The sequence below is a fragment of the Mobula hypostoma genome, chromosome 11 (assembly GCF_963921235.1).
Source record: "Mobula hypostoma chromosome 11, sMobHyp1.1, whole genome shotgun sequence".
NCBI classification, from domain to species: domain Eukaryota; kingdom Metazoa; phylum Chordata; class Chondrichthyes; order Myliobatiformes; family Myliobatidae; genus Mobula; species Mobula hypostoma.
In genome coordinates, this window is record NC_086107.1 from 112,895,506 (window position 1) to 113,183,863 (window position 288,358).

Sequence of the window (288,358 nt, forward strand, 5' to 3'; positions counted from 1 at the left end):
CTGTTCCAGCTGCTGCCATCCGGGAAACGGTACCGCAGCATAAAAGCCAGGACCAACAGGCTCCGGGACAGCTTCTTCCACCAGACCATCAGGCTGATTAACTCATGCTGCACAACTGTATTTCAATGTTATATTGACTATTCTGTTGTACATAATATTTATTATAAATTATAAATTGCACATTGCACATTTAGATGGCGACGTAATGTAAAGATTCTTACTCCTGAATGATTAAGCAATAAAGTCAATTCAATTCAAATCTAAACCAACTAATTTATTTTATAGCTGCATGGACCAACCATTGCTCTGAGCAGGAAATTTTAGCTCAGTCTGAAAACTGCGCAGCACTTTAAATGTTTGTTTTAGTAATATACATAGTATGAAAATTGAAAAATCACATACTTTTGATTTTATTTATTAATTGAAAGGTATAATGAAATACAGTGCAACAAAGAAAATCTTACACATTTCATAAACTTTTTCTAGCTGCATCCAATTCCAGCAGCGTGGCAACAAAGGCTATGTGTGTGGGAGCATTTCAGTTACTGTGCGGCCACACCCCCATGCAGTTTAGAGAGAACAGTAGTTATTACCCTACATCCATCAGGCTCCTGAACCAGCATAGATAACTTCACTCATCTCAACAATGAAATGATGCCACAACCTATGGACTCTACAACTCAAGTTCTCAGTACCATTTATTCGATTACTTAGTTATTACACTGGACAACAATTTTTTCAAAAGTGTTGTTTACTCAGAATTTTTTTGTTCATGATAGATTGCTTGAAGCTGAGTACAAATATAATTTCAGTCTACTTGTAAATGTAGGGATTTGGAGGAGAAACAAGAAATTAACTTTTGTAGAATGTAATGTGTTTAATTGCAATAGTTCAACTAAGTTAAAAATGTTTTATTGATGATTTTCATTTGTACTCAGTGTCTGATGCTTCTCACTTAAGTGCCCAGCATTGATGGAGTCCAGTTGCCCTGATACCGTTTCTCCATAACCGCAATATCCTGGTGAAACCTTTCACCGTGCTCCTCACTGACAGCACCAAGATTTACAAGGAAGAAGTCTAAATGGGAATGTAGAAAATGAACCTTTATTGACATGTACTTCATGGTCTTGTGTGCTTGAAGCATGATGTCAACCAGCTTGTTGTTTGGTTGGTGCTCTGTAGTTGCCAAGGAAATTTTCAACAACATCCTTGAATTCTTTCCATGTGATTTTCTCCACTCCCATTAGAAGTTCTTAGAATTGCCTGCCAGTGATGACCTGCTTGATTTGTGGACGAACAAAACATGCTTTCAGATTGATTTATCACATATACATGTTAACATTCAGAGAAATGCATCACTTTGCATTAACACCCAGCACAATCTAAAGATGAAGTGGGGAAAGCCTGCAGAAGAGCCGCACTTTCTGGCACCAACAGAGCTCAGCAGCACAACACATCTAAGCAGAATCAAACAACACACATCAAAGATGCTGGTGAACGCAGCAGACCAGGCAGCATCTCGAGGAAGAGGTACAGTCGACGTTTCAGGCCGAGACCCTTCGTCAGGACTAACTGAAGCAAGAGCTAGTAAGAGATTTGAAAGTGGGAGGGGGAGGGGGAGGGGGAGATCCAAAATGATAGGAGAAGACAGGAGGGGGAGGGATAGAGCCGAGAGCTGGACAGGTGATTGGCAAAAGGGATACGAGAGGATCATGGGACAGGAGACCCAGGGAGAAGGAAAAGGGGGGGGGAACCCAGAGGATGGGCAAGGGGTGTAGTCAGAGGGACAGAGGGAGAAAAAGGAGAGAGAGGAAAAGAATGTGTGTATATAAATAAATAATGGGTGGGGTACGAGGGGGAGGTGGGGCATTAGCGGAAGTTAGAGAAGTCAATGTTCATGCAGGGTCTCGGCCCAAAACGTCGACTGTACCTCTTCCTAGAGATGCTGCCTGGCCTGCTGCATTTACCAGCCAATTTGATGTGTGTTGCTTGAACTTCCAGCATCTGCAGAATTCCTCGTGTAAGCAGAATCAAAGGTGTGGATGAATTAGCATACAGGAGGGAGATTGAAAACTTGGCTGACATATGTCATAACAACAGCCTCTCACTCAATGTCAGCAAGACCAAAGAATTGATTGTAGGCTTCAGGGGAGGGAAACCAGAGGTCCACGAGCCAGTCCTCATTGGAGGATCAGAGGTGGAGAGGGTCAGCAAATTTAAATTCCTCGGTGTTTTTATTTCGGAGGACCTGTCCTGGGTCCTGCACAACAGCACCTCTACTTCCTTAGTAGTTTTGAAGATTCGGCATGACATCTAAAGCTTTGACAAACTTCTATAGATGTCTAGTGGAGGATATATTGACTGGCTACATCATGGCCTGGGATGGAAACAATAATGTTTTTGAATGGAAAACCCCCGCTAAAAGGTAGTGAATTCGGCCCAGTACATCAGGGGCAAAACCCTCCCAACCAATGAGCACATCTACATGAAACACTGTCATAGGAAAGCAGCATTCATCACCAGAGATCCCTCACCACCCAGGCCATGCCCTCTTCTTGTTGCCGCCATTAGTTAGAAGGTACGAGAGCCTCAGGACTCGCACCACCAGGTTCAAGAACAGTTACTACCCCTCAACCATCAGGCTCTCGAACAAAAGGGGACAACTACACTCACTTGTCCATCCACAACCAGTGATCTCACTTTAAGGACTCTTTATCTTGTGTTCTCATTATTTATTTCTATTTATTTACATTTGCATTTGCACAGTGTGTTGTCTTCTGCACTCTGGTTGATCTTTCATTGATCCTGTTATAGTTACTATTCTATAGATTTGCTGAGAATGTCCATAGGAAAACGAAACTGAAGGTTGTACATGGTAACATATATGTACTTTGATAATAAAATTTACTTTGAACTTTGAAATATTGATCAGATTTACCATTTACCACCTGTAGTATCTGAGAATCAATGCTGCCCATTTTGAAAGCCAGCATCAGCCAGTCTTTCATCTTTCTCATAGTCATAGTCATGGTCATACTTTATTGATCCCGAGGGAAATTGGGTTTCATTACAGTTGCACCAACCAAGAATAGAGTATAGATATAGCAATATAAAACCATAAATAATTAAATAATAATATGTAAATTATGCCAGGAAATAAGTCCAGGACCAGCCTATTGGCTCAGGGTGTCTGACCCTCCAAGGGAGGAGTTGTAAAGTTTGATGGCCACAGGCAGGAGTGACTTCCTATGACGATCTGTGCTGCATCTCGGTGGAATGAGTCTCTGGCTGAATGTACTCCTGTGCCCAACCAGTACATTATATAGTGGATGGGAGACATTGTCCAAGATGGCATGCAACTTGGACAGCATCCTCTTTTCAGACACCACCGTCAGAGAGTCCAGTTCCATCCCCACAACATCACTGGCCTTACGAATGAGTTTGTTTTTTCTGTTGGTGTCTGCTACCCTCAGCAAAGGCTGCTCTACTAATTTCTCCCGTCATAATAGAGGACTTAATGTTTATCCAAACTCTTATCCTTCTGCCGTGTTTTACTTCCCACTCTCTTAACCTGTGGGTTTACTTTGCTACTGGTTTGCACCTCATCTTTGCGTTGACAGCAGATTTGGACACATAACACCGTCTTCTCATCAAAGCCATTGATAAAAATGAGGGAAAAAAGCTGAGGCCTATAAGCCGGTGGTATCCCATTAACTACAGCCTGCCAACTCTAAGTCAAGTCAAATTCCCAGCCCTGGAGGACACCTACAGCTCTCGCTGCCTAAGGAAAGCTACAAGCATCTGTAAGGACAATACACACCCATGCAATCATCTGTTTGAACTTCTTCCATCTGGCAGACGTTATAAGATTTTCTATGCCCGCACTTCCAGACTGAAAAATAGCCTTTTCCCCAGAGCTATAATTGCTCTGAACCAATCGATCAAGTATCATCCATAAATCTGTTATATTGCCACTTTAATACGGTTTTGTGGCTGTCATGCATCTGAGTTGTGCTTTTGTACTGCTGGACAGTGCTTGCACTGGCTGGTTACTTGATTTTATTTATTGTTTATTTTATTTGTTGTTTTATAGCATTGAGTACGAGAATTACAAACTCATTTTCACTGTATAGGTGCATGACAACTGTACTATGCAATGACAATAAAGATATTTCATTTCATTTTATTTATCATCATTCAAATTTATACATGCATATAATGTATATAACCATATAACGTACTGTATATAGAAATGATATGCAGTGGAGTCTCCTGCCTGATGGTAGAAAGTCAAAGAGGATGCTGGATGGATGGGTGGGATCCTTCATACACAATACAATGTTGGAACCAATGCAGGGCAGTAGCAGAGCGGTTACGGCAATCGCTTTGCAATGCCAGTGGTCAACCGATTGGAGTTCAGTCCCCACTGCTGTCTGTAAGGAGTTTGTACGTTCACCGCTGTCACGGGGTGGGTTTCCTCCATGTTAAAATACTTAGGGTTAGTGAGTTGTGAGTGTGTTATAAGACCATAAGACAAAGGAGCAGAAGTCGGCCATTCAGCCCATCGAGTCTGCTCCACCATTTTATCATGAGCTGATCCATTTTATCCTATTTAGTCCCACTGCCCCGCCTTCTCACCATAACCTTTGATGCCCTGGCTACTCAGATATCTATCAATCTCCGCCTTAAATACACCCAATGACTTGGCCTCCACTGCTGCCCGTGGCAACAAATTCCATAGATTCACCACCTTCTGACTAAAAAAATTTCTTCGCATTTCTGTTCTGAATGGGCGCCCTTCAATCCTTAAGTCATGCCCTCTCGTACTAGACTCCCCCATCATGAGAAACAACTTTGCCACATCCACTCTGTCCATGCCTTTCAACATTCGAAATGTTTCTATGAGGTCTCCCCTCATTCTTCTAAACTCCAAGGAATACAGTCCAAGAGCGGACAAACGTTCTTCATATGTCAACCCTCTCATTCCCGGAATCATTCTAGTGAATCTTCTCTGTAACCTCTCCAACATCAGCACATCCTTTCTGAAATAAGGAGACCAAAACTGCCCACAGTACTCCAAGTGAGGTCTCACCAGCGCCTTGTAGAGCCTCAACATCACATCCTATACTCTATTCCTCTAGAAGTGAATGCCAACATTGCATTCGCCTTCTTCACCACCGACTCAAACCTGGAGGTTAACCTTAAGGGTTATGTTGGTGTTGGAAGCATGGCAGCCTACCCCAGAACAACCTTGGACTGCTTTGGTCGTTGACGCAAATAACGCATTTCGCTGTATATTCTGATATTTCGGTGCTCTTCTTTTGCCCGTTACGCCGCTGGCGTTCAGGGCAGCAATGAAGGTCCTCCATCTCTGGTGGTGTTCAGGGCTTCCTTCATCGTGTCAGTTGCTTCTTTTGGTTTTCACTACCGTCAGTCATGCAAGTCGCAGGTAGAGATTCAGGAATACCGTCACACTCAGATGTAGAAGGATTCTTCATTGCTGTTTCTGTAACAGGATTGTTTGACCGGTCAGGGTTGTTAGCCCTGAGCTGAACCCCTGAACATGGAGGACCGGTGGATCACTCTTAGTTTGACCTTTGCCCTTTGACCTGTTTGGCATGGTTGACTCTACCAAGAGCCAAAGCATAAAGCCCTCACTCCAGCCATCATAGCTCTCTGGGTCATTGAGGTACGCAAGCCTCCAATCTCTACGACAAGGTTGTGGTCCTTTTGGAGGAATGTTTCAATGTACAATGTTCAATGTTCAAGGTAAAGTTAATCTTCTTCATCTTTAATGTGTTTATCCTTTCTCTGTTTTCTGTCTACTTATTAATTCTTATCCTGGTTATGTCACCTCTCCAATCTCAGTCCTGGTGCAGGGTTTCAGCCTAAAGGCTGATTTATACTTCTGCATAGTAGCCTACAGCGTAGCCTATGCAAGTGGCCTACGCCATTGTAAGCACCTATACTTGTGCGTTGGTGTGTCTACGTTGCTCTGCAATTCACTGCCAAAACGCTAGTTGGCAGTGGGGTTTCTATGCCACTGTGTTGAGTTTCTTCGTGTTGAAACTCAGGACGAAGAAACTCAAACTTCAAACAATGACGACTGAAATTGAAGGAGGGTGAATTTTCTGTGCTTGTCCGACCACTAAGAGACATGGACAAGGAAATGTATTTCAAAAATTTTTGGATGTCGGCTGGTAGATTTGATGATTTGGTTCATCATCTCCAACCATTTATTTTGCATCAGTGTATGCACAGTATACTCAGAGACTGGCAACCACCATTCAAGTTTTAGCTTCAGGTGGAAGTCAACAGGCTGTAGCAGCTAGCTACAAACTGGCGTCAAGCACAGGGTCCTCCATATGTTCGGAGGTCTGTAAAGCTTTGGAAGCTATTGCAGTGTGGGAGGAAATGCGATGCTACCAAACGGACCAATCACAGTTGCTGTGGTCTGCATCGCCACAACGCGTAGTTACATTTTTGGGGAGGTGCACGTCAGGCTACGGCATAGGGTACATGGCTATGCCGTACCTACAGCGTAGATTTGATGCAGAAATATAAATTGGCCTTAACACGTTGACAATTCCTTCCCCCTCCTTCCCTCAAGATTCTGTTCGAACTGCTGAGTTCCTTCAGCAGGTTGTTAGTTGCTATTAATTCTCAGTCAACATTATTATTATTTATTATTCCCAATTCTGTGAGCCTTAATTTTCCAAGGAACTGGAATTTGTCTGCCAAGTGCTAATTAGAGCGTATTTGTCAGCTCCCCAGATTGCCTGGTGTTACCTATTTACAGTAGCATAGCGGTTAGTGCAACGGTTTACAGTGTCAGTAATACCAATTCCCGCTGCTGTCTGTAAAGAGTTTGTGCATTCTCCTCATGACCGCGTGGGTTTCCTCCCATTTTCCAAAGATGTTCGGTTGTGGTTGGGGTTAGGAGTTGTTGGCATGCTATGTTGGTGTCTGAAGTGTGGTGACACTTGGGGGCTTCCCCCAAGCACAATCCTCAGACTGTGTTGGTCGTTGACACAAACAATGCAACTCACCTTCTCTTTTACCCCATTCTTCCTCCATGGGTCAGTCCGGTTTCAAATCTTCACTGGAAGATTTCATGTCCAACATTGTAATTTCAATCACCAGCCACCAGAGGGCACTGTGTGGCAAACCGTGTTACAGTCTGTCTTTAACTAACAATTGCCAAAACGGTCAAATATTTTGAGGAGCATTTAAGTTCATAAGTCTTGCACATACGTTTGCAATTAATAATTGAGAAACCCTAACCCAGACAAAATAGTGCTGAGAAACACACACAGAATGCAGGAGGAACTCAGCAAGTCTGGCAACATCTGCGGGGGGGAGTAAGCAGTCGACATTTCGGGCACAGACTCTTCATCAGAACTGGGAAGAGAGGGGGAAGGGGAAGAAGAACAAGCTGGAAAGTGATAGGTGAGACTAGATGAGGGGGAAGGTGGGTGGCTGGTGCAGTAAGAAGCTGGGAGGTGATTGTTTGGAGAGGTAGCTCACTGAGTTCCTCCAACATTCTGTGTGTATTTCTCAAGATTTCCAGCTTCTGCAGAATCTCTTGTGTTTAAAATAGAAGTGACCCTAATATGCACAAAATCTGAGTTAGCACTTTCATAAAGCTTCTTCTCATTTTCATCGATCAAGCCAACACTCTTCGTGCAAAAACTCCACCCCACCTCACCCACACAGTCCTCCATCCCAAACGAAAACCTCTATCCCACCACCACACACCCCTCCCCATCCCAAACCAGAACCGTTATCCCACAAATCAAACACCCCTCCCCATCCCAAACCAGAACCTCCATCTCCATCCCACCACCACACACCCTTCCCCATCCCAAACCAGAACCTCCATCTCCATCCCACCACCACACACCCCTCCCCATCCCAAACCAGAACCTCCATCTCCATCCCACCACCAAACACCCCTCCCCATCCCAAACCAAACCCATATCCCACTTCACCACACACTCCTCCCCATCCCAAACCAAAACCTCCATCCCTTCACCACACACCCCTCCCCATCCCAAACCAGAACGTCCATCTCTATCCTACCACCACACACCCCTCTCCATCCCAAACCAGAATCTCCATCCCACTTCACCACACACCCCTCCAAACCATCCCAAACCAGAATCTCCATCCCACTACCACACACTCCTCCCCATCCCAAACCAGAACCTTCATCCCACTTCACCATGCCCCTCCCCATCCCAAACCATGCTCAGTATATAGCTCCTGGAACACCAAAATATTGATCTTAAAATTCTCATCACTTACAAATCATTCAAAGGTTTCGTGCTTCCCCCCCCCCCCCCCACCACCACCTCCTCTAGTCCTCTTTCTTCAGGGATCTCTCCATCTTTCTTCAGGGTTCACTCTTGTCTTCCTGATTTTACCTCCAAGAGGACCACAACCTTGTTGTAGGGGTTGGAAGCCTGCTGGCTGGGGTCAGAGCTTTCTGCTTTGGCTCCAGATAGGGTCACCCACAGCAAGCAGGTCAAAGGGTATAGGCCAGACTAAGAGGGTCCACCTGTTCTCCAGGTTCGGGGGTTCAGCTCAGGGCTAACAACCCCAACTGGTCAAACAAAACTGCTGAGGGCTAGATCGTGGTATTCAAGGCCTACTACTACGTCGACTCAGGCCTAGGGGGCCGGCGTCGGGCACGATGACGGACTCTCCACTTCTCCCTCTCCTTCATCAGTGTGTTCAGTTCATCTACATTAGCCATGCCATAGTCTTGAGAGGACGCCCAGGGTTCATCCTCCCATGCCTGGGCTCCCATATGATGACCAGGCTGGCAGGTAGCTCGGGGTGGCATAGAAAGTGCCCCGCTAGTTGCAGTCTTCTCACCTCGATTTTAGTGGTGAGCATCGGTAGGTTGTTATAGAGCTCGACGTTCGTCATGTGCTGTTGCCAACTCACGTCAAGAGCCATCCGGAGCACTCGTGTATAGTGTATTCAAGGCCAGTGATCCAGAACTATACGAGATGTTCAGGTGCAGACCACAGAAGGCTATCTTAAGAGCAAAAAAAAAGATTCTATTTGAGGTCAGAGATGGAATTGGATGCATGTCAGCTCTGGCAGGGTTTGCAAAGCATACAAAGCATTATGAATGACAGTGAGGCATCTCTTCCAGATGAGCTCAATGCCTTTTATGTGCGCTTTGAAAGGAGAAATGAGTAAGTATGCAAATGATACTAAAATAGGTGGAGTTGTGGATAATGAAGTTGGTTTTCAAAGCTTGCAGAGAGATTTAGGCCAGTTAGAAGAGTGGGCTGAAAGATGGCAGATGGAGTTTAATGCTGATAAATGTGAGGTGTTACATTTTGGTAGGACTAATCAAAGTAGGACATACATGGTAAATGGTAGGGTATTGAAGAATGCAGTAGAACAGAGGGATCTAGGAATAATGGTGCATAGTTCCCTGAAGGTGGAATCTCATGTGGATAGGGTGGTGAAGAAAGCTTTTGGTATGCTGGCCTTTATAAATCAGAGCATTGAGTATTGGAGTTGGGGTGTAATGTTGAAATTGTACAAGGCATTGGTAAGGCCAAATTTGGAGTATTGTGTACAGTTTTGGTCACCGAATTGTAGGAAAGATGTCAACAAAATAGAGAGAGTACAGAGAAGATTTACTAGAATGTTATCTGGGTTTCATCACCTACGTTACAGAGAAAGGTTGAACAAGTTGGGTCTTTATTCTTTGGAGCGCAGAAGGTTGAGGGGGGACTTGATAGAGGTATTTAAAATTATGAGGGGGATCGATAGAGTTGACGTGGATAGGCTTTTTCCATTGAGAGTGGGGGAGATTCAAATAAGAGGACATAAGTTGAGAGTTAAAGGGCAAAAGTTTAGGGGTAACATGAGGGGGAACTTCTTTACTCAGAGAGTGGTAGCTGTGTGGAATGAGCTTCCAGCAGAAGTGGTTGAGGCAGGTTCGATGTTGTCGTTTAAAGTTAAATTGGATAGATATATGGACAGGAAAGGAATGGAGGGTTATGGGCTGAGTGCAGGTCGGTGGGCGTAAGAGTTTGGCACGGACTAGAAGGGCTGAGATGGTCTGTTTCCGTGCTGTAGTTGTTATATGGTTATATGGAAATTAAACTAAATCTACGTGAATCCCTCCAGCATCTGGTGACCCTGTGACCTCTGTCTTGGAAGCGGACCTGAGAAGGGTGAATCCTCGCAAGGCGTCAGGCCCTGATGATGTAGATGGCTGGGGTCTGAAAACCTTTGCCAACCAACTGGTGGGGGTGTTTTGTCACTGCTCCAGTCAGAGGTTCCCACCCGTTTCAGGATGAGCGGCCTCAATGACTGTCACCCAGTGGCACTCACATCTACTGCGATGAAGTGCTTTGAGAGGTTGGTCATGCTGGAATCAACTGCTGCCTAAGCAAAGGCCTGGACCCGCTGCAATTTGCCTATCACCACAATAGGTCTACAGTGGATGCAATCTCACTGGCTCTCCATGCAGCCTTGGACTACCTGGACAATTGTAATACTTACATCAGGCTGCAGTTTTTTATGACTAGCAGCTCAGCATTCAACACAATCATAGTCCTAATCAAAAAGATCCAAAATGTAGGCCTCCGTACCTCCCTTGGCAACTGGATCCTTGACCTCCTCACCAGGAGACCACAGTCTGTGCGAATCGTAAATAACATCTCTTCCTCGCTGACTATCAACAATGGCGCACCTCAAGGATGTGTGCTTAGCACACCCACGACTGCTTGGCTAGACACAGCCCTAATGCCATCTATGAATTTGCCGATGACACAACTATTATTGGTAGAACTTCAGATGGTGATGAGAGGGTGTATGGGAGTGACATAGATCGGCTGGTTGAGTGGGGTCACAGCAACAACCTTGCATTCAATGTTAGTAAGACCAAAGAGTTGGTTGTGGTCGAGGGACCACACACCAGTCCTCGTTAAGGGATCTGAAGAGGAAAGGGCAAGCAGTTTCAAGTCCCTGGGTGTCAACATCTCTGAGGATCTGTCCTGGGCCCAACACATTAATACAATTACAAAGGAGGCACAACAGCAGCTATATTTCATTGGGAGCTTGAGGAGAATTGGTATATCATCAAGGACTCTCACAAAGTTCTGCAGAAGTACCGTGGAGAGCATTCTAACTGGTTGCATCGCTCTCTGGTTTGGAGGGGCCACTGCACAGGATTGGAAAAAGCAGCAAAATGCTCGAAGTTCAGCCAGCTCCATCACGGGCACTAGCCTCCCCCACCGCCAGGACATCTTCACGAAGTGATACCTCAAAAAGGCGGCATCCGTCATTAAGGACCACCATCATTCCGGACATGCCCTCTTCTTACTGCTACCATCAGGGAGGAGAACAAGAAGCCTTAAGACACACACTCAGTGGTTCAGGAACAGCTTATTCCCCTCTGCCAGCAGATTTCCAACAGGACATTGAACCCATGAACATTACCTCAGTAATTTTCCCCTCTCTTTTTGAACTTCTTATTTAATTTATTTTTTAAAGTTAAATCTTATTGCATTTTATAGTTTTTATTCCTATGGATTAGTAGTGGGTAGTGGCTCCATATGTCACTACTACAGGGCGTGACGACCCTGCCTCACACGAGTCCCGGGCTCGGCTGGCTCCGGCTGACAGTACCCGGTATGGGCCCCTATCCAGGGTTACAGATCCCACTGCCTTGTGGGTATCTTCGGGAGAACAGAAGGCTGAGGAGTAAACCCTACAGAAATCCGGAGTGGAGCCCCTAAGGCGGTTGGATGATGTATCACGTCACCTCCCAGCAGCTCCTGCAGCCAAGCTGATGCCAAATGTACTGCTTTGCATTCCTTTGGACCACATCTGCAAGGCCGAGAGGGGGATCTTGATGTCTGGGCAGCCCAGGATCTCCATATTCATCGCTGTTGCAGATAAATCTAAGGAGCAGCAAACAGAATAGATCAGGCCGACTCAGAGAGTTGTTTCAGACTGAAGGATTTTATTTACATGATATCATGGAGAGCCCAAGCACCTAAAAGCGGGATCTTGGAACTCTGCTTAACAATAGAGTACACTCTTATTTATACCCCAAACATACGTGACAAGAAGCACTCAAAGCTGTAAGGAGGAACCTAAACTACAATTCTACAGAATAGCGAAGCTGGACGATATGTCCTTGAGAGGTATACATTTTCTAAGTGTTGGTTCTCAGGACAGTATATCAGACTTTCCAAGCGCAGACATGTGATGATTCTTAGAACGAGGAAGCACAGACATAGATTTTTACCCACACATTTCAATCACACAGTGTACATTAGTCGCAGATAAGTGATTACAGACTTTGAATTCACATACTAGAAAAAGGTTATTAACCCCTTAACATTCGTCACAATGTCTTACTGGTATGGAAGTTGTCCTGTCCAAGACCGAAAGAAGCTGCAGAAGATTGTGAACACGGCACAGCACATCACACAAACCAATCTTCCGTCTGTGGACTCACTTTACACCACACGCTGTCGGAGCAGTGCTGCCAGGATAATCAAGGACACGACCCACCCAGCCAACACACTTTTCATCCCTCTTCCCTCCGGGAGAAGGCTCAGGAGCTTGAAGACTCGTACGGCCAGATTTGGGAACAGCTTCTTTCCAACTGTGATAAGACTGCTGAACGGATCCTGACCCGGATCTGGGCCGTACCCTCCAAATATCCAGACCTGCCTCTCGGTTTTTTTGCACTACCTTATTTTCCATTTTTCTACTTTCTATTTATGATTTATAATTTAAATTTTTAATATTTACTAATTTTTACTATTTTAAATATTTTTAATATTTAATATTTGTAATCCAGGTAGTGGGAAGCGCAGAATCAAATATCGCTATGATGATTGTACGTTCTAGTATCGATTGTTTGGTGACAATAAAGTATAAAGTATAAAGTATTCTCCTGCCTTTTCCCCATAACCTTTGATGACTTGATTAATCAAGAATGTACCAACCTTCACTTTAAATATTCCCAATGACTTTATTCCACAGCCGTCTGTGGCAATGAATTCCACAGATCCAGTTTTTTTACTACAAAGCTGTCCAAGATCTTGGGATTTATTGTTTTTTTTGGTTGCATTGTAGGAAATTGTAAAACTATTTCCGATTCATCTCTTCCTTTATTAGAAAACTAAATGTTTTTTGATTCATGTGAACTTTCTCCAACCCATTCTATTATCTTGCTGGGGCCCCCTCTACAGCAGCAAGAGCAGGTGTAGGCCAGGTGATCCCTGTCCACAAAGGCCACCTTGAGCTTCCAGTTACATGTTATTTCAGCTCTCCTTCCCATTCCCATACTGACCTGTTTGACCTCTGTTTCCTCCACTGCCATAGTGAGAGCGACTGTGTAGTAACTTCTACTTTGAAAAAGGCACACTCGACAACTTCATGCCCAAGAAACAACTTTATCTCGAACGTCAAAACCGTTATGCATATACAGAGGCTTTCACAACCCCTTACGGCATGGCAGGTACACTATATACAGCACACCAGAAGTAAAAAGAACGGAAGTAGAACCCCCTATTATCCTAATTAGTATTAACTTACTTTTAATAATGCTCACATTATAACAACCTGTAATATAGAAGATTAACATCTTATATTCACGTGGTATCGTGGAACTTGCTTTAATGCAAGGGTTAACGTAACATACAGACAGGGTTTGACTGCATATAGGAGTGTAGACAGCACAGGGAAGAAAGATCTTTGAAGAGCAAAGCTTCCCTTTGCACAGCAGGGGTCTAGAGACGTGATAAATCATGAGGTTGTGTTGCATTTTGATAAAACTCTGGTTCTGCCGTATCTCATGTATAGCATATACTTCTGGTCACCCCACTACAGGGAAGATGTCGGGGCTTTGGAGAGGGTGCAGAAGAGGTTTACCAGGATGCTGCCTGGCTTAGAGGGCATGTGCTATCATGCGAGGCTGGACAAATGTGCCTATAAGTGATCCAGGGCACATAGACCAACTGCGGGACAATTGCTTTACTAACTTCAACGTGTCGTCAGTTATCACCTTGTAGTTTCTATTGACTTTTAACACTCCTATTGTGAATGGTGATTGATCTTGCAAGTCAGGAATTCAAACATACACAGTTTATCAAATGGCCAATGTCCAAAACCGCCTGTCAATTCTGTATAAAAATGGCATATCTCAGTTCAGACTTTAGAACAGTGCAGGATGACAGGGGCTGCATTGTTCCCCTTGTGCACAAGTAAAACAAAGTGCAGTTGAGTCGTAGGGGTGCGTGTGTTCTGGGCCCAGTTATTATAGTTTATTATCCTCAGTATGAGTATGAGACAGTATGAACATCATGTTTTTCAATTTTAGATAATCCTCAAGCCTTGTGTTGCTTTCCCTCCCCTACCAACTTACCTTTCCCATTCCTCCCTGTTACCTAGATTTGTTACTGTGCACCAAAGCAACACAGACAAAATGCCAGAGGAACTCAGCAGGTCAGGCAGCATCTGCGGAAAAGACTGAGCAGTCGACATTTCAGGCCGAGACCCTTCTGGTTCCATCTGCCCATCACCCCTTCATGGATTACGTCAACACTCCTCTCTGCCTCAGTAGAGCAGTCAACATAAACAAACATCTCATGTAACCAAGTTTGAAAACTCAATAAAAAAATTATTTAAAAAAAAACAAGCAAACAACTCACCCACTCAGGCATTCTCTCACTTCTCCCCTCCCATCCAGTAGAAGATACAAAAGCATGTACCACCAGGCTCAAGGTAATGTCCGTCCCATTGTTACAGGAGTATTGAATGTTCCCCCGTATGATAAGATGTATTCTTGTCCTCACAATCTACCTCGCTATGACCTTACACCTTGTCTGCCTGCACTCTCCTTTCTCTGTAACTGCAACACTTTATTCTGCATTCTGTAATTATTTCCACTTGTACTGTGTAATGAAATGTTCTGTATGGGTGACATGTAAAACAAAATTTTTCACTGTGTCAACAATAAACCAATTTACTGCACGCTGATCCACTTTGGCCCATCTTTCCTGTCTTCTACCCCCTTCCGGCCCACCTGCCCATCATCCGGCTCCACCAATCACCTTCCAGTTCCGTCCGCCTTTCCCTTCCCCTCCCCACTCCTCCACCTGGCTCTACTTCCCCTTTCCTATCACTCACCAGCCTCGGATTCTAAACGCCTGCTCACCTGCCTGACTCCATCCGCCCCCCCATCCCCTTCTCAATCGTTCCACCCATCACCTCCCAGCCTCTGTCTTTCACCTCCTTCTCCTCAACCTGGCTCCATCTGCCCATCATCCCCCACCTCACCTGACCATTATCACCTGCTTTGCCCCTCCCTATCAACTCTTTCTTCTGCCTATCTTGCCTCTAATACTTCGAGTCCTAATCCAGGATCTCGAACTGAACCATTGACTATCCTTTTGCCTCTGTAGTTGCTGCCTGACCCACTGTTTACTTACTTTATAACTATTTCTTATTGTAACTTATAGTTTTTGTGTATTGCACAGTACTGCTGCCACAAAATTTCACAACATATGTCAGTGGTCATTATGTATTTAATATTTCAGTAATATTTGAACAATGTTGTCGGTCTATTTTTTGAATTGGCATCCTTTGTTATTTATATAGTTCATTACGATTAGATGTGAAAGGACAGAGAAAATTTACAAGGATGCTGCCAGGACTGGAGTTATAAGAAAAGATTGATTAGGTTGGGACTTTATTCCTTGGAACGTAGAAGATTGAGGGGAGATTTGATAGAGTTATGCAAAATTATGAGAGGTATAGATAGGGTAAATGCAAGCAGGTTTTTTCGACTGAGGTTGGGTGGGACTACAACTCGAAGTCATAGGTTAAGGGTGAAAGGTAAAAAGTTTAAGGGGAACATGAGGGGAAACCTCTTTACTCAGAGGGTCATGAGAGTGTGGAACGAGCTGCCAGTGCAAGTGGTGCATTTGAGATCGATTTCAACGTTTAAGTGAAGTTTGGATAGATGCATGGATGGTAGGGGTTTGGAGGGTTATGGTTCTGGTGCAGATCGATGGGAGTAGGCAGTTTAAATGGTTCAGCATGGACTAGATGAGCTGAAGGGCCTGTGTCTGTGCTGTACTTCTCTATGATTCTATGACTATGTGAATGGCATACATCATTACGTCGCCGCGCCAGATGTGCGTACCTCAATGAGTAAAGGAAGTGGTACCTTTGAACCTTTATTTGATTTTGAAAAAAGATGGGGCTCATTTGCTCGTTATTATCACTTGAGTTAATTGATATAGTTTTTCCACGATCTAACTGTAAATTTTTTAGTATATTTTCTTTTCTTGCTGGCGGTTTGATGTTTATTTTTAGAAGCTTTTTGCATGACGCATGGCTCCGGGGTTGTACACCTAATGGGTTCTTTTTTTTTCTCACTTTTCTGCTCAGTAGGTTTTTTTGTTAACACAAAATTTTTTTTCAATCTTTAAGATAATGTTTTTTTTGAGGCATTGTAAGTGTTGTTACTTCGATGTACTCACGTTATTTTTCCTGCATAATATAAGAATAAAAAGATTTGAAAAGAGAAAGGAAGAAAGGAAGGAAGTGGCTGGCGTGTTACAAAATGTAACAGTAATAAACTTGACTCTGATTCTAAATTGTTGTTATTAAGGTTAATGAGGAAGATGCATTATTGTCACTGCAGTGCAAGGAAGGTAGAATTTAGTAACAATACCACTATGTGTCGTACTGTCGTTAATCGGTTTATGCTGATTTAATTTACTCAAGACAGAAACTAAACCAGGCAAGAAACAACTGGTGAAGACCGGTGCAAGACCATTAGACACAGCACAATTATTTAAGAAACTTTAATTGAGAATGTTTACATGTTACAAGCCATTCACTTTTTGATTTACTGAAAGACGGCATTTCCATGGGCCACAGGTTTGAATCATCCTAGAGTGGGTACATGGGCTTTTGAAGCTGAGACAGAAATGGCACTACGCCACCTTTCTCGCCTCTCCCGCCAAGAGTTTATCACCACCAGCAGAAAACCGTTTGCTTTTAGGTCCCTGTGAGGGGTTTGGATGCTTTTTCCAGCGACAGGAGAGATGACAAGCAGGCAATGCAAATCTAAGATAATTGGCAAAAGAGCCAGAAGGGAGATGATAAGAATTCTTCATTTTATTATGCAGTGGGCTGCAATAATCTTCAAAGAGATAAAAAGGAAAATTTGGTGGAAGTAGGTTCAACATTGGTTTTCACAGGACATGCTTAAAATGACAAAAGACAAGGTGGAGGAATGAAAGGGCTGGAAAATGTAAATGGGCCGAATAGTCTTCTGTATCATGATTAGTGGTTTTTATTTCCAGTCTCTATTTGTACAAAAATATACAGTTGCTTAAAATTCTGGACATGGAGGGCATAGGAGTCATTTTGACTGACAGTCAAGAATACTCCAATGGAAGAACTTGCATTGCTATTGGCTTTGAGTAGGCATGGCATCATGGGGGTGGACATATCAGGTGACCATGGCACAAGTAAGGGAGCGCGCAGCTGAAGGAACAAAGTCATGTGATTGGACATACAAGAATGTGTTTCTACAAAGTTTGTTTCTACAAAATACCATAAACGGAATCAGATCATAAGTCTTCAGCGCTGACCTATGCTCCTTGGCTACCAGTTAGGGCTTTGAGAAAGGCTGATTGTACACTGAAAGCATTTTCCTCCAGACTCCAAACAAGGGGTTCAGCAGATGCTGGAACTCCAGAGAAACACACACAAAATGTTGGAGGAATTTGACAAGCCAGGCAGCATCTACGAAAGTGAATAAACAGTCAACGTTTCAGGCCAAGACCCTTCCTCAGTACTGGAAAGGAAGAGGGAAGATGCCGGAATAAAAAGGTGGGGGAGGGGAGGGAGGACTAGGTGAAACCAGATGGTTGGGAAAGATAAAGGGCTGGAGAAGAAGGAATCTGATAGGACAGGAGAGTGGACCATAGGAGAAAGGGAAGGAGGAGGGGACCCAGGAGGAGGTGATATACAGCTGAGGAGAAGAGGTAAGAGGCCAGAGTGGGGAATAGAAGAGGGAAGGGGGAGGGAAATTTTTACTGTAAGGAGAACTGGGTGTTAATAGCTTCAGGTTGGAGGCTACCCAGACGGAATATGAGCTCCTCCACCCTGAGAGTGGTCTCATTGTGTCAAAGGAGGAGACCATGGAGAGCCATGTTGGAATGGGAATGGGGATAGGAATTAAAATGCTTAATACCGGGAAACGTGGCAGATGGAGAGGAGGTGATTGACAAAAGCAGTCCCTCAATTTCCGTCGGATCTCACCAACGTGTGTAAACAGATGTGTAGGGGTTGATGGAGGATTGGCTTAGCTGCACTGACCCTTGCAGGTGACATCAGTGGGAAGCAGTTACATTATTATTTGGTCACTTGTACTTAGCTCTGCGGTGACCCTATCCTGCACTCAGTACGATGCTGAGCATAGGCCAAGATCATGATGTCTGAGGTGGCAAAAAAAAAAATCCTGTACAGAAAATACCACAGAATGAATCGTGAGCCCATAGAAGGGACCCATTATGTTGCCTACTTGCAGATGGCCTAGGTGCCAGACACTAGTGATGAAGAAACGGAATCCCGGATTTCACAGAGGCAGGCGTCCAGGGAGATGTAAAATATGTAGTGAAATTTTAAAAGAAGGAACTGCTTTTCAGCTGTAGTGCTTATCTGCTTTGACAAGTTGGCAGTACATCACCAGGGAGAAGATTAGGCCCAGGATCTGAGGAAGGAGAGAAAGAACATTCATTAATAAAGTGGAGAGGGTCGGTAGCTTTAAATTCCTTAGCCCAAGCTAACATGCCGCATGCAAGAGAATTCCGAGAAGCACGGTTTCCTGTAAACAGACGTGTAGGCTTCGATCCTATTTACGAGGTAATACAGGCAAAATTTTAGACCACAACACACAAAGTTCACCACGCAACCAATCAGCAATGAAGTCTCCTGCCTACATCACAACTGAGTTTCCGTAACGACGACCAATCAGCTGATTGTTAAGTATGTAAAGGCCAAGCATTCGGAGGACACACCACAACCAACAGCGCACTGACCATGTCTCCTCGCATGACAGCAAAACGTTTGCAAATGAATTACCAAGATCAGAGAATCATTAACGTATCAGTGGATCTGTCTGGGACCAGCACGTACTGTAAATGACATCACAAGGATGGCACAACAGCGTCTCTCATTTCTTAGAAGCTTGTGTCGATTTGGCGCGTCACTAAGAACTTCGGACTAACTCCTTTAGGAGCACAGTGGGGAGTATCCTAACTGGTTGCCTGGGATGGGAACACCGATGCCCAGGATTGGAAATGACTGTATACAGAAAACGGTGGATATAGCCCAGTCCATCACAGGCAAAGCCCTCACTATTATTGAGTACACTTACGTGGAGTGCTGTCACAAGAAAGCAGCACCTCTCATCAAGGACCCCACCATCTAGGCCATGCTCTCTTTATTTATTTATATGTATTGAGATACATGTGTGGAAAAGGCCCTTCCAGGACAATTTACGATGACCAATTAGCCTACCTACCAGTACCTCTTTGGACTGTGGGAGGAAACCAGAGCACCTGGAGGAAACCCACACAACCCACATGGTCATGGGGAGAACGTACAGACAGTGGCAGGAATCTAACCCGGGTCGCTTGTACTGTGAAACATTGTGCTAACCATTAGCTACAGTGAGGTGTGGAAGCTTTAGGACCCACACCACCAGTTTCAGAAATGGTTAATACCCTACAACCATCAGGCTCTTGAACCAGTGTGGATGACTTCACTCACCTCAACTCTGAACTGATTCTGTGACCTACAGGACTCCACAACGCATGTCTTCAGTATTGTTTTTATTTGCAAGGTCTGATGTCTTTGACACGCTGGTTGTTTGTCAGTCTCGGTCTGTTTATGTGCAGTTTTTCATAAATTCTGTAGCGTCGTATATCTTGTTCCAAATGTTTTTATTGTGAGGCAACATCAGCTTAACTACAAACTGTACAACTGACAATGTCCTAAAGTACAATGCTTCTTTTCTCTTTTCTTTCTTATAACAACATAATGAAAATCAAATGAATGTATGTATAGTAAACAAGTAAAAAGCAAAGGAAACCCTATCACTCCGTCTCCTTTCCCCTTCCCAGCCCTTCCCTCCCCTCACCCCTCCCGTATGTGCTGTTTAGGTCCTACCGCCCCCAACACTTAGTTCAGCTGTCGGTCTCTGCTAAATAATGGTTGCCACGAGGAAATCTGCAGATGCTGCAAATTCAAGCAGCACACACAAAAATTGCTGGTGAACGCAGCAGGCCAGGCAGCATCTCTAGGAAGAGGCGCAGTCGACGTTTCAGGCCGAGACCCTTCGTCAGGACTAACTGAAGGAAGAGTGAGTAAGGGATTTGAAAGTGGGAGGGGGAGGGGGAGATCCAAAATGATAGGAGAAGACAGGAGGGGGAGGGATGGAGCCGAGAGCTGGACAGGTGATCGGCAAAAGGGATACCAGACTGGAGAAGGGAGAGGATCATGGGATGGGAAGCCTGGGGAGAGAGAGAAGTGGGGAGGGGAGCCCGGAGGGTGGAGAGCAGGCAAGGCGTTATAGTAAGAGGGACAGAGGGAGAAAAAAGAGAGAGAGAGAAAAGAAAGGGGGAAAAAAATAAAAAAACATATTAAATAAATAAATAAGGGATGGGGTGTGAAGGGGAGGAGGGGCATTAACAGAAGTTAGAGAAGTTAATATTCATGCCATCAGGTTGTAGGCTACCTAGACAGAATGCCCCTCCTCCCCTTCACACCCCATCTCTTACTAGCTCTTCTTTCAGTTAGTCCTGACGAAGGGTCTCGGCCCGAAACGTCGACCGTACCTCTTCCTAGAGATGCTGCCTGGCCTGCTGCGTTCACCAGCAACTTTGATGTGTGTTAGGTGAGGACGGGTGTGTATTCCCACATCTCACCCTTTCTGAGCTCCACAATCGGTTCTTTGGTCTCACTGACGCTGCCAGGTTGTTGCGTAAGACCACTCAACCAGCTGATCTGTCTTGCTCCTGTACGCCCTCTCAACACCGTCTGAAATTCTGCCAACAATAGTTGTGCCATCGGCAAATTTATAGATGCCATTTGAGCTGTGCCTAGCCACAAGTCATGGGTGTAAAGAGAGTAGAGCAGTGGGCTAAGCACACACCCCTGAGGTGCAGAAGAACCAAGGAGAGATTCTGTGGATGCAACAGAGGCACTGGGATGCTGTGGTGCCTCCCAGGTGCCAGGATCATGAACATCTTTGGGTCCTTGGCATTCTAAAGGGTGAGGGTGAGGGTGAGCAGCCAGAAGTCTTGGTATATATTGGCACCAATGGCATGGGTAGGAAAGGTGGGGAGGTCCGGAAGAGGAATTTTAGGGAGCTGAAAAGCAGGACCTCCAGGGAAGTGACCTCTGGATTGCTGCCTGTGCCACGTGCTAGTGAGGGTAAGAATGGGACGATTTGGCAGATGAACGCCTGGCTGAGGAACTGGTGCAGGGGGCAGGGTTTCAGATCACTGGGATCTCTCCTGGGGAAGGTATGACCTGTACAAAGGGGATGGGTTACACCTGAACCCGAGGGGAACCAATATCCTTGCGAGCAGGTTTGCTGGAGCTGTTGGGGAGGGTTTAAACTAATTTGGCGGGGGCAGGGTGGGTTTCAGAGTGATAGTGCTGAGGATGGAGTAGCTGGTTTACAAAGAGTCAGTGCGTAGGAGCAGCTGATGATGGGGCAAAATTACGGTCAACGGGACGGGTTGCAGTGTAAAAAGGGGACAAAATAGAAAAGGGTGATGAATACAGGACTGAAGCTGTTATATTTGAATGCACACAGTGGACAGAATAAGGTAGATGATCTTGTAGCACAGTTACAGATTGGCATGAATGACATTGTGGGCATCACTGAATTGTGGCTGAAAGAAGATCATCGTTGGGAGCTTAATGTCCAAGGATACACTTGTATCAAAAGGACAGGCAGGGAGGCAGAGGGGGTGGTATGGCTCTGTCGGTATAAAGTGAAATCAAATCCTTTAGCAATTCATGACATAGGATCAGAAGGTGTAGAATCATTGTTGGTAGAGCTAAGAAACTGAAAGGGTAAAAAGACCCTGATGGGTGTTATGTACAGACCTCCAAACAGTAGCAAAGACACAACCAATATACTGGAGGAACTCAGCAGGCTAGGCAGCATCTATGGAAAAGAGTTTAGTTGAGGTCTGGGCCAAGACCTTTCATCAGGACTGGAGGAAAAAAAGTGAGGAGTCAAGAGTCAGAAGGTGTGGGGAGGGGAGGAAGAAACGCAAGGTGATAGGTGAAACCGGGAAAGAGGGAGGGGGTGAAGTAAAGAACTGGGAAGTTGATTGGTGAAAGAGATACAGGGCTGGAGATGGGGGGTCCAATAGAAAAGGACAGAAGGCCATGAAAGAAAGAAAAGGGGAAGGAGCACCAGAGAGAGGCGAGGAAATAAGGTGAGAGGGAAAAGGAAATAGGGAATGGTGAAGAGGGAGCATTACAGGAAGTGAAAGGGGGGGGGGAACAGTATGTTGGAAGTTCCAGGTGTCAGCGGGCTTGTGAAGTCACCACAACCCGACAGAAGGTTCTTGGGAAACTGAAAGGTCCGAAGGTAGGTAAGTCACCTGGATCACATGATGCACACCCCAGAGTTCTGAAAGAGCTATTAGTAATGATCTTTCAAGAATCAATAGATTCTGGAATGGTTCTAGAAGACTGGGAAATTGCAAATGTCCCTCCACTCTTCAAAAAGGGAGAGAGGCAGAAGAAAGGAAATTATAGACCAGTAAGTCTGACCTCAGCGGTTGGGAAGATGTTGGAGCCGATTATTCAGGAACTGGTTTCAGGGTACCTGGAGGCACATGATAAAATAGGCCAACGTCCTCATGGTTTCTTTAAGGGAAGATTTTGCCCGACAGATCTGTTGGAATTCTTTGAGGAAATAACAAGCAGGACAGACAAAGAAGAATCGGTAGATATTGTGTACTTGGATTTTCAGAAGGCCTTTGAGAAGGTACCACACATGAGGCTGCTTAACAAGATAAAAGCCCATGGTATTACAGGAGAGATACCAACAAGAATAGAACATTGGCTGATTGGCAGGAGGCGAAGAGAGGGAATAAAGGGAGCCTTTTCTACTGACTGCCAGGGACTAGTGGTGTTCCAGAAGGATCTGTATTGGGACCGATACGTTTTACATTATATGTCAATGATTTGGATGATGGAATTGGTGGCTCTGTGGCCACGTTTGCAGATGATACAAAGATAGGTGGTGGGGCAGGTAGTTTTGAGGAAGCAGAGGGGTACAGAGGACTTAGACAGATTAGGAGAATGGGCAAAGAGGTGGCAGATGAAATACAGCTTTGGGAAGTGTATGCTTATGCACTTTGGTAGAAGAAACAAAAGCATGGACTATTTTCTAAATGGAGAGAAAATTCAAAAATCTGAAGCGTAAAGGGACTTGGGAGACCTCGTGCTGGATTCCCTAAGGGTTAATTTGCAGGTTAGGAAGGCAAATGCAATGGTAGCATTCATTTCAAGAGGACTAGAATATAAAAGCAAGGATGTAATGTTAAGGTTTTATAAGGGACTGGTGAGGCATCACTTGGAGTTCTGTGAGTACTTTTGGGCCCCTTATCTTAGAAAGGATGTGCTGACATTGAAGAAGGTTCTAAGGAGCTTCACGAAAATGATTCCAGGATTGAAAGCCTTGTCATCTGAGGAATGTCCGATAGGTCTGAGCCTGTACTCACTGGAATTCAGAAGAATGAAGGGGGATCCCATTGAAACCCATCGAACGTTGAAAGGCATTGATTGAGTGGATGTGGACAGAATGTTTCGTATGGTGAAGGAGTCTAAGACCAGAGGACACGGCCTCAGCATAGAGGGACTTCCATGTAGAATGGAGTTGAGGAGGAATTTCTTCAGCCAGAGAGTGGAGAATCTGTGGAATTCGTTGCCACAGGCCGTTGTGGAGGCCAAGTCTCTAAGTATATTTAAGGCAGAGACCTTGATTGATCAGGGCATGAAGGGATACGGGAAGAAGGCAGGAGATTGGGGCTGAGGAAAATCGGATCAGCCATGATGAAATGGTGGAACAGACTCGATGGGCCAAATGGCTTAATTCTGCTCCTATGTCTTATGGTCTTATGGGTGTTAGAATTGTAGAGCACACAGGTTTTTGTGTCCTCATTTTTCCTTACAGCTCTGGAAAATAACTAGTTGGAGTGGAGACATTAACTTGATTTCTGTAGTTTTTATATTCCCCAGGGCATTCCAATTGCTTTATAACTAACAACATACAGTTCTTTCGCAGCTTTCTCAGTATTGCATTAAATACAGTAGCTAATTTGTGTAGGAAAAGGTCTCACAAATCAGTCTTGAAATCCTTCCGCATGACACCAAATAAGTAATGCAATTGTGAAGCAATAAATTGACGCATCACGATGAAGCCACACTAGTGGCTATACTTCATTGGGAGTCTGGTTTGTCACCAAAGGCTCTAGCAAGTTTCTACAGATGTACAGATGGAGGGCATTCTGACTGGTTCCATCACCATCTGGCATGGAGGCTTCAGCGCACAGGATGAGAAAACGCTGTGGAGGGTTGTAAACTCAGTCAGCTCCATCACACGCACCAACCTCCCCATCTTCGAGGACATCTTCAAAAGGCAATGCCTCATGAAGGTGGCATCTGTCACGAAGGAACCTCACCACCCAGGACGTGCCCTCTTCTCATTCCTACCGTCAGGGATGAGGTACAGAGGTGTCTTTCCTGTAGGTAGGTGACCGGTACCGCACACAATACTCCATATCTGGCCTCGCTGACGTCTTATGCATGTTTCTCATCTCACTGCTGCCATCAGGAAGGTGGTACAGGAACCTCAGGAGCCACTCTACCAGGCTCAGGAACAGTAATTATCCCTCAACCATCAGGGTCTTAAACCAACGGGGATAACCACTTAACTTCACTCACCCCATCACTGAACTGTTCCTACAAACCTATGGACTTACTTTCAAGGACTCTTCACATTCTTGATATTTATCGTTCATTTAAAAGGCTGGATCCATCCTTGGCTACAGCCTGGACTCTTCTGTGGAGAGGAGGTCACTAAACAAACGGTTGTCCATTATGGACAATCTGGCGCATCCTCTCCATGACCTACAGAATAAGCCGCTGAGCACCCTTCCAAACAGACCCATTCAGTTCCGCTGTCACAGGGATCATTACAGAAAATCTTCCCTACCATATACAACACTTCATCTCTGTGTGACTGGAGAACACACATCACAGTATAGTAGTCTGCTTTATTATTTTGTACATTATTATTGCATGTTAGTACATTATTATTGCATTCTGTATTTTCTGTATAAGTTTGCACACTGCCAAGAGTGTTTTTAAATGTCCCTGCTGTAATGAAAGAATTTCCCACTCGGGATCAATAAAGTATTTATTACTTATTTATTATTTCTTTTTTTTCTTTCTTTTTGTATTTGAAAATTTTTCTGTCTTCTGCACAATGGTCGTTTGTCTGTCCTGTTGGGTGTGGACTTCAATGATTCTGTTGTGTTTCTTATACTTGCTGTGAATGCCCGCAGGAAAATGAATCTCGGGGTTGTTCAGTATATGGTGACGACTTTGTATTTATTTTGAACTTTGTACTTTATACAACTTCAACATGACATCCCAACTCCTGTACACAATACTCTGATTTATGAGGGGGCCAAAATGGAGGGTATATGTTTCTGGACCATTTCAAGAGAAAGTTAAGGGTAAGCCTCTGCTGTGGGATTGGGGAACATACAGCCCAGATCCTGTAAGAATGCCAGGCTGAGGGTAGCAGACACCAGCAGAATCAACAAACTCATTCGTAAGGCCAGTGATGTTGTGGGGATGGAACTGGACTCTCTCACGGTGGTGTCTGAAAAGAGGATGCTGTCCAAGTTGCATGCCATCTTGGACAATGTCTCCCATCCACTACATAATGTACTGGTTGGGCACAGGAGTACATTCAGCCAGAGACTCATTCCACCGAGATGCAACACAGAGCGTCATAGGAAGTCATTCCTGCCTGTGGCCATCAAACTTTACAACTCCTCCCTTGGAGGGTCAGACACCCTGAGCCAATAGGCCGGTCCTGGTCTTATTTCATAATTTACTGGCATAATTTACATATTACTATTGAACTATTTATGGTTCTATTACTATTTATTATTTACGGTGCAACTGTAACGAAAACCAATTTCCCCTGGGATCAATAAAGTATGACTATGACTATGACTATTTCCTTTCCTCAGGAACATTAGTGAGTGTGATTGTTATTTTTTAAAACAGCAATCCAAGAACTGGGCAGAATGGATCAATTTTTGGTGGGACTACTAAGGAAGTGGGTGGCGCCGTGGTAACTAGCACGCAGGAGACTTCCAAAAGACAGCACCTCAAAAAGGCAGCATCCCTCATCACCCAGGACATGCCCTCTTCTCAGTGCTACCATCAGGGAGGAGATACAGGAACCTGAAGACACACACCTAATGATTCAGGAACAGCTTCTTCCCCTCTGCCATCCGATTTCTGAATGGACAATGAACCCAAGAACACTATCTCACTATTACTTTCCTCTCTCGTTTTGCATTATTTACTTAATTTCTTATCTACACACTTCTTATTATAAGGTATAATTTTTATTATGTACTGCTGCCGCAAAACAACAAATTTCACGATGTATTATCATCATTATGTGCTGTGTCGCGTGACAGGGGCGATCACGGTCTTCCACCTGTCCTTAATCTGCTTTTTCTGTGGGACAGATCCCCTTCACACTGTTGTTCTTATTCTTTTCTCTGCCCATGACCATGATTGCTCTTGGCAAATTTTTCCACAGAAGTGATTTCCCTTCTTCTAAGGGTATCTTTACAAGACGGGTGACCCCAGCCATTATCAATACTCTTCAGAGGTTGTCTGCCTGGCGTCAGTGGTTGCATAACCAGACTTGTGATATGCACCATCTGCTCATATGACCATCCATCACCTGCTTCCATGGCTTCACATGACCCTGATCAGGGTGCTAAGCAGATGCTACACCTTGCCCAAGGGCAGCCTGCAGGATAGCAGAGGGACTACTACTACTATTACGTCGACTCAGGCCTAGGGGGCCGGCGTCGGGCACGATGACGGACTCTCCACTTCTCCCTCTCCCTCATCAGTGTGTTCAGTTCATCTACCTTAGCCGCGCCGCTGTCTTCTAGGAGCGCGTTGACCATAGTCTTGGGAGGGCGCCCGGGGTTCATCCTCCCATGCTTGGGCTCCCATATGATGACTAGGCTGACAGGTAGCTCGGGGTGGCGTAGACAGTGCCCCGCTAGTTGCAGTCTTCTCGCCTCGATTTTAGTGGAGAGCATCGGTAGGTTGTTATAGAGCTCAACGTTCGTCATGTGCTATTGTCAACTCACGTCAAGAGCCATCCGGAGCATTCGTGTATAGCAACCATCTAGAGACTTTCCCATAGACTTGGTGAGTGTCCACGTCTCACATCCGTACGTGAGAATGGACTCTAGGACTGCTATGAAAATCCTCTTTTTAAGCCCTCTGGTCAGGTTCGGCTTCCAGATTTCCTTCATGCCGTTCATAGCCCTCCACGCCAGCGCCTTCCGTATCTTTATGTCCTTCTCCGAACTCATCATTCTTGACCGGAGGTACTTGCAGTCAAAGCAGAACATAGCAGATGGAAGGAGCGCCTTACACCTCCTCTGTTAGAGAGGCATCTCCTCCCCACCACTTACACACACAAATATCTGTTCCAACACCACCCCCGAGCTCACCATTTCCACACGTGGACTGGAGAGCCATGAGTGAGGTCGAGGCGATGCTCATTGGTTTTCTGGTCACGTACTGTACCTGTAGCACTGGGATGCAAAGTCCAAAGATGCAGATCGCCACAATGTTTTCCTTCAGCCACTTGATAACCTTGTCGTAGCATGGCTGTGGACGGAAGACAGCAAGTTAAACCCATGCATGAACTGTTTATCACACAAACACTCGGTGGCCACTTTATTAGGTACACCTGTCCACCTGCTCATTAATGCAAATACCTAATCAGCCAATCACATGGCAGCAACTCAATGCATAAAAGCATGCAGACATGGCCAAGAGGTTCGGTTGTTCAGAACAAACATCAGAATGGGGAAGAAATGTGATTTTGACCCCTCGGTTAATGGTACAGGTCCATGGCATAAAAACGGTCAGGAACTCCTGCTCTAGAGTTTAGAGAATGTGAGAAACAAAAAAAAATCCAGTGAGTGGCAGTTCTGTGAGTGAAAACACCCTGTTAATGAGGGAGGTCAGAGGAGAATGGTCAGACTGGTTCAAGCTGACAGGAAGGTGACAGTAACTCAAGTAGTCATTCATTACAACAGTGGTGGGCAGAAGAGCATCTCTGAATGCACAACATGTTGAACCTTGAAGTGGATGGGCTACAGCAGCAGAAGACAATGAACATACACTCAGTGGCTACTTTATTGGTACAGGAGCTACCTTAAGTGTAGTTCTTAAATCCACGAGGCTGCACTGAACTTTAATCCTACAGTTGCCCTAAATTGTAATATTACCTCATCTATGTTTCCGTTGTGAAGTGCCACAATTTAGCTCTTTCACTCCAGAAACTCGTGGCCGAGGAACAGGTCCATTGAACAAGACAATGGCATATGTCATTACACCACATCATTATGTAAGTGCCTCACTAAAGAAACTAAGTAGACATCATTATGGGTCTTGTGTTTCCCTTTCGATTAGTTTCTGAAATACAAAACAAACATCTGTAACTCATGTTCTCAGTATTATCTATTTACTTTTTTGTATTTGGACACTTTGTCCTCTTTTGCACGTTGGTTGTTTGTCTGTCTTTGTGTGCAGTTTTTCATCGATTCTATTGTATTTCTCTGTTTTACTGTGAATGCCTGCAAGAAATGTATAGTTTACCAGGTCAAGTCTCTGGAGAGGAGGTCTGAGGTCACAACCATTTGACTGAAAGTAGAGTTTTAATCTAATCTCGGTTTTAAGTGCTTCATTTTTTTTACAAAATAAACAAATCGTTTGACACCGAGGCCAACCTGCATTTACATAGTGACTTTAACTGACAAAAACGTTCCACAGGAGCCTTGTCAAGCAAAAATAGACAAGAGCCACATGAGACAAAATTAGAGCAAGCCACTAAAAGTTGAGTACTCTGGTCTAAAGGACAAAGGGTGAGAGAGAACGCGAGACCATAGAATCTTGATAATTGCTTTCATCAGTGCAGAGATGATTTGTGTTGTCAGATGAGAGCAAGGCCACCAAGGAGAAATTGAGGAACTCTAGCCTGTTCATTTTAGGAAAAAAAAATGGCCGACTGGTGGCATCAGCACCCGACTTTGAGGTGAGAGGTCCTGGGTTCGAATCTGGCCGGCTCCTTGCACACTTTCCAAACATGCTGAGTTGAGCGTCAGGCTTTCAACTTGGCCTCATAAAAAACAGACAAAATGCTAAAGGAACAGCAAGATTGCCACCTGATGCACCTCCAGATGCAGAGAGGCCTAGCACTTTAGAAAAATGAGAGGACTTTTTCTTCAAACATGGAAAACCCTTAAAGGGATTGGTGGAATAGACAGAGGCAATTTCTTCTCAGTGGGAAGTCAGACTGGAGTTTACGGTACCAGGATAAGAACTGGACATTTAGGTTTGAGATGAGACATTTCTCCACACTGAGGTTTGTGAATCGTTGGAATTTGTCCATCTCAATTGGCTGCAAATGTTTAGTTACTGAGAGCATTAAAAGCAATTTCAAGTTCCTGGGCGTCAATATTGCTGAGGACCTAACCTGGTCCCAACATATCCATGCAGCTACAGAGAAGGCAAGACAGTGACAGCCAACTGGCGTTTCAGAAATTTCTCCAGATGTTCCTCTGTGAAAGCACAGAGGAACATCTGGAGAAATTTCTGAAACGCCAGTTCGCTGCAGTTGTTACTGCGCGATGGAGAAATCTTTCGGAGGGAAGGCCCCAGAATCACTGGCTTTGCCTGCTGCTGGCCACCGAGATTGAGGTCGAATCGTTCGGATAGAGATGGCGCTCAGTACTCGGTGTCGGAGGGCTGATCGGAGGCTCAAAGTTTTCGGACGACTCAGAGTCGGACTGTGGTCGGGTATGGCAGGGAGAGTTTTCTTCCTTCTCCCGTCTGCGTGAGATGTGGGACTTTTGAGAGACTTTGAACTTTTTACTGTGCTCATGGACTTCTTCATCAAGTTATGGTATTCTTGCACTGTTGTAACTATATGTTATAATTATGTGGTTTTTGTCAGTTTTTCAGTCTTGGTTTGTCCTGTGTTTTGTGATATCACACCGGAGGAAATATTGTATCATTTCTTAATGCATGCATTACTAAATGATAATAAAAGAGGACTGCGTGTCTTCATAATCTAACTAACTATATTTCATTTTGAGGCGATTTGGTTTGTCACCAGAGACACTCTCAAATTTCTACCTATGTACTGTGGAGAGCATTCTAGCTGGCTGCATTATTGTTTGGTATGGGGAGGGGTACTGCACAGGATTGAAGCAAGTTGCTGAGAGTTGTGAACTCAGTCAGCGCCATCATTCAGGACCCAGTCACCCAGGACATGCGCTTTTCTCAGTGTTACAATCAGGGAGGAGATACAGAAGCCTGAAGATAAACACTCAATGATTCAGGAACAGCTTCTTCCCCTCTGTCATCCGATTTCTGAATGGACATTGAATCCATGAACACTCCCTCACTACTTTCTTTTTTGTTTTCTGTTTTTGCACTACTATATTTAAATCTAACTAGTTAATATACATATATACTTACTGTAATTCAGTTTTTCCCTGTACTTATCATGAATAGCATCGTACTGCTGTGTCAAAGTTAACAAACTTCACGACATATGCCGGTGATATTCTGACTCAGATTCTGACGAGTTTCATTGAATGACTCAGCTCTTTCCTCTTTACTGCTTTTCATGGCTGCCACACGTGATGCAAATATGATGGAGGGTGAGTAAGAGGCCAGAACATGAGAATTAGGGTTAAGAAGAGGCCACCTAGTCCTTCATGCCAGCTTTGCATTCATTGTTCATGTTGTTTCCTGCCCTGTCCACACAGCTATTTATATCCAGAAATCTACTGATCTTTTGAATCATTCACTGACTGAACATCAAAATTTCAATGACTCATCACCATTCAGTGAAGAAACTTCTAAGTGGCCACACCTTAATCTGAGAGAGCCTCTCAGGTCCTCTCAGCCAGAGGAAATGTACCCACCCTGTCAAATACTGTAAGAATTTTTTTAAGGATCATTTTTTCTGAACTCTGGTTACAGAAGACTTTTCTACTTAATCACTCCTTGTAAAGCAATCCTATCAAAAAGTCTGGTGAATATTCACCAGCTTCACTGAACATGCACAATACAGGGCCTTAGGCCTAGGCCTGTGGTGTTCTGCTGAGCTTTGAACTCAGTCCAAGATCAGTCTAACCCCCTTCCTTCCTCCATAGCCCTCCAGCTCTGTTAATTAATTAATCCATTCAGAGATACAGGCCCTTTCGACCCAACAAGCTTCACCACCCAGCAACCCACCCATGTATCCCTACAGGACAGCTTACAGTGGCCAGTTAACCTACCTCCCCACACGTCTATGGACTGTGGGAGGAAACTGGAGCACCCGGAGGAAACCCACGCGGTCATGGAGAGAACATACAAACTCCTCACTGTCAACGGCGGAGTTGAACTCTGAACTCTGATGCCCCAATCTGCAGTAGTGTCACATTAACTGCTACGCTATTGTGGTGAGCTTTTCTATTATCCGTATACTATTTCCAAGTTTTTTTTAATGTCCTTCTAACATTATCCCTGGCTGTGTGTTCCACACACCACCATTCTGAAAAATAACTAACTCTGACATCCCCCCCGCCCATACTTTCCTCCAATCACCTTAAAATTATGCCTCCGCTTCCATCCTTGGAGAACTCCATGTATGCTTCTTCTCATTTGTACACCTCTATCAAGTTATCTCTTATCCTTCTTCACTCCAAAGAGGAAAGCCTTAGCTCTCTCACAAGACATGCTCTCCAATCCAGGCAGCATCCTGGTAAATCTCCTCTGCACCCTCTCTAAAGCTTCCACGCCCTTCCTATAATGAAGTGACCAGAACTTAACATAATTTTCCAAGTGTGGTCTAACCAGAGTTTTATGGAGCTGCAACATTACCTCATGGCTCTTGAACTCAATCCCTCAACTAATGAAGGCCATACACCTTCTTAACCACCCTATTAACTTGCATGGCAACTGTGAGGGACTATGGACGTGGACCCCAAGATCCCTTTGTTCCTCCACACTGCTAAAAAATCCTACTATTAACCTTGTACTCTGTCTTCAAACTTAACCTTCCAAAGTGGGTCATTTCACATTTTTCTGGGTTGATCTCCAAGTCGTGGCTATCCCTCGAGGTCGAGGATGATGGTCTTCATTCTGAAGAAGTGGCCCACAGAGCGAAGACGCCTGTGCGTGTATTTGTTTAACGTGTACTTGAGGTTGCACTCCAAGAAGCACACGATACTTCACAAATCAACCGACTGATTCCAATGGCACGGAAACCACGACGATTGGAGCTGATGGATTTGTTGCAGCCTTCATCCGCCTTCACAGCCATTGAGTCTGAAGTAACTTTGTCCACCTGTTCCACCGTTGAGGTCTTGGTTGGATTGTTCTTTGTCAGGGACCTCACCCTCGACCTTACCACCATGGGTGACCCTACCAGGAGCACAGCAAGTGATCTCCAAGTGCCATTCTTCTGTTTAAGAAGCCCAAAGCTACACTCAAGCTTCAGGTGCAGTCTCAACAAAGCCCTTCGAAATCACAATAGAAAATCTTCACTCTTTGCCCAAATTCTGTTGTAATAAAGGCAAAGAGCATTTGTTACTTGAGGATCTGAGTATAGGAGTCCAGGTAAAGGCCAGCAAATCATTTGCCTTCCTCATTGCTTCCTGTACCAGAAGCAAGTACCGGAGGCCCAGAGGTGGGCCTGTCCTGCGGTTGGAGGCCTGTCTCAGTGAATGAGTGAATGGTTGGCTGGGGAGGGTGCAAGAAGGGCTTGTTATGCTGATGTTTCCTTGTCTTCTTTTATATTGTTTTGTTGTTCCCTCTGCAATCTCTTCAGCTACTTCCTTCGGAACCCGAGGGTGCATTCCATCAGGTCCAGGAGATTTATCCAATAGAGGCCCATATCAGAATCGGGTTAATCACCACTCACATATGTCATGAAATTTGTTTTTTTTTGTGGCAGCAATACAGTGCAATACCTAAAATTACTACAGTCCCGTGCAGAAGTCTTAGGCACCCTAGCTATATATGTGTGCCTAAGAGCTTTGCACAGTACTGTACAATGAAGCATTGAAATATATAATGGAATGTGTCAAATCAAATCGGTAAGTATAGTGCTGGGGGCAGCCCGCGAGTGTCGCCGCGCTTCCAGCACCAACTTTGCGTGCCCGCCACTCACTAACCCTAACCCGTGTGTGTTTGGAATGTGGGAGGAAAACTGAGCACCCGGAGGAAACCCACAGACAGCGGCAGGAATCGAACCCTGATTGGCGGTCGCCAGCGCAGTAAAGTGATTGCGCTACCCAATCTGCCCTTATAATTCAGCATCCATTCCACACCCAAATATCTGAACTTCTGACTCACGTCTTTCCACCAGATATCAGGGATGCTCGAGCAGTTGTTGATCAGCTTGAAGCAGCAGGAAACGGGCACCTTACTTCCGTTTAAGACAGAGAACCAGTCGTCATAGCGGATGACACCACAGCACCGGAACTGCGCAGAGAAAGAAATGCACGCACGCAATCAGTTTCACTTCTAACCTCATCCCTGAGCAATGAGAGCTGATAATATTTTGATCTTCCAAATGATAAAGGCTCAATAAGGAGCCATGTGAACAAGTTTACTGTCATTGATAAAAGGGGCTTTAAGAGGATGGATATTAATGTGTCCAAATAAGAGGAAAGAATTGTCAAATACCAGAAGGCAGGCATTGAAGGTGAGAGGGGGTAACTTCAAAGGTGGTAGTTTTTTTACTCAGAGAGTTGTGGATGTCGGTATGGCGGTACAGGTAAATACATTAGAGGCTATTAAGAGACGTTTAGATAGGCTCATGGATGTAAGGACGATGCGAAGACGTAATGCAGGCAAGTGCGAGGTTTTGCACTTCCGTATGAGCCAATTGACGTAGGTCTTACACAGTAGGGCACTGAAGAGTATGGATAAACAAGAGGATCTAGGAAAACAGATCCATAATTCCTCGAAAGAAGCATCACAGGTAGACAGTGTTGTAAACAAAGCTTTTGGCACATTGGCCTTCATAAATCAATGTAATGAGTACAGGCAATGGGATGTTATGTTGAGGTTGTATAAGACATTGGTAAGGCCTAATTTGGAGTATTGTGTGCAGTTTTGGTCACCTGTGTTGTGCAGTGTTGGCGCGTGGCCAAGTGGTTAAGGTGTTCGTCTAGTGATCCGAAGGTCACTAGTTTGAGCCCTGGCTGAGGCAGCGTGCTGTGTCCTTGAGCAAGGCACTTAACCACACATTGCTCTGCGACGACACCGGTGCCGAGCTGTATGGATCCTAATGCCCTTGGACAAGATTGGTGGCATGGAGAGGGGAAACTTGCAGCATGGGCAACTGCCAGTTTTCCATACAACCTTGCCCAGGCCTGCGCCCTGGAAACCTTCCAAGGCGCAAATCCATGGTCTCATGAGACTAACGGATGCCTATTTGGTCACCTACCTACAGGAAAGATGTAAATAAGGTTGAAAGAGTGCAGAGCAAATTTACAAGGAAGTTGCTGAATCTGGATGACCTGAATTATAAGGAAAGATTGAACAGGTTAAGACTCCATTGCTTAGAACGTAGAAGATTGAGAGGAGATTTGATAGAGGTATACAAAATTATGAGGGGGATAGATAGAGTAAATGCAAGCAGGCTTTTTCCACTGAGGTTGGGTGGGACTACAACCAGAGGTCTGGGGTTAAAGGTGAAAGGTGAGAAGTACAAGGGGAACATGAGGGGAAACTTCTTCACTCAGAGAGTTGTGAATGTGAAACGAGCTGCCAGCACAAGTGGTGCATGTGAGCTTGATTTCAACGTTGAAGAGAAGCGTGGACAGGTACATGGATGGTAGAGGTATGGAAGGCTGTGGTCCTGGTGCAGGTCGATGGGAATAGGCAATTTAAATGGTTTCGGCATGTTGGGCCTGTTTCCGTGCTGTACTTCTCTATGACTCTATGGAGGGATATGGACATTGTGTGGGTAGGACGGAGTAGTGGTTTTGATTTACTTTTTAGCTGGTTCGACTGAACACTGTGGGCTGGAGGGCCCGTTCCTGTGCTGTACTCTTCTATGTTCTATGTGCTATCGTGAGAGTTGGACAAACTGGGGGTTGCTTCGCTGGAATGGCGAAGGCTGAGGGGAGATCTGACAGAGGTTAATAAGATTAGGAGAGCACGGACAGAGGAGACAGATAGCATCCTTTTTCCCAGGGTTGAAAAGTCTAAAATCAGAGGGCACGCATTTAAGCTGAGAGGGGTTAAATTCAAATGAGATGTGCGGGGCAAGTTAGAGAATGGTGGATGCCTGGAACTCACTACCTGGGGTGGTGGTAGAGGCAGATACATAGGGACTTGTAAGAGAATGTGAGGGAAATGGAAGGATTGTGTAGGTAGAAGTGATTCATTTATTTAGCCAGTTGATTACCAATTTAATTTTTTTGATACAACATTGTGAGCCAAGGGGCCTGTCCCTGTGCTGTACTTTTATCTGAATAGCTGGCTGGTGGTGTAGTGGCTTCCGCAGTGGACCTCGAGGTGGGTATTCCCAGGTTCGAATCTGGCCAGATCCCGGCACAATTTCCATCCGTGCTGGGCTGAGCATCACTCTAGAAACTTTGCCTCGTCAAAGACAGACAAAATGCTAAAGAAACAGCGGTTGCCGCCCGATGCACCACACGGCACGGAAAGGAACAACACTGATCTGCAGGGAAGGCCGATCAAGGAGCTTACATCCATCTGCACAATATCCCAGCCATTGGTCAAATCGCTGTGTCCAGATGTGTTGTAGAACTGAAGTCCTTTCTTCAGCTCCTTCTTCGCATACTGGTTTATCTAGGGGTAAATACAAGATAAAAAGCAGTTGTAATAATCCGGTTTCTCAATCAATTGTTCCATCGTAATGGAATCAGATATCACTGTGCCTGATCAGATTTCATAATCACAGCATGCCAACCAATTCGTCAGGATTAGTTACAGATGTCAATTGTTTGATTGGAGTCAATAATGGATCTCGGGTAATCAATTAGTGTCAGGAAACGTAGAGGAGGCTTGACCCAAACACAGAGCAGTGGAAACAATTTGATGGTGAGTGAATACTTTAATAATAGACTGCAAAAATCGAAGCTATGAACGGCTGCAAAACAAGAGAGATCATAAAGCTGAAGATCTAGGAGCAGAATTAGGCATTTCATCATGGCTGATCCATTTACCTCTCAGCACCAATTTCCTTCCTCCTCCCCGTAGCCCATCATGCCCTGCCTAATCAAGAATCTATCAACCTCTGCCTTAAATTTACCCAATAACTTGGCCTCCACTGTTGCCTGTGGCAACAAATTCCACAGATTCACCACTCTCTGGCTAAAGAAATTCCTCCTCGTCTTTGCTCTAAAGGAATGTCCCTCTATTCTGAGGCTGTGTTCTCTGGTCCTAGACTCTCCCACCATAGGAAATGTCCTCTGCAAGTTGTGATTAGAATGAATACTGTTTACCTTTGCAAAGAAGGATCATTCTTCCCCCTACTTTACCTCACCAAATTCTTCACATAAATGGCTGTTTACTCCTTTGGCCTTGTATCCTGAAATCAGCAGCCTTCGTGTGTGCTGACTTTGGGACTTTATTGAGGGGTATTTTCTGACCTGATCTCCACTTTTCCCCCTGTCCTCCAGCTGTTTGGAGATTTGAAAGAGTGGGTGTCCCTCTATTCTGAGGCTGTGTCCTCTGGTATTAGAATCTCCCACTATAGGAATCATCTTCTTCACATTCAACATTCAATACGTTTCTTTGAGATTACCCCTCACTCTTTTAACCCCTGCAGTTCCGCAATTCTTCCCACAAGGATTTAACACCTTCTAATCGTAAGTGATCCCTTTCTAAGGATTTGATTTTATTATTTTACCAACAGAGCTATGCTACCTCCGCTACCTACCTGCCTGTTATTTCAATATAATGTGTGCCCATGGATGTTAAGCTCCCAACTATACTCTTCTTTCAGCCACAACTCAGTGATGCCCACAACATCACAGCTGCCAATCTCTAACTGCGTTACAAAAACAATACTAAACACGACAAGGCAGCTGAAGGCCAGGAGTGACTGGCTGGTTCGATGAGTGAACAAGGCCTGTGGATGAGAGCTGGGTGTAAATAGGCTGCAGGTGATGAGTTGGAGGTGAGAGGTAGGTGACTCCTATTAGCTGGGTGGAGATCAGGAGGAACCTGCATGTGCAGGCCTGAAAATTAGATCCAAAACCAGATGCCATTTGACTAACTGGAAGCAATTACAGACTCCAGGTCAGTAATTCGGGACAGTATTGGACAATAGTGTCAAGTAAATGAATCCATGCCATGACAGACAGGATTTCCCAGCAGCTATCTATTTCAATTTGACTTCCCATTCCAATGCAAGTCCATGCTGCTGGGAGATTGGAGGTGATAGGGGGAAGAGGTGAAGGGCTGAAGGAGGAGGAATCTGATACAGTGAACCGAGGAAGAGGAAGGAGGAGGGCCACAAGAGGGAGGTGATTGTCATCTCAGCTTGGAGGAGCAACACCTCATATTCCATCTGGGTAGCCACCAACCTGATGACATGAACATCAATTTATCTCCCGTCTCTCTTTTTGTATTTCCCATCCTGGTTCCTTTCTCAACCCTTCTCTTCTCCTTACCTGCCCAAGAGCTCCCTCTGGTGCCTTCCCTCTTTCCCTTTCTCCAATGGTCTACTCTCCTTTCAGGTTCCCTTTCCTTCAGCCCTTTATTTTTTTTCCATTTATCACCTCCCAGCTTTTCACCTCACCTCCCCTTCCCCACCCTCCTGACACCTCACCTGTTCTCACTCATCACTCATCACTCAGCTTGTACGCCTTCCACTCCCTCTACCTTCTTGTTCTGGCTTCTTCCCCCTCCCCTTCCAGCCCTGATGAAGGGCCTCTGCCTGAAACTCCGATTGTTTATTCCTCTCCTGACTTGCTGGGATTCCCGGCATTCTGTGCTCAAGGTTTCCAGCATTTGCAGAATCTCTCGGCTAATTGATTCAACGGTGTTGTGCTGTGCTTTGCATGTTACATTAGTATCTGGGCTGAGGGAGTCAAGGACTTGGGATGAGCAAAATCCCTACTTACTGTATCCTGGCAACACAGGAATACAATTCCAACAGTCATTTCAAGGAGGAAGATGATCAGAAGCACCACGAAGAACTGTGAGAAAGAGAAAGGTTGAGTCAGGAAATGCAGAGAAGGCTTAACCCAAATGCAGAGCAGCAGAGACGATTCAGCAGTGAGCGATAACTGTGATTATAGACCACAAAATAACACGAGGGGCCGCAAAACAATAGAGAATAGAAACTAAACACAACAGGCAGCAAGGTAAACTTTGATCGGGCAGGGGGAAATCAAAGTTGACACCAACTCATTTGATGGGTGAACAAGGACAGTGGATGAGAACTGGGTTTAAATAGGCTGCAGGTGATGAGTCTGGCATGAGCAACAGGTGAAACCTATTAGCTGGGTGGAGACTGGGAGGTGCCTGCATGTGCAGGCTGGAAGGTATCAGCCAGAGCAGGCGTAACTGGTTGGGAGACATCAGAATGGGAAACCAGGGCACATTATTTTTATTTACCAATTTTTAAGAATGTATGCTGGAATTTTTTTTCTCCCTGTCCTTAAATGCCCTTGAATTTCAGGGCCACATCAGCATTTCCCGGGTTTGAGTACTATAGTTATCATTATTAATGACTAGATATTTTATTTAAATTCCAAATGATGAATTTATCATTTTATTTAGAGATAAAAGGTAACAGGACCTGCGCCACCCAATTACATCAATGTGACCCATTAACCTACTAACCCGTATGTCTTTGGAATGTAGGAGGAAGCCAGAGCACCAACTTGGTCACGGGGAGATTGAACAAATCCTTTACAGGCGGTGGTGGGAATTGAACCTCGGTTGATTGCTGTAAGCTGTAATAGAGTTACGCTTACCATTACACTGCTCTGCATCTGGTATTCCCAAGTCTCCCATCCAAGTACTAACCGTGCCTGAGCCTGCTTAGCTTCTGAGCTCAGACAAGATCAAGCATTTATAGGGTAGTTAAAGTTAGTCTACGGCCATACTAGCCTATGAATTTAAATTCCACAGCCGTGGTGTAATTTGAATTAACATCTCCGGAATTTTAGCTGAAGCCTTTGTGTTACTAATTCATTAAGTTAACCATAGCACCACCACCACACCCACATTATCACTGACGCTCAGTGGCCATATTATTAGGTACCTCCTGTACGTTCGTGATTTTCTGCTGTGTAGCCCATTCATTTCGACGCTCGACATGTTGCACATACAGAGATGTTCTTCTGCACACCACTGTTGTAAAGCATGGCTATTTGAGTTACTGTCACCTCGAGGCACTTTTGCCCACAGGACTGCTGCTTGCTGGATGTGTTTTTTTGTTTTTCACCCCAAACTTTGGAGACCGTTGTTCACAAAAATCCCAGGAGATCATTCCACGGTCAAAGTCATTTGGATCACATTTCTTCCCCATTCTGATGTTTGGTCTGAACAACAACTGAACCTCTTGACCATGTCTGCATGCTTTTATGCATTGAGTTGCTGCCACATGATTGGCTGATTAGATATTTGCATTAACGTACAGGTGAACCTAGTGAAATGGCCAATGAGTGTACTGAGCAGTGATGGTCAGAACACACAGACCTGTTCAGTTCTTCTTTAGTGTCATGTAGTCTTTTACAGTGATCAAAAAGATAACCCTATCTTGTCTGGAAGACACCAGCTCTGACCACTCCTTCAGGACTGTGGAGGATTTGTCACCCCTCAGATTCCTAGAGCATTCTAATTCAATGTTATCGCACACTCACGGTAAGCAGAAGGCAGCGGTTTTCAATCACAGCTCCGAGGCAGCCAAGAAATCCCACGATCATGATCACGGACCCGACAGCGATGAAGAAATTGGCAACGGTGAGAGATGGAAAGGATGAGGAGAGGGTCACAAAGTTCCCTTGTGTTACCACCAGCCACACTCCGACTCCGAGAATCCCACATCCTCCCAGCTGTATTGAAAAGATAGCAAATAGCATTTATGTTAGCACCTTAAACATGGTAAATATGAAGTGTTGTACGTGCAGCATGTCAGCAATGAAAATTTGATGCTGAGCCTTAGAGGGAAATATTAGAGCAGCTGATCAAAAGGGTGTAGTGTGAGGGGCTGAATATGACGGTAATTATAGAGTCATAGAGCACTACAGGACTTTGGCCTGTCTGGTCCATGCTGATCTGTTATTCTGTCTAGTATAGAAAAACCTAAGTGTAAGGGGTTTCTTCTTTTATGTTACTGCGTAGTCTAATTAAAATGGCTTCTTTGTTATGTTAACTGCTGAGAAAGTCCTCCCGCTAGCAGTTTGTTTGGATCATGTTACTGATAAGAAGATGTTACGAACCAAGTGGAATAGTTGTTATGCTTTCTGTGTGTCTGTAAGATATTGTGATGCGCGGGTTTTCGGGGAGAAGGTAGGAGAAAGAGACAGACAGAGGATGGACCAGGTGCTATGAGTCTGCTAACAGGATCGGACCCCGAGCAGGGGTCCAAGGTCCAGGATGTTCGGTGATAGAGGAGACAGCGACGGACTCGTGTGGAGCGTCTGGTCGACCACCTTTGTTGGTCCCAGGCGGCAGGTCGAGGTGGGTCCGAGGGGTCGCAGGGTGAAGAAGGAGGGTCCTGAACTCCAACTGTTTGTGCATGAAGAGATTGAACTTTGGTAAGTGTAAGTATTGTCTGTTATTTGGGCGGGGTGGGGTACATCACACAGCATCCACACAAACTAATTACCCAGCTTGGCGGGGCCGAGGGCTGTTTCCCTGGACGACAGCGAGCCGAGCGACCCTGAGACTGGCCGGGGGGGGCTACATACATCATAAGGGTATAGGTAACATATATATCTATAATGTACACATCTATTTGGGGCTCCACAGTAACATTGGGGGTTAGTGCAACACTTTTACAGTTCGGGACATCGGAGTTCATTCCTGGATGTCCTCTGAGAGAAGTCTCCGTACGACCCCCCCACGTGGAATGCACGGGTTCTCTCCCGGTTCAGACGGTCACATTTAATATCAGAGAATGCATACAGAACGCAACCCGAAATTCTTACTCTTCACAGGCATCCACAAAACAAGAAACCCCAAAGACTGAATGATAGTAACATCAGAAACTCAAAGCACCCCCCCCCCACATGCATAAGCAGCGGCAGATGCATCAACCCTTCCCCTCCCCCAACACGCACCAATAAAAGCACCCCCCCTCACCATGAAAACAAGAACAAAAGCCCCCCTCCCCAAAGAGTCCTTGATAGAGTCCATCGAAAACTACAGTCCATAGCCCAGCACTTCGGTATCTCAGACGGGCTGTCTCTCACCACTGAGGAGCTACGGTTTCCTCCCCATTCCAAAGACGTACGGGTTAGTAGGTTAATTGGTCATTGTAATTTGTCCTGTGAGTAGGCTAGGGTTAAATCAAGGGGTTGCTGGATCGGCAGGGCCTGTTCTGTACCTCTAAATATTAAGTTAATTTTGATACATTAACTGGCACCCTGTGGTATCAAATCTGGGAAAGGGAATCAAAAATGAGAAGGCACAGATTTCTAGGTGAGGGGGGTCAAGATATAAAAGGGACCTGAGGGACAACTTCATTCGTGCAGAGGAAACGATCTGTCAGAGGAAGTGGCTGAGGCTGCTACAATAATCACATTTAAAAGACAGTCGGACAGGTACATGGATAGGAGAAGTTTAGACGCATATGGATGTATTGCTGGCAAGTCATGGGAATGTTAATCAAAGATCGGCTTTATTCACTGAATACATTTACATGTATTAGGAATTTGCTGTGAGCTGTCGGTCAGGGAGTAACATGCACCAAAAAAAAAACAACATTCAACAATTATAATGGCCTCTCAAAGTCCAGCCCTATGTTCCTGTCGTGAGAGGTAGAAAAGGGGAAGGTCGGCCAATGGCTGTACAGGCCAATCCCTGTACAGTCGATACAATGGATTGCAGAAGCGTTGATGAGCTCCAACCATACCATCGACTTTGGACGATGAAGGTGGGAGGTCATCAATGGCCTGTTGTCCACTAGGGTCCGAATAAGTGAGAAAGTAACAAGTGTTTCCTCCCACAGTCCAAAGACCTACTGGTTGGTAGGTTAATTGGCCACTGTAAATTGTCCGATGAGTAGGCCAGGATTAAATAGGGGGTTTGCTGGATAGAGGTTCAAAAGTCGGAGGGGCCTGTTCTGCTCTGTATCCCAATAAATGAATAAACAAGTCCTCCCCACATCCAATTCTGTTCTGTATCCGAATAAATAAATAAACAAGTCCTCCCCACATCCAGTGGAGCCCCACACATTAGACATTTCTATGAGGTCACCTCTCATTCTCACATCCAGAGAACCGAGGACTGTCCTTATCTTAGTACCTAGCTTGGTGAATCTTTGTTGCATTCCATCAACGACAAGAATATCAACCACTGGGAGAGTAGACTCAGTACAGTATTCCAGGTGTGGGTTCACCATGGTCCTGCGTTATTGCACAAGGTATCTTTATTCTTATATTCAAATTGTCTTGCATGGAAGTCATTTGCCTTCCGCACCTGTACAAGGACAATTAGCTTCCGGAACGTCAATATTTTATTACTTAGAGATGCAGCACCCCAGGCCCTTCGAGCCGCACTGCCCAGCAACCCACCTAATTAACCCTAGCCTGATCACAGGACAATCTACAATGACCAGTTAACCTACCCACCAGTACGTCTGCAGTTGGAGCAAACTGGAGCCCAGAGGAAACCCACGCATTCCACAGGAAGGACGTACAAGCTTTCTTACAAACAGCGCTGGGATTGAACTCTGAACTCCAGCTGTAACAGCGTCACGCTAACCGCTAGGCCGCTGTGGCGCCCTGAGCAGAATCAGCAATTTTTATATTCAACCAAAATGAGGGACTTCACAGTTTCCACAATACACTGTTGCACAGTTCCTTAACTTGTCCAAGTTTCTTTGAAACCAGGGGTTCCCAACCTGGGGTCCATGGACCCCTTGGTAATGGCATCGGTCCACATCATAACAAAAGGTTGGGAACCCCTGGCTTAAATCCCCTTTGCATCCTTATATATCTCTTGAAGACGACCACAACTTTGCCGTTGGGCTTGGAGGCTTTCATACCTCAATGACCCAGAGAGCGATGCTGGCTGGAGTCAGGGCTTTAATGCTTTGGCTCATGGCTGAGTCACCCATGCCAAACAGGTCAAAGGGTAGAGGCCGGACTGAGAGTGGTCCACCGGTCCTTGAGGTTTGGGTGTTCATCTCAGGGCTAACAACTCTGACTGGTAAAACAAAATTGTTATGGAAAGAGCAATGAAGAATCTTTCTACATCTGAGTGCGATGGTATTCCTGAGTCTCCACCTGGGACTTTCATGACTGACAGTAGTGAAAACCGAGAGGAATCCACTGACACGATGAAGGAAGCCCTGAACACCACTAGAGATGGAGAACCTTCATTGCTGCCCTAAACACCACCCACATAGTGGGCAGTAAATAAGCAAACATCCTTGTCATTACTAGTATTCCTACTTAGTTAGGTATCATCAAACAACTTGAAAATGTTGTATTTCAGCTCCTCAATCACGCTGTTGACGTAGATTGTTTGGCTGGCTGTTGGGGGTCAGGTTGTAATTGCCAACCAGTGAATCTAACAGCTGCAGGTCAGGTGTAAGTCTCATTGTAGACCTGACTGTGACAGGTAGGATAGCCTGTGTGCAAAGTTTTGATTTAGGAGTGGGTAGTTTCAGTTTCTCTGGGTATGAAACTCAGAGTGTTGTGGTGCTACTTTCATTCCACACTAACACCTGGAAGCGAATGTTGGACGATATCAGAGCAAAATGAGGGAAGACTCAAAGCTGCAGAAATGTGATTTCTTAAGAAGAATAATGAAAATATTCTTTAGCCAGAGAGTGGTGAATCTGTGGAATTCATTGCCACGAGCAGCTGCAGAAGCCAAGTCATTTGGTATCTTTATGGCAGAGTTTGATAGATTCTTGATTGTTGTTTGTCCATCATCGTCGATGAAGACCTCGACACCGTTAGTCACTTTGAGACTGGATGCGGTGTGTCCGAAGATGACTGGTCAGGCCAATTCGGGCACGGAATGTCCTGGCACACGTTGGGCAGACGTGTAGGCGCTGCAGTTGTTGCGCTGGTGGCTCCGGACTTGCGCAGCTCGCGCTTACGTTGTGCTTCAGCAATGCGCCTCGCTTCGTAAGCTTCACAGCCCTTGTGGATGAGGCCACGCCAGGTGGGGCGGTTTTGTGCCAGTGATTCCCAGGTGGCCTGTGTTCTATGTCGTGTCTATGTCAAGCGACTTCAGGGAGGCCTTTAGTGTGTCTTTGTAACGTTTCTTCTGCCCTCCATGTGAGCGTCTTCCAGCAGAGAGTTCCCCAAAAAGGAGCTGCTTGGGTATGCGCTCGTCTGGCATGCGGATGACATGACCTGCCCACCGGGTCTGTGCTCTCATCAGCAGTGTGTGGACTGATGGCAGACTTGCTCTGGAGAGAACTTCAGTGTCTGGTACTTTGTCTTGCCATCTGATGCCTAATATTCTGCGAAGACAAGTCATGTGGAAATGGTTGAGCTGTCTTGCATGCCTTCGATACACAGTCCACGTTTCACAGGCATACAGGAGGGTAGTGAGTACCACGGCTCTGTAGACCTTCAGTTTTGTTGCTGGACTGATTCCTCGACGTTCCCATACAGTGGAGCGCAGTCTAACAAAAGCAGAACTTGCCTTTGCTATTCTGCAGTTAACTTCTGTATCAATAGTCACTGCTCGGGAGAGGGTGCTGCCAAGGTCAGTAAACTGGTCCATCGCCTGTAGTTTCTGTCCTTTGACTGTGATTTTCGGTTCTGTGTACGGTGCATGAGGGGCAGGCTGGTGCATGACTTCGGTCTTTATGATGTTGATGGTGAGTCCAGAGTTGTCACAAGCCGTGGAGAATTTGTCCATATTGACTTGCATCTCTGGATCCGAGCCAGCATACAGGGCGCAGTCATCGGCAAAGAGGAAGTCTCTCAGAACAGTCTCCTTCACATTGGTAATAGCTTGAAGTCTCCTCAGGTTGAAGAGCTTCCCATCCACTCTGTACTTGAGGCTGATTCCAGCATCACTGTCCTGGAAGACATCATTCAGCGTGGCAGTGAACATCATGCTGAACAGTGTGGGTGTGAGCACACAGCCCTGTTTGACGCCATTGGTGACTGGGAACGCCTCAGAGGACTCTCCGCCGTCCAGCACTCTGGCCATCATGCCACCATGGAACTGGCGTACCCTCTGAATGACTTTGGCGGGGCAGCTGAACTTTGACATGATTCTCCACAGGCCTTGTCGGCAGCCAGTGTCGAAGGCTTTCGTAAGGTCAACAAAAGTTGTGTAGAGGTTGCGATTCTGCTCCTGACACTTCTCCTGAAGTTGGCGTGCAGCAAAAATCATGTCAATAGTCCCATGGCCTTTGCGAGAGCCACACTGTGACTCTGGCAGCAGGCCCGGTTCCAGATGAGTGACCAGACGATTTAGCAGGACTCTTGCAAGGGTTTTTCCTGCAATGGAGAGCAGCGAGATTCCTCGGTGATTGTCGCATACGTGTCAATTGCCCTTCCTCTTGTAGAGGTGTACGGTGGATGCATCTTTAAGTTCCTGAGGAATGGATCCTTGCTTCCAAAAAGACTGGAACAACTCAGTGAGCTTCTCTATAAGTACAGGACAACCGGATCTGTAGATCTCTGCAGGTATGGCGTCTGCCCCTGGGGCTTTGCCACTGGATAGCTGGCTGACAGCTTTCGTGACTTCGGCTACTACGGCGGGTCATCCGTGGCGCTGCTGATGTCGACCTGGGGAATCCTGTCTATTGCCTCATCGTTAATAGATGACGGTCGGTTGAGGACGGCTTCAGAGTGTTCAGCCCATCTCTGCAGGATCTGAGCCTTCTCTGTAATGAGTTGTACCACCTATACTCAGGAGGGGGGAACTCCCGAGAGACTGAGGTCCGTAGAGAGTGTAGAGGGCTTCATAGATTTGTTAGTTAGGGCATGAAGGGACATGGGGAGAAGGCAAGGGATTGAGGCTGAGAGGGAAAATTAGATCGGCCCTGAAATGGCAGAGCAGACTCAATGGGTCAATGTAGAATAGTACAGCACATTACAGGCCCTTCAGCCCACCATGTTGTGCTGACCCGATCAAATGGCCTAATTCTGCTCCTATATCTTATGATCTCATATCGAGGAAGGACAGTGTAACAAATGGGGAAGTGTTGAAAAAAGCCGGAATAAGGGAGCTGGTATCATCTACCAGGAAACAGCAGCCGGAACTTCTGGGACACGTACTGAGGAAAGAGAAGTCCGAACATCTTGCAGTGACAGGAAAAACTGATGGAAGAAAAAGTCGCTGTCCACTGTGCATGACAGTCATGAGTTACATCCAGGGATGGACAGGCAAAAGTTTTGAAGAGCTTATTAGGACTTCTCATATTAAAGACAGATGGAAGACCGTGATTGCCCATGACATACGACAGGGCACATTATGGTGACGATGAGTTTCAATCTAACCTTTAGAGCAGTGGTCCCCAACCTCCGGGCTGCGGACCGATACCGGGCCGTGAAACCTGCAAGGGTACAGCGGTAGCCGGGACACACCCAGCACATCTTTAAGAAAAAAGCCGAAATAAACAAGCTGATTAATTAGGTGCCGCCTGGCACGTAAATGTCAGCCCAGATCAGAGGCGATTGCCGATTGCGTAGAGCAAGTGGAATTGGCAATCGCCTCTGATCTGGGCCAACATTTACGTGCCGGGTGGCACCTAATCAATTAGCTTGTTTATTTCTGCTTTTTCCTTAAAGATGTGCTGGATGCGTTCCAGCCACCACTGCACGCTTCGCGGCCTGGTATCGGTCCACAGCCCGGAGGTTGGGGACCACTGCTTTAGAGGGTATGGGGGCAAAACCCACCTCTGGTGGGACTACTCACACAGAATCTACTGTAGCTGAAGCTACTCAAAGTCTCAGCAGCCCAAATGATCTCAGAGGCCTATTTATTTATTTGTTTTTTAATTTATTGAGAGATACAGCCTGGCAACAGGCTTTTCCGGCCCAACGAGCCCCCGCCATCCAATTACACCCCCATGTGAACGATTAACCTTCCAACCCGTAAGTCTTTGGAATGTGGGAGGAAACCGAAGGACCCGGAGGAAACCTACACAGAGATGGGGAGAAGCTCCTTACGGATAGTGGTGGAACCGAACACGGGTCACTGGCGCAGTAAGAGCATTACCCTAACCAGCAGGCTTCTTACTGAGGAAGAAGTTCCGTTCACCCGGATAAACATTGAATTCACTGGAAATCAAACGTAACTTACCCAAAAGATAAGGTTGAAGATGAATAACAAGTATTTCATACACTGAAGGCAGTTTTGGCCCATGGTGAGTTCGTTAACCTAAAGGGAAGAGAAAATAAACTGTGAAATGATGCACTTTCTCTGAGTTTCCTCCCCATCACTGATCAACCATATTTGACACACCAGGTACATAAGAAATTCCAACATAAAAAATAGACTTGTATTTCTCTAACAGAAGAGATTCTGTAGATGCCGGAAATCCAGAAGAATACACACAGCATGCTGGAGGAACTCAGCAGGTCAGGCAGCATCTATGGAGAAGTCTGGTTCACTGGTTTATTGGCAAGACCAACGGCAGGGGAGATGCGTGGTCTCAGTTGTAGCGTGGACTAGGCCTCAAGCCTCAGTGTCGCCTGTTGCAGCCGCTGGGAGCGGAAACACCGGAGGCGGTGCGGCGTGGCGTCCATGCTGAATTGGGGGCAGGCCCCTCGGTTGGTGCTACCCTCCTGCGGTGTTCGCTCTGCGGAAGACAAGCTGGATTGAATGTGTGCGTGCGTCTGCGGACTGCAGAGGGCTCGTTCTTGCTGACAACATTCATATCCAATCTATCTGTGAGACAGGTCCCTCTGGGACTTTGGGCTACATTATATATTTTGTGTGTGTGTGTGACTGTACGTTTACTGCTATCTTATATGTGCCTTGTGCTGTGTGTGACTGTTGGTACTGTGTTTAGGACCTTGGTCCTGGAGAAATGCTGTTTCATTTGGCTGTATTCATGGGTATTCATGTATGGATGTATGACAGTTGAACTCAAATTTGAACTTGGAACAAGCTTTGGGCACCTGAGGTAGTGTAAGGACCAATGGCCATTCAAACCTTTGTGGTGTCCCTGTTAAAGTGGTCTTCATGTACTGAGACATCTGCAGGGACACTGTAGAGGTTCTAGCACAGGCAAGCATGAATTTTTAGAAGTGCATTTCTCTTCTGATAAATCCATAAACAAACTTATCGAAATAGGTGCTTCCATGAACCCCTAAGAGCCAAAAGAACGTGAGCCAATAGAATTCAAAGGTCAACTGAAGGGGTAGCCAATCAGGACCAAAGCAAGCGATCGGGGGCCTATATTAATGTGAGCACTCCCAGAGAGAGAAACGCCAAGAACTGCGTGCTGAGGATGTCACGTTGACTGGTGATGAAAGGTCTGCAGAAGCTCGGCGAACACCACAACATCAAAAAGATGTGAGGTTTAATGGGAAGGAAAGGGTGCTGGGAAGAGTGATGGCAGGAGTGTGAACGAAGGAGAACATGGAGATGAGAGCGTGTGAGGTGTGATATGGAGAGAAGGTAGGGGTGACGATGGAGAGGGTAATGTGAAGAGCAATGGGGAAAGTGTGAGGTGTGACTGTGTGTCAGTGATGGGTGGTGGTCTGCAGTACAATGAATGAAGGACCATTTGTGTAAAGTGTAAAGAGCAGCATTTGTCCTCTTTTACACATTGGATGTCATTGGGAAGGCTTTGGGAGTAAACCCTGAGGAAAATTCGGGAGCTGCTGTCCCTAAAGCAGTCCAATGTTGAGTTTAGTGCTGACTGACAACTCCTGCAACGTCACTGGTGCTAAACCGTATCGGTCTCCACTGTTCCTTTGGACTCATCAGCTGTGTGGAGAGGGGGAGTCTGCAGTATGGGCAACAGCTTGCTCTGCATATCGTACTGTCCTGGGCTGCGTATCAGCAGCTTGCTCTGCATATCGTACTGTCCTGGGCTGCGTATCAGCAGCTTGCTCTGCATATCGTACTGTCCTGGGCTGCGTATCAGCAGCTTGCTCTGCATATTGTACTGTCCTGGGCTGCGTATCAACAGCTTGCTCTGCATATCGTACTGTCCTGGGCTGCGTATCAGCAGCTTGCTCTGCATATCGTGCTGTCCTGGGCTGCGTATCAGCAGCTTGCTCTGCATATCGTACTGTCCTGGGCTGCGTATCAGCAGCTTGCTCTGCATATCGTACTGTCCTGGGCTGCGTATCAGCAGCTTGCTCTGCATATCGTACTGTCCTGGGCTGCGTATCAGCAGCTTGCTCTGCATATCGTACTGTCCTGGGCTGCGCATCAGCAGCTTGCTCTGCATATCGTACTGTCCTGGGCTGCGTATCAACAGCTTGCTCTGCATATCGTACTGTCCTGGGCTGCGGATCAGCAGCTTGCTCTGCATATCGTACTGTCCTGGGCTGCGTATCAGCAGCTTGCTCTGCATATCGTACTGTCCTGGGCTGCGTATCAGCAGCTTGCTCTGCATATCGTACTGTCCTGGGCTGCGTATCAGCAGCTTGCTCTGCATATCGTACTGTCCTGGGCTGCGCATCAGCAGCTTGCTCTGCATATCGTACTGTCCTGGGCTGCGTATCAACAGCTTGCTCTGCATTTCGTACTGTCCTGGGCTGCGTATCACAGAGACAGCTACGATGCAACATCCAGGGTCCACCCCAACCAGTGGAGGCCTTGGGGTGCTGGTTTGTGTCTGTTGTGTGGGATGTTTTTCATGGATTTTATTGTGTCTTTAGAAGCAAAGTCATAGAAAAGTGTGTTGGTGCGTGGCCAAGTGGTTAAGGCGTTCGTCTAGTGATCTGAAGGTCATGAGTTCGAGCCTTGGCTGAGGCAGCGTGTGTGTCCTTGAGCAAGGCACTTAACCACACATTGCTCTGTGATGACACCGGTGCCAAGCTGTATGGGTCCTAATGCCCTTCCCTTGGACAACATCGGTGGACCAGGGTAAAACGGTGGATGTTGTCTATATGGACTTCAGTAAGGCCTTTGACAAGGTTCCACACGGGTTAGTTAGGAAGGTTCAATCGTTACGCATTAATATAGAAGTAGTAAAATGGATGGGAGACGCCAGAGAGTAGTGGTGGATAACTGTGTGTCAGATTGGAGGACAGTGTGTAGCGGTGTGCCTCAGGGATCTGTACTGGGTCCAATGTTGTTTGTAATATATATTAATGATCTAGATGATGGGATGGTAAATTGGATTAGTAAGTATGCAGATGATACTAAGATAGGTGGTGTTGTGGATGATGAGGTAGGTTTTCAAAACTTGCAGAGAGATTTAGGCCAATTAGAAGAGTGGGCTGCAAGATGGCAGATGGAGTTTAATGCTGAAAAATGTGAGGTGCTACATTTTGGTAGAACTAATCAAAATAGGGCATACATGGTAAATGGTAGGGCATTAAAGAATGCTTTAGAACAGAGGGATCCAGGAATAATGGTGCATAGTTCCCTGAAGATGGAATCTCATGTGGATAGGGTGGTGAAGAAAACTTTTGGTTTGCTGGCCTTTTTTAATCAGAGCATTGAGTATAGGAGTTGGGATGTAATGTTGAATTTTCATAAGGCATTGGTAAGGCCAAATCTAGAGTATTGTGTACAGTTCTGGTCACCAAATTATAGGAAGGATATCAATAAAATTGAGAGAGTACAGAGGAGGTTTACTAAAGTGTTGCCTGGGTTTCATCTCCTAAGTTACAGAGAAAGGTTGAACAAGTTGGGTCTTTATTCTTTGGAGCGTAGAAGGTTGAGAGGGGACTTGATAGAGGTGTTTAAAATTATGAGGGGGATTGATAGAGTTGACGTGGTTAGACTTTTTCCATTGAGAGTGGGGAAGATTCAAACAGGAGGACATGAGTTGAGAGTTAAAGGGCAAAAGTTTAGGGGTAACATGAGGGGGAACTTCTTTACTCAGAGAGTGGTAGCTGTGTGGAACGAGCTTCCAGCAGAAGTGGTTGAGGAAGGTTCGATGTTGTCGTTTAAAGTTAAATTGGATAGATATATGGACAGGAAAGGAATGGAGGGTTATGGGCTGAGTGCAGGTGGGTGGGACTAGGTGAGAGTAAGAGTTCGGCACGGACTAGAAGGGCTGAGATGGCCTGTTTCCGTGCTGTAATTGTTATATGGTTATATGGTCATACGGTGGCGTGGAGAGGGGAGACTTGCAGCATGGGCAACTGCTGGTCTTCCATACAACCTTGCCCAGGCCTGAGCCCTGGAAACCTTCCAAGGTGCAGATTCATGGTTTCATGAGTCTAACGAATGTCTATTAATAGAAAAGTACAGCACAGAAACAAGCCATTTGGCCCCTCTAATCCATGCTGAAACCATTTAAACTGCTTACTCCCATTGACCTGCACCAAGACCGTAGCTTTCCATACCCCTACCATCCATGTAACTATCCAAACTTCTCTTAAATATTGAAATCAAGCTCGCAGCTGACAGCTCGATCCACGCTCTCACAACACAGTAAGTGAAGGATTTTCCCCTCATGTTCCCCTCGAACATTCCACCTTTCACCCTTAACCCATGACCTCTGGTTGTCGTCCCATCCAACCTTGTGCCTGCAAGAAGACGGATCTCAAGGTTGTGCAGGGTATACATACTTCGTTAATAAATTTACTTTGCACCTTGACTTTGAGGAGACAGAAAGCAAAGTACGACGGAAAGAGAGACGGAGAGGCAGTAGGATTGAAAGAGTGGTGGATGATGTAGACCGTCTTATAGAAATACAGAGACTGAATCTGAGGGGTGATGGAGTGAGTGTGGGAAGAAGCCTGGGGAGAGGAGGGTAATTTTTTTAAATTTCAAAATATACTTTATTCTTTCTTTTTCTTTTTAAATCTTTTTATTGAGTAAGTATACAAAAAAGGTAAGCCATATAAACATTAATACAATGTTAAAGTATAATAAAATTCCAAAAGATAACAATACCAAAAAGAAAATACTACAAACAATGTAATTTAAGCATAAGAAACCAAGATAACATAATAGTATACTAGATTTTATATATATCAATGGAAAAAAAAGAAAAAAAAAAAACCCCAAAAAAAAAACCCACCGTGCAACTAACTAAAAGCAAAGCAAAGCAATGGGCTAACTTGAAACCAAACAGAGTTAAACTTAAAATCACGTCCTCAATCCCGACCTCCATTAAAACAGTGAAGAAAAAACAAGAAGGGTAAATATTACATTAAATGAAAATATCGAATAAAAGGTCCCCAAATCTGTTCAAATTTAAATGAAGAATCATAAAGGTTACTTCTAATTTTCTCCAGATTCAAACATAAAATCGTCTGAGAAAACCAAAAAAAGGTAGTTGGAGCATTAAGCTCTTTCCAATGTTGTAAAATACATCTTTTCGCCATTAAAGTAAGAAATGCAATCATTCTACGGGCTGAAGGGGAAAGATTACTAGAAATTTTAGGTAGTCCAAAGATAGCAGTAATAGGGTGAGGAGAGATATCTATATTTAATACCTTAGAAATAATATTGAAAATATCTCTCCAAAAAGTTTCCAAAGTAGGGCAAGACCAAAACATATGAGTTAAAGAGGCTATCTGCCCCGAACATCTATCACAGAAAGGATTAATATGCGAGTAAAAACGCGCTAACTTATCTTTGGACATATGTGCTCTATGAACCACTTTAAATTGAATTAGGGAATGTTTAGCACAAATAGAGGAAGTATTAACTAATTGTAAAATCTGCCCCCAATCATCCACAGAAATGGTAAGCCCCAATTCCTGTTCCCAATCTACCCTAATCTTATCAAATGGAGCTTTCCTAAGTTTCATAATAATATTATAAATCATAACCGATGCACCTTTCTGACATGGATTAAGGTTAATTATCGAATCTAAAATATATATAGGAGGAAGCATTGGAAAGGAAGTAAGTATAGTACTTAGGAAATTTCTAACTTGTAAATATCTAAAAAAATGTATTCTTGATAAGTTATATTTATTAGATAATTGTTCAAAAGACATAAGGGAACCATCTAAAAATAAATCCAAAAACCGTAAAATACCCTTAGTCTTCCAAGTTTGAAAAGCGCGATCCGTAAAAGAGGGAGGAAAAAATATGTTACCTAAAATAGGAATCGCTAACCCGAATTGATTAAGATCAAAAAATTTTCTGAATTGAAACCAAATGCGCAAAGCATATTTAACTATCGGGTTAGAGACCTGCTTAAGACGTTTCGAATCAAAAGGAAGAGAGGAACCTAAAATAGAACCAAGTGTATAACCCTGAACAGATTGTAATTCCAATGCTACCCATTTAGGAATAAATAGTATGTCCCGGTCAAGTAACCAAAATTTCATATGTCGAATATTAATAGCCCAATAATAAAATCTAAAGTTAGGTAATGCTAAACCTCCATCTCTCTTAGCTTTCTGTAAATGTATTTTACCCAGTCTCGGATTCTTGTTCTGCCAAATAAATGAAGAAATTTTAGAGTCAACTTTATCAAAAAAAGATTTAGGAACGAAAATTGGTAATGCCTGAAACACATATAAAAATTTTGGCAAAAAAAACATCTTAACTGCATTAATACGACCAATCAAAGTTAAATATAAGGGAAACCATTTAGATGAAAGTTGAGTAATATGGTCTATTAATGGTAAAAAGTTAGTCTTAAATAAATCTTTATGTTTACAAGTAATTTTAATCCCAAGATATGAAAAGTAATTATTAATCAATTTAAATGGAAATTTATAATATAAGGGAAGATGTTTATTAATCGGAAAAAGTTCACTCTTACTAAGATTTAATTTATAACCTGAGAAAAGACCAAATTGTGCTAATAACTCTAAAACAGCAGGAATGGATCTCTCAGGATTAGAAATATATAAAAGTAAATCATCAGCATAGAGTGATAATTTATGGGACTTTAATCCCCGAGTTATCCCAGTAATATTTAAAGATTCTCGAATAGCAATTGCAAGAGGTTCTAATGCAATATCAAATAATAGGGGACTAAGAGGACAGCCTTGTCGAGTACCACGAAAGAGAGGAAAAAAAGGTGAGTTTAAGGAGTTAGTACGAACCGAGGCTACAGGGGAGTAATATAACAGTTTAATCCAGGATATAAATTTCAAGCTAAAATTAAACATTTCAAGCACCTTAAATAAATAAGGCCATTCTACTCTATCAAAAGCTTTCTCGGCATCTAAAGAAATAACACACTCAGGAACATTTTGTGAGGGAGTATAAACGATATTTAACAATGTACGAATATTATAAAAAGAGTAACGACCTTTAATAAAACCCGTTTGGTCTTCCGAAATAATAGAAGGAAGTACTTTTTCTAGTCTATTCGCTAATAACTTAGAAAAAACTTTAGAATCAACATTTAATAAAGATATTGGTCTATAAGATGCACATTGAGCAGGGTCTTTATCCTTCTTTAGTATTAAAGAAATTGATGCTCTATTAAAAGATTCCGGAAGTTTACCAAGTTTCAAAGAAGCCTCAAAAACCTTATAGAGCCAAGGAATCAATAAAGAAGCAAAACATTTATAAAATTCAACGGTAAACCCATCAGGGCCAGGAGCTTTCCCCAGATTCATAGAAAAAATAACATTCTTAATCTCATCCATTGTAATGGAAGTATCTAATAAAGAAGACATATCCTGTGAAATCAGAGGGAAGTCTAACTTATCTAAAAAATCATTCATATATTTAGAATCTCGAGGAGACTCTGATTGGTATAAAGAAGAATAAAAATCACAAAAGGTTTGATTAATCCCCACATGATCCAATATCAATCGATCATTTTGGTTATAAATCTGATTGATTTGAGATTTAACATAATTAGATTTCAATTGATTAGCCAGCAGCTTGCCAATTTTATCACTGTGAACATAAAAATCACTTCTTGTTTTCTTTAATTGGTTTACAATCGAGGACGAGAGTAGTAAACTGTGTTCCATTTGAAGTTCAGTTCTTTGTTTGTATAGCTCCTCAGAAGGAGCCATAACATATTTCTTATCAATTTCTTTAATCTTGTCCACAATTACCATCTCCTCCTGCTTCTGTTTCTTCCTCAAAGCAACGGAATACGAAATAATCTGACCCCGAATATAGGCTTTAAAAGTGTCCCAAAGAGTGTTAACCGAAATATCTTCTGTATGGTTAATTGTAAAAAAAAGCTCAATCTGTTCGTTCATAAAATTAACAAAGTCCGAGTCCTGAAGCAACAGCGAATTAAAACGCCATTGTCTATTGTTTGGTATATTGGCCATAATTTTAATAGAAAGCTTAAGTGGAGCATGATCCGAAATGGTTATAGAATCATAATCACATTTAATCACTGAAGGAATGAGACGAGAATCAATGAAAAAATAATCAATTCTTGAATAGGAATGATGAACATGTGAAAAGAAGGAAAAATCTTTTTCCTGAGGATGCAGAAAACGCCAAATGTCCGTCGACCCAGAATCAGAAAGGAAAAAATTAATCAAATTTGCAGATTTATTAGGTAAAGTCCGTAAAGGAGCCGAACGGTCCAAAGCTGGAGATAAACAGGTATTAAGATCTCCGCCCCAAATCAATGAAAACTCGTTCAAATTCGGAAACTGATCAAACAATGATTTATAAAATTCCGGACAATCCATATTAGGAGCATAAACATTAACCAAAACTACTTTTTTATTAAATAATAAACCACTAACCAATAAAAATCTACCATTCGGATCAGAGATAATATCCTGTTGTATAAAAGTAACTGAGGAGTCTATAAAAATAGAGACGCCTCGAATCTTAGCATTGGAGTAAAATATACTTTATTCAAAAAATATAATTATATACAATACACCATTCAATAACTTCCCTTCCTTTACATACGTTCCCATTATAGTCAGTACATATCCGTGCTTATGGCCACCTACGTGTTCACCTTACCATATCATTGTTGAGGGGTATACTCCCCGCCCCCCGACCCCTCCCACTCCCGCGGGAGGAGAAACCTATACTGTGGTCCTTCCCCACCGGGCCCTTGCGGTGGCTGCACCGAGTTTCAGTGCGTCCCTCAGCACGTACTCCTGCAGCCGAGAATGTGCCAGTCGGCAGCATTCTCCCACGGACATCTCCATGTGCTGGTAGATCATCAAGTTTCGGGCCGACCAAAGAGCATCTTTCACCGAGTTGATGATCTGCCAGCAGCACCGGATGTTGGTCTCCGTGTGCGTCCCCGGGAACAGCCCGTAGATCAGAGAGTCCTCTGTTACGCAGTTGCTGGGGATGAAACGTGACACTAGCCCATCCATCCTCCTCCACACCCTCTTTGCGAACTGACAGTGTGCGAAGAGGTGGGTCACAGACTCCTCCTCACTGCAGTCCTCCGGTGGGCAGTGGGGTGTGGAGACGACGTTCCGGGCGTACAGGAGGGCTCTGACTCGGGAGAGGAGGGTAATGATTTAACCAGAGGATACGTGGAATGTAAATGAGCTTAGCTTAGCGACTGGGGCAAAGACCACCATCAGCAGCTCGTCTTTTAAGTTATCCCAGGTATAGCCAATCTTCTCCTTCCTCTCCCAGTGATGAGGTCTTTGGACCTTCTGTTGGCGTTTCTGTAGCTCTGGGTTTTTATGGGGTGGGTTTGCTAGCCCCCATGACCATCCCTCCTCCTTTCTCAGCCAGGCGTGCGACCATCCAAGTCAGAGTTAATGCAAGTGGGTTGTAGTTTTCAATCCCCAGGGGCCATTCTCACAGTGCGCGTATTCTGTGGCCCTTTTACCATATTTGTGTATGAAGGAAAAATTTCAAATCATCACAGGAAAGAAGTCTGTTACACATTTTCTCTGGAATGTTCTGGAATTCCAAATTCCATTCACATCTATGATTTCAAACAACTGTGTGCACATTTGAATTGCAGGGGCACAGTGCTTAAAAACTGCTTAAATATTTACAAACACGAGAAAGCCTCCTGATGCTGTGGGTCCAGGGCAGCAACACACGCAAAGCTGGAGGAACTCGGCAGGTCAGGCGGTATCTGTGGAAAAGAGTAAACAGTCGACATTTTGGGGCTGAGACCCTTCTTCAGGACTGGTGGGGTGGGCGAAGGTGCCTGAATTAAAAGGTGGGGAGGAGAGGGGAAAGAGGCTGGCTGGAAAGTGAAAGGTGAAGCCAGGTGGGTGGGAAAGGTAAAGGGCTAGAGAAGAGGAATCTGTGCAGTTTTGATCACCTACCTACAGGAAAGGTGTAAATAAGGTTGAAAGAGCACAGAGCAAATTTACAAAGATGTTGCTGAGTTATAAGGAAAGATTGAACAGGTTAGGACTCTATTGCTTAGAACATAGAAGATTGAGAGGAGATTTGATAGAGGTAAACAGAATTATGAGGGGTATAGATATGGTAAATGCAAGCAGACTTTTTTCCACTGAGGTTGGGTGGGTCTACAACCAGAGGTCATGGGTTAAGGGCAGAAGGTGAAAAGTTTAAGGGGAACACGAGAGGAAATTTCTTCACTCAGAGGGTCATCAGAGTGTGGAATGAGCTGCCAGCACAGGTGGTGCATGCAGGCTTGATTTCAATGTTTAAGAGAAGTTTGGAAAGTAAGGGGTATGGAGGGCTATGGTCCCAGTGCAGGTCGAAGGACGTAGGTGGTTTAAATGGTTCAGTACAGACTAGATGGGCCAAAAGGCTTGCTTCTGTGCTGTGCTTTTCCATGGCTCTATGGCCAACATGATCCGAGGACTGTGCCGAGCTGCCTGCAAGGATGGCCGCACGTCTGGCGCCAACGTCACACGCCCAGAACTCACTAAACCCTAACCTCAGGTCTTTGGTCTGTGGGAGGAAAGCAGAGCCCCCCCGAGGAAAACCAGGTGGTCACAGTCTCCTGAGTCGCGATCGGGGATCATTGGCGCTGTAAGGTGGTCGCCTTAATTGCTACGCTGCCGTGCTGCCCGCAGAGTGGAACAGCTGAAACCCTTCACAAAAACCGGTCTAATGATGGGACCTTGACGTCAACGGGATGGGTTCAAATGGGGATTGAGAGGTGGCGAGGATTTAGGGATGGAACTCCAGAACTTGGGGCCTTGGGAGCAGAAGGCACTGTTGTCAGTGGTAGAGTTAAAGAGATGAGTCAAGTGTGAAAGGTAAGAGACCAGAGAATTGATGAGCTGATCAAGTGACCACCATTATTGAGTGGAACGGGCCAGTGGCAGAGGATATCACAGTTCAAGCCTTGCCCCTGACTGGCTCTCCTGTATAAACACCGCCAGCCACACAAGTGTAAGGACCTGAGCACAGACTATTGTTGTTTCGTTGATTGTTATGTTCCGTGCCGCCCTGCCGAGCACTGCGGGTATGTTCTGTTGGCGCCGGGCGGATGTGGCAACACTTGCAGGCTGCCCCGCAGCACACCCTCGGGTGTGTGGGTCGTTAACCCAAACGACACATTTCACTGTACATTTCGATGTAGACGTGACAAGTAAACTTGAATCCTGAATCTTGGTGATGATTTGACCTTCTGCTACTATCCTGAACGGAGACCACACCACCAGTTGAATTCAAAGTTTAAAGTAAATTTATTATCAAAGTACATATATATCACCATATACAACCCTAAGATTAATTTTCTTACAGGCATACTCAATAAATCCATTCATAGAATAATAACCATAACAGAATCAATGAAAGATCACACCAACTTGGTGTCCAACCAGTAAGCAAAAGACAACAAAACTATGCAAATACAAAAAGAAAGAAATAATGATGATAAATAAATAAGCAATAAATATTGAGAACGTGAGATGTAGAGTCTTTGAAAGAGAGCCCATAGATTGTGGGGATGGTTCAGTGATGGGGCAAGTGAAATTGACTGAAGTTATCTCCTCTGGTTCAAGACCTGATAGTGAGGGGTAATAACTGTTCCTGAACCTGGTGGTGTGAGTCCTGAGGCTCCTGCACCTTCTTCCTGATGGCAGAAGTGAGAAGAGAGCATGTCCTGGGTGGTGGGGGTCCCTGATGATGGACGCTACTTTCCTGCGACAACGCTCCATGTAGATGTGCTCAATGGTGGGGAATTCGATGGAACAGAGCTCAGTTTGAAACCAAAAGGTATGATATTCCGAATCCAATATTAATTTCTTGTGAACCCTCACTCTCCACTGTCTGTTAGACTGACACCCACCCGGCGAGGTGCCAAGGAAATGTTGGGCTATTCTGGTATGAAGGAGACATTGAACTGAGGTCTGCACATTGAGGTAAAAGATACCAGTTATTGTTTTGGAGAGGGTGAGGGATGGTCTTATAGAGTCGTAGAACTACAGCATAGTAGCGGACCCCTTTGGCCATCTAGTCCATGCTAAAATATTATCCTACCTAGTTTCATCGACTTGCATCTGACTATAGCCCTCCATGCCCTTCCCGAGGCCTTCTCGGTACCATGGCCAATATTTATGACCTGGTCACACACTATTGTGGAGGTGAAGGGGATCTCTCACTTAGCAACATTGGGAGCCCGCAGCGTGAAATTCCACAGCCACATTTCACATATTACATCAGGGACAAGAGGAGCCTAGGAAATGTTTTGAGATGTTCCAAGGCTGTGAAAGACATTACACAAATATAACTTTTCCCTTCCGTTCACAGTCCTGTAACTCGGGAAAGATGCAGACAAACAGCCTGATGAATCATCAGTTCAGCATGAGATATGACTCATGAGGAAGTGAAAAAAAATCACTCGGAACAATATCATGGGCATACAGTAACACGAAGTCCAGCTTATCTGTGTAAGGAGAAGTATATTGTAGACCCAGTGCACCGCGTACCTCAGTGCAGTCAGAATAGTGGTGTGCAACAGAACGAGTCTGCCACAAGTAATTTCTTTCTTCAACCCCTCCCCTCCCAGTAGCCCCGTAATTCTCATTATCCCTGTCCGGCGGTGCTCACGTTATGCACACGCACAGCGTGGACACTTGTGCACGGTCCAGGACAGAGGCATTTTTTGACGCGTCCGCGTCCTGCTTGTCGTTGCCTCCATTTTCAGGAAGGGGAGCCGACTGATGGGGTGGGCCGTCTTAAGAAAGCTGCCTGTTTCTGGCCGCACCTGCTCTGTGCTGGCTCAGTGGAAGAGCTAGATTTGGGGTTGGGCGGGGGTGACTCCTGGAAAATGGTTAGTTATTGATTGATTTTGTTGTGCAAATGCATTTCTGGACATTTGTGATTGTGAAGAAGGATGGGAAATGCCGTGTTTTGGATTTTGTGTAATTGTTCAGGCTCATGGTAACAACTGCCCCCACATTCCAAAGAATGGACCATATCCTTTCTCCTACAGTAAGGAGATCCTGACTTGGAAGGCAGATTTTGGTGTATGTGGGGAAGGGAGAGAGGCTGTGCTAAGCTGAGGAGTGTTACTTCAGACTAACGGTTTGGCAAAGCAGTCCTAAAAGTTTGATGGTATATATCTGTACTTGTTCTTTTGTATTTTTTGTTATTTTGCCATTTGTTTGCGCGGTAAATTTTTTTTTGCACTGTTTCTAATTATTTTTTCGCCTCTGGCACACAATAAGCATTTTCGCACTGAATGTGCTATTGCGGCCTGCCAACTGATCTTTAAAGCCCACCCCTCCCAAGGGCATGTGACTCTCATCAAAACCCAAGGTGTGACATGGTGGGTTAAGAACTTAGGAGACTGTCAGTTCAAATTCCGCCTTTAAATACTCCTCTTTGTTACTTTATGGACACACAATCAGTTTATGTACATGAGACCACGGTCTTATCGGGGAGAAAGCTGGGGAGTGGGGTCGAGGAGGGGGAAAAGGATCAGCCATGATTGAATGGTGGAGCAGACTTGACAGGCAAGATGGCCTAATTCTGCTCCTATATCTTATGGTCTTGTAAGCTAATCCTATGTATTTATATTAATTCTATTTTTTATCCTGTGTCAGATCTGGAGTAACAATTATTTTGATCTCTTTTACGCCGGTGTACTGGAGAATGACAATAAGAAATCTTGAACCTTGCCCTGAGGAGAGATTGAATTGACTTGACCAGGCTCACTGCAGTGGAGAATAATGGAGGTTGGCAGGCTGGAGAGTCCCAAACTAAGGGTCAAGGTCTTGTGGAAATGGGTTAGCCATTTTAAATTGAATTAGAATCAGAATCAGGTTTATTATCATCGAAATACATTATGAAATTTGTTGTTTTGCAGCAGCAATATTTTTAAATGATTATAAATTATAATAAGTATATTAAAATTAAATAAATAGTGAGGCAGAGTTCATGGATTCATGGACCATTCGGATATCTGATTCCAGAGAGGGAGAAATTGTTCCGGAAGTGCTGAGTGTCTCTCTTCAGGCTCCTGTACCTGCGCCCTGACGGTAACAATGAGACGAGGGCTCCTTATGAAATATAGCTCCTGGCATGCCTTCATCATGTTCACTCCAATGTGCGGGGCCCAGGACTGATCCCCTGAGATGTTGACAGCCAGGACCTGGAAGTTGCTCAAGCTTTCCACTGCGGACCCCTCAGTGAAGTCTCTGAATTCCAAAGCCCAGAGGCTGAGTGTATCAGCCACCGAGTGCAGAGAAGACGCAGATTGTTGAATCTCTGGATTTTCGAGGACAGGGATCAGATTGGAAAGTAAACCTGAGAAGCAGGATCAGTCATGATCTTATTAATTGGTGGATCAGACTCAAAAGACTGTATAGCTTACATAGTTCCTATTTTTATAACGTGCCTTCTTTATTCGATTTAGTTTGTGAGAGCAAAGGCATTATGCAAGAACTGTATTCAGGGACCCTCCGCTGGTCAGGGTCAACCATGGATGTTATGTCCCATCTGTCTACGTGACACGCAAGCCAGGGCAGCACGATACGGAGAGCAAGCTGTTGCCCGTGCAGCAGGCTCCTCTTCTGCATGCGGTTGATAAATCCAAAGGAACGGCAGGGACTGGTACAAGTCGTGTCGCAGGAGTGGCCAGTCAATGTTGAACTCAATGTAGGATTGCCTTAAGAACTCCAGCTCTGGCTTTTCCCTCGGGGTTCACCCCCAAAGCCTTCCCCATGAGTGGGTATAGCCCCAAGGCAGTGGATATTTGAGATCAGAGTTTTCCTTCTCCTAGGTGAGCTGACAACTATGGCTGACAAGCCCCATTTGCTTGAAGCAACTGGTTTTAAGACGCCAGTAACCTGCCCTTGCTCCTTCTCCTCTCAGTAGAAATGGTTCTACCAGGCAATAGCTAAGCCACACATGAAGGCCAGGAGACTTGGTTGTCAGAGGCTATTTGAGACACACGCCATTGGGAGCATTTAATAGGTACCCTAATTGGTGGGAGGAGAAGATGACGGCGCGACGGCATCTCGCAGCGGCCACTCCGGTGGTGATGTCTGTTATCTGTCAAGTAGGGTGCCGTGCACAATCCTGATTTGATGGAGACGGACGTGAGAGCACAGAGGAACATCTGGCGAAACTTCTGAAATGTCTGTTTCGCTGCTGCTGCTGCTGTGTGGTCCAGAATCTCCGGAGGGGAAGGCCCCGAGTCCTCGGCTTTGCTTGTTGCTCGGCGGCCGGGGGGGGGGGGTCGAAGTGCTCGGCAGAGGATGGTGCTCGGAGAGGCTGTGTCGGAGGGCTGGTCAGAGGCTCGAAGTTTTCGGATGGACTCAGAGTCCGCTGCGGTCGGGTGCTTCCAATGGTGCCGCATCGGCCAGTTTGCAGCGCTTGGAGGTTCATGGCAGGGAGAGTTTCTCCCTTCTGCCGCCTGCGTGAGATGATGAGGCTGTCGGGACTTTGAGACTTTTTTTTACCGTGCCCATGGTCTGCTCTTTATCAAATTATGGTATAGCTTTGCACTGTTGTAACTGTATGTTATAATTATGTGGTTTTGTCAGTTTTAGTCTTGGTTTGTCCTGTGTTTTTCTTGTGATATCATTCTGGAGGAACGTTGTATCATTTTTTAATACATGCATTTCTAAATGACAATAAACGAGGACTGAGTGTCCTCATAATCTAATCTAATCTAATGGGTTTATCCCCATTACTACCCCAATAATATGAAAACCTTAAGGAACCAGAAACTGTGTACAACAAATGTTAGGGCAGAGTTTGATACAGTATCTTCATCTTCTTCTTCGGCAGTTCCTCAGGATTGATGAGCATTGCATACTCATCATCTGGTCATCGTGATACTATTAAATGAGATTGCATTGGAGGGGTGCAGGGAGATTCATAAAACTGTTGCTAGAACAAGAAATCTGTAGCTATGAAGAAAGCTGCTGGTTTAAAAGCTAATTTTAATGGCAATTATACCCTGGGGATGTGTATGCTTATGACAATACACTTGAACTTGACTTGTTTTCCTTAGTAGAGAGGAAGATTTATGAGGGGCATGAATAGTGTAAATAAGTACTTCAAGGGTCAAAAACTGGGAGAATAGATTTAAAGAAATTGCGGAAGGATTAGCAAGGAGATGTGGGAAAATATTTTTTAAAACTCTAAGGGTCACAGCGTAATACAGCACAGAAAGAGGCCTTCTGGCCCAACTTGTCAATGCCTACCTGAGCTAATCGCATTTGCCTGCCTTTGGACAATATTGTCTAGACCTTTTCTTTTCAAAGTTTAAAGTACATTTATTATCAAAGTACATATACAACTCTGAGATTCATTTTCTTCCGGACATACTCAATATATCTATGGACTAATAATCATAACAGAATCGATGAAAGACCGCACCAACTAAGGCGATCAACCAGAGTGCAGAAGACAACAAACTGCATATACAAAAAGCAAGGATGTAATGTTGACTTTATAAAGCACTAGCGAGGCCTCACTTGGAGTATTGTGAGCATGTGCTGACGTTGGAGAGGGTTGAAAGAAGGTTCACAAAAATGACTCCGGCGTTGAAAATCTTTGGACTGTGGGGGAAGCCAGCTCTCCAGGAGGAAACCCACGTGGTCACAGGGAGAAAGTGCAAACTCCTTACAGGTTGTGGCAGGAATTGAAACCGGGTTGCTGGTCCTGTAAAGCATTGTGCTAACCACTACACTACATATCACTGCTGTTTACTATCCAAATACCGACGCATGAGGATTTCAAAACGTACAATTCAGAGTTGTCTGCTCTCGCAAATATCTAGCTTGCGCCAGCCTAGCCTGAGACATTTCTTGTGAAAACATCTTACTGCTCTCGGGCTGTAAAATATCATTTGCTGCTTCATTTGACAGTAAAGGTAATCATTATGTATGTTTTTATTTGGGTGGGGTTTGAAGAGTTGAGGGGCAACACTGCAGACCACCTTGGACACGTGTACCACAGGTTCGCCACCCTTAAATCAACTTGTCATTGGAGGTTTGAGTGGGATGAGCTGCGTTACTTTTAACTGCATCAGAATCAGGTTTAATATCACTGCCAGACAGCATGTTGTGAAATTTATTGTTTTGCAGCAGCAGTATATTGTAATGCATAATAATAGAAAACTAGAAATTACAAAATAAATATTTTTACAGTATATATATATATATATATATATATAACTAAATAAGTAATGCACAAAGTGAGCAAATAAAAAGCTAAATAGTTCATGGGTTCATTGTCCATTCGGAAATCTGATGGCAGAGGGGAAGAAGCTGTTCCTGAAATGTTGAGTGTGTGTCTCCAGGCTCCTGTACCACCAACTTTATGGTAGCAATAAGAACAGAGCATGACCTGGGTAATGGGGTTCTTTAATGACGGATGTTGACTTTTCGAGGCATCACCTTTTGAAGGTGTCCTCAGTGCTGGGGAAGCTACTGCCCGTGATGGTTTTGGCTGAGTTTGCAACTTTTTCTGCAGCTTTTTCCAATTTTGTGCAGTGGTTCCTCTATGCCAAATGGTTAGAATGTTCTCCATGGTACATGTATAGAAATTTGCACGTGTCTTTGGTGACACACTGAAACTCCTCAAACGCCTAATGAAATATAGCTGCTGTCATGCCTTCCATGCAATTGCATCAGTATATTGGGCCCAGAATAGATCTTCGGAGACGGCCATGAACTTGAAACTGCTGATCCCTCAATGAGGACTGGTGTGTGTTCCCTTGACTTCCCCTTTACGAAGTCCACAATTGATTCCTTGGTCTTACTGAGGTTGAGTGCAAGGTTCTTGCTGTGACACCACTCAAGCCAGCTGACCTATCTCACTCCTGTACGTCTCCTCATCACTATCCGAAATTCTGCCAATAGCTGTGTCATCAGCAAATTTATAGATGGTGTTTGAGCTGTCTCGTACCTATTGTGTATGCTTCATATCTGACATGGTAAACTGCAAGATAATAGCTGGGAAGTGCATTAGTCTCAATGATTTTTCTTTGGAGAGAATGGAGGTGATGGGCTGATTAGCCTCTACAATGATTCTGACATGGCATGCGTCCTGTTTCCTGTACATCTGTCCGAGATCCACAGATCACTCTGCTCAATCTTCGTAAAGGAATGCAGAATAAGGATTAATGCCAATAGATTTTCCTTTGTACATTCTGTCCTGGAGATAACGCTGTCTCTCAGTGAGAGGAGCAATCAAGGAACAGACTAATGTCTCTTCCTCTATATTTTAACCTCTAAGTGGCAAGAGGGTCCAGCTGAGTCCGTTAACCTCAAAGAAGAGAATTGGTACGAAATCTAAAAGTTAGTGGCTGGCAGAGTATAGAGTGAAAGACGAAGGGAGAGAAAGGAGCAATACAAACAGAATGGGGGGGTGGGGGGGAATTCCCTCTTTTCCCCATTATACTTCTGTCTCCCCCTCTCAATATTCCCTTTCCGTCATCCCTAGGGTAGGGGAGGAGTCCAAAACCAGGAGGCTCGGGTTTAGGGTGAGAGGGGTAAGATTTAGAATGGATCTGAGGGGCAACTCCTTCACAGAGAGAGTGGTGGGTGTACAGAACGGGCTGCCAGAGGAAGCGGTTGAGTACAATAGCATCATTTAAGAAGCACTTGGACAGGTACGTGGAGCGGTGCCTGTCATTGCTTCCAGTTTAAGATGGTGTAGGGCAATTTCCTGCGACTACTTACCAGCGGCAAACCACAAAACAGAAAGCTACTGAACACCTCGTTAATAACACTTTACTAACGCTAACCATGGAGGGGCGAGTGATGGCGGAGGCACAGGCAGAGGCAGGGTCGAAGCAGAGTCGTGATATCCCTGAGGAGAGTCCTGGTCTGAACTGGAGAGGTGCCAAATCTTGGCGGAGGGGTTGAGGCCTCAGAGCGGTCCGACAGCGAGGAACGAGCTGATGTTCGTACAAATTATGCGCCACGCCAGATTGAAAAGGTCAGGGTGTCGGGACCGGAGGGGAGGCGAGGATAGGTTCTGCCTGGTTCTGCTCACTAGTTACTCGGCACTGCGCTGAACTGAGGATGGGGCCTGCTCCAACTGCACTGATGCCCGACTTCGCATCTTTCATAAAACTCAGTCCAGAAGCTGTTTCAAGTCAAGCAAGAGGAATTCTGCAGATGCTGGAAATTCAAGCAACACACATCGAAGTTGCTGGTGAATGCATGAACATTGACTTCTCTAACTTCCGCTAATGCCCCACCTCCCCCTCGTACCCCATCTGTTATTTATTTATATGCACATATTCTTTCTCTCTCTCTCCTTTTTCTCCCTCTGTCCCTCTGACTATACCCCTTGCCCATCCTCTGGGTTTCCCCCCCTCCCCCTTTTCCTTCTCCCTGGGCCTCCTGTCCCATGATCCTCTCATATCCCTTTTGCCAATCACCTGTCCAGCTCTTGGCTCCATCCCTCCCCCTCCTGTCTTCTCCTATCATTTTTGGATCTCCCCCTCCCCCTCCCACTTTCAAATCTCTTACTAGCTCTTCCTTCAGTTAGTCCTGACGAAGGGTCTCGGCCTGAAACGTCGACTGTACCTCTTCCTAGAGATGCTGCCTGGCCTGCTGCGTTCACCAGCAACTTTGATGTGTGTTGATCAGGTCAAGTCAAGTCAAGTTCATTGTCATTTTCGACCATAAGCTGCTGGTACAGTACACAGTAAAAATGAAACCAGGTTCCTCCAGGACCCTGGTGCTACATGAAACAACACAGACCTACACTAGACTATGTGAGACAGCACAAGGCTACACTGGACTACGTAAAACAACATAAAAACTGCACTAGACTACAAACCTGCACAGGACTACAAAAAGTGCACAAAACAGTGCAGGGCAGTACAATAATTAATAAACAAGACAATAGGCACTTATTCTTTTTGTTTACATGATTTGCTTTTTGTTCTTTTTGCCAATTGGTTGTTTGATGGTCTTCTTTTCAATGGGTTCTTTAGAGGGTATTTGTTTTGCGGCTGCCTGTAAGGAGACGAATGTCAAGGTTGCATAATGTATTCTTTGTACTTTGAACTTTGAACTTTGAGTGTGTGGGCTTGTTTTGCTGTTGCTGTTTGTGTTGTTCTGCTGAGCGTCGTGGGCATGCTATGTTGGTGCCAGAACGTGTGGCAACACTTGGCGGGCTGCCCCCAGCACATGCTCGGGGTGTGATGGTTGTTAACGCAAACGGCGCACTGCACAGATTGTTCTGATGTACCTGTGATTAATAGTGAGCAAATCTAAACCTTGCTGAGTGGGTGCCGTGGTCAGCATGGACTAGTCGGGCCGAAGGGCCTGTATCCTTGCTCTGAGGCTCCATAACAGGAAGAGTGAGAGGCAGAAAGAGAAGTTAAAGAACAGTGAAAGGTAGGAAGAGACGGAGAATGTGAGAGGTGAGGCAGAATGTCAGAGATTAAGGGAGCTGGGGCTTTACTCTTTGGAGAGAAGGAGGATGAGAGGAGACATGATAGAGGTGTACAAGATAATAAGAGGAATAGATAGAGTGGATAGCCAGCGCCTCTTCCCCAGGGAACCACTGCTCAATACAAGAGGACATGGCTTTAAGGTAAGGGGTGGGAAGTTCAAGGGGGATATTAGAGGAAGGTTTTTTACTCAGAGAGTGGTTGGTGTGTGAGATGCACTGCCTGAGTCAGTGGTGGAGGCAGATACACTAGTGAAGTTTAAGAGACTACTAGACAGGTATATGGAGGAATTTAAGGTGGGGGGGGTATATGGGAGGCAGGGTTTGAGGGTCGGCACAACATTGTGGGCCGAAGGGCCTGTAATGTGCTGTTCTATGTTCTATGAAGAGAGAATACAAGGAGAGGAGACAGACATTTTAATGATGCATGCATGAGCAGACTGCTCTGTCGTGGACGTCCCAGCCCCGACTACGAAAGGAGGAGGGTGGGCACGGGCTAGCAACCCCATCCAGTAAAAACCCAGAGCTCAGGAACGCCAGCAGAAGTTCCAAGGGCTTCGTTCCCGGGAGAGGAAGGATCAGATGTCCTGGAAGGCGTATGGAGTCACGTGGTGAAAGCGAAAGCCCAGAGCCAGTCAGCCTTCGGTCCAGGACCGAGGATACTGGTGAGCTGCTGTTGGCAGCCTGCGCCCACATAGGGCTGATGGGCTCAAGAAGAAGGAGAAGATCAAGCGTAATCAGACAGAATCCTGAAGGACCGCAATCAGTGAGGAGTTGTCTGCATCTTGATATCTCTCAGTTCCTTTTGCCTAAGATTGGGGAAGCTGGACAGAGATTTCAGCATCTGGCTCAATCACAGCTCAGGACAGTGATCGTAGCCGCTGGTTCGAGTCACCGTCCTTGGAGTCCCGATGCTCTCGGAAGGGCCGCTGGGTCCCGATGCTCACGGAAATGTTATCAAAATTCTGAGATTTATGAATTGGACTGTGATTCATACAGGCCGCTGTCAGTTCTATGTTTTATTGTGTTCTTGCTCATTCTTTCTAGTTGAGGATTTGCGGGCTGGGGCTTTGGGAGATTGGTTAGTTTTTGTCTGTGAGGGAGGAGGTGGGGTTTGGGGTTTGTGAGTTTTTGCTTATTTTTCTTCTCATGTGGGCAGGGATTGATGTCTTTCTTTCAACTGCTTCTATGATTTTCTGTATTTTATGACTATCTGGAGAAGTTGAATCCTAGAGTTGTATTTTGTGTACATACCTTGCTAATAAAATGAACCTTTTGAACCTTTGAAAGCTGGGTCCTCCAGTTCCTTTTGCCTGAGACTGGGGAGGCTGGACAGAGCTTGCAGTACCTGGCTATGATCACAGCTCAGGACTGTGGAAGCACAAGTGGAAACTTTGACAGGCTAAATGGAATTTATTCCCTCAACTCTGTCTGAATCACGTAAATTGCTAAGAGATGGGCCTCTCTCTGATGAAGGTGTGTGTTGCCAAGTCTTGTAGTTGTTTGTAAGATAAAGGGACTTTATTCCCTCAGATCTTCCCTGATCCAAGAAACTTTCTCTTCTCAACAAAAACTTCACAAGTCAAGTATCCACACATAAACACTTATAAATTATTTGGAAGTGTTAAAAAGGTAAAGAAGCACGTTTATTTGAAACAAAATGGTCATCCTGCATTCCACAATTATTTCAGAAAGCAGTCAACTGAAATCCCATTCCAGCAGGTTGAGTACAAAGATGTCAGCTGACGTCGCTAAAGAAGGAAGCACAGAACCTCAACTTCTTTCACAATTCCCCCATTCTTCTTTGAGATGATGTCAAGAGGATCTCTTAGCACCTCTTTGAGGAGCAGAGGAGATCAAAGTCCTTAGATGTACATAATACCATCAGCTTTTCCTGGTCCGACTATGTAGACCAAGAAAGCACCTTTCTACGTCCTCAGAAGGCTAAGGAGCACCACAACACCACGTTCAGGAGCAGTTATTACCCCTCATCTATCAAGCGCTTTAACCAGAGGGGATAACTTCACTCAGCCGATGTTCCCACTATGGAGAGTGCATCCATAGTGAAACCTATGGACTCACTCTTCATCTCACGTTCTCAGTATTTACTGCTTATTTATTATTATTTTTATTTATTTTTTTCTCAGCTCAAGCTGGTAGAACCCAAGGTACAGGCATGGCCAACAACATTCATTTCTCGCAAACAACAGGAATTCTGCAGATGCTGGAAATTCAAGCAACATACATCAAAGTTGCTGGTGAACGCAGCAGGCCAGGCAGCATCTCTAGGAAGAGGCGCAGTCGACGTTTCAGGCCGAGATCCTTCGTCAGGACTAACTGAAGGATGTAGCTATTACTACTGAGACAACGTATACCCTTGTCCATGTTCCATAGTCTTTCAGTTTCCTCTTTTAGTTCAGCATATTTCTGGTTGCTTTTGCTTGTTTATCCTGTATTAGTATATTAATTTTATTTTTTTATTGAGATACGAGCGGAATAGGCCCTTCTGGCTCTTCAAGCTGCACTGCCCAGCAATCCCCCGGTTTAATCCTAGCCCAATCTCAGGACGGTTTACAATGACCAATTAACCTACCAACTGTGGGGAGGAAACTGGAGCACCTGGAGGAAACCCACGGGGAGAGCGTACAAACTCCTTACAGGCAGTGGCGGGAATTGAATCAGGGTCGCCAGTACGGTAAAACGTTGTGCGAACCGCTACGCTACCGTGCCACATTATCTGTACAGTTATTATGGATTGCCCCATCTGTAATAACAGCTCGGTCGTAATATAATTTGTGGGACTCCGACTCTAAAACTGGATCAGGCTTGTACTTACAGTAAGGTATGGGTTCTTTTACGAACATGAGATTCATTTTCTTGCGAGCATTAACAGTAAACACAAAGAAACAAAATGGAATCGATGGAAGACCGCACCCAACAAGACGGACAAACAACCATTGTGCAAAAGATAATACAATGTGTTGCTTTCCTGCGATTGTGTTCCGTGTTGATGTGCTGAGTTATGGGGAGGTCTTTACCTATGAAGGACTGGGCCGTGTTCGTTAGCTTTTGTCGTTCAAGGGCGTTGCTGTTACGATCCACTACATTTTGTACTGGGTGGGCACAGGAGTACATTCAGCCAGAGACTCATTCCACCGAGATTCAGCACAGAGCATCATAGGAAGTCATTCCTGCCTGTGGCCATCAAACTTTACAACTCCTCCCTTGGAGGGTCAGACACCCTGAGCCAATAGGCTGGTCCTGGACTTATTTCCTGACATAATTTACATATTATTATTTAATTATTTATGGTTTTATTACTATTTATTATTTATGGTGCAACTGTAACGAAAACCAATTTTCCCCGGGATCAATAAAGTATGACAATGACTATGACTATGATACCAGGCTGTGATTCAAGTATGCAATGCACTGTGCTAAAGTTCTACACGAGGAAGCATCATAACGTCATTATTAAGGTGCTCACCAAAATCCCAAATCCAGAGTAACGCACACAAAATGCTGGAGGAACTCAGCAGGTCAGGCAGCTTCAATGGAGAGGAGCCAACAGTTGACTTTTCAGGCCACGACCCTTCATGAGGACTCCTGATCAGCAGGACGCCGCCCGCCCCTGCTGAGTTCCTCCAGCATTCTGTGCGTGCTGCTCTGGATTTCCAGCATCTGCAGAATCTCCTGTGTGAACCAAGTGCTGTTCGTCTGCACGCACCAATTTTTATTGCAGTAGAGGAGGCCATGGTCCGACTTGTCGGAATGTAATGGGTAGTTAAACAAGGGCAAAGAAAAGAATGGGAATAAATTAGTTTTATTTGTCACATGCACGTCGAAACATACAGCAAAATGTGTTGTTTGTTTCAATGACCAACACAGTCTGAGCGTGTACTTGGGGCAGCCCGCAGGTGTTGCCAAGCTTTCAGTGCCAACATAGCACGCCCACAACTCACTAACCCTAACCTGTACGTCTTTGGAACGTGGGAGAAAACTGGAACACTCAGAGGAAAGTCTTGCTGGCAAATGTACAGTCTCTGGCAAATAAAATCAAAGAGCTAGATTGCTGTACCAGAGGGACATTTAAAACTGTTGCATGTTTTTGTTTCACAGAACCTTGGTTATCCGCTGCTATTCTGTTCTCTGCAATACAGCCTGACAAGTTCACAATTCACTGCCAAGATAGGATTGCTGAGCCTCTCAAAGGCAGAGGAGGTGTAGTACGCTTTATGATCAACTCATCTGGTGTACAAACGTTAACGTGCTGTCTCTGTCCTACTCAACCGACCTGAAACGTCTCGCGATCAAGTGTTGTCCCTTTTATCTGCTGGGAGAGATTTCAGCCATCACCTCAGTAATGGTGTAGATCCCACCTCAGGCCCGTGTCAAACAGGCTCTAGATGAACTGAGCGACGTAATCAACAGGCAGGAAACAGCACATCCTGATGCCTTCCCCATCATCTTGGGGGATTTTAACCAGGCCAGCTTGAAAAAGTCTCTAAATAATTATTACCAGCCAATCACTTGTAGTACCAGAGGAACCAACACACTGGACCACGGTTACACCACCATTCAGAGCACTTACAGTGCTATCCCACTCCCACACTTTGGAAAGTCTGATCACCTAGCTGTACTTCTCCTCCCTGAGTATAGGCAGAGACTGAAGACTGCAGACCAGCAGTGAGGACCAAGAAGGTATGGATAATGACAGTACAGGAGGATTCGCAGGACTGCTTTGAATCAGGGGACTGGACCGTATTCAGGGATTCATCTTCGGGTCTGAATGAGTACGTCACAGCTATCTCTGATTCATTAAAACTTGTGAGGACGAGCGTGTGCCTATGAGAACGTCCTGTACATAACCAAATCAAAAGCTGTGGATAAACCAGGAGGTTGGTAGTCTGCTGGGGGCTAGATCTGTGGCATTTAAGTCTGGTAATCCCAGCACTGTACAAAAAAAACAGCTAAGACTTATGGAGGGCTATTTCAAGAGCTGAACGAGGTTGGAGGTGACATCGGATGCACGTCAACTCTGGCAGGGTTTGCAGGCCATTACCTCCTACAAGGTGAAACCTAACATCATGAATGGCATTGATGCTTCACTCTGAGACGAGCTCAACGTCTTTTATGCTTGCTTTAGAAGGGAGGATAAAACTACAGCAATGAGGATCCCTACAGCAGCCGGTGAGCCTGTGATCTGTCTCAGAGGCTGATGTCAGAATGTCTTTCAAGAAGGTGAACCCGCGCAAGGCGTCAGACCCCGATGTTGTACTTGGTAGGACGCTGAAAACCTGGGCCAACCAACTGGCAGAGGTATTCAAAGGCACTTCAATCTCTCATTGCTACAGTCGGAAGTTCCTACCTGCTTCAAAAGGGCAACAATCATACCAGTGCCCAGGAAGAGCAGGGTGAGCTGCCTTAATGATTATCGTCCAGTAGCACTCACACCTATGGTGATGAAATGCTTTGAGAGGTTGGTCATGACTAGAATCAACTCCTGTCTCAGCAAGGATCTGGACCCATTGCAATTTTCCTATCACCACAATGCGTCTACAGCGGACACTATCTCACTGCTCTCCGCACGGCCTTGGATCAGCTGGACAATACAAGTCCCTATGTCAAGCTGCTGTTTATTGACAACAGTTCCGTGTTTAACACAACCATTCCTACAGTTCTAATCACAAAGCTTCAAAACCTGGGTCTCTGTAACTCCCTCTGCAACTGGATACTCGACTTCCTCACTGGAAGACCACCATCTGTGTCTATCGGAAATAACATCTCCACCTCGCTGATAATCAACACTGGCACAGCTCAGGGATGTGTGCTTAGCCCACTGCTCGACTCTCTCTACACCCGTGACTGTGTGGCTAGGCACAGCCCTAATATCATCCATAAATTTGCTGACAAATCAACTATTGTTGGCAGAATTTCAGATGGTGATAAGAGGCTGCATAGGAGTGAGATATATCAGCTAGTTGAGTGGTGTCACAGCAACAACAACCTTGCACTCAATGTCAGTAAGACCAAAGAACTGATGTGGACTTCAGGAAGGGTAAGATGAGGGAACACACACTAGTCCTCATGGAGGGATCAGAAGTGGAAAGAGTGAGCAACTTCATGTCCCTGGGTGTCAATATCTCTGAGGATCTAACCTGGCCCCAACATATTGATACACCTTCAAAGAAGACACAGCAGCAGTTATATATCATTAGGATATTGACACCCGCAAGTTTCTACAGCTGTACTGTGAAGAGCCTTCTAACTGGCTGCATCATCGTCTGGTATGGGGGGTGGGGGTGGGGGAGAGAGATACTGAACAGGATCGAAGTAAGCTGCAGAGAGTGGTAAACTTAGTCATCTCCATCACGGTGGGCACTAGCCTCTGTGGTATCCAGGGCATCTTCAAGGAGTGATGCCTCAAAAAGGTGAGGACCCCCACCACCCAGCCGATGCTCTCTTCTCATCACTACCATCAGGAAGGAGGTACAGAAGCCTGAAGGCACACACTCAATGACTCAGGAACAGCTTTGTCCGTTCGTAAGGCCAGTGATGTTGTGGGGATGGAACTGGACTCTCTGACGGTGGTGTCTGAAGAGAGGATGCTGTCTAAGTTGCATGCCATCTTGGACAATGTCTCCCATCCACTACATAATGTACTGGTTGGGCACAGGAGTACATTCAGCCAGAGACTCATTCCACCGAGATGCAACACAGAGCGTCATAGGAAGTCATTCCTGCCTGTGGCCATCAAACTTTACAACTCCTCCCTTGGAGGGTCAGACACCCTGAGCCAATAGGCTGGTCCTGGACTTATTTCCTGGCATAATTTACATATTATTATTTAATTATTTATGGTTTTATATTGCTATATCTATACTCTATTCTTGGTTGGTGTAACTGTAACGAAGCCCAATTTCCCTTGGGATCAATAAAGTATGACTATGACTATGACTACTATGACTTTTTTCTCTATTATTATGTATTGTATCGTACTACTACGTCAAAGACAACAAATTTCACGTCACATGCTGGTGATATTAAACCTGATTCTGATTCTGATTATGAAAGTCACACAGTCACAAGAAGAACGCAATGCTTCCTCTGTGTGTGTGTGTGTGTGTCTATATTGTGTTCCTAACAGCTGGCAGTCATAAGGCCACGGGGCCATAAGACACGAGAGCGGATTTAGGCTATTCTACCCATGAGTTGTACTTGCTTCCCAACCTACGTAACAGTTTCAGAGAATGTGCAACATTCAATCAGCACCAAGGCCTTCAATTTACAAGTAGTTCTGTGCCGTCTTATAAATAAACCTGTACTTGCTGTGCCTCTGGGTCCTGACGACACTGCAGAAGACTTTAAATCATCTCACAGGTTAATTTGACACTGATACAGTGGCTTAGTCTTGCCTTGTTGAGAAAGGTGGGGGGCGGGAGAGGGAAGCTAACTCACTGTTTTACAAAATGTAGGTGAGGGGTAAACGGTCCAGCGTTTAGGCCAAGGTTAAAATCGGGGCATTGCTGGGCGGCGTGGCTCAAAGTGCTAGAAGGGCCAATTCCACACGGTATCTCAATAAAATAAAACAAGAATAAGACAGCGTGGCCTGGAAGATGGGGGATCATTGACAGCGTAACTGTTGGCCTCTCCTTTAGTCGTCTGTGCTGTCAAAAGCAAACTTGAAAGGCTGTGACCAGAATGGGCCACGACCCCAATGTTAAGGAATGAGAACTGTCTGGAATCAACAGAGACGCCCCGGGCTAAAAACTTTCACAAACTTCCAGTGACTGTGAAACAGAAAGAGGTTTGGTATCACTGACAAACAAAGGGAAATTTGTTGTTTTGCAGCAGCAGTACAGTCTACTATAAATTACAATAAGAAATAGAAGTAAAAACGAGGAAAGGAATAAAATTGAATCAGTGAAGAACTACACACTGACAATGACTGATAAACAACTAATGTCAAAAAGAAGATAAACTGTGCAGACTTTTTCAGTTTTACAGTTTTTATATTTTTGCGTTCTTGTTTTTTTTGTACAGGGGAGGCGTTTGGGGGGGGGGGGGTTGATGTTGTTATTGTGTTTTTGTGCCGGGGAAGGGGATTTGGGGCTTGATGTTCTTATTGTATTTTGTGTGGGGGGGTTGAGGAATTGATGTTCGTGTTGCCTTTATTTTTGTACGGGGAGGGGGTGGGTTTTCTGTCTCTCTTTGAACTGCCTTTCATGGTTTTCTTTGTTTCGTGACTATCTAGAGAAGGAGAATCTCAGAGTTGTGTACTGCATACATACTTTGATAATAAATGAACGTTGGAACATTTGAAATACAAGAAAAAAACAAATAACAAATAAACAAACTGAGAACACAAGTTGTAGCAACACACACAAAAGGCTGGTGGAACGCAGCAGGCCAGACAGCATCCATAGGAAGAAGCACAGTCGACGTTTCGGGCCGAGACCCTTCGTCAGGACTAACTGAAAGAAGAGATAGTAAGAGATTTGAAAGTGGGAGGGGGAGGGGGAGATCCAAAATGATAGGAGAAGACAGGAGGGGGAGGGATGGAGCGAAGAGCTGGAAAGTTGATTGGCAAAAGGGATACAAGGCTGGAGAAGGGAGAAGATCATGGGATGGGAGGCCTAGGGAGAAAGAAAGGGGGAGGGGAGCACCAGAGGAAGATGGAGAGCAGGCAAGGAGTTATTGTGAGAGGGACAGAGAGAGAAAAAAGAGAGAGAAAAAAGGGAAAAAAAATAAGGGATGAGGTAAGAATGGGAGGAGGGGCATTAACAGAAGTTAACAAAGTCAATGTTCGTGCCATCAGGTTGGAGGCTACCGACGGAATATAAGGTGTTGTTCCTCCAACCTGAGTGTAACATAAGTTGCAGAGTAGTTTCAAGATGGCACTGGGAACACACAACAATGGTTTGCAGGCACCACACAAGTGCTGTCAGAAGATAAAGTTGACTTTATTTAAAGATAACTTGGGTTGATTAGTGGAATAGGCCAACCAGTATAATCAGTCTCAACCACCAGCACAGATTGTAGTAATTTAAACTCTCCTGTTAAACATTTGGGTCAGAATGGAATAATCAGCTCCTATCAGAGAACCAGGAGGCTTCTCCTGTGCAGGAAGAAGGTGGAGGCAGAGTCAGGAAGGAAACACCTGGCAGGGCAAACTGACGCAGGTCAGAGGCCGGAGGCGGCAGGGGGCTGGGAACTAGAGTAGGCAGGAATCGGAGAGACAGAAAAAAGCCAGGGCGAGTGAGTGGAGCCTGAGGGGCTGGGTTAAGAGAAGAGAGGCTGGGAGATGGGCATCTGGAATTCTGGCAACACACACAAAATGCTGGAGGAACTCCACAGGCCAGGTCACATCTATAGAAAGGAGTAAGCAGTGAATGTTTTGGGTTGAAACCCTTAATCAGGACTGTTTCCATCCAAGGGGTCAGTGTGGACATGGTGGAGGATTACAAATACCTGGGGATACGAATTGACAATAAACTGGACTGGTTAAAGAACACTGAGGCTGTCTACAAGAAGGGTCAGAGCCGTCTCTGTTTCCTGAGGAGACTGAGGACCTTTAACATCTGCCGGACGATGCTGAGGATTTTCTCCGAGTCTGTGGTAGCCAGTGCGATCATGTTTGCTGTTGTGTGCTGGGGCAGCAGGCTGAGGGTAGCAGACACCAACAGAATCAACAAACTCATTAAGGCCAGTGATGTTGTGGGGATGGAACTGGACTCTCTCACGGTGGTGTCTGAAAAGAGGATGCTGTCTAAGTTGCATGCCATCTTGGACAATGTCTCCCATCCACTACATAATGTACTGGTTGGGCACAGGAGTACATTCAGCCAGAGACTCATTCCACCGAGATGCAACACAGTGTGTCATAGGAAGTCATTCCTGCCTGTGGCCATCAAACTTTACAACTCCTCCCTTGGAGGGTCAGACACCCTGAGCCAATAGGCTGGTCCTGGACTTATTTCCGGGCATAATTTACATATTACTTTTTAACTGTTTATGGTTTTATTACTATTTATTATTTATGGTGCAACTGCAACGCAAACCAATTTTCCCCGGGATCAATAAAGTATGACTATGACTATGACTAAAAAAAGATGAGAAGTCAGCGCAAGAAGGTGGGGCGGGGAGAGGGAGGGAGAATTGTGAGGTGGTCGGTGGCAGGTGAAACAGGGAGAGGGGGACGGGGTGAAGTACAGAGCTGGGAGTTTGACTGGTGAAAGAGAGACAGGGCTGGAGAGGAAGGGGGAATCTGATAGGAGAGGGTAGAAGGAAGGGGAGAGGGAGGAGCACCAGAGGGAGGTGATGAGCAAGGAAGGAGGAAAGGTGAGACAGGGAAACGGGAATGCAGGGAATGGTGGGAGGCAATTACCAGAAGGTGGAGAAACCGATGTTCATGCCATTAGGTTGGAGGCTGCCCAGACGGAATATAAGGTGTTGTTCCTCCAACCTGAGTGTGGCCTCATTGCAGTAGTAGAAGAGGCCATTGGCTGAAATGTCGGAATGGGAATGGGAAGTAGAATTGAAGTGAGAGGCCATCGGGAGATCACACTCTTTCTGGAGGACCACCATCAGCCAAGTCATGCCTTGTTCTCATTGCTACAGTCAGGGAAGGAGATACAGAAGCCTGAAGGCTCACACTCAGTGATTCAGGAACAGCTCCTTCCCCTCTGACATTTGATTTCTGAACGGACAATGAACTCATGAACACTACCTCACTACTTCTATAATTTCTATTTTTGCACTAATTATTTAATTTAACTATTTAATACACATACTTACTGTAATTCACTTTTTTTCCTATCATTATGTATTGCATTCTACTGCTGCTGCAAAGATAACAAATTTCACGACATATGTCAGTGATATTAAACCTGATTCAGATTCCTGACCTGAAGAGGCAGCTAACAGTCAATTCCGTTGGGGCGGCGCATTAGCAAAGCGGTTAGTGCTTTGATTTTCAGTGTCGGTGATCACCGACCCAGGTTCGATTCTGGCTGCTGCTCATAAGGAATTGGTATGTGCTCTTCGTGACTGTGTGAGCTTCCTCTGGGTGCTTCCATTTGCTCCCGCGTCCCAAAGATTCGGGTTAGTGAGTTGTGGGCATCACTTGTGGGCTGCCCCCAACACAATGCTTGCTGATTTGATTTGACGCAAATGATGCATTTCACTTGTTTCTTTCAATGTACACGTGACAAACGAACCCAATCTTTACAGTGCGTCACACTTAGACCAGCCTGGGAAAAGATGGCAGATTGTTCCCCAAAGTTCATGAATACTCTGGACCAATTCGCTGGATTTGTGACTACCATTAACGAACTTTGACCTATTTTCTGGAATATGAAATTTTCTACCATAAGAAGTGTTGTTTGTGACACATTTGTTTGGCTACTTATTTCTGAGGCAGAAGTCTGCCGGTTCAAATCCCACTCACACTTTTACATCCTCAAATAGTCCAAAGGCTTCAGAGCCCAAATAGCAGCTTTGAAACAACTCCAATGGATCTTTGACAGAGCAAATGGGGCCTCAGCGTGACCCCAAATAGACAGCAGATAGCACTTCCCACTTTGTCACACTGCAGCAGCCCCTTGGTAATATATGGGGAATACTGAGCTGTAATCTCTCTCTCTCTCTCTCTCTCTCTCTCTCACACACACACTCTCTCTCACTCACTCTCTCACTCACTCTCACAGACACACACTCTCACTCATACTCTCTCACACACATATATAATTCTCTTACATACACACACACACACCCACACACACTCTCTCTCTCACATACACACTCTCCCACTCACACACACTCTCTCTCTCACACTCTCTCTCTCACACTCTCTCTCACACACACTCTCCCTCACTCTCTCACACACACTGTCTCTCTCACACACTCTCTCACTCACACACATAATTCTCTTACACACACACACTCTCTCTCTCACACACACACACACACTCTCTCTCTCTCACACACACACACACACTCTCTCTCTCTCTCACACACACACACACTCTCTCTCTCACACACACACACACACACACTCTCTCTCTCTCTCACACACACACACACACACACACACACACACTCTCTCACACACAGATTCTCTCTGTCTCTCTCTCTCTCTGAGACTCTCTGCCTCTTTTTCTGTCTCTCCCCGGTGATCTACAGTCCGAATCTCTGATCTCCAATAAAATGTCTTGTGGCTGTTTAGTTTTATGGGAGGAGGTGACCTCGCAAATAGATCTCCCTCCAAGAAACGATAAGAGTGTACGAGGCTTTTTATTGGAATAGTTAGACCATTTATAGCCTTCAGCATCTAACAACGGTGTTGGGAGATCTGTGAAACTCTACATAAACCTCTAGCTGTTTTTAATAAGATATGTATAATGGAAAAATGTTGTTTGGCCATTGATTCTCTCATCACCTACTGCCTCCAGCCTCCAGCTTCCCTCTCTTCCTGTTTACTTGTGTGACTATTCCATCAATCGCAGTATTTATGGACAGCTATGTGTAATCTAAACACAAGAGATTCTGCAGATGCTGGAAATTCAGAGCAGCACACACACAAAATGCTGGAGGAACTCAGTAGGTCAGGCAGTGTCTATGGAAGAAATGTTTTGTCAGGACTTCATCCTGATGAAGGGTCTTGGCCCAAAATGTTGACTCTTTATTCCTTTCCACAAATGCTGCCTGACTTGCTGAGTTCCTCTGGCATTTTGTGTGTGTAAGCTAATTATTTTGAGGTGGAAAAGTGCCTTAGTCTATTCAGGCATTTAGACTGACACGTGAATGGGCAGGGAATGGAGGGATATAGGCCATGTGCGGGCAGACGGGATAAGTGTAGGTTGGCATCATGGCCAGCACAGACATTCTGGGCTGAAGGGCCTGTAACTAATTTCTAAACATGGATTGTAATAGGTGGAGGAAATAGAAACTCAAAGAACATCTCCCAATAAAAGCAAAATGCAGTAGATTCTGGTTAATTGCAACACTTTGGGACCAGTACTTTTTGGCCCAATTAAGTGCCTGCTTCAATTAGCCAAAGTGTTATGGAAATAGTTACAAAGTTATAAAAAAAAGGACAAACTACGTAAAAAACGATGTATTTAAATGAAATACAGACAAATTAGAACACTATCAATACTACTACAGTACTAATCAACCGTGCATTAGTCCCTAATAGTTATTGTCAGAGGAATTCATCCGTGCTGCATTCTTTTGATTGTAAATGAACAAAATCAGCGCAGACACCTAGTGCAGATAATGGACTGCCTTCATACAATGCTGTCGATGATTACATCCTCCAAATCTTTATTTACATTGCATTCAAGATGATTGTTGATACCTTCAAATTCTTCATAGTTCCTAACCTGTTGAAGTAGGGAAATTGTTTCATTTTCACTCCCGGCCATTTCTGGCATCTCCAATTCTCAATGCTTGAAACCACAGTGAGCAAAACGGTTCCGAATTGTCCTACTGCTTATTTCTCACCAACTAACAGTGACAAAACATTGTTGCCTTTTGAACACAGACACACACAATTGACGTTATTTATAAACTGTTTGCTTGAAGCACAGTGTAGCGTCTAACAGCCACGCAAGTGCACGCGATTGACACTAGTGACCTGCCCTAATTAAGCAGCATAGTGTCCCAAATAAGCAAAGGGAATTCTGGCTATTTTCTCAATTTAGTTTCTGTTCTTTAAGAGTTGTCCCAAATAAACAGCTGCTCCAATTAGCTGATGGCCCAATTAAGTGGAATCCACTGTATTGTTTCAAGAAAGTGATTGGGGGATGGTTAAAAATAAGTCATGCGCATTAAATCAATTACTTTCAGCAGGTAGTAAACCAGTCTGACTTACAGAGAATTGAGCAACCTTTGACTCCGGATGGCTACATCATTGTCAATACAGGCAGCTTTTACTGATAACTTGTCTGAGTTCCTTGAGTTCTCTGACATCAAACACCTCTAGAACATTCTCCCACACTCTCTTTTTCATACTTTGACAGTGCTGGAACTAAAGTTTGTTGCAGTCCTTCCAACTGTCTAACTCTTCCCCTGTTCCTCAAAACTTCATCCTCTTCCCTTCTTCCAAACTTTCACCCAGACACCCAGTGTTGTTTATCCCATCTACTCTCCCACTTGTGCAGATGTACCTTTGAAAGTGCCCTGACTGGTTGCATCACAGTCTGGTATGCCCATTCAAAGCCGGAGATTGTGGAGGATTCTGCCCTATACATTCCAGGCACATTCCTCCCCAACATCGGCAGTATTTACAGGAGACTCTGTTTCAAGAAGGCAACATCCATCGTCAAAGATCCCCACCATCTGGACCATGCCATTTTTTCACAGCTACCATCGTACAGGAGGTACAGAAGCCTGAAGTCTCACACCATCAGGTTCAAGAACAGCTACTTTCCTTCAACCATTCGATTCTTGAACCAACTGGAAAAGCCTTAATAGATGCAGCATTGGAAAACTGTGACGACTTTGCTGCAATATTGACCATAAGATATAGGAGAATTGGGCCGGCTGGTGGCGCAACGACATCGGCGCCGGACCCAGGAGCGGAGGTTCCCGAGTTCGAAACTAGTTGGGTCCGCTCCCGAGTACGCTCTCCATCCTTGCCGGGTTGAGTGTCGAGATCGCAACTCGACCTCGTAAAATAAAGGGAAAATACTGTGAAAATGTCTGTGTGAGGAATGGCGAGCCACACAGTCTCTCTTGTTCCACACCTTGTAAAAAGCCATGAAAAATCCATTGTCACGGACGCACGCACGCACACAGGCACACACCAAAAAAAAGATATAGAAGCAAAATTAGGCCATTTGGCCCATCGTGTCTGCTTTGCCATTTCATCTTGTCTGATCCAATTTCCTTCTCAGCCCCAATCTCCTGCCTTCTACCCGTATCCCTTCATGCCCTGACTAATCAAGAATCTATCACCCTCTGCCTTAAATATACCCAATGACATGGCCTCCACAGCTGCCTGTGTCAATGCATTCCACAGATTCACTGCTCTCTCATTAAAGAAATTGCTCATCTCTTTTCTAAAAGGATACCCCTCTATCCTGAGGCTGTGTTCTCCGGTCTTAAACTCCCCCATCATAGGATGTGCCCTCTCCACATGCACACTTTCGAGGCTTTTCAACATTCGATAGGTTTCAATGAGATCCCCTCACCCTCGTTCTTCTCAGCAGAGGCCCAGAGCCATCAGATGCTCCTCATATGACAAGCCTTTCAATCCTGTAATAATTTTCGTGAATCTCCTTTGAACCCTCTCCAATGTCAACACAATTTTGCTCTAATTGTGTACTTTCTCATAAAAATTGACCATAATTTATGTATAATTGATGTTATTCTTTGTGAATGCTGCAAAGAGTTTTTCATTGGCTCTATATACACATAGACTTGTGCAGATGACAATAAACTTGACTTTAACTTTGGTGCTGTCCCAGCCCGCACTTCTTCTCCTGACATGAGAAGGATGTAAAAGTGTTTCAAAGTAACAGGTTGAGGAGCGAAACACAGTCCACTACAGAGCCAGTACTGCTATGTGTGACTGAGGAACTGGTGCAGGGAACAGGGTTTCAGATTTCTGGATCAATGCGATCTCTTCTGGGGAAGGTATGACCTGTACAAAAATGACCGGCTACAACTGAACCCGAGGGGGTCCAATATCCTTGCGGGCAGGTTTGCTAGAATGGTTGGGGAGGGTTTAAACTAATTTGGCAGGGGATGGGTACTGGAGTGATAGGGTGCAGGATGGGACAGTTGGTATACAAGTCAATGCAGTGTGTAGTGAGACTGTGAGGAAGGACAGGCAGATGATCGGGCAAAATTGCCGACAGTGGGATGAGTTGAAGTGTAATGGAAAAAAAATCAAAAAGAGTGATGAATACAGGACTGAAGGTGTTATATTTGAATGCACGCAGTATACGGAATAAGGTAGATGATCTTGTAGCGCATTTAGAGATTGGCAGGTATGAAATTGTGGGCATCTCCAAGTTGTGGCTGGAAGAAGATCATAATTTGGAGCTTAATGTCCAAGGATACACATTGTATTGAAAGGACATATAGGTAGGCAAAGAGGGTGGGGTAGTTCTATTGGTCAAAAAAAAAGAAATTATATCTTTAGAAAGAGGTGACATAGGATCAGAAAATGCACAATCCTTGTAGAGTTAAGAAACTGTAAGGGTAAAAAGACTCTGATGGGAGTGATATACAGGCCTCCAACATCAGCCAGGATGTGGGCAACAAATTAAAATGGAAAATAGAAAAGGCATGTGAAAAGGGCAAAGTTCTAATAATCATGGGGGATTTCAATATGCAGGTAGATTGGGAAAATTAGGTTGGCGCTGGATCCCAAGAGAAAGAATTTGGATGGCTTTTTAGAACAGCTTGTGGTTGAGTCCACTAGGGGAAACATGATTCTGGATTTGGTGTTGTGTAATGAACCAGGTCTGATTAGGGAGTTTAAGGTAAAGTAACCCTGAGGAGACAGTGATCATCAAATGATAGAATTTGCCCTGCATTTTGAGAGGAAGAAGGTAAAGTCAGGTGTATCGATATTTTGGTGGAGTAAAGGGAATTACAGAGGTGCTTGGGAAGCTGAAAAGGTACTGTATATAAGTCACCTGGATCAGATGGACTACACACCAGAGTTCTGAAGGAGGTGGCTGAAGAGATTGTGGAGACATTTCTTGATCTTTCAAGAATCCCAAGATTCTGGAATGCTTCCAGAGAACTGGAAAATCGCAAATGTCACTCCACTCTTCAAAAAGGTAGGGAGGCAGAAGAAAGAAAACTATAGGCCTGTTAGCCTGACTTCAGTGGTTGGGAAGATGTTGGAGTCCGTTATTAAAGATGAGTTTTGGGAGCACTTGGATGCAGATGATAAAGTAGGCCAAAGTCAGCATGGTTTCTTTAAGGTTTCCTTGCCTGATAAATCTGCTGGAATTCTTTGGGGAAGTAAAAGGTAAACAGACAAAGGAGAATCGGTGGATGTTATGTACTTGGACTTTCAGAAGTCCTTTGACTAGGTGCTTCACGTAAGGATGTTTAACTAGATAAGCACCCATGGTAAGATACAGGAGAGATTTGAATATGGATAGAAGATTGGCTGATTGGCAGAAGGCCAATCTGTTTGGCTGCCGGTGACTAGTGGTGCTCTGCAGGGGGTCAGTATTGGGACACACTTCTTTTCACGTTATGTACCAGTGACTTGGATGATGGAAGTGATGGCTTTGTGGCCAAGTTTGCAGATGATACAAAGATAGGCAGAGGGACATGTAGTGTTGAGGAAGCAGGGAGTCTGCAGAAGGACTTGGATAGATTGGGAAAATGGGAAAGAAGTGGCAGATGGAATACTATATCAGGAAGTGTGTGGTCATGCACTTTGGTAGAAGGAATAAAGGTGTAGCCTATTTTCTAAGTGAGGAGAAAATTCAAATTCAGAGGTGGATTCCCTAAAGGTGAACTGGCGGGTTGAGTTAGGAAGGCAAATGCAATGTTAGCATTCTTTTCAGGAGGATTAGAATACAAGAGCAAGGATGTGATGCTGAGGCTTTATAAAGCACTGTTCAGGCAGCACTTACAGTATCGTGAGCAGTTTTGGGCCCCTGACCTAAGAAAAATGTGCTAGCATTGGAGAGAGTCCAGAGGATGTTCATGAGAATGATTCTGGAAATGAAAGGGTTAATGTATGAGGAGCGTTTGATGGTTCTGGGTCTGTACTCGATGGAGTTTAGAAGAATAAGGGGGCGGGGGGATCTCATTGCAACCTATTGAATATTGAGAGGCCGAGATGGGGTGGATGTGGAGAGGATGTTTACTATAGTAGACGAGTCCAGGACTAGAGGACATAGTGTCAGAATAGCCACGTTTTATTTACATTAGATTAGATGAGATTCAACTTTATTGTCATTGTGCCGAGTACAGAAACAAATCCAATGAAATGCAATTAGCATCTGATCAGAAGTGCAAAAGAATAGTGTTATTTACAAAATAACTGCTAATAAAAAGGTGCTACAGCACACAAATATAAAAGTACTGAGACAGTACAATATGGGTGCTTGGCGCTGTGATGTGAGGTTCAGCAGGGTCACAGCCTCAGGGAAGAAGCTCTTCCTGTGCCTGCTGGTGCGGGAGCGGAGGCTCCTGTAGCGCCTACCGGATGGGAGGAGAGTAAAAAGTCCATGGTTAGGGTGAGATGCATCCTTGATAATGCTTTTCGCCCTGCCCAGGCAGCGTTTGTGGTAGATGTTCTCAATAGTGGGCAATTGGGTGCCGATAATCCCCTGGGCAGTCTTCACCACCCGCTGGAGTGCTTTGCGGTCCGATACGGGACAATTACCATACCACGCTGAGATGTAGTTAGAACGGGGATGAGAAGGAATTTCTTCAGCCAGAGGCTGCTGAGTGAATCTGTGGAGTTTATTGCCACAAGAGGCTGTGGAGGCCAAGTCACTGCATATAATTAAAGCAGAGTTTGATAGGTTCATGATTAGTCAGGGCACCAAAGGTTACGGGAGAAGGCAGGAGAATGGGGTTGAGAGGGATAATAAATCAGCCATGATGGAATGGTACAGCAGGTTCAGTGGGCTGAATGGCCTTCTATGTCCTGGTCTTATGAGGGAGGAGGTACAGGATCCTGAAGCCACACACTCAATGTTTTAGAAACAGTCTCTTCCGCCATTGGATTTTAAATGGACAGCGGCCCCATGAACCCTACCTCCCAATTTCTTTGCTCCCTTTTCTGGGCTGCTTTGGGGCGGCACGGAAGTATAATGGTTAGCGCAACGCCTTACAGTGCAGGCGATTCCCGCCACCACTGCCGGCAAGGAGATTGCACACTCTCCCCGCGGAACGTGTCGGCTTCCTCCCACAGTACAAAGACGTACCGGTTGGGAGGTTAATCGGTCATTGTAAATTGTCCCGTGACTAGGGCTAGGGTTGAATCGGGGTTGCCGGGCGGCACGGCTTGAAGGGGCGGAAGGGCCTATTCCGTGCTGTAGTGCAATAAATCGAACAATTAGTGCAAAAATATGTATGTATATAGATGTTTATATGTATAAATTATAATAAAACCATGAATATTTCACAGTATATTTTACGTATTGCAGTGCACTGCTGCTGCGAACATCAAATTTCATGACATGTGTTAGTGACAACAAACCTGGCTGTGTCTGACTGACTGTGGAATGGGAGGTTTGGGTTGGAACATGAAAGACTGCAGTGGATATGGTGGGGGTGGGGGTAGGCAGCAGCAGACCGCCCTCCTCCCAGCTCAGCGACATTTCCTGTGGCAGTAAGTCTTGAGCAGCAGCTTTGAACGCCCGGCTGGGCCTCACAGCATGCTCACCGCATACTGGTCAGCTGTGGTTGCAGTGCTGGCGGTGAAACAGTTAATGAGCCGGGACCCGCAGGAGCGCTGTTGCCATGGCAGGCCAACTTCCTTCAGAGTGGCGCCTCCTCTTCGCAGCAAAAGGGGTTTAATACTTCTGTAATCTCCAGCCAGAGATGGGGCCAGGGCAGAGAATATCCCTGGCGGCCTGTTCCAGCCAGAATCCCTCACACAGGTCCCAGGCTACACAAGGCACAAAAACAGCCACTCCCCCCACCCCCCCCACCTCCCGTCCCATTGTCTCACCGATCCTCACACCAGAATGCAAGGAAGTCCCTTTAGAACAGAGATGAGGAGGAATTTCTTTAGCCAGAGGGTGGTGAATCTGTGGAAATCTTTGCCACAGACGGCTGTGGAGGCCAAGTCATTGGGTATACTTAAAGCAGAGGTTGGTAGGTTCTTGATTAGTCAGGGCGTGAAAGATTACGGGGAGAAGCCAGGAGAATGGGGTTGAGATGGATAGTAAATCAGCCATAATGGAATGATAGAACAGACTCAATGGGCTGAATAGCCTAATTCTGCCCCTTTATCTTATGGTCTTAATACCTGAAAGGCAGGCAAAATGGGATTAAGTTAGAGTCAGTCTAAATGGGTGGTTGATGGTCAGGGTCAGAATCATAATGCATAAAACAGTTTAAAATGGCGATGGTGAGTCTCGGAGACTTCTGGCCAGCGGCCGAAGAAACAAGGAAAACAACTAAATAGTTTATTAAAGTCTCTTTTTCTGGCAAATGATCATCGCAAGCAATAGTCTGTAACTGAACCTGGGGACAATTCAATGCTGCAGAGCCGAGGCGAGGTGAGGCAGTGGGCCCGTCACCGATGAACCGGAAGCTCGGATACCATTTAGCTGAACCGAGGCGGCAGCACCCAGGCCTCAGAGCGTATCGGAGCGACTGATTCCGATGTTTGTACGAGGATTTAGGCATGGGCCCGATTGAAAAGGTCAGGGTGTCGGGGTGGGGGTGGGGGGTCACACCAGTTCAGCTCACTGCTCCGCTCTGCGCTGATCTGAGGGTCTGGAGACGGACTCTTTGTGGACTTCAGTTCAGAACGCTATTTTCTTGCGTTTATTGTTTGCGTGATTTGTTTTTATTTCTCTGCACATCGGGTGTTTGACGATATATTTTTATGAGATCTTTTGGGCTTCTTTGTTTTGTGGCTGGCTGTTAGGAGACGAATCTCAGGGTTGTAAACTGTATACATACTTCGCTAATAAATGAACTTTGAACATGAACATTACAGCATAATACAGGCCCTTCGGCCCATGATGTTGTGCTGACCTTTTAACCCACTCTGACATCAACCTAACCCTTCCCTCACACATAACCCTCCATTTTCCTATCATCTATGTGCCTATCGAGCCAGGACCCGCAGCAGCGCTGTTGCCATGGCACGCCAACTTCCTTCAGAGTGGCGCCTCCTCTTTGCAGCAAAAGGGGTTTAATACTTCTGTAATCTCCAGCCAGAGAGGGGGCCAGGGCAGAAAATATCCCTGGTGGCCTGTCCCAGCCAGAATCCCTCACAGAGGTCCAAGGCTACACAAGGCACGAGAACCCACTCCCACCCCACCTCCCGTCCCATCGTCTCTCCAATCCTCACACAAGAATGCAAGGAAGTCCCTTTAGAACAGAGTTTTTTTAAATGTCCCTAATGTGATTGTCTCTACCACCACCCCTGGCTGTACATTCCATGTACCTGCCTCTGTGATAAAAAACCTAACTCTGACAGCCCCCCTATACTTCCCTCCAATCATCTTAGAATTATTAGCCATTGGGAAAAAGTCTCTCGCTCTCCGCTTTTTATTATCTAGTACACCTCTGTCAAGTCACCACTCATCGTCTATCACTCCACAGCATGAACAGCCCTAGCTCGCTCAATCTATCCTCATAAGACACGCTCTCTAAACCAGGCAGCACCCTGGTAAATCTCCTTGGCATCCTCTCTAAACCAGGCAGCACCCTGGTAAATCTCCTCGGCACCCTCTCTAAACCAGGCAGCACCCTGGTAAATCTCCTCGGCACCCTCTCTAAACCAGGCAGCACCCTGGTAAATCTCACGGCACCCTCTCTAAATTGGGCAGCACCCTGGTAAATCTCCTCTGCACCCTCTCTAAACCCGGCAGCATCCTGATAAATCTCCCTGACACCCTCTCTAAACCAGGCAGCACCTTGGTAAATCTCCTCAGCACCCTCTCTAAACCAGGCAGCACCCTGGTAAATCTCCTTGGCACCCTCTCTAATCCAGGCAGCATCCTGGTAAATCTCCTTGGCACCCTCTCTAAACCAGGCAGCACCCTGGTAAATCTCCTCAGCACCCTCTCTAAACCAGGCAGCACCCTGGTAATTCTCCTTGGCACCCTCTCTAAACCAGGCAGCACCTTGGTAGATCTCCTTGGCACCCTCTCTAAACCGGGCAGCACCTTGGTAAATCTCCTTGGCACCCTCTGTAAACTGGGCAGCACCCTGGGAATCTCCTTGGCACTCCCTCTGAAGCTTGCACGACCTTCCTATATTGAGGGGATGGGAACTCAGGTTACCTGTCCCAGCTCATTCAGATTTTACCATCATGAGATCTTCAATTTCCCAGCCAACAGACAGAACTATTCACTACAACACACACAGAACGTTGGAGGAACTCAGCAGGCCAGGCATCATCCATAGAAAAGAATAAACAGTTGATGTTTCAGGCCGAGGACCTTCACCAGGACAGGAAAGGAGGGAGAAAGAAACCAGAATAAGAAGGTGGGTGGAAGGGAAGGAAGACTAGATAGAAAGTGGGGGGTGGGAAAGGTAAAAGGCTGGAGAAGGAGGAATCTGATAGGAGATGAGAGTGGACCATGGAAGAAAGGGAAGGAGGAGGGGCACCATGGGGGTGGTGATACGCAGATGAGAAGAGGAGGGAAGAGCCAAGCGACACCAGGGGAAGGTGATAGGCATGTGAGGAGAAGAGGGAAGAGCCAAGCGACACCAGGGGAAGGTGAGAGGCATGTGAGGAGAAGAGGTAAGAGTTGGGGGGGGGGATAGAAGAAGAGGGAAGGGGGAAGGGAAAATGTTTCTGGAAGGAGAAGTCAATGTTCATGCCATCAGGTTGGAGGCTGCCTAGCTGGAATCTGAGGTGTTGCTCTTCCACCCTGAGAGTGAGAATCCCAACACATTTCACCGTTTATTACAACAGCAGAGCCACCATCTGTACCTGTCACATTTCTCCAGCTTCGGATTCACGTATACATTGAAGCATACAGAGAAAGGCACTGTCTGTGTCTACAACCCACACAATCTGGGGGCAGCCCGCAAGTGTCTCCACACGTTCCGGCACCTACGTAGCATACCCACAATGCTCAGCAGGACAACATCAAGACAAGACCCTTTCCCTCCCTCCACACACATACTCAGTCCTCCAACTACAGGACGTGCCACCGCCAGCCTTCCAGTCTCCAGCACAGGCTCGATGGGCCGAAGAGCCTCAAACGCGAGAACACCTGCAGATGTTGGAAATCCAGAGCAACACACGCAAAATGCTGGAGGAGCTCAGCGGGTCAGGCGGCGTCGATGGAGATGAGGAAATAGTCCTGATGAAGGGTCTCGGCCCGAAATGTCGACTGCTTACTGTCACTTTACTCCTTCCCTGGCCGGCTGAGTTCCTCCAGCATTTGTGTGTGTTGCCTGGGACGAAGAGCCTGTTGCTCTGCTGTATCTCTCTGTAATGCATTTGTGAAAGTGCGGGGAGGAAGGTGAGGGATAGGGAGGAGGGTTAGGGATGGGGAGGAGGGTGAGGAATGGGGAGGAGGGTGACAGAAGAAGGTGAGAGAGCAGGGGAATGTGACAGGGAGGGAGACGGAGAGAGAAAAGGAGATGCAGTAAGGGATAGCAAAGAAAAAACAACTAGAGATAAACAGAGTGAGAAGAAAGAGAGACGGTGGAATGAAGGATGATTCCTTCACGTATGTTTAACCTTTCTCCTGCTGGGCCCGCAGCTGGGAATAATTGCTGCACTTTGAACCTTCCTTGATTGACTGATTAACTACGTAGGGGCTGCCGTGGGGTCATCGACACAGGACAGTCAGAGCGGCAGTCCGGAGTAGATCAGGTTTCTGAGGTACTTGGGCTCTTGGTGACTGCTGGGGTTTAGAGAACTGAGAGGGGATTCACTAAAAAAATAGAACTTTCAGAGCTGTCTTTTTCTTCTCTTCAGAATAAGAATCTGCTTTATGATTGCTGACATACATCGTGAAATATGTTGTTTTGTGGCAGCAGTACAGTCCAATACATAAAAATTCCTATAAATTACAATAAGAATATATAAAAGATAAATAAACAGTGTAAAAGAAGAGTAAAATAGTCAGGTAGTGTTTATAGACCATTCCTGCAAGAGGAGCACAACCTTGTAGTGGGGTTTGGAGCTTGTGTACTACGATGACCCGGAGAGCTATGTTGGCTGGAGTCAGGGCTTTGTGCTTTGGCTCTTGGTGGGGTCACCCATGCCAAACAGGTCAAAGGGTAGAGACCAGACTAAGAGTGGTCCACTGGTCAAGAAGTGGGTGACTTTCATTGCTGCCCTAAATGCCAGTGGTGTAATGGGCAGTAAGTTCATGCACCATCAATAATCTGATGGCGGAAGGGAAGAGACTGTAGAGTGGTGGGTGGCTGGAAAAAGACTGCCTGGGGTAGTGTTGATGGGAGTAGACGTGATACTGGCATTTAGATAGGGACGTGGCATTCAGGGAATGAAGGGATATGGTTCATGTGCCGGCAGTTAGGAGTAGTTTGGGTTGGCATTATGGTCAGCACTTTAGGCCCGCAGACACATGCAGGCTCCCCTCAGTCTCCACCCGGCTAACAGGAATCTCCTGCCACTTGCTTCCAACTCATCACTTGCAACCTATTTAAACCCAGCTCTCATCCACAGTCCCTCGTACACTCATCGAACCAACCAGCCTCAACCCATTGCTCCTGGCCTTCAGCTTGCCGTGCTAAGAATCCACTCTCTCTAGTTTTTGTGGCCTCTTGTGGCTTGTTATTTTACAGTTTTTTCAGTAAAGTTATTGCTCACTGCTAAATTGTCTCCCTACTCTCCCTTGGGGTCAAGCCTTGTCTACATTTCCTGACAGGCAGAGGCAATGCGGGCCGAGGGCCTGTTCCTGTGCGGTACTGTTCTGCGTTGTATCAGAAGCGTTGAGTGCATCTTCAAGCTCCTGTACCCTGTTGGCAGTGATGAGAAGAGGGCATGTCCTGCATGGTGTGGGTCCCCAGTGATGGATACCACTTCCTTGCAGCATCGGCTTTTGGAGATGTCCTCGATAGTGAGGAGGGATGTGCCTGCGATGGAGCTTCCTGAGTCTACAGCCCTCTGGAGTTTTTTCCCCCAGTCCTGTGCATTGCTGCCTTTGAGTGCACAGGGCTGTATGGAACCAGCTTCCTGGGATTGTGAGCTCTTCCACAACTTCAACCTAGTTTTACAAAGGACTAAGAAAATAGGAGCAAGCAGGAGGCTACTCAGCCCATCAAACCTGTCCTGTCACCTGCCCCAGGCCTCAGCTTACTTTCTGTGTTAGTTCCCCATCTATTTCTCACCTACTTCCTCTATAAATGTGTGATGCGTGGCCAAGTGGTTAGGGCGTTGGGCTCAGGATCTGAAGGTCGTGGGTTCGAGTCTCAGCCAAGGCAGCATGTTGTGTCCTTGAGCAAGGCACTTAACCACACACTGCTCCAGTCCACCCAGCTGATAATGGGTACCGGCAAATGCTGGGGGTTAACCTCGCGATAGACTGGCGTCCTATCTGGGGGGGGGGGTTCTCATACTCTCAGTCACTTCACACCACAGAAACCAGCATAAGCACCGGCTTGATGGGCTACAAAGGTTCGGGACAGACTTTGACTTTGACTCCTCTATAAATACCTTGATTGATATCATCTCCAGATGATATTCACATAAAACCTGAAACAATAACTTTCTCTCTCTTCATGGATGCTGCCCGGCCCTTAATTGCATTTATTTAGAGATTTACAGATTTCCAATATCTGTAGATTCTTTATAATGTTCAAATTTGGTTTTATAAGATACTTTGAAGCACTTTGTGGCACTTTACCACCATATAATTGATACAACATATATAGTAAACAGAAGCTGGTGTCATACAGGGACACTGAGACAGATTTCAGCAGCATTGTAGCCAAGGTGAGCAATGTTATAAGATCATGAAACATAGGGGCAGAGATAAGCCATTCAGCCCATCAAGTCTGCTCTGATATTTGATCATGGCTGATTTATTAACCCCATTTTCCTGCTTTCTCCCCATATTCTTTGATGCCCTTACTAATCAAGAACCCATCAACCTCCACTTTAAATACGCCCCAATGACTTGGCCTCCACAGCCATCTGTGGCAATGAATTCCACAGATTCACCACTCTCTGGCTAAAGAAATAACCCCTCCTCACCATTTTAAAGAGCTGCCTTTATATTCCGAGGATGGGCCTGCTGGGCCTTGAGCAGACTCGATGGGCTGAATGGCCTAATTATGACCCTATGTCTTATAGTCTATGGTCTTAGGGGCCCAGACTCCCCCACGATAAGAAACATCCTCTCCACGTCCACTCTATGTAGGCTTCATAGTAGGTTCTTAGTAACTCCAATGAATACAGACCCAGAGCCATGAAAATCTCATCATTCGTTAACTCTTTAATTCCTGGGATCATTCTCATGAACTTCCTCTGCACCTAGGGAACTGATCAATGAGGTAAAACCCAAGTACGAGTTTCCAACCAGGTTCTCTCAGCACAGTACCAAGGGAGTGTCACACCATCAGAGGTGCCACCTTTACAGTGAGTCATTGAATTGAGTCCCAGATGATGAGAAGGTTCCCACAGTCACTGTGGGGAGGAATGGAAGGAGAAATTATCTGATAAGATCTCCACAAATCATCGCCTCCATAGTACCCAGGACATCTTCAAGGAGCGATGCCTCAAAAAGGCGGCGTCCATCATTAAGGACCCCCATCACCCAGGACGTGCCCTCTTCTCATTACTACCATCAGGAAGGAGGTACAGAAGACTGAAGACACACACTCAGTGATTCAGAACAGCTACTTCCCCGCGGTCACCTGATTTCTGAATGGACATTGAACCCATGAACATTACCTCACTATTTTTATTTCTATATTTACACTACTTATTTAGCTATTATATATATATATTTGCTGTAGTTCACTTTTTTTCTATTACTATGTATTGCAACGTACTGCTGCCACAAAGACAACACTTTTCATGACATATGCCGGTGATATTAAACCTGATTCTGATGCAACGCTGTGCAACTCAGGAACAGGTCCTTCAGCCCGCATTGTCCATGCCAACCCAAACTGATCCTATCAGTGGAAAGGAATAAAGAGTTGACCTTTAGGGCTGAGATCTTTTGTCAGTATCTGATGAATGAAGGTTTTAAGGTGCTTGGAAGTAAGTACAGAGGAGATGTCAGGGGTAAGTTTTTTTACACAGAGAGTGGTGAGTGCTTGGAAGGGGCTGCTGGCGATGGTGGTGGAGGCGGATACGATAGGGACTTTTAAGAGACTCCTGGATAGGCACATGGAGCTTAGAAAAACAGAGGGCTATGGGTAACCCTAGGTAATTTCTAAAGTAAGTACATGTTCGGCATAGCTTTGTGGGCCGAAGGGCCTGTATTGTGCTGTAGGTTTTCTATGTTTCTATGACTAGAGGGCTTGAGTTAGAGGAAGAGGTTGGCCAGCATGGGCCTTTATTCCTTGCAAAGTACGAGAATGAGGGGTAACCTTATGGAAAAGTTATGAGTGGAACAGATAAAGCTGTTTTAAAGATTAAAAACCTAAACCTTCATTCCTTGCCACATAGCCTTCCATTTTCCTTTCATCCACGTGCCTATCTAAGAGTTTCTTAAATTTGTCTCTCCCACTATCCCTGGCAGTGGTCCATGTACCCACCATCCTCTGTGTGAAATACCTACCTCTGACACCCCCCCCCCCATTCTCTCCTCTGATCACCCTCCTCATAATGAGCTGTTCCCACCCTGGGGAAAAGCCTCTGGCTGTCCAGTGTATCTATGCCGCTTATCATCTGGTACACGGCTATCAGAAGTCACACCTCCAAAGAGAAAAGCCCAAGCACGCTCAGCCTATCCTCACAAGACACGCCTCTCTAATCCAGGCAGGATCCTGGTAAGTCTCCTCTGCACTCTCTCGATAACTTCCACGTCTTTCCCATAACAAGGCGACCAGAAACAAACACAACCTGCCCCAGTTTCCTCCCATATTCTGGTTAATTGCCCAAGGGGTAGAATCTGGGGAGAATTGATGGGAATGCGGGGATTATTGTCAAACCTCTTAGGACATAGAAAATCTACGGCACATTACAGGCCCTTTGGCTTTCAATGTGCCCACCAGGTAACCTACTCTAGATGGTTGCTAAGGACTCTGGGCCTGAGACACAGGAGGACTGTATGAATTTTTGGTGAATGGCCTAAAACATTAACGATATTTTTCTGTCAAACTGAGTTTAATGCGACACCAAAGATTCTGCAGATGCTGGAAATCTGAAAGGACACATACAGAATTCAAACACGAGGAAATCGGCAGATGCTGGAATTTCAAGCCACACACATCAAAGTTGCTGGTGAACGCAGCAGGCCAGACAGCATCTCTGGGAAGAGGTACAGTCGACGTATCGGGCCCAGACCTTTCGTCAGGACTAACTGAAAGAAGAGCTAGTAAGAGATTTGAAAGTGGGAGGGGGGTGGGCGAATGTACCTCTTCCTAGAGATGCTGCGTTCACCGGCAACTTTTATGTGTGTTACATACAGAACTCAGCAGGTCAGGCAGCATCTACGGAGGGAAATAAACAGTCGACGTTTCGGGCCGAGACCCTTCACCAGAGTTTAATGTCACGGTGAGGGACAGGTACAGTGAAGAAGACACAAGAGGTTCTGCAGATGCTGGAAATCTCGAGAAACCCACGCAGGAACTTAGCAGGTCGGGCACTCACGCAGGGTCTCGGCTCCTCGGTGGATGCTAGCCGACCTGCTGAATTCCCCGGTATTTGGGGGGGGGGGTCACAATCAAAAATTTGCAATGCAGACAACACACAGAACATATCAATTATACCAGACAATGAAGGAGAAAAAAAGATTGTCAAAACAAGCCATTAGTACCAGAAAAAAAAACACACACACACAATGAGGGACAACTCCGCCTGCAGAATCTTTAGAGGCCCTACGTTTCACTAGCACTTTCTGCTTTTAGTTCACTGAGATATTATTTTGCAGCTTGCGAGATGTCACCTTGCGCATTGATTTCCTCACGCCGTGGCCATGACTCTGACATAGAGTGAAGGAGGGGTGGAAAACCTGTGAAAACAAGGTATTTATTCACCAGCCCAGAGAGCTGGTTTAAATGGCTTCGAAGAGATTCAATAACTGATTAAATATTATCTTGTAGTTTATTAGACCCTGCAGAATCGGCTGCAGCGCCCTCACGTTGAAACGGTGACCGGACTGTTGGCTGTAAGGCGATTTGGGATGTTTAAAATACGCCACAGAAAAACACGGCGTTTTGTTAAACTCGGGGGTTATCCGGCAACATCTCTCTCTCCCCCTCTCCCTTCTGTGCGTGTGGGTTTCTCTCTCGCTTTTTCTCTCCCCCATCTCTCTCTTTCTCTACCTCACTCTCTCCCTCTCTCTCTCCGTCTTCCTCTCTTTCTCCCTCCCTATCTCTCTTCACTTCTTCCTCTCTCTCTCTCTCTTTCTCACACTCTCTTTGCCTCCCGTCAATACAAACAGGACCAGTTGCCCGTCTCGGGATAAAGTGGGGGACATAGTCAGCTGGCTAAAACAACTTCGAAGAGGACAGTCAGCAGATCAAAGACTGTTCCAATTCTCACATTTAAATTTAGATTATCTTCGACTCGCATCCTGGCGAAACTATTCTGAGTAACAGGCGCGATGATGATTCGCAATCCTTGCAATCACAAGCAGAGCGGTACTTAAGGAAACAGTTGCTGTCTTACTTGTAACTCCTGGGGCGCAGAAGGGTACTGTGCTTTGATTGTTTTTCTGAGGTTGTTCGGAGCGAGTTTGCTGTTTTCCTTCTCGGGAGAGTCTGTGAGGGGTCTGGGGTTGTACTGAGTTATAGACAGGCGGAAGTGGGTGGGAATGAAACAACTTCAGCCTCGGTGGTTTAAGGACAGTCAGAGAAGGGCAGGCAATGGAATAGTTTAGAAAGTTGATGGCTGGGAGCGTTAGGAGCTTATAAAAATCAGGGGCAACTTTCCAGAAAAAAAGTTCACCTAAAGTTACTTTAAAGAGACGTAGTAAGTACTTTTGAAAGAACAAAACTCATAAAAAGCGGAAAAAAATTACAAAAATGTATACAAAGAATTTGAATATTTGGGTATATGTTCAGAACAAGCAAGATGTTAATGAGAAGATTTAGGGAGGTTCAAGTTTTGAGGAATTGTTTATTTTCGTGCAAACGGGCTCGGAATTTCAATGTTTACACTGTGGGGAGCGGGATTTTATTCTCGGGTCCCGTCCATATCGTTAATTTCTGGAATTTGGCGGGTATTTAATATGCGAATGGAAAATAGACATTCATCTGCCCGCCAATAAATTCACCCTAGCTTATTTAAATATAAAAACCTACCATTTTATCCTAAATCATCCATTAAATTATGTCAACACACGAAGTACAAACAACGGGGAATACTAATTAACCACAAGGAGACGCCGTTTGTTTTCTTTCTTCCTGCTCTGTTTTATTTTCCCGCTTTCCTTTGACCCACTTTCCTTCCCCGAGGAATCTCCCTCTTGCATGATTCAACACTAATTATCATCAGTTTTCCCCTTTCCATTCCCTCCTCACATTCCATCTGCTATTACTTCCCGTTAAATTCCTTAGCTATATTCCTTCCCCCTTCTCTAATTCTCCTGCCCCCCATCCCCTTTTCCCTTCCAAAATTCATCACTCTTTCTCTCAGCTGCAGAGAGTTGTAAACTCAGCTAACTCCACCATAGGCACTAGCATCCCGAGCACCCAGGACACTTTCAAAAGACGATGCCTCAAAAAGGCATCCATCATTAAGGACCCCCATCTCCCAGGACGTGCCGTCTTCTCATTGCTAGCATCAGGGAGGAGATACAGGAGCCTGAAGACACACACTCAATGATTCAGGAACAGCTTCTTCCCCTCCATCCTCAGATTTCTGAATGGACAATAAACCCAGAGTTCAAAGTACATTTTATCAAAGTACGTACGTGTCACCACATACAACCGTGAAATTCATCTTCCCGTCAGCAAATCTATAGAACAGGAACTCTAACAGGACCAATGCAAGATCAACCAGAGTACAGAAGACAACAAACTGTGCAAATACAAATATAAATAAATAGCAATAAATAACGAGATCATGAGATCTTAAAGTGAGATCATTGGTTGTGGGAACATCTCAAAGGATGGGCAATTGACTGTAGTTATCCCCTTTTGTTCAAGAGCCTGACGGTTGAGGGGTAGTAACTGTTCCTGAACCTGGTGGTGTCCATGAACACTACCTTATTATTTTTTCTTTCCTTTTGCACTACTTACTTATCTTTTTTTAAAGATATACTTATTGTAATTTTAGTTTTATTGTAATAAACTCCAAGGTACTGCTTCCATCAAACGACAAATTTCACGATATTAAACCTTATTCCGATCCATTTCCTAATTCTTCTCCCATCCCACGTTCTCCCAGTTCCCGACTGTATCTGCCGACGTGTCGGTCCTGAACATCAATAATTCCTTCCCTCCCACAGAAGCTACTCGCCCCACTGGGTTCCTCCAGCAGGTTATTGCTTCAGATTCCAGCACCTGTAGTATCTGTAGCACCTAGAGTCCTGACGAAGGGTCTCGGCCCGAAACGTTGACTGTACCTCTTCCTAGAGATGCTGCCTGGCCTGCTGCGTTCACCAGCAACTTTGATGTGTGTTGCGTGAAATTCCAGCATCTGCAGATTTCCTCGTGTTTACCTGTAGTATCTCGTGTCTTCTAATTGCATGTCTTTCCTAATTACCATTCTCCTCCCATTCTCTATTCTGTTCTTAGGCCATTTAGAACGGAGTTGAGGAAAAACTTTTTCACCCAGAGAGTGGTGGATATATGGAATGCTCTGCCCCAGAAGGCTGTGGAGGCCAAGTCTCTGGATGCTTTCAAGAAAGAGATGGATAGAGCTCTTAAAGATAGTGGAATCAAAGGTTATGAGGATAAGGCAGGAACTGGATACTGATTATGGATGATCAGCCATGATCACAGTGAATGGCGGTGCTGGCTCGAAGGGCCGAATGGCCTACTCCTGCACCTATTGTCTGATTGCTGCCTTGTCATGGCCTGTGACCGTTCGTCCCCTCACGTCTCTGATGGCTCTCCGCTCTCTATCTCTGACACGTTGAGTAGTGGCGCCACCTGCTGCTTCCATGGTGCAACTCAACGGCGACTTCCCGCCGCACATGCGCAGTGATGCAGACGCAGATTCTTCTCCTTGGCACATGCGCACTCTCACTCAATCTCCCGATTAAGAGACACAGGAGGTGCTGCAAATCCACAGCAACGCACACAGAGTGCTGTCAGGTAGTATCTCTAGAAATGAATAAAAAGTCGACATTTAGGAATCCCTTCAGGAAAGGAAGGGGGAAAACGCCAGAATAATCTCCCAATAATACCTTTTTTATACATACAATGTAGTTCAAAGTACTTTTCAATGAGATAAAGCTAATGGCGCATAAGCAATACTACACGGGGCATCTGCGCATGCGTGATTGTTAACGCCTGATTTATATCCTGACGCATGCGCAGTTAATCACCGGGCTTTGCCGCCCCTCCCACCGAGGCGCATTCAGGGTCACGTGGGGCCTCAATATCGCGCATGAGCAGTGTAATCACGGGGGTTTCTACACGACCGGGGCGCAATTAGGGTCACGTGGGATCCACAATGTGGCGCATGCGCAGAGTTAATCACGGGGGTTTCTACACGACCGGGACGCAATTAGGGTCACGTGGGAGCCTAAATGTGGCGCATGCGCATACAAGGGTTAATGCCGACGACGGCGGCCTAGTCCCACAGAGCGGCGGTCGGGCAGGTTCTCTGCCGGGTGTGGTGTGTTTAAAACAGTCGCACGATGATCATTCCGGTGCGGTGTTTCACTTGCGGCAAAGTTGTCGGCAACAAATGGGAGGCCTATCTGGGCCTATTACAGGCTGAATATACTGAGGGGTGAGTATCGTAGGTGCGGGTGTGGGCCCGAGGCGCCGACTCTCTGCTGTGGGGCTGCGGCTGCGGGCTAGGTGTGTAATTCTCCAGCACCCAGTGGAGCGCGGGGCAGACAGGAGCACAGATCGAATGTTTCTGCTGCCGGGGTCCAGCGTGACTGCATACCCCTGAGACAATTATACCCAAAAATAGTGACAATGTGCTCTCGCCGCGACTGCATAAACTAAAGTCAGGCTGATAAATCTAGGGGCAACTAGATGGAACTAGTTGGGCTAACTAACTGAGTACTACTGACACGGCCTGTTGCTGACGAAATGTTTTCATCTTTGCTGCCAATTTCTACCTCGCTTTCACTCTCACCTGGTCCTTTGCCTCCTCCCAGGCAGCTTCATTGAAGGTGGAAATAAGACTTTGTTAATCAATAATTGAGTCTTTGAGTATCTTGAAGGTGGAGATACCTTTGTACCACATATGGAAGAATGAATTTTAGATTACTATCATTGTGAACTGAAAAGTAGGTAGATTGTGAGGGAGTATAGGCTACGTATATCCCCATTTAAGTGGAAATCCACGTGGTCACATGAATAACATATAAACTCCTTACACGTGGTGCTCGAATTGAACTCTGAACTGCAGAATGCCCTGAGCTGTTAGAGGATCGCCCTAACTGCTACACTACCCGGCTTGTCATTGGCATAATCATAGAAAAGTACAGCACAGAAACAGGCCCTTCAGCCCACCTTGTCTGTGCTGAATCATTTAAACTTCCTTCTCCCATAGACCTGCACTCAGACTTCAGCCCTCTATACTCCTGCCATCCATGTACCCATCCAAACTTCTTGTAAACATTGAAACTGCATCCATGACTTGTGCTGGCAGCTCATTCCACACACTCACCACCCTCTGAGTGAAGTTGTTCCCCCTCGTGTTCCCCTTAAACATTTCACCTTTTGCCCTTAACCCCTGACATCTAGTTGTAGTCTCTCACAACCTCAGTGGAAAAAGCGTGCTTGCATTTACCCTATCTATATCTGTCATAATTTTGTATACCTCTATCAAATCTCCCCTCTATCTTCTACATTCTGGGGAATAAAGTTCTAATCTATTCAATTTTGCCTTATAACTCAGGTCCTCCAGGCCCAGCAACATCCTTGTAAACTTTCTCTGTACTCTTTCAATCTTGTTTGCATCTTTCCTGTAGGTAGGTAACCAGAACTGCACACAGAACTTCAAAATTTGGCCTCACCAGCATGTACAACTTCAGCATAACCTCCCAACTCCTGCATTCAGTACTTTGATCTGTGAAGGTTAATCTGCCAAAAGCTCTTTATGACCCAATCTGCCTGTGACCCACTTCCAAGGAATTATGGATCTGTTTTTCCAGATTGTTCTGCCAAACTCCTTATTGCCCAACTGTTCACTGTGTAAATCCTACCCTGGTTTGTCCTCCCAAAGTGCAACATCTCACTTTGTGTCCATTAAGTTTCATCTGCCATTTTTCAGCCCATTTTTCCTGCTGCAAGCCATGATGGGTTTCCCCCCCTCCCCCTTTTCCTTCTCCCTGGGCCTCCTGTCCCATGATCCTCTTGTATCCCTTTTGCTAATCACCTGTCCAGCTCTTGACTCCATCCCTCCCCCTCCTGTCTTCTATCAATTTGGATCTCCCCCTCCCCCTCCCACTTTCAAATCTCTTACCAGCTCTTCCTTCAGTTAGTCCTGACGAAAGGTCTCGGCCTGAAACGTCGACTGTACCCCTTGCTAGAGATGCTGCGTTCACCAGCAACTTTTATGTGTGTTGCTTGAATTTCCAGCATCGGCAGAATTCCTCGTGTTCTCCTTCACCTTGTCTGCTAGAGCAACCTCATCCCTTTTAGGCCTCTTGATTTTTTTTTTCCTTAGGTATTTACATACATTTCTTGTACTCCAAGTACCTCATTTGTTCCTGCCTGCCTATACCTGCTGTGAACCTTTTTTTAAACCCTCTATCTCTGGAAAATCAAGGTTCCCTAGACCTCTTATCCTTGCTTTTTATTCTGACAGGCACATACACTTTGTTCTCTCAAAATTCCACTTCTGAAGGGCCTCCCACTTTCCAAGTACACCTTTGTCAGAAAACAGCCTGTCCCAATCCATACTTGCCAGATCCTTTCTGAAACCACCGAAATTGGCCTTTCTCCAATTAGAATTTCAACCTGCGGACCAGACTTACCTTTTTCTATATTTATCTTGAAACTAATGGCATTATGATCATTAGATGCAGTGTTTCCCTACATAAACTTGTCACCTGCCCTGTCTCATTCCCTAATAGATCAAGTATCGTACACTTCTATGTACTGATTGAGGAAACTTTGCTGAACACATCTAGTCCTTTTACAGTGTGGGAGTCCCAGTCTATTAATATGTGGAAAGTTAAAATCACCTACTACCACAGCCTTGTGTTTCATTGAACAGTCTGTGATCTCTGCAAATTTGTTCCTCTAAATTCTGCAGACTGTTGGGTGGTCTATGATATAGCCCCATTAAAGTGCTCGTACCTTTCCTATTCCACAGTTCCACCTGGAAAGCCTCACTAGATGAGTTTTTCAGTTTGTCCTGACTGAGAACTGCTGTGACATTTTCCCTGACTTGTAATGCCACCCCTCTTCCCTTAATCCCCACTGCTCTATCATGTCTAAATCAATGGAACCCTGGAATATTGAACTGCCAGCCCTGGCCCCCCTCCAACCAAATCTCAGTAATGGCTACAATATCATAATTCCATGTGTTGATCCATGCCCTGGAGCTCATCTGCCTTTCCGACAATACACTTTGTATTGAGATACGTATACACAACTCAAAACATTAGTCCCACCACACTTAACCTTTTGATTGTTGACTCTGTCTGAGGCCTTAACATCTGTGTCCACAATCTCTCCACTATATGTTCCAGCACTCTGGTTTAAACTCCCTACAACTGTAGTTTAAACCCCATCGTAAAGTACTAGCAAACCTTCCCGCTAGGATATTAGTCCCCCTCCAGTTTAGATGCAACTTGTCTCTTCTGTACAGAAAGAAAGCACAATAACCCAAAAATCTGAAGCTCTCCCTCCAACACCAACTCCTTAAATTATATGATCTTCCTGTTTCTGGCCTCACTAGCATGTGGCATGGGTAGCAATCCTGAGATCACAACCCTGGAGGTCCTGCCCTTTAACTTAGCATCTAACTCCCTGAACTCGCTTTGCAGAACCTCACCCCGCTTCCTACCCATGTCATTGGTGCCTATTTGGACCATGGCCTCTGGCTGCTCACCTTCCCAAATAAGAATGCTGGTCTCAATCTGAGATGTCGTGGACCCTGGGACCTGGGAAGAAACGCACCATCTGGAATCCTGTTCTCGTCCACAGAACCTCCTTTCTGTTTCCTTAACTAACGAATCTCCTGTTACCACAGCTCACCCTGAGCCACAGAGCCAGACTCAGTGCCAGTAACCTGACCACTGTGACTTTCCTCTGTTTGGTCATCCCTACACAATAGTATCCGAAGTGGTATTTTGTTGTTGAGGGGGATGGTCACAGGGGTACTCTGCACTGGCAGTTTAACCCCTTTCAGCCTCCTGACTCTCACAGTTTCTTTTGTCCTGTATCTTGGGTGTACTGCCTCTAAAATAGTCTGTCTTTCATCCCTTCAGCTTCCAGAATGAAGGTTCATCCAGCTCCAGCTCCTAAACATGGATTGTTAGAAGCTGCAGCTGGAGGCACTCCTTGCAGGTGAAATGGTAAGGGACACTGGCGGTCTCCCTGCCTTTCCACATCGTGCAAGAGAAGCATTCAGCTCTCCTGCCTGGCATCCCTGCTGCTCTAACTGTAATTATAAAGAAGGAAATAGTAAATAACCTGTAGAAAGAATACATTATCTGCAGCTTTTCGTCTTCTCTCACTCAAGCCTTTGCTCGCTGAAGCCTTGAAGAACTAAAGCCTCAAAATCTCCACTCCATTTGCCCCTGCCTTACTTTAATTTGCCCTTGTTATTGAATCCCAGCCTCTGACCGCTGTTCAAACGCTGAAACTCCTGAAAAGCTCTGCCTTTTAATGCACATTTGTCACTCCTTACTCCCCATCTCTGACTGGCCGTTGTTCAAACGCTGTCGGATTTATTCTGATAGTACCTCTTTCCACACCAGTGCTTTGGCGTAGCTGCTTGTTTTTCTGACTGTTGGGTAGCTTCTTGTTTTTCTCTTCCCTTTTTCATCCGAATACGAGTTTAAGGATTAATCGCTTGGCCTCCCGGGTTTAAAATTGAGTTTCAGATAAATCTTTATTTCACATTTGCAGATTTATTTGTTGTCTATCATAGTGTTACAGAAACAGGCCCTTAGGCCTATCTAGTCTGTGTTAACCTATCTGTAGTCCCTGGACCATATCCTACCATACTCCTACCACCCATGGACTGGAACACATTCCTCTTGAGATGTTGCTATTGAACCTGCATCAACCACATCTACTGGCAGCTCATTCCACACTCGCACCAAGCTCCCCCTCAGGTATTTTACCTTTCACCCTTAACTATGTCCTCTAGTCTCATCTAATCTCAGTGGAAAAAGTCTGTTGCTCATAATTTTGTATACTTCTATCAAATCTCTCATTCTCCTACGCTCCAGGAAGTAAAGTCCTAACCTATTCAACCTTTTCCTATCATTGAAGTCCTGGTAACATCCTTGTAAAATTTCTCCACTCTTTCAATGTTATTGATATCTTTCCTGTAGATAGGCGACCAGAGCTACTCCAAATTTGGACTCACCAATGTCTTCATGATAACACCCCAACTCCAGTGTTCATTACTGTGTGCCAAGAGTTCTCTCTCTGACCTGACAAAGATCATAAGATAAAGGAATAGTATTAGGCCATTTGGCGAATTAAGTCATGGCTGATCCTTCGTTCCGTTAATCAGCACCACTGCCCAGCTCTCTCATAACCTTTGAATACATGACCAATCAAGAACCTATCAATCTCTGCCTTAAGTACACCCAATGACCTGGCCTCCACAGCTGCCTGCGATAACAAATTCCACAAATTCACCACCCTCTCGCTAAAGAAATTCTCCACATCTGTTTTAAATGGACGCCCCTGAGGCTGTGCCCTCCTGTCCTAGACTCCCTCACCATGGGAAACATCCTTTCTACATCTACTGTCTAGGCCTTTCAACATTTGAAAGGTTTCATTGAGATATACCCTCATTCTTCTAAATTTCAGCGAGTACAGACCCAGAGCCATCAAACGTTCCTCCTGTGATATCCTTTTCATGCCCATTTCATAGCTTTTGAGGAATTATGGATATGGGTTCCCAAATCAATCAGGTTTATTACCACTGGTATGTGTCGTGAAATTTAGCTTAGCAGCAGCAGTTCAATACAATACATAATATAGAAGAAGAAAAATAATAATTGAATGTGTTAAAAAATTGTGCAAAAAAAAACAATATATATTAAAGTGAGGTAATGTTCATGGGTTCACTGTCCATTTAGCAATCTGATGGTAAATCAACCTCCAACTTGATAGTAACAGTGAGAAAAGGGCATGCCCTGAGTGCTGGAGGTCCTTGATGATTGATGCTGCCTTTCTGAGACACTACTCCTTGAAGATGTCCTGGGTACTTTGTTCTACTACATTGGTCAGGGTCCTACCACTTACCATTTCAGTCCTACCCTGGATTTTCCTCCCAGAGTGCAACACCTCACTCTTGTCTGCATTAAATTTCTTCTGCCACTTTTCCAGCTGGTCCAGATCCCACTGCAAGCTTTGGTCATTGTCCACTGCATCCCAATTTGGGTGTCATCTGCAAATCTGCTGATCCAGTTTACCACAGTATAGTCCAGATCATTAATGTGGATGTCAAACAGCAATGGATTCAGCCATTTATTTGCCTTTTACAGACTTTCCCGTGGGTAGAACATTTTGAATTCCTCCTACCTTCCCTTCTCAGTACTTGAGAGAGTATGACTATAATTGTTGGGAATGTCTTAAATTGATTCCACTTTGAGGAGCAATCAGGCTGGATTGTGTGGGTCTGCGCACTGTTGGGAGGCTGTAATGTCGGGTTGCAGGGCATGTCGCTCAGGGTCTGGACTGAGAGATTTTTTTTTTGCTCACTATTTTGAATGTTGTGATGTTTTGCACCTTGACCCCATCGGAATGCTGTGTTAGGTATGTATGGCTGAATAATAACTAAACTTGGATTTGATTTGAATTTGATGTTCATGGTGTCTCATTTGTTTCCAGTGATGCTTTGGATGCATTGGGCCTGAAGCGATATTGCTGCAGACGGATGCTCCTCTCCCATGTTGACCTGATTGAGAAACTCCTGAACTATGCACCTTTGGAGAAGTGAAATACCATGGGATTGTTGATCACAGTAATGGCAGAGTATTAGTCCAACCTCACTGGAGTTGATGGCCCAAATCTGCGTGGCGATCTAAAGACTGACTTGTATTTAATCTTATCGTTTCAGAGGACATTTTGCATTTGTGTATCCTGAATAAAATGGATTTAATTTGAGTATTTGAATGACCATAAGTTTATTGGACTTTTGTTCTTTACTCCCTTGTTTCATTGAGTGAAGGGATGGAGTCAATCTCACCTGAAACACTGGACAAATGCAGCCGTGGTTGTTTGGAATCAGAATCAGGTTTAATATCACTGGCATGTGAAATGAAATTTGGTGTTTTGTGACAGCAGTACAATGCAATACCATAAAAACTATAATTTGCAATATGTAAAATTTTAGTACAAAAGGTGAGGGAAGAAATACTGAGGTAGCGTTCATGGGGGCAGTCAGTCCATTCAAAAATATGATGGCGGTGGGGAAGAAGCCGTTCCCAATCGTTGCATCTTCAGGCTCTTGTAGCACCTCCTTGATGGTAGCGATGAGAAGAGGGCATGTCCTGTCTGATGAGGGTTCTTAATGATGCTTTTTTTGAGGTATCGCATTTTGAAAGTGTCCTGGACGTTGAGGGGCTGAGTTACAACTTTCTGTAGCTTTTTCTGATCTTGTGCAGTGGGTCTCCATACTGGGCTGAGATGCAGTTAAAATGCTCTCTACACGTTTTCAGTTGTTCAGCTGTAGACTGCAGACTACTTGCAGTTAAAACGGCTTTGAACTGATGCTGCAGCAATGGCAAGGGAATTCAGGTGCTTGCCCAGAATGTTCACATTGTGACGGGATGAGTATTGTCTGGCTGCTTGTAAGAGGAGGAACCTCAAGGGTGTATAAGCTGTACATAGAGGTGCAAGAAAATCTTTGTGAACCTTTGCAATTACTGGTTTTGTTTTGCATTAATTATTCTGTGCTGAAGAGCAGTACTGACGGAAGGGGCCAGCCCCCAACCCAGCATGGACTCCAGTGTACCTGCCCTGCCTCTGCTCACTTCCACAGTCTCCGGTCTCTTGCCCCAGGTGGCTGTAAAAGGTGATGCTACAGCATGGGTCCGGTCTGCACAACAACTGAGGGCATGCCATCGGTGTCACCAATGAGCCAGTGAACTGGGTTTGCTAGATTCAATGTCCAACATGGTCTTGCAATCACAAGACACTCATTTCTAGTTTGTTGGACCACACACCATCTGATGCCTTCCTCCCTGGGTAACTGCAGCTGGCAGCACAGTATGCAAGCAGTCCAGCTCCACTGCTATCAAGCAACTTGCAAGTAGGGTACTTAATATTCCTACTATCCAACAAAATAATTACACCTCATTTTGGATTCAGAGAGGCTGCTACATCTGCATGCACTGCCATCTTCAATGACACCAAGAAAAAAAATGGTGCTCAACTATTTGTAGTAGGGAACATCTGGAGTGATGATGCTTCACACCTGGATAAGATGCTTCACTATTGATCTGAAATGGTAACTTTATTGGGTGACTATTTCAGATTTCAAGCATCATGATGTACACAATGGCTGATGTGTATTAAGACAATAAGACATAGGAGCAGAATTAGGTTATTTAATTTGAGTCTGCTCTGCCATTTCATCATAGAAACATAGAAAATAGGTGCAGGAGTAGGCCATTCGGCCCTTTGAGCCTGCACCACCATTTATTATGATCATGGCTGATCATCCAACTCAGAACCCCGCCCCAGCCTTCCCTCCATACCCCCAAACCCCTGTAGCCACAAGGGCCATATCTAACTCCCTCTTAAATATAGCCAATGAACTGGCCTCAACAGTTTCCTGTGGCAGAGAATTCCACAGATTCACCACTCTCTGTGTGAAGAAGTTTTTCCTAATCTTGGTCCTAAAAGGCTTCCCCTCTATCCTCAAACTGTGGCCCCTCGTTCTGGACTTCCCCAACATCGGGAACAATCTTCCTGCATCTAGCCTGTCCAATCCCTTTAGGATCTTATACGTTTCAATCAGATCCCCCCTCAATCTTCTAAATTCCAATGAGTACAAGCCCAATTCATCCAGTCTTTCTTCATATGAAAGTCCCGCCATCCCAGGAATCAATCTGGTGAACCTTCTTTGTACTCTCTCTATGGCAAAGATGTCTTTCCTCAGATTAGGGGACCAAAACTGCACACAATACTCCAGGTGTGGTCTCACCAAGGCCTTGTACAACTGCAGTAGTACCTCCCTGCTCCTGTACTCGAATCCTCTCGCTATAAATGCCAGCATACCATTCGCCTTTTTCACCGCCTGCTGTACCTGCATGCCCACTTTCAATGACTGGTGTATAATGACACCCAGGTCTCGTTGTACCTCCCCTTTTCCTAATCAGCCACCATTCAGATAATAATCTGTTTTCCTATTTTTGCCACCAAAGTGGATAACTTCACATTTATCCACATTAAATTGCATCTGCCATGAATTTGCCCACTCACCCAACCTATCCAAGTCACCCTGCATCCTCTTAGCATCCTCCTCACTGCTAACACTGCCACCCAGCTTCGTGTCATCCGCAAACTTGGAGATGCTGCATTTAATTCCCTTATCCAAGTCATTAATATATATTGTAAACAACTGGGGTCCCAGCACTGAGCCTTGCAATACCCCACTAGTCACCGCCTGCCATTCTGAAAAGGTCCCGTTTATTCGCACTCTTTGCTTCCTGTCTACTAACCAATTCTCCACCCACACCAATACCTTACCCCCAATACCGTGTGCTTTAAGTTTGCACACTAATCTCCTGTGTGGGACCTTGTCAAAAGCCTTTTGAAAATCCAAATATACCACATCCACTGGTTCTCCCCTATCCACTCTACTAGTTACATCCTCAAAAAGTTCTATGAGATTCGTCAGACATGATTTTCCTTTCACAAATCCATGCTGACTTTGTCCGATCATTTCACCGCTTTCCAAATGTGCTGTTATCACATCCTTGATAACTGACTCCAGCAGTTTCCCCACCACCGACGTTAGGCTAACCGGTCTATAATTCCCCAGTTTCTCTCTCCCTCCTTATTAAAAAGTGGGGTTACATTAGCCACCCTCCAATCCTCAGGAACTAGTCCAGAATCTAACGAGTTTTGAAAAATTATCACTAATGCATCCACTATTTCTTGGGCTACTTCCTTAAGCACTCTGGGATGCAGACCATCTGGCCCTGGGGATTTATCTGCCTTCAATCCCTTCAATTTACCTAACACCACTTCCCTACTAACATGTATTTCGCTCAGTTCCTCCATCTCACTGGACCCTCTGTCCCTTACTATTTCTGGAAGATTATTTATGTCCTCCTTAGTGAAGACAGAACCAAAGTAACTATTCAATTGGTCTGCCATGTCCTTGCTCCCCATAATCAATTCACCTGTTTCTGTCTGCAGGGGACCTACATTTGTCTTTACCAGTCTTTTCCTTTTTACATATCTATAAAAGCTTTTACAGTCCGTTTTTATGTTCCCTGCCAGTTTTCTCTCATAATCTTTTTTCCCCTTCCTAATTAAGCCCTTTGTCCTCCTCTGCTGAACTCTGAATTTCTCCCAGTCCTCAGGTGAGCCACTTTCTCTGGCTAATTTGTATGCTTCTTCTTTGGAATTGATACTATCCCTAATTTCTCTTGTCAGCCACGGGTGCACTACCTTCCTTGATTTATTCTTTTGCCAAACTGGGATGAACAATTGTTGTAGTTCATCCATGCAACCTTTAAATGCTTGCCATTGCATATCCACCGTCAATCCTTTAAGTGTCATTTGCCAGTCTATCTTAGCTAATTCACGTCTCATACCTTCAAAGTTACCCCTCTTTAAGTTCAGAACCTTTGTTTCTGAATTAACTATGTCACTCTCCATCTTAATGAAGAATTCCACCATATTATGGTCACTCTTACCCAAGGGGCCTCTCACGACAAGATTGCTAATTAACCCTTCCTCATTGCTAAAAAACCCAGTCCAGAATAGCCTGCTCTCTAGTTGGTTTCTCGACATGTTGGTTCAAAAAACCATCCCGCATACATTCCAAGAAATCCTCTTCCTCAGCACCTTTACCAATTTGGTTCACCCAATCTACATGTAGATTGAAGTCACCCATTATAACTGCTGTTCCTTTATTGCACACATTTCTAATTTCCTGTTTAATACCATCTCCGACCTCACTACTACTGTTAGGTGGCCTGTACACAACTCCCACCAGCGTCTTCTGCCCCTTAGTGTTACGCAGCTCTACCCATATCGATTCCACATCTTCCCGGCTTATGTCGTTCCTTTCTATTGCGTTAATCTCTTCTTTAACCAGCAACGCCACCCCACCTCCCCTTCCTTCATGTCTATCCCTCCTGAATATTGAATATCCCTGAACGTTGAGCTCCCATCCCTGGTCACCCTGGAGCCATGTCTCTGTGATCCCAACTATATCATAATCATTAATAACAATCTGCACTTTCAATTCATCCACCTTATTACGAATGCTCCTTGCATTGACACATAAAGCCTTCAGGCGCTCTTTTACAACTCTCTTAGCCCTTATACAATTATGTTGAAAAGTGGCCCTTTTTAATGCTTGCCCTGGATTTGTCGGCCTGCCACTTTTACTTTTCTCCTTTGTACTTTTTGCTTCTACCCTCACTTTATGCCCCTCTGTCTCTCTGCACTGGTTCCCATCCCTCTGTTGTGAACTAACCTCCTCACACCTAGCCTCTTTAATTTGATTCCCACCCCCCAACCATTCTAGTTTGAAGTCACCTCAGTAGCCCCCGCTAATCTCCCTGCCAGGATATTGGTCCCCCTAGGATTCAAGTGTAACCCGTCCTTTTTGTACAGGTCACGCCTGCGCCAAAAGAGGTCCCAATGATCCAAAAACTTGAATCTCTGCCCCCTGCTCCAATCCCTCAGCCACGCATTTATCCTCCACCTCATCGCATTCCTACTCTCACTGTCGCGTGGCACAGGCAGTAATCCCGAGATTACTACCTTTGCGGTCCTTTTTCTCAACTCCCTTCCTAGCTCCCTATATTCTCCTTTCAGGACCTCATCCCTTTTCCTACCTATGTCATTGGTACCTATATGTACCACGACCTCTGGCTCTTCACCCTCCCACTTCAGGATATCTTGGACACGATCAGAAATATCCCGGACCCTGGCACCAGGGAGGCAAACTACCATCCGGGTCTCTGGACTGCGTCCACAGAATCGCCTATCTGACCCCCTTACTATCGAGTCCCCTATTACAACTGCCCTCCTCTTCCTTTCCCTACCCTTCTGAGCTACAGGGCCAGACTCTGTGTCGGAGGCACGGCCACTGTCACTTCCCCCGGGTAAGCTGTCCCCCCTAACAGTACTCAAACAGGAGTACCTATTGTTAAGGGGCACAGCCACCGGGGTACTCCCTATTACCTGACTTTTCCCCTTCCCCCTCCTAACCGTGACCCACTTGTCTGCCTCCCGTGGCCCCGGCGTGACCACCTGCCTTCCACTCCTATCTATCACCTCCTCACTCTCCCTGACCAGACGAAGGTCATCGAGCTGCAGCTCCAGTTCCGTAACGCGGTCCCTTAGGAGCTGCATCTCGATGCACTTGGCGCAGATGTAGACGTCCGGGAGACTTGGAGACTCCAGGGCCTCCCACATCCGACACCGAGAACAGCAAACTGCCCTCACACTCATACTGCTCCTCTCCTCAAATAACAACAGAAAATGAACGTCAAACCTTCCTCACCTCGCCCACTTTCGCCTAAGCCCGATGAGCCGAAGCCCTTAGGTCTTCACTCTGCTCCCGGCTCACTCCGCCGCCCGCAAACTACGCTGCCCGCTCTATGAGGCTCTGTTCCTTTTAAATCTGCTGCGCTGCACAGCCCGACGTCACACGCCTGCGCAGTCCCGCCTCTCAGAAAGCCATTGGAGAAAAAAAAAATGAAAATTTCAAAAATGTCTTTCTCAGCACTCCCACTCAGACTCTCAGACTCCTTCTTCGAATCATGGATGACTTATTTTCCCCCTCAGTCCCATGCTCCTGCTTTCTCCCATAAACTTTGTCAGCCTAATCAATCAAGAACCTATCAACCTCTGCTTTAAATACACCCAATGACTTTGCCTCCACAGCCATTTATAGAAACATAGAAAATAGGTGCAGGAGTAGGCCATTCAGCCCTTCGAGCCTGCACCACCATTTATTATGATCATGGCTGATCATCCAACTCAGAACCCCGCCCCAGCCTTCCCCCCATACCCCCTGACCCCCATAGCCACAAGGGCCCTATCTAACTCCCTCTTAAATATAGACAATGAACTGGCCTCAACTGTTTCCTGTGGCAGAGAATTCCACAGATTCACCACTCTCTGTGTGAAGAAGTTTTTCCTAATCTCGGTCCTAAAAGGCTTCCCCTCTATCCTCAAACTGTGGCCCCTTGTTCTGGACTTCCCCAACATCGGGAACAATCTTCCTGCATCTAGCCTGTCCAATCCCTTTAGGATCTTATATGTTTCAATCAGATCCCCCCTCAATCTTCTAAATTCCAACGAGTACAAGCCCAGTTCATCCAGTCTTTCTTCATATGAAAGTCCTGCCATCCCAGGAATCAATCTGGTGAACCTTCTTTGTACTCCCTCTATGGCAAGGATGTCTTTCCTCAGATTAGGGGACCAAAACTGCACACAATATTCCAGGTGTGGTCTCACCAAGGCCTTGTACAACTGCAGTAGTACCTCCCTGCTCCTGTACTCGAATCCTCTCGCTATAAATGCCAGCATACCATTCGCCTTTTTCACCGCCTGCTGTACCTGCATGCCCACTTTCAATGACTGGTGTATAATGACACCCAGGTCTCGTTGCACCTCCCCTTTTCCTAATCAGCCACCATTCAGATAATAATCTGTTTTCCTATTTTTGCCACCAAAGTGGATAACTTCACATTTATCCACATTAAATTGCATCTGCCATGAATTTGCCCACTCACCCAACCTATCCAAGTCACCCTGCATCCTCTTAGCATCCTCCTCACAGCTAACACTGCCACCCAGCTTCCTGTCATCCGCAAACTTGGAGATGCTGCATTTAATTCTCTCATCCAAGTCATTAATATATATTGTAAACAACTGGGGTCCCAGCACTGAGCCTTGTGGTACCCCACTAGTCACCGCCTGCCATTCTGAAAAGGTCCCGTTTATTCCCACTCTTTGCTTCCTGTCTGCTAACCAATTCTCCACCCACACCAATACCTTACCCCCAATACCGTGTGCTTTAAGTTTGCACACTAATCTCCTGTGTGGGACCTTGTCAAAAGCCTTTTGAAAATCCAAATATATCACATCCACTGGTTCTCCCCTATCCACTCTACTAGTTACATCCTCAAAAAGTTCTATGAGATTCATCAGACATGATTTTCCTTTCACAAATCTATGCTGACTTTGTCCGATCATTTCACCGCTTTCCAAATGTGCTGTTATCACATCTTTGACAACTGATTCCAGCAGTTTCCCCACCACCGACGTTAGGCTAACCGGTCTATAATTCCCCAGTTTCTCTCTCCCTCCTTTTTTAAAAAGTGGAGTTACATTAGCCACCCTCCAATCCTCAGGAACTAGTCCAGAATCTAACGAGTTTTGAAAAATTATCACTAATGCATCCACTATTTCTTGGGCTACTTCCTTAAGCACTCTGGGATGCAGACCATCTGGCCCTGGGGATTTATCTGCCTTCAATCCCTTCAATTTACCTAACACCACTTCCCTACTAACATGTATTTCGCTCAGTTCCTCCATCTCACTGGACCCTCTGTCCCCTACTATTTCTGGAAGATTATTTATGTCCTCCTTAGTGAAGACAGAACCAAAGTAATTATTCAGTGGGTCTGCCATGTCCTTGCTCCCCATAATCAATTCACCTGTTTCTGTCTGTAGGGGACCTACATTTGTCTTTACCAGTCTTTTCCTTTTTACATATCTATAAAAGCTTTTACAGTCCGTTTTTATGTTCCCTGCCAGTTTTCTCTCATAATCTTTTTTCCCCTTCCTAATTAAGCCCTTTGTCCTCCTCTGCTGAACTCTGAATTTCTCCCAGTCCTCAGGTGAGCCACTTTCTCTGGCTAATTTGTATGCTTCTTCTTTGGAATTGATACTATCCCTAATTTCCCTTGTCAGCCACAGGTGCACTACCTTCCTTGATTTATTCTTTTGCCAAACTGGGATGAACAATTGTTGTAGTTCATCCATGCAACCTTTAAATGCTTGCCATTGCATATCCACCGTCAATCCTTTAAGTGTCATTTGCCAGTCTATCTTAGCTAATTCACGTCTCATACCTTCAAAGTTACCCCTCTTTAAGTTCAGAACCTTTGTTTCTGAATTAACTATGTCACTCTCCATCTTAATGAAGAATTCCACCATATTATGGTCACTCTTACCCAAGGGGCCTCTCACGACAAGATTGCTAATTAACCCTTCCTCATTGCTCAAAACCCAGTCCAGAATAGCCTGCTCTCTAGTTGGTTCCTCGACATGTTGGTTCAAAAAACCATCCTGCATACACTCCAAGAAATCCTCTTCCTCAGCACCTTTACCAATTTGGTTCACCCAATCTACATGTAGATTGAAGTCACCCATTATAACTGCTGTTCCTTTATTGCACACATTTCTAATTTCCTGTTTAATACCATCTTCAACCTCACTACTACTGTTAGGTGGCCTGTACACAACTCCCACCAGCGTCTTCTGCCCCTTAGTGTTACGCAGCTCTACCCATATCGATTCCACATCTTCCCGGCTTATGTCCTTCCTTTCTATTGCGTTAATCTCTTCTTTAACCAGCAACGCCACCCCACCTCCCCTTCCTTCATGTCTATCCCTCCTGAATATTGAGTATCCCTGAACGTTGAGCTCCCATCCCTGGTCACCCTGGAGCCATGTCTCTGTGATCCCAACTATATCATAACCATTAATAACAATCTGCACTTTCAATTCATCCACCTTATTACGAATGCTCCTTGCATTGACACACAAAGCCTTCAGGTGCTCTTTTACAACTCTCTTAGCACTTATACAATTATGTTGAAAAGTGGCCCTTTTTAATGCTTGCCCTGGATTTGTCAGCCTGCCACTTTTACTTTTTTCCTTAGTACTTTTTGCTTCTACCCTCACTTTACACCCCTGTCTCTCTGCACTGGTTCCCATCCCCCTGTTGTGAACTAACCTCCTCACGCCTAGCCTCTTTAATTTGATTCCCACCCCACAACCATTCTACTTTAAAGTCACCTCAGTAGCCCCCGCTAATCTCCCTGCCAGGATATTGGTCCCCCTAGGATTCAAGTGGTAGTGAATTCCCGATTCACCCACCCCTGGCTAAAGAAATTCCTCCTCGGTTGTTAGAAAATAGGACATCCCTCTATTCTGAGACAGCATCCTCTGGACCTAGACTCACCCAGTATAGGAAACAATCTCCACGACCAGCCTGGAGTTAGGCTTTTACTCGATAGATTTCAATAAGCTACCCAGTCATTCTTATAAACTTTTGAGTTAATATACACTAGATCTTATATATGCTGAAAACTGATTTTGATCTGATTAAACTTTGATTTTCTGAAACTCCAGCAGTGATTTCACTGAGCAACTTATGTACTCTAGTTTATTCATGGCTGAATTCTGATTCTTTGTTAAACACCTCTGCCAATTTACCAGCAGTTTCTTAGGATGAATTTGATCCCTATTTGCATGCCTTAATCAATAGTTTGAAACAAAGTTAAAATTTGCACTTCACCCAACAGACTGATATGATAAAGGAAATGACAGGATGCAGAGGCTTTGCTGGCTCCCAATAATTGTGCCAGTTGTAAATCCTTAGTGATTCAGTGTCTAGTCAAGGATTTCAACCAAGACTTTGCAGATAGAGCACTGCTGAACTCTTAAGACAAAATTATTTTTAATCAGTGGCTAGTAGTTAAAAATTGTGCTTTTTGCTTATTTTTTAAAAAAAATATTGCATCAAGTCTGGATTAACAAGCATTTTGGTTTACACCGGTGCAATACCAAACAACTTTACCAGCTCCACACCGGACCTCATGCTCGCTCCTTGCACGTTTTTCATCCGTGCTGAGTTGAGCATCAAGCCAGCAACTCCACCTTATCAAAAGACAAAATGCTAAAGGAATGGCAAGGTTGCCACCTGATGCACAAGGCACAGAGGAGCAACTGCTAAATAACAACCTTGAAAAAGCCCAGCTCCATTAGAAAAGACAATCTAGACCAGCCAGTACTCCAGACTTTTGTTCCTAAAGTGGAGGAGTTGAATGTTCCTTGCCAGTTGATATTACAACATTGGAACGTGAACCCCAATTCTACTCATGGTTCTGGACTTCATAATTCATGAGCTCTAAAGGCTGTGAACTGCAGCACAGATACCACGTCTTGTAGGAAATTTCAATTCTATTGCTGCAGTGTACCAGCCAGAACCAATGTACACAGAGCTGTTGTTAATCCATTCTTTGCCCTAAAGTTGAAGCACCAGCAGACTGGCACAAAGTGGACAAGAAATGTCTTTTTAAGTTGCTATTCATGTAGTTCAGTGCAAATGGAACACACTCATTGAGGTTGAAGGCACCGGACACCCAGAAGTTACAAGGGGCAAACTCCACATAGACAGCACTGAAACCCAGGTGTCTGCAGCTGTGAAAAAGCAATTCCACCAGCTGTGCCAGTGTTTTCTGACTGGTCAATTCCCCAACTTGCTTGCCAGTGAAATATAGTTGTAAATATGTGATCATTCAATTCGAGTAAGATGTTATCTGTCCGTGGGTCTTCCTCAGATGTTTGGGGCGGGGGGGGGGGGGTCCCAGATAGTGGTGAATCTGTGGAATCCATTGCCACAGATAGCTGTGCAGGCCAAGTGATGGCATATATTTGACGTGGAGGTTGATAAAATAGTTCAGCCATGATCAAATGGCAGAGCCAACTTAATGGACCAAAAAACTCAAACCTGGCCCTATGTCCACGGTCTAACTGTCTGCACTTCAGAAACTGTGTGGGAGAGAATCAGCTGGAACAGAAGAGCAGCAGCCAGCCTCAGCTGCCAACTACTGTAGCTCTGTGCAAGTGCCGCTCCCCCCCCCCAAAACACTTACCAACTGGGAAAATCTATTCTACTAATCTCCCAAATACTTGTTGGGTGTCTTTTAGACAAGTGTTCATAATCTAGGGAGAATCTGCATTACTTGTTCTCTAGCAAAAAAAACTTTCAATAAGAGGGTTAAAGTCAATTTTTTTTATTCTCAATGAATGTCACCATATATAAAAAAAACATAATTTACTACACAGCCACAAAGTTTGGTCTGTTGGTACTTTGGGGGTTCAAAAGACCAACATGACAGTCCCAATGCACTAATACTTAAAAAGATTTTAGGTACAAGTCATGACTGCAACAAAGCCTTGGAAATGCAACTGCCTCATAAAGCTCAGGGAGCAGGGGAAATAAAAGTTCCTTCTCCCTGTTTAAACAAAGAAAGGAATCCTAACCCAATCCTGAGGACTGACACAAACATCTGATACTACATAAACCCCCCCCACCCCCCCCCTTTCGCTGTCCTGTCTGATCCTGGTTTCAAAAGGAACCATAGGCAATTCATAAAGCCGTCACAGCAGCCCACTAAACAACCCCAGTCTTGGCTCAGTTAACACTGGACATGCACAATTGCACTCCAGTAAGTAAAATGCTGCCAGCTTCTCTCTGCAGATCAACTCACTGAAATATGCCTCGGTTGGCAGAGTATCTGAACATCAGTCCTGGCAGCCAATTCCAAGCTTTGTTGCAGCCTTTGGATATCTCCCATTGTCCATATCCATTAGCACTATACCCACACATCAAGAAAACCTGTATAGCAAGGCAAAGGGTCTGGTTTCTAGTTTCATTTGCAGACCTGTTCAGCAAGCCTAACAAGTCAGGCTTGCACTGAAAAATGTTGTCACTTAGCTTCAACTAACACCAGCAAACCCCCCCTCCCCCCATCGCCTACCCTACCCCACCCCCACTGAACACCTTATTGCCTCCCCCATCCCCAGACCAATAGGTTGCAAACATGTATGCGCCAGTGACGCTGTGCCCTAGAATAGCCTTGCCTAAATATAAAGTGACAGGATAACTTTGGAACTGGCACTGGTCTAACTGGGTAGTTGCACAATGACACAGTCCAGAGCCGTGCCATCTCTATGGAACTCAAAATAAGCAGCACGTTGCAGACGGTGAGCAGAAGAGTTAAAATGAGCGTAAGCCGCTTGAAGTTGTGATAAGTAGAAAGTGGTAAGTCAACCGGGGCTCTAGCTTGGAGTGGCCTTTGCTGGACAGTGAACGCCGGGAGCAAAACTGGGCAGTCACCACAAGCAGGGGAGCTTGTCAACACTGGTCACACTCAAAGCAGCCGCTGGCAAGATTAAGAAAGCACGACTAGTGTGCATGCAATGAATGGGGGCTGGGTGGTGAGTCACCAATCATAAATGACATCCACCTTTAAGGCTGGCTCTTGAAACAGTCCAGGCCAATTGGCGAAAGGACAAAAAGAAATTAGTGTTTTAAGCCCAAAACTAGTCTCGGGTGCCAAAAGTAACTAAAACCCCATTTCTCCAGATGATTCACTAAGGAAATAGGATTATGCCGAAATAACTGTTCCAGTTATAAAGAAAGAATTAAACAAACAGCACAGATTATGACTCCTAGTGTGTGCTAGAATCAGATCACTTTGCAATGTTTTCTTATCTTGTTACAATTACTAGCTGCCAAATGTGAGTACACTTGTCGGGGGGAAATAATGAGGTGACTTTTCTCAGGGTGGGGGGTGTTAGGAGAAAAAAAAGGGATGCATAACCATTTCCATGTTTTTTTAAAACAACTCTTCTGAAAGGTGGAAATTTTATGAGGCATCACAGACCCACTCCCAGGAAATGTTTGAACAGAGCCTCCTTGCTTAAAGGAGCTTCAAAATTTTCTCCCCCCACCCCACGTTTCACAACAGATAACTAATCAGCTATGCAACAAACTCCAATCAACCAAATATTTTAATTTGCCAAGGGAATTATGATTATGGAATCTCTGACTTGGCTGTGCCATGCTTCACAGTAATGACCCTTGCAGTATCAGGGGCAAAGCACATTGCCACAAACCTTTGCCCAAGAAATTCAGACCTGGAGGCTCCACGAACAAGAGCCCCATGCAGGGAATAAATGAGTAATGATATGGTATGTATTAGACTCAAGTCACTGAGTTACTACTAAAGTCACGAGGCAATTCCTTGAGGAAGGTAATGCTAAACATGTTTTAAAAAAGGCAGGGTAATTTCAAAATACTGATGATTTAATGATTGGATAAGTCACTGGGGGGAAATTATTCAATTTCTTGAAGATGTGGTTATGCTGAACAACTTTAAAGAGGACAGACAACTTATCAGAGTGAACAAGGTATCAGCAGCTTCTCGTATGTAATCTCAGGGCATTATGACCCCATTAACAATCCAATGTCTTGTAGCAAGTCATATTTTAACCCGAGATGTTATCAATAACACAAACTAGAGGGGGGTGGGGGAAGGCAAAACAGAATTGGCAGGTAGGCCTCTGGGTTCTCCACACTGGAAACCAGCTCAGAAAATGACTAATAACCACCAAATTCCTTACTTCAAATGCATTTGCTCAGCTAAGGTTTGAGATCTCAGTTTTACCCTGCCTTCTCTGCAAGATGGTTTCTGCAGTAACAGCCTTCTTCATAAATACTGCATGTTGAGATGCTCTCCACTATACAACAGTTCTCCAAACAGTTAACAAGGTCCCAAAGATATCTACGCAGAACTAAGATCCACTTGTAAAGATGTGCCAGAATCGCTTTGTCGATGAATGAATGACTTGTCAAATTAAAGAATTCGCAGAAAACTGAAGTACCATTCTTTTAAAACAAATCACAGCTCTTTTCATGGCATAACCTAGATCTTAACCCCTCCTCCCCCACAAAGATAGATTAGTATCATACATTTGCATTAAAATGTTTCTGTCTGAAAAGCAATCAAAAACAATAAAGCAGCCTAAGAATGGTTTCAGAGTAACTCAAATGGCAACTATAATTCTAGATGTCCTCTTTCTCCCATCACTCCCATCAGTTGCCATGCCGATGAAGGCCAACCAATTTGGAGAACAGTCAGTCACACAACCAAATAGCAGTTTCCTTTGAAAAACAAAATTATCTACATATCGGATACTACAGTAGTTGCAATTGAGCCTGCAAATGGTGCGATGTGGACGGTGCGTATGGCTGGAGGGGTGGGCGGGTAGAGGTGGATCTAACGCATCTTGTAGTCAATGGAACTGGACATTTCACACAGTTGTCCTTTGAATTCGATGTCAACGGTGAAGTCGAGATCTCGCTGGGGAGGGAAAGAAAGTTGCAAATATTAATATTTTCTCCACTTTATTGAAATATTCAAGCTTAACTGAGCAGAGATGCAGCTTCTTCCCACCACTGTGAGAGTTGCAGTAAGGCAAAGATAGCTTGGGGCAGTTGTAGTCAAGTGGAATCTTTTAAGTGAGTCTGCCGGAGACATCACAGTTTACCACAAACCAGATGGACTGTAGCAGTGGGCACTCAAGTCAAACAAGGCATGCCTCTGTAGTGAAACTTTTTGAGACAGGCCTTCCTAAGACATTGCATCCCTTTACAAAAGTGGCTCTCTTCCTGGGGTTTAAGGACCCCTTGGTTAATAGTCCAGGTCCAGGGCAACAAAAAAAAGGTTGGGAACCATGCTTTACACAGTAGGGGGTGCCGGAGACAGATGAGATTACAGAAGAATGTGAAACATACCCAGCAACTAAAGCTCTATTTGTTCTTACTAACTTCAAAATATCAGGTATCTGCTTGAAGTTTTGATTGACTTTAACAACTCTATCATGAATGGTGATTGATCTTGCAAGGAATTCAAATATACAATTTACAGTAATCGGGACCCCTAACTGATAAAGGTAACAGCTTTCTGTTCAAGCTTCAGAACAGCGGGTGACAGAGGGCTACGATGTTCTCCTCGTTCTCAATTTAAATAAAGGGAATGCTCGAGTTGTACCAGTGCACATGTTCTGGGCCCAGTCATTTTCATTATTTTCTTAATCGATGACAGTTACTTCAACACACCGAAATGGTGAAAGTACCAACAACCAGTCTCAGTACTACAAGGGATCAACAATTTAGGAATAAGAAAGATCAGTGGATTGCAAAACTTAGGAATTCTCCCCACTAGAGAATTGAAGATATTGAGACACTGAATACATGGAAGACTGAGATCTGATTTCTGGACACAAGAAGGAATCAAATTAAGGCAAGTGGGGAAAATTGACAAGAGGATCAGACTCCTCCTGTGTCTATAAATTAAAGCTGCCCAGTGCTCACCAGAAACATGTTCACCACTAGTTACCAATGCTACTGCTCACATGGATTAATAGCAGAGGATCCAAGCCAACAGCATTCCATCTTTCAGATCCTATCCCCAGAACAAAGGCTCATTCAGGAACTATTCTTGTAAAATATTATCTGGCACCTCTACATCTTGGGTCTTTTGTACTGTGCTCCAAATGTAGCTGTAACAGGGGACCTCTGTGCACATTCTTATGCTTTCTCCACTTACATTGTTCTTGGCATTGGGTTTCATGCCAACCGTTCCAAAGATTTCCTCGCCTCGTTTGACCGTCAGATAGTCCTCCATATAGAAAACGGTCTGTTTCCAGTGAGTGTAAGGGGCATCAGGGGCTGCAATTAAACAAGCAGGTTATACCATCAGCACAAATATTCCAACTGTCAGCAGAGAGACGGTCTACCTTTATTTAAATACAGCATGGAACAGGCCCTTCTGGCTCTTTGAGCCACGCCGCCCAGCAACCCCCAGTTTTAACTCTGGCCTAATCAAGGGACCAATTAACCTACTAACTGGTACATCTTTGGACAGTGGGAGGAAACTGGAGCACTGAGAACCAGGGAGGAGTAGAAACCCCTTACAGATGCTGCTGGAATTGAAATGCAACAGCGCTGCACTAACCGCCATGCCACCGTGCGCACTTGGTAGCATTGCAGTTGAGTGAATATAGGGTGACAACGCCCTCAAAGAGGAACCATGTAACTCAGCCTGGGTCCATAAAGCATAGAAGAAATGTTGCACAGCTGAGCTCTGGGACTAGAAAACAGAGGGAGCAATTGCATATCCTTTGAAACACTTTCTTAGACAAGGGAAAATCTTTGTATAAATTTAAGGTGCTGGTAGATAGATAATTGATTATCAAAGAAGGTAGTCAGGAATGTAAAACTGAGCCGACAATCTAATCAGCCATCATTTTACTAAATAGTGAAGTAGGCTTGAGGAGCCTACCCCTACTCTTACTCAGTTTAGAGAGTATAAAGGGTGGTAAATATTTAAAAGACAACTGATGATGTGCTGACAGTGAAGATCAATGTCAGGGACATAGAATAGACAGATGTAGAGTGTAGGAGACTGATAGGAAAGTCAGTAAGGTCAGAGACAGCAAAGGTTACAAAGGCTGTAAGTGGTGGAATTTGGAAGTGAGAAATTGGAGGGATTTTGAAAAAGTAATTCTAGCCAGCAGCTTCCCCCAACACCCAGCACAATGCAACTTCAAAATTTTAACCAGTCTGAAATGGTCCAAGAACCTGAAAGCTCCGTTTGATTACCTGTCGAGAACCCTGTCCTCTTGTGACAGCGGGTGAACTCGATGTTGAAGTATGCTACTAGCGCGTGGATGTAGTCATTGCGTGTAACTTGAAGGCAGAAAGGGGATGTGAAGGACAGGTCGTCTACTTTCACTGTGTAAATATCCACCTCCTGAATGGAAAGACAAGTCAGTAGCCAAACCATAGAAATATACTCTGTCACACAGTCTCACCTCCCCAACATCTTTTATTAAATCCAAGCCGGAGGCTGTCTGATTGCCATTCAATAGCAGAACAACTATTTCCCTTAAAAAGTTTTCACAGATGTATTGAAGTTCCATTAATCAATTTACCTTTACACCCCAATTTCCCTGTGTCCAGAAGGACTTACAAATACAAAAAACACTTACTAACCTTGATGAGACAGGCATTGGTCACCAATTGCTTGGGATCCACCACATCCACTAGTGGCTCCTTGATGGCAACGTCCTTGATACAGGACATATCAAAACCATAGACATTCTCCCACCCTGCAGGGGGAAAGCAAAGGGAAAGGGGCAGTTTGCCACTAAGTATAAAATTCTATCCTTGCAGATTCACACTGCCAAAGAGTACTAAACTTAAAACCAGTTTTGTAACAACATTTAAAATTTTTTTCCTAGGCATCTTGGATTCAAATTACCAGCTTGTGCACTAATAACTAGAAAATAAATACAACAAAATTAAATAATTTTCATTACTGAACACGTATCAGTTCTACTATGAACATCCATGCACTGTGGACAAAAACAGACATTTAGCAATGAAAAGGCCATTTCATCATTAAATCCCATAACCAATTCTGCTCCACGTGCTATGATAATATCTGATCATCTCAGTCAATAACTTGAAACAATGAGAGCTGTTTAGGTAAGAGTGCCCAGACATCCACTATCCAAGCAGACTTTGGTGAGGCCTAACTTGGGAGTGTTGTGTGCAGTTCTGGCCACCTACCGAGAGGAAAAGTGTAAATAAGGTTGAGAAAGTGCAGAGAAAATTTACAGTGGCATGCAAAAGCTTGGGCACCCCGGTCAAAATTTCTGTTACTGTGAATAGTTCAGTGAGTAGAAGATGAACTGATCTCCAAAGTCATAAAGTTAAAGATGAAACATTCTTTTCAACATTTTAAGCAAGATTAGTGTATTATTTTTGTTTTGTACAATTTTAGAGTGAAAAAAAGGAAAGGAGCACCATGCAAAACTTTGGGCACCCCAAGAAATTTGAGCTCTAACTTTTACCAAGGTCTCAGACCTTAATTAGCTTGTTAGGGCTATGGCTTGTTCACAGTCATCGTTAGGAAAGGCCAGGTGATGCAAATTTCAAAGCTTTATAAATACCCTGACTCCTCAAACCTTATCCCAACAATCAGCAGCCATGGGCTCCTCTAAGCAGCTGCCTAGCCCTCTGAAAATTAAAATAAATGATGCCCACAAAGCAGGAGGCGGCTATGAGAAGATAGCAAAGCCCTTTCAGCTAGCCATTTCCTCAGTTCATAATGTAATTAAGAAATGGCAGTTAACAGGAATGGTGGAGGTCAAGTTGAGGTCTGGAAGTCCAAGAAAACTTTCCGAGAGAACTGCTCATAGGATTGCTAGAAAGGCAAATCAAAGCCCCCGTTTGACTGCAAAAGACCTTCAGGAAGATTTAGCAGACTCTGGAGTGGTGGTGCACTGTTCTACTGTGTAGCGACACCTGCACAAATATGACCTTCATGGAAGAGTCATCAGAAGAAAACCTTTCCTGCGTCCTCACCACAAAATTCAGTGTCAGAAGTTTGCAAAGGAACATCTAAACAAGCCCGATACATTTTGGAAACAAGTTCTGTGAACTGATGAAGTTAAAACAGAACTTTTTGGCTGCAATGAGCAAAGGTATGTTTGGAGAAAAAAGGGTGCAGAATTTCATGAAAAGAACACCTCTCCAATTGTTAAGCATGGGGGTGGATCGATCATGCTTTGGGCTTGTGTTGCAGCCAGTGAAACGGGGAGTATTTCACGGGTAGAGGGAAGAATGAATTCAATTAGATACTAGCAAATTCTGGAAGCAAACATCACACCATCTGTAAAAAAAGCTGAAGATGAAGAGAGGATGGCTTCTACAACAGGATAATGATCCTAAACACACCTCAAAATCCACAATGGTCTACCTCAAGGTGCAAGCTGAAGGTTTTGCCATCGCCCTCACAGTCTCCCAACCTAAACATATCAAAAATCTGTGGATAGACCTCAAAAGAGCAGTGCATGCAAGATGGCCCAAGAATCTCACAGAACTAGAAGCCTTTTGCAAGGAAGAGTGGGCAAAAATCCCCCAAACAAGAATTGAAAGACTCTTAGCTGACTACAGAAAGCATTTACAAGCTGTGATACTTGCCAAAGGGGGTGTTACTAAGTACTGACCGTGCAGGGCGCCCAAACTTTTGCTTTGGGCCCTTTTCCTTTTTTGTTATTTTGAAACTGTAAAAGATGGAAATAAAGTAATCTTGCTTAACGTATTAAAATGTGTCATCTTTGGAAATCAGGTCATCTTTTACTCACTTAGCTATTCACAGTAACAGAAATTTTGACCAGGGGCGCCCAAGCTTTTGCATGCCACTGTACAAGGATGTCGCTGAGTTATAAGGTTAGGATTTTATTCCATGAGGGGAGATTTGATAGAGATATACAAAATTATGAGGGGTATAGATTAGGTAAATGCAAACAGTTCCCCCCCCCCCCACCAACTGAGGTTGGGTGGGACAACAAGTAGAAGTCTGGGGTTAAGGGTGAAATGTCAAAATTTAATGGTAACATGGGGTGAAACTTCCCCAGAGTGGTGAGTTTGGGATGAACTGCTAGTGCAAGTGGTGCATACTGGCTGCTTTCAACGTCTTAAGAGTTTGGATAGGTATATGAATGGTCGGGGTATGGGCGCAGATCAACAGAAGTAAACAATTTAAATGGTTTGGCACACACTAGATGAATTGAAGCACGTTTCTGTGTTGTACTTTTCTATGACTATCCTTTGGCAAGGAAAATTGTTAATTTTACCCTTATAAGCTGTATTTTTTTTTTACTTAGCACAATAACAGATCCTCCTAGTCCAATGGGCCCCTGCTGCCCAGTCATGACCATGTGACCAATTACCCTACTGACTGGGAGGTCTTTGGAGTGCGGGAGGAAACTCGCCTAGTCATGTGGAGAATATACAAAGTCCTTATGGACAGTGACAGAACTGAACCCGAGTCACTGGTGCAGTCATAGCATTACGCTAACAATGCCACCCCATTTATACAGAATGGGCAGGCCCTTCAGCCCAACGAATATTCCTGTGCCATTTGCCCATATTCTATCAACAAACCTGTCCAAATGTCTTTTAAACATTGTACCCACCCTTGAGGGGGAAAAACCTGCCTTTCGCATCCTCTTTAAATTTTCTCCCTCCTACCAAACACCCGTGTCCTCTGATTTTAAGCTCCCCTACACTGGGGGGAAAAAAGGCTAACTAGTCACCATAACTCACAATGTTATATACCTTTAAGGTTACCGCTCAGCATTCTGCACTCCAGGGAAAACAGTCCCAGCCCATCCAGTCCCCATGTTGTATCTCAATGACTTGGATGAAGGAATCGATGGCTTTGTGGCCAAGTTTGAAGACGGTATGAAGACAGGTGGTACTGAGGAAGCAGGGTATCTGGACAACTTAAGAATGGGCAAAGTGGCAGATGGAATATAGTGTAGGGAAGTGTATGGACCTGTACTTTGGCAGAAAGCATAAAAATGTGGACTATTTTCTAAATGGGGAGAAAATTCAAAAATCAGAGTTGCAAAGGCACTTGGGAGCCCTCGTGCTAAAGTTTACCTGGCAGGTTGAGTCAGTGGTAGGGAGGGCAAGTGGAATGTAGCATTCATTTTGAGAGGACTAGAATATAAAAACAGGGGTGTAGTGCTGAGGCGTACTTGAGTGTATTGTGAGCAGTTCTGGATCCCCTTATCTAAGGAAAGATGTGTTGGCACTGGAGATGGCCTGGAAGAGGTCCATGAGAATGCCCCCAGGAATTGAGTATTTGATGGCTCTGGGACTTCACTCGCTAGAGTTTTTTTTTGGGGGGGAGGGGGAAGAGAAATACTGAAAAGTATCAAATATTTAAAGGCCAATATACAGTGAATGTGATGAGTCTAGGACTGGAAAGCAGAGCCTCAAAACTGAGGGACATCTATTTAGAACAGAGATAACAAGGAATTTCTTAAGCCAGAGAGTGGCGAATCTCTGGAATTGCCAAGGATGGCTGTGGAGGCCAAATCATTGGGTACATTTAAAGCGGAAGTTGCGATTCTTGGTTAGTCAAGAGTGTGAAAGATTATGGGGAGAAGGCAGGAGAATGGAGTTGAGAGGGATAATAAATCAGCCATGATGGAATGGCAAAGTAGATTCCATGGGCTGAGTGGCCTAATTCTGCTCCTACATCTTAAGGTCTTAAAAATATCCTGTTAACTGAAGAGAATGAGCAAGCTTGTGGGATTGGTTCCACTCCAGACTCAATATCAAGGTACAATGCTACTGTGTTAAGTGCCATACTGACCTAACCTTTGCAGGGAATTTCTCTCCAGATTGCATGCAATCATTTCATTGTCACTGGGGCTGCCTTACTTCTATACTGAAACACATGCTCTGAGAATGTGAACTTCCACAGTATACTCCTCACATAAAATTGGGAAAGTTTCGAGCAATCTTGACGATGGGTGGGATTTACACGTGGATATCACCGGTGACAAGTCACCCATATGCCATTGACCAATGTCATTTACCAGTGACTACAGTGCAGGCAGGTGGACCAAACAAGTTCCTGGATAAAAATTCTTGAATATTTCGGTTAATCAAAACTCTCATCCCTAGTTGCTGTTTGTGTCGGAGTTAGCCCTGCTGTTTTATGTAAGTGGATACATTTGAGCAGTATTTCAACGGCGGAATGTCTTTAACACGACAAAATACACATTTAATTTTGTAAACTTACAGTGTATTTTATAATCCTTGTACTGTCTATCCTCAATGGCTGTAACATATAAAGCAGCCCGGTCAGGGAAAATCAGGCCATCTGGTCGCTGGGGAAGAAATAAATGACATTTTATTCAGTTTAAATCAATGTGCAACAGGTACCCAGGGTGGGCTTGACATATGTTGCAGGTTCAGGTATTAATTGAAAACTACAACCTTGGCTTCCTCCAAGAGGACCACTACCTTACATTAGAGTTTGCAGGCTTGAATGCATCAGTGATCTGGAGAGCTACGTTGGCTGGAGTTAGGGCTTTACGCTTTGGCTCTTGGTAGGATCACCCATGCCAAACAGGTCAAAGGGTAGAGGCCAGGCTAAGAGTGGCCCACTGGTCCTGCGGGTTCGGCTCAGGGCTAACAACCGTGATTGGTAAAACAAAATTGTTACAGAAACAGCAATGAAGAACCTTTCTACAGCTTAGTGTGATGGTATTCCTGAGTCTCCACCCGGGACTTCCATGATTGACAGCACTGAAAACTGAGGAAACTACTGACTTGATGTAGGAAGCCCTGAAAACCACCAGAGCTGGAGGCCTTTCATTACTCCCCTAAACACCAGCAGTGTAAAGAGCAGCAAATACAACCTTGGCTTATAACCTAAATGAATACTGATAAACTATGAATCAACTGAGACTCAATAAAGACACACCTGCACTTATCACAATCACAAATGAGGAATACAGTTGTTTAATCAAATGAAGCGGCTAAACAACCAATTCACCCAAACGTACTATTTTTAATTAATGCATATCCAGATTCGCAAACTCAGCCAGCTCCATTATGGGCACTAGCCTCCTCAGCATTGAAGACATTTTTAAAAGGTGACACCTCAAAAAGGCAGCAAGGACCCTCACTAGCCAGTACATGCCCTCTTCTGATTACCACCATCAGGGAGCCTGAAGGTCCACACCCAGTGTTTCAGAAACATCTTCCCTTCCACCATTACATTTCTGAACAGTCCATGAACACTACCTCACCATTTTTGTCATAGTCATACTTTATTGATCCCAGGGGAAATTGGTTTTCGTTACAGTTGCACCACAAATAATTATATAGTAATAAAACCATAAATAGTTAAATAATTATGTAAATTATGCCAGTAAATTATGAAATAAGTCCAGGACCAGCCTATTGGCTCAGGGTGTCTGACCCTCCAAGGGGGGAGTTGTAAAGTTTGATGGCCACAGGCAGGAATGACTTCCTATGACGCTCTGTGTTGCATCTCGGTGGAATGAGTCTCTGGCTGAATGTACTCCTGTGCCCACCCAGTACATTATGTAGTGGATGGGAGACATTGTCCAAGATGGCATGCAACTTGGACAGCATCCTCTTTTCAGACACCACCGTCAGAGAGTCCAGTTCCATCCCCACAACATCACTGGCCTTACGAATGAGTTTGTTGATTCTGTTGGTGTCTGCTACCCTCAGTCTGCTGCCCCAGCACACAACAGCAAACATGATCGCACTAGCCACCACAGACTCGTAGAACATCCTCAGCATCGTCCGGCAGATGTTAAAGGACCTCAGTCTCCTCAGGAAATAGAGACGGCTCTGACCCTTCTTGTAGACAGCCTCTCTGTTCTTTGACCAGTCCAGTTTATTGTCAATTCATATCCCCAGGTATTTGTAATCCTCCACCATGTCCACACTGACCCCCTGGATGGAAACAGGGGTCACCAGTACCTTAGCCTTCCTCAGGTCTACCACCAGCTCCTTAGTCTTTTTCACATTAAGCTGCAGATAATTCTGCTCACACCATGTGACAAAGTTTCCTACCGTAGCCCTGTACTCAGCCTCATCTCCCTTGCTGATGCATCCAACTATGGCAAAGTCATCCGAAAACTTCTGAAGATGACAAGACTCTGTGCAGTAGGTGCTCTTTTGCACTTATTTTCATTATTTCCTATTGTAACATAGTACTTTATGTCTTGCACTGTACTAGCTACTGAAAAACAACAAATTTCACGACATATGGTTAGTGATGATAAACTTGATTCTGATCTAAACTACCTCAGCAACATCTGCAATGATAGCTGGATCGATTCCTCGTGGACTGATGTACACCACCGTACTCAAAAAATCCAGCCAACATCCCTGCTGTGGTCTTTGGTGCAAGTGAGGTACCCGTGGAAGCTGTGCCTCTGGGGCCAAACCTCTGCAACATGATGAAATGAAATTGCAGGAAATATTAAAACTTTATAAAGGTTTTAAAATCGGCACAACCACAAATTGGCATTATATCTGCTGGCCATCTCTATTAGGAAGAATATGCTGGACTGGGGTCTGAGGATGAAGACAAATACCGATAATGGAAATCCAGAGTAACACATACTAAGAGTGAAGGTCTTGTGTTGAGAGGCAGGAGTGGCAGAGGAAGATCCAATCAATGCTTTCACAATGCAAGGCAGTCAGAACAATACCTGAGAAAATAAAGTTGTAGGAACACAGGGGAAGTAGGGGAGTGGAGCTACTAAACTATTTCAGTGAATCGTCATAGACTTGGAGGTTCAAGAAGCTTCTTCCTGCCTTGGATCAAAGCAGAATCATTGTTTCTGAGCAAAAACTACAAAATGGAGGAACCTGGCAGCATTAACTGCATATTCAACTGCGGAGTTCCTTCATCATTGTGTGCATTGCTCTGGATTTCCAGCATCTTGTGCTTAACATTATTTCTGAAACAGGGGATGAGGGAAATGGGGCAAAATCTAGATGAGATTAACACTTGACTGCTGCTTCCAAGTAGCTACTAGAATCCACACATTACTCTGTTTTCTGTCTCGATACATACCAACCACTTGTCGCGAGCGTAGATAACTGTGTTCAGCATCGACTCATAGAAGAGACAGTAGCCCATCCACTCACTGATGATAATGTCCACCTTCTCCACAGGCAAGTCTACTTCCTCCACCTTGCCCTTGATTATGGTGATAACTGAAAGACAGAAGTAATATATTTCAAAAATGCAAAATCTCGCCACTACTGCCAAATTATATTAACTCTAGTCTATCAGTCTGATCATGGGGTGAAAAAGAGGTGAACCTAACCTTGTAGGCATTGTTTGCTGATTTTACCCCATAACTGACCCAATCACAGGATGGAAATCACCCAAAAATGCACTTGCCATCTGGACTTGTATCGTTACTGAGAGAAATCTACAATCAGAGGAGCAGCTCCCAACTTTTTTTTGCCATGGACATCTGCCATTAACTGAGGGGTCCATGGACCCCATGTCAGGAACCCCTGAATTAAGAGTAAAGAGCAAAAAGCAAGCTCCAATCTAGTTTAGGATTGTAGGGTTCTACTATTAGGCAACCAAATTTATTTGGTGTCCCATTTGAGAAAGTAACCTGCTTTTATTTGGGGAAGATGATGTAACTTTAGACACAAGTTTTACTTCTACGGTATAAGAAGCTGTACTGAAAATGCTGCTCATAGAACTTTATTAAATCATTGTCACAGGACACCGATATGCCAAGGGTTCAAAATTATAGTCAATTTCACAATCTCAATGACCACATATATCAGGATAGTAATTTTTTACAACAAGATCTTGAGAATCTGCTGGAGGCAATACCCCAAAGCAGACCCTTCAAGAGATCCACAAAGCCAAGGAAGCAGCTTCTAACCTCCACTGTCTCGGTATGCATCACCCAGACAGTCTGAGCAACAAGAGTCAACCTTGATTTCAAGCACATGCCCCCCCCCCACCCCCCACCATTCCATTAGCTTGTCACTTGGTATATCATCATCCAAAGGTAACTGGCACTTGATCCTGCCTTTCAAAAACGCAAAATTTACATATTTTGCTTAACTCTCATAATCCACCCCACCCCCAACCTGTGTGGTGCATTGCCCTTGTACTTAATAAAGCATTTGCAAAACCAAGCAGCATACCAAAAGTAATTTGTTGTGATGTCTGCTCAGCTTAGTGGCATTGGGAAGGAAAAACTGGTCTGCCTTAATCAATTAAAAGGTGCCCCCCTCCATAGCATTTGAGAACAGACCGTCCCAGCCATAAACCCACAGCCACAATTAATACACAAGTTCTTGGCCAGATACCAAGCTGCTGCCCTATCAACTGGCATTTCAGGAATAAATAAAGGATTTATTTTGTCTGTAAAAGCTTTACGATGCACACAAAACATAAGGCACCAGAACACAGGCAGTCCCCAAGTTACACAAGGGTTCCATTCCACAGAACCACCTATATGCCAGCCATTCGATAGCCACCCATCGGTCCAAAGGTAGATGAGTCACCTGGACCAGATGGTGTACACCCAGGAGTTCTGAATGAGGTGGCTGAAGAGTTTGTGGAGGTATTAGTAATGATCTTTCAGAATCACTAGATTCTGGAAGACTGGAAAATTGCAAACATCACTCTACTCCAAGAAGGGAGCGAGGCAGAAGAAAGGAAACTATAGGAAAGTTAGTCTGACCTGTGGTTGGGAAGATGTTGGAGTCAATTATTAAAGATGGGGGTTCAGGATATTTAAAGGCACATGATAAGATAGGCTGTAGTCAGCATGGTTTACTCGAGGGAAAATCTTGTCTGATAAACCTATTGGAATTATTTGAAGTAACATGCAAGATAGGGATAGACAGAGGAGAATCAGTTGATATTGTGTACTTGGATTTCAGGCCTTTGTCAAGATGCCACACATGAGGCTGCTTAACAAGCTATGAGCCCAAGGTATTACAGGAAAGATTCTAGCATGGATAAAGCAGTGGCTGATTGGCAGGAGGCAAAGAGTGGGAATAAAAGGAGCCTTTTCTGACTGGCTGCCTGTGACTAGTGGTGTTCCACAGGGGTTTGTGTTGGGACTGATTCTTTTTACATTGTATGTCAATGATTTAAATTTTGGAATGGATGGCTTTGCTGCAGATTGCAGACCATATGAAGATGGTGGGGGGCAGGTAGCTTTGGGTACTTTATTCAAGAAAGGATATGCTGAAACTGGGAGAGAGTTCAAAGGAGGTTCATGAAAATGTTTCTGGGATTAAATGGCTTGTCATATGCAGAGCATCTGTTGGTCTGCGCCTGTATTCAGAAGAATGAGCGGTAACCTTATTGAACTCTATCAAATGTTAAAAGGCCTTGATAGAATGGATATGGAGAGGATGTTTCCTATGGTGGCAGAGTCTAAGACCAGAGGACGCAGTCTCAGAAAAGAGGGGTGTCCTTTCAGAACAGAAATGAAGAGGAATTTCTTTAATCAGAGTAGTGAATCTTGAGGAATTTTTTGCTACAGACAGCTATGAAGGCCAAGTCTATATGTATTCTTAAGGCAGGCAGAGGTGTTGACAGATTCTTGATTGGTCAGGGCATGAAGGGATACAGGGAGAAGGTAAGATATGGGGACTGAGAGGAAAATTGGATCAGCCATAATGAAATGGTGAGGCAGACTCGACGGGCCAAATGGCCTAATTCTGCTCCTATATTTTATGGTCATAGCTATTCACTCTATACAAAGGTTACACTCTTTTCATCAAATATTTACTCCAAACACTACCCATCATTAAACCAGGGCACTGCACCACAGCAGCATAATGGTTAGCAAAACGCCATTACAGCTCTGAAGCTAGCCTGTGGCGTAGCGGTATCAACACTGGTCTTCCAAGTCAATGGTCCTGGGTTCGAATCTGGCCGGCTCCCTGCACGCTTTCCATCCATGCTGGGTTGAGCATTGACCTAGCAACTTGGCCCCATACAAACGGTAAGGAAAAAAAAATGCCACCCGATGCGCGAAAAGGAACAATGATAGCTCAGGTGATGGAGCTCAGAGTTCAATTCCTGCATCCTCTAAGAAAGCTTGTGCAATTTTCCCATGTGCGTGCTCCAGTCCCTACCACAGTCCAAAGACGTAGGTGATTTGGTCATTGTAAATTGTCCTGTGACTAGACTAGGGAGTAAATCAGTAGGTTGCTGGCCACTGCAGCTCGGTGGGCCACAGGACCTGTTCCCTACTACAGATCTCTAAATAAAATAATGGAATATATACTGCGTTCAGTCAATGACTACAAAACACTGAAAAATCTTTTAAACATGTATGGGAGTACTTGCTTGAAGTCAAGAGTTCCACAAGTCACCCCATTACCTCGGGAACTGTGGATTCTTACCATGATTCAGGTTGTTCGCTTTGATGATCTTCTCAGCGTATTCTGAGATATTGGAGCATTCAATCTGTCATTAAAAAAAGATATTTTTAACAAGCTAAATGAAAGTCTTATGAAAAAGACATTAAAGCAATAAATCAAAAATGCAACTACAACACCCATTCTTCAGCATGAACATAATTATTCAGAAGGACAAGGTGTCCACAACTCCACATGAGAAGTCCCAAGCTCGGTTGCAAAAGGAGGGCTGGACATGGGGCTAGCAACACCAGTGCTACAGAATTGCTAACAGGAGCTCCGAAGACCTCGTCCCTGGATACGCCAGAACGGTCTACACCTGGGAAAATTTGAAAAACTGGTTCAGGACAGAGGACTCTGGTCGGTGGCCTTTGCTCCAGTACAAGGAATCCATGTAAAACTGGGCAAAGTTGAACATTGATGGGTCGTTCATGATCAAGCATTCCAAAGACTAATTAATGTGGATAAATGTGAAGTTATCCACTTTGGCGGCAAAAATAGGAAAACAGATTATTATCTGAATGGTGGCCGATTAGGAAAAGGGGAGGTGCAACGAGACCTGGGTGTCATTATACACCAGTCATTGAAAGTGGGCATGCAGGTACAGCAGGCGGTGAAAAAGGCGAACGGTATGCTGGCATTTATAGCGAGAGGATTCGAGTACAGGAGCAGGGAGGTACTACTGCAGTTGTACAAGGCCTTGGTGAGACCACACCTGGAGTATTGTGTGCAGTTTTGGTCCCCTAATCTGAGGAAAGACATCCTTGCCATAGAGGGAGTACAAAGAAGGTTCACCAGATTGATTCCTGGGATGGCAGGTCTTTCATATGAAGAAAGACTGGATGAACTGGGCTTGTACTCGTTGGAATTTAGAAGATTGAGGGGGGATCTGATTGAAACGTATAAGATCCTAAAGGGATTGGACAGGCTAGATGCGGGAAGATTGTTCCCGATGTTGGGGAGGTCTAGAACGAGGGGTCACAGTTTGAGGATAGAGGGGAAGCCTTTTAGGACCGAGGTTAGGAAAAACTTCTTCACACAGAGAGTGGTGAATCTGTGGAATTCTCTGCCACAGCAAACTGTTGAGGCCAGTTCATTAGCTATGTTTAAAAGGAAGTTAGATATGGCCCTTGTGGCTACAGGGGTCACGGGGTATGGAGGGAAGGCTGGGTTCTGAGTTGGATGATCAGCCATGATCATAATAAATGGCGGTGCAGGCTCGAAGGGCCGAATGGCCTACTCCTGCATCTATTTTCTATGTTTCTATGTTTCTAAACAAAGAACATTGGAAAAGAGAGTAAACTACCCAAAACATGGAAACAACAAGAGTTCAATTCCTGTTTTGCAGTTTTAAGCAGCGTGCCAAGCAGGTGATTTCTCCTCCTCCCCCCACCCACAAGCCCTGGATACGCTGCCTGCTGGTTATGAATTGCCAAGTAAAACAAGCCACATATCCTTGTGCTACCAGGGCTCATGTAGCATGGTTGGCACACAGCCACCCCCGATTTCAGAGTAACATAGTTCAACAAGAAATAAAGTTACTCTATCTATCGTTTGTTTAAAATAACACAAAGTGATTTAGATCATCACCATCAGGTGCCGTGCCCAGTTTGCGCTTTGACTGCCATGGCCCACACACTTCTGTTTCAGGTCAAGTGGATCAATTCATTGGTATTCATTTCCAGTTCTCTGGCTGCTGTCTCCATCATTATTTGTCGTTGTCTTCCTCTTGCTTTCTTCCCTTCAATCTTTCCCATAATTACCGTGCATTCTAACTCCTCTTTCCTACTCACACGTCCAATGAAGTTATGTTGCCTTTTCATGATCTCATACATTATCTCTTTTTGCGTTTGCTCTGTTCATGACATCCTTGTTAGATATTCATTTCATCCATGATATTTTTTGTATCCTCCTCAAAAATCACATCTCTGCTGCTTCAATTTGTTTCCTCCTGTTATTAGATATTGTCCTAACATTTATAACATAACTGGATAAACATAACATTTCAGTACTCTGAGACGTGTTGTCATGTCTAGCCTAGTGTTGGTCAGTATACTCATCATTCTCGTAAAGGTGTCTTTTGCCATCCCGACTCTTCTTTTGATGTCCATGTCGCACCTGCCATCTGATGTCACCCAGCTTCCTAAGTAGCAAAAGTTCTGTACTTGTTTTATGTCTTCCCCGTTTATTCTCAGCCTGCGGATAGGATTCTCCTTCTTTTTGGATATCACCACACATTGCCTTTTTGCAATTGACAGACCCATTTTTGCACTTTCTTCAACAACTATATCAATTAAGTTTTGTAGTTCTTCCTCCGTACTTGCAATTAACACAGTGTCACTGCATATCTGAAATTATTGATGTTTTCACCAACTTTGATTCCCAAGATGTCTCTTATTTTTTGTCATGTTGTTTCACTGTACACATTAAATAAATCAGGGGAGAAAACACACCCTTGTCTAATGCCTCTTGATTTTCGTAAACTGACTCACTTCTCGGAGTGGCGGAGGTCTTTCGAATCTAGATCCAGAGTTTCCTGTACTATTTCAAATAACTTATTGTGCTTCACTTTATCAAATGCTTTTGTGTAGTCGATAAAACAAACAATCTTTTTGCACCCGAATAGCTCGTTCTGATAGTATTCTTAACATCAATATTGTGTTACTTGTACCTTTGTCTTTCACAAAATCACATTGTTTTTTTACCTGTTTCAGCTTGTATCTTACTTTTAGCTCTTGTCATCAAAATTCTTAGAAGTATCTTGGTGATATGACTCATTAAACTTATGGTCCTATGTAATTCACATTCTATTGCTCCAGGTTTCTCAGGAAGAGTGATAAATACTGATTTTTTCATCTCTTCTGGTATTATTCCAGTCTCATATTCAGTCCTGGGTATGGCTCTAAACTGCAACCGGTGATGAGGCTCTGATTGGGGACGTTCAGAGCTTTGGGAAAAGTGGAGTTACCCCTTAGCGATTTAGATACAGCTCTTGAAGCCAGGGGATTGTATCTTTGGCGATGCTCTGTATAGACCCTTGGCTTAATATCACATGTAAAAGACAGGGCTGCCTTCAAAGGAGACTAGCTCAAGATAGGTCCTTACCCCAATAACCTTCTTAGCACCAGCCTTTGCTGCAAACATACAAAGGATGCCTGTACCACTTCCCACATCCAGGACTATCTTGTCCTTGAAGAGGTGTTTGTTGTGATACATGGAGTTTCTGTAGGTCAAAGTGCGAACCTCATCCTTCAGCATTTCCTGTAAGAAAACCAATGGGAAAAAGTCACAAAGGGCGCTCAGAGCTAAGGGCACAGTTGGGCCCTCAACTGTCGCCAGCCTCAAGCGTTGACACGAATAAGGCAGACTCCAAATATACTCTCTATTGCACAACAGAAACATAAGATCAGGCCATTCAATCCCTCATGATGGCTGCACAATTAAGACCATAGATGGTCTTTTACCACAGACCTACTTCCCTGCATCCCATAATCCTGGATACCCAATAATATAAATCTTGTCAGTACCTGCCTCCACAGCCTTCCTGGGGAGCTCATTCCAAAGACACACCACCCATCAAGTGAAGAAATTTCTTCTCATCTCTGTCCCAAGGGGCCAAACCTTATTCCAAAACCATGACCATCGCTTCAGGTGAAACATAATCCTCACCTCTCCCATCAAGCCCTATTAGAATATTGAACAGTTCATTAACATCACCATATTCTCTTAAACTCTAGATCAGGGGTTCCCAAACTAGGGACCATAGACCCTTCAGTTAATGGTAGGAGTCCATGGCATAAATAAGGTTGGGAACTGCTGCTCTGGAGTCTAGAGCAATCTGTTTTTCTTTATTCAACAAACAAGACCACACTGCTGGAATTCTGGTGACCTTTGGCTGCACTCCCTTGATCACAACTGTATCACTGGGTCAGGCGACCAGACCTGCGTACAATATTTCAGACGGAATGTCACCAAGGCCTTACAGAGCAAGATATTTCTATTCTTACTGCCCATTACACCGCTGGCATTTAGGGCAGCTGTGAAGGTTCTCCATCTCTGTCTGTCCTTACTGTCACACACAGATAGAGGATTCTTCATTTCTGTTTCCATATTTTATTTTACCAGCCAAGAGTTGTCAGTCCTGAGCTGAACCTCTGAACCTGAAGGATCGGTGGTCCACTTAGTCTGGAATTTACTCTTTGACCTGCTTGCTATGGGTGACCCTACCAAGAACCAAACCATAAAGCCCCGACTTCAGCCAACATAGCTCTCTGGGCCACTAAGGAACACAAGCCTCCAAACCCTACAACTTGGAGGAAGGCACTTGTATGCTTGCATTCAAATCCTCTTGCTACAAAGTGTGATATCCGGCTATTGATATTTGGCCATGATCTCATCACATGAAATGAAGAGCTAGGAACCAAAACCTCCTAGTTTGCCATCCCAAGTTATGGTCATATTAAGTGATAGGCTATATAAAAAAAAAAATGAAGTGTTCTAGTAAACATCAATACTAGAAACAGAGTTCCTTCAGAACCACACATGACTGTCACATTATTACAATATCCTGAAATGCTGTAAGATCAATGTACTTTTCCCAAACTGATATAATGTAAGAAATGAGAGCCAGCATGCACAACACAAGCTCTTGTTCGTCCCATAAAAAGAAAGCCTAAAAACGCCAACGGGTCATTAAGGAAAAAATATTGGCTATATATAATACAACTCCTACGGGATCTTTTTCACTCAGCTAAAAACGCAGAAAGGGCCTTGGCTGAACACTCACTACTCACCTCATGTATTCCAAAGTGCGCATAGGAGTCAAAGTAATAATCCTTGGATGTCATGTCCTCAGCCTCGGCCTTGGCCGGCGCACTGCCATCTGGAGCACCAGAGAGTGAGCTCACCTGAAGTCAAATTAGGTGCAAATACAAGTTCAGGCTAAGAAATTATTGACCGTAATCCTGAGTTTGCTGTGAGAAAAGCTCACATTCTAAAACTACTGCAGAAAAGAACACTGGCTTGACTTTAAAATTTTCGTCAGTTGTAAATCCAGTACCCCCATACCTCTGGCATTTACACCCCAATTTGTGTTTTCATCATTCTGGCTTAATAAGCCAAAATTACTCCAACCTCAAAAGTTGGCATTTCAACAGCCAAACATGTAACCCAAGAGTTATCACAGTCTTCCCTCGTTTTTGAAAGACGTTTGGGGTTGGTTGGCAAGAGCAGTGGCAGAAAAAAGATGTACAGTTGAGAAGTGTAGAGCAAGGAATACTTAGGCTGCATACACATTCAGAGGCCACTTTATTACACATAGGAGTGGAACCCACATCTGCTGCTGCTGTAGCCCATCCACTTCTAGACTCTTCACGTTGTGTGTTCAGAGATGCTCTTCTACAGACCACTGATGTAACATGTGGTTATTTGAGTTACTGTTACCCTAACCAGCCTGGCCAATCTCCTCTGACCTCTCCCATTAATAAGGTATTTTTGCCCATAGAACTATCAATCACTAGATTTTTGCACCATTCTCTGCAAACGCTAGAGACTGTTCTATGAGAAAATCCCAGATCAGCAGCTTCTAAGATAAGCAAACCACCCTATCTGGCACCTAGATTACATTTCTTCCCATCTAATGTTTTGTCTTCACAACTGAACCTCTCCACCATGTCTGCATGCTTTTATGCCACATGGTTGGCTGATGCAATAAGCAGGTGTAGCTAATAAAGTGGTCACTCAGTATATGATTGGCTGCTTTATCTGCCCATCAATCAGAGGCTCGAATGTTTTCACCTACTCTACTGCTTTCTTACAGCAAGATACAAGACCTTTGGACCATCTAGGTTTCACTGGCTGTCATGCACTGATTTATACTAATCTCACTTTATTCTCCTTCCACCCCCATCAACTACTTTTGTTGCTTGTTTTGCAGTTTTTGTCACTTTGCTGTTATCGTGTTTGCCAACTACTGTGGGTATGCTACGTTGACACCAGAATGTGCTGGCCACACTTGCGGTCTACACCATCCCCCCCCCCGAAGTGTTGGTTGTCAACGCAAACAACTTACTTTACTATAAATTTCCATGTACATGTAATAAACTTGAATCTTGAAATTTCTCTCAGATTTTGCCACTCACCTACAAAATTGGGGAAATTTACAGTAGAAATTGGCTCAAATCTTGAGCTGTGGGAGGGGAAACCCACACAGTTGGATGTCACGTAGACATTTTTTTAAAAAAACAAGAGTGGTAAGTGCGAGGAATGCACTGCCTGAGGTGAAGGTAGAGGCAGACAAAGTCACTTAAATAGGCATATGGATGAAAGAAAAACGCCACTTTGGTTAAGGTTAAAAGGTCGGCACAACTGTGGGCTGAAGACTACTATCCCGTTCTAGGTCACATGAAAGTGCAAGGCAGTACTGGAGGTCACAATGGAAGCTTCAGGTTTTTGGAGCTGTGAGGTGGCAGCACAACCCACCGCCCCACTTTCCTATCAGCAAATTCACTTTGTTATAAATATTTCAAGTCAAATATGGATTTTTGCAGGATGTCATCTGTCAATCAAGCCATTTTGAGAACTTCATGTACTCAATACTTTGAGCATATCAATCAGCAACAGTGCTATTCTGTTGCTAATGAATTTTATAGCCAGATCAATACTCTGAACACCTTGGTTCAGATGTGTATACATGGTGTCCTTTGCAAATTCCCTTGAAAACTTTGTGCAGTGACCTGCCCTTTACAAATCCATGCAACCTGCCGATCCCTTAAGAAGTTTTAAAACTGCTTCGATGCCCGTGTCTTCTAATTAGTAAGTATAACCCACAGGAAATTTGGGCTAAATAGCCTGAAGTGCTTCAATTTTTCCCATTTCTCTTAAACCTTTGGCTGAAGCGCAGAGTATTTCAGTTCAAAGGAGCAGCACCAATCGAGAGAATTGACAATGTTGAAGTTGTATGACGTTGGTGAAGCCTAATTTGGAGTAAAGTGTGCAGTTCTGGTCACCTACCTACAGAAAACATGTAAATAAGGTTGAAAGAGTACAGAGAAAATTTACAAGGAAGTCACGAGGAGTAGGACAGGTACATGGATGGTACCTGTATGGAGGGCTATGGGTGGGCATTTTTTTTGCGTGTGCCATACTCTGCCAGAGCCTCGGTGACCACTTTTTTAAGTGGTTGTCTTGGAGGAAAGATTCTCTGAGTGGTCTCCCATGTCCTTCTCACAGTTTTTTTTAAACAAGGCTCTGTTGCAAGCTCGACACTGAACCCGGCACGGATGAAAAGTGTGCCCGGGAGCGGCTGGACCGGATTCGAGCTCGGGAACCTTCGCTCTAGAGTCCGGCGTTAATGTTATTGCACCATCAGCCGGCTCATGGACGGGAATAGGCAGTCTAAATGCTTCAGCATGAACTATATGGGCCAAAGGGCCTGTTTCCATCATCATCATGCCAAATATTATAGCAAGGGTATGTGCTACTTAAAACAAGTAAAATATAGTACTGGGCACCCGACTCTTTAGTACTGTTACCTTTATTAGTACAGGTTGACCTTCACTAATCTGGCACCATTGGGACCTGAGGAGTGCCGAATTAGTGAAAATGCCGAATTCCAGAAGGATCACATTGAGCATAATCAGTGCCGGATTATCAAAGGAACCGGATTACAGGTAGTTGGATTAGTAAAGGTCGACCTCTACTATATTCAGTTTGCCGAGCCTTTCCCAACTCCAGAATTACCCAATGATGTACACAGTGTGCCATTATTTCCTCTTTTGCAAAGGCTGCCACACACAATTTAACGTAATTTTGCATTTTATTTGCTTTTAACTTCAATAACATGGCTAAGGGCCTCATATTATTCCTGGCCGCACTTTTCTCTAATGCAATTAAAAACTGGGATGGATTTGAGGCATTTTCAATTTTATTGTGCTTTTGGATGTTAAATATTTGAACATTGGTATATCAGATTTGAATTCTAACAGCTTGAATTTGTGATGTCTTGCTATTGTTGACATCCCTCTATGCTTTATAGGGATGAACCAAAAATGAAATGTTAAATCATTAGGGAACAGAAATAGAGGGAGATGTTTGTAAAGTAATTCCTGAGTTAGCATAGTTCAAATAAATTTAAGTCATCACTGTTCATTGTCATTTCGACCATAACTGCTGGTATAGTACAGTAAAAACTAGACAACGTTTTTCAGGACCATGGTGCTACATGAAACAATACAAAAACTACACCGAACTACGTAAAACAGTGCAGGCATTACAATAAACAATTAAGACAATAGGCACAGTAGAGGGCAGTAGGTTGGTGTCAGTCCAGGCTCTGGGTATTGAGCAGTCTGTTGGCTTGGGGGATGAAACTGTTACATAGTCTGGTCATGAGAGCCCAAATGCTTTGGTGCCTTTTACCAGATGGCAGGAGGGAGAAGAGTTTGTATGAGGGGTGCATGGGGTCCTTCATAATGCTGTTTGCTTTACAGATGCAGCATGTGGTGTATGTCTCTAATGGCAGGAAGAGAGACCCCGATGATCTTCTCAGCTGACCTCACTATCTGCTGCAGGGTCTTGTGATCCAAGATGGTGCAATTTCTAAACCAGGCAGTGATGCAGCTGCTCAGGATGCTCTCAATACAACCTCTGTAGAATGTGGTGACGATGGGGGGTGGGAAATGAACTTTTCTTAGCCTTTGCGAAAGTAGAGACGCTGCTGGGCTTTCTTTGCTATGGAGCTGGTGTTGAGGGACCAGGTGAGATTCTCCGCCAGGTAAACACCAAGAAATTTGGTGATCTTAACGATCTCTACGGAGGAGTCGTCGATGTTCAGCAGAGAGTGGCCATTCCGTGTCCTCCTGAGGTCAACAACCATCTCTTTTGTTTTGTTCACATTCAGACAGGTTGTTGGCTCTGCACCAGTCCGTTAGCCGCTGCACCTCCTCTCTGTATGCTGACTCATCGTTCTTGCTGATGAGACCCACCAGGGTCGTGTCATCGGCGAACTTGATGATGTGGTTCGAGCTGTGTGTTGCAGCACAGTCGTGGGTCTAGCAGAGTGAACAGCAGTGGACTGAGCACACAGCCCTGGGGGGGCCCCGTGCTCAGTGTGACGGTGTTGGAGATGCTGCTTCCAATCCGGACTGACTGGGATCTCCCAGTCAGGAAGTCTAGGATCCAGTTGCAGAGGAAGGTGTTCCGGCCCTGTAGGCTCAGCTTTCCAATCAGTTTCTGAGGAATGATTGTGGTGAATGCTGAACTGAAATCTACGAACAGCATTCGAACGTATGAGTCTTTTTTGTCCAGGTGGGTTAGGGCCAGGTGGAGGGCGATGGCAATGGTGTCATCTGTTGAACGGTTGGGACAGTACGCAAACTACAGGGGGTCCAGTGAGGGGGGCAGCAGGGTCTTGATGACCATAAGACAAATGAGCAGAAGTTGGCCATTCGCCATTTTATCATGAGCTGATCCATCCTCCCATTTAGTCCCACTCCCCCGCCTTCTCACCATAATCTTTGATGCCCTGGCTACCCAGATACCCATCAATCTCTGCCTTAAACACACCCAATGACTTGGCCTCCACTGCCGCCCGTGGCAACAAATTCCATAGATTCACCACCCTCTGGCTAAAAAATGACACATTATACAACCTTGAGATTTGTTTTCTCGCAGGCATACTTAGTAAATTCAAGAACTATAACAGAATCGATGAAAGACTGTACCAATAGGGTGGACAAACAACTAATGTCCAAAAACAAAAATAAAACACATCAAGTGAGCAGCAGTTCTGAGGGCAAAAACACTTCGTTAATAAGAGGTCAGAACCAGTCAACAGACTGGTTCAAGCTGAAAGGAAGGCGATAGTAACTCAAATAACCACACGTTACAACAGTTGTGTGCAGAAGAGCATCTTTGATCGTACAACATGTAAATCTGAGTCTAGGGTTTACAAAGAAAGGTGTGGGGGAAAAAAAAACAACCATTGAATGGCAGTTTTGTCAGGGGAGAATGGCCAGCCTAGTTGAAGCTGACAGGAAGGTGACAGTAACTCAAATAAACAGCAGGGTACTGACACAACACATTGAACCTTCAAGTGGATGGGCTACAGCAGCAGAAGCCCACACCAAATTCCACTCCTGTACCCAATAAAGTGGCCACTGAGTGTATTTCAATGCTGGCAAAGATGAGGTCACCTGAGAAATAATTTCTAAATGATGAAGAGCTATAAATAGGAGGAACAAAGAGACTTGAGAGCCACATAGAACAGAAGCATTATTAACAGGTACTGAAATAGTCAAAAGGAATGAGTATAGAGAAGCAAGCACAAGGGGATAATGACAACAATGCCACTATAGGAAGATGTGCTGATTTAGATAACAATCTAATCATGTTCCCAGGCATTTGCACCTTAAAAAAATCAGACTAGGATTGAGGGAATGGAGTATTAACTGGAATGATACTTGGCTAACTGTGCTCACAATTTAGAAGATTAAACTGAACAGATGTAGCACTGTGATGCAAAGGAATGGAGCATTTGTGTGTGTAGGCTGTGTATGGGGTATGGGGGGGAGGAAGAAGAGAGGGCTGATGAGATGAACAGGGGCTTTACATGTAGAAAGACAGTGGTGGGGGGAGAGGAATTCAGAAAAGGGCAGGATGAGCAAATTAGGGAGCAGGAGTGTGAGATGGGCAGCTGGCACCTTGGGGGCAGGAGAACATGGGAGCTCAGTGTAAGGGGAAGGTGGGTGACAATGACTGAACAGAAATAGAGGCAAGAGTGGGAAAGTGAGGAGGTAGGGGAAGGTGGGAGGGAGGAAACTGAGGGGGGTGGGGGCAGAGGGAAGGAGGGAACAAGGGAACAAATTGGTGGGGGAGGGGGAGGAGTGGGCCAGAACGAAGGGGGTAACAATGAATGGTGGTTTTGGTAGGTTAAGCAAGCATGAGACCAGAGTGTGGAAGGAGTGGGCCTGAGGGAGGAGACAGAGGGATGGGATGGGATGGGCTGGGGTGAGAGGATGTAAGAGGGGGGCCCAGAGAGTGGGAGGGGTGAGAGGATGTAAGAGGGGTGGGAAGATGGAGGGGGGGGGCCCAGGGAGTGGGAGGGGTGGGAAGATGGAGGGGGGGGCCCAGGGAGTGGGAGGGGTGGGAAGATGGAGGGGGGGGCCCAGGGAGTGGGAGGGGTGGGAAGATGGAGGGGGGGGCCCAGGGAGTGGGAGGGGTGGGAAGTAGGGGAGAGTAAGAGCAAAGGGGTGCAGGGAGAAAAGCAATAGTTGGCCGAACCGATGATATGAGGAATCACTTAAGAGAGGGCGGAAAATGTGGGGTAAATAACCCTTGGGGTAAAACGTGATGATAGACAGGCGCTGGAGGGGTTGGCGGCGACTCACTCTCCTTTGGGCCTTTTGTATCCCCCCCCCTCAACAATCACCAAGACCTCTCAGATGGGTGGGTGCGGTCTCCCATCTGCACCCAACCAGCAAGAATGATTCATCCAGTCCCTTCAATCCCCTCTCCCCGTCCCCCAGGAGCGGTAACCAGGTGTCCGGCCACACGCCGCCGCCACCATTTTGCCGCCGCGCTGTCCCGCCTCGAACGATCCACTGAGTTGCCGCCGCCCCTCCCACCACCAGGCCCCCGCCTCCCCGCCCTGTCGCTCCCGCGTTCCGGCTAAAGCTGCCCTACTTTCCAATCGGCGAAAAAGCAGCAGCGCCATTCCCTTCGCTGTTCCCGTACCCAATGCCCCCCCTCAACACCTACCTCCATGCATTCGGCCATCTTGAGAAAGAAATGCCGTCATGTTCGTCCGGCCTTTTATAAGAAAATGAAAAGCGTGGCCCCACCTCTCTCATTTTTCTATTGGCTTTCCATCACGTTTGCTCGGGAATCACTGGCCAGTGAGTAAGTCACTCTAGGTGGCGTCACGCGATCGGCTCTAGACTTTAAGCCAGGATTGGTTCATCAGCACGTCAATCCAACGAAAGTGCTCCGTCCTTTGCTTGATCAAACGGCGAGGGACGGTCCTCTAGGTAGGGAGAGTGATTGGGCAGTTTCTCTGTCCATCAAGAAAAATGAGGCGGGGAGTTGGTCCTGAGCGGAAGGCAATTGGCTAAGAGGGTCCAGCAGGAAACATTGAACAGACGCACGTGGGTCTCTTCATGGGATGCCGAGCATTTTAGCACGTGGAACCGAGAGGCTGGGGAAATACCGAACGTCCTTGCTAATGTCCCGCGTTCATGTTGGGCTAAAATCACACACTGCACTCATTATAAAGAGCAATTGGCAAGCATTGGTTAATCTTACATTCAATTTGATTTACTTTATTGAATTAAACATTGTCCTTGATGTCTGGCTATTGTTTAAGTATGCATGACTGTCTGATAACTGTGAAGATCACTATCAGAGCTCCATCAATACGTTGCGTTGCAGGGTCTGATTCCTATTCTGGTCATTGCTTTAGGTCACTACTGCATTGACCTACACCAGAGGTTGCTTTGCCAGACGAATCTGAGATCTCACCAGGTCTTGGTTCATACAAAAGATCATAGCATACTTTACAAAGTGTATCTGGATTTCTTTATCAATGTTAATTTCAGCTAGAGTATAGGGGGAAAACCGGATAGTAGGGGAGGAACTTAAGCAGTTCAAATATCAAAGGGATTCTTAGTTTAAAGGGAATTTATTACTATAATGTCACCATATCCCACCCTGAGATTCCTTTTCTTGAAGGCATGCATCGTAAATACAAAGAAACAAAGCCACAAAAAGATCAAAATAACTGCAAATAAATAAGCAATAAAGATAGAAAAATGAGAGGAAGTGAAAGTGAGTCCATAGGTTGTGGGAACAGGTCAGTGATGGGGCAAGTGAAGGTATCCCTTCTGGTTCAGGAGCCTGATGGTTGAGGGATGATAACTGTCCCTGAACCTGGTTGTGATGGTACCTTTGTCCTGATGGCAGCAGCAAGAAGAATCAGGTTTAATATCACTGGCATTTGTTGTGAGATTTGTTTTATAATATATAAAACATTTTTGTATGATATGTTATTGCAGCACAATGCAATACAAGATATATAAAGAAAAATAAGTAAATCAATTGCAGTAAGCATATTAAAAAGATTTTGCACTATTTTAAAAGAGAAAGTGAGCTCGTGTTCAGTGCAATGTTCATTTAGAGAGCAGATGGCAGAGGGAAAGAAGCTGTTCCTGAATTGCTGAGTGTGCATGCCTTCAGGCTTCTGTACCTCCTTCCTGATGGTAACAGTGAGAGGAGGGCATGTCCTGGGTGATGGAAGCCACTTTTCTGAGGCACCACTCCTTGAAGATGTCTTGGATACTACGGAGGCGGGTACCCAATAATTTTACAATGCTCCTCCTGTACTGTCACTGTTAATATTCTGCCAACGATAGTTGTGTGGTCAGTAAATTTATAGATGGCATTTAGAAACGAACCCCGATCAGCGATCGCCAGAGCTGTAATAGCATTACGCTAACCACAAAGTTAATATTTTTTCCAGTTAAAACAAAATCACTCATTTATATTAAGACAAGTTTAATTATGGAAATTTTTTTTACAAACATTAATTATTAAAGCTTCAAACAATAAATACAAAACCCCCTTCCCCCCCCCAGCAAAATCTTTTTAGAAAAATGTTTCAATGCTTCGTGGTTTGCATAGACAGACAAGATTATAAAAAGCTTACAGTGTAAGACTTTGCATCAGACCTTGCCCAGATTTCCATTGCTGTTTGAAGGGGACAAAATAAATAGCTGGAGGAACTCAGCAGGTCAGGCAGCATCCCTGGAGGTAGGAGATGGTTGATGTTTTGCTGGTTGACCCTGAATTGGGACTGAGGGTTCCCAACCTTTTTTTATGCCATGGAGCCTTACCGTTAACTGAGCGGGCTGTGAACCCCAGGTTGGAAACTCCTGGTTTTTGAGGGAAGAGGTGAGGGGGAGGGGCAAGACAGGAGCTGGCAGGTGATTGGTGGAATCAGTTAAGGATAGGAATATTATTTTATTTAGCAATAGGCCCTTCCAGCCATGTTGCCGCAGCAACCTAGATTTTTTAATCATAACCTAATCACAGGACAATTCACAATGACCAGTTAGCCCACCTGGTACGTCTTTGGACTGTGGGGGGAAACTGGAGCACCAGGAGGAAACTCACACGATCACGGGGAGGACATGCAGAGACTCCTTACGGAAGACACCGGAATTGAACTCTGAACTCCGGTGCCCCAAGCCGTAATAGCGTCGCGCTAACCGCTGCGTTGCCGTGGCGCAACGACGGGCGGACAGAAACAGGTGGGAAGGGGATGTGAAACTGGGTTAATAACGGCAGAGGGAGGGGTGTGTCATGTATGCACACAGAGCAAGGATGACAAACGACTAGAGTATGATTAGAAGCTTGGCCCCCACCCCAGGGTCATGTCACTGATGGTACACACTGGGCATCTTACAGTGTGAGACCGACAAACCGAGCTCACTGAGGCAAAAATGTGCACACTCGAAAGCCCGCGGGGTAAACAGAGAGCCGTCTGCGTGTAGGAGGCCCAATTGATTCACCGCGTGATCAATTGGCCCCAAATACATGCCTCCTTCTTCCAATTGATTCAAAACGGTTCAGTATTGTAAAAGGGGGGGGGGGGGAAGGGAAGGAAGTGACAGAATCTGGATGAGGAGAGAAAAAATATCTTGAATTGAAAAAAAAAAATCAGTATTCATACCAGACCGCATGCGCGCGCGCACACACACAAAATGCCAGAGGAGCTCAGCAGGTCAGGCAGCTTCTATGTAGAGGGATAAACAGATGCCAATTTGGGCTGAGACCCTTCATCAGAACTGAAAAGGAAGGGGGAAGATGCCAGAATAAGATGGTGGAGGGAAGAGGATGCAGGACAACTAGAGGATGAGATGTGAAACCAGGTGGGTGAGGGAGGGAATGAAGTGAGAAGCTTCATGATAGGTTGAACACTGATTTCTCTAAGTTCCAGACTTTTTTTTACACCACCCCTTCTCTCTTCATATCTGCCCCCCCCCTTTTCCCTTTCTCTCATGGTCCACTCTCCTCTCAAATCAGATCCCTTCTTGTCCAGCCTTTGACCTTTTCCACCCACCTGGCTTCACCTATCACCTTCCAGCCAGCCTCCTTCCCCTCCCCCCACCTCTTTACTCTGGTGTCTACCCCTCTTCCTTTCCAGTCCCGATGAAGGGTCTTGGCCCAAAACGTCGACTCTTCATTCATCTCCATGGATGCTGCCTGACCCGCTGAATTCCTCCAGCATTTTGTGTGTGTGTTGCTTTGGATTTCCAGCATCTGCAGAACCTCTCGTGTTCATACCCTTGGGCTGTAGACTACCTAGGCAGAGTAGAAGGTGTTGGCCATCCAGGTCAGGAGATCCCAACCTGGGGTCCATAGACTGCTTGCTTAGTGGTATTGGTCCATGGCATTAAAAAAAAGAGGTCTAGATTGTATTTGGACTCACTGTGGCAGGCAGAAGGCCGAGGACTGACGTGTTGGTGTAGGAATGGGCAGGGGAGTGGAAATACCATGAATCCAGGAGTTCAGGGTAGCCGATGCGGAGGAACCCACATCAAAAGCGACAAAAGGCTAAACCAGATGGGAAGATGGGAGGAGGTGCACGTGAACCTTTGCCTGTCCTGTTGGGGCTGGTTGGGTCCCCGGACGCCGGTGAGAGAGTAGGGTGTGAGGAAGAAGTGTTACACCTCCTCAGGAGGCAGGGAACAGAGCAGAGTGTGTAAACCAGGGAGTCCCGGAGAGTGTCCTCTGAGGCCCTCGATCGGTTGCATCGGCAGGGCAGTATGATATGCAGCAGCCTTCCCCTCACCACACACCTTCCCCCTGGGTTTACTCCCGAAGCTTTCCCCATAAGTGGGTAAGGCTGCAGGGCAGCAGGGGTTTGAGATCAGAGTTTTCCTTCTCCTTGAAGAGCTGCCATCCACAGCTGATGAGCCCCATCTGCAAGAAGCGACTGGTTTTAAGGAGCCAGTAACCAGCCTTGGCCTCTTCTCCTGTCAGCGGAAATAGTTCCACCAGGCTTGGTAGCTAAGCCACACGTGAAGGCCAGGAGTGGGACTTGGTTGTCAGAGGCCATTTGAGGCACACGCCATTGGGAGCATTTAATACGTAGTGGGACTTTAACCGCACCACCTCCCCCACCAAGACAGCAGTAAGGAACCAATGGAGAGAGGGTTTCTCCAAAAATTTGAAAGGGTGAGGAGAGAAAGAGGGTTAGTATGACCTGCCCTTCATGCCCCCTCATCTGGTTCCACCAACCCATCTTACCCTTCCCTCGCTCCATTTTATACTGGCCATCTCCCGCCACACACTCAGTCCTGATGCAGGGTCTTGATTCAAAACATCAACCATTGCTTCCCTTCCATGAATCTCTGTAGTGTTCTTCCAGCAGTTTTATCATCCCTGCTGCCTCTTTGTGTCTCTGTGTTTTCATAGTTCAAAGTAAATTTTATCATCAAAGTACATATACATCACCATATATAACCCTGAGATTCATTTTCTCGTGGGCATTTGTTTCATTTTTTTCAATCCCCAGGGGGCTAATAAGTTCCATGAACAAGGGCTGACTTCTGGCGCACCAGCCATTTTGTGGAGGAGACACCTTGGCCCTGGAGTCCATTTTGTCACCTAATTACATCATGATAGTTTAGCAGCTCCCCTAGACCCACATTTCCTTACATCATTTACCAAAAGAAGCCTAGCGTCACTTTATGGACACACATATAATGTATTGATATTTATTCTGTTTTTTTTTGTGCCGCATCAGATCCAGAGTAACAATTATTTCGTTATCTTTTACAACCGTGTACTGGAAATGCCATTAAACAATCTTGAATTAAAATGGACAATGTATCGGCAGGGAATGAGACACCTGACAGCTCGTTCGCCTCTCACATTACTTGTTCATGGATACCGGACGGAAAAGGCCCCTCTAACTGCACCGTCCAGCAACCCCCGACTGACATTAGTCCGAGGATCAGAGGGGTCAAAGCACCTCTTCCTCTGTTCACCCACCCTCCCACCAACTTTTGTCAATTGCACTAACATCGGAGTTAGTCTCATGTCTTGGCCTTAATCCAGCCACAATCGATAGAGTGCAAAACCCCCACATCCCTCCCAGATCGGGGTCCACTATGTAGCTTTCGGCTACTGAGCCGTCAGACGCACAACCAAGAATGCTTAAATTTAAAAAAAATAAATGACCAGACAGACTTTACTGTAGCTAGCTGATGCAAAGCCTATTAAAGTTCTTTGCAATATACCACATAGCTGGCCGGTGGTATTGTGGCATCAGAATTGGACTTTGGGCCGAATGGTCTCGGGTTCAAATCCGGCCAGCTCCTTGCACGCTTCCCATCCGTGTTACGTTGAGTGTTGAGCTAGCAATTTGGCCTCATAAAAAAAACACAAACAAACGCTACAGGATGGACAAGGTTGTCACCCAGTGCGCCATAAGACGCGGAGGGGAAACAACAAAATACAGTATGACATTTCGAAGAACTCTCTCCCGTAAACATTCTAAAATACATATGCCCCACAAGAGTTGAGCATGCAGGTCCGAGAGAATCCCAGAGCAATCACAGCTTAATGTCCAATACTTAATAAAATTATAAATTAGTTTTACAATTTACAAAAAAAAGACATTTAAATAATCTCACATACTTAGATCTGCTTACCAGAGCCAAGTTACAGAACATCACTGCAGAGCTCATAGCTCTTCAGTTAACATGCGAGAAACATATTGTTTATCATTTATAAAATAAAGCAATCTATTTATCTAATTTTATGGTGGTGGTCAACAATCAAGGAGTCTGTAGAAGATTGTCCACGTCTTGGACGTTTTAAAATCACTTTGTTTTCCAAAGTGCGTGAATTCAATATGGCACCATGAACCCACAGTCTGAAATTCTGCCTTTTCCTGAGCCCAGCACACTAGGTGTTCACAGGCTGTTCGATTGGCATAAACTTCATAGTAGGTTTCAATTCTACCCCCACCCACTGCACTAGCCCCTGCCTAGTGTCTGACTGATTACCCGTTCCACATTCGATCTTGCCCTGGAGGTCCATTATAGTTACCTTTCAGTCTACCTCTAGTCGAAGTGAGAGAACTTTGTCAGCTTCAAGGCATCAGGGAACTGAAGAAGAGCATTCCTTGAGTGCTTACAGGGATATTCTGAGGAGATATATTTACGGACGCAATCTTGTACTGCATTTCCTATTCCAAATCCCGAGCAGTAGCTGGGACCAAGCTCAAATAAAACACAGCGCAATAAGATCAGGCTGTCAACTCCAAGGTGAGTTAGTTTTTCCTGTACGGGCTAGAGACTTGGAGAATGGACTAACTTCAAGAAAGGTGCAGACCTTTATCAGTAGCTGTCTGAGAAAAAAATCCTTTGGACCTACTGACCAGAAGTAATCAGCAACACTGATCTGCGGCAGAGAACACACCAGCGAGCAACAGAAGAATTAGAGAAGATGGGGATGGATAGGACACACACTGGGTAAACCATGTTACCAATGTCACCGGGCAAGTGCCAACATAGAATCCCCAGGGGAAGCAGAAAAGCGGCCAGCAAAGAACACCTGGCAACGTGACCATGAAGCTAGCACCAAGAAGACAGGCTACACCTGGGGACAACTTGAAGGACTGGCCCAGGGTGGAGGACTCTTGCTGTTAGCGGCCTTTGTCCTAGTAGGGGGTGATGGGTCTAACTAACTAAACTTCTGGACATATTGCAAGACCACCCCTTTCCCTTGCACTGTAGGGTAACTCCTTGCAACTGGCCAATGGATTGGAACCCTTAGCTTCAGGTACACACCAAGAATTAAACAAAGATTATCCAGTCCAACAGCCCAGAAAGCTAACAAGGTCCCTTGCATACTGAGCTGCCTGTCTACAATATTGAACCAGCCACCTACAATGAGGCCAGGTAGTCTACACCAATGATCCACTGCTCTTCTGAATAGTTAGTTGTTGACCTCAATAGTCACATGCCAAAGATAAAATTGTACAAGCCAGCCTAGTTTAGGTAGCCATTTCCCAATATGGGATCTACAGCTTGTCCAAAAGGACAGGGAGCACAGCACTGATTTCCACAAATGCTTCCCCTTGGGGAACATAATTTTCTTCTACAAATGGGGCAAATAATGGTTCCACATTTATACACGGGACAGGAGGGGAAAGCTATGACTAGAATGGTCGGGGAGGGAGAACACATTTATCTCAATCTGATGATACACACTCGTTTCAGAATGCTCACTTACAATGCATTTTCACTGATACTTCTAGATGCTATTCTGCTTTATAATCATATTGGACTACTGAGCCTCTTGGCCACAGATACCCACAGGAGGTAGTACGTATAGATATGGCACTAGTTTCACCTTACTCATCTTTCAATCAGTGGGCCCATTATAAGACCATAAGGCATAGGAACAGAAGTAGGGCCATTCAGCCCATCAAGTCTGCTCCACCATTCCATCATGGCTGATTATGCTCCCAGTCAACCCCATTGTCTCTGGAACCTTTGACACTCACACTAATTGAGAAATTTGTTAGAAGTTGAGGAGATTTGGTATGTCACCAAAGACTGCTGCAAATTTCTACAGACACGTAGTGGAGAGCATTCTGACTGGTTGTATCATTAGCGCAAGTCCCCACTGGCCTATGAAAGTATATTATAAGAAAAACATCAGGCACTTCTTAAAAACCACCTACATCTTCCTGAACCTCCAAGAGGACTACAACTTTGTCATAGGGTTTGGAAGTTTGCGTGCCTCAATGACCTGGAGGGCAATGATGACTGGAGTCAGGGCTTTATGCTTTGGCTCTTGGTCGGGTCACCCATGCCAAGCAGGTCAAAGGGTAGAGGCCAGACTAAGAGTGGTCCACCAATCCTTCAGGTTTGGAGGTTCAACTCAGGGCTAACAACCTTGACTGGTAAAATAAAACTGTTAGAGATAGTAATGAAGAGCCCTCTACATCTGAGTGCGATAGTACTCCTGAGTCTCCACTCAGGAGTTGCATGACTAAAGGCTGATTTATACTTGTGCATCAAATGAACGCCTTAACCTACGCAAGTGGCCTACGTGCGTTGTGAGCATTTATACTTGTACGTTGGTGTGTCTATGTCGCTCTGCAATTCGCGCACATCATGCATGCGCACACACCTGCCCACGCAAGGCTTCATGGTCATGCTAGTCTTTCTCGGGGTAAACAAGAAGCGAGCGTCTTTTTTCGTAAAAGCAAAATGTGTCCTCCATAATTTCGGAGGTCTGTAAAGCTTTATGGAAAGCATTGCAGCCAGAGTTCCTCCCCTGCCCTTCAGTCGCCCAGTGGGAAGCTATTGCAGCGTAGGAGGAAATGCGATGCTACCAAGCGGACCAATCATTGGTGTTGCAGTCTGTGTTGCCGCAACGCGTAGTTACATTTTGGGAGAGGTGCGCGTCAGGCTACGGCGTAGGGATCCCCGTAGGCTCTGTGTAGGGTTCGCGGTGACACCGTACCTACAGCGCGAGTTGACGCAGAAATATAAATCAGCCTTAACAGTCATGAAAACTGAGCTACTGGCACGATGAAGGAAGCCCTGAACACTGCCAGGGCTGCAGGACTCTCATTGCTGCCCGAAATGCCAGCGGCGTAACAGTCAGTAGGTAGGGCAGGTACATCTTCCTGAAGTTAGTTTGATTTACTCATGGACATCCGCTAAAGTTACGGACCATCAACGTGATCCAAACCTTGTTATGTACAGCTACATTATACAGGCTACTGAATCAAATCAACAGATTAAAACTTTAAATGGCCAATCCTTTACATTTTAAACAATGCGTGCATCATGAAGAGTGTAGGTGAGAACGAGGTAGATTTCTGAGCAAGGTTGTCAGGTACATTTTTTCCCCCCCTCACTGACTCCATACTCATCCATTTTCCTTGAACCAATGATATCCTCTATGGTATTCATAAGTTTTCATATTCAGAAATTAGGATATACAGGAAAACTCCATTAATCTGCTACAGTAAGGAAATTCCAAACTGGCATTTTGTTTGGACCATGGGATATTATTCCAATTAATACGCAAAAACTTTTTTTTCTTTTAAAAGAGAGAAATAATGTTCTAAACTCAGTGGCCCCTCTATGAGGTACACCTGTTCGTTAATACAAATATCTAATCAGCCAATCACGTGGCTGCAACTTGATGCATCAAAGCATGCAGACATGGTCAAGAGGTTCAGTTGTTGTCCAGACTAAACATCAGAATGGGGAAGGCATGTGATCTAAATGACCCTGGCTGTGGGATGATTGTCGGTGCCAGTTGGGATGGTTTAAATATCTCAGAAACTGCTGAACTCCTGAGATTTTCAGGTACAAGTATCGTGAGTTTACAGAGAATGGTCCGAGAAACCAAAAAAACACATCTAGCGAGCAGCAGTTCTGTGGGCAAAAATGCCTTGTTGATAGGGGAGGTCAGAGGAGAATGGCCAGATGGGTTCAAGCTGACAGGAAGGTGACAAGACACTCAAATAACCATGTGTTACAACAGTGGTGTGCAGAAGAGCACCTCTGAACGCACAGGACACTGAACCTCGAAGTGGACGGACTACAGCAGCAGAAGACTACACCAGGTCCACTCCGCCACCTAATAAAGTGGACACTGAGTGTACAGTACAGAATAAAACCCCCCACCCCCCCACCCCCAGTGAACCCGGTGAGTTTGAAGAGAAACAGGTGCCGAATCTCCGGGATTTGACAATGATTAGAGAGCAGATTCTCCAGAATTTTACTGTATATATTAGTAGGACGGAAATTTCCTTCTCTGGACTTTTCCAGAGAAGGATAGAATGGAAAAGAGTGCATAAAAAAAACACGCAGACACAACGGTACAGGCTCTACTACAGCTTATAACAATAAGCTTCTCGTCGTCAGTACAACAATAAACACAACTTCACCAGCTGTCTCTGTGACAGTCCCACACGAAGCTGGTTTCTCCACCCCCGTTTGGTTTCGGTCACCTACCCACTCGCACGTTTGATGGCTGAAACCTATTTGAATGTCTTTGGCATTTTCCAGCTTTAAAAGACAGCTTCTTTTCTTTGTTTGAATAGCCGAGGGCAAACTTGTAGGACTGCCCGAATTTCATCTTAGTTCCCTGGGTCTGGCTCAAGTCAGTCTATCGGTTGTTCGGAGAAGTCATCCAAGGGCAGTACCATTTTCTGTTAGAGGAACGAGAAAAAAAACAGCTAAGGTTAAATACCTCAAACACAAAAAGTCTGCAGATGCCGGAAATGTAAAGCAACACGCAGAAAATGCTGAAGAAACTCAGCTGATCAGGGAACATCTATGAATAGACAGTCAATGTTTTGGGATGAGACTCTTCTTCAGGACTGAAAAGGGGGAATTTGCCAGAATAAAAAGTTGGGAGTGGGGGACAGGAAGGAGGCTAGCTAGAAGGTGATAGCCTCGCACCATCAGGTTCAGGAATAGTTATTACCCCTCAGCACTTCAACCAAAAGGGGTAACTTCACTCGCCCCATTATTGAAATGCTCCCACAGCCAGTAGACGTACTCTCAAGGACTCTTCATCTCATATTCTTGATATTTATTGCCTATTTATTTATTATTTCTTCTTCTTGTATTTGCTCAGTTTGTTGTCTTCTGCACTCTGGCTGATCTCCCAAGTTGGGTGGTCTTTCCTTGATTCTGTTATGGTTATTACTCTACAGATTGATTGGCTATGCCCACAAGAAAATGTATAATGGTGACATACTTGTACTTGGAGGATAAAATTTACTTTGAACTTTGAAAATTCAATCGTGGTATTAAAGAGGAAACAGGATGCAGAATATCGTGTTACGGTTACAGAGAAAGTGCAGAGCTTGTCAATAAATAACGTGTAAGGTGAATGAGCAGATCCGAAGTTCATTGTTTAGCGTATGGGAGGTCAGTTCAAGTGTGTTATCATGATGTATCTCTAAATAAAATGTATTTATATGCGTTTTATAACATATTAAAATAAAGAACCATGTAAGAGGTGTTTCTTTGTCACTTAGAAATATCGGATAATTATGTCTGCGGGCAGGAACAAGCATGAACAAATTGGGATATAAACACCTACAATGGTTGGTATATAGGCTTGTATGCAACATTTTGGACCAGTGGAAATGGTCCAGAAGGGTTGTATGGAAACTATTATTACCATTTTTCTTAACAACTAATTTCATTACTTAGCCTAATAGGTTAGATTTACCACAGTACATAATTATCTATTTAAATGTTTATCTTGCTTTTATATCATCTCAATGCGTACTTAAGAATGTATAAATAATTGTAGTTTTATACATATAAAAAAATGGAAAAGGTTATATGTGTGAAAAAAGTACATGATAATTGTGAACTCCTTATCCAAATAAAAATAAAATTAAAAAAAAATATCAGAACAGATAATCAAAGTTTGGTCAAAGTAATAGATATTGAGGACATCTCAAAGGAATAGCAAGAACCAAAGTTCAAAGTACATTTAGATCATAGAACATTACAGGCCCTTCAGTCCACAATGTTGTGTTGATCATGTAACCTATACTAGAAACTGCCTGGAATTACCCTACCGCAGAGCCCTCTATTTTCGAAGCTCCATGTACCTGTCCAAGAGTCTCTTAAAAGACCCTGTCGTATCCGCCTCCACCATCACTGGCAGTGCATTCCACACACCCACCACTCTGTGTGAAAAACTTACCTCTGACATCCCCCTGTACCTTCTGTGTGAAAAACTTACCTCTCACATCCCCCTGTACCTTCAAGCACCGTAAAACTATAACCCCTCGTGTTGACCATTTCAGCCCTGGGCTATCCACATGATCAATGTCTCTCATCTTTTACACCTCTATCAGGTCCCCTCTCATCTCCCATCACCCCAAGGAAAAAAGGCCAAGTTCACGCAACCTATTCTCATAAGGCACACACATTTACCGTCAAAGTATGCAAGTATGTATTTACTGTCAAGTATTATACAACCTTGAGATTCGTCTCCTTACAGGCAGCCACAAAACAAAGAAACCCCAAAAGAACCTGAAAATTGTGTGAAGACAGTCAATTATCTGCACTAGGTGTCTGCGCTGATTTTGTTCATTTACAGTTGATCTAAAGAACACAGCAGCATACACTAGATGAATTCCTCCATTGATAGCTATCAGGAACTAATACACCATTTTATCGCACTGTAGTACTATTCGTAGTGTTCTAATTTGTTCTGTATTTCATGTAAGTAGATAATTTGTTACTCAGTTAGATGGTAGTTTTTAAACCTTTTTAACTATTTCCATGAAACTTCAGCTAATTGGGGCAGAAGCTTCACTGGGCCAGAATGTACTGCCCCGATGTATCCCAGAGCGGGGAGTGTGGGAGTGGACTTGGGATAAGGACTAGATAGGCATTGCCTGGGAAGCTGCCTGCCACAGTCAACTTGCTCATGAAAACTCATCAGTTGCTGGAGGAATTGGAAACTTTAAGCAGTTGGTTGTTTTTTTTTTTGGAAAATGAGAATCAGCTGCTGGGATCTTGGACACTGTAAGCGAGGTGTCCTTTCAGCAACGGGCACGTGCACTCACCCATCCGCCTTGCTCCTGCAGCCAGGGAACAAACATGTCCATGTACTGCATAGTGTATCCCATCAGCTGCTGCACTGGGTGACTACTGATGCCAGCCACCCTCCGAGTAAGTTCCATGGTCAGTGCGATCTTTGTCAGCTCAGGGCTGGTGGCTGGATCTTCCATCTGTTCTTCAACATTGGCTGTAAAGGCTTCGACCAGCTGCTTAAAACTCCCAAAGGACATCGGACGTTGCAGAATAGGGTCGTCCTTCACCTACGAGAGGACAGGCAAACATTAGTAGGTTTTCGATGTCAAACCTGCAAAACATTACCGAGGCCACATCTCGGAGACATTGCAGGCCAGCCAACCTTACCTCTTACTGAAACCCTCTAACTTACTGAGCTAATCCCTTCTCCCTAAGCATCACATCACCAATGGAGGACAATGATATACAAAAGCTTGTTTTAGTTAAAACAAAATCCTTTAAAGGTTCAAAGGTTAATTTATGCAATATACAACTCTGAGATTCTTCTTCTCAAGATAGCCACACAACAAAGAAAAAAAACATGGAAGTCAGTTCAGAGAGAAGCAGCAAACCCACCCCCTCCAGTGCACAAAAAAGTAATGGCAACACAATCATCAACCCCACCCACCCCAAAACCCCCTCCCCCGCACGAAACGCAACAAGAACATCGAACCCCAAACCACCAACCCCCTGCACAAAAAAAAATAACAGGCAAAAACACAGAATATGAAAACCATAAAACTGAACAAGTCCAAATCCATGAACACAGAACATTGGTAACATCCTTCAACATCAGTGAAAAAGAGACACACACACACACGTCTACCCTCCGGGCACAGTGATAGGCAACTTGGGCTCCGTCTCCTGTCCTCTTACTGGAGTATTATCAAATCCTCCAAGAGGTCCACAACCTTGTCGTGGTTAGAGATTTGCGTACCTCAATGACTGACCCGGACAGCCATGCTGGCTGGAGTCAGGGCTTTGTGCTTTGGCCCCTGGTAGTGTTACCCATGCCAAACAGGTCAAAGGGTAGAGGCCAGACCAAGTGGTCCACCAGTCCTCCAGGTTCAAGGGATCAGCTCAGGGCTAACAACCCTGACTAGTAATTTTTCTTTATATAAATGGAAACAGCAATGAAGAATTCTTCTACATCTGACTGAGTGCAACGGTATTCCCGAGTCTCCACTCGGGACTTGTATGGCTGACAGTAGTGAAAACTGAGATGATTAAGGAAGCCCTGAGATGGAGGTGCTTCACTGCTGCCCTAAACACCACCAGCATAATGGGCAGTATTAGCAAATAAAAATATTCTGCAGAGTCACATGAGGTTACACTCGGAGGAAAGGACCAAGTCCAAGATATGGCGATAGCTCAGAGTTTGAAGTACATTATTAAAGTATATATGCAACCCTTCCTGCGGGCAGCCACAAAGCAATAGAATTCACTAAAAAATACCCACACAACAAAGACCGCCAAACACCTAACTGCAAAAAAAGAACACATTATGCAAACAATAAACAAACAACACACAGGACGTGAATCATCGAGTCACTGAAAGACAGTCCACAGCTAAAGTGTCAGTTCAGTGCTGAGCCGGGTGCCAACGGTAGCAGGCCACAGCCACGGAACCATCTTAGTGCTGGGCCGAATAAAGCCTCTCAGAGCAGTGAGCTGAACACTGGCTTGTCCTTCGCACTCAGCCTCGATGACTCCATATTTTAAGCCTGGCTCGGCGGATAAATCGGCGAAACGTTAGACCTTTTTCCGCTCTCAGGCCTGGGCTCCGCCACTTCGATCTGGCCCCAAGTCCGCTTCAGCAATGGCTGCCATGGCTGTATCTGCACTCTCGCCAGTCCAGTTTGCTGAATCGCCCAGGACACCGCAAAAGCGCAAGGTCGTTCAGACACTTCAAAAGCACCACTCCCGAAGGGGAATTACAGGCTGTGGACTGCAGCGATCGTAGTCCAGAAAAAGTATCACAGAACAGTTAGTAGTTTTGTTTGCTGACCACAAGGTGTCGCTGTGTCTCGCCAGTGCCATTGCTCAGTGGTAAACGGAGTCCTGAGGTTCAAGCCTCACCATGGCAGTTGACTGAGATTCAAGATTCAAAAAACTTTATTGCCATTCTAACCGTACATCAGCTCTGCAGGGCAGAATGAGACAGCGTTTCCCAGGGGCAGTGCAATCATAACATAACAAACGCAACACTAAATAATAAACATAACAATAAATAGTAAAACACAACTGCCACATGTCAGTTAAGATCAAGTTATAAGCGTCCAGTGCAAGTTAAAAGTGTCCAAAGCAGAGTCAGGTGGAGCAGCTATTTAGCAGTCTGACTGCCTGTGGGAGGAAGCTGTTTAGTAGCCTTGTGGTTTTAGTTTTGATGCTCCTGTAACGTTTGCCTGATGGCAGAAGAACAAACAGTTCATGGAGAGGGTGTGAGGGGTCTTTAATGATGTACCGTGTCTTCTGGAGGCATCGACTCTGAAAGAGGTCTTGGACAGAAGGTAGGGAGACCCCAATAACCTTCTCTGCTCCCCTAACCACCCTCTGCAAGGCTTTTTTGTCGATAGCACTGCAGCTGGAGTACCAGGTTGTGATGCAAAAGGTCAGCACACTCTCAACCATGCCTCTGTAGAATGTAGTTAAGATGTTAGTGGGGAGTGATGCTTGTTTAAGCTTCCTCAGAAAGTGCAATCTCTGCTGGGCCCGTTTCACAATCCCAGTGGTGTTCCTGGACCAGGTGAGATTGTCTGAGATCTGCACCCCAAGGAACTTGATGTTTTCCACTCTTTCCACTGTGGAGCCGCTGATGCTGAGGGGTGTGTGCTCAGGCTGAGACCATCTGAAATCGATGATCATCTCCTTGGTTTTGGTGACATTAAGCATCAAGTTGTTATCCCTGCACCAGCTCTCCAGGTGTTTGACCTCCTCCCTGTACATTGTTTCATCACTTTTGCTGATGAGTCCCACCACTGTGGTATCATCAGCAAATTTAATGATCAGGTTCTCCTTGAATCTGGCCGCACAGTCATGTGTTAGCAGTGTAAACAGCAATGGGCTAAGTACACAGCCTTGTGGGGATCCAGTGCTCAGTGTGATGGAGTCAGAGATGTTCCTGCCAACACGGACTGACTGTGGTCTCTCTGTCAAGAAATCCAGAATCCAGCGACACATGGCAGTGCTAAGGCCAAGCAGCGACAGTTTCTCCACTAGTCTCTGCGGGATGATGGTATTGAACGCTGAACTGAAATCAATGTACAGGATTCTGGCATAAGTGTCTTTGTTGTCCAAGTGAGAGAGAACTGTGTGCAGTGTGGTGGATATTGCATCCTCCGTAGAGCGATTTGGACGATAAGCAAACTGCAGAGGATCCAGTAATGAGGGGAGGCTGGCTGTGGTATGAGGCTTGACAAGCCGTTCAAAACATTTCATCACTATGGGGGGTCAGGGCAACGGGACAGTAATCATTCAGATAGGCTACAACTGATTTCTTTGCTACAGGGATGATTGTGGAGGTTTTGAAGCATCTGGGGACAATGGCTTGACTAAGGGAGATGTTGAAAATGTCTGTTGGAACATCTGCAAATACATCAGCACATTCCTTGAGCACACGTCCAGGGATGTTGTCGGGACCTCCCGCTTTTCGTGGGTTGACCCTGGCAAGCGTCCTCCGTGTTTGCTCTGGATCAATGATTGGAGCCTGCTGGTCAGATGGTAAAAAGGGACTGGCTCTCCCCCTTGCTGTAGTGTTTGATGCTTGGAAGCGGGCAAAGAAATTGTTAAGCCTGTCTGGAAGAGAGGCGTCGCTGTCATCAGTTTTCTGCCTGATCTTGTAGTCTGTCAGAGCTTCAATTCCCTGCCACATCCGTCTGGTGTCACCTGTGTCACAGAAGTGTCCATGTATTTTGCCCGCGTAGGCCCTTTTCACTTTCCTGATCCCTAATGAAAGCGCAGACCAGGCTGAGCGAAGCGCACTCCTGTCCCCCGATCTGTAGGCTGTGTCATGGGCCTTCAGTAGTGAACGCACCTCTGTTGTCATCCATGGCTTTTTATAACCACGTGCAGTGAAGGTTTTCATCACAGTGACATCCTCCGTGCATTTGGCTATGTAGCTGATTACTGCCTCCGCATACTCCTCAGTGTCTGTATGGTCGTCATAGGAGGCTGCTGTTTTGAATATGTCCCAGTCTGTGTGCAAAAAACAGTCTTGTAGTGCTGAGGCTGCTCCTTTTGGCCAGACCCTTATCTCTCTTTTCTCTGCTCTCACACCTTTAAGCAGTGGTTTATATGCTGGTGTTAGCATGACAGATATGTGGTCAGAGTGGCCAAGATGGGGGCGGGGGGCTGCTTTGTATGCCTGTGGTGTGTTGGTATAAACCAAGTCCAGTGTGTTGTCTCCCCTGGTTTTGAAATTTACATATTGCCAGAATTTGGGGAACACAGTCTTTAAGCTGGTGTGGTTAAAGTCCCCAGAAATCACCACAAAGCTGTCAGGATGTGTAGTCAGGAGCTCACTGATGGCTTCATGTAGGCCTCCCAGTGCTTCGTTAACATTAGCCTTAGCATTGGCACTGGGAGCTACGTAAACAGCTGCCACAAGCATGATGGTGAATTCCCTCGGCAGATAGAACGGCCGTCATTTCACAATGAGAAATTCAGCCAGTGGTGAGCAGTGTTTAGCAGCTACTGTAGGGTTCACACACCAGTCTTTGTTTATATAAACACACAGACCTCCTCCTCGGCTCTTACTGGAGCTAGCTGCCTCTCTGTCTGCACGAAATGATGCCATTCCCTCTAGCTGTATCGCCGCGTGCGGTATGTTGTCATGGAGCCAGGATTCCATTAAGACATACACACAGCAGTCTTTAAATTCCTTGCGTGTTTCTCTCAGCAGACGCAGCTCATCCAGCTTGTTGTCGATGGAGCGGACATTTGAGAGCAGGATTGGACGGTACCACTGGCCTGGTGGGGTTAGTTTTCAGCCTAGCATGGATGCCGGCCCTCTTACCCCTCCTCTGTCTTCTCTCACAGTGCATTCGCTTCCTCCTCCCTCGGGGAGCAGCCGGCTTGGTAGCGGATAGTAGTCCGTGGCGGCGTAAACTGTCCATGTCACACCGGAACTCGTCAGTTTTTCCGACACAGCATGCCCTGATGTTAATGAGCATATTCCGACTGTATGTTATGCGTCTAGGACAAACAGAACAAACACTAGATACACTTATCACTCCCCGAGGGGCCGCTGCGTCCATGCGCCACCATCTTAGGGGAGTTGCGGAGTTTCAGGAAAAACAAATCGCCGTTGGAAACAATTACTGGATTGTTGTGTTCATGAAACACTGGAATCACTTGACCGAGCACCAAGGCAGCAGAAAGCATAGGCAAAAGTCCATGGAGAGGAGGCTGGCTTTCGTGATGGACTGAGCTGTGTCCACAACTTGTGTTCACCTTCTAGCTTGTCTGCCTTCCCCTCCTCCGAGCTTACTCCGACTTCTCCCCCACTTCCTTTCCAGTCCCGATGATCTGAAATGGCAACTGGTTATTCCTTCCCATAGACGCTGCCTGACCTCCAGCAGTTTGTGATGCTCCAGCATTTAGTATGTGTGTACACCACTCTGCAGTTTGTTGCGGTCACCGGATAGGACGCTTTCAAATCTATGCTAATTCCATTTTATTGAGCCCTCATTCCTCACCTACACACCACAGTGACCAATTTAAGTTTCCGGCCAGCATGCATTTGGTATGTGGTCATAGGGATGACACCGAGGGTCAGGATCGAACCTGCCTCACTGGAGATGCAGGCGGTCTCTCCACAAGTTGCACCATTTGTGTTTACTCTCACGGAGACTGAAAAAATTCGGAGAATGTGCCAATTACTTGAATTTAAATTCCCAGCTGCCGTGGGGAACTTCAAGCTCGCGTCGCTGATTTGGTAGTTCATGACTCCGATTGTCAGATTAGCAACTTAACCTTTATACTCCATGCCTCTTGTGTATTTGCTATTTAATTTCAATTAAGGAGTTAGAATAAAGTTAAAATAAAGAAGCAGAATTAATGACTTTCATATGACAACCCAGTTAGAAGTATACTATGAGATTAGTGTTCCCTCCAATTTCTTTCAACAGCTGCATGGGCCAACCATTGATATGCGGCAACAAAGGCTACGTGCGTGGGAGCATTTCAGTTACCCTGTGGTCGAGCATCCCGGTGCATGGGATCCAATTAACACTGCAGTTATATGGGCCAAAAGTATGGATTTAGGAAGGATGACGGGGAAAATGGGGGAAACCTAGCGGATGAGACCTGATGGAGATTGGGGAGTTGCCTTGTTGGGCACTTTCGCTCCGTCTGCCGCAAAAAAAGACAGGCTCTCCCAGTGGCTAACCACTTCAATTAAACTTCCTGTTCTGACATGACTGTTTGTGACCTCCTTTACTCTCACAATAAGGCCAAATCCAAGTTGGAGGAGCAACATCTTGCATTCCATCTGGGTAGATTCCCTGCCTGATGGCATGAATGTCGATTTCTTTAACTTCCAATAATTTCCCTACCCTCTTTCCTATCTTTTTCCATTCCCTCTTCTCCTCTCCGCCCATCACCTCCCCACTTGTTGCCTTCCTTGTTCCCTTTCATCAATGGTCCTCTGTCCTCTCCTATCAGATTCCTCCTTCTTCACCCCTTCATCTCTTCCACCATCACCTCCTAGCTTCTTACATCATCCCACCTCCTCCACCCCCACACTTTCCCCCCTCACCTGGTCTCACCAGCCTGCACTCCTCCCACTCACCCTGCCATCTTCTTATTCCGGCCTCTGCTCCCTCCCTGATGAAAGGTCTCAGCCCGAAACATCACCCTTTATTCGCCTCCATAGATGCTGCCCGACCTGCTGAGCTCCCCAGCACTTTGCGTGCGCTACTCAAAACTTGGTACAATTTCTCTTTCAAACAGAAGGATGTCCCCCGACAACGGAGAAGAGGAGGAATTTATTTAGCCAGGGGGTGGTGGAATGTGTGGAATTCATTGCTTCAGACAGCTGTGGATGCCAGGTCACTGGGTACATCGAGAGCAGATCGGTTCTTGGTTCACAAGGGTATCAAAGGTCAGGTGGAGATGGCAGGGGAATGGGCAGAGGGAAGAAATAAAATAGTGACGACAGAATGGTGGAGAAAACTCCATGGGCCGAATCTGTTCCCGTGCCCTATGGTCTAAAAGAGCTGGTACTGAGAGGAGCGCCTGCGTTCTGCAAGTCTCCATAATTCTCAGACATCGCATGGGAGTACAGCATGTGTCCGATCGCTGAATCTAGCTCATAAGCTCCTGGGCACGGTCACTGTGGCATTAGAACTTCGAATAACATTTCTCCGTTACGAGGAAGCAGGTTCACGGGTTTGGTGAGCGAGACAGAAGACACCGACTATGAATAAACATAGAAACATAGAAAATAGGTGGAGTAGGCCATTCGGCCCTTCAAGCCTGCACCGCCATTCAGTATGATCATGGCTGATCATCCAACTCAGAACCCTGCACCAGCCTTCCCTCCATACCCCCTGATCCCCATAGCCACAAGGGCCATATTTAACTCCCTCTTAAATATAGCCAATGAACTGGCCTCAACTGTTTCCTGTGGCAGAGAATTCCACAGATTCACCACTCTCTGTGTGAAGAAGCTTTTCCCTAATCTCAGTCCTAAAAGGCTTCTCCTTTATCCTCAAACTGTGACCCCAACAGTTCCCCAACATCGGGAACAATCTTCTAGCATCTAGCCTGTCCAATCCCTTTAGGATTTTATACGTTTCAATAAGATCCCCCCTCAATCTTCTAAGTTCCAGAGAGTATAAGCCTAGTCGATCCAGTCTTTCATCATATGAAAGTCCTGCCATCCCAGGAATCAATCTGGTGAACCTTCTTTGTACTCCCTCTATGGCAAGAATGCCTTTCCTCAGATTAGGGGACCAAAACTGCGCACAATACTCCAGGTGTGGTCTCACCAAGGCCTTGTACAACTGCAGTAGTACAAAAGCATATTCAACATTTATGTACAAACGGTAAAAGATTTGACCAAATATCCAAGTCCCCCCCCCCCGAAAGTACACAGCCTACCAAACTAAATATTTCACAAACAGATTCTGCACTTGCTTTACGCCCATGACTGTGTGGCTCAGTATAGCTCCTACACCACATACAAGTTTGCCGTATCAACGCTGGTGACAAATCGGCACACAGGAGGGAATTTGAAAATGACAATGGCATCATAACAGCAATCTCACTCAATGTCAACAAGACCAAGGAACTGATTGGAGACTTCAGGAGAGGGAAACCAGAGGCCCACGAGCCAGTCCTCATTTGGAGGGCCAGAGGTGGAGGGGGTTAGTAATTGTAAATTCCTGAATGTTACTATTTCACAGGACCTGTCCTGGACCCAGCACACAAGTGCAATTACAAAGAAAGCATGACAGCCTCTACTTCCTTAGGAGCCTGCGGAGATTTGACATGACAGCAAGAACTTTGACAAACTTCTATAGATGTGTAGTGGAGAGTGTATTGACTGGCTGCATCACGGACTAGTATGGAAACACCAATGCCTTTGAATTACCGGAGCATCAAAACTAAAACCACAAGGCTACTAAACAGCTTCCTCCCACAGGCAGTCAGACTGCTAAATAGCTGCTCTACCTGACTCTGCTTTGGACACTTTTAACTTGCACTGGACACTTATAACTTGATTTTAACTGACATGTGGCTGTTGTGTTTTACTATTTGTTGTTATGTTTATTATTTAGTGTTGCGTTTGTTATGTTATGATTGCACTGCTCCTGGGAAACGCTGTCTCATTCTGCCCTGCAGAGCTGATGTACGGTTAGAATGACAATAAAGTTTTTTGAATCTTTTTTGAATCTTTAAAATCCGACAAAAGGTAGTGGATTCAGCCCAGTACATCACGGGTAAAGCCCACCCAACCGTTGAGCACATCTACGTGAAATACTGTCATAGGAAAGCAGCATCCATCACCAGAGACCCCCGCCACCCAGGCCTTGCTCTCTTCTTGTTGCCGCCATTAGTTAAAAGGTACAAGAGCCTCAGGACTCGCACCACCAGGTTCAAGAACAGTTACTACCCCTCAACCATCAGGCTCTTGAACAAAAGGGGATAACTACATTCATTTGCTCATCCATTGAGATGTTCCCACAACCAATGATCTCACTTTAAGGACTCTTTATCTCACGTTCTCAACTTTTACTGCTATTCATTTATATTTGCATTTGCACAGTTTGTTGTCTTCTGGCTGATCTTTCATTGACTCTGTTCGAGTTACTAGCCATTCTAAATCTGCAGCGTACTTTCCCAATGGTCGTGACCTCAGCGTGAGGATGAAGGAGAGACAAGAGCCCCCCACACATGCTATTCTTATACCCCTGCAAGGTGCCTAAAGTTGGATACCCCTGCTGTGGCATACGAGGCAACCTATGGGAAAGTGCTGCCGCATATTTCAAACGGGCCAACCGACGACCGGCACGGAAGAAGCGGCTTTTGACAACCCCCTGCCCACACGCAACAGCACACCTAACCTCGGTGCGCACTGGTGCCCCTCACCTTCTCGTTGATTTGGTCTCCTTGATCCTGCAGCACCTGCACGATCCTCTCGATTGCGCTCTGATGGATGTTATTTTTGGCTAGAGCAAGTCAAAGGACAGTGGACGTGAGATCGGACATTTCTCGAGAATTTCGTCATTCCTCCTAATAGTCATAGGCATACTTTATTGATCCCGAGGGAAATTGGTTTTCGTTACAGTTGCACCATAAATAAATAGTAATAAAACCATAAATAAATAGTAATATGTAAATTATGCCAGGAAATAAGTCCAGGACCAGCTTATTGGCTCAGAGTGTCTGACCCTCCAAGGGGGGAGTTGTAAAGTTTGATGGCCACAGGCAGGAATGACTTCCTATGACGCTCTGTGCTGCATCTCGGTGGAATGAGTCTCTGGCTGAATGTACTCCTGTGCCCACCCAGTACATTATGTAGTGGATGGGAGACATTGTCCAAGATGGCATGCAACTTGGACAGCATCCTCTTTTCAGACACCACCGTCAGAGAGTCCAGTTCCATCCCCACAACATCACTGGCCTTACGAATGAGTTTGTTGATTCTGTTGGTGTCTGCTACCCTCAGCCTGCTGCCCCAGGACACAACAGCAAACATGATAGCACTGGCCACCACAGACTCGTAGAACATCCTCAGCATCGTCTGGCAGATGTTAAAGGACCTAAGTCTCCTCAGGAAGTAGAGACGGCTAATCAACGGTCTACTCTCATTCTCAAGACAGGGGACAGATCCATCTCTTTATTCCAGAACTAGAAATGCAAGAGCTATAATCTACCAAGAACAATACCTAGAAGCTTTGAGTCCCATTTATACCTTCCATTCTTCTCAACCCTCCACCGATTTTTCTCTTCTCCCCCACCCCTTTCTCCGCAACTTTAGACTTTCTAAAAATAAATCTCTAACTTTCCACAGTTAGTCATAGAGGCATAGAAAATAACAGTACAGAAACAGGCTCTTCTGCCCATCTAGTCTGTGCCAAACCATGTTTATTGAGATACAGTGCAGAACAGGCCCTTCCAGCCACACCGCCCAGCAATCCCCAGATTTAATTTTTGCCTAATCATGGGACAATTTACAATGACCAATTAACCTACCAACCGGTAGGTCTTTGGACTGTGGGAGGAAACCAGAGCACCCGGAGGAAACCCACGTGGTCACAGGGAGAACGTACAAACGGCTTACAGGCAATGGCGGGAATTGAACCCGGGTCGCTGGTACTGTAAAGCGTTGTGCTGACCACTATGCTACTGTGGACTCCAACTGCCTGCTCCCATCGACCTACACTAGGACCCACAGCCCTCCAAACCCCTACCATCTATGTACCTGTCCAAACTTCTCTTAAACGTTGAAATCGAGCTCGCATACACCACTTGTGCTGGCAGCTCGTTCCACACTCTCATGACCCTCCGAGGGAAGATGAAAGATCATCAACTCAAAACGTTCTCTCTCCACAGACACTCCCTGCTTTGTGAGTATTTCCAGTATCAGATATGTTTTACTTCTAAATTTACCTCAATTTCTATATTCCTCAAACACCAGGACTGTTTCAGTCCTTCCCCCAGCTGTTACCTAGTTAAGGGTGACTAGGACCAAGGCCAAGGTTCATCTTGCTGGTTAATGGTTGACAACAATTAACCATTATAACCATTAGCTGTGAAACCATGCACTGTTTTCCCACTGCAGGCCAAGGCTTTTCCCTTGGGGCTTTCGACCGGCAGATAGCGCTACATCACCCCACCCATCACAATTCTCAAAGCCGATACCTTTCTTCCCAGGTACATCAGACCTCCAACACTAGACCATTCCCCCCTTCCTCTCCAATCCTACTCCCCCCCCCCCACCGCCAAACACTGACGCTCTCCCCCCCCCCCCCCACCACCGTGCTCGGTGCTGGATCACATCTTCTCCCACCAGATCCCAGGTACCACATCACCGTTACCTGTCACTGGTCCCTGGAAATGGATGCCTGGACTAAAGTAATCATTCCCAGTCCGGGTGCAGCATTTCTGTGCCAACTTTTCCAGCTTCTTTGCCGCTTCTGTGTAGAATTCCGAACTTTCAACCTCTGAAATCAACAGGAAGAGAGCACGATTAAAAACCGAGGTAAATAACACGAAAAAGAATGACAAACCATAAGATATAGCAGAATGTGGTCATTCAGCCCATCATGTCTGCTCCGCCATTCCATCATGGCTGATTTATTAATCTTCTCAACCTCATTCTCCTGCCTTCTCCCCGTAACCTTTGACGCCCTGACTAACCAACCTCCATTTTAAATACACCCTATCATTTGGCCTCCAAAACCATCAGTGGCAATAAACTCCGCCATCCCCTTGCAAAAGAAGTTCCTCCTCATCTCTGCTCTGGAGGGATGTCCATGTATCCTGAGTCAGCACCACCTGAACTTACGGGTCAGACAAGTGACTACAACTCTGGAGAACTCACAGCGTATTAGCCCTGTTGCTCTTGTCACTGAGTCACAAAGACCAGGGTTCAAGTCCAGCTCCAAGGACGTCCAAGTCCGCACTGGGTGAGCACTGCGTTGTTGTGGGAGCAGCTTTTCAGAACAGGGACATTAAAACCAGAATAGCTGGCGACTTAACTAAAATTAGTCCCATGTTGGAGACGGTTTGGAAGGGGACACCCAAGATTAAAAAGTGTTCAGAGTGGGACTCGGAAGCACTTCTTCACACAAGGAGCAATGGCCATTTGAACACTCTTAAAACAGCTGCAAAGCCAGAAACTGAAAATTTAAAAAGCAAGACTGAGAGTGGTGAGCGAGAACAGCAAAGCGTTTAGAACCATGGAAGACAAAATAATATAGTTTATTTATAAAACCCAAAACAGGCTTGCCCAGTCCTTTGAGCCTTGGCATCCAGCAACCCACCCATTTAACCCTAGCGTCTTTAAACTGTGGGAGGATACCGGAGCACCCAGGGGAAACCCACGCACACACGGGAAGGATAGAATGTCAGTGCAGGCTCGATGGGCTGAATGGCCTCACCTCTTTCTATTTCTTTCGGTCTTAAAGCAGGCCCGAGGGAAGAATATTTCTACCCAGAGGTTGGTGAGTGGAATGAGATGCCAGCGGAAGTGGTACATTAGGACAGATTTGCGAACAGGATAGGTTTTGAGGGATGTGGGCTACATGCAACTAAATAGGAGGCATCTGGGTTAGCATGGAAGGGTTGGGCCAAAGGGCCTGTTTCCATGCTGTATGACTCTCTGGGGTAAAGGGGCCCATAGGAAAGAGTGACCATGATACGACAGAATTTTTTTTTTGGCGTGTGCCTGCGTGCGTGCAAGACTGTGTGTCTGCGTCTGCGTGCGCGTCTGTATAACCATATGACAATTACAGCACGGAAACAGGCCATCTCAGCCCTTCTAGTCCGTGCCGAACTCTTACTCTCTCCTAGTCCCACTGACCTGCACTCAGCCCATAACCTCCATTCCTTTCCTGTCCATATATCTATCCAATTTAACTTTAAACAACAACATCGAACCTGCCTCAACCACTTCTGCTGGAAGCTCGTTCCACACAGCTACCACTCTCTGAGTAAAGAACTTCCCCCTCATGTTACCCCTAAATTGTGCGTGTCTGTACATCCGTGATGTCTTTTTACAAGGCGCGGAGCGGGAGAGAGACTGTGTGGCTCGCCACTCTTCACACAGACTTTTTCACAGTATTTTCCCCTTTATTTTACGAAGTCCAGTTGCGATCTCGACACTCAACCCGGCACGGATGGAGAGCGTACTCGGGAGCGGACCCGACCAGTTTCGAACTCGGGAACCTCCGCTCCCGGGCCCGGCGCCGAGATCATTGCGCCACCACGATAGAATTTTATATTACACAATGTACTTCGAAGTTCAAGGTTCCGCTGCCTGCTTGGCATGTCTAGCCTCGCCCCGGCACGCTGCCCCATTGTTGGCAGTAATCGTTACTAATGAGATGTTTACAGTTTTCTTTGTTTTGTATCTTGCTGCTGCTACGTTGTTGCTGAACATCACCTACATTTCAACTAAATGATAAATTGGGAAGACACGTGGTGGACAAGCAATGGTGTGCGGTTAGAGAAATAAAGCATGGTTTGTACAACAAATGTACATTCCTTCAATGCACGGGCTCAACAAGAGTGTGGATCACAGGATAAATACCAGATATTATTCGGCCTGAGGAAAAGGCCGACAAGATTCACAACACACTGGAGGAACTCAGCAGGTCGGGCAGCATCCGTGGAAAAGATCAGTCAACGTTTCGGGCCGGAACCCTTCGTCAGGACTGTAGAGGGAAGGGGCAGAGGCCCTACTGAGTTCCTCCAGCGTGTTGTGAGTGTTGCTTTGACCCCAGCATCTGTAGATTATTTTGTGTAGGCTGACAAGATTGCCCAATTCTAAATCAAACTCAATCGTTGGACTTCCTGGCAAAGGATTTAAAAAAAAAAGATAATTAAAGAGAAAAATAGAATTGGAAACTATAGCAGTCTCAGGGTTGATTACTGCACGCACGCACACACACACTCTGATAGCAAACCCTTGAATCTTTTACATAAATCACTGACACTAAGGCTGATTCTGAAACCCACGTGGGTCATGGGGAAAACGTACAAACTCTTTACAGACAGCGGCAGAAACTGAACCAGGGTCACTGGCACTACAAGAGCGTTATGTTACCGTGCTGGAAAAGGAAAAGGCTAGCCTCAGTAACGATAGCCCATCTGGTTTCACTAGTATCTTCTCAGGGCAGAACCTCAACTTTTTCGCACAGTCCTGACCCCATCTCCACCGAGATCCAGCCTAACCATCCCTGAGTGGCAACTGGACACTACCAGTCAATAAAGTAAATTTTTAAAAGTATGACTGACCTGTAGGAGAGAGGTTTAGGGCTAGTGTTGTAGGCCGTGATGGCGGTGAAGGCACTTGGTCTTTCTCTGGGTGGATGTTATCACTTTTCTTGGGCCCTTTCCGTAAAAGATTTAAAAACCACTGTCCAGTCTTCTTATGCTTGCTGCTCTCCTCCCTGATAGTCACCCCCTCAGAGACAGATCCCTCTGAATCCATCGCATGTGCAAAATTACTTGCATGCATATTGATTATAGTGTTTTCCTGCCTCTTTAAGGAATTGGCCTTGGAGTCCGGCTTAGTGGTTCCCCTCGGAGACCCATGGGCCTCAGTGAAGTCTAAAGAGTCCTTGGACTTTTCCGAAGCATTGCTTCCCTTTTTCTTTTTCTGTCGTCTGATCAGTTTCTTGATGGCCGTTTTGAAGCCATGTTTTTTTTCCTCGGCCTGGCAGATTTCCTCATCGGATGTACCCCACCCGGTATCTTCCTCGGTCCCTTGGAAATGTTTCAGACTCCTCCGCTTCTCCTCGTCTTCTTGCTCCAAGGTCCCTTTCAAGAGTGACCTCTTGTGCTTGTGGACTTTTACGGAGATGGAGTCCTGGCTGTCGGGAGTCCTTCGGTCAAAATGGGAAAATGTTAAGCGAATGTAGCGACTTAAATATTACACCATGCATCGTGTCAAAGGTTACAGGGAGAAGGCAGAAGAGCAGGGTTGAGAGAATAATATATCAGCCATGATTGAATGGTGGAGCAGACTCGATGGGCTGAATAGCCTAATTCTGCTCCTATGTCTCATAGTGCTAATGTCACAAGTCCATAAGATACAGGAGCAGAATTAGGCCATTTGGCCCATCAAGTCTGCTCTGCCATTTTATCATGGCTAATCCATTTTCCCTCTCAGTCCTAATCCCCTACCTTTTCCCCGTATCCTTTCATGCAATGACTAATCAAGAATCTACCAATCTCTGCCTTAAATATTCGTAAAGACTCGAGCTGTGCCAAAAAATTCTACAGATTCACCACTCTGGTCTTAGACTCCCCCACCATAGGAAACATCCTCTCCACATCCACTGTATCAAGGCCTTTCAACATTTGATAGGTTTCAATGAGGGGGGAAGGGAATGTCGACTCAGACCTTCAGAGGCCTGCGTTGGGCATTTTCATGCCTTACAAGGCGCAGATTGGAAGTCTGTGTGGGGAGCCACTCCTTGCACAGACTAGAGCAATGTGTGATTAAGTGCCTTGCTCAAGGGCACAAACACGCTGCCACAGCTGAGGCTCGAACCAGCGACCTTGAGATAACTAGACGAACGCCTTAACCACTTGGCCACGTGCCCAACACAATTTCAATGAGGTCACCCCTTATTCTTCTGTATTCCAGTGAAAACAGGCCCAGAGCTATCAAATGCTCTGCATATGACAAGCCATTTAATCCTGGAATCATTTATGCAAACCTCCTCTGAATCCTCTCCACACCAGCACATCCCTTCTTAGATAAGGGGCACAAAACTGCTCCCAATACTCCAAGCGAGGCCTCAAACCTTGGCAGACTGGATCCTTTTGAACCCATCTTTCAGGGAAGGCATGTAAAACAAAAATGTAGCTTTTTCTAAACACGTCCTATTTCACAGATCTGCTGGGCGAAGTATGAAAAGAACTTAAAATAAAAGGAGATGTTACTTGACACTTTATGGCTGCTCAGTCACTCAATAAAGCTATCTTCTAAACCAGCACTATTTTCTTGTAACAATTACATATCCTACAATTCCCTTGCTATCTAATAATTTTGTAACGCACCTAAAACTGTTGACGTGGTGGTGGATTACGTAGCATGGAATGCATTATCAGGAGAACAATAACTTCTACACGCCATTGGCCACTTTATTAGGTACACCTGCTCGTTAATGCAAGTATCTAATCAGCCAATCATGTGGCAGGAACTCAATGCATAAAAGCATGCAGACATGGTCAAGAGGTTCAGTTGTTGTTCAGACCAAACATCAGAATGGGGAAATAATGTGATTTAAGTGGCTTTGACCATTGAAGGATTGTTGGTGCCAGATGGGGTGGTTTGAGTATCTCAGCTGATCAAACTGCACAACAAAGTAGATGGGCTACAGCAACCGAAGACCACAGTAGGTTCCACTCCTAATAAAGTGGTCAATGAATACATATACAACTTTAGATATTCCTTGCTCTACACTCTCGAATTGTACCCCTTTTTCCACCCCACCTCTCTTGTCAACTGCCCCCAAACATCTTGCAAAAACAAGGGAAGACCGTGACAAGAGACTTACTTGGCTTTGTACTTCTTTTCGTCGTGGTAGCAGCGCCCAATGTGGCCAACGGAGGCACCCTCCATCTGCGCTCTCTTCAGGAAGGCCTCCATGATACGCTTGGTCTCACTCTTCAGGACCATGAGGCTGCACGTCTCCTCCACGACACTTGCATTGTCTGCCATCCTGAAGCTGAGCAGGCTTCCGTTCTGGAAAAGAACAATCACTGTGTCTTACACTCCCAACTAGCAAACATTTATAGAAAATGTCAAAGGCCACAAGAATTTGCAGAGAGTTGTGCACGCAGCCCAGTCCGTCGCAACAACCAGCCTCCCTTCCCGCTAGCTCCATCCACACTTCCCACTTAGCCAGCCGGTGGCGTAGCGGCATCAGCTCTGAACTTCAGGGCATATGGTCCCAAGTTCGAATCCAGCCAGCTCCCTGCACGCGGTCCATCCATGCCGGGCAGCAACTCGGCATTGTAAAAAAGTCAAATGCTACAGAAATGGTAAAAGTGCTGTCCAATGTGCCACAAGGCACGAAAAGGATCAAAAACACTTCCCACTGCCTCAGGAAAGCAGCCCGAGCATTCTCTCCCGTCCGGCAAAAGATACAAAAGGATTGAGAACACATATTTACCGGGAAACACCCACAAAACGCTGGAGGAACTCAGCAGGCCAGGCAGCATCTAGGAAAAGAGTACAGTTGATGTTTCAGGCCGAAACTCTTTTCCTAGATGCCGCCTGGCCTGCTGAGTTCCTCCAGTGTTCCGCTCAGATTCCCAGCATCTGCAGATTTTCTCTTGTTTGTGCAAGGCTCCAGTACTTCATACTTTGAACTTTTTTACTGGGCTCATGGACTTCTTCATCAAGTTATGGTATTGTTGCCACTGTTGTAACTATATGTTATAATTATGCGGTTTTTGTTCGTTTTTCAGTCTTGGTCTGTCCTGTGTTTTTGTGATATCACACCGGAGGAATATTGTATCATTTCTTAATGCATGCATTACTAAATGACAATAAAAGAGGCCTGCGTGTCCTCATAATCTAATCTAATACTTTATTGTTGCCAAACAATTGATACTAAAACGTACAATCATCACAGCGATATTTGATTCTGCGCTTCCCACTCCCTGGATTACAAATATTAAATATTAAAAATAGTAAAATTCAGTAAATATTAAAAATTTAAATTATAAATCATAAATAGAAAATAGAAAAATGGAAAGTAAGGTAGTACAAAAAAAAACCGAGAGGCAGGTCCGGATATTTGGAGGGTACGGCCCAGATCCGGGTCAGGATCCATTCAGCAGTCTTATCACAGTTGGAAAGAAGTTGTTCCCAAATCTGGCCGTACGAGTCTGTACGAGCTGTACAGTACAGCACAGCTTCTACCCTGCTCTTACAAGAGACTTGAATAAACTTCTTATGATAAAGAGAACTCTCGCTCTCTCAACTTACCTCATCTTGGTCTGTGCACTGTGTCTAGCTGCACGGCACATTCTCTGAATCTGAAACACGATATTCTGCATTTCTATTATCCTTTTGATATGCTTGTGCAATACAGATCATCCCACACAATAAAAATATACACAAAAATATTGTGTTTTGCACTGGACTGCCCCACCATCGGATTTCTGAACGGACCAACCCATGAGCATTGGCAGAGTGGAGGAGTTTTGGATCCTGTCTGCCTAAACCAGGAGCCTGGATCGATCCAAGAACCAGGCCGATTTGTAAAGTTTGTTTTCGGGCCAGAACGTGGTGGCCGGGAGAAGAAATATGATCTAAGACATTTTGACCATGGAATGATTGTTGGTGCCAGACGGGGTGGTTTGAGTATCTCAGAAACTGATCTTCTGGAATTTTCACGCATACAGTCTCGAACAAACGAGTTTCCCAGCAGATTGTATGCTACAACTGACTCTCCCCAGCGCCTTCTCTCTCAATCTCCTCTCGAACAACAAAAAAAAACCCGAAATCCAAACTTATTGTCCTTCACTAAGAAAACCTCTCGCTAATTGGACAGCACACATTCCACATCATCCCTTATCTTCAACAATAACCCAAACAGGCTGAAAGCAGAACAGCAGCTCTGTAAGAGCTGCTAAATGAAATAACTACAGCATAACAATAAAGATGTGAACCAGGGGATTACACAAACAAAAACCCCCACAAAAACGCCTGTTATTGAAAGAGGTCAGTGGACAATGGCCAGATGGGTTCGAGCAGACAGGAAGACCACAGTAACTCAAATAACCACATGTTACAACGGTGATGTGCAGAAACGTATCTCTGAATGTATAACACACAGAGCCTTGAAGTGGATGGGCTACAGCAGAAGACCACGGACAATGAGTGGCCACTTTATTAACTACAGGAGGTGGCTAATAGAGGGCAGGTGTATTTTATGTCCTGCTCTGTACAGCTGCTGCCAAATGACATTTCACAACACTTATCAGTGATAATGAGGCTGATTCTAGTTTATAATTTACAGATTAGTCACAAAACAGAATGCTACAGGGTATAATTATACAAGAGGTTTATCAGCATTACGCTGAGTTACTTTTAATAAGCATTTTAAAAATTAGTGACTGAAGAGAAAGAAAACAGACGTGGAAGGAAACTAACTGAGTTAAATTCACTACAGAGTCCTCGAGTCCACCTGTGGCCAGATGGTGGGACTGAGTTTAAGAGCCGAGAGGTAATGTTGCAGCTATATAGGACGCTGGTCAGACCCCACTTGGGAGTACTGTGCTCAGTTCTGGTTGCCTCACTATAGGAAGGCAGTGGAAACCATAGAAAGGGTGCAGAGGAGATTTAGAAGGATGTTGCCTGGATTGGGGAGCATTCCTTATGAGAACAGGTTGAGTGAACACGGCCTTTTCTCCTTGGAGCGACAGAGGATGTGAGGTGACCTGATACAGGTGTACAAGATGATGAGAGGCATTGATCGTGTGGATAGTCAGAGGCTTTTTCCCAGGGCTAAAATGGTTAACATGATAGAGCACAGTTTTAAGGTGCTTGGAAGTACATACAGAGGAGATCTCAGGGGTAAGCTTTTAAAAAAAACCACAGAGCGTGATGAGTGCGTGGAATGGGCTGCTGGTGACGGTGGTGGAGGCGGATACGATAGGGTCTTTTAAGAGACTCCTGGACGGGTACAGACAGCTCAGAAAAACAGAGGGCTATGGGTAACCCTAGATAATTTCTTATGTAAGGACATGTTCGGCACAGCTTTGTGGGCCGAAGGGCCTGTATTGTGCTGTAGGTTTTCCATGTTTCTATGAGACCTTGTGCTTTCAAGCTTATGTGGGGCATTAGAGGTGTGGTGTAGAAGGCAGAGAATTTGGGGTGGAAATAGCAAGGGAAATTGAAGTGACAGTTTAGGGTGGACCTAGCAGAGACATTATACAAAAATGGGAATCCCTGCCTCCGATTTCTCAAGTGCTTAACAATATTTTAAGCACCGAAGTGATTATCAAGGGCCTGTTAGTAAATTATCTCCAACCTCAAGTTCAATTGTCGTTCAACCATATACGACTATCCAAGATTACAGACAAACAGTGTTACTCCGGGGCCAAGGTGCAAGATACAGTACCAACGGTCACACACAGCACAAAGCACATACATATAGCACACGTAAGATATCAACAAAGTGTAGCACACAAAAAAAAGTCCGAGATCCTGAGTCCACGAATACTGCAGCAGTCCGCAGTCGAACGTGATACGCCTTGTATTCTGCCGAGCAAACACTAGAGGGCAGCACCAGCTTCAGCTCTGCCTCTGGTGGACCACACCGACTCCAATGCCTCTCTCCGAGGCGTCTGTAAACAGGCAACACTGCGGCTTGAGGCCCAGTCCTCGCGAGGTCAGAAGCTACGCAGCTCCCCCGCCGCCCGCCAATAAATCAGGGAATTGGACTTGCAGCGTTCCACACTAACAACTTCCAACAGGGTCTTGTGATCACAAGGAAAGCGAGTAAGACGGTCACTCGCTGTTGGACTGCACACCACCTTCACACACTGATGCCTCTCCGACACAGGCAACAGCATGATCCCCACCAAGTCCAGCTCCTTCAGTTTCACCATCAACAAGCAACTTGCTGATGGGAGAGATCTGCAGTACTTCAACTTCCTAATGTCTAGCAGGGTCTCAGGATCATAAAAGATGCGTTTAAAAAGGATAATAACACCTTTAGTTGACCTCATAGAAGCCGCTGTGATGAAATGCACCGGTGTCTTTCCAGAAGGTGATTATCTATAGTCCAGCTTCGATCTCAAGTTATCAAACTCTTGAATGGACCCCTCGTAAGCCAAAGATGAATTTTCGATCTTCCTATCTACCTTGTCATGAACATTGCAGTTCACTTGTTTAGCTACACTACACTCTGAGACACTAAATTTGCAGTTTCTTTTAACTACTTCAATATACAGTCAATTCCGGTTAACTGGGCCATCAGTTAATCAGTGTAGCCAATTACTTGGGAAGAACAGAAACAAATTGAGAAGATTACCAGGATTCGCTTCATTTATTTGAAACACGATGCTGCTTAATTGGGACAGGAGAATGTTGTCAAACAGGTTCTAACTGGCATCAGTTGCACGTACTTATGTAGCCATTAGATGCTACACCATGTTTAGAGCGAACAGATTTTCAATAGCATCAGCTGCGTGTGTTTATGTTCACTGATAGTTGGCAAGAAATAAACAATAAGAGAATTTAGAACTGTTTTGCTCACTGCAGTTTCAAGCATTGAGAACTGGAGACGCCAGAAATGGCCGGGAGTGAAAATGAAACAATTTCACTACTTCATTAAGTTAGGATCTACAAAGAATTTGAAAGTATCGATAATCATCTTGAATGTTGCAATGAAAATGAAGATTTGGAGAACGCAATCATCGATAGCATTGTGTGCAGGCAGCCTATTATTTGCACTAGGTGCCTGATTTTGTTTATTTACAGTCAAAGGAACACGGCAGCATACACTGAATGAATTCCTCCTTCAATAACTATTTGGAACTAGAGTTTTATAGTACTATAGTAGTATTATTAGCATTCTAATTTATTTCATTTTCATACATAATTTGTCACTGTTTGTCTTTTTTTAAAAATATACCTTTCTAATTACAGGTCTCACCCTGCTTTTCCAACGTTTGCTTTACGAAACCTCAATGTTACGAAAGACCTACATTAGTTACCTGTTTTCGCTAACAGAAGGTGTTTTCACTGTTACGAAAAAAGGCAGTGCGCGCCCCGAACAGCCAAGCTCCTCCCCCGGAACTGCATTCTAGCCGGCATCGCTTAAACACGTGTCTGTGAGCAGCCGTTAGCAAGATGAGTTCTAAGGTATCGGAAAAGCCTAAAAGAGCTCGTAATGGTGTTACACTTAGGGTAAAACTAGACATAATTAAGCGTTTCGATCGTGGTGAATGAACTAAGGACAAAGTGAGTTTGGCTTGTGGAAGTTGACAAAGATGATGTTGAAGAGGTTTTGGCATCCCATGACCAAGAACTGATAGGTGAAGAGCTGATGCAATTGGAAGAGGAAAGGATAACAATCAAAACCGAATGCAGTAGCGAATGGACTGAAAGTGAAGTTGTCCAGGAACTGAACGTGAAGCAACTGCATGAGATTTACGCCATAATGATTGCAGAAAAGCACGACTTTAATTTTGAAAGGGTACGTAGGTTTAGGGCATATTTGCGGGATGGTTTGAGTCCTTACAAAGAACCGTATGATAGAAAAATGCGTGAGGCTAAGCAGTCAAGCATACTGTCGTTTTTCAAGCCTTCCACATCAGCCACAGCAGACGACGAACCTCGACCTTCAACATCGAGGCAGGCAGACATAGAAGATGACCTGCCTGCCCTGACGGAAATAGACAATGAGATGACACCCCAGTGTCCCACCACCCCAATCCCCGGGCCGTGGACCGATACATTGCCGTGGAGAATGCAGCAGTAGCTGGGATGCACCCAGCACATCTTTAATGCTGAAGTAAACAAGCCAATTAATTAGGTGCCACCCAGTATGTAACTGTCGGCCCAGATCAGAGGCGATTGCCGATTGCGTCGCCTCTGATCTGGGCCGACATTTACGTGCTGGGCAGCACCTAATTAATTAGCTTGTTTATTTTGGTTTTTTTCTTAAAGATGTGCTGGGTGCATCCTGACTACCGCTGTACCCCTGCATGTGTCACGGATTGGTATTAGTTGGCGGACTGGAGGTTAGGGACCACTGCACCACCCCAACCTCCGACGACTCAGCCTATCACGCCATCATCAGTGTGCTCGGCACTGTCTTCCTAATTCTGGTAAGTGATACTACACTGTACATACATTATTTCTACTTTATATAGGCTGTGTATTTTTATGCGTTATTTGGTATGATTTGGCAGCTTCATAGCTTAAAGGTTACTGGAGAGAGTGTTTCTGCCCAGAGCGCTTGCGTGAGATTTTCGCTACGGAGAACAGTGCGGCAACGATTGTAGAAAAGTATTTCTACTTTATATAGGCTGTGTATTTATCGTATCATTCCTGTTTTTACTATATGTTACTGTTATTTTAAGTTTTATGTGTTATTTGGCATGATTGGATATGCTATTTTTTGGGTCTGCAAACGCTCACAAATTTTTCCCATATAAATAAATGGTAATTGCTTCTCCGCTTTACGATATTCCGGCTTATGAACCGTTTCATAGGAACGCTCTACCTTCGGATGGCGGGGGAAACCTGCATTTCTAAGAAACTTTGGCTAATTGGAACAGCAGCTTAATTTGGCCAATATGTACTGGTGCCAATGTGTTCTAATTAACTGGAATCCAATTCACTTGTGTATGGAATGACCTTGAGAGAGTGTAGTGGACTCAGTTCGATATGTTATGGGTTTATCCCTCCCCGTTATCAGTAGTATCGACAGGAGATGGTGCCTCAGGGTAGTAACATCCATCATTAAAGATTCTCACCATCCGGGCCACACCATCTTCTCGCAGTTACCATCGGGCAGAGGGGGTACAGAGACTTGAAGCCCCACACTACCAGCTTCAGGTCGTGAGACCTGTGGACTCTTCTACAGATGGGGCAAGAAGCACCTTACGGGCCAGGCGGGTTAGCAGTCAGCCAGTGAGACACCTCTGCTGATACCACAGGGAGCTTGTTCCCAGTGCACAGCTTCAAAGTCCTCAATACCATCCTGAATGGTTCTTCTCCTTTGAGCAGACACAGACCAGGGACACGGGAGTATGGCTGTTAGCACATCTATGAATCTCTTCTGTCTGTCTCCCAGACAGATGGAAGAGGCTTCCTATGATACATCTTGGAATAGAGCATCAATTCTAGGAGTCTAGTGTCAGAATGATGACAATTTGGCTGTTCAAAAGAGCTGAATGCCATTAAGGACCTCGACACGCAGAAGAGAAGTCAAGTTTATTGTCACTTAACTATATACATGTATATAGAAACGAGACAACATTTCTCAGTCTTGTGGACATCTTTCAAGTGTTTCTTAAAAAAAATTATTTTATCTAATTAGTGGTACAGCAACCAGCAAGTCTTTCCATCCCTTCGAGTCACTCCGCCGCATGAACCCCCAACCCCAGTTAACCCCGATCTAATCACAGGTCAATATTACAATAACTACCTGGTACATCTTTGGGCTGTGGGAGGAAAGCAGAGCACCTGGGGGGGGAACCCCATGCACTCCCCAGGGAGGACGTACAGACTTATTGCAGAGGATGCGGGAATTGAATTCTAAACTCCGACGCCCTGGGCTGTCACAGCGTTCCGCTATCCGCTACGCTACTGTGGCGCACGTGCTCGTTTTAACGTGCCTGTCAGAAGTAGGTTAGGCATTGAAAGCACGTGGCAGGGGTGTGGGCGTGTGTGAGGCGCAGGGACAATGTGTATGTGGGGGAGGGGAGAGGTTGCAAGTGTGACTGTCTTCGGGAGATACTGAGCTCACCCTCCTGCCTGCCCACAGGAGGAAAATCACCTCCTTAACCATCCTCCCCACCCCTACTAGCTGAAGTGGAATCACTGTTTGATTTCTGTCCTACTAGGCATGATCTTCAACTCCAAAGGAAATGCATTGTGGCACCACAGGGAAGCAGGACAGGCTGTGTCACAAACCAAAATTTTTGGCAGGGGCAAAGGAAACTCAAGGGATGTGCAGGTTCAAGAACAGTTACTAACCCTCAACCATCAGGCTGTTGGACAAAAGGGGACAACTACACTCACTTGCCCATCATTGAGATGTTCTCACAACCAATGATCTCACTTTAAGGAATCTATCTCATGATCTCATTATTTATTGCTATTTATTTATATTTGCATTTGCACAGTGTGTTGTCTTCTGCAATCTGGTTGATCTTTTATTGATCCTGTTATAGTTACTATTCTATAGTATTGTGGGCTGAGTTTGCCCACAAGGTAATGAATCTCAGGGTTGTATATGTTGACCTAGATGTACTTTGATAATAAAATTAACTTTGTACTTTGAATAGTTTTGAAGTGACACATTGCCCAGGAAAATGCATGCAGAGTGATGGGGGAAGGGTGAGTTTGCATGGGAGAGGCAGACGGCAAGGTCAGCATATTCAAAATACCAAGTATGTTTATTATCAAAGTATGCATACAGTGTCCAACCCTGAGATTTGTCTTCCCACAGTCAAACAAAAAAAAATCAAACCCCTCTCCTGCCCAAAAATCAAGTTGTGCACACTGCAACAAAGCAAGAATGAGTGAAAATATAAAAACAGAAAATCAAGAGTCCAATCAAACTACTGTCCAAGCCATAAACCACAAACCCAGAGGGAGACAGGGAGACAGGGAGACAGGGAGACAGGGAGACAGGGAGACAGGGAGACAGGGAGACAGGGAGACAGGGAGACAGGGAGACAGGGAGACAGGGAGACAGGGAGACAGGGAGACAGGGAGACAGGGAGACAGGGAGACAGGGAGACAGGGAGACAGGGAGACAGGGAGACAGGGAGACAGGGAGACAGGGAGACAGGGAGACAGGGAGACAGGGAGACATCCCCTCTGGAGCAGCGTGCAAGACAGAGAGAATGTCACACAGATACCTTTCTCCTCATTAATTTTAAAACTGTAAATTGTCACTAGGGCATAGCTGAGAGGTAGAGGTTTGGAGGGTTGAGGGAAACAGAGAGGAAAAACTGGGCGTAAATGTACACCAGATGGCTTTGTGAGCTTAAGGTCCCATTTTTGTGCTGCTGTCAGCAGCAGTCAAAGCCAGGGGTGCTGAGTTGTTTGGGAACAGAAACGGAGACAGGCAGCGAGTTTTGGAGAACAGCACTGAATAACCTCGAATGGCCCGCCCCTCTTTCCCTTGAGAGCCTCTGACTTTGCAAAAGCCCGTGCAGAGTAAAAATGAAATGGGCCGGTGCACATCCATGCTCGAGTGTCCGAGAACAGGGAGGGTGCAGGGTCCACAGGCCCTCTGGAGACCTCCTGGGATGGGTGGGCACTGCAGGGGCTGGAAAATGGCTGTGGTTTGATTTGACGTCTGAACTGAGAATGATGCACCCATGTTAACATTTATATTATTTAGAACTACAGCACAGAATGGACCCTCCCGGCCCAGCTACAAACCAATTTAACCCCAGTTTAACCACAAGACAACTTACAATGACCAATTAACCTACTAACCAGTATGTCTTTGGACTGACAGGGGACACCAGCACACCCGGACAGAACCCCTGCATTCCACAGGAGTTGACATGCATCCTTACTGAGAACGTCAGAATTGAAATCCAAACTCCGACCCGACCCCCCCTTCCACCCCCCTCCACCCCGGCTGTAATAGCGTTGCGCAAACTGCCTCGTACCAGAGGTGCCCTTAATTATAAATCTTTCTTTTAAAAGAAAAATGCAACTTAGGCAGTTTACAAACAAGATTGAATGTATTTCTGTTCCTTCTGAAAGAGGAAGCAAGAATGTAAACCCTTGCAAACAGTGAAAGTTGAACAACAGAACTCTGGGAGCCACAGGGACCGGCAGGGGCTGGGGGGGTGGGGGCAGAGACTGTGCTCAACTCAGCAGATCAGGCGGCAATGATGGAAGGGAAGACAAATGTCACATTTTAAGCCAAGACTCCACCAGGACCAGAGGGTCTCAGCCCAAAACCTTGACTGTCTATTCCCTTCCACAGAGCTGCCCAGTTCCTTCAGCATTTTGTGTGTGTTGCTCTAGATTTCCAGCATCTGTAGAAACTCTGTGTTTATCATCAGATCAATTGGGGTTGAAAGGGCCTCAAGACTCCCAAGATGTGGATCTGAGAGCACTGGCTCCCAGGTAAAAAAAAGTCTTGGTTTTAGAATTCTAAACATCAAAACGTTCCTTGCTCCATATTCCCTTCCCATCCATTACCTCATCACAGTGTTCCCCCAACTCCAGTCTCCACCCATGAAGATCAAGAGGGGCACAAATTTGACTGGGCATCAGTGAACGTCATGGCACAAGCAGACACACGGTATGAAGAGAATTCCTAGAAGCATGGTTTTCCGTGAACAGTTCTGTAAACAGACCTGTAGACCTCCATCCTAAGTGGGCAAAGATCCTGACCACAACACCACACAGCCAATCAGCGACGAGCTCTCGTCCCTGCATCACGATTGAGTTTCCGTAATGACAGCCAATCAGCTGACTGATACTTAATTAAAGGCCAAGCATTCAGAGGACGTGCCACAAATTAACAGCGCGCTGATGATGTCTCGCAAGACGTTTGCAAATGGATTGCCAAGATCGGAGAACAGCTCAACCCAATCACTCCAGATTAAAGATAGATTAGCTTTATCGACACGTAGTGATGGGCATCGCTTGAGCCAACGGCCAACACAAAACTAGGACGTGCTGGGACGGCAAGCAAGAGTTGCCACACTTCCAATGCTAGCATAGCATGTCCACTACTCACGAACGCTAACTTGTGCGTCTTTGAAATGTGGGAGGAAACCAGAGCACTTGGAGGAAATCCATGCAGACACAGGGAGAAAGTACAAGATCCTTACAGACAGCGGCGAGAACTGAACTACAATCTTCTGATCATTGGTGCCGTAAAGTGGTTATACTAACCCTTACACTGCCATGCCAAAATTTAATCACTTCACCAGCAGTGGGCTCTGCTTTCAGCTGCCTATGGACCCAAAGCTCAGGACTGCCTCTCCTCCCTCACAATTCTCATAAAAATCCTCTCCATTTGACGTTCTTGCTTACCTGCCCCCAAAAATCTGCTCAAATTTTAGATTGGTGATCGCTCCAGTGAAGAACCTTGGGATCAGAAATAAAGGTCAGGCCACTCCTGTGGGAAGAGAAACAAGAGTCGATGTGGAAAAAAAAAATGGTAAAATTGTCTGTTTTTCACTCCACAGATGCTGACTGGTATGCCGAGTGTCACACACAAGATGTTGAAGGAACTCAGCAGGCCAGGCAGCATCTGTGGAAAAGAGTGAACAGTTGATGTTTCAGGCCGAGACTCTTCACCCGGTGTCGATTGTTCACTCTTTTCCGTAGAGGCTGCCTGGCCTGCTGAGTTCCTCCAGCATTTTGTGTGCGTTGCTTTAGATTTCCAGCATCTGAGGAGTTGCTTGTTTGTGATGCTGAGTGTTACCAACATTTTATGCTTTCGTTTTAGATTTCCGCCCTCACACCACGCCTTTTCAACCACAGTGGGTTCTGATCAAGTGGGACCTGTACATATTGGCCCAATCAAGCGACTTCCCCAATTAGCCCAAGTTGCATGGAAATGGTTAAAAAATATATAAAAAAGACAACTGAGTACCAAATCAGGTTTGATTTTGTGGTATTCTACCATCACAAAGTACTTACCTGCAAGAGACACTTGCACCAACAGCTAAAAGATGCTTGCAGTCTCAAAATTGGTATGGGGTGGGGGGGGGAAATAGGGTTTTAAATTCAGGAGTCACACCTCCAGCTCCAGCCTTCTCAACTCTGGGGTTCTAATTCCAATTCAATAATTTGGACCTTTTTCTTCCAGGACTGAGAGAATCTAAGGAGGTTGGCTTAACTAAGAGTCATGCAAGAAAATAATAAACACAAACAACGAGAAATTCTGCAGATGCTGGAAATCCAGAGTAACGCACACAAAATGCGGGAGGAACTCAGCAAGTCGGGCAGCATCTATGGAGAGGAATAAAGGGTTGACGTTTCAGGCTGAGGCCCTTCTTCAGGACAGGAAAGGAAGGGGGGAAACACCAGAGTTAAAAGGTGGGGGAAGGGGAAGGAGTCTAGCCATTCTCCTCTGACCTCTCTCATCAACAAGGCGTTTTTGCCCACAGAACTGCCGCTCACTGGATGTCTTTTTAATGTTTCATACCATTCTCTGTAAACGCTAGAGACTGATGCGCATGAAAATCCCTGGAGATCAGCAGTTTCTGAGATACTCAAACCACCCCATCTGGCACCAACAATCATTCCACGGTCAAAGTCATAATTCTTCCCCATCCTGATGTTTGGTCTGAACAACTGTACCTCTTGACTATGTCTGCATGCTTTTATGCATTGAGTTGCTGCCACATGATTGGCTGATTAGCTATTTGCATTAACAAGTGTACCTAATAAAGTGGCCATGGGGTGTTCCTTCACAGAGACAGACAATTCTTAAATGTAAACCAAAGTTAATCATTTCTTTAATTCCCTCAATTACAAACCTCATGAGCTAAATTTAACATCACTATGGCAACTATTCCCAATAATGACACCTTTTTAAAAATCATTTCAATTAACTAATCATACATTATAATTTTTGCCCATGAATGGCTGCAAAATATACTTTTATTACCACAAAATGCAATGCCAACCTTAGAACAGGGAAGTAACAATTGAGGCACGCAAGCCTCCAGGCCCTACGACAAGGTTGTGGTCTTCTTGGAAGCGGGAAGTAACACTATTACCTATTATAAAGGCTACTAATTTGCCATTCTGTCCTTAAAAACCACCTTATTTACTTACTTAGAGATACAGTGCAGAATAGGCCCTTTCAACCCTTTGAGCTGCACAATTGAGCAATCCTCCAATTTAATCTTAACTTAATCACAGGACTATTTACGATGACCAATAAACTTAACTGGTATGTCAATCAGAAGGAGACACTAGCAGAGATGATGGCACAGTAGCAATTTCTGGGAGCAATTGGGAAGGTGCAGCATAGAAAAAGTATTCTAAAAGCAGGATGCAACAAAGACTGACAAGAGAAGTCAAAGTCGACATACAAGAACAAAGAGGGCATATAATAGAAAAAAAATAGTGGGAAGTTCAAGGATTGGACTTTTCAAAACCAACAGAAGGCAACTAAAACAGTCATAAAGAGGGAAAAGATGGAATACAAAGGTAAGCTAGCCAATAATATTGGAGGTTACCAAAAGTTTCTTCAGATATATAAAGAAAAAAAGAGGCAAGAGTAGATATTGGATCTCCGGAAAATGATGCTGGAGAGGTAGTAATGGGGGACAACAAAATGGTGGATGAAGTGAATAAGTATTTTGCATCAGAATTCACTGTAGATGACACTAGCGATATGCTGGAAGTTCAAAAGTATCAGGTGATAAAAGTGAGTGAAGTTGCCTTTTCTAAGGACAAGGTGCTTGGTAAACTGAAAGGTCTGAAAGTAGATAAGTCACTCGAAGCAGATTGTCCACAACCCAGGGTTCTGAAACAGGTGGCTGAAGAGATTGAGGAGGTATTGGTAATGATCTTTCAAGAATCAATGGATTCCAGCATGGTTCCAGAGAACTGGAAAATTTAAAATGTCACTCCACTCTACAAGAAGGGAGAGAGGCAGAAGAAAGGAATTATAAGCCAGTTAGTCTGATTTCAGTAGTTGGGAAGCTGTTGGAGTCAATTGTTAAGGATGTGGTTTTGGGTACTTGGAGGCAAATGGTATAATTGGCCAAAGTCAGCATTGTTTCCTTAATTTTGCCTGACAAACCTGTTGGAATTCTTTGAAGAAATAACAAGGATAGACAGAGGAAATTTGTGTAAGCAAGGGTGTAATGCTGAAGCTTTATAAGGCCTCACTTGGAATATTGTGAGCAGTTTTAGGCCCAGTATCTAAAAAAGGTTGTGCTGACATTGGAGAGGGTTCAAAGGAGGTTCACCAAATGATTGCAGGAATGAAAGGGTTACCAGGAGAGGACATATTGATAGCTCTGGGCCTGCACTCACTGGAATTAGAAGAATGAGCAGGGTGGGAAGATTTCATTGAAACCTATCAAATGTTGGAAGTCCTCAATAGTGTGGATGTTTTCTGTGGTGGGGCCGTCTAAGACCAGAGGGCACAGCCTCAGAATAAAGGGACGTCCATTTAGAAAGGAGAGGAGGAGGAATTTCTTTAGCTGGAGAGTGGTGTATCTGTGGATTTTGTTGCCACAGGCCAAGTCACTGGGTATATTTAAGGCAGAGGTTGTTAAGATTCTTATCAGAGCATGAAGGGATACGGGGAGAAGGCAGGAGATTGGGGCTGAGAGGGAAAATGAATCAGCCATGATGAAATGGCGGAGCAGACTCAATGGGCCGAATGGCCTGATTCTGCCCCTATATCTTATGGTCTTTAGAACGTGGGAGGAAACTGGAGCACCCGGAAGAAATCCACACATTCTACAGGGAGGACGTACAAACTTCTTAGAGAAGTCACTGGGACTGAACTCTATACTCCAATGCCCCGAGCTGTAATAGTGTCACGTTACCATGACGACCATTACACATTGCTTCCAGTGCATGTCCAAACTCAGTAAGTTTATAATGTAACTCTATCTTAAGTTTCTGCCTCTTCATTCCAAAGTATATATTTTTAAATTCTCCATATAAAATACAGAACATTCAAAATATTTTTGTATTATTTCTTCATTTAACATGAACATATCTAGTTTTGATCCATTTATAAAAAAGTTAAAGTTCATGAGGTTATGAAGTAAATTTTAACCCAATTTGTGTGTAGAATGTCTCTCTGATCTCCGCTGCTCTCCAACTCCTCCACCATGTGCCTATCACTTGTCATCTTACATAGAACATAGAATAGTACAGCACAGTACAGGCCCTTCGGCCCACAATGTTGTGCCGACCCTTAGACCCTGCCTCCCATATAACCCCCCACCTTAAATTCCTCCATATACCTGTCTAGTAGTTTCTTAAACTTCAGTAGTGTATCTGCCTCCGCCACTGACTCAGGCAGTGCATTCCTTGCACTAACCACTCTCTGAGTAAAAAACCTTCCTCTAATATCCCCCTTGAACTTCCCACCCCTTACCTTAAAGCCATGTCCTCTTGTATTGAGCAGTGGTGCCCTGGGGAAGAGGCGCTGACTATCCACTCTATCTATTCTCTGTACACCTCTATCAGGTCTCCTCTCATCCTCCTTCTCTCCAAAGAGTAAAGCCCTAGTTCCCTTAATCTCTGATCATAATCCATACTCTCTAAACCAGGCAGCATCCTGGTATATCTCCTCTGTACCCTTTCCAATGCTTCCACATCCTTCCTATAGTGAGGCGACCAGAACTGGACACAGTACTCCAAGTGGGGCCTAACCAGAGCTTTATAGAGCTGCTAGAGTCATCCTGTTCTTCTTGCTCTCCTACCACCTTTTTACTCTGGCTTCTTCCCCCTTCCCTCCCAGTCTTGAAGGAGGACTGGAAAGAGTCAAATAATGGTGCACTTGATAGGTTGGCACAGGCTCAGTAGGCCAAAAGGACTGCTCCCTTTGTCCCTGCTGTAATGAGGGACATGCCTGTGCTATCACAGAATACTACAGTATCGTACAGGCCCTTCAACCCACGATGTTTAACGGTTCAACGGCTCCATTTAATATCAGAGAATGTATACAGTATGCAACCTGAAATTCTTATTCTCTGCAGACATCCGTAAAAGAGCAGAAAACCCCCAAACGATGAATGACAGAAAAAAAATCAGAAGAACCCCAAAGCCTCCTGCCCCCGCCCACCCAATCTGACCTTTAACCACCTCTAAGATCAATCTAACCCTTTCCTCCTACATAGCCCTCCATTTTTCTATCATCCATAAGAGATTAAGTGACCCTCACGTATCTAACTGTGTTGCTGCCACAAAACAACAAGTTTCACTTCAAAAAATACCAGAAATTGTGCAGGTGCTGGAAATCCAGAGCAACACACACAAAATGCTGGAGGAACTCAGCAGGTCAAGCAGCATCTATGGAGAGGAATAAAGAGTCGAGGTTTCAGGCTGAGACATTTCTTCAGAACTTCACAGAAATTTCACTTCATAATCAGTTAGTGATAATAAACACAATGAAATAATCTGAATCTGACTCTGAAACATAAGATCATATGACATAGGAGCAAAGTTAGGCCATTCAGCCCATTGAGTCTGTTCCACCATTCCATCATGGCTGATCTCGGATCCCACTCAACCCCGTACACCTGCCTTCTCGCCCTAGCCTTTGATGCCTTGACCAATCAGGAAACGATCAGCTTCTGCCTTAAATCTACCCATAGACTTGGCCTCCACCATAGTCTGGCAGAGCATTCCTCAGAATCACCACTCTTTGGCTAAAAAAAAATTCCTCCCTACCTCTGTTCTAAAAGGTTACCCCTCAGTTTTGAGGCTGTGCCCCCTAGTTCTGGATACCCCACCCTAGGGAACATCCTCTCCACAGCCACCCTATCTAGTCTGTTCAACATTCAGTAGGTTTCACTGGGATCCCCATGGATTCTTCTAAATTCCAGTGAGTACAGGCCCAAAGTTGCCAATCACTCCTCATATGTTAATCCCTTTATTCCTGGAACCATTCTCGTGAACTTCCTCTGTACTCTGTCCAATGAGAACACACCCTTTCTGAGATATGGAGTGTTGACAATACTCCGCGCGGCCTGACTAGTGTCTTATAAAGGCTCAGCATTATCTCCTTGCTTTTGTATTCGATTCTCCTTGAAATGAATGCCAACATTACATTTGCTTTCTTTACCACAGACTCAACCTGTATATTAAGCTTTTGGAAGTCTTGCACGAAGACTCCCAGGTCCCTCTGCCCCTCTGATGTTTGAACCTTCTCCCCATTTAGATAATAGTCCGCACTATTGTTCTTTTTATCAAAATGCATTATCATACATTTCCCAACATGATAATATAGAAAACAAATCTGAATTACTGCAAGTATATTAAATAGTTAATTTAAAATTAGTGCAAAAATAGAAATAAGAAAGTAGTGAGGTAGTGTTCATGGGTTCAATGTCCATTTAGAAATTAGCTGGCAGTGGGAAAGAAGCTGTTCCTGAATCGCTGAGTGTGTGCCTTTAGGCTCTTTCGCCTCCTACCTGACGGTGACAATGAGAAGAGGGCATGTCCTGGGTGGGAGATCCTTAATGATGGTCGAGGCACAGAAGGAGTCATGGTCTGCCACTGCAACCAAGGAAGACCCCAGTTTGTGACGACTACTCGTACCACAGGACCCGGACTTCCGAGGTCAAGAGAGTTGAACTGTCCGAGTGCACTGGGTTTTCCCGCTTTAAAATTCTCCTGCACAGGTCTCCTGACATTGTTGGATATGACGGAGAAGCAACCGTGATGACGTAACATTGTTATGTTCATGCCCAAGTCAACAATACTCAGGGGAATCTCAGAACTTCAAACCCGCCTCCACACAGTAACACCCTCCTCCCTCCAGGCATCCAGCTCAGAGCTTGCTCAACAAGGTGAATCAGCCTCGGAGAAACTACCTGTTGCTTAATAAGGCAAAGCTCCTGGAAACCTACCTGCCATTTTTCGGAGTTTCCCCAGCAGGCTGGCATCTGACTCACTCATCATGGGAACACGAGCCTGGAGACCACAGCGTGAGCTGGATGGACAGCTGGACCCGTGGTGGCTTTCTGGCCGCAGAGTGCTTGGATATTGCTTGCTGCCTTTAAACTCACTGAATCTATCAGGGAACTCTACTACAGGAGGCCACTAAGCTGTGCCGGTGCGTGGCCGCGCAATAACTGCAATGTTCCCGCGCACATAGCCTTCATTGCTGCGCAGCAGGAATTGGACGCAGCTACAAAAGGTTTACGAAAGGTGAAAGATCTTTGTTGTACTCTATTCACTATACCCTTCAATTGATAGATAAAATGAAAAGTATAAGTTTTTTCAGTTTCCATTCTAAATATTCAAAGTTTGCATATTACAAAAAAGAAAACATTTAAAGGGTTATAAACACAAAATACTCTGCAGATGCTGGGGTCAAAGCAACACTCACAACACGCTGGAGGAACTCAGCAGGTCGGGCAGCGTCCGTGGAAACGATCAGTCAACGTTTCGGGCCGGAACCCTTCGTCAGGACTGAAGAGGGAAGGGGCAGAGGCTCTATAAAGAGGGTGGTGGGAGGGTGGGAAGGAGAAGGCTGGTAGGTTCCAGGTGAAAAACCAGTAAGGGGAAAGATAAAGGGGTGGGGGACTTCACTTGTGAGTCTGTTGGGGTCATCTATTGCATCCGGTGCTCCCGGTGCGGCCTCCTCTACATTGGTGAAACCCAACGCAGATTGGAGGACCGCTTCATCGAGCACCTCCGCTCCGTCCACCACAACAGACAGGATCTCCCAGTAGCCACCCACTTCAACTCTGCTTCCCATTCCCATTCAGATATGTCAATACATGGCCTCCTCTACTGCCATGATGAGGCTAAACTCAGGTTGGAGGAGCAACACCTCATACACCGTGTAAGTAGTCTCCAGCCCCTTGGTATGAACATAGAATTCTCTAACTTCCAGTAATTCCCTTCCCCTCCCTTCCTCTATCCCTATGTCACTCTGCCCCCTCCCCCAGCTGCCTATCACCTCCCTCATGGTTCCGCCTCCTTCTACTACCCATTGTGTTTTCCCCTGTTCCTTCTCCACCTTTCCTGCCTATCACCTCCCTGCCTCCCCTCCCCCACCCCTTTATCTTTCCCCTTACTGGTTTTTCACCTGGAACCTACCAGCCTTCTCCTTCCCACCCTCCCCCCACCTTCTTTATAGGGTCTCTGCCCCTTCCCCCTACAGTCCTGACGAAGGGTTCCAGCCGGAAACGTTGACGGTTCGTTTCCACGAATGCTGCCCGACCTGCTGAGTTCCTCCAGCGTGTTGTGAGTGTTGCTTTGACCCCAGCATCTGCAGAGTATTTTGTGTTTACAACACTTTAAATGTTTTTTTGGTAATATGGTTTTCAGGCCGTGTAAAAATTTCCTGCTCAGCTGTTGCAGGCATTCCCTGGGTGACCAACACCTAACCTTCCGGACACCCTGATCGAACAAGCATTTGGGCAATCGGTGGGCAGGATGAGAGTGAATCTGCTGGCTTCTGTTGGGCTGCAGCCACCTCCTGCCGGGTGGGAAATGACGCATTTCCGCGTGCCTCCTCTCTGCAAACCCCCTCTGAGCTGCAGCAAGCAGGGTGTAGCCCAGCAGAGCTGGAGCATTGAGCAGATTCGCTCACCGGGTCGGTGAAACAGGTTGGCGGCCGCTCCTCCCGTGACCGCTCACTGTTCCCGCGACCTTGCACTATTCTGATTCACTCCAGTTACTAACTTCCCCCGGGATTGGGACCCTGCTCCAACCTGGGGAACACATCTACCAAGTAACATATATAACAAACGTACTGTGTTTGGGCAACTTTCAACAGTCTAGAAGGTCTGCTCGACCGTCACTGAAGTCTCATGGTTGGTGGACTATCTGAGCTCTACTTTAAATCGCGAAACAAAAGATTTGGCAGACACCATTATTTTTCCTCGAGCCTCATTCATGCACTTTGGTCCACTGCAGAGATTGTCCACGGCAGCACAACCCTACTCCAGAAGAGAAAAGGAAGTCTCGATACGTGAAGCTTCTCTGCTTTCACCTTAACGGCAGAAGCGCATCATGGTAGAAAGGTCATGAAGGACCCCCTCCCCTGCTCACCACCACCATCCAGGTCAGGCTCTCTTCTCACTGCTGCCATGAGGGAGGAGGTACAGGAGCCTCAGTTCCCACACCACCAGGTTCAGGAACAGTAACTACCCTTTAACCATCAGCCTCCTGAACCAGTGTGGATCACTTCACTCACCTCAACACAACCTATGGACTCACTTTCAAGGACTCTAGAACTCACGTTCTCAGTATTATTTATTAATTTGTTTTGTATTTGCACAGTTTGTCAACAAACTGACACAAGAACCTTGGTTGCTACTCAGTCATTGTGTGTCACTTTCTATTGGTTTTATTGTATTTCTTTGCTCGACTCAGAATGCCTGCAAGAAAATAAATCCCAGAGTAGTGACTGGTGACATATACGTACTTTGAAAATGACTTTATTTGAACTTTGGAACTATGATGCCTTGTGCTTTCCAAGACACACCTCTGAACTGCAAGGACTGTGAAAATTCCCAGTGCTCCAATAAAGTAGCATCATGGCCCTCACTGGGGATTAGACCTGCACCGCACGAAATTCATCAGTTCTGGGGAGGGAGAGTCTAGGACCAAACAGCACAGCCTCAGCGTACAACAGAGATGAGGAGGAATTTCTTCAGCCAGACGATGGTAAACCTGTGGAATTCATTGCCACAAACGGCTGTGCAAGCCAAGTCATTGAGTATATTTAAAGCAGGGGTTCTTGATTAATCAGGCTGTCAAAGGTTACAGAAAGGAGAATGGAGCTGAGGGGGATAATAAATCAGCCATGATGGAATAGCGAAGCAGACTTGACGGGCCAAATGGCCTAATTCTGTTCCTATGGCTATGCTGACCATCCATGAATCCTTCATTTGTCTCACTTTATTCTTCTTAGATTCCCATTAACTCCTCCAGAGTTAAACTAGTGTTTATCTTCTTGCTGCCCATTACGCCAGTGGCACTTAGGGAGGCAATGAAAGTCCTCCATCTCTGGTGGTGTTCAGTGGTTTTCTTTCAGATTTCACTCCTGTCAGTCATGCAAGTCCCGGGTGGAGACTCAGGAATACCATCGCACTCAGATATAGAAGGGTTCTTCATTGCGGTTTCTGTAACAGTTTTTTTGTCCAGTCGGGGTTATTAGCCCTGAGCTGAACCCCCGAACCTGGAGGACCGGTGGACCTCTCTTAGTCTGGCCTCTACGCTTTGACCTGTTTGGCAGGGGTGACCCTACCAAGAGCCAAAGCCCATTACGCCAGTGGCACTTAGGGAGGCAATGAAAGTCCTCCATCTCTGGTGGTGTTCAGTGGTTTTCTTTCAGATTTCACTCCTGTCAGTCATGCAAGTCCCGGGTGGAGACTCAGGAATACCATCGCACTCAGATATAGAAGGGTTCTTCATTGCGGTTTCTGTAACAGTTTTTTTGTCCAGTCGGGGTTATTAGCCCTGAGCTGAACCCCCGAACCTGGAGGACCGGTGGACCTCTCTTAGTCTCGCTTTGACCTGTTTGGCAGGGGTGACCCTACCAAGAGCCAAAGCCCATTACGCCAGTGGCACTTAGGGAGGCAATGAAAGTCCTCCATCTCTGGTGGTGTTCAGTGGTTTTCTTTCAGATTTCACTCCTGTCAGTCATGCAAGTCCCGGGTGGAGACTCAGGAATACCATCGCACTCAGATATAGAAGGGTTCTTCATTGCGGTTTCTGTAACAGTTTTTTTGTCCAGTCGGGGTTATTAGCCCTGAGCTGAACCCCCGAACCTGGAGGACCGGTGGACCTCTCTTAGTCTCGCTTTGACCTGTTTGGCAGGGGTGACCCTACCAAGAGCCAAAGCATAAAGCCCTGACTCCAGCCAGCCGAGCTCTCCGGGTCATTGAGGCACACAAACCTCCAAACCCCACGACAAGTTTGTCTCCCCAGTTCTGATGAAGCACTCTTGACCTTAAACATTAACTTTTTCTCTTTCCAGTCACCGTCTAATCTGAGACTTTCCAGGATTTTGTTTCTATTTTAGATTTCCTGTGCCTACAGTTTTCCTTTTCCATTATTTTGTGCTGTCTCTACACCATTGACTATACTCATACTACGACCCAACTTGTCCTACTGATCAAGATGCCATGTAAGCTAGACCCATGAGTTTATGTTTGACCCATATCCCTCTATTCCTATTCATATACCTGTCCAGAGGGGTGTATAGGGTGTCCAGGGAGGGGCAACAACTCTGGTGAAGGGGCTTGTTGTGCCCATTCCAGGCCAGCTCACTCACCTTTGGTCCCCACCAGACACTCAGCTCTCACCTGTAGCTCCAAGTATCACTTTGCAAGTGATAGTGGCCACATCTATAAACCAGACGAGGGTATCCAGCAGCCTTAAACCCCGGTGAAACAGGGTCATGCCTGTCCCAGCACGCGAAGTCAGCACTGGGGGACGGGGCAGATGAGATCTACGGTGAGATCCAAAGGCCAAGAAGGTGGTTCTACAACGCTCCACGGGGAGTGAAGGGCATGACAAGGCACAGAAGACGTCATGGTCATCCACTGTAACCAAGGATGACCCCAGTTTGTGATGCTTGTTCGTACCACTAGACCCAGAGTTCTGAGGTCGAGAGAGCAGAACTGCCCCAGTTTAAGGCTTTTTCACTTTAAGAACTCTCCTGCACAGGTCTCCTGTCATCGTTGGACAAGATGGACAACCACCACCTCAATGTACTGATGTCTATTAAATGTTGTTATGGTAAACACTTAAACCACAACTACTTGCTCTGGCTGCTCGTTCCAGGTATTCACCATCCTCTACATGAAGACGCCCCTTTTAACTCTTTCCCTGTCACCTTAAACCTACGCCCTCCTCTACAGAAGAGAGAACCGTCTTAAAGTGGGGGGGCCACTTAGTTCGGCACCTCCACTCAATCCACCAAAAGCGGGACTTTATGGTGGCCTAATATTTTACTACAATTCCTGTTCCGACATGTCGGTCCATGGCCTCCTCATGTGCCAAGATGAGGCCACCCTCAGGGTGGAGGAACACCTTGCCTTTAGTCCGTGTAGCCTCCAACATTATGGCATGAATATTGACCTCCTTCTGGTCAAAAAAATTTGCCCCCCCCTTCCCTATCCCCCATTCTGGCCTTTTACCCATTCTCACCTGGCTATCACCTCCCCTTCGGTCCTCTCCTCCTTTCCGCTATCCTCTATCAGATTTCTTCTCCAGTCCTCGACCTTTCCCACCCACCTGGCTTCATCTATCACTTTTGAGCTGTCCTCCCTCCCCCCCACCAACTTTTATATTCTGGCATCTTCCCCCTTCCTTTCCAGCCCTCAAGAAGCATCTCGGCCGAAAACGTCACCTGTCACATTTCCACGGATGCTGCCTGACCTGCAGAGTTCCTCCAGCGTTTTGTGGGTGCATCTCTCGTTACTGTTTCACTTTCTCTGGAGGGAAAGACTGTAGGTTCATCTTATCTATATCCCTCATGATTTTAAAAACTGCTATAGACACTCCTTATGATAATACGCTCAACGTTACTCCTCAATCTCCTACACTCCAAGGAATAAAATCCTAGCCGGCTCTAGGTCTCCCTGTAACTCAGACCCTTGAGCCCTGGCAACATTCTAGTTAAATCTTCTTGGTGAACTGTGCACTTCGACCAGAAGATACAGGAGCAGAATTAGGCCATTCGGCCCATCAAATCTACTTTACCTGATTATGACTGATATATTTTCCCTCTCAATCGCATTCGTCTATGATGTGCTTACTAATTAAGAACCCATCAACCGCCGCTTTAAATATACCCAACGACTTGGCCTCCACAGCTGTCTGTGGCAATGAATTCCACAGATTCACCACCCTCTGGTTAAAAAAAATTCCTCCTCACCTCTATTCTAAAGGGATATCCTTCTATTCTGAGGCTGTGCCCTCTGGTCCGACACTCTCCCACTATAGGAAACATCCTTCGCACCCACTCTATCCAGGCCTTTCAAAATTTGGTAGGTTTCCATGAGATCCCCACCATTCTTCTAAACTCCAGTGAGTACAGACCCATCAAATGTTCCTAGTACATTAACCCTTTCATTGCCAGGATAATTCTTGTAATCCTCCTCTGATCTTCTCCAATGCCAGAACATACTTGCTCAGATACATTTTATTTATTGTTTTGAGGTACAGAACAGTAACATGGCCTCCTGGCCCAATAAGTCTATGCCACCCAGTTACATCCCCATGACCGATTAACCCACTAATCCGTACATCAGTAGAATGTGGAAGGAATTTGGAGCACCTGGCAGAAAGCCAGGGAGAACATACAAACTCCTTACAGACTGCAGCGGGAATTGAACAAAGGTCACTGGCGCTGTACAGCGTTACGCTAACCGCTATGCTACCATGCCACCCCTGACTTATAGGGAAGGGTTGAATAAGACTAAAGAGTAGGGAAATGAGGGGAGATTTGATAGAGGTATACAAAACTATCAGGAGGTATAGACAGGGTGAAAGCTTGCATGCTTTTTCCACTGAGGTTGGGCGAGGCTAGATTTAGGGTGAAATGCGAAGTATTTAAGGGAAATTTGATGGGTAAGTTCATTTAGAGGGTGGTGCGAGTGTGGAACGAGCGGGTGCCCAAAACCAGGGTCCAATTGTGGTCTAACCAATGCCTTCTCATCAACTCTGCAGCGTCCCAGCAAACAAGGTCTGCCAACCATTTCCTCTAGTCAGGCGATGCACGTGTCCAACATGTAATTCTTGAAACTTTCTAGGAGTTTTGGGTTAAGACATGTCTTTGGTATTTGGTACAATCTCTTCCTTCATCCGTGGTTTCACCGCACGACTGGACTTGTCAACCGGCAGTATGTTGAGGTCCACAGTGCCAATGTGACCCCACCTGTCAAGGACCGCGTGGTGGCTACCCGTGCAGCAGCCTCCCTAAAGTCACGCTCAGGCATTGTCCATTAAGGGAATGCACCCTAAAATCCCAATTATGTGCATCTCGGATCAGCCTCTGAGGACCCATCAATAGACAACCCCTTGGGGGAACATCAACAGCTAGATCACCTTCACCTTTCTACGTACAGTCAAGAGTCACAACACACTGCAGCACAAAACCAGGCCCTTCAGCCCATCTAGTTCCTGCCAGGCTGGTCCTCCGCCGAGTCATAGCTACCTGTAGATGGGCCATAGCTCTTCCCTCCCCGCTCATCCCTGTACCTATCCAAACTTCTCCTCAATGTTACAATTGACCTCACCTCTACCACTTCTGCTGGCAGCTTGTTAGACACCCTGAGTGAAGATACCCCTCAGATTTACCTTAAAATTTCACATTTCACCCTCAACCTAGTCTCACAAACCTGAGGGGAAAAGACTGCAAACATTCACCCTGTCCATACCTTTCAAGCTTTGTATTCCTCTATAAAAATCCCTCTCATTCTCCTGTGCTACAGGGGAAAAAGTCCCAACCTATTCAACCATTTCCTTTAACTCGGGTCACGCCCCAGCAATATCCTTGTAAATTTTCCCTGAACCCTTTCAAATATTTTTCCTGTAGGTAGGTGACCAGAACTGTACACAATACTCCAAATTCAGCTTCACCAACTTCTTATACAACTTCAACATAAGCTGTGCTGTTGCATTATACTGCCCCCAACCCTCCAAAGACTCTGACCACCAAAGTTCCCCCTATTTTTTTTTCACTTTTACAGTTGTGCAGACCAACCATTAATCTAAGCAAGAATTTATTATATTTAAAAAAAAAACACAGCTTGAAAACCGCGTGGTACCTGAATGAAACATACAAAATAAAATCCCAGCTGCACGGCAACAAAGGCTATGTGCGTGGGAGCATTTCAGTCACGCGTGGCTGCGCACCCGCACAGCTTAGAGCTTAAAGATGTACAGTGGACAGCATTCTAACTAGCTGCATCACTGTCTGGTAGTATGGGGGTGAGGGGGCTACTGCACAGGATCGAAATAAGCCGCAGAGTGTTGTAAAATTAGTCAGCTCCATCATGGGTACCAGCCTTCATAGTATCCAGGACACCTTTATGGAGGGGTGCCTCAGGAAGGAGGCATTCATCACTAAGGACCCCCCCGCCCACCCTCAACCCAGGACATGCCCTGTTCTCATTGCTACCATCAGGGAGGAGTCTGAAGGCACACACTCAGCGATTCAGGAACAGCTTCTTCCCCTCTGTGATCTGATTTCTGAATGGACATTTAACCCATGAATACAACCTAACTGCATTTTATTTTTGGTTTAGCACTAATTTTAATTAAACTATTAATATACATATATTCTTACTGCAAGTTAGTTTCTTTTTCTCTATTATTATGCATTGCATTGAACTGCTGCCATAAAACGAATGTATGCCGGTGATATTAAATCTGAATCTGAGCAGTGCAGACGCTCTGACCACTTCCTGTGTTGTGGAGCTCACTGACTCGTCCTGTAATCCACTGCCCACCGTCACTACTGATCGTCCTACAGAATGGTGCCCCGGACAGCACCATTACCATGCTATCCCTTCCAAGGTGGTGGTGGTGGTGGGGCGGGCTAAGACTAGGGCACCCAGAGGCAGAGAGGGGTATGGTGGAAGACTAGGGTACCCAGAGGTGGGGGGGGGTGGAAGACTAGGGTGTCCAAAGGCCGGGGGGGGGGTGGAAGACTAGGGCGTCCAAAGGCCGGAGGGGGGGAGGTGGAAGACTAGGGCGTCCAAAGGCTGGAGGGGGGGGGTGGAAGACTAGGGCGTCCAAAGGCCGGGGGGGGGGTGGTGGAAGACGAGGGCGTCCAAAGGCCGGGGGGGGGGGGGGTGGAAGACCAAGGGCGCCCAAAGGCCGGGGGGGGGTGGGGGTGGAAGACCAAGGCGCCCAAAGGCGGGTGGGGGGTGGAAGACTAGGGCACCCAAAGGCGGAGTGGGGGGTGGAAGACTAGGGCGCCCAAAGGCGGAGGGGGGGTGGAAGACTAGGGCGCCCAAAGGCGGAGGGGGGGCGGGGTGGAAGACTAGGGCACCCAAAGGCGGGGGGGGTGGAAGACTAGGGCACCCAAAGGCGGAGGGGGGTGGAAAACTAGGGCACCCAAAGGCGGGGGGGGGGTGGAAAACTAGGGCACCCAAAGGCGGGGGGGGTGGAAGACTAGGGCACCCAAAGGCGGAGGGGGGGTGGAAGACTAGGGCACCCAAAGGCGGGGGGGGCGGGGTGGAAGACTAGGGCACCCAAAGGCGGGGGGGGGCGGGGTGGAAGACTAGGGCACCCAAAGGCAGAGGGGGGGTGGAAAACTAGGGCACCCAAAGGCGGGGGGGGAAGACTAGGGCACCCAAAGGCGGGGGGGGGGAAGACTAGGGCACCCAAAGGCGGGGGGGTGGAAGACTAGTGCGCCCAAAGGCGGGGGGGGGTGGAAGACTAGGGCACCCAAAGGCGGGGGGGAGGTGGAAGACTAGGGCACCCAAAGGCGGGGGGGGGGAAGACTAGGGCACCCAAAGGTGGGGGAGGAGAGAATGATAGAGAAGCAGGCGGGGGGAGGGAAGCAAAAGATGGGATAGCGCGAATGTGGGGCGGTGAGAAGGAGAGACAGCCGAAACTTCTTTTGAGCGGTACAGAAAGGCAAAGTCAGAGGTACTCGGATCGCTGCCGGCACCGTGGACCAAGCAGCGGGTCCGATCCCTCATCAAACTCACCCGAGGGTCCGGAGCGGAGCTTCCAGCAGCGGCCGAAACTCACCGCCAACTTAGCGACTAGTTACAATGATACCCCGACCGCGCATGCGCCGAACCCACCACTCGCCTCCTCACTTCCTAATTGTAAAGGGGTAAAATTAGCCGATTAATGTCCGCCGACCAAAATAAGCAAACTGTAAGAATCCAGCCAGTCTCACCCCCACCCTGGTTTGAACACTTAGTCCCGCTGTTTAGGACAGTGTGTATTGCTCAGTTACGAACCCAGATGGATCCCAGTGGGCAAGACCATGTTCACTCTTTTAAAGTAAACACAATCTGGCAGAGAGAGCGTTATCAATTAAGCAAGACTGTTGTAAAAAAAAAACTAACGTCCTTCCAGGAAGGAAAACTGCCGTATTTACCTGCGCTGGTTTCTGTGAAACTCCACACCCAAGCACCGTGATCGGTCCTCAGTCAATCTGTGAAGTGACCGGCCGCGCTACTCGGCAACTACACTACCTCCCCCTACGAACCGTGCCCACATCCTGTAAACGGGCCGAAATAAATAGAAATTTCCTCGACAAGAAGAGGAGAAAAACCCAAAATGCAGCTGGCGGAAGAAGGGAAAAAAACCTGTGTATGCTGTCTCGCCGGTGCAGGAATTTCCATTGTGCCCAGACGGATATGACAATAAACCAACCTCAGTCTGAAGCATCGGATCAGAGGGACAGTTAGTCACACGAAGTTCTTCAGCCACCGGACCCGTTAACACCCATTTACACTTTACATCTGTTCCATAGATACCGCCTGACTTGCTGAATTCCTCCGGCACTTTGTCCAGCATCGGCAGCCTTGCTCGTGTTTGTGATTTACTGCCCTTTTTCACCACTTTTCCCATTAATTATCGTCTAACTTTTAAAACATCTTTAGTTTGTGCGTGTGGACACTCGTGAGTCTAAGAGAGTACAAGCGCCCAGTGGCCACTTTATTAGGTACGCCGGTACACCTGCTCGTTCATGCAAATATCTAATCAGCCAATCACGTGGCAGCGACTCGGTGGGTAAAAGCATGAAGACATGGTCAAGAGGTTCAGTTGCATTATTTCGTACACAAAGTAGTCATATAGTCATAGTCATACTTTATTGATCCCGGGGGAAATTGGTTTTCGTTACAGTTGCACCATAAACAATAAATAGCAATAAAATCATAAATAGTTAAATACTAATATGTAAATTATGCCAGGAAATAAGTCCAGGACCAGCCTATTGGCTCAGGGTGTCTGACCCTCCAAGGGAGGAGTTGTAAAGTTTGATGGCCACAGGCAGGAATGACTTCCTATGACGCTCTGTGCTGCATCTCAGTGGAATGAGTCTCTGGCTGAATGTACTCCTGTGCCCAACCAGTACATTATGTAGTGGATGGGAGACATTGTCCAAGATGGCATGCAACTTAGACAGCATCCTCTTTTCAGACACCACCGTCAGAGAGTCCAGTTCCATCCCCACAACATCACTGGCCTTACGAATGAGTTTGTTGATTCTGTTGGTGTCTGCTACCCTCAGCCTGCTGCCCCAGCACACAACAGCAAACATGATAGCACTGGCCACCACAGACTTGGTGTTATATGTCTCCTTCTTATGGGTCCCTGCACATAGAGGTGTTGAGGGGAATGAGTGCTCAGCTGTTGAAAGTTTTACCATGGATATAGACCTTTCACTTAGCAAATCAGAAGCTAAGAGGTTTGTGGATTGAAGGATTAAGGGGTTACGACAAGACTTGTGGGATAAGGGGAGACAACTTCACAGAGTTGATCACCTCCATCATGGTCACTTACCTCCGTAGTATCCAGGACGTCTTCAAGAAGCGGTGTCTCAGAAAAGTGGCATCCATCATTACGGACTCCCATCACCCAGGACATGCCCTCTTCTCATTGCTAACATCAGGAAGGATGTGCAGGGGGCTGAAGGCAGATAGTCAATGATTCAGGAACAGCTTCCTCCCCTCTGCCATCCGATTTCTGAATGGACATTGAACCCATGAACACTACCTCACTACTTTTTAAAATTTATTTCTGTTTTTTGAACTATGTATTTGAACTTAGCTAATTAAAATGCATGCATATATAATTACTGTAAGTCATTATTTTCTATATCCATCATGTATTGCCTTGTACTGCAGACAACTAATTTTACAACATATGCCAGTGTATTAAATCTGATTCTGATATTGACTCAACTTAGAATTATTCCTTATATCTGGTTGGAAAACATCACTCTGGGGTGTGTAGGTTCTGTCATCATTATGAAACAGTTGAACACATTCTGTTACAGTGTGAAGCATATAAGGTTGAAAGAAATCAAATGAAAACTTCATTAAAATCTTTGGGGGTTGACAGCTTTCATTTAAAAACTTTGATAAGTTAAGGGAGTAACTTTAATTTAATTCACAGTATTGTCTTTCATTACTTATAATCTATAGGGCTTTTTGGGGTAATTTAGCTTTCATTTGAAAGAGAAGTAGTAAGGGTTTTTTCCCCCCAGTTCTATATTCTACACCACATTCCAGTCCAGTTGGTGGTGGTAATGCACCTTTAAGTTAGACTTTTGATGAGGAAGAGGACAAGGAATTGTTGTTCAGACCAAACATCAGAATGTGATCGAAGTGACTTTTACCATGGAGTGATTGTTGGTGCCAGACAGGGTGATTTGAGTATCTCAGAAACTGCTGATCTCCTAGGATTTTCATGCATAACAGTCTCCGAAGTCACAGAGAGTGGTGTGAAAAGCAAAAAAAAACATCCAGTGAGTGGCAGTTCTGTGGGATAAAATGTCCTGATAATGAGAGAGGTCAGAGGAGAATGGCCAGACTGGTTCAAGCTGACAGGAAGGTGACAATGACTCAAATAACCACACGTTACAACAGTGATGGGCAGAAGAGCATCTCTGAACACACTACACATGCAAACTTGAGCGGACGGGTTACAGCAGCAGACAATCATGAACGAAGGTTCAAAGGTTCACTTTATTATCCAAGTGTACAACTCTGAAATTCTTCTTCTCCCAATAGTCATGAAACCAAGAAAGAAAACAACTACAGCACAATCATCAACCTCCAAATTCCCCCTTCCCATACAAAAAATGAACAAAAATGGAACAAGTACATTGCCCCTCGCACAAATCTCCCAAACCCCACACACACAAAAAATGAGGAAGATCGGGCGAAGAACACAGAATATAAAAAAAAACTATTTCCATTTTTAAAATCTTTTTTATTAATTATTATTAAAGATCCACAAAATATACATTAAGGTAATCAAGTCAACATGTCAATATGTATAATGAAGAATTGAATTACCAAACAACTGATTAACAAAGCTAAACAATATATCAATAATAAGAAGAAAAAAAGCATTAAGAATATTTTTAAGGAAAAAAGAAGGGAAAAAAAAGGACTCCTACTAACTAAAACAAAAAAAAAACCCTGCTAAGAAAAAAACCGAAAAAAAACCCATTGGGAGCACAACCCCGGAGTTATACACCATACAAGCTTCCATAAAAGAAACACATCAATCCGCCAACTCAAATCCATTTAAACAAGAATCGAGAAGGAAACCATCTTAATTAACTCAAATCAGATGATAGTAGCGGGCAAATAAACCCCACCTTTTCTCAAAGTCAAATCGAGGATCAAAAGTTCGACTTCTGATTTTCTCCAAACTAAGACATAACATCACCTGAGAGAGCCATTGTATCAAAGTGGGAGCAGAAGCATCTTTCCATTTCAATAAAATAGCCCTTCTGGCCAATAATGTAACAAATGCAATTACATGTTGGTCTGATATAGAAATACCATGAATATATTGAGGAATTATACCGAACGAAACTGTCAATTTATTAGGTTACAAATTAATTTTTAAAGCTTTAGAAATTGTAGAGAAAATATAAGACTGAAAAAAGAAGTCTATGGTCCAAGTCCATATCCAAAATACAGAAAACCTGGGTAACGTTTTCTGGGCAGAGCAGCAAGCTCTCCCCTCTCAGATCGCAGAGAGAGGGTTCAGAGAAGATTCACAAGAATGACTCCAGGAATGAAAGGGTTACCATGTGAGGAATGTCTGGCTTCTCTTGGGCTGTATTCCCAAGGGTTCAGGAGAATGAGGGGGGATCTCATAGAAACATTCCAAATGGTAAAAGGCCTGAACAGATTAGATATGACAAAGTTATTTCCCATGGTAAGGGATTCTAGGACAAGAGGACATGACTTCAGGATTGAAAGACGTCCTTTTAGAACTGAGATGTGGAGAAATTACGTTAGTCAGAGGGTGGTAAATCTGTGGAACTTGTTGCCATGAGCGGCTGTGGAGGCCAAATCATTGGGTGTACTTAAGGCAGAGATAGACGGGTTCTTGATTAGCCAGGGCATCAAGGGTATGGGGTGAAATCAGGGGAGTGGGGATGACTGGATGAAGTGGATCAGCCCATGATTGAAGGGCGGAGCAGACTCGATGGGCCGAATGGCCTACTTCTGCTCCTAAATCTTATGGTCTTATGACCCCGAGCGATCAAAAGGCAGGCAGCCAGCGCTCACCTTCTGCATTCACCTCGATGTTTCAACCTCCCTCTTCGCTTTAATCGGTGAAATGGAGTCAAACGTCTGTTCGCGCCCTGTCATACCATCAGTGGCTGCTTTTTTAGCTACAGGAGGTACCTAATAAAGTGGCCACTGAGGGTATATGTGTCTATGTGTGTCACATACATTTGGGCAACAGTGTACTTGCATGAGAGTTTGTGTTTGGGGTACAGGCTTACCCTGGCTAAGCAGAAGATTCCATTTCATCAGTCGATTTTGTCCCCAGATCAGAAAACAATCAAATGCCATCCATTCTATTTACCTAGGGAGTTCTCCGTGATCATGACCACAGTTTACGTTCCAATATCGGCCTGACTGTGATAGTGCATACTGCCATCACCGAACAAGAAACAGTTCACCCTGACACATTTTAAATTATAGTTGGGAACTTCACCCAGGGGTCATTTGAAGAAATCCCTATTCAATTACCCTCAGCACATAACCTGTAGCAGCAGAGGTCCTAACACACTAGACCACTGTTATACCACTACAAGGAATGCCTACCGTTCCATGCCCAGACCACATTTCAGGAAATAGAAACAATAGACAATAGACAATAGGTGCAGGAGTAGGCCGTTTGGCCCTTCGAGCCAGCACCGCCATTCACTGTGATCATGGCTGATCACCCACAATCAGTATCCATTTCCTGCCTTCTCCCCATATCCCTTGACTCTGCTATCTTTAAGAGCTCTATCTAACTCTTTCTTGAAAGAATCCAGAGAATTGGCCTCCACTGCCTTCTGAGGCAGAGCATTCCACAGAACCACAACCCTCTGTGTGAAAAAGTTTTTCCTCAAAACCATTCCAAAATGGTCTACCCCTTATTCTTAAACTGTGGTCTCTGGTTCTGGACTCCCCCAACATCGGGAACATGTTTCCTGCCTCTAGCGTGTCCAATCCCTTAATAATCTTATAGGTTTCAATCAGATCCCCTCTCATCCTTCTAAATTCTAGTGTATACAAGCCCAGTCGCTCCAATCTTTCAACATATGACATTCCCGCCATCCCTGGAATTAACCCAGTAAACTTACTAACAAGAATTATTCCCTCAATAACAAGAATGTCCTTCCTCAAATTTGGAGACCAAAACTGCACATAATACTCCAGGTTTGGTCTCACCAGGGCCTTGTACAACTGCAGAAGGACCTCTTTGCTCCTATACTCAACTCCCCTTGTTAAGAAGGCCAACATGCCATTAGCTTTCTTCACTGCCTGCTGTACCTGTATGCTTACTTTCAGTGACTGATGAACAAGGACACCCAGATCTCGGTGTTCTTCCCCTTTTCCTAACTTGACACCATTCAGATGGTAATCTGCCTTCCTGTTCTAGCCACCAAAGTGGATAACCTCACATTTATCCACATTAAACTGCATGTGCCCACTCACCCAACCTGTCCAAGTCACCCTGTATTCTCATAACATCCTCCTCACATTTCACACTGTCACCCAGCTTTGTGTCATCTGCAAATTTGCTAATGTTACTTTTAATCCCTTCATTGTAAATAGATGCGGTCCCAGCACCGAGCCTTGCGGTACCCCACTAGTCACTGCCTGCCATTCTGAAAAGGACCCATTAATCCCTACTCTTTGCTTCCTGTCTGCCAACCAATTTTCTATCCATGTCAGTACCCTACCCCCAATACCATGTGCTCTAATTTTGCCCACTAACCTCCTATGTGGGACCTTATCAAAGGCTTTCTGAAAGTCCAGGTACACTACATTCACTGGCTCTCCCTTGTCCATTTTCATAGTTACATCCTCAAAAAATTCCAGAAGATTAGTCAAGCATGATTTCCCCTTCGTAAATCCATGCTGACTTGGACCGATCCTGTTACTGCTATCCAAATGTGCTGCTATTTCATCCCTTATAATTGACTCCAGCATCTTCCCCACCACTGACGTCAGGCTAACTGGTCCATAATTGCTTGTTTTCTCTCTGCCTCCTTTCTTAAAAAGTGGGATAACATTAGCCACCCTCCAATCCACAGGAACTGATCCTGAATCTATAGAACATTGGAAAATGATTACCAATGCGTCCACAATTTCTAGAGCCACCTTCTTAAGTACCCTGGGATGCAGACCATCAGGCCCTGGGGATTTATCAACCTTCAGTCCCATCAGTTTACCCAACACCATTTTCTGCCTAATGCGAATTTCCTTCAGTTCCTCTGTTACTCTAGGTCCTCTGGCCACTATTAAAATTGGGAGATTGCTTGTGTCTTCCCTAGTGAAGACAAATCCAAAGTACCTGTTCAGCTCGCCTGCCATTTCCTTGTTCCCCATAATAATTTCACCCATTTCTGTCTTCAAGGGCCCAACTTTGGTCTTAACTAATTTTTTCCTCTTCACATACCTAAAGAAGCTTTTACTATCCTCCTTTATATTCTTGTCTAGCTTACCTTTGTACCTCATCTTTTCCCCCCACATTGTCTTTTTAGTTATCTTCTGTTGCTCCTTAAAAGTCTCCCAATCCTCTGGCTTCCCGCTAATCCTTGCTAAGTTATACTTCCTCTCTTTTATTCTTATACTGTCTTTGACTTCCCTTGTCATCCACAGTCGCCCCTTACTCCCCTTAGACTCTTTCTTCCTCTTTGGAATGAACTGATCCTGCACCTTCTTTATTATTCCCAGAAATACCTGCCATTGTTGTTCCAGTGTAATTCCTGCTAGGGTATCTTTCTAGTCAACTTTGGCCAGCTCCTCCCTCATGGCTCCATAGTCCCCTTTGTTCAACTGTAATACTGACACTTCTGATCTTCCCTTCTCCCTCTCAAACAGTAAATTAAAACTTATTATATTATGGTCATTATCTCCTAAGGGCTCCTTTACCTCGAGTTCCCTTATCAAATCTGGCTCATTACACAACACTAAATCCAGAATTGCCTTCTCCCTGGTAGGCTCTAATACAAGCTGCTCTAAGAATCCATCTCTGAGGCATTCCACAAGCTCCCTTTCTTGGGGTCCAGTACCAACCTGATTTTCCCAGTCTACCTGCATGTTGAAATCCCCCATAACAACCGTAGAATTACCTTTGGGACATGCCAATTTAAACTCCTGATTTAACTTGCACCCTATATCCAGGCTACCATTTGGGGGCCTGTAGATAATTCCCATCAGGGTCTTTTTGCCCTTACAATTTCTCAGTTCTATCCATACTGACTCTACATCTCCTGATTCTATGTCCTCCCTCGCAAGGGACTGAATTTCATCCCTCACCAACAGAGCCACCCCACCCCCTCTGCCCACCTGTCTGTCCTTTTGATAGGACGTATACCGTTGAATATTCATTTCCCAGTCCTGGTCCTCTTGCAGCCATGTCTCTGTTATTCCTACAACATCATACTTGCCAATTTCCAACTGAGCCTCAAGCTCATCCACTTTATTTCTTATACTCCGTGCATTCATATACAATACTTTTAATCCTTTTAAAGTAATACTTTTACTCCCCTCACCTTTCACATCGATTCCTATTGCACTTGGCCATACTCTCCGATCCCTTCCTGAGCTTTCTGCCCCGTTAATTTTGTCATCTTTCTTAACTTTTCTTATTCTCTCCTTCCCTTTAACTCCATCCTTATATTTCCAGTTCGTCCCCTCCCCCCCCCCACTACTTAGTTTAAACACACCCGTGTAGCAGTAGCAAACCTGCCTGCCAGAATGCTGGTCCCCAGTCTGTTAAGATGCAACCCGACCCTTCTGTACAAGTCATAGAAACATAGATACACAGAAAACCTACAGCACAATACAGGCCCTTCAGCCCACAAAGCTGTGCTGAACATGTACTTACTTTCGAAATTACCTAGGGTTACCCGTAGCCCTCTATTTTTCTAAGCTCCATGTACCTATCCAGGAGTCTCTTAAAAGACCCTATCATATCTTCCTCCACCACTGCTGATGTCAGTCCATTGCACGCACTCACCACTCTGTGTGTAAAAAACTTACCCCTGACATCTCCTCTGTACCTACTTCGAAGCACCTTAAACTGTGCCCTCTTGTGATAGTCATGTCAGCCCTGGGAAAAAGTCTCTGTCTATCCATATGATCAATGTCTCTCATCATCTACTGCTCTACCTTCATCAACGTGTTTAGTCACATCCTCAAAAAATTCAATCAGGCTCGTAAGGCACGACCTGCCTTTGACAAAGCCATGCTGACTATTCCTAATCATATTATGCCTCTCCAAATGTTCATAAATCCTGCCTCTGAGGGTGTTTTCCATCAACTTACCAACCACTGAATTAAGACTCACTGGCCTATAATTTCCTGGGCTATCTCTACACCCTTTCTTGAATAAGGGAACAACATCTGCAACCCCCAATCCTCTGGAACCACCCCCATCCTCATTGGTCATGCAAAGATCATTGCCAGAGACTCAGCAATCTCCTCCCTCACCTCCTACAATAGCCTGTGGTACATCTCGTCCGGTCCCAGAAACTTATCTAACTTGATGCTTTCCAAAAGCTCCAGCACATCCTCCTTCTTAATGTCTATATGCTCAAGCTTTTCAATCCGCTGTAAGTCATCCCTACAATTGCCAAGATCCTCTTCTGTAGTGAATACTGAAGCAAAGTACTGATTTCATTAAGTATCTCAGCTACCTCCTCTGGTTCCATACACACTTTTCCACTGTCACACTTGATTGGTCCTATTCTCTCACGTCTTATCCTCTTGCCCTTCACATACTTGTAGAATGCCTTGGGGTTTTCTTTAATCCTGCTCGCCAAGGGCTTCTCATGGCTCCTTCTGGCTCTCCTAATTTCATTCTTAAGCTCCTTCCTGCTAGCCTTATAATCTTCCAGATCTCTATCATTACCTAGTTTTTTTAAAACTTTTGTAAGCTTTTCTTTTCTTCTTGAATGGATTTACAACGGCCTTTGTACACCACGGTTCCTGTACCCTACCATCCTTTCCCTGTCTTATTGGAACGTACCTATACAGAACTCCACGCAAATATCCCCTGAACATTTGTTCCTATCCCTCTCCAATGCTATGGTAAAAGAGATAAAATTGTGATCACTATCTCCAAAATGCTCTTCCACTGACAGACTTGACACCCGACCAGGTTCATTTCCCAATACCAGATTAAGTACAGCCTCTCCTCTTGTAGTCTTATCTACATATTGGGTCAGGAAACCTTCCTGAACACACCTAACAAACTCCACCCCATCTAAACCCTTTGCTCTAGGGAGATGTCAATCAATATTTGGGAAATTAAAATCTCCCACCACGACAACCCTTATTATTACACCTTTCCAAAATCTGTCTCCCTTTCTGCTCCTCGATGTCCCTGTGATAAAAAACACCCTGTAGAGTTATTGACCCTTTCCTGTTTCTAACTTCCACCCACAGAGACTCAGTAGACAACCCCTCCATGACTTCCTCCTTTTCTGTAGTCGTGACACTATCTCTGATCAACAGTGCCACGCCCCCACCTCTTTTGCCTCCCTCCCTGTCCTTCCTGAAACATCTAAAGCCTGGCACTCTAAGTAACTGTTCCTGCCCCGAGCCATCCAAGTCTCTGCAATGGCCACAACATCATAGCTCCAAGGGCTGATCCTCGCTCTAAGCTCATCTGCTTTGTTCATAATACTCTTTGCTTTAAAATAGACACATCTCAAACCATCAGTCTGAGCATATCCCTTCTCTATCACCTGCCTATCCTCCCTCCTCCCTCTCGCACAGTCTTCGAGGAGGAGGAAACCGGAGGTCAGTGAGCCAGTCCTCATCGGGGGTCGAAGGTCAAGAGGGAGGATCAGCAACTTTAAATTCCTTGATGTTATCATTTCAGGGCGCCGCTCCAGGGCCCAGCATGTAATTACAAAGAAAGCACGGCAGCACCTCTACTTCCTTAGGAGTTTGCAAAGATTCAGCAAGACATTTAAAACTTTGACAAACTTCCATAGGTGTGCGTTGGAGAGCATATTGACTGGTTGCATCAAGCCTAGTATGGAAGCACCAAAGCCCTTAAACAGAAAATCCTACAAAAAGTAGTGGATACGGCCCAGTCCAGCACGGTCAAAGCCCTCGGCAAAACTGAACACATCAACCAATAGCACTATCATAGGAAAGCAGCATTTGTCATTAGGAACCCACGCTAACCAGTCTTTTCTCGCTGCTGCCATCAGGAAAAAAGGTACAGGAACCTCAGGAGGCACACCGCCAAGGTTCAGGAACAGTTATCACCCCTCAACCATCAGGCTCTTGAACTAGAGGAGATAACTTCACTGATCCCATTACTGAACTGTTCCCACAACCTATGGATTCACTTTCAAGGGATCTTCATCTCATTTTCTCAAATATTTATTGCTTATTATTATTATTTTTTCTCTTTCTTTATGTATTTGCACAGTTTGCTGTTTTTTATTGCACATTGGTTGTTTATCCGCTCTGTTGGGCAAGGCCTTTTCTTGATTCTGTCATGGTTCCTGTATTTACTGTGGATGCCTGCACAAAAATGAATCAGGGTTGTATATGGTGATGTACATGTACTTTGATAATAAATTTATTTTGAACCTTGAAAATGCACCAAAATCACTTGATTTGACAACCACACCTCCACAGTACTGTCATAAAAGGCATCAAACGCCCAGAAGGCTGATACGAAAGACCAATTCTTAAAAGTGGAAGGAAGGAAGAAATGCATGCACGGTAGTGTGGTGGTTAACGCAGTGCTTTACAGCGCTAGCAGCCCAGGTTCAATTCCCGCCGATGTTTGTATGTTCCAGACATCCCACCTCTCCCGGAAGTTCCGGGAGTCTCCCGCATATTAATAGTGGCTCCCTGATGCCCGCAAATTATATACAATATCACGGAAATCAATTTTTTTTGAGCGAGCGAGAGAAAGCAAGGGAGAGCCCCAGAGCGACCACAAGAGAGAGCGCGCACGTGAGAGAGAGCGAAAGCGAGCGAGCAAGCGAGTGAGAGAGCGGGCGAGAGAGCAAGCAAGCGGGAGCACGCGAGCGAGAGAGCGAGAGAGAGCAAGTGAGAGCGACCACGAGAGAGAGAGAGAGGGAGAGAGAACACGCCATGACAGAGTGTTCCAAACAAAATATAATATGTATGTCACCCCAGACTACCCTAAAGTGTACCCTTGTCTAATAGGGGTCAAAATAATGACAGTGTTGCCCGCTGCACTGTTTGCAACAGTGACTTTTCTATTGCCCGTGGTGGGTTAAGACTGTAAAAGACATGTTGAGGTGAGTTTAACAGGTGTCATTCGTTCATTAGCATAGCTAACGTTATTTAAACTAGCTGGCTCGCTGCTCAGGAGCTACTGTATTGCAGACATCCCAACTCTCCCGGAAATTGATGGTGCTACCTCCCTGAAATGAGTTTTTGCAGGGTTGGATGTCTGATGTTCTTCCCAGTCAAAGTTCAAAAAAAAAAGGCCATCAAGCACCCAATGTGCCAAGAGAGAGAAAAAAACAAATCGTGCCAACAATAAAAATTAGAATTCAGAACAAAAGTAAGTCCAGAGTCCCCAGGCCCGAAGCCAGGCCTCAGCCTCAGTTCAGTGCCTAGCCAAGTAAATGTCACAGAGCAGTCAGCAGAACCAGCCTAACCCTTGCCTCTGGTCCCGACACCCTGCCTTTTCAATCTGGCCTGGCGTTAGGGTTGCCAGCTGTCCCGTATTAGCCAGGACATCCCGTATATTGGGCTAAATTGGTTTGTCCCATACGGGACCGCCCTTGTCCCGTATTTTCCCCGCTAAGGTACAGCGTTCCTATGAAACCTTTCGTGCCGAAATGGTATAAAGTGAAGAAGCAATTACCATTAATTTATATGGGAAAAATTTTTGAGCGTTCCCAGACACAAAAAATAACCTACCAAATCAAACCAAATAACACAAAATAAATCCTAAAATAACACTAACGTATAGTAAAAGCAGGAATGATATGATAAATACACAGCCTATATAAAGTAGAAATAATGTATGTACAGTGTAGTTTCACTCAGACAGAATCGGGAAGATTAAGTCAAAACTGATTTGTAGAAAAAAATCGGCACATACGCGCATGTGCACTTCACGTATGTGCACACAGGCGCCCGTGCAAGGCTTCATGGTCATGGTAGTCTTTCTCGGGGTAAACACAAGTGTCCCGTATTTGACTGCTACTTTTGTCCCTTATTTGGGAGTGAGAAAGTTGGCAACCCTACCTGGCGTTTAAATTGTCCAAACGGCGGGTCGTTTCCTGCTCTAGGACCCGGCCCTGTTGCTTCGATGTGCTCTGGGCCTGGGCCCTGCCGCCGTGTCTCGTCCTGTACCCGACCTTCCCAATTCGGCCCAGCGCTTAAACCGATCAAAGCTCGGGTCTTTCCTCGCTCTCGGGGACAGGCCCGGGATCCGCCTCGTCTCCACTCGCCTCTCCATTGTTTGAAGTGATCTCTTGCTGGAAATCTCACCAGGTAAAGCGTTAATAATAAAGAATTTAGTTATATTCTTTTTTGTTCGCCACCGACATGTAGTTGCTGGACTTCACCGACGGCATCTTAATCCGCGACCACGTGGGTTTCCTCCAGGTGCTCCGGTTTCCTCCCACATCCCAAAGATGGCGAGTTAGAGCGCTGTGGACGCGTTGCGTTGACGCTGGAAGCACGGTGAGCCACCACTGGTGACACTTGCGGGCTGCCCCCTCCCCGCACGTCCTCGGTATGGGTTGGTTGTTGACGCAGACGACACATTTCACCGTCTGTTTCGACGTCCATGTTACAATCTGTATGTCAGAGAGTAATGATAAGGGAACTCGTAGCACGGATCTGTACGGGTGTTCATGGGTAGAGCAACCGTAATGTGAGGGAGGCTGGTACGACTCCACTGTTCTGAGGTTCTTGTTTTAGGTGTTTGCGGTGTAAGGCAGGGATAGTTGTAGCTTTACGCCCTGCTCCAGGAACACTTTCCCAACGGGAGGCTGCAGACATTGCCGGCAAAGTGGAGGCCAAGGCAGCTCTTGCTGGTGCTTCTGCCCTTGCAGAGGGGTGACTGTCGACGTACCGAAAGCTCTCATCATTGACCTGGCTCTTGTCCATAAGTCCATAAGACACAGGAGCAGAATTAGGCCATTCGGCCCATCGAGTCCGCTCCTCCATTTCATCATGGCTGATCCATTTTCCCTCTCGGCCCCAATCTGTCGTCTCCCTGTATCCCTTCATCTTGAGGCTAATCAAAAATCTACCAACCTCTGTCTTAGATATACCCAGTGATTTGGCCCCCCACTCTAATTGAATTGAATTGACTTTATTTCTTACATCCTTCACATACACGAGGAGTAAAAATCTTTATGTTATATCTCCATCTAAATGTGCAATGTGCAGTCACAGTAATTTATAATAAATAGAACAGTCGGTGTAACATAGAAATACACTCAGATCAGCATGAATTAATCAGTCTGATGGCCTGGTGGAAGAAGCTGTCCTAGAGACTGTTGGTCCTGGTTTTTATGCTGCGGTACCGTTTCCTGGATGGTAGTAGCTGGAATAGTTTGTGTTTGGGGTGACTCGGGTCCCCAATGATCCTTCGGGCCCTTTTCTCACACCTGTCCTTGTAAATGTCCTGAATCATGGGAAGTTCACAACTCCCGATGTGCTGGGCTGTCTGCTCCACTCTCTGCAGAGTCCTGCGATTGAGGGAGGTACAGTTCCCGTACCAGGCAGTGATGCAGCCAGTCAGGATGCTCTCAATTGTGCCCCTGTAGAATGTTCTTAGGATTTGGGGGCCCACACCAAACTTCTTCAACCGTCTGAGGTGAAAGAGACGCTGTTGTGCCTTTTTCATCACACAGCTGGTGTGTCCAGACCACGTGAGATCCTCAGTGATGTTCATGCCGAGGAACTTGAAGCTGTTTACCCTCTCAACCCCAAACCCATTGATGTCAATAGGGGTTATCCCGTCTCCATTCCTCCTGTAATCCACAACCAGCTCCTTTGTTTTTGCGACAGTGAGAGAGAGGTTGTTTTCCTGACGCCACTGTGTCAGAGAGACCTTTCAACATTCAGTACGTTTCAGTGAGGTCACCCCTCATTCTTCTGAACTCCAGCTGAGTTCAGGCCCAGAGGCATCCAACGCTCTTCATACGACAAGCCTTCATTGCCAGAATCATTTTTTGTGAATCTCCTTTGAACTCTTTCCAATGTCAGGGCATCCTTTCTAAGGTAAGGGGCCCCAAAACTGCCCACAATACTCCAAGTCAGGCCTCACCAGTGCTTTATAAAGCCTCACCGTTGCACAGTTGTGGTTTTGAATTGTTGGGGGGGGGCCAGAGCTCTTTGGTGGGGGCAATCTGGTGGAGGATCTCAGTCTTCCACATGTTTGGTGTGAGACCTACCCAATCATTTGCCCTAAAGAAGGATTACGGAACCCCCGCGTGTGCATTCACACACTTTGCGTACTCTGTCTCAACCTCTGAAGTTAGGTTTGCGAGCGCAGAGTAAGAGCTTCAAAGTCAAAATCAAGTTTACTATCAAAAATCTGACCCTGGGGTTCATTTTCTTGCTGGCAGTTAGAGGAAAATAGAGGGAGGAGAAGATGGTGGCGCGACGCAGCGCGCGCGGCCGTTCCAAATGAATATCGATATGTGTTAACTAGGGGGGCCGTGCACAATCCTGATTTGATGGAGACGGACGTGAGAAGCAAGGAGGAACATCTGGAGTAACTTCTGAAATGCCCGCTTCGCTGCCGCTGTTACTGTGCGATCGAGAATCTCCGGAGACGAAGGCCCCAAATCCTTGGATTTGCGTATCGCCTGTTGCCGGGGCCGGGGTCGAAGCGCTCGGCAGAGATGGTGCTCGGTGCTCAGTGTCGGAGGGCTGGTCGGAGGCTCGGAGTTTTTGGACGGACTCGGAGTCGGACTGTGGTCGGATGCTTCCAGGATGCTGCACCAGCAAGTGGAGGTTCACCGTCTGCGTGAGATGATGGGACTTTCGAGAAACTTTGAGACTTTTACTGTGCCCATGGTCTATTCTTATCAAATTACGGTATTGCTTTGCACTGTTGTAACTATATGTTATAATTATGTGGCTTTTGTTAGTTTTTAAGTCGGTTTGGCATGTGTTTTCGTGATATCATTCTGGAAAAACATTGTATCATTTCTTAACGCATGCATTACTAAATGACAATAAAAGGGGACTGTGTGTCCTCATAATCATAATCACAATCATAAAATAGAGGAAAATAGTGAAACACAGTAGAATTTGTGAAAAGCTATACATAAACAAAGATTGGAAAACAACCAATGTGCAGAAAGAAGACAAATTAAGCACTAAAAGTAATACTGAGAACATGAGGTGTAAAGTCATTCAAAGTGGGTCTGTGGCTTGCCAGAGTGGTAGTGAGTGAAGTTATTGAAGCACCTTCAATTACTCCAAAAGACTGAGGTTTGGTAAAAATACTGAAAGGCTTTTATTCGCTGTACAATACGACCTCCACAGTGAGTGTCTGCCCCCGGACTGAGGGGGAGGGGCAAGGCGAACACCTTTATACAGGACTCTGTGGGAGGAGCCACAGGGGCAGTCAGCAGAGGGGTGTGTCCAGACAGGTAACCCAGTTACAACATATATACATGGTTTACCACAGTTATCCACGCCGGTTCAGGAACCCGATGATTGCAGAGTAGTAACTGTTTCCGAACCTGGTGGTGTGGGGCCTAGAACTCCTGTACCTCCTTCTCGATGGCGGTAGTGAGAAGGGAGCGTGGTCCGGGTGGTGGGGGGACTTCAATGATGGACGATGCTCGTGGTTACGGTGGGTTAGGTTCTCAGGATCAGACTCTGAATCAGAATCAGGTTTACTATCACTGGCATATGATGTGAAATTTGTTTTTTTCTTGCAGCAGTACATTGCAATACATAATAAAAAACTATAAATTACAATAAGAAATACACACACATTTTTCCTTCAAATTATTTATTTATCTATTTATATTCCTTTAAAAACATTTATTTATTTATTTTTAAGTATGCGTTTAGGGCAGCAATGAAGGTTCCCCATCTCTGGTGGTGTTCAGGGCTTCCTTCATCATGCCGGTGGCTTCCTCTCGGTTTTCACTACTGTCACTCATGCAAGTCTCGGGGTGGAGACTCGGGAATACCGTCACACTCAGATGTACAAGGTTTCCTCATTGCTGTTTACGTTACAGTTTTGTTTTGTCAGTCGGGGTTGTTCCCCGAACCTGGAGGACTGGTGGACCACTCTTAGTCTGCCCTCTACCCTTTGACCTGTTTGGCATGGGTGACCCTCCCAAGAGCCCTGACTCCAGCCAACATAGCCCTCTGGGTCACTGAGGCACGCAAGCCTCCAAACCAGGACAAGGTTGTGATCCTCTTGGAGGAAATAGTGCAAAAAGAGACCCCAAAAAAGTGAGGCACAACAGAGTCCACGGGTTCATGGACCATTCAGAGATCTGCTGGCAGAGGGGAAGAAGCTGTTCCTAAAACACTGAGTGTGTGTCTTCGGGCTCTGGTACCTCTTTGAAGGTAGCAATGAGAAGAGGGCATCTCCTGGCTGATGGGCACTGGCTTTTGAGGACGTCCTGGATACTGGGGAGGCCAGTGGCCATGATGGAATTGACTGAGTTTACAACTTTCTGCAGCTTTTTCCAACCCTGCACAGTGGCCTTTCTGTACCAGAAGATGATGCAGCCAGTTAGAATGCTCTCCACAGTAAACTGCTTACATCTAGACTATCTCTACTTCGGTGGAAATTTGTTGGAGATGAGACAAAGTATTGCACTCAGGAAAATGAAGAAGAGGTTTCCTGTGATGACCTTAAACATCACTAGGACTGTGTCAATGTGAATCTGTTAAAAACCCTAACACCATTAATCAAGGATTATGGAAAATCTTGCTGCAATTTGATACAAAATAGAAAATGTCCCAAAACATCAGGTCAGGCAGCATCTGCAGAAGTTTTGATGAAGGGTCATAGAGACCTACTGCACAGAAACAGGCCCTTCAACTCATCTAGTCCCATTGACCTGCCCTGGGACCACACCCCTCCCATCCATGTACCTATCCAAACTTCTCTTAAACTTTGAAACCGAGCTCACACCCACCACGTTCCACACTCTCACCAGCCCCTGTGTCCATGGGTTCAATGTCCATTCAGAAATTGGATGGCAGAGGGGAAGAAGCTGTTCCTGAATCATTGAGTGTGTGCCTTTAGGCTCCTGTACCTCCTTCCTGATGGTAGCAATGGGAAGAGGGCACGTCCTGGGTGATGAGGGTCCTTAATGATGGACGCTGCCTTTTTGAGGCATTGCTCCTTGAAGGTGTCCAGGATACTACGGAGACTAGTACCCACGAAGGAGCTGACTAAGTTTACAACTCTCTGCAGCTTATTTCAATTCTGTGCCCCCCCACCTCTCCCCCCCCCCATACCAGACGGTGATGCAGCCAGTTAGAATGCTCTCCATGGTACATCTGTAGAAATTTGCAAGTGTTTTTGGTGACAGACCGTTCTCCTCAAACTCCTGATGAAATATAGAAACTGTCATGCCTTCTTTCAAGTGGCATCGATATGTTGGGTCCAGGTTAGATCCTCAGAGATACTGAGGCCCAGGAACTTGAAATTGCTAACTCTTTCCACTTCTGTGCATTCCGTGGGTTATCAATGTTAGTATCACAGGCTTATGTTGTTAGGAGAACATACATTCTCCCTGCGACCGCGTGGGTTTCCTCCGGGTGCTCTGGTTTCCTCCCACATTCCAAAGACGTACGGTCTGGTTGGTTAATTGGTCACGTGGGTGTAACTGGGCAGCTCACTCTGGTTGGGCTGGAGGGGCCTGTTATTGCACTGTATTTCTAAATAAACTAAAAATAAAAGACATTAAAATGCCATCACCTCCTGCTGACCTTCAGTCTTTTGCATAGTAACGGGTGAGAGGTGCTGGGCCAAACTTGGGCATTTGATCTGCAGGTCCTGTACAAGCAGCTTCACTTATACAAGCCGGGAAGCTTCAATTGGGAAAGTGGAACTGGTGCTATTGCCACAGCGGCCACAAGATGGTGCTCTAGTGTCAGGTACAGTACCTGGCTCTGACCTGCTGCCATGTTGGAACCCAAAGGGACCAGGGTTCTTGTTATTTAGATGCTGTTCATGGTGGTAACTCGCTCCACCCCTCCCTCAATAGGCAGAGACCAATGCATTCTATCCTGTTGGCTAGACAAGCTTGTCCTGTTCTGATCACGTCACTATAGGATTCAGATGCAGAGAGTGGTAGCGGATGGAGCGTATTCTGCCTGCAGGTCCGTGACTGGAGGTAGTAAACAGGGATTTATTCTGGGACCCCTGCTCTTTGTGATTTTTATAAGTGACTTGGACGAGGAAGTGGAAGGTGGGTTAGAAAGTCTGAAGATGACATAAAAGGTTGGCGATGTTGTGGATGGTCGTCATTGGTTACAGTGGGACATTGATGGGATGCAGAGACTGGCTGAGCTGGTAGATGGAGTTCAGCCTGGAAAAGTGTGAAGTGGTTCAGTTTGGAAAACAGAGTACAGGGTTCATAGCAGGATTCTTAACAGTGTGGAGGAGCAGAGGGATCTTGAGGTCCACGTTGATAGATCCCTCAAATTTGACGTGTCAGTTGATAGGGTAGTTAAGAAGGCAATTGGTGTGCTGGCCTTTATTAATCGGGGAACTGAGTTTGAGAGCCCTGAGGTAATGTTGTGACTCTATGAATCTCTAGTTAGACCACACCTGGAGTATTGTGTTCAGTTCCTGTCACCTCATTATTGGAAGGCTGTGGAAGCTTTAGAGAGGGTGCACAGGAGATTTACCAGGATGCTGTCTGGACTAGAGAGCTTGTCTTATGAGGAAAGGTTGAGTGAGTTAGGGCCTTTCTCTCTGGAGTGAAGAAAGATGAGAGGTGACTTGATAGAGGTGTACAAGATGATAAGAGGCATCAATTGAGTGCTAACCACCACAATACTTGGCTGTCCTATTAGGGGTCATGTCCAGGTTTGAGTGCAGTACTACAGGACAAAACTTTCACCAGACAACTGCGCACGAGATGCGTGGCTATGTTGTGGCTACGGTAATGTCAACATATAGAATAGTACAGCACAGTACAGGCCCTTCGGCCCACAATGTTGTGCCGACCCTCAAACCCTGCCTCCCATATAAGCCCCCACCTTAAATTCCTCCATATACCTGTCTAGTAGTCTCTTAAACCTCACTAGTGTATCTGCCTCCACCACTGACTCAGGCAGTGCATTCCACGCACCAACCACTCTCTGAGTAAAAAACCTTCCTCTAATATCCCCCTTGAACTTCCCACCCCTTACCTTAAAGCCATGTCCTCTTGTATTGAGCAGTGGTGCCCTGGGGAAGAGGCGCTGGCTATCCACTCTATCTATTCCTCTTATTATCTCGTACACCTCTATCATGTCTCCTCTCATCCTCCTTCTCTCCAAAGAGTAAAGCCCTAGTTCCCTTAATCTCTGAAATCACTGATGTATGACACCCATTTGACAACTCTTGTGGTAAATGCCACCATGCACGGATTCTCCCCAACTCTGGGAAATAGACAGGAGCCATTAGCCTTATCTATGCTCTTCATGATTTTATAAACCCCGATAAGGTCACGTCACAGAAGAAGATCTCCTGGTCAATCCAACCTCTTCCTACCTTGTGGGCCCAACATACTGATGCAATTACAAAGAAGGCATTGCCAGCGGCTGTATTTCATTAGGAGTTTGAGGAGATTTGGTATGTCACCAAAGCCTCTTGCAAATTACTACAGATATTCTGTGGAGAGCATTCTGACTGGTTACATCACCTGGTGTGGAGGGGCCACTGCACAAGATTGGAAAATCCTGCAGAGCATTGTAGACTTGGCCATCTCCATCATGGGCACAACCTTCCCCACTATCAAGGACATCTTCAAATGGTGATACCTCAAGATGCTGCACCCATCAAAAAGGACCCTCGCCATCCAGGACATACCCTCTCCTCATTGCTACCGTCAAGAAGAAAGACACACACTCAATGTTTTAGGAACAGCTTCTTCCCCTCTGCCATCAGATTTCTGAATAGACAACAACCCATGAACACTACCTTGCCATTTAGTTTTCTTTATCCACTATGTATTTATTGTAATTTATTGTAATTTTTATGAAAGGCAAAGTACCGTTGCCGTAAAACAGTAAATTTCATGACATACATCAGTGATGATAAACCTGATTCTGATTCCAAAGAGTTTTTCTTGATTACAGTTTTGCTATAACTGTGGCGACCTGTATAATCCAAATCACGTTCCTTGATCCATCAGTTGTGTTGTAATCCGCCCGGGAGTGGGGAGAAGATGGCGGCGCGACGACAGCGTGCGCAGCCACTCTGGTGATGAATATCTGTTATCTGTCAAGTAGGGGACCGTGCACAATTCTGATTTGATGGAGAGACGGACGTGAGAGCACGGAGGAACATCTGGAAAACTTCTGAAATGACTGCTTTGCTACTGCTGCTACTGTGTGGTAACCAGAATCTCCGGAGCTGAAGGCCCCGAAATCCTCGGCTTTGCGTGTTTCAGCGGCCGGGGAGAGGTCGAAGGCGCTCGGCAGAGGATGGCGCTCGGGAGGCTGTATCGGAGAGGCTGCTCGGAAGCTTGGAGTTTTCAGACGGATGGACTCCAGGTCGGCTGTGGTCGGCTTCTTCCAAGGTATCGGCAAGTTGACGGTACCTGGAGGTTTATGGCAGGGGGTTTCTCCCTTTTGCCACCGCTATCGCGGACTTGGGAGTGGATCGACTCGGGACTTCGAGACCTTTTTTTTTACCGTGCCCATGGTCTGTTCTTTATCAAATTACGGTATTGCTTTGCACTTCTGTAACTATATGTTATAATGATGTGGTTCTGTCAGTGTTAGTCTTTGGTCTGTCTTGTTTTCTGTGATATCACTCCGGAGAAACATTGTATCATTTCTTAATGCATATATGTATTTCTAAATGACAATTAAAAAGGACTGAGTGTTCTCATAATCTAAATCAAGTCATGTCAGGGAAATACACATTGTAGTAGAACAGACTATTGGTAATAGCGACCATGAAACTAATCGATTTCATAATTACACGCTTGGTTCACTAATATCCTTCAGTGAAGGGTGGCCGTTATCTTCGTCTGCTCTGGTTTCTGTGACTCCAGATCCAAAGCAACGGGGTTGACTCTTGACAGCCTTGAAATTGGTGGCAAGTCACCTGGTCCAAGAGAACACAGAGGTGGGCAATCTAACGACAGACGGGTGGAGTTAAATGTGTGGTGTACGTGTTGGGAGGCACACACTTCTTAAGGGACAGTACTTTATTTATTGAGATAAGATGTGGAACAGGAGTTCTGGTCTTTGAGCCACACTGCCCAGTAGCCTCCGCTTTAACCCTAGCCTAATCATGGGACAATTTGCATTGACCAATTCACCACAAGGCTGTGTTCTTGGCCCCTACTCTACTCACTTTACCCTGATGGACTGTGTGGCTAAGCACAGCTCCAATGCCAGAGTCAAGTTTGCTGACAACACAGCTGTTGTTGGCCGAATCAAAGTTGCTGCTGAAGCAGAATATTGAGAATCTGGCTGAGTGGTGCCATAACAACAAAGATTCACTCAACGTCAGGAAGAACAAGGAGCTGATTTTTGACTTCAGGAGAAGGAAACCAGAGGCCCATGAGCCAGTCGTCATCAGAGGATCAGAGGTGGAGAAGGTCAGCAACGTTGAGGTCCTCTGTGTTAATTTGGAGTATTGTGTACAGTTCTGGCCACTGAATTATAGGAAAGATGTCAATAAAATTGAGAGAGTACAGATGAGGTTTACTAAAATGTTGCCTGGGTTTCATCTCCTAAGTTACAGAGAAAGGTTGAACAAGTTAGGTCTCTATTCTTTGGAATGTAGAAGGTTGAGGGGGGACTTGATAGAGGTGTTTAAAATTATGAGGGGGGATAGATAGAGTTGACGCGGATAGGCTTTTTCCATTGAGAGTGGGGAGATTCACACAAGAGGACATGAGTTGAGAGTTAAAAGGCAAAAGTTTAGGGGTAACATGAGGGGGAACTTCTTTACTCAGAGAGTGGTAGCTGTGTGGAACGAGCTTCCAGCAGAAGTGGTTGAGGCAGGTTCGATGTTGTCGTTTAAAGTTAAATTGGATAGATATATGGACAGGAAAGGAATGGAGGGTTATGGGCTGAGTGCAGGTCGGTGGGACTAGGTGAGAGTAAGAGTTCGGCACAGACTAGAAGGGCCGAGATGGCCTGTTTCCGTGCTGTAATTATTATATGGTTATATGGTTAATATTTCAGAGGACCTGTCCTGGGCCCAGCATGTAAGATCAATTACGAAGAACGCACGGCAGCACCTCTACTTCCTTAGGAGTTTATGAAGATACGGTATGACATCTAAAACCTTGACAAACTTCTATAGATGTGTGGTGAAGAGTACAGTGATTGGCTGCATCACAGCCTGGTGTGGAAACACCAATATCCTTGAATGGAAAATCCTACAAAAACTAGTGGACTTGGCCCAGATCAACACTGGTAAAGTCCTCCCAGCCATTGAGCACATCTATATGAAACGTTGTCGCAGGAAAGCAGCGTCTATCATCAGGGACCCCCGCCACCCACGATATGCTCTCTTCTCACTGCTGCCATCAGGAAGAAGGCACAAGAGCATCTGGAGTCACACCACCAGGTTCAGGAGCAGTTACTACCCCTCAACCATCAGGCTCCTGAACCAACGGTGTAACTACACTCAACTCCACTCACCCCATCATTGACATGTTCCCACAAATTATGGGCTCACTTTCAGGGACTCTTCAACTCATGCTCTTGATACTTATTGCTTATTTATTTATTATTATTATTATTTAATTTTGTATTTGCACAGTTTGTTGTCTTTTGCACACTGTCTGAACACCCAATATGGGTGATATTTTGTTGATTCTGTTATGATTATTATTCTATAGACATTGCGTATGCCTGCAGGAAAATGAATCTCGGGGTTGTAGTTGGTGACCTATATGTACCTTGATAATAAATTTCCTTTAATGTTGAACCTAGTAACCGGTATGTCTTTGGACTTTGGGAGGAAACCGGAGCGTTTGGGGGAAACCCATGGGGAGGGCGCACAGACTCCTTACAGATGACGTCGGAATTGAACTCTGAATTCCATAGACATAGACATAGACATACTTTATTGATCCCAAGGGAAACTGGGTTTCGTTACAGCTGCACCAACCAAGAATAGAGCATAAATATAGCAATACAAAAACCACAAACAATCAAACAAAAATATGCAAACTATGCCAGATGGAAATAAGTCCAGGACCAGCCTATTGGCTCAGGGTGTCTGACCCTCCATGGGAGGAGCTGTAAAGTTCGATGGCCACAGGCAGGAACAACCTCCTGTGACACCCAGTGTTGTATCTCGGTGGAATATGGCTGGAGTCCAACAGCAAAAAGTTCAATATCCAGGCTGCAAACACGTTCCTCGATCATAATATGACCAGGATTGCACCACCTGTTGTTAACCAGAACAGCAAGCTCCCAACTCCTTTACGCTTACCGCTCTCAGTGCACTTCCGGTCAGCCCGAACGGTCTGGAAGCCCTCTACGGAAAAGTATTGGTCGGGTATGTCCTCGTGCAGCCACGTTTCAGTAAAACACATAACCCTGCTCTCCCGAAATGTTCTCTGACTCCTGGCTAGCGCTGTCAACTCCAACACCCCAAGCTGTAATAGCGTCCCGCTAACCATGGCGCCACTTATTGGGAGCTTGGATGCTGAGACGTGGAGGGAGGGGTAGAGAGAAAGAAGGAGAAGAGATAGAGTGAAGGTGAAAGATAGGGAGAGAAATAAGCACACACAATCACATGCATATTCATATTTATGAGGCAAGATTTCTCACACGGGGTGGTAGGCGCTTAGAACCTTCTGTCAGGGAAGGTGGAGAAGGCAAATGTTTAAGACAATATTTAAGAGGAATTTATGGTTGTCACAGTCAATGTGGGAAGAAAAGTCTGTTCTACAACTCAGTAGCCACTTTATTACGTACACCTGTACACCTGCTCGTTAATGCAAATATCTAATCAGCCAATCATTTGGCAGCAACTCAATGCATAAAAGCATGCAGGCATGGTCAAGAGGTTCAGTTTTAGATTAGATTAGATTAGATTCAACTTTATTGTCATTGTGCCGAGTACAGATACAAAGCCAATGAAATGCATTTAGCATCTGACCAGAAATGCAAAGAATAGTGTTATTTACAAAATAACTGCAAATAAAAAGGTGCTACAGCACACAAATATAAAAGTACTGAGACAGTACAATATGGGTGCAATACTGCTTAGCGCTGTGATGAGAGGTTCAGCAGGGTCACAGCCTCAGGGAAGAAGCTCTTCCTGTGCCTGCTGGTGCGGGAGCGGAGGCTCCTGTAGTGCCTACCGGATGGGAGGAGAGTAAAAAGTCCATGGTTAGGGTGAGATGCATCCCTGATAATGCTTTTCGCCCTGCCCAGGCAGCGTTTATGGTAGATGTTCTCAATGGTGGGCAATTGGGTTGTTCAGACCAAACATCAGAATGAGGAAGAAACGTGAGCTAAGTGACTTTGACTGTGGGATGATTGTTGGTGCCAGACAGGGTGATTTGAGTATCTCAGAATCTGCTGATCCCTTAAGATTTTCACACACAACAGTCTCTACAGCAGTGATCCCCAGTGGGGGTGGTTACGTGTCCTAAAGGGCTTCAGGGGAAATAGAAATCATTGGGGGGGGCATTCAAGATTCTTGGTGGGGGGCAGAAAACAGCACCCCAACTTGAGGAACAAGACCTGACTGACCGTTAATGGAGCAGCACTCCCAAAAACAAGGATGAGGCACTGGAACATGGGGAACCATTGCTCTGCAGGCCATGAGCACTCATTGTCACAACACACCTGAAGCTCGGCAATCTCATCCAAACTTAAACGCTAAATAGACGCTATTGGGGATGCAGGAACTAGCAACCAGGGTGCACAACAGTTCCCCTTGACTTGTGGCACGGAACAAGTTCACGTAATTTGACAGCTGGCAAGTCAAATACACTCTCTCAACTTTCTCTGCAGACCTATGGAAAACAGGTCACGCAAAGATACAGCGCTAGCCAGAACCAAACAGTGAAGTAGAGCCAATCAGTTAACCTGCTGACACCGAGACTTCCTCCTGAGCTGTTCAAAGTGACCTCAGCTTCATCTGTGCAGTCAAAGACTATATTTGGGGATTATGCGACCTTACGAGGTTGGTCAGTCATGCTAACTGGAATAGTATTGAAGTAGCTTGCCGAACACCAGCTCTATTCTGACTAATATTCAGAAGGGGCCTCGACTGGCTCTGCCACCGACACCAGTCCATCTACTCCAATCAACGAGCAGCTCACGGACGGGGTAGCCCTGCAGTTCCTAGTGTCCTTGGAGGAGAATCGTCTTTGGATTGTAAAAAATACATTTTACTAAGGAAAAATGCACCTTTGGTTGACCCCCAAGAGGCCGCTGTGTTTGCACACACTGCCATTTTACCAGAAGTGAATTTCAAGCAGATCAAGATCCTTTCTGTAAGTTCTGATAACCAGAGCAAAGAAATCCCTTGTTCCCAAGGACCCATCCCTCTGGATGTTTAGCAGTGTGGACTCCCTTGGGATGAGCTTCCTGGAAGCATCAGGAAATCCTGCTCTTAGTTATACCTTGTCGTAGAAACTTCCTGTTTATATAAAGGATATCAAAACTTGTCTGCAATCTGTTCTGAAGAATCTAGCCAAGTCCTTCAGTGTCAACAGGAAAAACACATGATTATCATGATGTGATCCTTGTTCTACTGACAATGGTTGAATGGAGCTTTGAGCTCCAATCGTATTGGTTGGGAAAAGCTTCGAAACGTTAGCTCAATCTGGTGCAATTTTGTGGTTGGTTCAATTTGCTTGATAGTGTGACTTACACAATTTGAAGTTGAAATTGAGTCACAATGCTGACTTTATTTTTGCCACTGAACAATCCAGTTTCTAGGCAACATACAAAATGCCAGAGGAACACACTAAGTCAGGCAGCATCTGTGGAAGGGAGTATGCAGTTAAGATTTTGGGCTGGGATCCTTCGTCAGGACTGGGTCTTGGCCCAAAGCATTTACTGTTTACTCCCCTCTGTAGATGTTGCCCAAAATCTTGAGCATGTCACTCAGTATTTTCAGCATCTGCAGAATCACTTGTGTTTACAATTTCTAGGCATGCGTCTTTCTCCAGGAAACCTTCAAGGCTTGAGGTTGAAGATAATGGAGAGAGGGGAAAGGTTATAAAGGACACGAGGGGCAACTTTTTCACACTGTGGAACGAGCTGCCAGAAGAAGTTGAGAGATATTACAGTTTTTACAAGCATTTAGACAGGTGAACGGATAGAAAAGGTTCAGAGGAATCCAGGCAAATGTGATTAACTCGGGTAGATGACTTGGTTGGCGTGGTGGGGTTGGGCCGAAGAGCCTGTTGCAAACCACTGTTTTTTAAAATGCCTTTGATAAGATGAATTAATGTAAGACTAAAGTTGTATATTAATCATTTGTACTTTTTACCCAACTCATACATTTTTCACCGCAGGTGGTTCATCCCCACTCACTGGCAGAAAGCGGTATAGCAGCTAAACTAACGGCTTATCACCTTTGTCAATTCTCATTGGCTAAGTATTAGCATATTACCATGATGTAATTGTGCAATCATTGATTGGTTTATTTTATTAAGGAATTGCTTTTCTCTCAATTGTAAAAGTGATGGAGTTTTCAGAAGTGCCATCTTTTATCTTCAGCTACTGTCTGCTTTTCGTTAATCTTGCTTTGTTTCTCAGCTCTTTATTTAGTTTACTTAGTATTTGTATGTTTGTTTGCACTTTAAAATAATCATTAAGAACTTAAGGTTGCCCTTCGTTCTTGACTCCTGGAAGAACCCCAAGGATCAGATAATAAACAGATTTAACAGGCCTGTTTCGATGATGTAAATGAAGATCGAGATAACTGCAGATGCTGGAAACCCGAAATAAAAGCAGAAAGATGCTGGGAGCGATCAGCAGATGAGACAATAAACACAAGAGATTCAGCAGAAGCTGGAGGAACTCAGGAGGCCAGGAAGCATCTATGGGGTGGAATAGACAGTTGATGTTTCAGGCTGAGATCCTTCAGTTTCAGGTCAGACAAGGTTTCAGGTCTGGGATTTAACGTCTCTTCTGATGAAGCGCCCAGGGCCTGAAGGGTTAACTAGAAAATTGACCAAGCTGTGCAGAAGTAAATCAGTTCCCACATAAGTCTCATATGTAAGACCTGAAACCTTAACTGGCTTTCCTTCCACAGATGCTGCCCGACCTGCTGTGTTCTTCCAGCACTTTCTGTTTTTATTGTACATTCTGATCAGGATCAGAACCCGAACCAGATTCAGGTTTAATTTCACGGGCATGTGCTGTGAAATTTGTTGTCCTTGCAGCAGCAGTACAATACAATACTTGATAACAGAATAAAACTGAATTACAGTAAGTATATATGTATATTAAATAGTTAAATTAAATAAGTAGCGCAAAAACAGAAATAAAAAGGCGGTGAGGTAGAATCCATGGGCTCAATGTCCATTCAGAAATCGGATGGCAGAGGGAAAGAAGCTGTTCGTAAATCATTGAGTGTGTGCCTTTAGGCTCCTGTACCTCCTTCCTGATGGTAAGAATGAGGACAAGGCATGACCTGGGTGATAGGGGTCCTGAGTATGGATGCCTCTTGGGGCATTGCTCCTTGAAGATGTCCTGGATACTGTGGAAGCTGGTGCCCATGATAGAGCTGAGTTTACAGCTCTCTGCAGCGTATTTCGATCCTGTGCAGTAGTCCCCCCGCCCGCCATACCAAATGGTGCTGCGGCCAGTTAGAATGCTCTTCATGGTACATCTGTACAAATCTGTGAGTGTCTCTGGTGACAGACCAGATCTCCTCAAGCACCTGATGAAATATATCCACTGTCGTGCCTTCTTTGTAGCTGCATCGACATGTTGGGTCCAGGTTAGATCCTCAGAGATATTGACACCCAGGATCTTGAAATTGCTCACTCTTTCTGCCTCTGACCCCTCTATGAGGACTGGTGTGTGTTCCCTCGTCTTACCCTTTCTGAAGTCCACAATCAGCTCTTCAGTCCTATTGACGTTTGAGTGCGATCGGCAAATTGCAGTGGTCCCTTGTTGAGAGTGGAGTTAATTCTAGCCGTAACCAACCTCTCAAGGCACTTCATCACCATAGATGTGAGTACTACTGAGTGATAGCCCTTGGGCACTTGAATAATTGTTGCCTTTTTGAAGCCAGTGCTAACTTCCAACTGTAGTAATGAGAGATTAAAAATGTCTTTGAACACCCCTGTCAGTTGGTTGTCACAGGTTTTCAGAGTCTTACCAGATATCCCATCGGTCCTGGTGTCTTGAAAGACAGCTTGATGGCAGCCTCCGAGACAGAAATCTCAGGCTCACAGCTGTGGTTATATTCTCCCTTTCAAAGTGGCATAAAGAGGCGTTGGGCTCATCTGAGAGTGAAGATTGCTGCCATTCATGATGTTGTCACCTGCCAACCCTGCCAGAGTTGACGTGTATCCAGTTCTGCTTCCAACCTTGTTCAGAATTGTTCCTTGGATTTGAAATAGCCCTCCACGAGTTGTACAGGCTTTTGTTTTACAGACCTGGGTCGCCAGGCTTGAATGCCACAGATCTAGCCCCCAGCAGACTACCAACCTCCTGGTTTATCCACAGCTTTTGATTTGGTTATGTACAGGACGTTCTCATAGGCACACGCTCGTCCTCACAAGTTTTAATGAATCAGAGATAGCTGTGACGTACTCATTCAGACCCGAAGATGAATCCCTGAATACGGTCCAGTCCCCTGATTCAAAGCAGTCCTGCGAATCCTCCTGTACTGTCATTATCCATACCTTCTTGGTCCTCACTGCTGGTCTGCAGTCTTCAGTCTCTGCCTATACTCAGGGAGGAGAAGTACAGCCAGGTGATCAGACTTTCCAAAGTGTGGGAGTGGGATAGCACTGTAAGTGCTCTGAATGGTGGTGTAACCGTGGTCCAGTGTGTTGGTTCCTCTGGTACTACAAGTGATTGGCTGGTAATAATTATTTAGAGACTTTTTCAAGCTGGCCTGGTTAAAATCCCCCAAGATGATGGGGAAGGCATCAGGATGTGCTGTTTCCTGCCTGTTGATTACGTCACTCAGTTCATCTAGAGCCTGTTTGACACGGGCCTGAGGTGGGATCTACACCATTACTGAGGTGATGGATGAAATCTCTCCCAGCAGATAAAAGGGACAACACTTGATCGCGAGACGTTTCAGGTCGGCTGAGCAGGACAGAGACAGCACGTTAACGTTTATACACCAAATGAGTTGATCATAAAGTGTACTACACCTCCTCTGCCTTTGAGAGGCTCAGCAATCCTATCTTGGCGGTGAATTGTGAACCTTTCAGGCTGTATCACAGAGTATAGAATAGCAGATGATAACCAAAGTCCTGTGAAACAAAAAAGTACAATAGCTTTTAATGTCTCTCTGCTACAGCAATCTAGCTCTGAGATCTTCAATTTTATTTACCAGAGACAAGAAAGCTGGTATTTGGAGTCAGAATTCACGTTTTCTTAGAGGAACTTTTATGTTCCTGATGAAGGGTCTCACCCAAAACATTGACTGTTCATTCCTCTCCATCGATGCTGCCTGACCTGCTGAGCTCCTCCGGCATTTTGTGTGTGTTATTTTAGAACTTCATAGCTGGATCGGCACAACGTTGTGGGCCGAATGGCCTGTTCTGTGTTCTGTTATTGACAGCAGAATAGTTGTTTTGAAAGGAAGAGTTTTGCACTTAGAAGCTGTAGAAGTGAGGCACAACACTAGGGAGATAATTGCGACGTGACATGGAATCTGAGCAATTTAGATGATCGGTGATGACAGAGGAATTTTTAATGACTGATGGAGATTGTGTGGGAACGTTAATTCATCCATTGACAGAGAAAAATCATCACTTTTGCGGACAGGATGTTAAACCAGTTTCACAGCCGCGGGCTTGTTTGAATGAAAACAGCCATTAACAAAGAAAGAAGGCAGGGAAGAAAAGGGAAGAAAAAAGTAGCAATCAAGCATTTAAGATTGAAACAGTGTTTGAAGTTGTAGGAAGCCTCAAAACTTGGCAGGAGGCAAGTTAATTCCATTGAAGCCACCCCTATGATGTGGGAAAAGAGACTGCCAGATGAAATGATCTCTCCGGAATTTTCTGTTGACTTGTGGCAGGTCACGTCTTGCATCCTTCGTTTCTCAGTATCACAAAGGGCCAGGAATTGGTTTCCATGGAGGCTTCTTTCCCCCTTTATGTGTATGGATTGCATAAACTGGAAAACATCTATTTTTACAGTAAGAAAGATTAATCAGATAATGAGCGTTAGGAGGCTGCAACAAAGAGACATGCACAGGGCCTTGGCCCACTAAGTCAACACTGACATTAAAAACCCACTTACACAATCATTCACTAATCCTTTTCTATTCAAAGATTAAAGATCAGCTTTATTTGTTACATCTACATCAAAACATTGAAACACACGGTGAAACGTGTCATTTGCATCAACGATCACCGCAGTGCGATGATATACAAGAGTGACAACGCAACACGCCCACGACTTACTCAACCCTAACTCCTACAATACGTCCTTGGACTGTGGGAGGAAACCGGAGCACCCGGAGGAAATCCACGCGGTCACGAGGAGAACGTACAAACTCCTTACAGACAGTGCTTTGAGGCTCTCCCACATTCAGGCGGCGCTGTGGAGCAGCTAGAATTTAATTGCCTGTCCCCCCCTTGCCTCATGCATACTGTATATCTTTATTGTAATTTATAATATTTTTTATAACTTGCACTGTACTCCAAGAGGACCGCAACTTGTCGTGTGGTTTGGAAGCTTGTGTGCCTCCGTTACCTGGAGAGCTATGTTGGCTGGATTCAGGGCTTTACACTTTGGTTCTTGGTGGGGTCACCAATGTTAAACAGGTCAAAGGGTAGAGGCCAGACTAAGAGTGGTCCACCGGTCCTCCAGGTTCAGGGATACAGCTCAGGGGCTAACAACCCTCATCGGTAAAACAAAATTGTTATGGAAACAGCAATGAAGAATCCTTCTACATCTGAGTGCAATGGATTCCTGAGTCTCCACCTGGGACTTGCATGACTGATAGTAGTGAGGACCGAGAGGAAGCTACTGACACGATGAAGGAAGCCCTGAACATCGCCAGAGATGGAGGACCTTCATTGCTGCCCCAAACACCAGTGGTGTAATGGACAGTAAGTAAATAATTACCAAACTGCTGCCAAAAAACAGCAAATTTCACAACATATAAAACCATGAGACATAGAAGCAGAATTAGGCCATTCAGCCCATCGAGTCCGCTCCGCCATTTCACTGTGGCTGATCCCAGATCCCACTCAACCCTATACACCTGCCCTCTCACCATATCCCTTGATGCCCCGACCAATCAGGAATCTGTCAACTTCTGCTTTAAATATACCCATGGACTTAGCCACCGCAGTCTATGGCAGAGCATTCCACAGATTCACCACTATTTGGCTAAAAAGGTTTCTACTTACTTCTGTTCTAAAAAGTCGCCCCTCAGTTTTGAGGATGTGCCCTCTAATTCTTGATACCCTCACCAGAGGAAGCATTCTCTCCACATCCACCTTATCTAGTCCTTTCAACATTCAGTAGGTTTCAATGACATCCCCATGCATTCTTCTAAATTCCAGTGAGTACAGGGCCCAAAGCTGCCAAATGTTCCTCGTATGCTAACCCCTCCGTTCCTGGAATCATCCTTGTGAACCTCCTCTGGAATCTCTCCACTGACAGTACATCCGTTCTGAGTTAAGTGGCCCACAACTGTTGACAATACTCTAAGTGTTGCCTGACTTATAAAGTTTCAGCATTATCTCCTTGTTTTTATATTCTATCCCCCTTGAAATAAACACCAACATTGCATTTGCCTTCTTTACCACAGACTCAACCTGTAAATTAACCTTCTGGGAGTCTTGCACGAGGACTCCTAAGTCTCTCTGCATCTCTGATGTTTGAACCTTCTCCCCATTTAGATAATAGTCTGCACTGTTGTTCCTTTTACCAAAATGCACTATCAGACATTTCCCAACACTGCATTCCATCTGCCACTTTTTTGTCCATTCTTTCAATTTACCCAAGTCCTGCTGTAATCACATTGCTTCCTCAGCACTACCTACCCCTCCACCTATCTTCATGTCATCTGCAAACTTTGCCACAAAGCCATCAATACCACTATCTAAATCACTGAGAAACAATATGAAAAGTAGCAGTCCCACTCTGACCCCTGAGGAACACCACTACTCACTAGCAGCCAACCAGAAAAGGCCCCTTTTATTCCCACTCGCGGTCTCCCGACTCTCAGCCATTCCTCTTATCAAATGCCTTCTGAAATTGTAAGTGAATGACATTCACTGCCCCTCCTTTGTCCACCCTGCTTATTAGTTCTTCAAAGAATTCTAACAGATCTGTCAGGCAAGATTCCCTTCAGAGAAGCCATGTTGACTTTCACTTATCATTCGTCTCCAGGTACCCCGAAATCTCATCCTTAATAATTGACTCCGACACTTTCCCAACTACCGAGGTTAGGCTAACTTGCCTATAATTTCCTCTCTTTTGTCTTCCTCCCTTCTTAAAGATTGGAGTGACATTTGCAAATTTCCAGTCCTCCAGGACCATGCCAGAATCAAGTGATTCTTGAAAGATCATGACCAATGCATCCGTTATTTCCTCATAATCTCTCTCAGGACTCTGGGACGTAGTCCATCTGGTCCAACTGACTAATCCACCTTAAGACCTTTCAGTTTTCCTTTGTAATAGCAATGGTCCTCACTCCTGCTCCCTGACTCTTACAGACCTATGGCATATAGCTAGTGTCTTCCGCAGTAAAGACTGAAGCAAAGTACTTATTGAGTTCATCTGCCATTTCTTTGTCCCCCATTACTACCTCACCAACATCATTTTCCAGTGGTCCAATCTCAATGCTCACCTCCCTTTTACTCTTTATATAATTGAAAAAAATTTAGTATCCTGCTTTATATTATTGGTTAGTTTATCCCCATATTTCATCTGTTCCCTTCTTATAGCTTTTTTAGTTGCCTTTTGTTGGATTTTAAAATATTCCCAATCATCCAACTTCCCACTCACTTGTGCTACCTTATTTGCCCTTTCCTTGGCTTTGATGCCGTCCTCACCTTCCCTTTTCAGCCACGGTTGCCTAGCCCTGTAATTTGAGAAACTTCTTCTGTGGGACATATCTATCCTGCACCTTGTGAACTATTCTCAGAAACTTTATCCAACTCTGCTCTGCCGTCATCCCCAGTAGTGTCCCCTTCCAACCCACCTGGGCAAGCTCCTCTCTCATGCCTCTGTAATTCCCTTTATTCCATTGTGATATTGATACAAGTGAGTTAGCTTCTCCCTCTCAAATTGCAATATGAATTCAATCATATCATTATTACGGCCTCCTAAGGGTTCCTTTACTTTAAGCTAACTAATAAGATCTGGGTTATTACACAACTCCCAATCCAAGCCAGCCTTTCCCCTAGTAGGCTCGAGCACAAGCTCTCTAAAAAGCCATCTGGTGGCATTCAACAAATTCCCTTTCTTGTGATCCGACACCAAGCTGGTTTTCCCAATGCCTTTGCATATTGAAATCCCCCATTACAATTGTGTCATTACCTTTATTACATGTCGTTTCTTTGCAATCTCAACCCCACATCTTGCTACTATTTGGAGGCCTGTATATGATTCTCATAATGGATTTTTTACTGTAGTTTCTTAACTCCACCAACAAAGATTCAACCTTCTCTGACCCTATGTCACCTCCTTCTAAAGATGGAATTCCATTTCTTACCAACAGAACCACAACACCACCTATATCTTCCTGCTTGCCCTTTCAATGCAAAGTATATCCTTTGATGTTAAGCTCACAACTATGCCCACAACGTCATTCCAACCCATCCCTAATTGTGCCACAAGTTTGTCCACCTTATTCTGAATGCTGTGTGCATTTGAATACAGCATCTTCAGTGTGCATTCTTCACCCTTTTGAATTTTGCCTCTGTGGTACAATTTAACTCTGTCTGTAGTTGTACCCAATCATTGGCTTGTCCTTTTTTACATTCATGTTACATATTACATCATCTACTTGTAAACCTTCTGGCCCATCCTCAGCTCTATCATACTCGTTCCCATCCTCCTGCCATATTTATTTAAACCACTCCCAACAACTCTAGCGAACCTGCCCGCAAGGATATTGCCCGCCTCAGAATCTACACTACCTGGTTCAGGAACAGTTATTACCCCTCAACCATCAGGCTCTTGAACCAGAAGGGATAACTTCATTCAACTTCACTCTCCTCATCTCAGAACAGTTCCTACAACTTATGACCTCACTTTCGAAGACTTTTCATTTCATATTCTTGATATTTATTCATTATTAATATTATTTCATTTTTCTTTCTTTTCTATTTGCACGCTGGTTGTTTTCCTGTCCTGTTCAGTGCTGTCTTTCATTGATTCTATTATTTTTCCTGGATTTACTGAGTATGCCCGCAAGTAAACAGGGTGGTATATGGTGCCTTGATAATAAATTTACCTTGAACTTTGGTATTAAACCTGATTCTGATGCTGGTGCTGATTTCGGTCGTTCAGGTGGCGAGGAAGTGCCAGGATTTTGACCCAGCGACGGTGACGGTACAGTGATTGAAGCGTTGACTGTTTGTTCCCCTCCATGGATGCTGCCTGACCTGCCGAGTTCCTCCATCATTTTGCGTGTGTTACGCTGGATTTCCAGCGCCCGCCCAATCTCTTGTGTCCAAGTCAAGATGGCGTGCGGTTTGGAGGGGCAACCTCGAGATGGTGACGTTCTCCTTGTCCTTCGAGGTGATAGGCTTGGAGTCTGGGTGTATTGCTTCAGGGCATCCTGTAGACAGCACATACTGTGCTGCAACGTCTGCGTCAGTGGTGGAGAGTGAACAGTTGCAGCTGGGGTGCCTTCATCCTTGGGCCAGATGAAGGGTCTCGGCCCGAAATGTTGATTGCTTACTCCCCTCATGGACACGAGAAAGTCTTCAGATGCTGAAAGTCCAAGGCAACATGCACAGAATGCTGGAGGAACTCAGCAGGCCAGGCAGCATCTGTGGAAGATAGTAAGCAGTCAATGTTTCAAGCCGAGACCCTTCGTCAGGACTGAGAAGGAAGAGGGGAAGTCAGGAAGAAGAAGGTGGGGGGAGAGGAGGAAGAAGTTCAAGGTGGAAGGTGATAGATGAAACTGGGCAAGGGGGAGGGGTGAAATAACGGGCTGGGAAGTTGATTTGAGAAAGAGATAAATGCCTGGAGAAGGGGGAATCTGATAGGAGAGGACAGAAGACCACGGACGAAAGGGAAGGGGGAGAAGATGGGCAGGTGAGGAGATAGGGAAAGAAGGAAGGAGAGGAGGTGGGCAATTACTGGAGGTTCGAGGAATTGATGATCACGCCATCAGGTTGGAGGCAACCCAGACGGAATATAAGGTGTTGCTCCTCCAACCTGAGTTTGGCCTCATCATAGCAGTAAAGGAGGCCGTGGACTGATGTGTCAGAGTGGGAGTGGGAAGTAGAATTGGGAAATCCCGCTTTTTATGGTGGACAGAGGGAAGATGCTCGGCGAAGCGTTCTCCCAATCTATGTCGGGTCTCACCGATATACAGGAGGCCATAACTGGAGCAGCAGATGACCCCAACAGACTCACAGGTGCAATGTCGCCTCACCTCATGGACGCTGCCTGACTTGTGGAATTTCGTGAGCATTGCTCAAGATTCCAGCATCATGTGTGCTTACGGGGCTGTCACGTCCCGTGTGTGTCCAGCTTCTTGATGTTTTGGAACCTGCGTTCATCTCAGCAAGTGGAGAGTTTTCCGTCACTCAGCTGACTTGATCCTTTGCAGATGGTGGAGAGGCCTAGGGGAGTTAAGTGGAGAGTGACCGGCCTCAGAATTTTTAGCCCTCTGACCTGCCCTTGTACACGGCAGCTGCATTTCAGTTTCTGAACTGGATGTAAGATTCTGTGGGGATTAAACAATGGAGCTGAGGAGATGTATCCATGGGTGGGTGGTTGAACTAGAGTTCAAAGCACATTTATTATCACAGTCTATATGGGCAGCCACAAAACAAGAAACTCAAAAGAACTCTTTAAAAAATCCAAGGAACACCCAATGTGCAGAGAGAGAGAAAGGAAAACTAATTGTGCACACAATAAAAACAAGCAGAGAGCATTCCGAATGGAAGTGAGTCCAAAGGAATGAAGCCCAGATCGGATGGAGCGGGCCCACAGCCTCAGCCTCAGTTCACAGAGGGGCATAGTTTTGGAATGAAGTGTTATGAGGGAAACAAAGAGGAATTTCTTCTCTCTGAGGATTGTGAATAAAGTGTCACCCACTTAAGAAGGAAATGAAGAAATGTCTTACCTCAGAGGATTGAGAATCTTTAGAGTTCAGTGCTCTAGAGGGCTATAAAGTTGGACTTGCTGAACGCATTCAAAGTGGAGAGCGACGAAAGAGGAGTCGAGGGGAATGGAGAAAGAGTGGGAAATGGTGCTGAGAGCAATATTGGAGCAACCTCAAAGGCTTCCTTCTCATAATTTACAGTGAGGATTCACTGTCACAGGTTTACCCCTGAAGACCTGAAAACGTTGGCTAGTAGCTAGTGCGGTACTAGCCAACATTGGTAGGTTCACAAGGTTAATTCCCGGGATGGCGGGACTGTCATATGTCGAAAGATTGGAGCGACTGGGCTTGTATACTCTGGAATTTAGAAGGCTGAGAGGGGATCTTATTGAAACATATAAGATTATTAAGGGATTGGACACGCTGGAGGCAGGAAGCATGTTCCCACTGATGGGTGAGTCCAGAACCAGAGGCCACAGTTTAAGAATTAGGGATAGGCCATTTAGAACAGAGTTGAGGAAAAACTTTTTCACCCAGAGAGTGGTGGATATATGGAATGCTCTGCCCCAGAAGGCTGTGGAGGCCAAGTCTCTGGATGCTTTCAAGAAAGAGATGGATAGAGCTCTTAAAGATAGCGGAATCAAAGGTTATGGGGATAAGGCAGGAACTGGATACTGATTGTGGATGATCAGCCATGATCACAGTGAATGGCGGCGCTGGCTCGAAGGGCTGAATGGCCTACTCCTGCACCTATTGTCTATTGTCTATTGGTACTGAGGGAATGCAGCTCTGCATTTCCAACAAGACTCTGGGCTGAGATCTATCAACACTCCTGTGTGGACGCAGAAGACCCTGCAGCGTCTGAGGTGGAGTAGAGGGCTTCTCCACACTTTTCCCATGAGGGGATGTGAGGGGTAAGTTTTTACTCGGAGTGGTGGATGCCTGGAATGTGCTGCCTGGTATGGTGGTAGAGACAAATACATTAGAGGACTTTAAGAGACGTTTGGATAGGTACATGGATGTAAAGAACATGGAGGGTTATGGACATGGTGTAGGTAGGAGGGATTAGTGTTTGGGTGTTTTTGATTTGATTTTTAGCTGGGTCAGCACAACACTGTGGGCCGAATGGCCTGCTCCTGTACAGCTCTATTTTCTATGTTCTATAAGTCGTACTAAGTTGGTAACTAAGGTGCCCTCAGTCCGTACTGGGATCTGGTCCTTTCTGATGTATTACAATTCATGTTTATTTATCGGTACTGAACGCTTCCTGGGGGCACGTGGGCGTTACCTGGGCGCAGCGCACTCCTACCTAACGCGGAATGATCTATGAGCAGAAATATCTTTACACGGTGCATACATCACCCCGAGGCCAAAACTGTTAACCGATTAACTGACATATGATTGTATCAAACATGACAGAGTCTTATTATGGAAAGCTAAACAATTAAAAAAGATGTGTTTGCCCAGAACCTTTCACAGTTGGAATTGCCTCGGGTGATTTATCTACAGTCTTGCAAGCATTGCCACGTAATCCGTATGAAGTTATTTCAGGGATACTGTTTGTCTTCCCTTCCTGGGAAGGGAGGAACGTAATGACAAAACTTTATCCCTGAACTCATCTCGAATTTGCAGGATCTCTAGCGCACAGAACAGAGAACAGGCCCTTCTGTTTCGACTTCCAGAATCTGGTGTTTAATGTCACTGGCATATGTCGTGGAATCTGTTGTCCTCGTTGCAGCAGTACAATGCAATATGGAGAACAGAAACTGTGAATTACAGTAAATTATGTATGTTAAATAGTTCAATTATATAGGTAGTGCAAAAATAGAAATAAAAAAGCAGTGAGGTAGTGTTCATGGGTTCAATGTCCATTCAGAAATTGGATGGCAGAGGGGAAGAAGCTGTTCCTGAATCGTTGAGTGTGTGCCTTCAGGCTCCTGTACCTCCTTCCTGATGGTAGCAATGAGAAGAGGGCACGTCCTGGGTGATGGGGGATGACGGATGCCACCTTTTTGAGGCATCGCTCCTCAAAGGTGTCCTGGACACTACGGAGGCTGGTACTCATGATGGAGCTGACTGAGTTTACAGCTCTCTGCAGCTTACTTCCACCCTGTGTGGTAGCCTGCCCCCACCCTCCATATCAGACGGTGATGCAGCCAGTTAGAATGCTCCCCATGGTAGGGAGGGGGAGGGAGGGAGGTGGGGGGGGGAACTCCATGGTACATCTGTAGAAATTTGCAAGTGCTTTTGGCGACATAGCAAATCTCCTCAAACTCCTGTTGAAATACAGCTGCTGTTGTGCCTTCTTTGTAGCTGCATCGGTATGTTGGGCTCAGGATAGATCCTCAGAGGTATTGTCACCCAGCTCACTCTCTTCACCTCTGATCCCTCTATGAGGACTGGTGTGTGTCCCCTCACCTCACCCTTCCTGAAGTCCACAATCAGTTCTTTAATCTTAACACACAGAACAGTACAGCACAGCGCAAAACTCATTAAACCTATGATTCTTAATTGATCTAAACCCTCTAATCCCCTTGACATTGACCACATCCGCCACTTTCCTATGTATCCACATGCCTGTCTATAAGAGTCTCCCATACTACCTGTGTCAATCGCTACCCCCGCAGTGCATGCCTGCCCTGTATGATTTTCAGTATGACAACATGCCCTGAACATCTCCTTCTTACTTTCCCCCCTTGCTAAATACACACCCTCTAGTACTAGACATTTCAACCCTGTGTAGTTGTAGAATACACCTTCTGCTGCTACATGGACACGTCTTCAGTGATGAACCCGGGGTCATCGGGTGTTTTGGGTCTCTAATCATCAGACACCCTCGACCGGGCGACCCAGCCGGGGGTGATCAGCCCCCGACTTGTGTCCAAGTGGCGCACTAATCCACGGATCCCCCCCCGCTCCGGATCCACAGCCACCGCGAGGCCTTTTCAGCAACCACCAGAATGTTCTTGGTGACTCTTCTGCTCTGTAGTCCTTTAACTCCAAGGCCACTGTAATGAATGGCTAGCAAAGCCCCAGCACCCAACTTCCACAGGCTGACAGCGAGCTCTCCAGCCATTGCTCCAGCATTCTGCAATAAGATCTGTGTATCTAGCCTTCTTGTGCTCGTTGGCCTCTTCAATCCGGTCTTCCCAGGGGACAGTAAGTTCCAGCAGGACCACTTGCTTTGTAGACTCCGATATTAACACCACGTCCGGGCGGAGCGGAGTGGCTGCGATGTTCTCTGGGAACTTGAGCTGCCTCCCTAGGTCGACCTGGAGCTGCCAGTCTCGTGCAGTGGCAAGGAGCCCTCCCAAGGAGCTAGGCCAATGTTGAGCCTTCTCCCCAGCTCTAATAAAGGTGAAAAAGATACCGGCTGGATACTCTATCTATGCCTTGTAGGATCTTATAAATCTCCGTCAACCCTTCCCTTTTGTCTAACCTCTCCTTGTTGTATGTGTTCTCCAGACCAGGTGCCTTCTTAGTAAACCTCCTCTGCACCCTCTCACCCTCTCCAATGCCTTCACATCCCTGCTATACGGAGGCAACCGGAACTGAGTGCGATACAGAGAGAGAGAGAGAGAGAGAGAGAGAGAGAGAGGGAGAGAGAGAGAGGGAGAGAGGGAGAGAGAGAGAGAGAGAGAGAGAGAGAGAGAGAGAGAGAGAGAGAGAGAGAGGGAGAGAGAGAGAGAGAGAGAGAGAGAGAGAGAGAGAGAGAGAGAGAGAGAGAGAGAGAGAGAGACCTGCTTTGGACGGGGTGGGCCATGGACGTTGCGTCCCAGATGTCTACGTGATACGCAACCTGGGGCCGTGACGAGGGACCAAGGTGAGGATGTTGAGGACCCAAGTTCTGAAGTATCTGAGACTAGAGTCGAAACACATTATGACACTGAAACGAGGACAGGGTTCTAAACTAGATGCTAGACGAGAATAAAAATTTGAGCTGGCGATTGATAACCGGACCTTAGTTCAGGTGCTCTTTACATATTAAAACCCTGGCGCAAAACATGGCTGCCAATTAGCGGGGAGGGCATGAGTCTTTAAAGGGGCCACGCCAGTTATCTGTATTCCAGAGAGTTGTGGTGTCTAAACCCTGGAAGGTAGCGCGGTTGGGTGTGTATCGTAACAAGGGCAGTGCAGATCAAGCTTTTGCCCAGGCAGCAGGCCCCCCCTTTCCATGCAGCTGATGAACTCAAAGGAAAGGCAGAGACCGATACAGTTTGGCACCAGCAGTGTCGCAGGAGTTGCCCGTCAGCGTTGAACTCGATGTAGGACTGACTTAGGGACTTCAGCTCCAGGTTTTTCTCTAGGTTTACTCCCAAAGCCTCCCCCATGAGTGGGTGTAGCCGCAAGCCAGCGGAGGTTTGAGATCAGAGTTTTCCTTCTCCTAGATGAGCTGCCAACCACGGCTGACAAAGCCCCATCTGCCCGAAGCGACTGGTTTTAAGGTGCCAATAAGCCACCTTTGCCCCTTCTGATGTCGGTCGAAACAGTTCCACTGGGCTTAGTAGCTAAGCCACACGTGAAGGCCAGAAGCTGAATTTGGTTGTCAGAGGCTATTTGAGACATGCTACAGGAGCATGTAATAGGTAGTGATGTAGGTTTCCGCAAATAAAAGGAAAAGAGGTGTTTTATGTTTAACAAAACCCATAACATATTTTATTGAACTCCAAAATCTACACAAAAACGTGCGAAAAATGTTTTACATAATAACGTCACCACGTCAGACCAGCCTCTTAGAGTGAAACCTCAACTCAGTGGTGCAGGTTGTGAATTATGTACATTGCTCCCAATTGTGTTGCCCAAATGAGCTTATCCCCGTCACCAGCCCCAGCTGTAGCAACCTTAAGGAGCCATGCAATACTCTGCGTATAACTTAAGCAGGGTTTTATGAAGCTGTAACCTAACTATGTGGTTTTTGAACTCATTGCCTCGATTACTAGATTAATTTAGTATCAGAGAATTACGGTATACCACCTGAAATTCTTACTCTCTGCAGACATCCTCGAGGCAGGAGAAAAACCCCAAGAATGAATGACAGAAAAAACCCATAAGAACCCCAAAGCCCCCACCCCCTCTTGTGCACAAGCAGCATCAACCCTCCCTCCACTTATTCCAGCACAAAGCTTCAGGATCCCACCGCCCAACGTGACAGAAACAGCAAAGCCCCCAAGGTGAGAGCTTAGTCTGCAGTACATCAAAAGCTAGCTGTTCATTCCAGCATCTCATCATCCCACAGGCCCCCTCTCTCTCTCTCACTAGCAAGGGAGAGACAGATATCGCTCCTTCCGCAGCGAGAGGGGGGAAGACAGTCGCTGCATCGATGTTATAGTCAGTCTGAAGCAATGCCTTTATTTCGAGTTCCCCAACTCGAGAATCATGCCATACACCTTCTTTACTGTGTGGCACTTGTAGGAAATTCTGTATCTGGACCCCAGGTTTATACACAGCATCAGGGACTCAGTTTAAAATCTCACCTGAGGTAGAGCACTCTCGACAATGCATCTTCTTTACAGCACTCTTGTGGTCTGGCTAAATTTCCATCTGGACCTCCTCAAATCAAGTTAAATCAATCCAACGTTCTTTATATTTTTGTTCCGACCTGCCCATGAACCTATTGGGGGCCTTTTCCCCTCTGCTTGAGTGAGAGTAGAACAAGAGGTTTAGGTCATAGGGTGAAAGGGGAACCACTCTGAGGGGGGATGTGACACGGAACAAGCTGCCGGCTGAAGAGGTAGATGTGGGCTCGATTATAACGTTTCAGAGAAGTTTGAATAGGTACGTGGATCAGAGGGGTTTGGAGGACTATAGACGGGACTATGCCAGCATGGATTCGATGGGCCAAAGGGCCTGTTTTGGTGTTCTAATGACTTAATGGATTTTAGACTCCTAAATCTCCAGGCTGCTTCACCGTTAATGAAATGCTGAAAAATACAACAGACAATGTGGCTCTTTGGCCCATCGTGTTAGTGGCAGCTGAAGAGAGGTTAATGAGTACTGTAGGTTTATGCAAATAAAACAAAGTGAGGCATTTTATGTTTAACAAAGGCTGTAACACCTTTTATTGAACTCCAAAACCTGCCCAACAAGAGTGCGCTAAAAGCCTTTTAGGTAATAATATCATCCAGCCTCTTAAAGTGAAACCTCAACTCAATGTCGGTGGTTGTGAATTATGCATATTTTCCCCAATTACGTTACCCTACAATTCTAACCAATTCCAGCTCACTGTCCGAAGCCTCATGAACAATAATGACTTTTCAACTGGGACATTTAAAAAAATTTATTTATGTATGAGATACAGTGTGGAATAGGCCCTTCAAGCCACGCCCCCCCAACAACCCCCGATTTAACCCTAATCTAGTCACAGAACAATTTACGATGACTAATTAACCTATTAACCGGCACCTCTGTGGACGGTGGGAGGAAACCAGAGCACCCAGAGGAAACCCACGCATTCCACGGGGAGGATGTTGGGATTGAGTGCTGAACTCCGACGTCCCGGGCTGGAATAGGGTTGTGCTAACCATGGCGCCTGGGTGAATGGTCTATTTCCAGGATTGTTGAAGCAAACACCCGAGGATATAGCAGAAGCTTTAGTATACCATGGGTGGTAGATACATAGAACCAGCTGAAGTGTCCACGTTGGTACATTTAAGAGGCACGTGGACAGGTATTTGGTTAACAAGAGTTGAGAGGGGTATGAGCCACATGTTGCAAAATTGGATTATCTTAAATGTACTTATTGGTCATTGATGACATTGACGAGCTGAAGGATTTTCTTCTGTGCTGTAATTCAAGTAGTAATCCAGGTAATAGTTATCTGTGATCGGGCTTTCTCCTCCTTCCACCCTTTCAGCTCTCCATGGACCCCTGGTACAGCAAAATACCTCCCTAATTCTTCTACCGACCCATCTTAAATTCACACTCAGTGGCCACTTTATAAGGTACACCTGTACACCTGCTCGTTAATGCAAATATCTAATCAGCCAATCATGTGGCAGCAACTCAATGCATAAAAGCATGCAGACATGGTCAAGAGGTTCAGTTGTTGTTCAGACCAAACATCAGAATGGGGAAGAAATGTGATCTTGGCTGTGGAATGATCATTGGCGCCAGACAGGGTAGTTTAAGTATCTCAGAAACTGCTGATTTCCTGGGATTTTCGCACAGAACAGTCTCCAGAGTTTACAAAAAAACATCCAGTGAGTGGCAGTTCTGTGGGTGAAAATGCCTTGTAAATTTGAGAGAACATAGGAAATAAGAGCAGGAGTCGGCCATCTGGCCCGTCGCGCCTGCTCCACCATTCAATAAGATCATGGCTGATCTGACTACGGGCTCATCTCCACCTACCTGCTTTTTTCCCCATAACCCTTAGTTCCCCTACTATGCAAAAATCTATCCAACCTTGTCCTAAATATATTTAAGAGGAAAACGGCCAGACTGCTTCAAGCTGACAGGAAGGTGACAGTAACTCAAATAACCATGTATTACGACAGTGGTGTGCAGAAGAGCATCTCTGAACACACAACACATCGAACCTTGAAGTGGATGGGCTACAGCAGCAGAAGACGATGAACATACACACAATGGCCACTTTATTAGGTACAGGAGGCACCAAATAGAGTGGCCACTGAGTGTATGTCACACCCTCGACTCACTAATAGAGTCTTAGAAAAGTACAGCACAGGAGCAGGCACTTTGGCCCATCTACTCCGTGCTGAACCATTTAAACTGTCTACTAATTGCTCTCTCCTGAAATTCCTACCCTGAGTGATTGACCTCATATTGAACAAAGTACACCTATTATCAAAGTATGTATACATTGTACAACTTTGAGATTCATCTCCTTACAGGCAGCCACGGAACAAAGATATCCCAAAAGAAACCATTAAAAAATTGGGAACTGCTTCTTTCCAACTGTGATAAGACTGCTGAACGGATCCTGACCCGGATCTGGGCCGTACCCTCCAAATATCCGGACCTGCCTCTCGGTTTTTTTTTTGCACTACCTTACTTTCCATTTTTCTATTATCTATTTATGATTTATAATTTAAATTTTTAATATTTACTATCGATTTGTAATCCAGAGAGCAGGAAGCGCAGAATCAAATATCGCTGTGATGATTGTACATTCTAGTATCAATTGCTTAGCGACAATAAAGTATAAAGGATAAAAAAAAGACCGACGAGAGAAGAGAAAAAAAAAACAAATCGTGCAAACGATAAAAGTAAGCAAATAGCATTCGGAATGAAAGTTATATGTGCTACATCAAGGTGCCTTGTGAAGTGCTTTGCACCTTGGCCCTCAGAAGAACGCTGTTCTGTTTGAGTGGTTGAATAACTATTAAACTTGATCTTGAAATGATCTATCGTTGTCGATCTGTTGCTGTCTGCACCATGTGATCTACCCCAGTGCCGTCATCAGATCTGGAGAGAGAGCTCTCTCTTCCACCTGAATTGTTTATTGTAAGTCTAATTGTTTAGGAGTAGTTGCAAGAGGAGTACCAAGCCCAGGGAGGATCCCACACGTCCTGTTTGTTTAGAGAACTGCGCAGTTCCCAGGCTCGTACACAGATGAACCAGAAATGCATTACCAGGAACACAAGAGGTTCTGCAGATGTTGGAAATCCAGAGCCACGCACACACACAGAGTGCTGGGGGATCTCAGCAGGTCAGGCAGCATCCACGAAAATGAATGAACTGTCGGTGTTTCTGTCCGAGACCCTTCTTCAGAACTGGAAAGGAAGGAGGAAGACGTCACAATAGAAAGGTGGCGGGAGGGGAAGGTTTCAGCTAGGAGCTACTAGGTGAAGCCAGGTGAGTGGGAAAGGAATCTGATAGGAGAGGAGACTGGGCCATAGGAGAAAGGGAAGAAGGAGAGTCACCAGAGGGAGGTGATAGGCAGGAGAGGAGAAGAGGTAAGAGGCCAGAGTGGGAAGTAGATGAAGAGGGAAAACTACTGGAAGGAGAAATCAATGCTCATGCCATCAATTGGCGGTTACCCAGACGGAATATGAGGTGTTGCTCCTCCACTCTGAGAGTGGCCTCGTCGTGACAGAACAGGAGGCCATAGACCGACATGTTGGAATGGGAATGGGGATAGGAATTAAAATGGTTATCCGACCACTGAGAAATTCACTTTCAATGAGTGGAGGAGTTATGCTTAAGAAAGTGGTCCCGCAAAGTGGTACAAGGTGTATATCTCTTCCTATTGTCAGTTCAAATATATATGTACCTACCACTTTTTGCACAGTACTGATTATGTACTCAAAGGGTGATGCCTCAAAAAGGGAGCATCCATCATTAAGGATCCCCATGAGTCAGAACATGCCCTTTTCTCATCGCTACCATCAGGGAGGAGGTACAGGATCCTGAAGGCACATGTTCAACGTTTTAGGAACACCTTCTTCCCCTCTGCCTGCTTCACTGCCGCTGCTACTGTGCGATCGAGAATCTCCGGAGACGAAGGCCCCAAATCCTCGGCTTTGCGTATCGCCTATTGCTGGGGCCGGGGTCGAAACGCTCGGCAGAGATGGTGCTCGGTGCTCGGTGTCGGAGAGCTGGTCGGAGGCTCGGAGTTTTTTCGGACGGACTCGGAGTCGGACTGTGGTCGGATGCTTCCGGGATGCCGCATCGGCAAGTTGGCGGCGCTGGAGGTTCACCGTCTGCGTGAGATGATGGGACTTTCAAGAGACTTTGAGACTTCTCCTGTGCCATGGTCTGTTCTTATCAAATTACGATATTGCTTTGCACTGTTGTAACTATATGTTATCATTATGTGGTTTTTGTTAGTTTTTAAGTCGGTTTGTCATGTGTTTTCGTGATATCATTCTGGAAAAACATTTTTATCATTTCTTAATGCATGCATTACTAAATGACAATAAAAGGAGATTGCATGTCCTCATAATCATAATCATAATCTGATTTCTGAATGAACAGTGAATCCATAAAATCTACCTCAGTATTTTCCCCTCTCTTTTTGCACTACTTACTCACGTTATATATATATATATCACTTTTTGTAATTTATAGATTTTAATTATTATGTATTGCAATGTACTGCCGTTGCAAAGACAAGTTTCATGACATATGCCAGTGATGTTAAACCTCATTCTAATTCTTTGATAATAAATTTACTTCAAGCATTTGAACCTTGAATAGTAAACCAATACCAATATTCATCAAAAAATACAGCACAGAAACAGACCCTTCGGCCCATTAGTCTGTGCCAACCCATTTAAATTTGCCTTCTCCCACCGACCTGCATAGCCCTCCATACCCCGACTACTTATGTACTTATCCAACCTTCTCTTAAACATTGAAATTGAGCTCACAGCCCATTCCACACTCTGAACACCCTCAGAGAGAAGAAGTTTCTCCTTAAACTTTTTGCCTTTCACCCTTAACCCGTGACCTCTATTTGCAGTCCCTCCCAACCTCACATTTTGAATTGTTCTGCTGCAAAAAAAACCCAATTTCACATCATTTAATGGAGCGCTAGTTAATCTGGTTCTGACTCTGCCATTAACTTAGTGACTGCTCCTGAGCTGACATCAGCCACACGAAAGGGAATTGCATAAACAGGTGTCGAGGTCAATTTCCTGATGTTCGTTAATCAACTGAAAAACGGTCTAATGAGCACCCAATGGGTGTCATTTGCAATTACTACATACAGGTGTACAACTTAATTAGGCCGTTAAGCTCATTGAGTCTGCTCCACCATTCCATCATGGCTGATTTATTATCCCTCTCAACCCCATTCTCCAGCCTTCTCCCCGTAAACTTTAATGCCCTGACTAATCATGAACCTATCAACCTCCACTTTAAATGTACCCAGAATCAGAATCAGGTTTAATATCGCTGGCATATGTCGAGAAGTTTGTTGTCTTTGCAGCAGCAGTGCAATGCACTGCAGAGTAATAAGTACATAGTAATTACAGATTTTAGTCCTTTTCTTTTGCAAGATTAGGTACTTAATTGGCCATGGAGTGCATGTCCATGGCCTTCTGCTTTTGTAGACCATCTACTTGAAGGTTTGATGTGTTCTGCTTACAGAGATGCTCTTCAGCACACAACTGTGGTTAGTGAGTTATTGGCATCTTCATGTCAGCTTGTACCAGTCTGGCCATTTGCCACTGACGTCTCCCACTAACAAGGCATTTTTACCCACAGAGCTGTCACTCCTTTCCAGAGCAATCTTTATTCCTCTACTTGCCCTGCTGCCCTCTCCTTTCACTCATTTCATCAAACCTCTTCCTGCCCTCCATCCCATATCTGGACTTCCTCTCCTCTTCTCTGGAAACCTGTTTTGCCTCCAGCCTTTCCAGTCAAACTTAGACGCACAAACTCCGTTTCCCTCTCTGCAGATACTGCCTCACCAGCTGTGACATCTCTTAATCTTCTTTCAGATCTCCAACATCCTTGGTCCTCCTCACCCTGCCCCCTTGAATACACCACATCACAGAGAAAAACTTCAGTGAATATCACTCTATCGTGGGCACGAGCCTCCCCAGAATCGAGGGCATCTTCAAAAGGAGATGCTACATCCATCATCCATCACTAATTATTCTTCTCCGTGGATTGTCACCTTGTCGCGGTGGAGAAGCTTGTGTGGTCCTGTGATCCCGAGAGCGATGCCGTCTGGAGCTATGCTCCTGGTACGGTCACCCATGGCGGTAAGGTCGAGGGTGAGGCCCCAGACAAAGAACAATCCAACCAAGACCTCAACGGTGGAACAGGCGGATGAAGTTACTTCAAACTCAACGGCTGTGAAGGCGGATGAAAGCTGCAAAAAATCCATCAAATACACGCACAGGCATCTTCGCTCTGTGGGCCACTTCTTCAGATCGAAGATCGTCATCCTCGACCTCGAGGGATAGCCACGACGACGATGACAACTAATTATTTAATATTTAAGTAATATTTGAGTAATGTTGTATGATTAAACATAAATATATATTCTGTTGGAATTCTTTTGAGAAAATAACAAGCAGGTAGACAAAGGAGAGTCAGTGGATGTATACTTGGATTTTTAGAAAGCCTTTGACAAGTTATTGCACAAGAGGCTGATTAACAAGATAAGAGCTCATGGGATTACAGGAAAGATACTAGCATGGATAGAAGATTAGCTGACTGGCAGGAAGCAAAGGTGGCCTTTCTGGTTGGATGCCAGTGACTAGTGGTTTTCCACAGGGGTTGGTGTTCTTTTCGTATTATAAGTCAACGATCCAGAAGACGGAATTGGTGTCTTTGTGGTCAGGTTTGTAGATGATACGAAGATAGGTGGAAGGGCAGCTAGTGTTGAGGAAATAGGGTATCTGCAGGAGGACTTAGATAGATTGGGGGAGTGGGCAAAGAAATGGTAGATGGAATATAATGTGGGGAAGTGTATGGTCATGCACTTTGGTAGAAGGATTAAAGGTGTAGACTATTTTCTAAACAGGGAAAAAATCATAAATCAGAGGTGCAAAGGCATTTGGGAGTCCTCATGCACGATTTCCTAAAAGATAAATCTGCAGGTTTAATTAGTGGTGAGGAAGGCAAATGCAATGTTAGCATTCATTTCAAAAGGTCTAGAATATAAAAGCAAGGAAGTAATGCTAGGCTTTACAAGGCATTGGTCAGACCACACAGAGTATTGCGAGCAGAATTGGAGCCCTTATCAAAGAAAAGATGTGCTGGCGTTGGAGAGGATTCAGGGCAGGTTGTCGAGAATGATCCCAGGAATGGAAGGGTTAACATATGAGGAGCATTTGGTGGCCCTGGGCCTGTACTCGCTGGAGTTTAGGAGAACGAAGGGGGATCTTACTGGAACCTATTGAATATTGAATGGCCTAGATACAGTGGATGTGGAGAGGGCGTTTCCTACAGTGGGGGAATCTAAAACCTGAGGGCACAGCCTCAGAGTAGAAGGACATCCATTTAGAACAGAGTTGAGGAGGAATTTTTTCAGCCGGAGAGTAGTGGATCTGTAGAATTCCTTCCCACAGACGGCTGTGGAGGTCAAGTCATTGGGTATATTTAAAGCAGAGGTTGGTCGTTTCTTGATTAGTCAGGGCATCAAAGGTTACGGTGAGAAGGCAGGAGAATGGGATTGAGAGGGGAAATAAATCAGCCATAATGGAATGGCAGAGCAAACTCGATGGGCCGAGTGGCCTAATTCTGCTCCTATGTCTTACGAATTTACCCGCACATCTTCTGTCAGCTGAGAATTCACTCCATGGCCGCAGTTCCGATTTGCGAACTGTCCGTATTGCAAGCAGTTCAGAAGAAACAGACTCTGCTGTAACCTGACAAGGACCTGTACTATGTTACTCAGAGGGTATCAGTGTAAACTGTCTCAATTTGTAACTATCTGCTAGAATGGAGAAAGAAGGCAAGAATTGCATTTACATAGCGTCGTTCCCAAGCTCTAGAGAGTCAAAGCACAAGGGTGTAGCCACTTCTTAAGCAGAAGACTGGAGTAACCAGTTTGTGCACAGCAAGATCCCACAACAGCATAGCCAAGTTCATCTGTGATAGTTAAGAAATGAATACCATAAAAGATTCAAAGAATATTTATTATCAAGAGAAGAAAGCTCTTAACTACGACATGACGGGGTTCTTTTAGCAGGCTTTCATATTTTTACGAGGCCGAGTTGCACGCATTTATTATCAAAGTATTTATAAATTATATACCCTTGAGATTTGTCTGCTTACAGGCAGCCACAAAGCAAGAAACCTGAAAGAACCCAATTTTAAAAAATAAAGACCAACCCCCAATGCGCATAGGAAAAGAAAAAAAAACAAATCATGCAAACAACAGAAGCGAGCAACAACGTTCCGAACCAAGTTGAGTCCTTAGATCTGAATCCCCGGAGCTGCCAGAGTAGGCCCAAAGCCTCGGTCTCAGTTCATCATATTAGCAGGGCAAATTGCCCCGAAGTTTGCAGACACGAAGCACGGCAGCCGGGGGGCAGCCTCACAGCCTCGACGTGAAATTGCCCCCACCCCATCCCGAACACTTGCGCTTCGGCTTTGCAACACACCAGCACGCCTCATCCCTCCAATCAGCTTCGCCTTCGCTAACCTCTTCATTGTTTGCAGTGATAGTTTACCACAATTTACCTCAGAAACGGTGTTATTAATTATGTTTTGAGCCAAATTTATTGCCTTTTGAATTACTAGTCAACTGTCGCTCGCCTTCAGTAACACCATTTCAAACCGGAAAACACCAGTAATCCACTAGTTACCTATTTGGTTAATGCTAATTTGGCTCTGATTGTGGGTGTAGTTTTTCACAGTAATGCTTGTTTTTTACAGGCCTTTTCCTCCCATTTTTATACAATTTATGTAAAGTTTATATTCGGTGTATTTATGTGCCTAAGATGCTCTGTAACCACATTTTCATTCTGCCTTTGCCTCGACAATGGAGAGGAGCTGTCCGGGGACCAGCTTCAGAAAGAAAGCACGGCAGCACCTCTACTTCCTTAGAGGTTTGCGAAGTTTCGGCGTGACATCTAAACCATTGACAAACTTCTAGAGATGTGTGGTGGGGAGTATCACGGCCTGGTATGGCAACACCAGCGCCCAGGACAGGAAAAGCCTACAAAAAGTGGTGGATACGGCCTGGTCCATCACCGAAAAAACCCTCCCCACCATTGAGCACATCTACAAGAAGCACAGTGGCTAGAAAGTAGCACCCATCATTAAAGGCTCCCCCTGCCATCCAGGCCAACTTTTATTCTCACTGCTGCCATTGGGGAGGAGGCCCACACCACCAGGCTCAGGAGCAGTTTTTACCCTTCAACCATCAGGCTCCTGGACTACTGTGGATAACTTCACTTACCTCAACTTCCAACTGTTTCCACAGCCAATGGACTCACTTTCAAAGACTCTATAACTCATGTTCACAATATTATTTATTTTTTTGTTTTTTTGTTTTTATTTTGTATTTTCACAGTTTGCTTATTTTACACATTGTTTGTCAGTCTTTGTGTGTACTTTTTCATTGATTCTATTGTATTTCTTCGTTCTACTGTGAATGCCTGCAAGGAAAGGAATCTCAGGGTTGTATCTGGTGACATATACACTTTGATAACTAATTTACTTTGAACTTTGAACTTTGAAACTGGACCTGTCTTGAGAATTACTCGGTATTTGGCTGACCGGCTGATTTTCGCTCAGCTCCCTTGAAACTCATATTCCTCCATTTTGCAAATTCCCTTTAGGTTCGCCAGGTTCACTAGAAAATCTGTTACCACATCTAAACAAGAAGTGAATCGGGATTCCTCTTCCTCTTTTCGGGCCCTGAGCCCCTAGTGTACAATAGGCCATTGATGACTTCTGTCTGTCTCCATCATCCAAAGTCGATGTTACGGTTGTGAAGTTCATCAACATTTCTGTGGTCAGTTGTGTGCACTGTACAAGGGGTTGGCCAATACAGAGAATCAGGTCTGTATTGTGTGTTAATAGATCCCATTATCCGGAAAATCCACCAGCTATCATCAGGATGCTACAACTCCCATCTGTCCAACAACCTCCATGACCTCCCCCCCCCCACACCTTAATATCAGGTTTGAGGTACCACAGCATTAGGAAAAGGACTGTTATGATGGCATCTCCCACCAGGCTGTGAGATTACTAAACCCTCATCACCAGCCATGTCTCATCACGTATGAAGCACCAGCAGTGTTATACTGTGTACTTTTTAACTTGTATATGGACCTTATTCTAAATGTCAGTCTTCCAGAATATATTTTATAAGTTGTTAATTTATTTGTGGTCACATTACTTTTGGGTGGCAGGGTGGAGATACGTCTCTACCAAAGGAGGTGTAAGGTGCTCCTTCCCTCCTCTAGCCTGCAGGTCACCTTCGGGCAAGGTGTAGCACCTGCTTAGCCCCCGGAACAGGGCCATGTGAAGCAATGGGAGCTGGTCATGCGACCACTGACATCAGACAGACAATCTCTGAAGAGTATTGATAATAGCTGAGGTCACCTACTTGTAATGACACTGCCCAGAAGAAGACCATAAAACCATAAGATATAGGAGCAGGATTTGGTCATTTTGCCCATTGAGTCTGCTCTACCATTTCATCATGGCTGATCCATTTTCCCTCTCAACCCCAATCTCTTGCCTTCTCCCCGTATCCTTCATACACTGACTAATCAAGAATCTACCAACCTCTGCCTTAAGTACACCCAATGACTTGACCTCCACAGCTACCTGTGCAACAAATTCCACAGATTCACCACTCTCTGGCTGAAGAAATTGCTGCTCATCTCTGTTCTAAATGGACGTCCCTCTATTCTGAGGCTGTGCCCTTTGGTCTAAGACTTCCTGCACCTTAGGAAACATCCGCTCCACATCCACTCTATCAAGACCTTTCAACATGTGATAGAAGAAGGCAATGGCAAACCACTTCTGTAGAAATGTTTTCCAAGAACAATCATGGTCGTGGAAAGACCATGATCGCCCTTGTCATATGACATGTCACATGAAGAACATACAAATATTACTTTATGCGTTGTGTGTGTGTTATACTTACTGTGTTGTGCACCTTTGTCCGGAGGAATGTTGTTTCTTTTGGTGGTATACATGTGTATGGTTGGATGACAATAGACTTGAATTTAATGTTGCTTTGCCTATCAATAAACAGAATCTAATTTTAAACATCAATGGATTGATTTCACCCGGAATATGACAGCACCCCCTCATAGGGCTCAAACTCCACCCTACCACCGGAGATCACAAAAGGGGAACACTGCGCTGTCTGAGGTTCAGCCAGCTATTAAACGTCCCACCCTCCTCTTTCAGATGGATGGCAATGATCTCCTGGGAAAATAAGAAGCAAAAGAAAAAAAACACCGAGAAATATCTTGTCGGTCGACAACCCCTAACAAATAGTCTGGTGACCCGGTTCGATCCTGATCTCCAGTGCTGTCTTTACGGAGTTTGCACGCTCTCCCTGCAACCATATGAGTCCCTTCAGGTGCTCCAATCTCCTCTCACATCCTAAAGGCAAGCATTAATTGTCTGCTGTGAATTACCAGTTAGTGCCAATGGGTGTTTGATAATCAGCATTAACCCGATGGACCGAAGGGCCTGTATTATTCTGTGACTCTAAGCGCAATTTAATGGTCCATTGCCATTGGTGTAATCATTCTATACACAAATGTTTATCCATTGTAAACATTAGAAGTGAAGCCCTTTGGGTATATATGTCAAAACATCAACTCTTTTCATGTAAGTTAGACATCAAACAGCACCTGAAGTAAATATCTCCACTGTTTGTAGAGTCTTAAATAATATCTCAAAGTGACTGTTGGCTCAAAGCCTGTTGAGTAGGTGACGTCACAAGGCATCAATAGGGTCCTTTGAAAAGGTAACTTCAAGATGAACACTTGGCAGATTTCTCCAAATAAGCAACGGGCCACTTACTGAGGAACGTGGAAGACGGTTGGCAAAGGGATTTGACTTGAAGAAAGTCCATTTAGAATCTTGGCAAAGAGACAGGGTTATCAGTGGAAAGAGTCTCTGGCTATTGAAAATCAGTTAAACCTCCAGTGCAATCCTCCCCCCACATCACTTCCCAATAATACAACTGCATGCCTCTCCCTCCAACTTGCCTCGACAGAACTTCTACATTTACAATATTTACATCATAAATAACGTCTTTTGTAATATGCCTGCCTCGGAGAGACATTTGCTGATGGTGACAGTTACAGTTCCAAAGCAGAAACTTGTTGAGAGATGAAAGTCCTGTTTTTGTTGACCTAGTCCTCGAGAAGTGGAGATTTCTTTCATCAGAAGACACACAAGATCGGAGGGAGGAAACAACACAGCCACTCCCATCTGAGAAATATTGGACCAAGCAACTTGAAGACCTGAAAAATAAAAAAAAAGAAATTATTATTGCAGCCCAACGAGCCAACTCCACCCATGTGACCAGTTCGGTTACTAACCCGTACGTCTTTGGAATTTTGGAGGAAAGCAGAGTACTTTAGTCACAGGGAGAACGTGCAAATCCTAACAGACAACAGCAGAATTGAGCCCGGGCCACTGGCGCTATAATAATGCTATGCTACCTTGGTACACTCATCTACTCCTCAGCACCGGGAACAATAATAAACCAATAACAATATTAGTAATAAGGAACCTGGAGACTTGGCGCGAGTCCATGATTGACTCCATCTCTCGCTGATCTCACCGATTAAAGTGTCGAGGGAGATTGAAATCGTTGAGGAGTGAGCGAAAGGTGAGCGGGTGTTCAGCGCCATCTACCAGCCTATCTTCTGCTGCTGTCAGAGGAAGGTGTCTGCGTGTGACGGTCTACCTCTCCCTCTCGCTCACTGCTCCCGGAGGTAAGTCCCGGTATTCTTATCGTCTCTCTTTACCCCCGGCGCTGTCCAAAGATGGTGCTGGAGTTCTGGGCCTTGGGCAAGGTTTAATTGATGTGGTTTGTGAATTGGACTCTGTAGTTCACATTACGTTGTGTTTCTGGTTTCTATGGCTATATTGGGTGAATTTGAATCGGGACGGCCTGCAGGTAATGAACACCGCGGTAGCTGAACTGAACGTGCCTAGACTCTTTCGATTTTGCGGTTTATATTCTGCGTTTTTTTGCTCGTATTTCTGTTCCTGTTTGTGCAATTTATTTTTGATGTTTTTCTTTGAATGGGTTCCATGGTGTTTCTGTGCTTCGTGGCTGTCTGTGAGGAAGATGAATCTCAGGGTTGTATACTGCATATGTACTTCAATAATAAATGTACTTTGAACCTTGAAAACCAATATCCATTTCTTTCCTGACCTTCTCTCATTCTCCTTACCATTCTGTTCCTCCTACAATCCACAGTGCTAAAGTTTCAAAGTTCGAAGTATGTATACATTAAACAACCCTGAAATTTGTCTCCTTACAGGTGGCCATGAAACAAAAAAAACCCAAAAGAACCCATTAAAGAAAGACCGTCGAACACTCAGTGTGCAGAGAGAAGAAACATATTCCACCCCCCCCATTGCTCCTCAAACATCTCCCTTGCTCTTCCTCTTGGACCCTCACCCTTCCACCCTAACCTTCTGAGCTTTGGTTGGGTGGACAATGCTCCTCATGACACCTCAGTGCACCGAGCCACTGAACGCATTTGCACGGCCAGTAAAATCCCAATAATCTGCCACCCTTGGGTCCTTGGTGCAACTGAGCCAACAGACTTCCCAGACAATTCAATATTATTCCTACTATAATAGTTACAGGCATCCGTTAGTCTCATGAGACCATGGATTTGCGCCTTGGAAGGTTTCCAGGGCGCAGGCCTGGACAAGGTTGTATGGAAGACCAGCAGTTGCCCATGCTGCAAGTCTCCCCTCTCCACACCACTGATGTTGTCCAAGGGAAGGGCACTAGGGCCGATACAGCTTGGCACCGGTGTCGTCACAGAGCACTGTATGATTAAGTGCCTTGCTCAAGGACACACACGCTGCCTCAGCCAAGGCTCAAACTAGCGACCTTCAAATCACTAGATGAACGCTTTAACCACTTGGCCACATACCTTAATAATTCCTATTAAGGGTAGGAATATTGAGGATAGGTGGAGTGAGCTAGGGCTTTTCTCTCTGGAGCAAAGGAGGATAAGAGGTGAGGTGAGACCATAAGACATAGGAACAGATTTAGGCCATTCAGCCCATCAAGTCCGCTCTGCCATTCTACCATGGCTGATTTATTTTCCCTCTCAACCATATTCTCCTGCCTTCTGCCCATAACCTTTTATGCCCTGACTAATTAGGAATCGATCAACCTCCGCCTTAGATATACGTAATGGCTTGGCATGCACAGACGTCTGCGGCAATGAATTCCACAGATTCACCACTCTCCAGCTAAAGAAATTCATCCTTGTCTCTGTTCTAAATGGCTGTCCCTCTATTCTAAGGCCGTGCCCTCTACGATAGAGATGTAGAAGATGATAAGCCACGGTAACATAGCAGTCAATGTGACGCGATTACAGCTCGGGGTGTTGGAGTTCGGAGTTCAATCCCGGCCCCATCCATAAGGAGATGGTATGTCCTCCACGTGGAATGCGTGGGCTTTCTCCGGGTGCTCCGGTTCCCCCCACAGCCCAAAGACACACTGGTCAGGAGGTTAGTAGGCCATTGTAAATTGTCCTGTGATTAAGCTGGGGTTACTGGGTGGTGTGGTTCGAAAGGCCGGTAGAACCTGTTCCAATCTCAAATCTCAATCTCATGGCCGAGAAAGCTTACTGATGCATCTACTTCATCAGGAGGCATGCCCTCCTTGACCCTCACCAAATTTCCTGCACCACAGACAGAATCCTAGCCAGATGCATCCACTGCGGTTGGGTGGGACTACAATGAGGGGTCATGGGTTAAGGTTGAAAGGTGAAACTTCTTCACTCAGCCTGTGGAACGAGCTGCCAGCACAAGTGGTGGATGTGATTTCACTTTCAATGTTTAGGGGAAGCTTGGATAGGTACATGGATGGGAAGGGTAAGGAGGGGGGTATGGGTGCAAGGCAATGGGACGAGGCAATTTAAACCATTCAGCATGGACTAGATGGGCCAAAGGGTCTGTTCCTGTGCTGGAGTGTTCTAGGACTCTATAAGTTGGCATGGCAACCACTCTGCCTGGGACGACAAGAAACCCTATGTTGGTAATATCGTAATTTTAAGGTAATTGGAGGAAAGTATAAAGGAATATAGATGTACTGTGGACAGCATTTGACAGGCTGCATCACTGTCTGGTATGGAGGGGCTACTGCACAGGACCGAAAGAAGCCGCAGAAGGTTGTAAATCTAGTCAGCTCCATCTTGGGTACTAGCCTACAAAGTACCCAGGACATGTTCAAGGAGCGGTATCTCAGAAAGGCAGCTTCCATTATTAAGGACCTCCAGCACCCAGGGCATGCCCTTTTCTCACTGTTACCATCAGGGAGGAGGTACAGAAGCCTGAAGGCACACACTCAGCGACTCAGGAACAGCTCCTTCCCCTCTGCCATCCGATTCCTAAATGGACATTGAAGCTTTGGACACTATCTCACTTTTTAAAAAATATACAGTATTTATGTTTTTGCCCATTTTTAATCCATTCAATATACATATTCTGTTATTTATTTATTTATCTATTAATTAATTAATTAATTAATTACTTAATTATTATCTTAACCTATTTATTGTTTTCTCTTCTAGATTACTTATTGCATTGAACTGCTGCTACTAAGTTAACAAATTTCACATCACATGCCGGTGGTTATAAACCTGATTCTGATTCTGATATCAGAGGTAGGTTTACTTTACACAGAGAGTGGTGGGTGCGTGGAACACCCTGCCAGGGATGGTGGTAGAGGCAGATACATTAGGGAGATTTAAGACTCTCGGATAGGCACAAGGATGAAAGAAAAATGGAGTGCTATCTGGGAGATTGATTGATTTTAGATCAGGTTAAAGGGCCAGCACAATATTGTGGGCAGAAGGGCCGGCACTGTGCTGTAATGTTCTATGTTATATGGTCTAAGCTGTGGACATAGCCCATCACATCATGGAAACTAGCTTCCCCTCCATGAACTCTGTCTACAGCAGAGTCAACGTAACGAAGGGTCCCATTTATCATGGGCACTATCTCTTCTCCCCTCCTTCCCACCAGGCAGAAGATACAAAACCTGAAAGCACTCACCAACGGGCTCAAGGACAGCTCCTACCCTGTTGATATAAGACCATTTTACAGACCCCTTTTACAATGAGATGGACTCTTGACCTTATAGTCCACCCGCACTGCAGTTTCTCTGTAACTGCAACACCTTACCCTGCATTCTCAAGTTCAAGGTAAATTTTATTATCAAAGAACATACGTCACCATATACAACCCTGAGATTCTTTTTCCTGTGGGCACACTCAGCAAATCTATAGAATAGTAACTATAACAGGATCAATGAAAGATCAACCAGAGTGCAGAAGACAACAAACTGTGCAAATGCAAATATAAATAAATAGCAATAAATATTGAAAATAAATAAGAATAAAGAATCCTTAAAGTGAGATCATTGGTTGTGGGAACATCTCAATGGATGAGCAAGTGACTGTAGTTGTCCTCTTTTGTTCGAGAGCCTGATGGTTGAGGGGTAGTAACTGTTCTTGAACCTGGTGGTGTGAGTCCTGAGGCTCTTGTACCTTCTACCTGATGGCAGCAGCGAGAAGAGAGCATGGTCTGGGTGGTGAGGATCTTTGATGACGGATGCTGCTTTTCTATGACAGTGCTTCATGCTCTACATAGAACATAGAAGAGTACAGCACAGGAAAGGCCATTCAGCCCACAATGTTGTGCTGAACCAGCTACAAAACAGATCAATAACAGCCAAACACTAATCCCTCCTACCTACACCATGTCCATATTCCTCCATCTTCCTCACATCCATGTGCCTGTCTAAACGTCTCTTAAAAGCCTCTATTGTATTTGCCTCTACCACCAGCACATTCCAGGCATCCACCACTCTCTGAGTAAAAAGCTTACCCCTCACATTCCACTTGAACCTATCCACTCTCACTTGCAACGCATGGCTACTAGTATTAGACATTTCTACCCTGGGAAAACAATACTCCCTGTCTACTCTATCTATGCCTCTCAATCTTATAAACCTCTATCAGATCTGCCTCGATCCTCCGCTGCTCCAGAGAAAACAACCCAAGTTTATCCAGCCTCTCATGACAGCGCATGCCCTCTAAACCAGACAGCATCCTGGTAAACCACTTCTGCGCCCTCTCCAAAGCCTCAACATCTTTCCTATAAGAGGGCAACCACGACTGTACAGAATACTCCAGACGTGGCTTAACCAGAGTCTATGAAGTTGCAACATAATCTCGTGACTTTTGAACTCAATGTCTTGACTAATAAAGCAAGCATTCCATAAGCCTTCTTAGCCACCCTATCGACCTGTGTGAGCCACTTTCATGTCCTACTTGTTCCTTTCCCTTTTATACTATCTCAGTGGACTGACGTGACGGAATGCACGCGAAACACGGACGACAATAATACCAGCTGCACACTGGAATTGTATTCCAAGCCACCAACTCAGGGTCTGGATTAATGAGTGAGCCAGATGCCAAACCATCGGTGTCTCTGAGCAACCGGTTGCCAGATTATCTGCGTTTTATTCTAATTTGTTGCTTCTTAGCCTCACATTTGTTGGATCTTGCCTTCTTCTCAGCTGTGAGACCAATTGTGCAACAGGGTATTTTCATGTGGTTTCATTTTGAAGCGTGCAAGAGGTTTCCTGAAATCATTACTGCATGGCGCAAATCCAACCCACAAGCTCGTTCTTGCAGTTTTGAAGCCAGTGGGTTTGAATGGTTTTACAGTATGAAACTCCAGCTTTCAGCTTAATTGGTGAGAGTTCCCCTTAACCCTTGAGAATTAGGTTTTCAGCAGCACACAATGTGCTGGAGGAACTCAGCATCGGTGGTGAGAAATGGAAGGCTCCCTAGACCAGAGAAAGAGCTCCCACCTTCCTTCGCTCCAAAATGTCCACTCTCAGCTCTCTGAGAGATGAGGAAGATGACGCTTTGGAGTAAAAGAAGATGAGAGGTGACTTGATAGAAGTGTATAAGATGATAAGAGTTATAGAAAAAGTGATGGGTGGCAGGGTGGAGATATGTCTCCACCAAAGGAGGGGTCAGGTGCTCCTTCCCTCCTCTAGCCTGCAGGTCACCTTCAGGCAAGGCGTAGCACCCGCTTAGCCCCCAGTCTCCTGCCTTCCCCCCCCACCCATATCCCTTCATGCCCTGACTAATCAAGAATCTATCAACCACTGCCTTAAAATGACTTGGCCTCCACAGCCACCTGTGGCAAAGAATTCCCCAGATTCACCACCCTCTGGCTAAAGAAATTCCTCCTCATCTCCGTTCTAAAAGGACGCCTCTCTATTCTGAGGCTGCGTCCTCCGGTCTCAGACTCCCCCACCAGAGGAGACACCCTCTCAGCATCCACTCCATCGAGGCCTTTCAACATCCGATAGGTTTCATTGAGGTCACCCGTCTTGTAAAGACACTGCCCAGAAGAAGGCGATGGCAAACCACTTCCGTAGAAAGATTTGCCAAGAACAATAGTGGTCATTGACCGTGATTGCCCACGTTGTATGGCATGGCACGGCACATAAATTGGTGATTTAGAGGGTACAGCCATCACCTTTATCCCTGGGTGGCGATAACTAATACCTGACGACATTGGTGAGCGGAGGAAATTTTAAGGGAGATGTCAGAGGTAGGTTTTTTTACACAGACTCAGAATCAGATTTAATATCACCAGCATAAGTTGTGAAATTTGGTATTGCAATACAGAGTAATAAAAAACTATAAATCACAATAAGAACAAAGGTAGGAGATTCTGCTGTTGCTAGAAATCCTGAACAACTCTCTCAAAACGCCAGAGGAACTCCACAGGTCAGGCAGCATCTAAGGAGAGGAATAAAGAGTGAATGTTTTGGGCCAAGACCCTTCTTCAGCACTGAGAAGGAAGGGGGAAGCAGCCAGAATAAAAAGCTGGGGGCAGGGGAAGGAGGCTAGCTGGATAGGTGAAGACAGATGGGTGGGAAAGGTCAAGGGCTGGAGAAGAAAGGACTGACAGGAGAGGAGAGTGGAGTATAGGAGAAAGGGAAGGAGGAGGAGGCCCAGGGGGAAGTAATAGGCAGGTGAGAAGAAGTGAAAGGTCGGAGTGAGGGGTTTATTGTTTACTGGAGGGAGAAATCGATATTCATGCCATCAGGTGGGAGGCTACCCAGACGGAATATAAGGTTTTGCTCCTCCACCCTGAGGGTTGCCTCATCTTGGCACAAGAGGAGGCCATAGATCGACATGTCGGAATGGGAATGGGAATTGGAATTAAAATGTTTGGCCACCAGGAGGTCCTGCTTGTGGAAGTAACAATGGCTGTGACTGTCCATTTCAGCTGCAGTGGTCCGAAATGGGAATATTTGATGATTCCCATCGGAACTGCACACAACAGTCGCCACTTAATGGCTTATCCTACCAAGAAGAGCTTGGAATGCACTGCCAGAGTTGGTGGCAGAGGGTAGGCACATGGATGAAAGAAAAATGGAGGCTTATCAGCTGCACAGGGAGGAAGGGTTAGATCAGAAACGGAGCGAGGGAGCAATTTCAAGTTGCTGGGCATCAATGTCTCTGAAGATCGATTCTGGACCCAACATATCGATGCAGCTACAAAGAAGGCACAACAGTGGCTGTTTTTCATTAGCAGCTTGAGAAGATTTGGTATGTGCCCAAAAACACTCGAAAATCCCTACAATTATACCGTGGAGAGCACTTTTTCCTGGCTGCAACACCGTCTGGTATGGGGGTGAGAGGAGTCTACTGCACAGGATCGAAGTAAGCCGCAGAGAGTTGTAAACTTAGTCTGCTCCATCACGGTGGGCACTAGCCTCTGTGGTATCCAGGACATCTTCAAGGAGTCATGCCTCAAAAGGGCGGCGTCCATCGTTAAGGACCCTCATCACCCAGGTCATGCCTGGTTCTCATTGTTACCATCAGGAAGGAGGTACAGAAGCCTGAAGGCACACACTCAATGATTCAGGAACAGTTTCTTCCCTGCTGTCATCTGATTTCTGAATGGACATTGAACCCATGAACACTACCTCACTACTTTTTTGTTTCTATTTTGCACTACTTATTTAATGTAACTATATACTACTCACTGGGTGTCGGCGCGTGGCCAAGTGGTTAAGGCGTTCGTCTAGTGATCTGAAGGTCATGAGTTCGAGCCTTGGCTGAGGCAGCGTGTTGTGTCCTTGAGCAAGGCACTTAACCACACATTGCTCTGCGACGACACTGGTGCCAAGCTGTATGGGTCCTAGTGCCCTTCCCTTGGACAACATCAGTGGCGTGGAGAGGGGAGACTTGCAGCATGGGCAACTGCCGGTCTTCCATACAACCTTGTCTAGGCCTACGCCCTGGAGACCTTCCAAGGCGCAAATCCATGGTCTCACGAGGCTAATGGATGCCTATATACTTACTGCATTCATGTTTTTCTCTCTATTACCATGTAGCATTGTACTGCTGCCATAAAGTTAACAAATATCATGACGTGTGCCAGTGATATTAACCCTGATTCAGATTCTGATTGATCTTGGCGTAGACTTACATCGATTGGCACAACCTCATGAGCTGAAGGGCCCATGTTTCTGAAGTGCCCACTGTTTGTTTCCCTCCATGGATCAGTCTGATCTGCTGAGCTCCCCCGGACCGTTGTGTGTCGCTCCACATTCCAGCATCTACAACCACTGGGATAGTATCATCTTTGGATCCCTTGAGTACAAGACTGAAATGAAGGTAGACAACCACGGGATCATCTTTGCCTGGTGGTTATTTTGGAAGGAACCATTTTATCCGCAGCCCACGTTCAAAGGGGGTGTGCAATGAACGTAGGACCAGCCCGAGGAGAATCATACGCACTGCTGCATTCTAAGACCATAGAGGGATATAGACTCAATCAGCTCCATCATCCTCCAAGAGGACAACAACTGGGTTTGGGGGCTTGCGTACCTCAATGACCCAGAGAGCTACGCTGGCTGGAGTCAGGGCTTTATGATTTGGCTCTTGGTGGGGTCACCCATGCCAGACAGGTCAGAGGGTAGAGGCCAGACTAAGAGTGGTCCGCTGGTCCTCCAGGTTCCAGGGTTCAGCTCAGGGCTGACAACCCCGACTGATCAAACAGAACTGTTCCAGAAACAGCAATGAAGATTCCTCTTGCATCTGAGTACGACAGGACTTGCATGGCTGGCAGTAAACCGTGAGGAAGCTACTGGCATGATGGAGGAAGCTGTGAACGCCGCCAGAGATGGAGGAGCTTCGTTGTTGCCCGAAACGCCAGCGGCGTGAGGGGCAGAAGAAGAAGAAGCCCCATCATGGGCACAGCCCTCCCCACCATTGAGGACATCAGATTCAAAAGGCAGTGTCTCAGAAGATGCCATCCGTCAGTAAGGACCCTCAGCAGCTGGGACACACACGCAACATTCTTCCCCTCCGGCTTCAGATTCCTGAGCGGTCTACGAACCCACGAACACGATCTCACTACGCTGCTTTCAATTGATTTATTGGGTCATTTATCAGAATCAGGTTTAATATCACCGGCATATGTCATGAAATTTGTTATTTTGTGGCAGCAGTGCATTGCAATGCATAATAATAAAAACTATAAATTACAATATGGAATATATATCATTTGTCATTCCTCTCTGCGCCTTGAGGAGTATTGGGCAGCATTCCTCGCTGTTTCTTTAGCATTTGTCTGTTTTCTACGAGGCCGAGTTGCCGGCTCGACGCTCAACCCAGCACGGATGGGAAGCGTGCAAGGATCCGGCCGGACTCGAACCCGCGACCACTTGCTTCAAAGTCCAGTGTGGATGCCACTACAGCACCGGCCAGCTAGAAATATTTATAATATATATATAATTCATACATTAAACTAAACAAGTAGTACAGGAAGAGAGTAAAAAATAAGGAGAAGTATGCCGATGTAATGTTCATGGGTTCATTGTCCATTCCGAAATCGGATGGCGGAGGGGAAGAAGCTGTTCCTGAATCGCTGAGTGTGTGTCTTCAGGCTCCTGTACCTCCTCCCTGATGGCAGAGGGGAAGAAGCTGTTCCTGAATCGCTGAGTGTGTGTCTTCAGGCTCCTGTACCTTGATGGCAGCAATCAGAAGAGGGCATGTTCTCTTCTCATGTCTGTTCACTTGTCTATCTATTTATCCATTAATTAATTAATTTATTTACTTCAACGCACACAAAATGCTGGAGGAACTCAGCAGGTTAGGCAGCATCTATGGAAATGAATAAATTAAGTAATGTTAACTTTTATTTATTTATTACTGTAACTGATCGGTAATTTTTAAAATAAATTTTACCACATATGTCTATGATAATTAACTTGATTGTGACTCTGTCCTGATAGGCCACAGATCCAGAACTAGCGGCTGTAAATAAGAGAGCACCAGGAATAATATCCAGTGCAGGATTCAGAAGGAATGCCTTCAGCAAGAAAATGGGGAGAAGATATTCCTCCTGGGAATATTTGAGACTAATAACAGAGCGGGATTCAATGAAGGTATAAGAGCGACCAGGAGAGAAGGGTATATTGATGGGGTGAGATGTTCAGTGGTGGACGAAAGTTTGTAGATGGCTACACACATAAAAGTTGCTGGTGAACGCAGCAGGCCAGGCTGCATCTCTAGGAAGAGGTACAGTCGACGTTTCGGGCCGAGACCCTTCGTCAGGACTAACTGAAAGAAGAACTAGTAAATCTCTTACTAGCTCTTCTTTCAGTTAGTCCTGACGAAGGGTCTCGGCCCGAAACGTCCACTGTACATCTACCTAGAGATGCAGCCTGGCCTGCTGCGTTCACCAGTAACTTTTATGTATGTTGCTTGAAATTCCAGCATCTGCAGATTTCCTCATGTTTGCATTTGTAGATGGCTATTGGTTTAACGTTGCCAGGTGCACCAAGATACAGGGAAAAACTTTGCCTGTATAACACCCCCGACAGATCATTTTGTTCCGGAGCAGAGTGAGGTAATAGAAAAGAGGAAAAACCCAGAACGCAGAATATAGAGTTACCATTCAGAGAAAGTGTAGTGCAGGTCACAGAGTCATGGAGCACTACAGCACAGAAACAGGCCCTTCAGCCCATCTAGTCCATGCCAAACTGTTCAGAACCAGGTTTAATGTCACTGGCACGTCATGAAATTCGTTAACTTTGTGCCAGCAGTGCAATGCAATACATGATAATACAGACAAAAATAGTTAAGTCAATTACATCAATTACAGCAAGTATATGTATGTATATTAAATAGTTAAATTAAAAATAGTGCAAAAAGAGAGAAAAAATACCGAGATAGTGTTCATGGGTTCAATGTCCGTTCAGAAATCAGATGGCAGAGAGGAAGAAGCTGTTCCTGAATCACTGAGTGTGTGCCTTCAGGCTCCTGTACCTCCTTCCTGACTGTAACAACGAGAAGAGGGCATGTCCTGGGTGATGGGGGTCCTTAATAATGACGCTGTCTTTCTGAGGCACCGCTCCTCGAAGATGTCTTGGATACTACGGAGACTAGTACCCATGATGGAACTGACAAATTTTACAACTTTCTGTAGCTTCTTTCGGACCTGTGCAGTAGCCCCCTCCCCACCCACCATACCAGACAGCGATGCAACCTGTCAGAATGCTCTCCACGCTACATTTTGAGTGCTTTAGGTGATAAACCAAATCCTAATGAAATAATGAAACTATTATTCTGCCTAATCCCGTCGATCTGCATCGGGACCACAACAGAGTCACAGAACACCACAGCACTACAACATAGAAACCTAAATATCTCCTCCCATTGGCGAGGCCTAATTTGGAGCATTGTGTGCAGTTTCGGTCAGCTGTCAAGGTGTAAATAAGGTTGAAAGAGTACAGAGAAAATTTACAAAGACTTTGCCAGGTCTGGAAGACCTGAATTATATGGAAAGATTGAATACTTCATTCCTTGAAACATAGAAGATCGGGAGATTTGACAGAGGTGTACAAAATTGTGATGGGTATAGACAGGGTGAATACAGGCAGGCTTTTTCCACTGAGCTTGGGTGGGACTACAACCAGAGGTCATGGGTTAAGGGTGAAAGGTGAAAAGTTTAGGGGGAACATGAGGGGAAACCTTTTCACTCAGAGGGTCTTGAGAGTGTGGAACGAGCTGCCAGTTCACATGGTGCATGTGAGCTTGATTTCAATGTTTAAGAGAAGTTTGGATAGTTACATGGATGGTAGGGGTATGGAGGGCTATGGTCCCGGTGCAGGTTGATGGGGGTAGGCATGGACTAGATGGGCTGACAGGCCTGTTTCTGTGCTGTACTTTTCTATGACTCTATCTCGTCTTAGGAGGCGATTCTATGTCTGTGAAAAGCAGGCGTGCTGCAGAACAGGTTCTGAAGCGTGAAAAGACCAGTTGAGGCATCACAAAGTCATCCAGAGAGGAGGTAAGTTCACCGTGACTTGGACTATTTTCCCACACTGATGGTCCATTTATAACTATAAATCCATTGCTCACTGTAGTCATACAACGTAGAATATGAAATCTTGAAAGTACAGCATGGAGCTAAGACATCAGGCCCAGCATGGGCGTACAGTCCAGTCAATGCTGCTGCCTCGTTTCTCCAAAGGTCTGGGTATGACATTGACCAACAGTAGCACGCACACAATTCTGGAAGAACTCAGCAGGTCAGGCGGCTTATATGGAGGGAAATGATCAGTCGACATTTCAGGCTGAGATCCTTCGTCCTGCATCTGCAGTCTCTCCTGTGTCTCCCTGACCTCCCGGGCTGTCTGTGTGGAGTTTGAACGTTCTCCTTCTCTACATGTGGGTTTCCCCTGGGTGCTCTGGTCTCCCCACACAACCCAGTGCCTTGTGGTTTGATAGCTTAGCGGACCACCATGAATTATTCCTGTGTAAGCATCAGAGGAGGATGCTGCTGGGAAGGTACGTGGGGGCAAATGAGGTGAGTGGAATGGGGAGTGATGGGGCTCATCTGTTCGGAGCAGGCATTCATATGATGGGCCCAATGGTCTCATCCTGTGTTGTAATAAATTCACCCAGTAGCCACTTTATTAGGTACACCTGTACACCTGCTCGTTAATGCAAATATCTAATCAGCCAGTCTCGTGGTAGCAACTCAATGCATAAAAGCATGTGGACATGGTCAAGAGGTTCAGTTGCTGTTCAGACCAAACATCAGAATGAGGAAGTCACGAGATCCAAGAAATTCGATCTTTGGGGTAGATACGTCCTGAAGATGAAGAAATATTCTAAAGGGGGGACAGTGGCTGACAAGGGAAGTCAAGGACAGCAGAAAAGCAAAAGACAGGTCATATAATAGAGCAAAAATTAGTGGGAAGGTAGAAGATTGGGAAGCTCTTAAAAACCAGCAGAAGGCAACTAAAAAGCCATGAGAGAAAAGATGAAATATGAAGGTAACCTAGGACAATCGTATAAAAGAGGGTACCAAAAGTTTTTCAGATACATGAAGAGTAAAAGATAGTCAAGAATAGATATCAGACCGCTGTAAAACGTTGTTGCAGAGGTAGTAATGGGGGACAATGAAATAGCAGTCAAACTTAATAAGTATTTTGCTTCAGATGCGAGAGTGTTAGGGGGCAGAAGAGAGTGTCATTGCTATTACTAAGGAGAAGATGCTTGGGAAGTTGAAAGGTCTGAAGGTAGACACAGTAAGTAACCTGGACCAGATGGACTACACCCCAGGGTGCTGAAAGAGGTAACTGAAGAGACTGTGGAGGCATGGTAATGATCTTTCGACTATCGCTAGATTCTGGAATGGTTCTGGAGGGCCTGTTGTTGGTTGCTGGTGAATAGCGGCGTTACGCAGGGGCTGGTGTTGGCACCACTTCCTTTCGTGTTCTATGTCAAAGGATGATGGAATTGATGGCTTTGTGGCCAAATTTGCAGATGATACGAAGGTAGGTGGAGGGGAAAGTAGTGTTGAGGAAGCAAGGAGTCTGCAGAAGGACTTGGATTTGGAGAATGGGCAAAAATTTAGCAGATGGAATTTAGTGTATGGTAGTGATGGTCATGCACTTTGGTAGAAGGAATAAAGGCATAGACTATGTTTGAAAAGGGGAGAAATTCAGAAATCAAAGTGTAAAGGGACTTAGCAGTCCTCATGCAGGATTTCCTAAAGGTTAGCTTGCAGGTTGAGTTGGTAAGGAAGGCAAATGCAATGTTAGTATTCATTTTGAGAGGACTAGAACACAAAAGCAAGGATGAGTCCTAATGAAGGGTCTTGGTCCAAAACGTCGACAGTTTACTCTTTTCCATAGATTCCGCCTGGTCTGCAGAGTACCTCCAGCTTTTTGTGTGTGTTGCAAAGCAAAGGTGTAACGTTGAGGCTTTATAAGACATTGGTCAGACCGCACTTGGAGTATTGAGAGCAGTTTTGGGCCACTTAACTATAAAGAGATGTGCAGGAATTGGAGAGGATCCAGAGGAGGTTTATGAGAATAATCCCAGGGATGAAACGGTTAACACATGAGGTGCGTTTGATGACTGGAGTTTAAAGAATGGGCGGGGGGGAGTCTCACTGGAACCTATTGAATATTGAAAGGCCTACATAGAGTGGATGTGGAGAGGATGTTCTCTATAGTGGGGGAATCAAGCACCAGAGGGCACAGCCACAGTATAGACGGACGTCCATTTACAACAGAAACCCGGAGGAGAGGTCTCTGTTGTAAAGAGGTGAGAGGACAGGGGCGGAGCAAGAGCTGGCAGGTGGTTGGTGGATCTAGGCAAGGCGGGGTGACAGGCAGATGGATGGGGGGGAGAGTGGAAACAGTGACAGAGGCTGGATTACCTGGATCCACCCATCACCTGCCTGCTCTTGCCCTGCCCCCTCCCCTCCACCTTTATATACTGTTCCTACTATCTTACTCCTGTCCTTCAGTCCACACGAGGGGTCTCGACCGGAAAAGTCAGCTGTCCATTTCCCTCCATAAACACTGCCCGGCCCACTTGAGTTCCCCAGCAGTTTGCACGTTGCTCCAGATTCCAGCATCTGAAAGCCTTATGTCAACAATTCTAAAGACCATTCGCAGCTTCTCTTTTCAAGAAAACTAACCCAACCTGTTTAAAGTTTGGAACCTTGCATTTCAGGTTCTTTCACGGTGAATCACTTATTTGCATAGGCTTCAGTTCCTTTAAATGTTTTCCTCAAGGTGATTGCAGAAGTTTTGAACTCTGCGCCTGATGAAAGCTTAGCTAAAACCTTTCTCTATATTTTCACGTCTACCCTCTTGGCAATGAAATCTGAAAACTTCATGTGAACCATAATCTGCATGAATACATTTAGAGATTTTGTGTATTCACACTCTCAGATCCCTCTGCTACCCAATCTCATTCTAATTAATGAAATACACTCTGTGGTCACTTTACTCAATGCTTCCTGTACCTAATAAAGTGGCCCTTGCTTGTATGTTCATGGTCTGCTGCTGTAGCCCGTTCACTTCAAGGATTGATGTGTTGTCAAGTTTATTCGAGTCAAGTTTATTGTCATTTAATTATATACATGTATACTGCCAAATGAGACAACGTTTCTCCGGACTAGGGTATAGTACACATAACACACAACAATTTAGGAAAGTAAGAATTAAACCTACAAATGAATTATCCATAGGTAAACAAAGTAAATTGCACAAATTAAATGTTGTAAGGTACAGTACAGATTAACCAGTTACACTTTGAATGCGATGCGGCAGGGAGTTCAGAAGCCCAGTGGCCTGAGGGAAGAAACTGTTCCCCATCCTGGCCGTTCTTGTCTTTATGCATCGGAGTCTCCTGCCTGATGGTAGAAAGTCAAAGAGGATGCTGGATGGATGGGTGGGGTCCTTGATAACACTAAGGGCCCTGCGTACACAGCGCTTCTGATAAATGTCCCCAATGCATTCAGAGATGCTCTTCTGCACACCGCCGTTGTAACACATAGCTTTCTGAGGTGCTGTCACCTTCCTGTCAGCTTGAACCAGTCTGACCACTCTCCTCTGGCCTCTCTCATAGTTCCCCACAGAGCTGCTGCTCAATGTATTTTTTTTTTTGTTTCTCGCACCATTCTCTGTAAACTCTAGGGACTGTTGTGCGTGAAAATCCCAGGAGATCAGCAGCTTCTGAGATACTCAAACCACCCTGCCTGGCACCAACAACCAACTTCACTTAGGTCACATTTCTTCCCCATTCTAATGTTTGGTCTGAACAACAGCTGAACCTCTTGACCGAGTCTGCATGCTTTTATGCATTGAGCTGCTGCCATGATTGTCTGATTAGATAATTGAAATAGTGAGAAGGTGTACAGGTGGTGAGTGTATTCCCTTCAGACTATATTTCATTAGGAGCTTTGAGAGATTGGACTGTCTCTAAAGACTCTCGGAAATTTCTACAGAGGTCACCAGATATAACTGTATCTGGTGACGTCCTTCAACCTTTTTTCCTCCTGGTTCCTAGGGGTTCTTGGGTATGATTACACAAATTGGAGAAAGCATCCAAGAACGTTCCGGGCACCTTAAAGATCCACATTGAGAGCACAAGAAAGCAATGAGAAATATCAGAAGGATATTTCTCTGTCCGTTTCCTTTCTTCTTTCTTTCTTTCTTTCTTTCTTTCTCTCTCTCTCTCTCTCTCCTTGTCTCTGTTTCTGTCCTCTGTCCCTGCCTCTGTCTCTGTTTCTGTCTCTCTTAGCACAACATCCCAGCCACCCCCCGATCGGTCCCGTCAAACACCGCTGGCCCCGGCTGTGGGAGGGGCTGGGAGTCCCGCGCGGGGACTCGACAACTACCTCAGCACCCACAGAGCTGCAGTGGAAGCAGGTCCTGAGCCTTGAGAGTCTGCCCAAGAAAAAGTGAAACACCCACACAACAATAAAACCAAATCTACGTCGCCCCGATGTTCACAGTACGAAACCAGAAGCCTTCATTGGCACTTTGAGTTGATGCAGCCATAAAGGGCACAACAGAGACGCAATCATTTTTATTCTTTCTTTCTATCCTTTCTTTATGATCACCCTCTTGTTCTTCCTTTCATTTTCTTTCTCTCTCCCTTTATACTCATTTTTTTATTCCTTCTTTGTCTCTTTTTTTCTCACATTTCATGTTCTTCCTCTCTCCCTCTCATCATTCTTCCTTTTCCTCTTTCGTTTCTCTTTTGTCCTTTATTCTCTCTGTCTCGTTCCTTTGTTGTTCTCCTGCCTGCAATCTCAGAGAGTTATACAGGACAGAGACAGGCCCTGCAGCCCATCGAGCCGGTGCTGAACATCAACCCACACATTCGCACTTATTCCCACAAATATCCCATTTTATCCTCCCTTCATTCCCCATCAACTCCCTTCGGATTCTTGCCCCTCTTCCACAAACTAGGGGCGATGTGCAGCTGAGCAATCAACCTGCACGCCTTAGGGATGTGGGATGAAAGGGGGGCATCCCGGGGAAAAGCAAAGATGTAATGCTGAGGCTTTATAAGGCATTGGTCAGAACACATCTGGAGTATGGTGAGCAGTTCCAGGCCCGTTATCCAGGAATGGATGTGCTGTCTCTGGAGACAGTTCAGAGGAGGTTCACAAGAAAGATCCCAGGAATGAAAGGGTTAATGTATGAGGAGCATTTGATGGTTCTGGTCCTGTACTCACTGAAATTCAGAAGAACGGAGAAGAGGAGTGAATCTCATTAAAACATATTGAATATTGAAAGAGCTAGATAGAGTTGACATGGAGAGGAAGTGTAGGATCTCAGAATACTAGGACATCCCTTTAGAACAGAGCTGAGGAAGAATTTCTTTATCCAGAGGGAGATGAATCTGTGGAATTCGTTGCCACAGACAGCTGTGGGGGCCAAGTCATTAGGTATGCCTAAAGAGGCCGTTGATAGGTTCTTGATCGGTTTCAAAGATTACAGGGAGAAGGCAAGACTATGGGATAATGTCAGCCACGATGGAATGGCATGGCAGACTTGATGGGCCGATTGGCCTAAAATGCTCACATGGCCTTAGGGTCACATGGTCACAATGGGGGCATGCAAATTCAGCTGCAAAGGTCAGCATCAAACCAGCACAGTGGTAAAGCTGTTACCTCAGATCTGAAGAGTTTAAATCCTTAATAAATTAACCATAGTCCCAATCCAATATCTATCCCTATATCTAACGGATAACTCAAACGTTGCTCTTCATGGGACCTTTGCTGAATCCTTGATAACAACAGGTTAACCCAGTACCAAAGCCAACAAATAACTCAGTCATTATCAGATTGCTGTTCGTGAGATCTTGCTAAAGATCTTGCTGACATTGGACCTTGCCATCCAAAAGGGCTCCTTTGCCCATGCAACACCCATGGTCAAAGGGATGAGAAAGTTGCTACAGCAACGCATGTAGTTTAGCCCTTGAGCCTTGAGGTGGAAAGGAAGAGCAAGGGTTTGGTTTGGAGAACTGGTGGGGTGAGGTGAGTTTTAACCTTTTGCCTCTGAGTTTGCATCTCCTTGGGAGAAGGGGAGAGAAGGAGAGAAAGAGAGAGCTTACCTCATCATTCTATGCCCAACCACGCCTTGCAGGCTTCAAAGTCCTGCTCGGAGCAGATGGAGTCCCAAGAGGCATCTTCGGAGGAGCAGGTGGAGTTGGGGGAGCCAGTGGTGGAGCCCCCGTCGGCCGAGGGATCCTGGTCCTGCAGGAGCACCTCCAGCTTGCGGATGTAGTCGACGGCAGAGCGCAGAGTGTCCACCTTGCTCATCCGCTTGCCCGCCCCGCACTGGGGCACGTACCGTCGCAGGTTGCTGAAGCCCAGGTTGACCAGCTTCACCCGGTTCCGCTCCCGCTCATTGCGCCGCGAGTTTGTGCCCGCTGCCTCGGCGGGTCCCTGGCGCTGCCCCCGCCGGCCATGGGCGCCGGCTCTCCCCTTCACCCCGCCCGGGGTCGCTCGCGGGTGCTCCATGTGGGGGCCCCCCCCCTCCCCGCAGGCCGCCGACACCACCACCTCAGCCGGTGAGAGGCTGCCTCCTCACCGACCGTCCTCGCCGCGCAGGCAGCTCCCTGCCGAGCGCTTCCTGGGTTGAGCTGGTGACTGATTCCACGCCCGCCTTGAGGCCAGTCAGGACCTGCCCGACTCATTCAGCTCTCCTCCTTCCCTTGCTCTTTCCCCGAAGCCCGGCAAGCACAGGTCGATTAATCAGCAACACCTCTCCCTGCAGGTACAGCCCTTCTGTTAACCCTCGCCCTGCCGCCCCTCTCTGCCTTGCTGCCGACCGCGCTGCTCCCTCTGGGTGTGCCAGTCGTGATCGCAAACGCGCATTGCACTGTGTGTTTCGCTGCAGCCGTGATAAAATGCAACCGACCCTAAATCTCATGAGCAGCTGCAGAAGAACAAAAGGGTCGGTTCAGTCCCCACTCTGCACACAAGTGATATCAGGAATTGTCATATGTAGTCTGGCCTCTACCCTTTGACCTGTTTGGCATGGGTGACCCCTACCAAGGACCAAAGCACAAAGCCCTGACTCCAGCCAACATTCAGCTCAGGGTTAACAACCCTGACCGGTCAAGCAAAACTGTTACGGAAGTAGCGATGGAGGATTGGCAGTATCCCTGAGTCTCCACCTGGAACTCGCGTGACTGCCCGAGCGACTGACGTGATGAATGGAGCTCTGAACGCCGCCAGAGAGGGAGGGCCTTCTTGGCTGTCCTAAACGTTGGCGGCATAATGGTCAGCGGGTCCATCCAGGGGTTATATAGCAGAGGCACAGAAGCTGTCCTAGGACGTGGTGACACGCGTAGTCAAGCTTTCGTGCTTCTGCCTGGTGGGAAGGGGAGAGCGGAGGGAAGGTCCGGGCTGGAAAATGGCTGCTTTGCCTTGGTGGTGAGAAGTTCATGGAGGGGAGACTGGTTTCTGTGACGTGCTGAGCTGCGTCCGAAACTCTGCCGCTTCTTACAGTCTTGGGCAAAGCCGTGGCCATGCTCTGCGATGCACCTGGAGAGACACAGGAGGTTCTGTAGAAGCTGGAGAGGGTGTTTTCTGTGGCGCGTCTATAGGACTGGTGAGGTTCAAAGAGGACCTGCTATATTTCCCCAGCTTTCTGTGGGAGGGCACTGGTGTGTGGTGTGAACGTGAAATGAGTTGCTGTGGAAGTGGTCAAGAGTCAGAATCAGGTTTAATATCACTGGCGTATCTTGTGAAAGTTGTAGTCTTTGCAGCAGCAGTACAATTCAATAGAAAAAACCTGTGAATTGCGGTGAGTATATAGTGTATACATTACTAGTTAAATTAAATGAAAATAGAAATAAAGTAGTGAGGTAGTGTTCATGGGTTCAATGTCCATTCAGAAATCGGACGGCAGAGGGGAAGAAGCTGTTCCTGAATCACTGAGTGTGTGCCTTCAGGCTTCTGTACCTCCTTCCTGATGTAGCAGTGAGAAGAGGGCATGTTCTGGGTGATGGGGTTCCTGGAAGATGTCCTGGATACTATGGAGGCTATATTTTTTTATTTATTCATTTACGGGATGTGGGCATCGCCAGCTGAGCCTGCATTTATTGCCTATTTTTATTAAGGGTCAATCACTGGGACATTCGACAATCGACACGGTTTCATGGTAATCAGATATTTTTGATATTGAATTCAAGTTCATCATCTGTCATGGTGGGATTCGAACTCATGTCCCCAGCGTATAACTGTCTCTCTGGATTACTGATCCAATGGTGATTACCATTACGCCAGATCTCCCTAGTGCCCATGATGGAGCTGGCTGACAGAGTTTACAACTCTCTACAGCCTATTTCGATCCTGTGTAGTAGCCAGCACTACCCCCCACCCCTATATCAGATGGTGATGCAGCCAGTTGGAAAGCTCTCCACATTACATCTGTAGAAATTGGTGAGTGCCTTATAGACCAAATCTCCTCAAGCTCTTAATGAAATATAGCCACTGTCATGCAACACACATCAAAACTGCTGGTGAACGCAGCAGGCCAGGCAGCATCTCTAGGAAGAGGTACAGTCGACGTTTCGGGCCGAGACCCTTCGTCAGGACTAACCGAAGGAAGAGTTAGTAAGAGATTTGAAAGTGGGAGGGGGAGGGGGAGATCCAAAATGATAGGAGAAGACAGGAGGGGGAGGGATGGAGCCAAGGGGAGGGACAGGTGATCGGCAAAGGGGATATGAGAGGATCATGGGACAGGAGGCCCAGGGAGAAAGACAGTGGGAGGGGGGAAACCCAGAGGGTGGGCAAGGGGTATAGTCAGAGGGACAGAGGGAGAAAAAGGAGAGAGAGAAAAAGAATGTGTGTAAAATAAATAATGGATGGGGTACGAGGGGGAGGTGGGGCATTAGTGGAAGTTCGAGAAGTCAATGTTCATGCCATCAGGTTGGAGGCTACCCAGACGGAATATAAGGTGTTGTTCCTCCAACCTGAGTGTGGCTTCATCTTTACAGTAGAGGAGGCCGCGGATAGACATGTCAGAATGGGAATGGGATGTGGAATTAAAATGTGTGGCCACTGGGAGATCCTGCTTTCTCTGGCGGACAGAGCGTCTGTCACTGTCATGTCTTCTTTGTAGCTGCGTCAATAGGTTAGATCCTCAGAGATATTGAGACCCAGGGACATGAAGTTACTCACTCTCTCCACTTCTGATCCCTCTATGAGGACGGGTGTGTGTTCCCTTCTCTGACCCTCTCCGAAGTCCACAATCGGTTCTTTGGTCTCACTGACGCTGCCAGGTTGTTGCGTAAGACCACTCAACCAGCTGATCTGTCTTGCTCCTGTACGCCCTCTCAACACCGTCTGAAATTCTGCCAACAATAGTTGTGCCATCGGCAAATTTATAGATGCCATTTGAGCTGTGCCTAGCCACACAGTCACAGTTCAATTGTAACAAGTGAAAATCAAAGAAATGACAGATGCTGGCAACCTGTTTCTCTCTCCACAGATGCTGGCTGGCCTGCTGAATGCTTCTCCTTTCATTTTAGTTGAGCATCGAAGCAGAATTATTTTTATTTATTTTATTTATTTAAAGATACAGTGCAAAATAGATCCTTCCCATTCAATGAGCTGCACCACTCAGCTACCCACTTAGCCTGATTACAGGGTATATTATCACTGATGTATGTCGAGAAATTTGTTGTATCTGGCAGCAGTACAGTGGAAGACGTAAAGAAGGTGACTATAAAGAAAGAAAATAAACAAATTGTTCCAAAAAAGGGGTTCAGGATGAAGTTACTGCAAAAACATTGAGTAAATGTCTTCAGGCTCCTGTACCTCCTCCCTGATAGTAGCATTATATGCAAACATACAAGATCCTAAGGGCGTACAACAGCGTAGATGTCAAGATGTTTCCACAAGTGGGAGAGACTTGTAATTATAAGATTAAGAGGTGTTAATGTAAACTAAGAGGCATGGGAGCTTCTTCTTGCAAAGAATGAAGAATCTCTGGAATTCTTTATCTCAGGGCGGGGTGGAGCACGACCTTGGCCACCAACCCGATTTTAGGTAACTCACTCCCCCTCTGTCCCTTTTCTCCCTCCCCGTGATCTACTCCGGTCCTCTTACGCTCCCCACCCAACCACCACCACCCTGTTTCTTTCCCCTCCTCCACTTACCACCTGCCCGTCACCCACAAACTCCTCCCACTGGGTCGCCTCCAGCTACTCTTCGCAACTGCCCAACATCCCTCTAAACCGCGAAGAGCAATGTCACTGAGCAAAGAGTGCATGGAGCATTTCCTTTAAAACCTTTCTAGCCATCTAAAGGAAAATGGAGGACTACGTAGGAAAAAAGAGTCAGATTGATCTTGAGTTGGCACAACATCGTGGTTTTATGTCAAAGTAAATTTATTATCAAAGTTCATATTACTTACTTACCTCCTGATAACCCGCTGGCATTCTGGGCAGCAATGTAGGTCCTCCATCTCCAACTGTATAGAAGGATTCTTCGTTGTTGTTTCTGTAACAGTTTTGTTTGATCACGCGGGGTTGTCAGCCCTGAGCTGAACCCCCGAACCTGGAGGACTGGTAGACCACTCTTAGTCTGGCCTCTACCCTTTGATCTGTTTGCTATGGGTGACCCTACCAAGAGCCAAAGCACAAAGCCCTGACTCCAGCCAGCATAGCTCTCCGGGTCATTGAAGCACACAGGCCTCCAAACCCTACAACGAGTTTGTGGTCCACTTGGAGGAAAGTACCTATCTGTCACCAGATACTACCTTGAGACGCATTTCCTTGCAGGCATTTACAAGAAAATAAAGGAATACAACAGAATTCATGAAAAACTATACATAAACAAAGACTGATAAACAACCAGTGTGCAAAAGAAGATAAATAGTGCAAATAATTAAAAATAAACAATATTGAGAACATGAGTTGTAGAGTCCTTGAAAGTGAGTCTATAGGCTGTGGAATCAGTTCAGCGTTGTGGTGAGTGAAGTTATTGACTTCCAGTTCAGGAGCCTGATGGCTGAGGGGTAACATCTGCTCCTGAACCTCCTGCCCCCAGAGCGGCTATGTACCTGTCTAAATGTTTCTGAAAAACTGTTATTGTACCCACCTCTACAGCCTCCTCGGCACCTCATTCTATACACCCACTGTCCTCTGTGTGAAAAAGTTGCCGCTAAAGATCCTTTAAAGCTCTCCCCTCTCACCTTAAACTTGACTGAGATTTTCGAGGAGGTGACGAAGGTGATGACTGAAAGAAAAGGTGAGGACATTGAGGCAGTTTAATAATGTGTTTGACAAGGTCCTTTGTGGTAGACTCACCCAGAAGATTAAGATGTTTGGGGTCCACAGTGACTTGGCTGAATGGATTCAAAATCCAACCTCCTTTATTTGGTTCCTTGCTCCACTTTCCTTTCCTAACGGTTTCCATCACCAACAGCTCATTGTTGGCTTCACCTACCACCTCCCGGCCTCTGTCACCAGTCTCACTCTCCCCTTATCCATTTGTTCATCACCCTTCTTCAACCAGAACCACACAACGGGAGTGATTAGTGTAACGCTTTAACAACACCAGCAACCCGGGTTCAATTCTGCCGCTTTCTGTAAGAAATCTGAATGTTCTCCCCTTGACTGTGTCCTTTGGATCCCCCCCCCCCACATTCCAAAGACGTATGGGTTAGGAGGTTAATGGTCGCATGGGTGTAATTGGACGCCACCGGCTCATTGAGCTGGAAGGACCTGTTACCGTGCTGTATCTCTAAACAGGTAAATGGCTTGCCACCTCCGACACCACCCCTTCCCCCTACCTCTTTCTACTGGCTGACTCCCCTCTATCTTTAGGTCTAGTCGACGAAGGGTCCCAAAATATCACACTGGACAAGTTTTTTCCAAAGTGTTGCTTTCTCAGAATTTTTTTTTGTTTATGATAGACGGCTTGAAAATGAACACAAATATAATTCCAGACGACTTGTATCATGAGGGAATTTGGAGAAACAAGAAATTAACTTTTATTGAATATAACTTTTATTGAATATAATGTGTTAAATTGCATAACGGTGCTGACACTTTGCAAAAGTTCAACTAAGCTAAAAATGTTTTGTTGATGATTTTCATTTGTACTCAGTGTCTGAGGCTTCTCGTCTAAGTGTCCAACAATAGTCAGCCAGCATTGATGGATTCCAGTTGCCCTGATACCGTTTCTCCATGACCGCAATGTCCCGGTGAAACCTTTCACCATGCTCGGCACTAACAGCGCCAAGATTTTCAGGGAAGAAGTCTAAATGCGAATGCAGAAAATGAATCTTTAGTGACATGTTGCACTTCATGGCTTTGCTTACTTGAAGCACGTTGTCGTAGTTGCACGCAGTTTGGTGCTCTGTAGTTGCCAAGAAAATTTTCAGCAACATCCTTGAATGCCCTTGTACAATTTTCTTTGGTCCCACTAGAAGTTCTTCGAATTACCTGTCATTTATTACCTTTGTGAACCAACAAAAATGCCTTCCTTGACCTTGGCATCAGTTACTCTGACTTGAATTATGAATTGAGATAAATATAAACGATTTTTAGAAATGGTGCATGATAGGGAAATTTCATGATGAGTTTCATGATCGGCAGCCCAAAATCCATAAGGTAGACGCGGAAGTATTCGGGAGGCTACATCTTTGTTGTCCAGTGACACTTGTCCATTTCCCTGGTGCGCTGGGTCCCTGCAGTATCTTGGCTGTCACCGTGCACACTCATCCTGCTCAAGGACTGAGGCATGGTGACACCTGGTGGTCGGCAGAGGGAGTGCGGCAGCATTGCAGCAAGCTGAACCTTTGCAATCATACATCAAAGGTTCAAAGGTTTTAAGTAAATTTATTATCAAAGTAAATATATATCACCATATACTATCCCGAGATTCATTTTCTTGCAGGCATTCACAGTAGAACAAAGAAATGCAACAGAATGTATGAAAAACTACACAAAGACTGACAAGCAACACACATAAAAGTTGCTGGTGAACGCAGCAGGCCAGGCAGCATCTCCAGGAAGAGGTACAGTCGACGTTTCGGGCCGAGACCCTTCGTCAGGACTAACTGAAGGAAGAGTGAGTAAGGGATTTGAAAGTTGGAGGGGGAGGGGGAGATCCAAAATGATAGAAGACAGGAGGGGGAGGGATGGAGCCAAGAGCTGGACAGGTGATAGGCAAAAGGGATAAGAGAGGATCATGGGACAGGAGGTCCGGGAAGAAAGACGGGGCGGGGGGGACCCAGAGGATGGGCAAGGGGTATATTCAGAGGGACAGAGGGAGAAAAAAGGAGAGTGAGAGAAAGAATGCATGTATAAAAATAAGTAACAGATGGGGTACGAGGGGGAGGTGGGGCATTAGCAGAAGTTCGAGAAGTCAATGTTCATGCCATCAGGTTGGAGGCTACCCAGACGGAATATAAGGTGTTGTTCTTCCAACCTGAGTGTGGCTTCATCTTTACAGTAGAGGAGGCCGTGGATAGTCATGTCAGAATGGGAATGGGATGTGGAATTAAAATATGTGGCCACTGGGAGATCCTGCTTTCTCTGGCGGACAGAGCGTAGGTGTACAGCAAAGCGGTCTCCCAGTCTGCGTCGGGTCTCGCCAATATATAGAAGGCTACATCGGGAGCACCGGACGCAGTATATCACCCCAGCCGACTCACAGGTGAAGTGTTGCCTCACCTGGAAGGACTGTTTGGGGCCCTGAATGGTGGTAAGGGAGGAAGTGTAAGGGCATGTGTAGCACTTGTTCCGCTTACATGTAATAAGTACTTATCCGTGTAAGCGGAACAAGTGCTACACGTGCCCTTACATGCGTCCGGTGCTCCCGATGTGGCCTTTTATATATTGGCGAGACCCGACGCAGACTGGGAGACCGTCTTGCTGAACACCTACGCTCTGTCCGCCAGAGAAAGCAGGATCTCCCAGTGGCCACACATTTTAATTCCACATCCCATTCCCATTCTGACATGTCTATCCACGGTCTCCTCTATTGTAAAGATGAAGCCACACTCAGGTTGGAGGAACAACACCTTATATTCCGTCTGGGTAGCCTCCAACCTGATGGCATGAACATCGACTTCTCTAACTTCCGCTAATGCCCCACCTCCCCCTCGTACCCCATCTGTTACTTATTTTTATACACACATTCTTTCTCTCGCTCTCCTTTTTCTCCCTCTGTCCCTCTGAATATACCTCTTGCCCATCCTCTGGGTCGCACCCCCCCCCCCTTGTCTTTCTTCCCGGACCTCCTGTCCCATGATCCTCTCGTATCCCCTTTTGCCTATCACCTGTCCAGCTCTTGGCTCCATCCCTCCCCCTCCTGTCTTCTCCGATCATTTTGGATCTCCCCCTCCCCCTCCCATTTTCAAATCTCTTACTAACTCTTCCTTCAGTTAGTCCTGACGCAGGGTCTCGGCCTGAAACGTCGACTGTACCTCTTCCTAGAGATGCTGCCTGGCCTGCTGCGTTCACCAGCAACTTTGATGTGTGTCGCTTGAATTTCCAGCATCTGCAGAATTCCTGTTGTTTGCTTTTTTAAACAAAGACTGACAAGCTGCCAATGTGCAATGTGTGGGCTTGTTATCATGTTGAATCTCTAACAAAAAGAAAGACCACCCTCTGTATGAAAATCTGCCTCTCAGGTTAAGTCATAGAGTTATAGAGCAAGGACAAAGGCCCTTCAGCCCAACTTGTCCCTGCTGACCAAGATTTCTGTCCAAGCTAGTACAGTATTTGACGCACACCCTTCTAAACCATTTCAGAATCGGAATCAGGTTTATTATCACCGGCATGTGATGTGAAATTTGTTAACTTAGCAGCAGCAGTTCAATGTAATACATAATCTAGAGCAGAAAAAAAATTAATAATAAATAAAATAATAATAATAAATAAATGGGTAGTGCTGAGAAAACGGAGAGTCTGCAGAGAGACGGATAGATTGGAAGAATGGGCAGAGAAGTGGCAAATGAAGTACAATGTTGGAAAGTGTATGGTTATGCACTTTGGCAGAAAAAAATAAACAGGCAGACTATTATTTAAATGGAGAAAGAATTCTAAGTACTGAGATGCAACGGGACTTGGGAGTCCTCATACAGGATTCCCTTAAGGTTAACCTCCAGGTTGAGTCAGTAGTGAAGAAGGCGAATGCAATGTTGGCATTCATTTCTAGAGGGATAGAGTATAGGAGCAGGGATGTGATGTTGAGGCTCTATAAGGCGCTGGTGAGACCTCACTTGGAGTACTGTGGGCAGTTTTGGTCTCCTTATTTAAGAAAGGATATGCTGACGTTGGAAAGGGTACAGAGAAGATTCACTAGAATGATTCTGGGAATGAGAGGGTTAACATATGAGGAACGTTTGTCTGCTCTTGGACTGTATTCCTTGGAGTTTAGAAGAATGAGGGGAGACTTCATAGAAACATTTCGAATGTTAAAAGGCATGGACAGAGTGGATGTGGCAAAGTTGTTTCCCATGATGGGGGAGTCTAGTACGAGAGGGCATGACTTCAGGATTGAAGGGCGCCCTTTCAGAACAGAAATGCGAAAAAATTTTTTTAGTCAGACGGTGGTGAATCTATGGAATTTGTTGCCACGGGCAGCAGTGGAGGCCAAGTCATTGGGTGTATTTAAGGCAGAGATTTATAGGTATCTGAGTAGCCAGGGCATCAAAGGTTATGGTGAGAAGGCGGGGCAGTGGGACTAAATAGGATAAAATGGATCAGCTCATGATAAAATGGTGGAGCAGACTCGATGGGCTGAATGGCCTACTTCTGCTCCTTTGTCTTATGGTCTTATGGTCTAAATCAATTACATATATTGAATAGAATAAAAACATGCAAAAACAGAAATACTGTATATTTAAAAAAAAGTAAGGTAGTGTCCAAAGATTCAATGTCCATTTAGGAATCAGATGGCGGAGAGGAAGAAGCTGTTCCTGAATCACTGAGTGTGTGCCTTCAGGCTTCTGTACCTCCTCCCTGATAGTAACAGTGAGAAAAGGGCATGCCCTGGGTGCTGGAGGCCCTTAATAATGGACGCTGCCTTTCTGAGACACCGCTCCTTGAAGATGTCCTGGGTACTTTGTAGGCTAGTACCCAAGATGGAGCTGACGAGATTTACAACCTTCTGCGGCTTCTTTCGGTCCTGTGCAGTAGCCCCTCCATACCAGACAGTGATGCAGCCTGTCAGAATGCTCTCCACAGTACAACTATAGAAATTTTTGAGTGTATTTGTTGACATGCCAAATCGCTTCAAACTCCTAACAAAGTTATAGCCACTGTCTTGCCTTCTTTATGACTACGTCAATATGTTGGGACCAAGTTAGATCCTCAGAGATCTTGACACCCACGAACTTGAAGCTGCTCACTCTCTCCACTTCTGATCCCTCTATGAGGATTGGTATGTGTTCCTTTGTCCCCTTCCTGAAGTCCACAATCAGCTCTTTTGTCTTACTGACGTTGGGTGCCAGGTTGTTGCTTTGGCACCATTCCACTACTTGGCATATCTCACTCCTGTCCACCCTCTTGTCACCACCTGAGATTCTACCAACAATGGTTGTATCATCAGCAAATTTATAGATGGTACTTGAGCTATGCCTAGCCACACAGTCATGTGTATATAGAGAGTGTAGAGCAGTGGGCTAAGTACACGCCCCTGGGGTGTGCCTGTGTTGATCGTCAACGAGGAGGAGATGTTATCACCAATCCACACAGATCTATGTATCTGTTTAAATGTTTTTTTAAAAACATCCCAGTTGTACTTACCTCTGCAGTTTGCTCTGGCAGGTCGTTCCAGAGGGGTTAACATAATACTATTGCAGTGTCTTCTTGGAAGTAGGTACAGGGGTAAGTTTTTTACGCAGAGCGTGGTGAGTGCGTGGAATGGGCTGCTGGCAACGATGGTGGAGGTGGATACGATAGGGTCTTTTAAGGGACTGGACAGGTACATGGAGCTCAGAAAAATAGAGGGCTATGGGTAACC

The 288,358-nt window shown here is 45.4% G+C and overlaps 5 protein-coding genes across 10 annotated transcripts; 1 reads left to right on the forward strand and 4 right to left on the reverse strand.

Annotated features, from left to right (window-relative positions):
- Positions 1–16,858: 16,858 nt before the first annotated feature.
- LOC134354406 (tetraspanin-4-like) lies at positions 16,859–98,032 on the reverse strand. Its single transcript, XM_063063404.1, has 8 exons — positions 97,865–98,032; positions 47,899–47,976; positions 40,311–40,502; positions 38,562–38,636; positions 36,178–36,279; positions 33,808–33,936; positions 27,973–28,056; positions 16,859–18,787 (listed from the first exon to the last, which is right to left on the reverse strand). Exons 2-8 carry the CDS (start codon positions 47,959–47,961, stop codon positions 18,719–18,721), a joined length of 714 nt encoding a protein of 237 aa, XP_062919474.1. The 5' UTR covers positions 47,962–47,976; positions 97,865–98,032; the 3' UTR covers positions 16,859–18,718.
- Positions 98,033–100,882: 2,850 nt separating this feature from the next.
- polr2l (RNA polymerase II, I and III subunit L) lies at positions 100,883–107,631 on the forward strand. The gene is made up of 2 exons (XM_063063405.1): positions 100,883–101,101; positions 107,356–107,631. Exons 1-2 carry the CDS (start codon positions 101,007–101,009, stop codon positions 107,462–107,464), a joined length of 204 nt encoding a protein of 67 aa, XP_062919475.1. The 5' UTR covers positions 100,883–101,006; the 3' UTR covers positions 107,465–107,631.
- An 11,107-nt stretch (positions 107,632–118,738) lies between these two features.
- On the reverse strand, positions 118,739–147,172 carry prmt1 (protein arginine methyltransferase 1). The gene is made up of 10 exons (XM_063062922.1): positions 147,128–147,172; positions 140,164–140,277; positions 138,476–138,631; positions 135,356–135,419; positions 132,027–132,169; positions 129,201–129,288; positions 124,586–124,701; positions 124,193–124,343; positions 123,138–123,259; positions 118,739–121,889 (listed from the first exon to the last, which is right to left on the reverse strand). The coding sequence occupies exons 1-10, from the start codon at positions 147,143–147,145 to the stop codon at positions 121,806–121,808; spliced, it is 1,056 nt and encodes a 351-aa protein (XP_062918992.1). The 5' UTR covers positions 147,146–147,172; the 3' UTR covers positions 118,739–121,805.
- Positions 147,173–151,000: 3,828 nt separating this feature from the next.
- On the reverse strand, positions 151,001–205,185 carry bcl2l12 (BCL2 like 12). Of its 6 annotated transcripts, XM_063062924.1 has the most exons (9): positions 204,678–205,185; positions 204,277–204,393; positions 187,970–188,054; positions 176,760–176,947; positions 174,487–175,076; positions 171,564–171,689; positions 169,612–169,691; positions 160,011–160,265; positions 151,001–157,619 (listed from the first exon to the last, which is right to left on the reverse strand). In XM_063062924.1, the coding sequence occupies exons 4-9, from the start codon at positions 176,921–176,923 to the stop codon at positions 157,572–157,574; spliced, it is 1,263 nt and encodes a 420-aa protein (XP_062918994.1). In that variant the 5' UTR covers positions 176,924–176,947; positions 187,970–188,054; positions 204,277–204,393; positions 204,678–205,185; the 3' UTR covers positions 151,001–157,571. The 6 variants fall into 6 exon arrangements, with proteins under 6 accessions (XP_062918994.1, XP_062918998.1, XP_062918999.1 ...); XM_063062928.1 differs by lacking the exon at positions 204,277–204,393; XM_063062929.1 differs by lacking the exon at positions 187,970–188,054.
- Positions 205,186–256,178: 50,993 nt separating this feature from the next.
- Positions 256,179–278,013, reverse strand: LOC134354408 (achaete-scute homolog 1-like). Its single transcript, XM_063063406.1, has 2 exons — positions 277,477–278,013; positions 256,179–259,257 (listed from the first exon to the last, which is right to left on the reverse strand). The coding sequence occupies exon 1, from the start codon at positions 277,883–277,885 to the stop codon at positions 277,481–277,483; it is 405 nt and encodes a 134-aa protein (XP_062919476.1). The 5' UTR covers positions 277,886–278,013; the 3' UTR covers positions 256,179–259,257; positions 277,477–277,480.
- Positions 278,014–288,358: the final 10,345 nt, after the last annotated feature.

Bases quoted from the DNA above. Each gene is read 5' to 3' on its own strand.
- polr2l (XM_063063405.1), top strand. From the start codon at position 101,007: ATGATCATTCCGGTGCGGTGTTTCACTTGCGGCAAAGTTGTCGGCAAC. The intron at 101,102-107,355 runs GTGAGTATCGTA...ATTTGTTTCCAG, and splicing joins CAGGCTGAATATACTGAGGG to TGATGCTTTGGATGCATTGG.
- LOC134354408 (XM_063063406.1), bottom strand. From the start codon at position 277,885: ATGGAGCACCCGCGAGCGACCCCGGGCGGGGTGAAGGGGAGAGCCGGC.
- LOC134354406 (XM_063063404.1), bottom strand. From the start codon at position 47,961: ATGGGCCAAAACTGCCTTCAGTGTATGAAATACTTGTTATTCATCTTC. The intron at 40,503-47,898 runs GTAAGTTACGTT...TTTTCAATACAG, and splicing joins TCTTCAACCTTATCTTTTGG to CTGGGAGGATGTGGGATTCT. The intron at 18,788-27,972 runs GTACAGTACGTG...CTCCTTCCTCAG, and splicing joins TTTGCATCCCAGTGCTACAG to ATCCTGGGCCTAATCTTCTC.
- bcl2l12 (XM_063062928.1), bottom strand. From the start codon at position 176,923: ATGGCAGACAATGCAAGTGTCGTGGAGGAGACGTGCAGCCTCATGGTC. The intron at 171,690-174,486 runs GTCAGTCATACT...TGTTGATTTCAG, and splicing joins CCTAAACCTCTCTCCTACAG to AGGTTGAAAGTTCGGAATTC. The intron at 160,266-169,611 runs GTGAGGGGCACC...GTCCTCTCGTAG, and splicing joins GAGACCAAATCAACGAGAAG to GTGAAGGACGACCCTATTCT.
- prmt1 (XM_063062922.1), bottom strand. The intron at 124,702-129,200 runs GTAAGTTTACAA...TTCCCCCTGCAG, and splicing joins CAAGGATTATAAAATACACT to GGTGGGAGAATGTCTATGGT. The intron at 124,344-124,585 runs GTTAGTAAGTGT...CTTTCCATTCAG, and splicing joins CCAATGCCTGTCTCATCAAG to GAGGTGGATATTTACACAGT.